Below are 288,358 nucleotides of genomic sequence, written 5' to 3'. Positions count from 1 at the left end.
AAAATTTACATTTTAATCAAAGTCCTATTTTTTTCTCCATTCTTTCAAATTTAGGTAAAATCCCTGTAGGTCAACAAATTGGTAAGCTTTCTGATGTACACATTTGTCCTAGTTCTTATAAGGTATTTGTCTTCCTCACCTTTTTCCTTTTAGGAGAATACTATTGGAGGAATATATGCTGTGATGTAGGAAATGAAGTCTTCCAATCTAATTTTACCTACATAACCTACAGTTCCATTTTCATCTTAGTGTATTCCTTTTATTGAGAGACTTCAAACTTTAGGGAAAATGTAGACGTTATTTTCTCAGACTTTTTACTTTTCATGTATATATAATTTAGCAACTATTCATCTAGTATTTGTGCCTACTAAAAACAAACATCCATGACAAACCTGTGGGGGGAACATAAAAGCAAAATCAAAGATAAATACCGATTATTGTGAAATGCTATATCAGAGACAAAAGGTTAAACTCTGTTATTGACTGAATTGTTCCCCACCCCCAGAGATTTATATGTTGAAGTTTAACGTCACCTCACAATGCAACTATATTTCGAGATAAGGCCTTTAAAGAGGTCATTAAGTTAAAATGTGGCCATTACAGTAGGTCCTAATCCAATCTGACTTGTATCCTTGTAAGAAGAAGAAATTAGGACAGAACAGAGAAACACCAGACAGGTGCAAGCACAGAATGAAAGGCATGTGAGGGCACAGGTAGAAGCGAGCTGTCTGCAAGCCTTGAACAGAGGCTTTAGGAGAAACCAACCCTACTGGACTCTATAACTGTGGGAAAATAAATTTCTGTTGTTTAAGCCGCCGAATTTGTGTTATTTTCCTATGGCAACCAAAGTTGATGACTAACAATCTTCCTTACATGCAAAGTAAGAGAAATAAAGAAAAAGGATTCTTCCAAATCCACTTGAAAAATGGGCAAAAGACATGAAAATATAGTTCATAGAAAACGCATATATGTTCCTTAAATGTTCTAAAATTTGCTTAGGGTCATTCATAATAAAATAATGCACATAAAAACTACAAATGAGATGCTTTATGTCATCATTCAGTTTGGCAAAATCCCCAAAGATGTGGGGAATCACAAGATCTTTAGCAAAAGTCAACTGTTCCTATATAACTATAAAGACTCCATATTATGCTGATAAGCCAACCGTAAGCTTGGTAGGTATTACAATGTATTCATACTCAACCACGCAATGTACCACCTCCTTAACTTTATCAAAAATATAGAGAACTAATGAAATTTGAACTGTCATAGAGAATACAATACAACTCCTATACTTAGACATGGAAAATTTCTAGTCAGCAATATATACATATTTTTAAATCAAACACCCACTATTTACTTCACTCACATATATTACCACTTGTCTTTTTCCTGGTCTTACACTTGAAGACCTAAGATTTCTCTCATTATTATTTGGCTACAAGTCTAACTAGTTTTTCAAGACTGCTCTCAAAAACATCAGGATAGTTTTTGACCTCTCCAAGACCTGCAGATAAATCCTCATCAGCACACTTTGCTCACTCATTCCCTAGGGCAGGCCCTTTAAAAAGCATGCTCTTGGACTTGGAGACAGACAGTAAAATACTTTTAGACTTGTCCCAATGGAACTGCCATTTTTCCTTACCCCTGTTGCTCACTTCTTTCTTCTTCTTTACTTCTCAAGGGAATCACCTAAGAAGAAAAAAAAAAAAAAAAAAAAGGTGGTGGGGGGAATGTCAGAATACCAGAGGATGTTCAAATCCTTGATTCCCCTTACTGACAAACTCATTGGATCTGGCCACAGCTCTCCAGAGTCCTATTTCCGTATATCTGAAGATTCTCTGTATATCATATTCCATCTCAGTTTGCTTTGTATTTTAGTCATACATATAAGGAACCAAATGGATAAAGTTTTTCTGCTTTCTGACAAGTATACATTCACAAAATGTTCACATATATAAACCTATTTCTATGAAAGGAACATGACATCTTGTGACTTTAGAAAATTATCTGTTTTTAGACCATGATTTTTGTGGAACATATATTTTTATTATAACAAAAGCCATATATTTTCTCTTTATAGCACATTATATATTTTAAGTAAGGTAAAATTTTTTAAATTACTATGATGTGACTTCCTTTTTTTCATATCTATATATGCACTAAAATACACAACTAAAAGTGGGACTATGGAAAGTGAATGAGGAATTAGTATTTAGAATAACATGTCATTTTAGGATCACAAAGCTGTCTTCATTACAGTTGTTGTATGGGAAAATATTATTGTCTAATGTTGTAAATACCTGTATTTAAAACTGGAATATGCCATAATTTATTTAAAAATTTTTTGTATCTCCTATCCAAAGTTTAAATTATTGTTTTCTTTTATAATAACGAATTCATATTTTTATGGAGTTAAAGTTTCTTAAATTTATCTGTACTTCTTTATTGAGTATTCTACTTTTCTGACTTCAGTGATGTATTTCATAACAGTACAAAATATATTAGAAAAAATTTAGTTTGAGTAGGAAAGTGATAACACTCAGTATACAGAGAATATCTGTTCTTTTACATTTTTGTCTTTATTTTTATTTTGAATGAAAAGTATTAAAAATATAGACAATGTAATTTTAAAGACAGTTTAGAGTTTACATTGCTCTTCAAGAATTCTGAGTTTTGAAACTTTTGGTTCTTAGAGATTCTAAATTTATGAACTCATATTGTTAATAGTTCCTATGGCCTGAATAACATTAAAGAAACTATCAGTTCTGTCCACTCTTTTGAGAACATGTAAATGCAAAACTAAAGAATGTCTAAATGTTGTCACACAATGGGAATATTTTATAATTAATTTATTGTTTTAATTAGAATAAAAATGATGGTTTGGGCACCAAAAATTCACTTTGATGCCTAGAATATGTTGCAGAATGGTATACTTTGATACTTGCTAATAATTAAATAAAATATCTAATTCATATTTCATTGGTCAAATAAAGATTATTTGTGATTTTCTAGAAATAAAAATGTAATGATAAAATATTAAAATTTTATTATACTTTCTTTAAAATAAAATGTTTCACATAAATCTTCAAAAGCTGGGCATGCTAATGAGTCATAATAAAATAGCAATACATAAAGGTTAAGCATTCTGTGAAGAGACAACCTAAATAATGGGAGAAAATATTTACAAACCATGAATCTGATAAAGAGTTACTATCCAAACTATATAAGAAATTCTAACAACTCAATAGCAAGAAAACAACCCCATTTGTGCCAAATGGGCAAATAATCCAATTTAACCCAAAATTGACAAAAGACTTGAATAGACATTTCTCAGTAGAAGACATACAAAGGGCCTACAGATATATGAAAACATTCTCAACATCAATAATCATCAGGGAAATGCAAATCAAACTCACAATGAGATATCACCTCACACTTGTGAGAAGAGAATGGCCATTATCAAAAAGACAAAAGAAAACTAGTGTAGATGAAGATGTGGAGAAAAGGGAACCCTTATTCACTGTTGGTAGAAGTGTAAATTAGTATAGCCATTATGGAAAACACTATGGAAGTTTTTCAAAAAATTAAAAATAGAACTACTGTATGATCCACTACTCAATTTATACCCAAAAGAAATGAAATCAGTATGTTGAAGAGGTATCTCCACTCATGTTTTTTGTAGCACTATTCAAAATAGTCAAGAAATGGAATCAACCTATGTATCCATTGACAGATGAACACACAAGGAAAATGTGGGGTGTGTGTGTGTGTGTATACGCACACAATGGAATACTATCCAGCCTTACAAAATGAAGAAAATCCTGTCATTTGTGACAATATGGATGAACCTGAAGGACATTATGTTAAGTGAAAAATGTCAGGCGCAGAAAGACAAATACAGCATGATCTCACTTACATGTGGAATCTGAAAAGTCAAACTCATAGAAGCAGAGAGTAGAATGGTGGTTGCCAGGGGTTGGGGAAGGGAGATGGTTGGGGAAATATTGGTTAAAGGATTCAACATTTCAGTTAGATAGGAGGAATAAGTTCAAGATATCTATTGCAGAAAATGGTGACTATAGTTACTAGCCATATTCTTGAAAATTGGGAAGAGAGATTTAAGTGTTCTTACCGAACACACCCATACACAAGGTAACTATGTTAGCTGATCAATATGTTAATTAGCCTGATAATGGTCATCATTTTACATTGTATATCAAAACATTACTTTATATACATTAAACACATGTAATTTTTATTTGTCAGTTATACCTCAATAATGCTGTGGGGGTAAGGTGAAGAAAAAAAAAATCTGCATTCTCATTATATGCAATTACCAAAACTTTGATCCAACCCTTGTGTGAGTGCACCCTTCATCCCATTTGGATCTACTCCCCTATTCTGCCCTGCATCCTTCTGACCCCAGTCCTGTGAATGTTTTGGTCAACTCGACATGCCACAGCATTTCTATTTTAATCTATTTAGTCTGTTTTGAGTCCTCATTTCATAGTGAAAAAAATGAAGGTATGAGGGTAGGGGAGACATGGGATAGCATAAGACATACGAGACACAACACAGATAGGCATCCGTGCTCTGGAGTGCAGAGAAGAGGTGCTGTGGCCCAAAGCAGAGCAGTGCAGTCCAGGCAGCTCGAGAAGGGTGGCCTGGTGTGGAGGGTCCCACCCTGAGTAAGAGCTGAGGACATTCACAGGACTGGGGTCAAGGGATGCAGGCCAGAATAGGGACGTCTACCCAAATGGCATGAAGATTGCACTCACACATTGGAGGCACCACATCGTGCGGGGTGTCACATCCCACACAACATGCAGAGGTTGTCCAGACTGGGAAAGTGGGTGGGACTAGAATGAAATATGTTGTATAATGTGGAAATATGTGTGATGTGTTAAAATGTGTTTTCTCTGGATAGAGGTGCTGCTTTAACTCTTTGAATGCTGAGAGTCCCAACATATTTTGCTTGTGATTTTTGCATTTTAATGAACAAAATGTAAAAATAAACTTGATGTAGGACTCTTCCTATAAGCAATGTGTTTGAGGATATTATACTTGATTCAATAAATGCTCCAATATTTCCATTTCAGCTGATTATGCCCTGCATAAAGTTTATTCAAATGTCATAAATACCTAAATATATACCAGAATGGTTAAAAATGCAAAAGAAAAATACTAAATGTTGGAAATCATGCAGAGTAACTCTCATACACTGCTTTATACATTACAGTTGGGAGTAAAAATTTATATTACTTTGGAAAAATGCTTAGCAGCAGCCACTAAACACTAAACATATTAAGTATATACATATGGTATGATCAACAATTGTATCTATATTTAATATAAGTGCATATCCATGGTGGTCATCAACACATAAATACCAGAGTGTTTATGGCTGCTCAATTTGTATGGAGTTTAAATAGTATCTCTAGTGGAAAGCTATTGTATACCTTTTAGAAGGAATGTGATAAGATTAGATTATATTTTTGTTTCTATAAAACAATCTGCTTCAAGTGTGATGAATGTATGGTAGAGGATGAGATTGAAGATAGGAAGATGGGTTAGGATGTTGCTTAACTTGGCCAAGTGAAACAAAATGGTAATTTCAATGTAGTATTTGAAACTGAGATGACACAACTTATGCACATTTGGGATATATTTTACTTGTATTTGACATGTATTTGCAGTAACTAGATGATCATTTTGTCCTGAGGATAGTGTTTAACACAAGAACAAAGAAGAGAAAGAAGAAAATATTAGCTATTTTCACATTTTCCTAGATACAGGTCTTGTCTTAGGCAAGACTTTGAAGTATGTAAAAAACATATTTTCCTTTGTCATATTCTGATACATCATCTTTTCACATCACCAATTCCCCAGATTCTCAGGCATAGTATTATCGTACTACCCTAACTTCTTCTTTGTGACATCAGAATAAAAATAAAAATAAATATAAAATTTTCAGGGTGCCAGTTTCCTGTCTTTATACCATTTTTTTCAAAACATCCATTACCCTTGTGCAGGAAAATAAATGATTAAGTAAATAAATATCTGAATAAATCGAATGGAAATAATTTTCTGTAATTTCTGAAGAACTGATAGATCAGTAATATTCTTATTTATTATTAGGAAAGAATCCTGGCCTCAGACAGGATGGCATGGTATAAACCAGTTACAATTTCAAAAATATCAAAAGTTAACAATGAGATTTAATGGATCAAGCAAGGTAGTTTATTGCTCAGAGCACAGCAAACATCACGAACATCAGCAGAGTTACATCAGTTCTCCTGTCTCTAAGTTTCAGGGGGATTATACAATGATAGCAGATAACTACTAGGAACTTGGTGGGCTTTGCAGTGCAGCTGAAGAAATCTTCCATTTTTATACTAATAAAAAGCAGTAAGCAAAACTGCCCTTTGTCTGAAGGCAAAAGGACTATCCTTCCAACATTCCAACTTGAATGTGAATGTGTGTACATTTACTTGTTAGAAAGCTGTGTAAAAAGCAAAGTAAAAGCATTTGTGAAATGTGAAGTAGGTATTATTTTCTACAGCCACTTAAATAAGCTCTTACTTAGGATTCATTACTTAAGTTTTATCTAATTTTAAACATTCTTAACTTCTCTAATCTAAATTCATGGAGTTCTAAAACTTCAACATTTCATTTTGTTTTGTTTCTTTTATTTTGTTTCATTTTGTTTCAGTCTCTTAATTGCTCCCATAGAGGCTACACTGGGAGTTTTAGAATGGAAAGAGATTGGTAGTCCAGAGTGTTAGGGTGGCTGGCTTGGGAAGAGCAGAGGATTGTAACTCTTTGGAATTCATGTATTTATAAATCGAGTCTTTCCTGCATTCATAAACTGAAACAATACATTTTTTTAATAAACAGTAGTAGCTCCTATTGCTTACAAAGGGATGAAACAGTATATTTTTCAGTTGCTGAGTCTTTTTTCCTGTTAATGTAGTCCTGTAAAAGCTAGGAAGCTGAATGAAAAAGATAAAACATTTAACAACAATGCATATGCCTAGTACTCTATCTACAGTCCTGCTGAAAAAAGCCCTTTGTCTTTTTCTTAATTAAAATAACATTTCTTCTCTATAAATTCAATGTACGGTGTTTGTTTAAGAAGGCAAGCATTATCTCATACAGTAGTATTTGTAACACCTGTACAGTGCTACTCAGCTAACCAGAAGAGGTTTGGTTTATAACAAAACATGCTAACATCTGGTCCAGGAACCCTGAAGAAATGAGATATAGTTACGTAGACTAATTATGCCAAGTTGTTTGAAGAAATACTCAGAACTTAAGCTACTACAAAAGTATCTATGATAACAGCTGCATCAGTAAATTATTTTGTGGCATATCCAATAAAATGAGAACTCAATATCTAAATTGTAACAAAGCTTCCACCAAAGCTAAACACTATTCTCATTAAAAAAAATTATAAACCATATAATTTCTTCATAATCATTTGTTAACAATGATATGGAGAGAGAGAGAGAGAGAGAGAGAGAGAGAATCAACCAGGAAATTATGTTTACTTGCTTTATGGAGTTTAAAAGATTTTACAAGTAAAACCTAGAATGCTATAAGTGGTATTTCCAGGTGAGCCAGTTAATTATATTCATAAATTCAACAATAAAAATACTTAAAAATTAAGGACTGATTCATAACATAAAGATAATAAAATATACCAATTTCCATTGTGATTTGACCACATTTCATATTTGCTACTCCTATAACCCAAGCAGAGCAATCTACAAATGTAAAGACAGCATACTTACATCCATTATGCTTACTTAGAAAGATTGTCTCTAGGGTGAACCAGGCATTCTAAGTGAAGTTGCTTTCAAAGTTGATAAGGCTAATCATTCCCTTAAGTGCAGGGAAAATTGTAGCATCTATGATACTCTGCCAGATGTTGAATATATTAGACACTGCTTATGAGTGAATTACTTTCCAAAGGTAAATAAAACAGTTTGAAAAACAGAAAAGCATTTTCAAGACATTCTTGCTCTTAATAAATGAAGGAACAATATTGATAGAAGGAACAATATTGATAAAAGCAACAAGTTCAGTTCAATGCAACAAAATATGTAAGTAGCAAGCTGTGTATCTACATGATTAGGGATGAAAATAAGTGGCATGTTCATGAAGAAGGCATGTAACAACCAAAGACAAAGCTAGGAGAACTTCTAGATTCCTTAGGGTAACGTTCAAGAGCTCTGTTTTCCAATGGATACAAAATCTTACCTATTTCAGGTGAAATTTTTGTAATTCCAAAAATTAAATTTCATACAGCCTAGATAGATATAAATATTAATATATATTTTTTCTAAAAAGAGGAATGCTCCTATCACAAAATGTATAAGAAGAGAAGTTTTGAGGGAAAAGGAGATTAGAAGGTTCTATTTTAATGCACTTTGATTAGTAGACAGAAATAGTATGTAACACATGGAGGAAAGAATAGAGGGATTAATAACACTTGAATTTAAGTGGATCAGTGAAATCCTAGACTAGCAAATTGAAATCACATAGATCTTAACCAAATTTTATAAAATAGTGAGAGAAAAATGACAAATTTACCTAGAAATATGGATAAAGACAATGGCTTTTGATCAAATTGAAATGACAAAGGCTAGATGGATCACAGATGGTTTCAGTTTCATAAATGAGGACTATTGACCAAGGTGGAGGAAGAAAACCTAGAAAGGATGAAAAATCTGTCCCTCCATTTTGACGTCAGACAGATTCAGTCTATGAGACCAACCAAGTAGACCTAGATGTCCCAAGGTGACAGGCATTGCAGAAGACTTTGAGTCATGCCCACAACATACACCCATTTGCTTGTTCATTCAGTCAGCAAGTCATTTTCACATTACTTTATTTATTCTTCCATTAAGTCAGGCAGTCATCTATAGTTGTATATTGTTTTACTACTAAAAAGTCTTTGCTACATACACTTTCTTCATTTAATTATTTGGTCAAACCTATCCAAAGAATAAAGCAGCATTATCCCAATTCCTTATAAATGAGAAAAAAAGCTTTGAAATGCTAAATGATTTACCTTATTTCATGTAGAATATAAATTGCTTATCAAGAAATTTATAACTTCAATATTGAGTCCTTCATAATCTAAGAGGCAAATATAATATAGTAAAGCAGTGAGATTGGAGTCAATAATTGCATCAGTAAGTCAAATTATTTTCAAAATTTATGGGGGAAAATGTAGTTGTTCTTAAAAAAATACAAAACAAAAACAACAAAGACAGCAGTTTACTATTGTATTCAAGAAAAATTTAACAGAGAAAAACTGTTTGCTTTTGCCATACTGTCTTTTTAAGTACCCAGATGTGAATAACTAGAGCATTTGTTTCTTTTTCCACTTTGTTACTGCTAGAGTTTGACTAATTCAATGCTCATTTCACTCTTTATTTACATAATGACTAGCAATGTTTCAGTTTTTGTGACTGAGGAATATATACAAGGCACACTAATTGAAATCAGTCACTATAGTAAAAAATTTAAATTATTGTAAGAATAAAGTCTATATGTAAACTTGAAATATTATATCAGTACTGCCAATAATTTTAGTTATCAAAAATGGAAATAAAATAGCTGGGAGAATTTAAACCTTTCCAAGTCGTATACGCCATACATTTTATTCTCTATTTTCTTACAAATCTATATTCCTCTTAATGTGGCAATGTAACTCTCAGTGGAGTGCAATGTAGACAATCAGGTATATTGTAAATGTAAAATTATGAAATATCTCTATTGTGATGTACAAATTGGACTTATTTCAAGGAATCAATCTTAATTCTGTAATTACAAACTAAAACAATTTGCTCATAAACTCATTACAAACTCAGTTGTGTACTCACATAACTTTAATGATATTATGACCCAGAGAGAAAATATAAAATGATTTAAAGGGTTAATCTTGTCACTATCATATACTCCCTGATGTGATGCAAGGAGAAGGCCAGTTTTCCTATGTGGATTATTTCAAAAGTCTGTAGTAACTCCAGTCTCATCATCAAAAAAATATCTGCCAAACACAAATGAAGGGCATTCTACTAAATACCTGACCAGTATTTGTTAAAACTTTCAAGATTATGAAAAACAAGCAGAGAGTGAGAAATTGCCACAGTTTATATAAAACTAAGGAGACTTGATGACTAATTGCAATGGGGTCTTCTGGATTGGGTATTGGAAGAGAGAAAGGACAACGGGAATCTGGTGAAATCAGAATAAAGTCTGTAGTTTATTTAATAGTATTTTACTAATGTTAATTTCTTAGTTTTGTCAAATGCACCACATCTATATAAGATGCTTGCATTAGTAGAGATTGGGAGAAAGGTATTGGGAAACTCTCTGTATTATCTTTATCTTTCTATCTTTTATAAATCTGAAATTATTTTAAAATAAGAAGTTAAATATTTTAATAAGTAGCCTTTATCTTGAGTGGAAAAATAAATCAATTGATTGAAAATATTTGCTAAGGAACTAACAAATGACAGCTCTTATCATCATCACAAAAGATAGTCAAAGATTATTGCCCATTTGCAAAAGAAAAATGAGTAACATATCTTTATATTTGACAATTTTAAAATATAAAGTGATAGCTAAGGAACCGCTTTCAGGTACAAAATCTATTGTATTTTAAAGTTCCTTCTCTCCTCCCTCTCTCTCACTTTTCTCTCCCTTCCTTCCTCTCTTCAGCAAAAACAGCTACAATAAAATGTCCAGTAGACATAATATACTTACAAATCCAGTTCTATTATGTAATAGTTTTCTGATTAATAGTGTAACTAAATTTTATCTAGAGTGTTGAGTACATATTCTTATCATGATATATTTTCAATTATAATCACAGAATTTTATTTTCCACTCACCCCAAAAGTATTTTTTCATGTACTTCTAATTGATGCAGAAAGTTTGAAATCCTATAATCTGACTAGCTGGAAACCTTAGTAACTCTATCTAATACTATGAAGAATCTCCCTTGTTGTGTGAATTTTTTTTAAACACTTGATTCTTCCAATCTGTAAGGATGTTTTTTGTGTATATCCAAAAATTTTATTTACTGAAAAATAAATGTTATTTTCCCTGGAAAATAAATACTACTTTCCAAGTAGTATTGTAATATTTTCAAAGTAGTATTAACAAATAAAATTGAACTGTTTTTTTTAAAGTAAGCCAGAACACAAATTGTCTTTCTTTTATTTTTACTTAAGTAATCTTAAAAGAAGCTTCCCAACATGTGAATGATATTGAGGCATTTCTCTCCCTACCCTCATAGTTTTTAAGTATAACTTAGAAAGAATATTCTAAACATGACTATGCATTTTTTTTTAAAGTTTTGGATTGAATTTCACATGGTCTTATTTATTGTAGAAAAAAATGTTCAGGCTTCCTTCCTATTTTGAATGTTTTAAATTTTTTATTACTCATGCATCATCACCCGTTATCTCAAGGCACAAGAAATGTTAGGGAAAGCTGATCATTGATGATAATTGATCCACCACTATATTTTACATAATTTCATGGTCGTTTGTGAATTTTTTGAGTTTCTCACTATTTTGCTTTTACTGAGGCTAATATCTATGCTTGGAATAGAAATTTTAGCTGTGCCATTTTCTTGATAATTTTTGCTGTAATTTGCTTTGAGAACTCTTTTTAAAATTATTTACTTCTTAAGGTGAGTTTAATTGAATTAAAATGATATAATCCACAGATCCCCTTTGCAATATGCAGAAATCTAGTAAGTTATCCCTGTTAACTTCATCACATAAAGAACTTTCTTATTAAATTCAGGCCACTTCCAATAATGCACATGACCCATGGCAGTCCAACCAATATACTGACTGAGAATCTTATATCAAATAATAACATTGAATATCAGTATGTTTTGTAAAAATAATATTGATAGAGATTACTACTGATTTTCCAGATATCAATGGATCTTCTCAAAAAATGTTCTCCACTCTTCTAGGGTCAGAGTTGGGGAACATTGCAATTTGGATAAAATTTACCATGAAGAGCACCTAGTAAACACCTCAGGTGTGGCACTTCTGCTGTTGAATGCCTCATGGACATAGAGCATAATGATACTACAAACTTGGAGCAAAAGCTTCAAGATATTCTCTGTAGTTTAGATGTCTGATCCTAGAGAAATAGAAGCAATTGTATTCACTTTCAAATACAATATTCTTTCATGGAAATACATTAAATCTTCCTTTAAAAAGAAAAACAAAAAAGCAGATCATCCCACCTTTCTCCTGGTTCACATGTCATTTTAAAAAATATCACATAACCAATATATTAGAAATAGAAGCTTTAGCAATTTAATAGTCTAGTGATAGAAACTCAGGTGATATTTAATATCATTGTTTAGAGAAGTATAACTTTATTAATAGAACTACTGTAACATTGAAAAGTTTGTTTTTATGCTATGCAAACCTTAACTGAAAACTTCAATGTCATTAGCCTAAGCCATTATCTCACCAGTGTATTCCATATGTGTAAAAATTGTCTTCTTAGGGGTTCATAAAGTCATAAAATTCTTAGCATGATGTAGAGGAATCAAGGAATAAAATTATAGTTTATAAATGATGTGCTTTTCTTCCCTATCCATGTCTTTTATAAAAAATCTAGCAATATGAGACTCAAAATATTAAAAAATAATAATGTGCAATTATATATGTAGAAAGAAGAAGTAATATTTTATCTACAAAGGCAAATGTTAGATTTTAACCTGAATAATTTTATATTTTATTGGTCTAGACATGTGTTAAAGTGGTAACCATTTCTATATCTACATATTTCATTTTTAAATAGGTTAACATTAACAATTTTTGTCAAAAATATTTAAAAATGAAAGCCGGTAGTAAGATTAAATTTTAAAGAAATATTAATTTTCAATATTCAATGTGAATGTATAGATGTATAGTAGTATGCATACAGTTGATCATGAGTGAAGTTGGATCTTGTTTTGTAGCTTTCTGCACTGAAGCCTGCAAGTCTGGGAGACACTGGAAGAATATAAATAAAGCCATCCTTTTGTAAAAATACTTTCAATCCACCAAAGTACAAGCTTCTGACCACAACCACACTCTATGTTAATGATAATAATAATAAAGATCTTTTCTTTAGCCCCTAAATTCTTCCAATCGATTCTTCTTTCAGTGCTCTAAAATAACACTTTGCACTTAACATTAAGTTACCAGAAAGTTCTGGGAATACCAACCTCTAAAATCACCATCTTTCCAAAACCTCAGCAACTAGCAGAGCTTGGAATGGAATCAGCAGATAAAAGACTAGGGATCAGAAAAGCATGTCTTTGAGGGATCATCTCAATTGATTGCCTTAGAGTTGAACTTTAAATCTCTAGAATATTCGTGGGAAGTTTAGAACCATAAAATTTAAATCTCATATTTTTTTTATCATCATGGATCAAGTTAATAGCAGACACCTCATTTTAATATTTCCTCATTAATCCATACATTACAGTAATTGATATTTAATCTTTATAAAATGGGACATTTTACCTTTGACTAGATTGATTTATTAAATTTCCTTGAAAATGTTAAAACATAGCACGTTTTGGAAGAAAAACATAGATCTAATGAAAATGTGGTTCTGGCTAAAACAATTTAACAAAATTATGAAAATACTGTTCATGGCATATCTTAATGGTGATAAAATTCACTTTAAAAATAATTTTCTCTTATTGGTTTCCACATAAGCAGTCATCTGAACAGAAATTTTATCCACAGTGCCATGAGAAGTTAACAAAAAAAAAAAGGAAAGATAGTTTGTTCTCATAATTTCAAATCTGATTTATTTCTAAAACTCCAATTGCATGTTCATGACATGTTTGTGTATGTTGTGCTAAGGTAGAGGATGGGATGAGGGAGGAGGAAGATGAAAGGGAAAATGGTGATTCAGAGAAGTGAGATACTTTGCCTATGATTATCACCTTGATAATTAGCATATAGAGATTCACATCCAGTTTTTCGACATTTCTAACCCCTTTGGGGTTATACGCAATCATTGTCTACCATCTTTATTCAGTTTTGACCCCGATGACATTTATCTGAAGGGCACAATTGAAGTAAACTTATTTTATTTCCACATAAATATATCAGAGTGAAGCAAATGAAGTCATATCATTAAGCTTCCCATCCCCCAGCCCTGCAAATTCAGTTGCTGTTTCATTTCAATTTATTTTTTTTGTACAACTAGCCATACCTCAGAGAATATTTTTGTTTTCATTTTTATTTTATCATGTAAAATTCTGTCTATTCCTGAATATAATTAGTCCTGATTGATTATATAGTTCATCATTTCAGATTCCTTCAAGCATAAAAAATTCCAAAATAATGAGTCACGTTGTCTTTTCATTTTGTTTTATTTTGTTTTTTAAAATCTTCTCCTGACATATAGGGGTAGTATGGAATAGCTTTTACCTTGAAGATTTACTATGTCTTTCTCCTGAGATGTCTATGAGGTACTGGTGATGTTTTTTAAGATTTTGTTCACTAAACTTTTGCCACACGTTCCACCTGGGTAGAGTGTGTTGGGTGTAGGTAGTGGGTAGATACAGAGTGACTTTGGGGGTTTCCCCAGACTAGTGTGCACATCACATGGCCAGAAGCCATTTTTAAAGCTCAAGACATGAAGTTGTACTTCCTTGCTTAATTTCTAATTATTTATGCTAGAAATTATGGTTTCTAATTTCAATTTACCATCATATCACATGATCTAGCTTTAAAGCCTATCAAATGAACATGTCTCAAGAAACTTGAGTAAAAGAACTTGGATTGCTTAAAATCTCCTTTCCATCGCAGAATTTACAATGTATGCTATGAGATGATCATGTATTAAATAAATTTTTGGATGTAATTATTTTTCTTTCTTGGAGAATAAATCAAAATTTTGGTTTACTAATTAACCAGTCACATCACTTGACATAATCTCTCATTCTTCTTTTTCTTTTTGTAGATCTTTATAAAAACATTAATGTAACCTACTACATTTTTGTTACAGTTAGTTTTACACATTTAAATAATATTTAATTTATACATTTATTGTTTTTTCCTATTGTACTTAATTTTATTTATACATTTATTATAAATGTAATTTATATTTATACATTTATTGTTTTTTCCTATTGTACTTAATTTTATTTCTCTTAGAGAAGTTGCCACATTCTGCCATTTCCCTTTACATTATTAAGGAGTAGTTGACAAAAATTGTATATATTTATGACACAGACCATGATGTTTTAATTTTTTTCCTGTTTTTCTTAAGAGACAGGATCTTGCTCTGTCACCCAGGCTGGAGTGCAGTGGCATGATCATAGCTCATTGCAGCCTCGAAACTCCTGGGATCAAGCAATCTTCAGGCATAGCTAGGACTGCATGAGCATGCCACCCTGCCCAAATAATTAAAAAAAAAATTTTTTTTTCATAGAGACAGGCTCTCACTATGTTGCCCAGGCTGGTCTTAGACTCCTGTCCTCAGGTGATCCTCCTGTCTCAATCTCCCAAAGTTCTGGGATTACAGGTGTAAACGACCACACCTGACTTTGAACAGGATGTTTTGATATATGGGTACCTTGTGAAATGATTAAATGAAGCTAATTAACAAATTCATCACCTCACATATTTGTCAGTGTGTGTGTGTGTGGTGAGAACATCTAATCTCTTAGCAATTTTCAAGTATACTATACAGTATTAAAAACTATAGTCACCATGCTGTACATTCAGTCTCCAGAATGTATTTATCTTGTCTAACTGAAATGAATTTGTTCTGTAAAATTTGGATTCAGTCAAAGGATACACTCAAGGATACATCTAGGTGTCTGTAAATACACCCTATAATGTTTACACAAGAAGTTGCCTCATGATACATTTCTAAGAATGTAACTCCATTCTTAAGAGACACATGATGGCAAGAATCCAGAGAAAATTTATGGTAAATTTGACTAGATTGAAATAAGTGGAAATATATAAAGAATCTCTATGTTCTTAACTCTTTCTGAAAAGTGTCTGACAGTATGCACTTTAGACTAGACTGTCTCAGTTACCTCTGCTATTGTAGTATGGAAGCAGTCATAGACAATATGTAAACAAATCAGTATTGCTCTTCCAATAAAACTTTACTTACAAAATCAGGCAGTGGGCTAGATTTGGCCTGCAGGGGATAGTTAGTCAATTCCTGTTCTAATGAACAGAAAGTCCATGTTTGAGAGGTTTTTGTGGTTTTTGTTGTTGTTGTTGTTTTTAGGTTTTTGTTTTTTTAAAGGAAATTAAGGTTCAAGGTTAAAGTTGGCTTGACTCATACTTATCTATATTTCTTTAATGAGAAAAAATGTACTTAGTTTTTAAAACTCTAATTCTAACATAAAATAATTTATTTGAAAAATGGTTATAATCATTTATTCATAGAGCTTGAAATAAATGTGAAAACTTTAAAACTTTGTTCAAGTGTCTTAATATATTAATATATGTCTGATATAAAATATGAAGCAAAAACATAAAAAACATGAATTACAAATTGGAGCTCATAGGAGATTATTTAAACACATGCACTAAGTACAGCTATTCTGTCATCATTTTTGCATATTCTTTAATTTTTATTACTAGATTGTATTGTATCTTTTCCCATGGAAATGTAGTATGTGGTATGGATACTACATTCAATGAGACATTAAATAAGTGAAAGTAATCATGATAGTTTCTCTTAACATTAATTAGAATAAAGATACATGTACTGGAATTATCACTTACATTGCCCTAAGAGAATATTTTCACAAAATCTAAGTTACAATCAGCTAGGGAAAATACATTTTTATTAATTAATAACTGCATTATGTAACTGAATATTCTAATAAAATTTGTGGGTAGCTTGAAATATTTCTATCGATTATTTGCCATTTAGATATAAGAGATAAAAAGGGCTATTTCTTTACTGTGATTTCGTTATCTTTGTAGGGTTAATAATGCATCTTGTTTTAAATAAAACTTCTGAAAAATTTAAAATACCCCAAGTTTCTATTTAATCATACGATAATTTTAAAACAATAGCTAATATTTTAAAGGTATTTATTTTGTTCTAGGCATTGCTCCTGAAAACAATTTAAGATGGGTACTGTAGATATACCTATTTTACTAGTGGAGAAACTGAAACTCTGAAAGTTTAGATGACTTAACTATGGTCCAACACTGTGAAAGTGGAAGAGTCTCTGGCAGTCTGTCCTTAGTCTTTGCTCTTAAACTCTGGGCACAACACTTTATGGAGAGGATTTTTTTTTTTAAATGAGGTCTCACTGTATTGCCCAGGCTGGTCTCAAACTGCTAGGCTCAGTGAATCCTCCCACTTCAGCCTCCTGGGTGTAGAACGAAATATTACATGATGTGGCTCCACCTCATCTAGGTTTTTCCAGGGTTTATACAGTGCCAAAGAATCATAATTTGGGACACAAAATAGACACATAAACTCTTTTGATAATGACCAGCCAGTGGTGTGCAACTGTAGTCCCAACTACTAAGGAGGCTGAGGCAACAGGATCATTTGAGCCCAGGAGTTTGAGTTCAGTCTGGGGAATATAGTATGACTATAACTCTAACAAATATGTTAATAATTAATATTTTAATACCACATTTTTTCCTGATCATTTTCTTTCTTTTCCCCCTTTATTCTACTTCTTTTGAATAATAAGCAAGATAAATGGAGGGTACTAAACAAGTATTAGGAATGTGTTCTGCTGTCTATGAACAATTAGGCAATTGGATAATGATATCCACACTCAAAAAACCATTTAATCATGATATATATTTGTTTCTGTTTCTCACACTCACACATGTACACACACACACTCATACACACTTGCATGCACACACTGGCATTCATATGCACACACATATGGACAAACATACTGCAGTGTCCACAGAACTGTAGTGCACTCATCCTAAACCTTGCTCTATCACTAGCTAAAATAATTCTGGAAATGGACATAGTCTCATTTGCATCAGCTATGGAATTAGAGTGGGAGATTGGGTAGCATACATGGTGTCTAAGAACTTTTTTTCTGTAGTCTATGAATTTGAGTTAAATTTCTGAATTATAATTTAACAGGGTAGAGTATCTTGGTGATTCACAATGATAATAATGAATTTCAATCCAAACTCTAAGGTCAGATATTGAAACACTTTTCCAGTGTTTTTTGTGTGTGTTTGGTTTTTTGCTTTCTCTCATATATAAATGCAAATTTTATGGGCTTAGCTATATCACTGTCTTTCATGTGAATACCTTGTGTCTTTTACAGGCTTAGTTTCACAGCTAATCACATATTGTATGACTAAGGAGAAGTATTTTAGATAACCTAAATTAAAAACAACAAAAACAAAAGCTCATTCCAACATAATATTAATATATAACAGGTTTCTCTGGTCTAAAAATGCCATGTCTTGTTTACATGGTCTTTCTCACTCATTTCTAATGGATCCTTTTGGAAAAGAAGCCATTCCATTTCTCCATTTTTAAGAAATATTCACAAATACTATAGGCTGACAGTTTTTTTCTCTATCATTTATGTTTCTCCATCTACCTACTAGTAAGTGCCAGATGAAAATAAATTCTGAAGATATTCATGGACCACCTACTAAACAATATCAGGTATAAAAATCAATATGGGCCCAACTATGGGAAAATAATTGGCTTTTGCTGCCTGACTGACCTTTCTACTGAATATATCAGATTTAAGCAGAGCTCCACCATTCTGGGGTTTATTACAAGTGAACTTAAGCTTTTCTTGTGCTCTGACAATTGTTCAGCTTGAGTTATAACAAACATACTGTGCTACTTTTTTTTTAATTTGTGAACTTTGATCAGTGGTGGTATGGTAGCTGCCTCATTATTAGAAAATAATGCAATGTTGCTTCCACTAGCAAACACAATTTGTCAATTACATTTGTTATTGTATCCTATGGAAAATAAGTTCTGGTTACTGTGGATTGATGTAAAAACCACTCACCATGTCCATGTAGCTTGAGAAATAAAACATGTCAGCACACTATATTCAATGACTGTTTATAAAATAATAAATAAGCCAAATTGTTCTGCAGTGTCATGATGTATGGGAATGGTTTCAGAAAGCATAATGTATTACTTCACATCATTCACATAGATATAATAAATTAAGGATCATATATTTAAACTTTTAAAAATATCTCTTGCTCTGGTAATAGCTGACATTTAGTTAATTTACAAAGATAAATCATAGTTTAGATAGCTGCTTTTTTATCCTGTAACTCCTAACTCTAATAGACAAAATTAAAACTCTAGAAAAAATAAAAAATCTATCTCTTACTTTTGGTCATAAATATTAAGGTTGAAGAATTTTTATATTGAAAATAATCTAGAAATAGGTTTTGAAGTATCATTGTACAGGATGATTAGAAAAATACATAAAATACAAATTAATGAGTTAATATAAACATAAAAATTGCAGCAGAAAATTGAGATTGCTTTCAGGAATATGTTTTCTTCTGTAATGTTAAACTTTTCTCAGATTTTAATGTATGTTTCTTCCTTTTTTGCAGTTGGACACAAACAACACATGTAGCTGAAGTTTTAAAGGTTGGATAATAATAGCTTCTCGTCTGAATACTTGCCTCATGATATCATTATAATTCTTAACTCCATCTTTTAAATTTCCAATCTTTACAATATTATTGATATCAATTTTTTAAGGCAGCATAAAACAATTTGTAAGGACTGACACATGATTATCTGATTATTTCTTAAAAAATAAATTAGGAAGATGCTCCATTAATTCTGTTTTCTTTCTTTAGGAATAATCTTTACCATTTTTTTTGACCAGTTCATTGTCTCTATTTTTGTTTTTCTTTAAGAGACTAAAACTAGTCTTTAAAAATCAATCTAAAATATAATCTAATTGGGCATACATAATTAAGGACTATGATTTCTTGAAAACTAAATGGAATTTTAGGTAGCTCATAACCAAATATATTAGAAATAAAATGAGTAATTAATTGATGAAATGAACACCATTGGCAAATGTAATTAGAATGTATTATATGTGTTAATATTACATATGAATTATCAATTAAAAACAATGAAATCTCTAGGGTATAGACAGGTACTCAGACAACAGAAAATGTTCTCAGTGTATTGTTGGTCCAGAAATATCCTAGTGTATCAGTAAATATACTAGATGCTGTCAATAGGCTCAAAGGGTAGCACCATAAATAAGTACTACTTGTATATGACATTTAAGCAATAAAACCACAGAGAAGTAAAACATAAGTAAAATTTTTGACATTCAGTTACCCACGTATTACCTATAAGAGTAAGTTTATCAAAACCTAAGTGTTTTGTGAATAAATCATTTTTAATTTATTTAGTGATTCTGTTATAAACAGAGATGATACCTTCTCTGCCTTTGCTAAATATTAAATATCACTTTTGAAATATAATTTTTTCTGTTTCCCCATTGATTGTAATACTGAGCATTATTTATTCTTCTAACACCAGTGAAATTCTCATATGTTCCTACAGGTTTTGATACTTCTTAGCTATTTTAGGTTCTTTGCATTTTATTTATTTTTATTTTTTTCTGTCAAATTATTTATTTTTTTATTTCAAAGTATTATGGGGCTACATATGTTTTTGGTTATATGGGTTGCTTTTATGATGTACATGTGGTGTTTGCTTTTCCGTTCTTTAGATTAGCTATCCCCAATGTTTTGGCACCAGGGACTGGTTTCATGGAAGACAATTTTTCCATGGAAGACAATTTTTCCATGGATGGTGGCAGGCAGGGAGGCAGAGCTCAGGTGGTGATGCCAGGGATGGGGAGAGGCTGTGAACATGAAGCTTTGCTTCACTCACTCTCTGCTCACCTCCTGCTGTGTGGCGCCCCCACCTCCTCTCCTAAGTTTCATGGAAGACAAGTTTTCCAGGACGCTGGGGGGGTGGGGTGGAGATCAGTTGGTGATGCACAGTCAGGTTCCTAACAGGCCACGGATGGTACTGGTCGACAGCCCCGGAGGCTTGGGGACTGCAGCTTTAGATTCTTCACTTAGGATGATGATCTCCAGTTCCATCTAAATGATTGTGAAAGGCATGAAGTCATCTTTTTGCAAGACTGAATAGTATTCCATAGTAAACCACACATGTATTATTTTATTAATTTACTCATAAACTGATGGCTATTTGGGTTGATTCCACATCTTTGCAATTGTGAATTGTACTGTGATAAACAATCGAGTGCAGGTGTCTTTTTGATAAAATGACTTCTTTTCCTTTGGGTAAATACCCAGTAGTGGGATTGCTGGATCAAATGGTAGGTCAACTTTTAATTATTTGAAGAATCTCCGTACTGTTTTCCTTAAAGATTGTACTGATTTGCAGTCCCACCAACAGTATATAAGTGTTCCTTCTTTTTTCATCCATGCCAACATCTACTGTTTTTAGAATTTTTAATAAAAGTCATTCTGACAGTGCTAAGGTAATAGCACATTGTGGTTCTGATTTGCATTTCCTTGATGATTAGTGACATTGAACATTTTTTCATATGTTTATTGGCCATATGTCCATCTTCTTTTGAAAAGCTTCTGTTCATGTTTTTTGCCCACTTTTTAATGGGGCAGTTTGATTTTTTTCTCACTAATTTGCTTGAGTTCTTTGTAGATTCTGGTTATTAGTCCTTTATTGGATGTATACCATGCAAATATTTTCTCCCATTCGGTAGCTTGTCTATTTGCTCTGTTAACTATTTCCTTGCTTATGCAGAAAGTTTTTAATTTAATCAAGTCCAGTTTATTTATTTTTGTTCTTGCTGTGATTGCCATTCTGGTCTTCTTCATAAATTCTTTGCCTAGGCCGATATCTAGAAAAGTTTTTTCAACATTTTCTTCTAGAATCCTTAAGTGTTCATGCCTTACATTTAAGTCCCTTATCCAGCTTGAATTAATTTTTGTAAGTGGCGAGAGAGATTGCAATTGATACAAACAAGTGGAAAAACATATCATGTTCATAGATTGGAAGAATCAACATTGTTAAAATGTCCCTACAACCCCAAAGTGATTTACAGATTCAATGCAATTCCCATCCATACACCAACATCATATTTCACAGATCTAGAAAAAATAATTCTATGCTTTGTGTGAAACCAGAAAAGAGGCCGAATAGCCAAAGCAATCCTAAGCAAAAGGAACAAATCAGGAGGCATCACATTACCAGATTTCAAATATACTGCAAGGCTATAGTAAATAAATTAACATCTCATTTAAATATAGAGACATAGACCAGTGGAACAGAATAGAGAACCCAGATATAAACCCATCCACTTACAACCATCTGATCTTTGACAAAATAGACAACAATCTACATGGAAGAAAAAAATCTCTATTCAGTAAATGGTGCTGGGAAAATTGGGTAGCCATGTGCAGAAGAATGAAACTAGGTTTCTTTGCATTTCAGCTAACTATAGTATCATGATAAGCAACAAGAAAAAAAAATAGCATTGGCTCTTTGGTGAGAACTGACACATAGGTAACAATGGGTTATACCAAACATCACATGATACATGACTGTCATTGTGCTAATTACTTTATCTCACCTTATTGTTAAATATACACCTAATTATGTGTATGTGTTTCTAGGTATGCAATGAATAGCTATAGGTTTCTTGTTCTCTGATGCTCTTCTTCATTATAAATAAATTTAACCCCATAAACACTAAGTATTTCTAGCTATAAATCTCTTTGTCTTTCATATATCTTTTAATCATAACAACAATCTTGTAAGTGCAGATATTACTCTGTTTATTTCACTCATGCAGAAACTGAGAGCCAGTGAAATTCAGCCAGTAGACAAGGGTCACAGAGTTAAGAAGGGGTGGAGATTGAACTAAAACTTAGGTCTTCTGGCTTCTAATATAGTTCTTTCTTTATAACTTCTCATTATTTATACTTGTAGGTTTTGTTTTCCTTCCCTAGCAATAGTGTCAGTGCCCTAAGTCTCACTTGCATTAAGTAACAAAAAAAAAAATCTCTCCATGACTCATTATTGCCAACCTTACATACTTATTTCCAATAAGTTTTATCCACTTTATGAGCCAGGTCAACACCTTTCTATTTATAAAATCTCTAGAGACTTGTTAATGCTTACCTCACATCCATTTATTATATATTCCAACCACCCAATCCAGAATCTAGTAGCACTTGTCTTCTCAGTAGTGTCAAAAAGCTTCTAGCCTGCAGCATCTTCTATAAAAAAATAGTGTTCTTCTACCTCTATAACTAATCAATGACTTCATATGTCATGCATCTCTAAAACTACCTTTAACTTCCTCGTCAATTGTGCCTGTGTATTTTTGTGTGTGTGTATGTATGTGTGTGCGTGTGTGTATATATATATATACAGACACACGTGACATTTCTACACTGTTTTGGAGGAGTCTATTTTATTGTATAGAACAAAATTATAGTATTCAAAAATTAATTTACTATGTTGGAATCACAAAAATAAAAGATGCTGTAGAAAAGTAGGAAAAAAAATGTGAGCTGCAAAATATGTAATTCTCCACACATAGATTTTATATTATATTATATTATATTTATTTATTTATTTTTTATTTCAGCTTATTATGGGGGTACAAAAGTTCAGGTTATATATATTGCCCATGCCCCCCCTCCCCCCAAGTCTGAGCTTCAAGCGTGTACATTCCCCACACATTGCACATCGCACTCATCATGTAGGTATACACCCAACCCCTCCCCACACCCTCATCTCCCCCAGTCAGAACTTCAAGCATGTCCATTCCCCAGACAGTGTGCATCGCGCTCATCAAGTAGGTATACACCCATCCCCTCCCCCTAGCCCCCACCTCTGTCCGATACCCAATTGGTGTTATTCCCAAATGTGCACTTAGGTGATGATCAGGGAAACCAATTTGCTAAGTTGCTATGTAAACCCCTTTTGTATTTTTTAAAATAAGGCCCTTATGCTTGCATGATTACATTTATTTGTTACTCTGAGTTTTCAACCTAATGGGAACTTACATAGTTTAATGAACTTTTATGCAAAAATAGTCTATTTTTCAGTGTTGACTAATCTGAAGTCTTCATGAAATTGCATCTACTAATAAAGAACAGATAAGACAGGTTGTCTAAAATTATACCTGAAACATGTAAATGATACATTTCTTATATGATAAGAAGGGCAATATCACTCCAGACCAATGACACCAAGTCTGGGAAGCTGTAAAGCAATGAATCCAATCTCTTGCTACCAAAATAAGATCTATGCAGGAAAATTAATAAGTAAATGCCTTCCTTTCATCATGATGGCATTTGGGAGTTTTAGCGCTCTGTAGCCCATTAGTCAGTTTAGTTAATGACTCTGCTTATCCTCTTAATCATGTGCAGCACATAGACTGAGCTTCATTTAGTTCAAAGTGCCTTTCAGAAGCCTGAACTGAATCTGAGTCTTGGAAAATCTTACCTTTCCAGAGTATAAAATATATTTAGTTCAAATGTGTCATATTTTAACATGTCTTCAGAAAATCTGAAGTGCTTCTAAGTGAAAAAAATGAAAATCAAGATAAGGCCCAAAGAGGTCATGGTTTCAATGCATGACTATTTTCACAGTTATGGTTTATTTAATGCTAGAGGCATACATTAAATTCACAGCAATTTCTAATACTAAAGAAAGCAAACATACTAAATATAATTTTAATAAAATCTCTTAGTTAATATAATGTTTAAATTTATAGGTCTGTATGTTTAAGGAATATATTTTAAACTTCATTAAGATGGAGTGCTGAGTGAAGAGTTATAACCAGATTCTTTTTCGTAATTTAGAGGATATTCAAGTTATTCTGTCCATTAAGGTGGCAATAGATTGATCCTAAGTGAGATCAGGAAATTTCAAGCATTGTAGCCAACTGAAGTACAATATATTAAGAATAAAAATACCTTTATTCATTCATTGCAAAATCCATGAGAAAAAGAATAACAATTTAGTCTTTTCTTCTCTAGAGGAAAAACCAATATTGATCAAGAATTTTGGGCCAGGAGTGGTGGCTCACACCTGTAATCCTAGTGCTCTGGGAGGCCAAGGCAAGTGGATCCTTTGAGCTCAGGAGTTCAAGGCCTGTCTGAGCAAGAGCTAGACCCCGTCTCTACTAAAAAGAGAAAGAAATTAGCTGGACAACTAAAAATATACAGAAAAAATTAGCCAGGCAAGATGGTGCATGGTTGCAGTCCCAGCTACTCGAGAGGCTGAGGCAGAAGGATTGTTTGAGCCCAGGAGTTTAAGATTGCTGTGAAGTAGGCTGACGTCATGGCACTCTAGCTCAGGCAACAGAGTGAGACTCTATCTCAAAAAAAAGAAAAAAAAAAAAGAATTTTGAATAGAAGAATGTGGAACCTATAGTTTTGGAAAAAAATCAAGTTGTATTGTATACAATCATTTGATTGTTGATTGTTGGCTACTAAAATCATAAATATTTCAAGACTCAAAAATACAGATATAATTTTTTTCATCTTTCTTCTTTACTTCCCTCCTTCCTTCCCTCCATTATTCTTTTCTTCCTACCCCCAACTACCACAACTTCAATATTTTTAATATGTATTGTCTTGTAGAATGTATATTGCTATATATGTTTATTTTAATTTATGTAGATATTATTAGGTTATGAATATTATCTTTCACATTTTTCACTCAGCCTTATGGTTATAAAATTCATAGTGCATATTTAGCCCTGATTTATTGCTCCTACGTGAAGGACAGAACTCAATGTTTATCTTGTACATTTTTCCTACCCAACAGCCATACATACCTGGATTACCTTCAACAACCTGGCACCATATCAATGCTGTGATAAATAGGCTTAGTTATGTTTCTTTGTGATCTAAGCAAGACTTTTTTTAGTAGTACATGGTGACGAAATTGGTAAGTAATAGGAAACATGTATTCAAATTTTGTTATATACCAAAGATTGGTCTCTGGAGTGGCTGCCAGTTGGCAATCACACTAGTATTGTACAAATGATCTCATATTCCAGCATTCCTGGAACAACTGACATTCTCATGCTTTCTGACTGATGCCAATTTAACAAGTGAAAGTGATATCTTACTGCTCTTTTAAGTGACATTTTCTGCTTACTATATTTTGAGCTTCTCTGCAGATTGTTAGTTCTCTTGGTTTTTATTTCTATGTTTTCCTGAATTATCATTAATCCCTTTTTAATGAGAACCCCTTGTCTTCTCTTTTTGATTTATAAGAGACCCTTTGGATTATAGTCTGGCAAAAATTTTTTTGTGCAAAGGACCAGATAATAAATATTTTAAGCTTTTGGGCTATACAGTCTTCCTCACAAATATCTAACTCTGCCATAATAGCATGAAAAGAGTCATAGGCAATAAAAAATGAGTGTGACTATGTTCCAATAAAACTTTGTTTACAAAAACAGGCTATTGGCCAGCTTTGACCCATAGGCCGTAGATTACTGACATCTAGTGTACATGAGTGGTAAAATCACCAAGAACAATGTCAATAATGGTGGTGAAAGGAAGATAATGAGATAGACACAAAAATTATTAGAAAATTACAGAGAAGCTTAATAGTGAGTTATAAATGATAAAATTATAAAATTGATAGAAATAAGTTTAGGAGAATACTTTTGTAATTCAATCTACAAGTCAATATGCAAACAAAGAAACCAGCCAGTAAACAAACAAAAAAAACTTGATGAATTAAGAATTTCTGTTCAAAGAAAAGCACAATAGAGAAATTAAAAAGGGGGGCAGAGGGGGTGGGTCAATTCATAACTAATAGATGTGGAGCCAATTCTTACTAACAATTTTTCTTTTCCCATACCACTTAATGTCCTCTACTTCTTCCTTCTTTAGGTTTGAGTCTATGGTCCATCATTATAATCCTCATCTCCCTTATGCCACTCTCTGCCTTACTAGACTGTTAAACTACAGCAGCTTAACTCCAGCGCTCCACTTACATAGTCACAGGAACAGCTGAACCTGGCTAGAGCAGAATACACCCTGCACTGTTTTAGTACACCCTAAATTTATGACCCATTTCATATATTTCCTAAGCTAATTACATTTTGATATGTTTCCCAAGTCAGTTTCATCATTCATTTTCAAAAAGAGAAATTTTACATTATTTGTCTTGCTAAATATTTCTATACCTGTTCTGCTTCTTTGTGCTACAGAGGTCCTTAAATCTGGAATTCAGAGAGGCTTTTGGGGTCTGTACAGGAGGTTCAGGTTTTCATAATCTTGGATAGGAAAATAAACTAGAATATTTTGACCAATATCTAAATAGAATATTTTGACCAATATCTATTCATTCAACTAGGAATGTAGGCAACAAACCATTGTTGTTTTAACTGTGTCTATGGAGTTTATAGAAAATGCATACATGTAATAGCATATTAAAGTTGTTGGCAAACGTACTGAAATACATATATCTTCATCACTACTTCAAAGTGATAGTAGTTTTAAAATCTACCAATCATGTAATTAATATACTAATAAAATACACATTATTATATAAAACTAGTTCCTATTAACATTTTGAAAACTAAGAAATTTTCAGTGTATTTATAATTTTCTGTTTTTGTTTATAACCTTGTGCATTTTATTTTAAGAATTTGTAGGAAGGAGTCTACCAAAGTACTAAAAAATCCCTGGCATACCCACAAATGAAATTAAGATCTGCTGACTAATAATCTAACTTCTTAATTCACAGAAGCAAAGAAAACAAAAGAAAGTTAATTCATCTTCACTCTACAAAATCCATTTTCATCTTCTATCTATCTATTTTATCCAATGTTCTTATTTTCTGGTTTATTCCCTGTTTAAATTAAGACTCTGTACTAGCTCATGCATGGAATTCTTTTCCTTTTAGCTACTAAAGAAATTTGTCCTTACTTGTATACTCTTTCTCTGCTCCATCGACTTTTCCTTTCTTACTTGCTGACTGAAAAAATTAATACATCAACAGTGAAAGAGCCCTTAATGTCTATTATATTGAAATGTATAAATCTTTCAAATATCCCTGTATGTTCTCAATCCCTTTTATTTTTTTAAAAAAGGCACTTATTTCCAGATACTACTTAGCTTTTTGCTTATAGATTGTCTTCTTCACTAGTATAGGATCCTTGATGGCACTTCCTTTGCTTGTTTTAATTCATTGCTATCACTTAGCCTAGAATATGGTGGGAACTCAATAAATGTGTGCTGGATGGAGGATTTACTGTAAAAAGGAATTTGGAATAGTAAAAGGAGAAGTCTAATTTCCCCAGAATAAGATATATTTAGTAATTACAGACTTGGAAAAATGGTAGCATGAGAAAATTACTTATTAAAAATGTCTAGGATGCAGACATGTATATAAAAAATTTTCATTGTAATGAGAACAGACCATTTGTTAAATGGTGAAATATTAATCTCCAGAAAAGGATGTACATAGAAGAATTGATCATCAATATTGATGTTGGAAGACTATGTAGTCAAATTGGTAAATTACAATGAAACACTTGTAAACAATTTCATGATTATGAGCATGTGGACTGTGAAGTTCACAATCCTTTCAACACAGAAGAGCTTCAGCCTTGGTTTAATGCTCTCCTATCATATCATATTGAAATTCTTAATTTTTGAGCCAGGGGCCTTGTATTTGATTTTTTACTTTCAAATTATGTGGCCAGTCCTGCTTGGAAATATGAACTTACACATTTAATTTATGAATTCCTTTGTTAGCTAGAAGAATTGAATACAATAGTTATTCTTATTTTAATTTTCTATTACACATTTGCTAGGTGGGATATTCTTCCCTCATTTCCAAGTTTTATTTGTGTGATAAGCTTTTGCAGAATTTTATTTAATAGAACATATTGGTGAATTTTTCAAGTAATAAAGAGATTACTAAAATACATCACCTGTTTACTCAGACCTTTTATATATCTAATCAGAATTTTTGTTAATAATAAAATTAAAATAGGTTTTACTAAAGATATTAAAATCCAATATTTTTAAGCTAGGACTAAGCTATTCAAAATGTGAACTTATTGAACATAAAATTTCCAAGTGAAAATGTTTTTTTACAGAGGTAATGTGCCTGTTCATTGAGTAGATTCATTTTATTATACTTATTTTATGATTTTTTCTTTTATTATGCCTAAAGCTTTTCCAGTTAACCACAAAATTATTGTGCTAAGAAACTTATAATTCCTAACATGTTTAATATCCGTTTTACTTTTAGAAGTCACTATTTTTATAAACTATGATATAAAAAGTCTGAGCTACCTAGTTACCACCGTATGTCTCAGCCAAAACCCAAACAAAAAGTTTAGTAGTTCCTGTGCCTTTGGAGATCTATAAAACTTCAAATACAACACTGGAATATAAAAAATATTGTGTATACAAAGAAAGACTTGCACACAAATAAATTAACAAATCCAAAAATATCACATGATAATGAGGACTTACACATTTTTTAGAAGAGATATCGAGGGTGTGTCTCTCCTTGGTTTTGATCATAGTTTAAGTCAAAAAGAACAAAAATAAACACTTTTCTGTAGTACAATTTTATATCCTGGAAATTTCTACTAGTTTGAGACTCAAGTAGTTAACTTCTAGTCCTAACTCTGTCTCTGGCTAGTTTTATGATTTGAAAGAGTTGAATTTTTTTGATGATTTCAACTTGTTTTAGCAATGGTTGTTTTATTTGCAAAATATGAGTTTTTGACCTGAACTTCTGCATAGTGAGTCTAAATGTAAGTGTCTAAACCCTTATAGATTAAGCAGGACAAAAAAGAAGTCATTTGCAACTGAAGCAATGGAATCTGTGCTCCCATGAACCCTTGTCTTTCTTGTTAAATTTTAATCATTTTACTAATTCCTATACTCTGAAATTGTCTTCCTCGTTAAATTTTAATCATTTTACTAATTCCTGAATTAGTTATATTTCTAAATGTAACTGCTTTAAATCTTAAATTCTTGTGCATCAATGGTTGTCACATATTCATCATATTTCTGTTCTTAGGGCAAAGCTCATTGCCTTGAAACAGAATGTTCTCAATATATTTATTCCTCATTCCTCATAAACATTAGAAAACCATAAGTATATTAATCTCTATTATCAGGGGCAATAAAGTAGTTTGGAGAGTATCTATTCTGCTATATGAAATCCTGACATCTTGTCATCTCTCCACATGTAAATTTTTAAAACACAAAATGAATTACTTGGCTTCAGCTTTGTTTTAGTTGATCTATGCCTTCTCAAAAAATTAAACATAAGATTCAATGTTATGAGAGCACAGTGTCAAAACTGTATCAGCCAAGTCTTCCACAGTTTTGAAACTAAACTTTACATGGGGATAATTTAATTTTGATATTGTCTACAATTACAGAGATTGGAATGTCCCTTATAAACCATATTGTCAGTAGAAACATACTTAGAAAAAAATATGCTTACACAAGTTTGCACACTCTTGCAATATAAACTTAAAAAAGATTTAGTGAGTTAACGAGCTTTTGTGGAACTCACTCCATATTTGATTATTAAAAAATATTTGCAATGTGCTTACTATATGTCATGCTCTCCACAAGGCTTTGTGGAGATAATAGCAAATAAAACTGCATATATTTCGGTATCATGGACTAAATGGTGGGCTGCTGAAAGATTACTCTATATCTCTGCCACCTGTGTATATGTGGTAGAAGAGTTAATATTAACTTATGTTGCAAAGGAAATGATTATGTTAAAGATTTTGAAAGAAAGAGCTTATCCTGAGTTACTCATGTGGACCCTAAATCCAATAACAAATGTCCTTTTAAGCATGAGGCAGAGGGAGAATAGACAAACAGAACTGCAGAAGGCCATATAAAGATGAGGGCGTTGAGTGGAGTGATGTTGCCAAAAACCTAGAATGCCAACAGCTTCCAGAAGCTGGAAGAAACAAGGAATGGAATCTCTCCTGAGACTCCAGAGGGTGTGCAACCCTGCTGACAATTTGATTTCAAACTTCTGGCCTTGAGAACCATGAGAGAAAAAAAAAAAATCTCTTGTTTTAAGCCACCAAGCTTGCAGTAATTTGTTATAGCAGCCCCAAGAAACTAATGCACCAGATAATCAAAAGCTCTTATGATATTATGTAAGAACAACCCTCAACCAAATCCTGGAGTTTAAATCTCATAGTAGCTTAGATGTCACCTGTGATGGAGGTGATATCTAAGCTACTATGAGATGTCTATGTTCAGCTGATCTGTATTTCTTCCTTAATCAAAATCGTATGGTTTCCAGTGGAGCTAGAAAATAACTATTCAGAAATATCTCAGCATCATTCTAATATTAATTAATTAATTAATATTAATATTATTAGTAATTCTAAAACTTCAGAAAACTAGAATTACTAGGAAACTTTTAAAAAATAAAGAATTCTATAACATGCCCAAACATATATTTCAAAATCACTGGAAGTTAGAGTCTGTGATTTACCTTTTAAGTAAATATCAGAGATATATCTTAACACAGTACCCTGCTAGCCTGATATAGCATAGCCTCAGACTACAGAGCCCAGGGTCTGGTCTCTGACTCAGACCCTGAGCTTTGAAGTACATTCCTTGACATTTTCTGAGTCCCCTGTAGAGGGCTGAGACTGGTTTGGCAATTGGTGACATCCTGGTGGGCTTCAATTAGCCCAGAATGGGACCCAAGTGGGCTCTTTGCCATGTTTCCTCTCTTTGAGATACTTTCTGATCCTCTACCCTCCAGGTGGTCAGCCTGGTCAAGTATGGTATTGCATGCTAGACTTAGAATGATGTCAGCAATCTGGGTTACTGAAGGCTCGCCACTAATGCTTGGTTTGAGCCACATTTTTGAGCCCTTGTATGGGCTCTGTCATGTCCATGTCCCAACCCTCATACCACTTGCGGTACAGCTCCCAAGAATTACAGGGATTATGGCATGTACCCTGTACCTTCTGCACCCTCTGCTTCTGCCCCCCCAGGACAATCCCTTCACCCTCTTCACAGGGTTTAGCCACATATCAGATGGTCCTCTAAGGTAGTTTTGATCCTATATGTCAAGGAATATTTATGTGTCCTCTGGCACAGGCTTAAGACATACAAAGGAGAACAGATTCATTAGAGTTAAGAGACTTCACCAACTGGAATGGGGGTACTTTTCTCACTGTTCCCAAGACCATTCCTCTGAACTTTCTTTTGTAGGCCACATTCCAGGAATGCAGAGAAGACATCCTGAAGAGTTCAAGATAAGACATAATTAGAATATGTGTTGTTCTGCCTTTTATGTCATACAGCTTCTATTGGAAAATTTAACGTATGCACAAAAATCAATTATCTTACCCTTGGTAAGACTTGCATTATTGGTCATCATCAAAGAAGCACAGTCAACACCCTTTGAGAAGCTTATTGGAAGCAAATATTCATTACACAATAGACCAACCTCAGTGCCATGACTGTCATTAAAAGCCTTTAAAAATACCATTGCAGAATTGCATTGGTAAGAAAACCTATATTACTTCAATACAAACATTAAAAAATGGCAATGTGATTAATAATTTATTAACTGTCTTGTGGTGGAAAATATAAATTAACCAGGAACAGTGTATTTGATAACAAAGAACAAACAGGAGAAAATGTTTCCTGGATCTTCACAGAAGAAAACAGAGCCTAGGGCCTGCAGAGAATCTTCATATGAACTAATTAGACAATAAGATAAGAGGTATGTAAGTACATATGACAGTTAATGTTATGTGTCAACTTGATTGGGTTAAGGGATACCCAAATAGCTGGTAAAACTTTATCTCTAGGTGAGTCTGTGAGGGTGCTTTCAGAAGAGATTAGCATATGAATCAGTACATCTAGTAAAAAAGATCCTGCCCTTATTAACTAAGATGAGTGGGCATCATCTATTCTGTTGAGAGCCAGGATAGAACAAAAAGATAAAGAAAGGCAAATTTGCTCTCTTCTGGGAGCTGGGATATCCATCTTCCCCTGCCCTCAGACATCAGAGCTCCAGGTTCTCAAGCCTCCAGACTCAAAGTGAATTAAATCAACAACTTTCCTGTTTTTCCAGCTTGCATACAACATATTGTGGGACTTCTCAGTCTCTATAATAGTGTAAGCCAATTCCTCTAAAACCTTCCCTCTTACATAGCTATATATTTCTTATTGGCCCTGACTAATACACTATCACTTTATTCTAAATATTTGATAAACATATCTAGCATGGATCCATTAGTGTTTATCAAATATTTTTATATGGAAAGGATCCCACAAAAAAATATTTGCTTTGGGCACTACTCAAGGCCCAAAGGGCAGCCTAAGTGTGGTAGATACTGCTCTAATTCTAGGACTTGCTGTATAATTTTCTGAGCCCGGTCAATATGAAAATGCAGGGCCCTGTGTTAATTTTTGTTTGTTTGTTTGTTTGTTTGAGACAGTTTCTTGCTCTGTCACTCTGGCTAGAGTGCAGTGGTGTCATCATAGCTCACTGTAACCTCAAATTCCTGTGCTTAAGAGATCCTTCTGCCTCAGCCTCCCCAGTAGCTGAGACTACAGGCACACATCACCATGCCCAGCTTATTTTTTCTATTTTTAGTAGAGATGGGGTCTTTCTTGGGCTGCTGTTGAACTCCTGAGCTAAAGTGAACCTCCTTCCTAGGCCTGCCATTGTGCTAGGATTACAGATGTGTATTAAAATATTACTAAGAATTTCAGAATAGCAGTAGTGTGGAACATTAATGCAAGCATTGGGCCTTACAGAGGGCAGTCTCCTCTGTGACTGCCTTCAGAAAGGCATGACGTTGGCTATGGACTACATAATCATACAAAAATTTCTTGCTTCGTGATTTTTTGTCTCCTCACCCATGACATGCTTAAAAATGACTAAAATGGTAACTTCTGGAAGTGGATTCAGCCATATTCACACTTATGGACATTCTATCTAAATTTCAAGGTTATTTTGAATGTTGCTAACTCCAGGGTATCTTGACTTCTAGATTAAAGCTTGCAAATACGCCACTGTTCTTTAAGTTTCTGTGATTTATCTTACGGCATGGAGTAGATTTCTTTGTGAGATTGAAATGAATAAGACATGGTGTTTATACTAAATTTTTATTATTAATAAGTTGGAGAGACAAACACAGCTAAAAGCATAAGTCAAATATATTAGAGAAAAATTTACTTTAGTAGTTTATTACAAATTAGAATGCAAGATTTCAAAGGAAGAAATGATGAAATAGCCAGAATTAGTAAAAATAATATCGAACTGGATTCTGATAAAGGAAAATATAGCCACCCGGAGACGAATCATCAAGGGGAGTTGGAAATCTTGAGAAAGTGTTAGATTTAAGTATTGGTATGATAGAAAACAGAAGAATATTGAAGACATATTAGATTGTTGAGCAAGGGAATTGCCTGACAACAATGGTGTGATAAGAAGAACTACTCGAGAGCAGAATCCAGTATAAGAGAAGTGATTGGAGCAAGATGAAAAGTATGAGTAATTAGGGGCAGATAAACATTCCAGAAGGGAAAGTGGCAAACTTTGAAGGCTCAGAAAAATGAGAGAAATGTATAGGTAAAGATAAAACCAACTGACTTTCCAAGAGCAAGCATGGCAGGGCTTGGCAAAATTTAAGCATAAGGAAATATTAAGATGATTCAAAGGTAAGATGATTGAAGCAGTGAATCCATAAACCAGTAAATGCACAGCCTCAGGATAGCTACCTAGATTCCCAAATTTTTTCCAAACACAGGAAATGTGAAGTATTTTCTCAAATGCTCTTAAATGAGCTGGAGTTCTTTCCCATTTGTAACATTTAGTGTCTTAAATATTATGAGCCATTTTAAAATTACATGTTTTAATATTGGTTACATAAACTTGATTTTGAACCTAAATACCAGTAGTTTTCAATTAAAACTAAAATTTCCTATCCCAAAAGAGTGCATTGTTTTAGTTTTAAAGTATCCAAGAAAGTATATTATGAATATTTTAAAATTGAATGTAAAACAGTGGGAATTTTGGCAATGTAACTTAAGTGCATGTAGGCTGGATTATAAATATAAAAGAAAAGAAAATCAATGCAATTTAAGAGTAATTTACAGTTATGCAATTATTGCTTTTTTTGCTCTTAGAATATTTCAGTTGTTAAATTTGAATCCCAAACGCTATCTTCATTTAAGTTCAATATTGATGGTTAAAAGAATATATTGAAATAAAACACATAGGTGTAACAGTGAACTGTGTCCCATTAAAAATGTATTAGTTTCTTTTAAACAAGTATATTCTAATTAAAACATATTATTCACAGAAGGACCAAAAATATGCAGTTTCTTGGAATATATCAGAGGATTTCACAATTTATTCAGCTCTCAGTGATATGTTTTGATGATTTTCTTTACATTTCAGTCATAACATTTTTCTAAAACAGAACTGCAATTACTTATCAAAAAAGTCCTAAAATATTCTTTACATGTGCTAAATACTGCCATTATGTTGTTTTTAGAATGATTTTAAGGACAAGGAATTTAAATAATATATTTAAATTGTACCCTTTATCAAACTTTTTAAAAATTACAACATACAAAATAAAGATACAACATGCAAATGAAAATATTAAATATTCAGAAAAGAGTTTCAAGAAATATTACAGAATAGCACTGTTACATGCAACTGTTTTAATTAAAGGTCATTGGAAAGAGATGCCCAAGTCAACATAATGAGACTGTGTTAGGCTATTGCAGTACAAGAATCCCTAGGAAAGCCATGACCAATGTGGAATGCACTTCCCATTTTAAATAAAGCTCCATATACCTTAAATTTGGGAATACTCTTCAGGAGCATACTGTCTGGCTTCAATTGTCATTACATGGCAGAGGGAGAGAAGGGATTTCTGCAGGAGCCAGAGCCCAAACTATTTAGAGTTTTATAGAGTAAAGTCAACATCTTGGAATCGCAATTTTAAACACATGGGTAGGCAGTGCAGACTGCAGGAAATTGGTATTATGCACTCCCTGTGGTTTGTACTACTTAGTTGCTGAGCTGCAGAATTTAGCCCATGTAAAAGCTTCTGGGTGGTACTGAGGGCTGGGACTACACTAAGAGAAATAAAGCTGATGTTCATCTAAGCATACACTCAACCCAAATCTTGCAATCATTTGGATAAATGCAATGTACAACCTAAGGGAAAAGCTGAACAATTCTGGTCAGAAAACAGAGAAAGTGTTGGAAGTGGAAGGCCTTGTCCTCAATCAAATTCTGCTTTCACTAAGTAATTCTCATATGAGCAGATGTTCAAGAGACAAGTGTTAGCTAACGTGTAGATTTTGCTCCCAGTCAAAGCAGAAGAATCAATTCTTCCTTGTGAAACAATTATGTCTCATAGGGATTCATGAGAAGAAACTATTTGTAAACTACTCGTTTATCAAGTATCTCAGTTCAAATCCTTCTCTTGGCATGTACAGATTTCATCACTGGAATAATCACATTGTTTTATATGGTAAGTGGTACACAAAAAGCCCTAGGCAAAATAATATAGTATTTAACATATTTTTAGTTCTATGCTACTATTGCCCATCCTTTCATTCAAAGCATTTTTTATATTTTCTAAAAATTCTATACTCTTAAACTACCCCTTCCAAACCAAGATCTTTCCATCAAACACATACTTTCTTCTACACAGGGACTTATATGAGAAATAATAAACAAAAACTTCATACATTACAAGGATATTGATATTTTAAACATAAATGATTGGTTAGGATTTTAATGACTAAAAGAAATTTCAGGGTTCAAATATGCAATAATTTCATGACTATCCTTTGTGAAGAAAGTGGACGGAATTTAGTCAATTCTAATTGTGTTGCCTAGCCACTTATTAATGATCATTTTGATTCCTATTGCCTGTACATTTTTTTTTTAAAGTTTCCAATTTATTTTTTTGTACTTAATGGGTATCTACAAACATTTGTAGTGATGATCAGGCCACATTAGAAAGCAATAACAAGGATTCAGATATGTTATTACTAAAAGAACAAAACAGTACAAGTACACAAAATCCAGTGTCAGTTCCCCACATTAGTGGGTAGCTTTCCACCAAAGACCTTGTTCCTGATAGAGGGGCTGCCAACCTTTAGTTGTTTTAGCATGGTGCACAGAACTATGACAGGTTAGAGAAACCTAGAAGAATGGATTACTGCTGAGAGGGGAGGAGGTGACCTTGTCAATCCATCCAACACATACAAAGAAATTGTTCCAGTGCCACCTACATGGTCCTTTTTATATTTCGTTTTCTGTCATCAAGTCTATTTGTGAGTCAGTGCAGTAAGCTCATTGCCTGCCACACCACAGGAAGGAGAGACTATAAAAAGTGAGACTATTTGTTCCTTTCCCTAAGAGGTCAATATGCCATCGTGGCTGAAATGTAGATAGCTGTATGTGTTTTTATTGCCAACATTTGATTCATTTATTGTCTCATTCACTCAGCTAACTCATTTAAGGACACTATTAGATAAAAAATGAAACTACTACCGCAATGGCAAGACCTCAGGGCAGGGTACCAACAGCTTCTGCTACACAAACAACATCAGACCAAAGTTCCAGAAACATTAGTACTACTACTATTACCATTGTATCTGCTATTATTAGTAGTATTACATGTATTGTGTTGATATTATAATATTAATAACAGTTGAACTTTAATAATACTCTCTCAGGCATTCTGCTAAACACTTTGCATTTGTTGTCTCATTCAATTCTAACAGCAATGGTATGGAATATGGGTTATTAATGTACCCATTTTACAAATGAATTTTTAAGCATTAAGAGGTGAAGTAATGTGCCCCAAAACACACATATTTAAGGTGGTAAAAATTAGATGTGACTTCATATATTTATATGATTCCCAAACTAATAAATTTCAATTCTACATAGTGCTGTTCTTACTGATGAATATATTACTAATTGCTCTCAAAAATATCAGTTTTATCAAGGAGATACACAGTCCCCAGTTTACCATGAACTAACTTACAATTTTCTTTACTTTACCTTGGTGAAAAAGTGATGTACATTCAGTAGAAACATACTTCAAGTACCCATACAAACACTCTTCTTCACTTTCAGTGTAGTATCAATAAATTGCATTAGATATTCAACAATTTATTATAAATTATTGTTTGTGTTAGATGATTTTCCGAACTGTAAGGTTAATGTAAGTGTTCTGTGCACATTTAAGGTAGGCTAGGCTGAGCCATGATTTTTGGTAGGTTACGTGTACTAAAAGCATTTTCAATTTACAATGAGATTCTCTGGACATAATCCCATGATAAATTGGGATTATCAGAAGGATCATCTGTATAGTTAAGAAAGAAATATAATGATACCAATCAAGTATTAATGAAGATATAAACAAAGTTGAAATGCTGTTTAAAGTATGAGGAGTAAGAAAAACTGTAAATTGTTCTAAAAGATAGGAAACACTTCCCTGAAAATTTGATCTTTGAACAATACAATGTCCAGGAAGTGATCAAGAAATAAAAAAAGCAATGCTCTTACAGCACATTTGGGAAAGCTGTTACAGAAACATAATGCTGAAAATGTTATGGCACTCTTGAGGAATGTAAAACCTATAGATAAGGACTACATTGTGAAAAGCCTCATGTGTCAGGTTCAATATAGATGGCACTCTTCTCTAAAGGCAATAAGAGTTTCCTGAATGCTTTTTTAGAATAGGAGTTAGATAGTCTTTAAACATGATAGATATTATAGAACAATACAATTAAAATATAAAGGCACTGTTTTTGGCTTCAAAAAAAGAACACAACAGGTTAGAAGGAAAAACAGAATCAACAAACATAAAATAAAAATTCTAAACTCTTTATAAAAATTAGATCTAACTCTACAATGCTGGTTATTAATTCAACAGAAATATAAAGTAAAACACTAGTGATGACTGGAAGAGGATAAGCTTCAATAATGAGGTCAAAACCAATGGGATATATCCTTTTATTCCTTTTTTTTTCAAGTTGGAACCAAATTATGAAAAGCCTATAGTTTAGAGTCACCTAAATGACCCTTAACAGCCAATTGTTCTAAGTTCTTGAAGCAGATTGATGAGGTGGGGATAGTGTTTTTGGAACTTCAGTCTGGGATTGGTTGTGTAGCAGAAGCTGTTGGTGCCTTGCTTTGAAATCTTCCTATTGCAGTGCTCAGAGCACTCCTCAAACTACCTGAAGGCTTTTCGTTGAGAGGAGAGCTGCTCTTCCTTTGCACTTAGCAGGCTAAAATAACTAGGAAAGTAATTATGACCTTGCCCCCAAACAACCCCAAACAATGACTTACAGAGAAGAGCTGGTACATAAAATTCTTCAGAGCCCAGACCCTCTGGGTAAGATAATTCTGTTCACAGACTTCTCAGAATCCCAGCAGGATCACTCCACAGTAACCCACGGTAACTGACCTGATAACACACCTTTTATTGACCACTTTTCTTTTGCTTTCTCTCTTTCATACTCTTCCTTGAGGGATACCTGAAACTAATTCTTTAAAAAATGCTTATAATTGAATCTCTGTCTCAAGGTCTCTCTGAGAAAACATAAACTAAAGCAATATGTAATATATAGAGAGAAAGAGAGAGACAGAGAAATTCAGCATTAGTAATTCAGACTATAGAGCCTTTTGAAAACCTCATGTAATGTTTAGAGTCACTGCTCCCTCAAAATCCAAGTGTATATGCACACACACACACATTCATTTACACATTAGTTCATCTAATAATCGTTTATTGATTTCTGGCAACAAGCCAGGCATGGTTAAAGTCTGTATACAGTAGAGAAGAATCTCTTACAAAGCTTACGTGCAGACATACACATTTTTTACATGATACCATTTTGTTCACAAACACACTGAAGTCTAAACATGGGGACCCTTGGTGCTATGGACCCCAGGTTCAAACTCCCTGGAGAGAAGATAGACAGATGTAGACTTCAAGTGCTAGATTCAAGAAACACGAAAATAATTATGGGAATTGAGTCCATAATAAGACAGTGGGGGAAAAAATCACATGATGCAATTATTGACAATACCCTAAACTGGAAAGAAAAATCAGCAAGAGACTATAAAGAATTCTGATAAAATGAAATGGTGGGTGATTTAAGCTGGTAAGCCTACTGAATATAATTGCTTAAACGATGGCCTGATTATCTGGCCAATGTCTAAATCATTGAAGTTTTGATTTGACAGTAATTGAGAGATCCTGGGGGGTTAGGTTCAAATGAGCCATACCTCTCAGGATGCATGCCCTTATGGTGTCCCTACTCTGAATTGAGTCTTGCCTTTTAACTTCTATTCACCAGAAGAATGTGGTGAAAGTGATGCTGTACAAATTCAGAGCCTAAGCCATAAGAAACCCCACCAACTACTTCTTAGGAACTCTGAACCACCCTATTAGAAGTCCATTTACCCTACTAGAGAGACCACATTAAGAGACTGTTATTATTTGTCAATTAAAAATAAGTTAACAATAAAGCAAATAAATAAAAGAGAGACTATGAGGAAAGACGAGAGAGAGAGCTAAATCTTAAGATTACAAGAGAGAGAAAGGGGCTCTGCCTTCCAGCTGTCCCTGACAAGGTGTCAGATACTCAAGTGAGCCACCTTGGAGGTTCCTGCAGTTGGAGAGGACAACATGTGGTATATAAAAACTACCCAGCTTAGTTTAGTTAACATATTAAGTAGTAAGATATAAAAGTGTAGTTAGTGTGTTAAGCCATTAAGTTTTAGGTAGGGAGCAAACCAAAAGAGGTACTTATTTCCAAACATGGCTCATTTTTTAATAGAAAATGAAGGATGATTTAAAGTTTAGAGCCAAGACACATAGAACTGGATCAAAATCCATAGAGATCCCCCACCTCCAGAAATTGTGGTACTGAGCAGTGGGACTTCTCTGGATGCACTTAGCTGGATTTAGAATTGCTACGGATCAGTATCGAGTATAGTTTTGCACATCCCCTGCCCCTTGGAACGTAAGTTCCTGTTGTGATTCTAGTGCTCCTGTGTCATCTCACCTGTATATGCTGGGTATATAAGTGTGGGGGAAAGATAATGTGTCTCTTTATATCATAGATGTTCAGATAAAAAGGGATCATACCTACAGGAGATTCATCTGGAACTTGGCCTGATTCGGAGGATGAGATTTTAAACCTGATGCATAAATAAATAGAACTTTGGGAGTGAGTATACCTGGCAGTGTAAGGAAAGAGAATCATTAGGGTTCAGAGGGAAGACTAGAGTGACCAGGCTTCAAACAGAGCCCTTCAATAAATCATATCTCCTGTATTAATACCTTTATGTGGTTCCCTCCAACTATGACTCTGGGTTGGCCATATGACTTCTTTTAACCAAACTCCATATGGCAGAAATGATGCTCTAACAATTTTGAACTGAAGCTTTAAGAAATCCTGGCATCTTTCGATTACACATTTTTGAAATATTGTATAAGAACCGGTTGGAGAGGCTATGGAAAGAGGGAGAGCTGTGTAACTGCGTGGAGAAAAGCCTAACCTCCTAGTTTTCCAGCTGATTCCAGTGTCCTAAATGAGCCAGTATTCCAGCCGTACCCCCCATGCTTCCAGATGAATGCAGGCCACCCAAAAACTGCTGAGCAAAAATCTGTCCATCTGAGCCCAATCGGTGCACAGAATCAAAAAAAACTGTGAAAAATTCATTGTTTTAAGCTGCTATGTTTGGGTTTTCTGTTATTAAATACATAGTGATATAAAACTGAAAGTGCCTTACTTGCTTTGGAGATTATTTTACTTTCTTTGCTGAAATAACATATCATGTCCAACAACTGCTTTGTGAGTTCAACTCCCTTTGAGTTTATCTAGATCTAACTAACCTCAGCACATATTTTATAAATTATGGAATAAAAAATTTATTCTCTCCTAACATGGTTTTCTAAAACCAAGATCTCATAGAGTGAGTAGCCTACATTTGCTTTTTCCAAATTAGCTCTGTTGGCTAAAATGATTCCCCCATACAAGAATTCTTAAAGGAATCACTCTCTTGATGAAGAATGATCAGCTAAAGATCATTGGTATCAAGCCTCTAGTCTAAAAAAAATCATATTTATTGACTTTCTACATGGCACACATTTCCAGAGGAAATATGGAATGACACTCTGGAAGAGGGAGAAGGGAAGTTTCCTTTGTAAAGTTTGGGTTTATGTTGAAGTATTCTGAGGAAGATCTGAGAGAAGCAGCCTGTTTCTGTGGAGAGTTTAGGGGAAATAGAGATTAACTAGGGATTGGGTGCTGCTCTAAGAAAAGGACAGTTTTAAAATTAGGTATTCCAACGAATACAGTCCCTTTGTATCCATGGTGGATTGGTTCCAGAAACCCTCACCACCATCTTCCCAGATACCAGAATCCACAGATGTCCATGTCCCTGGTATAAAATGGTGTAGTATTTGCATATAACTTATATACATCCTCCTGTATACTTTAAATCACCTCTACATTACTTAAAATGCCTAATACAATGTAAATGCTATATAAGTAGTTATTATACGGTATTTTTCTTTAGAAAATAATGACAGGAAAAAAAGTCTGTACATATTTAATGCAAACACAACCATTCTTTTTTTTCCCCTCTGAATATTTTCAATCTGTAGTTGGTTGGTTGAATCCAAGGATGCAGAAACCACACATAGGGAGAGCCAACTGTATAAGAAAATTGCCAAGTGAGTCATCATTGATAAGAAACTAGAAATCATTTTAAGAAAAAATGAGATTTAAGCCATTTGACAATTGCTGCATAACTTTGGGGAAAACAAGATTTTTCTTTTACTTTTACAGATGGTTGTATCTGTGTTTGTGCCCCCAAGCCTAATTAATGGCAGGGCTGCTTTTGCTTCTTCAGTACATACTGATTTTTACTCTTTTCATCTCAGATAGTTACTTCACTCTTTATGTCCTGAAATTTTTTATTTTAAAACATGATGAAAATAATTTTGAATGTAAAAATTAACTTTAAAATTATATTCTTCATTTATCCTCACAACAACTTATAAAATTAGGTGGAGGAAAAAACCCACTTTTTTATGTATATTATTATGTATATATTATGTGTACTTATCTATTATAAATATATAAACATATATAATGTATATCTGTTGTAAGATAAATCACATAAATTATGTATTAATTAAATTAATTTTAAGTTAATAAACATCTTACCACAGACTTAAATAACAAACATTTATACATTTATTTCTCACAGTTCTGGAGACTGGAAGTTTGAATTCAGTGTGCCAGGGTGGTCAGGTTCTTGATGAGGGTCCTTTTCCTGGTTTACAGATGACTGCCCTCTTCCTGAAGTCTCGCATGGTGGACACAGAGAGCTCTGGTCTTTTTATCCCCTTATAAAAACACTAATTCCATCATGGGGGGCTCCATCTCTATGACTTCATCCAAACTTGATTACTTCTCAAAGCTCCCACCTCCTAATACCATCATATTGGGGCTTAAGGTTTCAACATATGATTGAGGCTAGAGGGATACAAACATTTAGTCTATTGCAATAAATAAATTCAACAAGCATATTTCCAGCATCCATTATGTTACGATTAGATGTTTTCAATTAACAGATAATGTTGATGACAGAAGTAAAACTTTTATCTCTTTATTTCGGTTCAATATATTTTTTTCAATTAGCTAAGCTCATTACTCTAACTATATGATTGCTTAAAGTATAGTAGGTCAAATTGTGTATACCAACTTAGAGAATCTTAAAATTCAAAGAATTTGGAAGAATTACTTCTAAAGCATGCCTAGCAGATGCAATGTAAATATGGATGTAATCATTCTCAAGTACTAGAACCTTTTTCACAGTCTTTGACTACAAAGTAGAAAATTATCACATCCCATCTGGTCTGTGTTATAGCTATATGGCAGTTTCTCTAATGTAAATTGTTCAAGGTCAATCTTTCTGTAAGCTCCCTAATGTGCAAAATCTAATATAGACTTAACATTACTATATAAAGGCAATTAGCATTGTTTATATCAGACAACCACAAAACTAAGTTCTAAATTTCAAGCATGGTTTCTTTAATGCTTTTATCATTAATATGAAAATACGTACTTTATTAAAACTTACATTTCGAAGAACAGAGTTTTATGTAATTAAGAATTAGCTTTTGAATGACACTGGATTGATAATTTTATTTTCTTCCACAATTGTTTTTCATATTTGAAACAAATATATTTTTTCCTTTTGTATCTGTTATTTTCATGAGAGAATAAAATTGTATAAGCGATTTTCTTCTATGTTTTGGAGGTAGACTATATATAAAAGAAGATTTTATATACCAACAAATACTCTTTTACCAGGTGTGTTTCATTTCTGATTTAGGATTTAAGTATATACTTTTATTTGGGGACAGTTTTAATGTAATATGATGGAAAATTTTAACTTTTCTAATTTTCCTTGGGTTGTTGGTTATCTCTCTTATGTTAAATCTGTGTCTGAAATACACTAAAACACCTGATAAAGTCTATTGAATTACTGACAATTAGTATTTAATCCTAAATAAAGAGAGAAGTAAGCAATCTGGTTAATGACACGAAGACAAAATAATGCATTTACTTAAACATTCATTTTCAAGTAATTTATTTCTCATGTTATAGAAATAATCTAGATATTACATTACTAAAATCAAAGTATCAAAGAAAAGAAAATCACTTAAATTTTCTTTGCAGTTAAAAAACAATAGCAGGCCGGGCGTGGTGGCTCACGCCTATAATCCTAGCACTCTGGGAGGCTGAGGTGGGTGGATTGCTCAAGGTCAGGAGTTTGAGACCAGCCTGAGCAAGAGCGAGACCCCGTCTTACTAAAAACAGAAAGAAATGATTTGGACAGCTAAAAACAAAACAAAACAAAACAAAACAAAACAAAACAAAACAAACAAAAAAATATATATATATAAAAAATTAGCCGGGCATGGTGGCGCATGCCTGTAGTCCCAGCTATTCGGGAGATTGAGGTAGAAGGATTGCTTGAGCCCAGGAGTTTGAGGTTGCTGTGAGCTAGGTTGACGCCAGGGCACTCTAGCCTAGGCAACAGAGGGAGACTCTGTCTAAAAAAAAAAAAAAAACAATAGCAATGGAAAGACACTGGCATCAAACTTCTCATTAGCAACAGTGTTTGTTAGAAGATAATGGAAGATAAATAAAATAATGCTTTGCATTTCTCATGGAAAGAATTTTTAATCTAGTATTAACATTCAATTACTAATTTATTAACTTTGGACATTCAAAAACTCACAAACTTCACCCCTTACAAATATCTTAGGAAGTTCTATAGAATGAGATACTAAACCAATGAAGTGAAAGAAGCAGAATCCAGAATATATAACATATTCACCAGTGAAGTAAACAGAATGTTACAGGGTAACAGCTCTGCAATAGAGCATGAGAATATGTCTTTCAGACTAGATTTGGAAGATGACTCCAATAGATAAATAGCTCTGGTGGGAGAAAGGTTGAAGTGTGACATATTATCCTCAACCAATAGCTTCATAAAGTGGCAAAGTAAAAAAAAAAAAAAGAGAGAGAGAGAGAAGCAATTAAAATTTAAAAATACAGACATTTAGTTCAAAATTATTGAATTTGATGAAATTGAATCAATTAAGAGATAAATTAGGGAATGCAGAAATTCACAAATTGGTAAAAAATTACTAATAGTAAATAATGCTGATAAAACCAATTGCAAAGAAGGAAAGTTTGGAAGTAAGAATTTAACAGGTCCCTTCTCTATCTAACCTCAAGGATGTTTGAGGACTTGTTTCCTATTCTAATTCTTCTTAACCCTAACTCAAGGTATTTATACCAGTATCTTTGGAAATAGTTAGATTACTATGTATTGACCTAGTAGCTGTATTTCAATGTCAACATTATTTTTTGTTTGATTTGCAATCCATTAGTAACCGGCAATTGATTAGTTGTAGCTGCAGCAGAGAATTGGACCTAGTGACATAACCTTTAGGATCTGACATGACTATATAATTTAAAAAGCTAAAGAGAACTCATAGATGGTGGTATCACTGAGTTGAGATAACCATTACTCACCTAGCCTTGTCCCTATGACAACATGTGTCCTAAATGTTGTGCAATTCAATAACATCAGCTGCTGTACCTGGGATCCATGAGGTACAGTATTGCTCTAGTATTGCTGCATACAGTTTCACCTCTCTGTTATCCTTCCTTAAACTTAAGTAAACTTTTTGGGGGGGAAGCCTAATATGTTAGTTCTCTTTGTCTAAGAAGCAAATGCCCACACACAATTACACATGCAAGAGATTTATTAGGTAAAAGAAAAGGGGCAGTGGATCTAGATCTAGAGTAGGTAAGGGGAGCTTTCAAACTGTAATACATGTCAAATTCCCCTGAAGAAACAAGGAATTAGGTTAAAAGGATTAGGTGAGAACATTCTCCAACTGGTGCTGTTTCCTAAGAAAGTTTCAGCCAGGCTAATGAGTCCTGGAGACAAAATTACTGGTTAAGGAGTTCTTCACCTTGTAAAATTGCTCCTGCCTAGTACCATTGCTTTGCTCAGTCATTGGGAAATTGAGCAACTCTCGGGAAATGCAACCTCAGTAAAAAAGTGTGAGTGGATCCAGAATAGCAATATCTTGGCTATTTGTCAATGGGCTCCCTGTAGGAGATCTGAGATCTTATTCAATAGCTGTTACAGCCCATCACTTGTGACTCATGGTTGGACTAAGACATACTATATAGTTTTCAGGAACAGCTCCTTCATGGTTCCCTTGAGGCTCTCTTCCTAAGAGGAAATTTACAAGAGGCAGATCAGTGGAGTAAACTATAGCCCCTTATGCTGCAGTTGGTGTTAAGATCACCAGAGGTATTCATCTTGTCCCTCTACTATCCATTCTAAATTCCCCTCACCTTCATCTATCTCCTTGCACACCTTATTAGATTACATGATGATGTGACCTAAATGTTTGTGGAATATTAGTTTTTGGAAATCATACATTTTTTTTACACTAGGTTTCTGAAAGCATCCATTCAGCAATAGTGGGACATGGGAGTACTAGGAGGTGCCTAGTAAATCACCTGGGTTCCTTATGTATATTAGGCTGACCTCATCAGGTAAGAGCAGCCTTTCCTCCTCCCCCTGTTGATTGTAGCCAAGTATGTCTGCCATAATGATGTATCTTCTGCTAACCTGATGGTCCTTAAACACAAGAGGTCCAAAGTGCATGGATGGCAACTGTCATTTGATGGAACATTTTGTGTGTCCCATGTCAAAAAAAAAAAAAAAAGCGTCCGATTTGGTAAAAAAAAAAAAAAAAAAAAAAAAAAAATCCAACTCTGAGGAATAGAAAGCAGAAAATGTCCCTGTGCATCATTGGGAATAATGGTCAGGCCACTCCTATTACCATCACTTTGTTTCCAGAGTAATTTATTCTTCCTGTTGGGCACACAGAGCTACACATCCTAAAGGATGACAATCCACCTTCTTAAAAGATTGTCTTTGAGCTTGTGCTTCATCTATATTTTTATAAGCTGTTCCTGGGGTTTGATGACACTGGCTGTTTCTGAGTAATACACTGGTGGTACAAGTGGATCCCGTGGTTATGGACTCACATTAATACCACTTTTGCTGGGAAGTGAGTACCCTGGTTTCATCCAATGTTGTCTGGTGTCTGGTGGTAGGCAGAATTTCAAAATAATCCCCAAGGTTCTCACTCTCTTATATGCATGTCCTATGTAATCCAGGATATAGCATTCTTATTTTATGACTGCCTATATGCATTTTGAGAAATATCTCATGGTATATTAACCTCTGTTGAAGATGTTATGTTCTTCCTGGGGAAAGGAATGGTTTTATAATTTCATTTGGCCTTCCACACCATGAAACTCTTACTCCACAGGCCAAGGAAGCAATGTAGGGGTTGGCAATATCCACACTTTAGTATGGCTGGGCCTTACTTAGTCAGGTAAACCTTTTAGAAGTGGGTCTATAGATCAGAGCCAGTATAAGTCAGAGATATTTGAAGATGTAACAGATGCTCTTCTTTTGGCCTTGAAGAAAAACAAAAAATTACCATCCTACTAAGAGGCCAGAGATAGAAAATGCAGGAAGCTTGTAAAAGCTGAGACTGACCCTGAGCTGACAACCAATAGATACCTCTGTTCTACAACTGCAAGGAACTGAATTCTTCCAGTGACCACATGAACACAGAGAAGACTCTGAGCTTCAGGAAGGAACAGAAGCAACATATGGATTTCAGCCTTTGTAAGACCCTAAGAAAAGGTTCTGGCTAAGCTGTACCTGGACTTCTAATTTACAGAAACTGTAAGATAATAAATGGATGTGGTTTTACCCTACTAAATTTTGAATATTTGTAATGCAGCAATAGAAAACTTATACAGATTCCAAGCCTGTGGAGAAGACATCTGAAAGCCTCCATGTAGTGTTGTTGGCTAAGCCTCTGCAAGCAGAGAAGCCAAATTCATACCTGGTATATCTATCAATATCTGTGAGAATAAACTTCTAACTCTTCTAAAAAAATAGAGACCCAGTGTAGTCTACCAAATAACTTGCTGGTATACTTGAGGAATAGTACCCTACCAATGTTAAGAATAGGTCTCTGTTTATGGAAAATTGTGCATCCCAAAGAGGTAGTAGCTAGATTGGTCTTGGTAAGTGGATATACATGATGCTGAGTCAATTCATTGTGTCCATTACTGCCGCTGCACTGTGAAGCAGATATCAATTGCTAAAGAAGACTCACAGGATGAACAATGAAAATACTTACAAATATATAGTTTATTTCAACAAAAAGATATATTAATGACAATGTTAAAGTAAGCGTATATATTACAGCCAAATATTATCACATGGCCTGAAGTCTGGAGACATCAGGTGCAAACTCCTATTGTAATCCATCTGTAAGGGCCACAGATGGATGCATTTTTTTTCTTGGATCAGGAACCACCAATGTGTGCAAGAAATACCTTGGAACTAGAGAGCACAAAATGTTATCTTGGCTGGAGACTTCTTTGTTTTTAAGCTGGCCATGCAAAACATATTTCTGCTACATAACTAGTTTTATTAACAGAATCCTCCAGGGTGTCTCTGAGACCAGGTGCAAATCATCAATCTCTTTGTTATCAATAAACACTCCTGATGAACTGGAACAAATGACCCGGAAACTCTTCAGACCCATGATTATAAAGCAGCACTATTAATCAGTATGTTTCATGCCTTGATTAAGGGTCATTGTCATGAACAAACTTTTGTAAAACATCCCAAACTAATTCCAAACCTGCTATAGTAAACCTTCAAAACACACCCATGGCCATTCTACTGGTGCATGTCAGTCCCAAAATCGCACAGGAAGAAACTTGGCTACCATCAACTGGCCAAGTCTGCTTAGAAATAAATCCAGTGCTGCCTCCATAGTAGTGATATATGATGGGTATCAGCATGTGATACAAGTATCTCAACGCTTGGTGCAAACTTCCATATGCCATTCATCCATGTGCCTCTACCCAGAGCAACTTGTCTCTGATTTGTCTGTCCTTTCCTTCTAGGCCTCTGGACATATGATTTGTCACTAGCTAGAAATCTATGTCTACCTTGTGCCACTTCTGCTACCATGCAAAGCAGGTCATTAGCACTGTTAGCAGCTCTGATGATTGGGAAATATTTTTTCACTGTTATTCATGGCCACCCCGACTGTGGCTATAATGCCTATGCCATCTATTTTCAGCTTGCACCCATAAACTGAATGAACCCATTCATAAATGATCCTTGGGCTTACTCCTCCTTCAGTTGAACATACAGGGAAATCCATACAAACAGAGATGTGAGGGGGATTTTTTTTTTTTGTAACAATAGCGGTAACATGAGAGTCTAGGCTACACACTCATGAAAGCTTGAAAGCTTGTCTTTGTTGGTCTTCTACTGCTCAGTCTCAATCCAGGATATATCATTCCTACATTATGACCTCTGACATGCCTCTCTGAATTTATAACTTGTTTGGTCTGGCAGAACACAGGTTATAATGGCAGTTCCATATGCATGATCACTTGTTGCTTAAGTGTTCTGTCTCACCAGGCTTTAGTGACATGACAAAAACTTCCTCAAAAGATGTATACATCTATGCTGCAGAAATTATATTATTGCACAGGAAGGGAACAGTTTCAGTTTCATGTGGCCTTGGCCAATATGATAGCCTTTACTCCACAGGCCAAGGAATCAATGTAGGGGTTACAACTACTGGCAAGTATGGCACTACTAAATATACCCTTGGGGATTAGAGCAAGGACAACAAGACGGGTCTGTGGACCCAGTAGGTAGACTGTGAGCTAGACTTGACCCAGGACTGCATTTTCGACTTGTCCTCCCTATGTCCTCATTTTAACAAGTGTGCTGTAAGGACAATTTATGTCTCTTGAGTGTCAGTGTCAACCAGACATTATATGTCCAATAATCTTTACACTTTCGGAGTTTTACTCTTTCTTCAGTATCGAATCCCCTGTGGAAATGGCTGTTGGTTTCTTTGGTGGAAGACTGGGGGAACCACCACAGTATATAATTGCTGTGATATTAAATATATGATCTTTGTGTGTGAAGAAATATTCAGGTTTAACTGAACAAAGGGAAAGACTGCTACACGGTATTTGTGCTTCTTTTCCATAGAATATAGTTATTGCCCTGAAGTACCTTGTGAAGTGAGTATACTGTCTGTGAACCTAGATATAAAGAGTTGTTGTGCTTCCTCTGAATTCCCCTGCCACTTCCCCCAGAGGAATGCAGACAAATACAATACCCTAGAACAGGGATTCTCAAAGTGTATAACAGCATCAGTAGCATCAGCGAACATGCTGAACACAAATCCCCTGGCCTGCCTCTGACTTTGTGAATAAAAAATACTGGATGGGGAGGGCATGAAGTGTGAAAGCAATAATTGTTTCAATTTGTTCTCCAGGTAACTGGGGGGGGGGGGACAGAAAAGCTTGAAAATGACATCCCTGAGGCAGTGTAGAGACAAAGGTTGGGATGAAACTAGAGCCCTGAATCTCCACATATAACAAAGCCTCTGCTATCCAAAAGCACTTATGAACTTTAAGTGAGAAATAGATTCTCTTTTTAGAAATATAATACATTTTAAATGTATTTTTTAAAGTACTTTAGGATTACCATAGCTAGTACAAATGCAAAAGAAAGAAATGGTGATAATGGATTTAAAGTGTACTGTGAATAATACAAGTCCTCAAGAATAGAAGAGGTGGGAACACGACCAAAGGTGGGTAGAGATGCAACAAAAGAATTGTCTTAGTTAGGAGAGATTTTACAATTTTTGTAACCTGATAGGAAAAGAATATGTGTATTTTTAGTTTGGAAATAATCTTGTGAAATAAAGATGGCTTTAAAAATCCTTGCTTTTCATTACATACATAGAATTATGTCATAGATTTAATTTACTCCGTTATTTTTATTTTATTTCAGTTTATTTTACTTAGTTTGTTAAAATTATTCTGTCCCTATGTGCACAACTAATTTGTTGCTTCTAACTGATGTGCAATATTTTATGCTGGGCATACATCCCATTTTATTTGTCTCCCAGTAAAGGAAATCCAGATGCAGCACAACATCCAAACATAGGAAATAAAGCAGAAATTAGAGGAAATGTGACAATATATGAGAAAGTGATAGGAAGCAATGTATACAGTTTTAATTCTTTAAACTTTGAATTCTTTAAATTCTTCTGGCATTTGATGTGATCCATTGATTGAACAATATAGTTTTGTAAGACTAACGTGGTAGGTAACACACAAACCATAAACATCATTATTTTACTTTGTAACTGGAGACTACACTAGTGTTTTGTAGATGAATATAACTACTAAAGTTTGAACCAATCCAGGTCAAAAGCCAGAAATGTACTAAGTAACAGTCATCCCACTCACAATTCATGGACTGTGGGAAAGCAGAGATTTGTCTTAATTGCCTATGAAGTGATTTTTCTTTTCCTTTTTTCCTAATCAGCTAATGTTTTAAAATTGTAATGTTTCACAAAGAAATTCATGGCAACATTGTTTTCATGGAAAATAGTTTAAATATTTTTGTATCCAGTACATATTATATAGCAAAATATATCGTTCTACCCAAAATTGTAAGTGATAGGAAATTCTGAGAAAAAGTTCTTTCTTGTTGAATGTTCCTTCAGACTATAAACCCACAGTGAAAGTTTACTTTTCTCCAGTGTTAAGGACACTACCTTGATAATATTTGAGATGCACTGCCCTAGGGCAGCTTGTCATTTTATCTCCAAACTCTTTCCTCAAAGAAAACAGCTAAACAGAGCCTAACACTTACAGCAGAGGGCAAAGTGGTTTTAAGTAGAGCATTTATCTTTGTAAAAAATGTCAATTTGAACTATTGTGAATGAGAATATAAAGCAACATATATTCTACATGTGCTCTTGATGATTGATTTATATCAAGTATTGTTTTTAAACACTCAACTAGTATGTTTAAAAATATATCACAAGGAATTTTGATCTCTGGTGAAACTATTATCCATGGCATACACTAATTGAAAATCATACCTACCTTTCTTCTTCAGTTAACAATAAATATTTATATCATTTCAGAGTTTTCTGTGTATCAAACTTGAGGTCTAGCAGTTTTCAAAAGAGCTGTGACTCTTAATGTATGTTTAACCTTCCATTTGGAAACTATTATGTATTTTTATCAAGTTTGAAATAAAAAACAACTTTGTTATCTTCGTCAATATTTCCCTAAAGTAATACATTAGTTTGCATAGTGTTGGAATGGATATTATACTGAGTTATGGCCTCTAATGTCATGAAAAAATCTCTCATTTATTTTTCTTTTTTTGAAATTGGTAGATATGTTTTTTTCATTTTAGAATATAAACATTGTACAATACTTTCAAATTTATTTCTAGATTTTTTCTAAATACTATTGCAATTGATAAAATATTTATTTACTACTATATTTTGTATTTTAATTTTTTGGTGAATATAGCACTCATATAAAAAAGAGTGAACATGACTATACATATATTTTAGAGAATAATAATTTACTCTCCTGTACAAACATGAAAGTTTATCAAATAGAATACTTTTAATCTTTATTTTCCTTCTATCTCTGTAATAAATTTAAATAAATGGCTTTCCAACAATATCAAATAGTAATTATTTTAGTTATGTCATCTTAGGGTAGTTTTTTCGGAACACTTAATCTTCTATATTGCTAAAAATAGAATATATTTTAAAACATGATTACTGAAGACAGAGATTCATTTTTAAATTTAATTGTGTTAAATATGTATCTTAATGAAGTGTCCTATCTTTAATGGTTTTTCAGTTGAGTGTCTTGAATATTTAAGGTAGAAAATTCTTTTCATTTGTAAATTTTGTCACCACATTTTTAATATTTCTTATTTGAATCTCTTATTTTACTGCTTCAGCTTTTCAAGAACAATGTTAAAATATTAATAACAGTAGTATCTTACTGCTTCTTGATATTATGACTAACATTAGAAGAGAGTGCATGAGATGAAAGATGGACAGAGAAAGAAGTATACGTAAAAACAGATAATTTTCCTCTCTAAATGATTGTTCATCATATATTAATATATGATTCCTTTTTTATTTAGCATAATGAAATATATGAACACATATCCCAATGTTAACTATTATACAATCTACAAAAGAACCCATTTCTTGGTAGCACGTTTATCATTCTTCTAGTATAACATAAGCTTCTATGAAGTAATAGTATGTTCAGAATTTTTGCATCAATATGTATAAGTGAAATCTGTGCAATACCATTGTGGCTTATTTCTGTTATGTTTTTATTTCAGGTAAACTTAACATTTTAAGCACCACTAGCAATTTTCTTTCCTTCTTGCTTTTTTTAGAAAAGTTAAAAGGGCATATGTTCTACCTCTAAAATTTTTTTGGAAACTTTCTTAGTATTTACAGTTACTGCACTCCTTAGATACTTAAAGTTTTTCTTGAATTATTTTTCTCATTTACCTTCTCTCAGATAATTAATTAGAACCAATTATTCCAATTTATTGAGATACATTTTTAAAACTTTTCTCTCAATTATTTAATTTACCTGATAAATTTGATTATGTCTTTCTCATAAGTTTGTTTTTTTGTGAATATTTCTTCATTAATCTTTTATCCATTTTATTGTTGATTTCAAACCAATAATTCTTAACTGTTTATCATGGTAGTTTTCTACTTAATTGTTTTAATGTTTACATTTAATAATTCCTTCTTCCAGTGATTTTTGTTTCTATTAAAGTTCTTTTTTAACTACTATAATTTAATATCTAATTTATTTTTATTATGTTGTAGTGTTATTAATGAAAACAATTGATTATTATGACTATAGCTTTTACTGAAAACTAGTCTGAATTCATCCAAATGTTTATGAGATGCATTACCTTCATTCTGTTATTTTATAACACAAAGTAATTGAAGTTTTTGCTTACCTATCACAAATTACACAGGTAAGTTGTATTTGTTATATTTTATTTATGGTGTAATTCTTTATTTAATTTCCTATTATAATCAGCTATTATGGGAAGAAATTATAAGAACTTATTTAACCACTGAAACCTTTCTGGAATATTATGGGAGATCCTTTAATACCTTGCAAAGATAAACAACATCACCCATCTCACATGTTCTTTTGCTATGTGGTCTTGTCACTCTCCCAGAAGGAAGTGAAGTCTAATTCTCTTTCTCTTCAATATGGATTGACCTTAGTAATTAACTTGTAATCCATAGTGTGTGGCAGAATACTTTATATTAATATACAAATTCTGAACCCATGTCACTAAAAGCTATGCATGGTTCTATGAGAACATTTATTCTTTGGGATGCTGCCTCTGTAATACAGGTGCCATGTTATAAGAAGCCTCAAGGAAATATGGTATCTGCATATAGAATTCAATTTGAGAGTGCTGTTTGATTCCTGCCTTGGAGTTATATTACCCAGGTACCATACATATGAGTAAAGATGCCTCTGGATAATTCCACCCTTTAGCTTCTTATAGTACCTCCAGTCATTCAAGTCTCATCAGCTGGAGCTCCATATAGCATGGAGAACAAAAAAAGGTATCTTCAATGTAACTTAGAATTCTTGATATAGTCTAAAAGCATAATAAAATGTATATTCATATTGCTAAATTTTAGATAGTTGGTTACATAGCAAAATTTGTAATTAGTGTTGGTATTTTATCATAATAGAAAACATTTCTTCAGGACATTTATTTTTAACTCTGACTAAGCAACAAAAATCCACCTATGAAACTTTTAAAATATAAATACATGTGTTCTCTTCTGCACTGTTTTGATTAGTAACTGTGGAGTCATTATTGAAAAGATCCACAAGAAAACTTTCTGAACAAGTAAAAATAAGAGCACTGTGTTAATGCCAAATGATAAAGATCAGTTACAGAAACATAGTGATATAGGAGATATTTTCAGAAAGATACCTTGTTACCAAAAATATGTTTTATGCATTTTCATAAGACCACTAGAAAAGGGTAATTACTATGCATTTAATCAGTTTATGTCTCTTAGAACTTTTAATATTATTGATACCATTGAGTCCATAGAAATACTTATTTATAATGATAAGATCCTAGATATGGGAGGATTTCAGAACATGCCACCTCAAAATATGCCACTTTGGCATAAGGATTATTTTAAGCTAAAGTCAATTAAAAAACAAAAGATGCAAGAAGGTTGCTCTGAACCTTCCCTTTTTCTTCCTGAATGCAGGAGATAAAACTCCCCTATGGAAGATGTCCTTTCTACAACAGAAAGAAAGTTAGATTTTTATCATCAAAAGCAGAAAGTTGAAGGCGAAAGAAATCTGTGCATCAAAATTTGTTAAACTAACCCTTATCTTTCTAGTCCCTTAACTAACCATCCTATTCTAAGCCCTCTTGCCTTATCATGTTTTCATAATTTACTATTCTTTGTCCAACTTACTATATAAATGTTTGACCTTAACAGCTTCATTGGGTCTTCTTTTCTTTATGAGGGCTTCTATGTCAGTAAAACTTATATTAAATAAATTTGTATGCTTTTCTGCTGTGAATCTGTCTTATATCAGACTAATTCTCAGGCCCAGAAGAAAACTGTAAGAGAGGAGAGGTAAAATTTTACCTTCCTTACAATAGAAATTGAAAATAGATGCTGTTTATCTTTATTACTTAATCAGCTTTTATGTAGTTTTCTAGTTTATGTAAAAGCCTACTTTATTCCACTAGGAAGCAAATCTCTTTCTTCTACCTCTTAGAGAGTCAATCATTAAATATTGCTTCTACCTCAATCTGTATATTTTTAACTCTCACTTATTGAAAGATATTATAATCATGATTGCATAGAAAGGAAAAGTGTCACATATTTACAGGTTTCTTTAATGTCTATTGACCTAATCCTTCATTATTGTGGATGAACCTACGATCAATATTTATAAAATGGATAGGGAAAATCAGAGTAATCAAGAGAATGATGGAATCAAACTCACAGAAGGATAAATGAGGCAATAAGGGAGCAGGAATGACATGCATAAAAAATACATGTATATAGTTAGTGGAATTTGAAGGGTTATACCACCCCCACACCCATTAACTCACAAAAGAACCAAATCCTATGAAATAACACAGTGCAAGAAAAGAAATAATGTATTATTTATACTTAAAACTTTGGTCACTGAGGTGGAAATAGAATACAAGTAGGAAGGCTAGAAACGAGCCAACAGCCATCAGGAAGGAACAAAGGAAGGAAAGAAGGAAGAGAAAAAGGAAAGAAGAGAGGAAGGGAGGAAGGGAGAGAGAGAGAACAAAGGAAGTAGGGAGGAAAATAATACAATGACTTTGGTAATTGGCATTTTCTTAGCAACTTATATCAAACACAGTTACTCAAGAAAAAATAAATCCTCTGTTTATACAAGACCCTGTGCATGAATACTCAAGGAAGTTTCATCTGTTGTCATTAAAATTAGAAACAACTTAAATGTTCATTGACAGATATATGTATAAACAATGGAATGTCTATCCAGTGGAATAATACAGGATGTCCCAAAATTCACCATACATAGGGATAATGGGAAATTGTAGCTAAATGTAAAAAAAATGACTCATAAACATAATGACATGAGTTAACCTCATAATAATTATGCTGAGAAAAGAAGACAGCCAAAAATACATCCAAAATTACTCCAATTATATGAAAATATAGAAAACAAGATATACTTTATATGGAAAATACAAATTATCTATACTGATGGAAAGCAGAACTTTTATAGGCTGTAGATATGCTTATTATTTTTATTGTAAAATGCTCATTTCCACACAGACATTATACAATTTGATAATTATACAATTGTATAATTTATTATGTGTATTTTATCATGTCAATTATACCTCAGTAAAGATACTGAAAATTAATGTCACAACAGTATATTTTAATAAACTTTCAGAGAAAAATAGCTGACAAAAAATAGGGAGGCAATTTTGAATAGATAAAATCACATTACATTCTAGTATTAAAGTTAGGCATAAGTGTTCAAAAAATAGCCCATTGAATGTCAAATCATATATATATAAAAGTCCATAGAAAAACATATTCTCCTTGATATTTCAGAATTAAAATAACTAAAAGATAATCCTAAAAGACTTGAGGAAGTAATTACGTAACAAAAAAAATTAAATGAAAAACAGATAGCCTACACAGTTTTTTACCAAAATATGAAGAAATCCATTCAAATTTTAAGATAAAATGATTTGGAATTTTTAATTCCATACCAACCAAAATATAAATCAAATGTGAAGATATTATAAATAAGAAGGAAGGTGAATAAAATCAAGAAAATTAAGATTTGTGAACCATATATAAATAAAATATTGGACTATAGTAGGAGTGCAATGAAGTAAAATTTCAGGATTTGGACATGTGTCAGTCCTAGAAAGCAGCTGAAACATAATAGAGTAGGAGGGTAAAGGCTCTGAAAATTATAGCTTTATTTATTATGCAGTATGGATAGGGTAAAGACATTTGTTCATTGTATAAATAAAACAGAAGAATATTAGTAATCTTAAGTGACAATGTTTAATAAGAAAGTATGGTCCATTTATGTAGCAAAATGGGACAGGATTTTGAATGATAGGTAGACAATTCAAAACTATTTTTAATTAACCTTTTAGATGTTTTCCCTTGAACTGTGCAAGAAAGGAGATAATGAAACCATGATAAAGACAATGTAAGTCTATTCCTCAATTTTAATTGCTTATCCAACAATGCTTGCATAGCCATAATACAGGAAACATCATATTTTCAAATATTTTCAATTTTAAAGGTTAATTTGTCTACAAAGAGAAATCTAATTATACTCATAGATATAAATATTAAATTATGATACTTTGAGAATTTAAAAGTTATTACATACCTGAATGTAATTGGAAGTCACCCTTACAGAGATTAGTGGAAAAGCTGAGGTGATAACCATGCCGCTGTTAGCTCCCTAGAGTAGACATAAGAAAAAATAACAACACAATTGTTGTAAAGGTATTAGAATATTTCTATGAGATTAATGGTAATTATTATAACATTAGATAACTTTATTAAGTATTTATAAAGTGCCAGACATTGTTCTAATTAATTTATGTGTATTCTCTCATACATTCTATATAACTGCACCTAACATAGTTACCTTGACATTACGGAACAGAAAACCAAGAGACAGCAAAATTACATAATTTGCTGAAAAGAAATAGTTTTAAAATATACACACATATATATTTATATTTATATATCATCTATCTAGAGAGGAAGAGAGAGAGAGAGCAAGAGAGAGAGAAGACAGAGAGGCGGAGGGAGATTTTCAGTCAGGATTTGAACCCAGAGCCAGGATTGGAACCCAGAGCCTAGAAAGGACGCTAATTTAAAATGAAAACAAAAATGGCGGGTTAGCGGCGACCTCCGGGCCCTCTGCTCCCAGAGTAGGAGGCGAAGAACACGGACAGCCACACGCGAGTGGCTCGCTCTCCCACAGTGACAGCATCGTGAATCTGCAGAGAAGCAGCGCGGGACAAGAGGCGCTGGGAAAAAAAGGTGAATTGGAGCATGGACCACAAAGCCCGGAGAGTGCGAGGTACACAATAGGGAACAGGGCGTGGAACGGCCGAGCCGGCCGGCGGCCAGGGCGGTGCGGTCCGACCCCCGGGAGGGCGACTCTCCTCCACCGGCCGCCACATCCCGCAGGCGGGGAAGCGCCTGGAGTCAGCGCGAGGCTGTGGCGCGGGCTGCCAGGCCGTGTGGAGAAGAGACGATGGCGGGAACCATTTTGAACCCTCCAGCGCTCTGTGCTAGGGCCGCCCTGGGCGGGGAGGGACTGGTCTGAGCGGACCCTTCCCGGGTCCGCAGGGGGAGTTTGGAGACAGGCACCTGCCTCTGGTCACAGGGACCCTCACAAAGGCGGTGAACGCGAAAGGGAGACTCTGCCCCTGGAAGCTGGGGAAGATTTGGCCGGTGCAGGGTGGGAGGGAGAGTGCAGGACCCGCACTGCACTCATGCGAGGCAGCGGGACAGGGACGCAGTGGGGACAGCAGGCGGCTCGTGGAGACAGCCCGCCAACCCGGCACCCGCTGTCCCCCAAGCAGTCGCCTCCAGTGCTGGCTCTCTGGGGGTGGGCAGCCGCCATTTGGGGGGTCCACGGCCCAGCAACGCTGTGGTGTGTTGTGGTTCCGGGCACCGCCCCGTCCCCAGCCCATCGGGGCGAGCCGGGCAACGGTCTCAGGCAACGCCCCGGCCCTGCCCGGCAGAGCAGGCCCGGCCCTTGGAGGAGGGGGGGTAAGGAGAGAAGCCGCTTCCCGAACATTCCTCCCCCAGCCCGGCCACTTGCCTTTTCTTGCCCCTGGAGGTGTGGAGTGATGAAAGAGGCCAATTTCTGGGCTAGGACGTGCGGTGGCGTCAGGTGGCCTTCCTCTCCTGGCCTGAATGCTTGTCTATCATGCCTCCGGTGTAAACCCCACCAGTGGAGGTGGGGAGTAAGGAAGGAAGCTGCTTCCTGGCTGCGAAGTGTGGCTGCCTCGGGCAGCGCCCCCCCCCCCACCAGCAGGGAAACTTGGCTTTCCCTCAGGCAGGGCAGACCCCGCCCTTGCAGGTGGGGAGAGATGAGAGAAGACATTTTCTGGGTTGGGACATGCTGTGGTCTCAGGCAATGCCCCTCCCCGGCCTGGCAGGTCAGACTCCGCCCTTGGAGGCAGGGAGAAGGGAGAAAAGGGTCTTTCTCTGAGTGACTAGCGTGAATCTGTGTGACCTTGGAACTAAGCAGAAGGGGGAAAACTGTTGATTCGGTCCAGCGGGTTGGTTTTGATCATCTGATAAGAACATATAACACTAGGGCTTGCCCTTGGCACCCAGGCCGCTGCCAGCTTGGGGCTTGTGAACTGGGAAGGAAAATCCTGGCCAGAGTCCTCAGCAATTGCAAAAATTGACATCCCCCACCTGCAGCTGCCTCACAACTGTGGCAAAAGAGCCCTGAATAACATATTAACAGCTCTGCCCTAGCAGTGGATCAAGCAACCACAGAAGTATATGCTCTCAGGCTTGCAGGTACCTGTTTCGCTTACCCCACCTAAAGTGGCAACAGGGATCAAGTTACCCTTGGGAGTGACAACACATTTCCTAAAGATCAGGGCACTCCTATGCCCCATTGGGGGGTTTAGAGCCCAACACAAAGGCATTGGATTACCTTGATAATCGACTCTTCCATGCAAACTACAAGTAACAACAGAGATAGTAACCCCATGGCTCAACACAGTGCCTTTCATCCCAAACTATTGGAGGGCAGTGGAGTCACGCACACAAGAGTGATTCACCACCTGGGACCTTAAGAAAGGGGTCCAAACTCACTAATTTCCTTTGGCAAGAGGGGAAGACAACAGGTCAGAGATAACCCAACAGGCTAAAACACCTCTAAGGCAATAGAGGACCAGAGCACACCTCCCCAGCACTGTCAAGGAATATCACATTGGGGACTTGGAGATAAGGCCTTAAACCAGCCCCAGTACCACCAGTTCTCAACAAAGTACCCTGATGAGAAAGAATCAGTGAAAGAACACAGAAAACATGAAAGATCAGAGAGAAAAGTCACCCCCAAAAGAAAACATTTGATCTCCATCGATAGATACCAACTTACACGGTGTGATTAAACTGACAGAGGAAGAATTCTGAATATGGATTGTAAGAAAACTCAGTGGAATTGAAGAGAAAATAGAAACCCAACATAAAGAAGCCACAAGAACAAGACACGAAATGAATGAAAAAAAATCTCTAAAGAAATTGAAATACTATAGAAAAACTAAACAGAAAGCTTGGAAATGAAGGAGGCATTCAAGGAACTTCAAAACACAATGGAAAGCCTCAAGAACAGAATGGATCACACAGAACAAAGAATCTCAGAGCTTGAAGATAATGCCTATGTGCTAAACAAATCGGTTGAAGAGAAAGAACAAGAAATGAGACACAAGACCAAAACATACAAGAAATGTGGAATTATGTAAATAAATCAAATAGAAGAATCATAGGCATCCCAGAGAGAGAAGAATAAAATATACAAGGGCTGGAAAACTTATTTCATGGAATACTGGAGGAAAGTATGCCCGGCCTAGCCAGAAATCTGGATATCCAGATACAGGAAATACACAGAACTCCTGGCAGACTCAATATGAAATGGCAATCACTATGTCACGTAGTTATTAGGCTGACCAAAGTAAACATAAAAGAAGCAATCCTTCAAGCAGTGAGGTGAAAACAGCAGATAACCTACAAAAGAAAACCTATCAGACTAACTGCAGACTTCTCAACTGAAACTTTACAAGCCAAAAGGGACTGGGTGCCTATCCTTAATCTTCTAAAACAGAATAATGGCCAACCTAGAATTCTCTACCAAGCAAAACAAAGCTTCATCTATGAGGGAGAAATAAAGACCTTCCCAGACAAGCAATCACTGATGGAATTTGCAAAGACCAGACCAGCCCTACAGGAAGCACTCAGACCTGCATTATACATGGAACAGTGTAATAGACACTCCAAAGCAAAATCACTCCAGAGTAAAAGTCTAGCACCTGGATTCCAGGATGGCTCAAAGAGTAAAACAAAACAATAGGCATTCACCCAACAATATGAATGGAAATCTACCTTAAATATCAATCCTCTCAATAAATGTGATGGCTTGAATTGTCCTCTGAAGAGACATAGACTGATAGAGTAGATAAAAATCTACAAGCTTAGTATCTTCTGTCTACAAGAAATGCATCTAACCCTTCAAGCTCAAGATCAAGGGATGGAAAACAATCCTCCAGGCAAATGGAAGCCAAAAGAAAGCAAGCGTAGCTATACTTATTTCAGATAACATAAGCTTTAAAATAGCAAAAGTAAATACAAAGGCAGCCACTATGTAATGGTGAAAAGGAAGATCGAACAAGAAGACTTAACAATTCTTAATATGTATGCATCCAACTCAGGAGAACCCAGATACATAAAGCAATGCAAATCAAAACCACAATGAGGTATCACCTAACCCCATTGAGATGGGCCTTTATCAAAAAATCCCAAAACAACAAATGCCAGTGAGGATGTGGAGAGAGAGGAATACTCTTACATTGCTGGTGGGTCTACAAATTAGTGCAACCTCTGTGGAAAAGAATTTGGAGATACCTTAAAGAGCTAAAAATAGAAATACCATTTGATCCAGCAGTAGCACTATTAGGCATCCACCCAAAGGAACAAAAGACATTCTATAATAAAGACATCTGCACTTGAATGTTTATGGTAGCACAATTCACAAGGATGTGGAAACAACCCAAGTGCCCATCAATCTATGAGTGGATTAATAAAATTTGGTATATGTATACAATGGAATACTACTCAATTACCAAAAACGATGGTGATCTAGCACCTCTCATATTTTCCAGGATAGAGCTTGAGCCCATCCTCCGAAGTGAGGTATCACAAGAATGGAAGAATAGGCTCCACATGTACTCACCATCAAATCGGCACTAATTGATCAACACTGAGGTGCTCACAAAGTAGTGATATTCATTAAGGGTTGGGGGTTGGGGTGGGTAAACTCACAACTTACAGACGTGGTGAGCATTGTAGGGGGAAAAGGGCATGCCTCAAAATATGGCTTGGGTGTGGCAAAGTCGTAACATGTAACCAAAATGTTTGTACTCCCATAATATCCTGAAATAAAAAATAAAATAAAATAAAAAATAAATAAAAAATTAATAAATAAACCACCTAACCACCTGCTACTTTAATTCATCACCTAATTAAATGTACCTGAGCTCCTCCATTTAAAGAAACTCATTAAAAACCACATACTTATGATATGAATAAGTCCCTAATTCATCTTTGTGAATTAAGAAATGTATATATAAATCAAGTTTTTATCTTAATAAAGCAAAAACTTGTAAAAACAAAAAATAAATTAATTAAATAATTGAGTTTAATTTGATGCTAAATAAAAAATAAAGTTAATAATATGAATACAGAAAGTAAGTGATAGCAAGGTGAATGTTAGTGAAATAAGCTTTAATCCTCTAAAAGTGGAAAGGCAACAAACAGTAAATAAAACCTATTTATGAAGAAATAGATATAAATACATGTAACATCGATTTATGAGGTAATCATTTAAAGAAGCAAATACTCAAAATATAAAAGAGATAAAAGTGTTTATCCTTTAGAAAGCGAGCTGTGAATTGGAGAATGGATTTGGAAATTTCTGTTTTTCATTTTGGTATTGTGCAATTTTATTTTTTTCATATGTGTATATATTATTTTGGTAATATATAAAAATGTCATATATTCTTATTATGTTCAAGCACTCAATAAAGTTTCCCTTCAAATTTTTCTCTAATAACACATCTCTGTGTACATATATACTTCATAGACAAATATGTGCACAAACACGCACCAAGGATCTAATTACAATGCAAACAAACCTTGTTAATTTATATGCCCTAAAATGTATATCATTCTGTGCATGTCGCAGTATATTCAAAGACATATTCTAGTCAGGATATCTTCAAGTTGCTGGACTATTACAGAAAAAGTAGATTTAGCACAATTGCCATGCTCACTAGCCTGGTTTCAGAAAGAGTATCTCCTCCATTTTAACTTCCCAGAGTTATTGTGGTGCTTATGCATTCATTAGGCTATCTACAGAAACAGAGTTGAGTTGTGAAGAGGAAAAACAGTAAATATACTGAGTTTGAGAATAGAGAGAAAAAGAAAACAAACAGGGAGCAGATAAAACTGTCTTTAGGTTGGAATTTTAAAAATGGCTCCACAAATTTACCAGCACTAAGTCTTTTAAGATATGAAAATTTATTAACACTGTGGCTTTTACCACAAATTACTTTAAGCTGCTTATATACAAAACTGTTAATGGTTCGCAGAGTTTCTGTCATAAATACAATTCACTTATACACAAGATTTAGATCCTGACACTGTTATGAGACTTTGCTAAGTGACAGAGGTATGCCTATACTTTTATCCCTATCAAAGGAACAGCTTTCATCAAAGCTATGGCAATACTTCCTTGCATTTATTCTAAATTCAAGCCACCCTTAAGAAGATATTTAAAATGACATGTCATTTTTGTAGAGGTAAGATTTTTTCAAAAAACCTAAAAATGTATTTGTTTTGGCAAAAAATGTCAGACTTCAAAGATGTGTATTTTATTGTCCTAAATATAATATTGTCATAAAGAGACCTGTACCCTGCCATCTATTAGGGAAAATGAATGAAATATATAAGAGTTTTCTACATGGATGTAACTAATTAGCTGGATTATATCTGTATAAATGAAACACAAATATATTCAGACGCTTTGATTTAAAGATGTATATCTTTATTTAAAGGGGCATGTCTCCAGATTTCACAGTCTGTAGAAAAGCTCTCCAGTTTTTTCTCTTCAAATTTCTCCCATTTGTGACAAAGGAAAAAATAAAATATTTTCAACAATCTCTCCTTTTGATCTCCTCTCTAGCTGTCAGTCACTGCCTCCTCAAATACATTTTTATTTCTCTGCAAAATTAGAAGGGGAGAGTCATTTAAAAATCTTTTAAAAATGTTTTAGAGTAAATATAATGAAGTATTGGTATAGTTTTTATGAAGGATAAGGATAAAAGTTTAATTGTATCTCTGCCCCTTAAATTCTCATATTGTTTTTAAAAAGTATCATTTTTACCCACATCCTCATTGTCAGGAATTTATCACATCCATACTTCTGACTTCATTGGGAGAAAATATTAATATGCATAGCCTAGGTTGATCAACATTGGCCTACCTAGAATTCAGGGACATTTACTAAATAGAAAAAAAGAAGACATCAGATGTAGCATAGCAATGATCGGGCTCTTCTTCTGTCACCCTAATAGCCATGAATACTTTTGCTGTTGCAAAAACTTACCTCTCCCTGAAATGAAGAAACTCAAGGCTGGATAATAATCACATCTCCATCCAGGTCTAAGATTTCTAAGCGTTGTATAGACCTCTTCCTGACTTTGGATGCAGCTATTTGTAGTCTGATAATTTATAATCTAATGAAAACATTATCTTAAAACATTATAGCTAACATCCAACCATGCTGTATGAACAGGGTAGGCTCACCAAAAATTTTTATTAAGAGAACAAAACGTTGAGAAACTCTCAATAGTCCTTTGCTCATAGGAGTCATAAAATATTTTGGGCATGAATTTTGAAAAGTTCCTGCTTTGGCAGTACAGCAAGCTATTCGTGGACCAACTGGTTTTGCTCTCTGGGTTGCCTTTGTTTTCCACTGGGTTCTCTAGTCCCTGGCTTTGCTCACTGGGAGCATTCTCCTTGCTTGATCTCTTCTGCAGGCACATCAGAAGTATGAAACTGCACAGCTTTCCCAGCCGGCTTCCATCTGGTGCCGGTTTGGAGCCCAGGGTTTGCTTTAGAAATTGAACAACTACTATATTTTTCAGGCCAGATTTGGGGTTTCTTTGGCAATATAAGACCCTAGAAACTGACTTGGCCCTGGACCTATTTTCTTTCATTCAGCTCTATGGGCAAGTGAACACAGCCAATTGACTTGTCTAGACAAAACATTGAATCCTGCTTGTCTATTATCAATGCTTTTGTTTTCAGTCCTTTGCTTTCTATTTCTTAAATTAATGGTGGAAAAATTGAGGGCATCTACAATTATAGACTTTGGTGGGAAGACAACATCTTATATCTGATATCTGGTTTTGAACTTCCTTCTACTGTCAGACTTATACTGAGGCTCTTGAAAAATTCTTGCAGTCTTATCTCCTGATAAGGAGGTTTCTTCATAGCCTCTTATTACCATAAGCCTTATTTAGTCTCCTTCTTGCAGTAATTTGGTCAAAGTCAAAAGCAGCAGGGAACACACCATTATATTTTGTGGTTTACAAACTATTTCTAATAATGCTAAGTCTCTTAATAATGGGCAGCCACTGAGCATAACACAGATCACAGTTTCACCAAATATTTTATAATACACTAAACAAATAATTAGCATTCTTTGCCTTCTGCTAACGAAAATTAGACAATGCCATATATTTTAACCCACTTTTGATATCACCTAATATGTCAGTCAGGATTCAGAATAATACATAACACCAATTTTAGCTGTTTTAAATTAGATGATATTTAGTTGTAAAATGTGAATTCACAATGTTTTGAAAGGGATAGAGGAGCAGGCTCTCAGCAGGGACTCCATAATGAGTCCTAAAATATAATCACCCATCAATGAAAGTACCACCTGTCAAGCTTTTTTTATTTAAGAGATTTTAAACTATAGCAGCTGTAATAGGATCAAAAAATTTAAAAAAAGAAGCCAACACCACTGCCACCATTGTGATTGTAAAAGTGGCACAGGGTAACATGATGTCTCTAAAACCTTTTCTAACAGAAAACTTGAGAAAAGAAGTAGGAAAATAACCTCTGTATTAATTTTGCCTTCCATATCTTAAGTAGCATCTAATCTGTAAAAGCCCAATTTACATTTACAATTCAATCTAGAAGAGTCTTCAGGAAATGTAATTATCAAACTTCAAAACCTCTGTGGTACATAGGAAGGCATCCCAGAAGGAGTGTAATATAGAATATCAAAATAGTATCCACATTTTATATCTTTGCCTGATCAAAATCCATGAACATCCTTCTTCTTAAAGTTCAAAAGAGAACCTGTAGCAATAAAACATACTTTTGCCTAGGATGTACAATTACATAATTATAAAAACATACTCAGTCTTTTACCAGTAGGAGAGATCTAAAATGATATCAGAAATTCTATCTATAACTAGGTGATATTCAATGTTTTTCCTGGGATCCTACATTATTATTTTGTAACATGCACATAAAATTTTAATTTAACAAACCACTATTAAAATAACAGATTATATAAGAAAAAAAAATAAGAAAAAAAGATACAGTTAATATTTCTAATTATATATATAAGAAAGAATTATAATACATATAGTTACTACAGTCAAGTCCATCATATAATGTTGTTTAGTGTTACACTGTACTATCCTAGGTGCTATCAATGATATCATATCATATATTAATTTGTTTGTTATGGCAGTTTTCTATTAGCTGTAAGTAAACTGTCTTGAAGAAAGATGAGCTTCTTTCTAATTCAGAGAAACATATACTCATTATTGGCTTTATTTTTGTGTATGTTCTGGGCCAGAGTATAGGGAGCCTGTATTTAATAATATTAAACCTTATTCAGTATTGCCCACATCCTAAAAATTGTGTTTATTCTGAAAGCATTGGGTTAGACTGGGTGCCTGGATGAATAAAAGAAAGGACCTAGAATCAGCAATAGAAATGTACTTTGTACTTTGTTGCTCATCTCTATAATCAGTTTTGCTTCTGTTTTAATAGCCTATATTAATACTTTATAGTCCCTAGCACTTTAGCATAACCAATTAACTTTTCCTGTAGGCTTTTCCAAAGAAGAATTAGTAATCCAGTGTTAGACTAATGGTTTTATGACAAAGATGCAGTATTGGAGTATATTCTTGAGTGTAACACATTTCTGTATGCTGCTTTAACCAATTTTTTGGGCAACTGTTATGGACTGTTAGTTTCCCTTCCAAATTCATGCGTTGAAGCCTAATCCCTAATGTGATTTTATATGGAAGTGGGGTCACTGTGATTTAATTAGATCATGAAAGTGATATTCGTATCCTTATGAATGGGATTAGCGCTCCTATAATAAGAGACAGGAGAGAGATGACCTCTTTAAAGGCCACGTGAGGATCCAGAAGGCAGCTGTCTACAAGCCAGGAAGCAGGCCCTCACCAGACACTACATCCCGCAGAGCTTTGGTCTTGGACTTCCCAGACGCCAGAACTGAGAGAAAAAATGTTAGTTGTTTCAGTGACCCCACCTCCAGTACTTTTGTTATAGAAACTCAAATGGACTAAGACAGTCACCAATAATGCCAACTTGGAGAAGGTAAAAGTAAGAAAACTTTCTATTTGCTGTTGGCTACACTTAAAACAACAATCCTCTCCCCCCTCCTGTTCTAACTAGAAAAAATGACGAATTGGTAATTAAAAGCCTTGAGAAAGTGATAGAACCATAGATAGATGGTACATGGACTATTAAAAATGATTCCAGCATCTTAATATATATTTGTGATCCATGCAAGTGCTAGAAAAAGGGAGACAAGGAAATTCTTTTAATAAACATTATGGATTAGAGGATTTATTCTATGATGTCAATCAAGGGGATCATGAACAAGATGTTATAGTTGTAGAAATGAGGGAATTCTATTGCTAAACAGTAGGGATGCATAAAATATCATCTGATAATACCATTGCTGATATGCTTCCATTGCTGGGAGCATTTTCCACCTCATTCCCCACCCCAAAATAAGATATTGACACAAAATTTAAATGGCCACATGTTCTCAGAAATCATAGATCTTATATATCACCACATTTGCTAAAAATAGCAATGGTTATGAGAAAATCCAGGGATAACATTTTTCGATTGCGGTGGCCTAAATTCATCTTATACAACTTTTCAATCTTTTTTAGCATTGCTGCCTATTTTGCTTTCAGAGAAACAGGATAGCACTAACTTAATAATGTGAGGTAGATGCAAGCTCAGAGGAAACTGTTTAAGTTAGTCACCTCTTAATTTTTATACTCTATTAATCACATAAGCTAGAGAGTTTACATGACTAACTTCTACTTTACAGCCAGGTTTATTTCAGAGCAGCAGTCTAGAGAGATGAAGTATACCCTGCTAAAAAGTATTTGGTAGATAATTATCTTGGTTATCTTCCTGCAAGTAAAATAACCTTAGCTTGTTTATAAGGAAATTTATTAGGTCAACATTCACTTTGGTATCCCCAAGGAGGAAGGGAACAAGTGATATACCCGCTATGGATATTTTTTTCTTTGTGGGTGCTACACCTTGGGGAGAAGAAGAACAGAGAGAAAACTAATTAATTTCATTGGACTCTTTCCAAAATCATGGGGCATTAGACATATTCTGCATATTAGCAGGATTAGACATATTCTGCATTGGATATAATATCCAGCCCATCATGTTTCTGTTATTCATTTCATTCATATGTTCCCTGCATCTGTTAAACCTTATTAAACCATACAACTTTGTTTCAAAAAAAAAAAAATCCTACTTTTGTAGTGAAATAAAGAAAAGATCTGATTCCATGTGATTTTCCTCTCTTATAATGCTATATGAGCCAGAAAATATAGCCCTGTATTGTATTGAAATGTTAGAAGTCTACAGTTAATAAGACTACAAATTTCAGGATATTTTGCATTTTTGACTTGATAAACAAAATAGAATACCGTTCTCCTCATTTTCCCATTTCATAGATTTGAAACCTGTTAAGAGCTGAATGCTTGTTTCCCTAAAATTCATATGTTGAAATCCTAACCCTTAAGGTGATGGTATTAGGAAGTGGGGCCTATTAGGGGGTGATTAGGTCATAATGATGGATCTCTTATGAATGAAAGTGCTCTTAGAGAGCCAGGAGAGCTAACTCACTTCTCCATCATGTGAGGATACAGTGAGAAGGCATCTTCCATGAACCAAGAAACAGGTCCTCACCAGACACCCAATCTGCTGGTGCCTAAATCTTGAACTTTCAAGCCTAAAGAACTTTGAGAAATAAATGTATGTTGTTTATAAGCAGCTATACAGTTTATGGTATTTTGTTACTGCAGCCCAAATGGACTAAGACTCAAATTTTGGAACTGGGGACGACTTCTCTAATAATTACACCTTATTAGTTACTAGTAATATTTTTATCATTCTTCCTTGTGGTTCTGGAGTCTGCTGATATCATGATATTAGAACTCCAAACAGAAATACTTCCTTTACTGATCATGGTAATGGCCTCACCATTGTTGAAAGTTGAGCTGCTGTCTGGCTCTTTTGAGATCTTTGTGACTGAATCAACAGGTAAAGTGTACAATTATGTCATCCTCTGAGATGACTAGTTTTGATGATCAAAGAGGAGCAAAGATTTTTGTGATACAATGAGGTTGTGGGGACAGATAAATACAAAATAGGGATTCCTGAGGTTCTGTACTACATTACATTAAGTGTGCTATAGACTGAATGGTTGTGCCTCCCTCCAAATTTATATGTTGAAGCACTAGGCCTTTGGGAGGTGATAAGGTTTAGATAAAGTTGGGTGGGTAGAGTCCCCGTGATGGGATTAATGCCTTTTCCTTAGAGGAAAAGATGTAAAATTCCTTTCTTTTCATGCACACACAGCAAGGCAAGACCATGTGAAGACATGACCAAGAAGAAAGTCCTCATCAAAGACCTGACCATGCTGGCACTCTGATTTCAGACTTGTAGACTCTAGAATAGCAAGAAATAATTGCCTGTCGTTTAAGCCACCTACACTATGGCCATGTGCTGTAGCAACTTGAACTAAGATAAAGTGAAGGAAGTTAGCGCAATTGTTGGTATCTGGGAGTAGTTTTCCAAATTCTATAATGTGCTCTGATGCTGTGTTGTACCACACCTACAGGATCGTAACAGGACTGACTTTTCTTCTTATCAGCCACTAATAGTTAAAGTATAGGCATTGGAAGTAGCATCAGTTAATTACATTGCTCTTCCTAGGGCAATGAAGCTGAAATGAGTTAGAGAGAGAGAGAGAGAGAGGGAGGATAGAAAGAGTGAGAAGGAGAGAAAGAGAGCTGGAACTCCCTGTTTACAGTTATCAGTGGTAAGGGCAGTACCCAGCAATAGTAATGGCAGTTTTCTGACCAAATTGTCTCTACAGTCAGTGAAATATCTTTTATTTTTCAACTTCTAAACTTATTCATCGATACTGGTATTTGTTATATGATCCACTTATATCACTTCAATAAAACCCCTATTTATTTAAGAGAACCAGTATTAGCCTTTGATGTATGCATAAGATAACTCTGATTGAAAGCATTTTTGTGTTCAGTGTTTCTATTGAAAATATTGTTGCAGATGAGATTGTTTCCTTTGTAAACAACTATCTTCTTATCTATGGAGACATTCCTACACTTGTTTTAGATTTTACTTTTTTTCTTCAGCTCCAGAGTATTTTCTTTTAGAATTTTATTTAGTTTAATGTCATCTCAATTACCTCATTCTTTCCCTATGTAACTACTATTAGAAGTATAAGAGAAATATTGGATCATCTGGTGTCTTACTATTTTCATTAATATTTTCCATATTCTTGTTTCTATCATCTGCATTTTGGAAGAATGCTCAATTTACATCCTTAAGCTCAGATTTTCTTTGCAATCTATATTCATAATGCCATTCAGCTTATTAATTGATTTTTTCTCCCAAATTTAGAAAAAAATCTATTAAAATGTCAAAAATCTGGTTGTTTCTACTATGTTCTATACAATAATTTATTTTATAGACATTAGTTACAACAGTATTATAATACTTAAAATTTTAATTTTTTATTGAGACTATTCTTTTAGAGTTAAATTTTCTGTTCTTCAATTTGGGTACTCTTATTAAACTGATTTTCTCAAATTTATAATTTTATGAAGTTTTTTTTGGAATTGAAAAATCACTATTTCCTTGTATGTAAATATAGGATTTGATTGTGGCAGAATATTTGGTAATACATTTATATACTACTTACAGTATATATAAATAAATAGTATATAATAGTACATTTAGGATCCCAATTACAAATCCCTTTGGGTCCTAGACTTCTAAATTAAATGCTACTATACATTGAGATTTTCTCTCTTTGGTCACAGTGTTAGCTGAAACTTGAAAATTTTAAGCTAAAAATACGGTAGTGCCAATTATTTATAATATGGCATATTTGTAATTTAGATATAAATGGTATATTTAAAAGTGAAAGTATTTTTGTTTTAAATAATTTACTTTGAAGGGCTTGGTAGCTTGTTTTACAATGGATAGCATAGGTCCTAACTTCATAGGTGTTCTAGACCAGTGCCCTTTGTATTTTTTTTTCTATACACACTGTTGAGGATTGTTATTAAATTGTAGATATTGATTCAGTGATTCTGTTGTAGGTCTGAGATCATTATTTTCTAAAACATTCTCAAGTGATGCCAATGTTGGTGATATAGATCACACTTTGAATAGTAATAATAATGTGCTAGGAATTATGATGGCTACAATTATTTAGACCTTTAACAGTATCACCATATATATTTCTGATGGAGTTGATATACAGGACCTCTTGTCGGTGAAGTTAGAAGAAATCAACTCCACTCTTCTGTGCCTTGCAGGACCCACAGCTCATCTCAATGATCCAGTACATTCTCCTCAACTCCTTTGCCACAGTGCTGAAATGATCACCTTTTATCCTCTCAGCCTGGTGGTCCTCCAGTCCCTCCTTCAGTGGGTCAAATGGTAGCTGGAAAGCAATGTCAATTCTTGGTATTGTTTTACTTCTTATATGGATAGTTGGTGTAAATTCTATGAAAACTGAACCTCTTCATTTTACCTATGGAAAACTGTTCTTTTTTTTTTTTACTAATATGTTCATTGTTTATAATATTTACTATATGATACATTACATTTTTATATATAGTATGATTTCTTTTTTTTATTTCAGGATATTATGAGGATACAAACATTTTGGTTACATTGTATATCTTTGCCTCACCATGTGGTTTACAGCAAAAGCATATCTGAGAGGAAAACTAATAGCAATAAATGCTCACATCCAAAAAACAGAAAGCTCAAAAATCAACAATCTAATAAACAGTCTCAAGGAATTGGAAAAGGAAGAGCAAACCAATTCCAAACCTAGTAGAAGGAAAAACTGTTCTTTATAAGGCTAAAGAAAGAAGACTCTGTGTTTTGACCAAAGGAAGGTGAGCAGGTGTATAGCAGTTGAGCTGTACGGGGCTCCTAGTTTCTGGATTTTGAGAACTTTACATTTCAAGTCCCTTTTAGAAATTATCATTTAACTAATGACACTGTCATTACTCTGGACCCCATTACACTATTATTCTTATTTCAGCTCCAATTTCTGTGCCCTGTTTTTAGGAATTCATCCTAAGACTTCTACTGGAGTTCTTATTTTCCATTTCCATATTTGTCTTACTATGGTTCCCTGGGGCTATCCATTCTATAGCACTTGGATCCTAAGTAAGAGCAGTAGCCAAACTAGATAGTTGATTTCTTTGTAAAGGATCTCTATACTTTCCTAAACTTGTTGGAAAATATCATTGTTACTTTCTTACAACATAAGGAGTCCAAGGGGGGAGCTAACTATATCACATTAATACAATAATTTTCTTTTTGTCTTGCTCCAGATTTTGCTGTTGCTTTTTTTTATTCACTGACTGTAAGCTTAAGGATTCCTATCATTGATATTATTCTATATTTTTTTCTCCAGAACTCATTTTGAACTGTGACTCTCTATTCTTCTCTCCCTGCTAATTTTTTTCAATCTGCATTCTCTTAGCTGCTTATCTGTCTGTATATCTATCTATATGCAATTTATTAACTATGAAATATTACAAGCATGCAATACCAAAGTATAGAAAATACCATGAAGAACCTCTATAGGCTTATCACCCAGATTAATCAACTATCAGTAATTTGGAGCTTTAGCTTTATCTACTTGCTTTTTGTGTTTGGTAGATTTTTGCTCCTGAAATATTGTAGAGCAATCCCCTTCATTCTGCCATTGACCCTTCTATATCAATTTACATCTCTGAAAAAAATGACTATTTTATTACATAACAGCAATACTATCACCACACATAACAACATTAAAAACAATTCCTTGGCATCATTTGATATCTATCTTATATTAAATGGTTGCAAAATATTCTTTCGTATATTGCTTTGTTTACACCAGCATTTGAATTATTTGGTTGTTTGTGACATTAACCTGAAATTATACTCATGATATTCCTGTGAGTAGGAATTAAAAAGTATTGCCAATGATTCTATTAGATTTTGTTTCAAATGTTTTAGTTAGGAACACTTCAGGAGTTGTGCTCTGAACTTCCTGTTTTGTCACATCATAGATAATTGATTGTCTAATTCTTAGTGATGTTAAGCCTAATTAATTATTGGATGTTAAAGTTTTTATAACCATTTTATAAAATAGTTACATATTAAGGAGCTTTGCTTGAATTAGGTTTTTTATTAGAGCTTCTGAAATTGTGATTTTCTAATTCTTTCCACAATTGCTAAGTGGACTTAGTAAAGAAGAATTTCCCTTATCAAATAGGGCTTATTTTGTTATCCTAAAATGCAGTTATTTCAGAAAAGACAAGATAAACTTTTAATTATTTTCCTTTGATTTCCAATTTTAAGATTACAGTATTGGTGACCCAGTTAACTGTCCATGGTGAAATTGGATTTTTTATGTATTCAACTGATTGAATAAACTTTAGTCATCCTTTGTAATGATCAAATTACGCCATATTTGGCCAAAAGGACACCTTCATTCTAGCTTTGATAGGTTACTTGCTTTATGGCACAAAATATTTCAAGTTAATTTTATACACCCTGATGAACACCCAGAGTTCATCATTTCTTTAAGGACCTTTGGCTTTTTTAAGTGGGGAACATATATCGAGACTATATCAAGACATTAGTCATTCTTGTTTCTACTGTATTATTATTGCATTTTGGTCTTTATATAGACAGACTTAAACATTTATTTCTGAAAACAATATGAGATCCCAATGATGCTTAAAATTCAAAATTCAAGGGGCTTACTAAAATTATGTTTATTTTATACTTTCGTTCTGTTATACTCATGTGCTGGTTCTGAACAGCATTATAAAATTATGCATTCACTTTATCCGTATATATATAGAATATATGAAACATATTTTTCTAAATAAGTATGTAATTACAAAAAAGAAGACTGTGTATTGAGTTTAACAATTTTCTTGTAGATTTATTTTTCTTAGAGTACATAGCATTCTATACATGACTTGAATTATTTCTTTCAGTGTTTATGCCAGGCATGCATTTCAGGAAGTTTCTTTTTAAATCAATTAACTTCTTGAATATATGAATTGCTTAAAGAATCCATATTGAAATCCTTATATCAAATTATATTGCTGAAAATGTTTTACTATCTCTGTCTTCTCCATTTTATTTTATGTCCCTAATCATAAAATATCTTTATTTTTTAAATTATCTTTCCATTGATCTTTCTTCAATTATATCCTAAAATATACTTAATACAATGTATTCTAAAAATCTTAATTTTATTTCATTAATGCAGAAAATTTCACATTATAGATGCATTATAATTTACTGAATTTCAGTTGATTGACATGTTAGATGTCTCCAATCATTTACTATTAAAAATAATGCCAAAATAAATAACAATGCAAAAATTTGGGGATATGTTTATATATTTAGTATTGCTTTGTCAAAATATAAAGCAGGATGCAATTATTTTAAAAAATGGATTTATTAGAATAGTTTTAGTTTCATAGCAAAATTGAGTGAGAAGTAAAGAGTTACCATATCCACCCTGGCTTTTATTTTTATTATCTTGACATTGTCTTTTTTGGAGAAATTTTTTTAAAGGTTAATGAAGCCTAGCATATTAATTCTTTGTTTCATGGAATAGTGTCTTTGATGTTTTATCTAAAAAGTCATTGCCAAACACTAGGTCATCTAAATATTCTCCTATAATATCTTCTAAGAGTTTTGGAGTTTTGATTATTATATTTAGGTCTATCATCTATTTGAGTCAATTTTTGTGAATAGTATAAGGTCTAGGTCTAGATTCATTTTCTTTTTTTTTTTTTTTTTTGCATGTTAATGTCCAGTTGTTCCAGCACCATTTGTTGAAGACTCCTGTATTGCTTTTTTCCATTGTATTGCTTTTTCTCCTTTGCTGTTGCAAGATTAGTTCATTATATTTATGTAGATCTATTTCTGGGCTGTAGATTGTGTTCAATTGATCTATGTATCTATTATTTTGCCAATACCATATTGTCAACCCCTTCTGCCTGCTAACCGCTCTAGCCCCTGGTACCCACCATTCTATTCTCTACTTCTTTATTTTTTCTTTTTTAATTTCAAAATATTAACTAACGTAGTACAAGTGTTTTATTTATATGGAGATCTTGTAGAACACTTGAATTAGGGCTTTGGGGTTGCCAGTCAACAGTATAGTGTTCATTGTACCCAATAGATAAGTTTTTATCCCACACACACCCTTCTGCTCTCCCCCATTCTTGGTTTCTCATGTCCTTTATATTGCTTTGTACCTGTGTGTGCTCCTCTGTTAGCTCCCACTTATTAGTGAGAACATATGGTGTTTGGTTTTCCATTCCTGAGATACTTCACTTAGGATAATGGTCTCCAGTTCCATCCACGTTGCTTCAAAGACATTATTTCATGTCTTTTTATTGTTGAGTAATTCTCCATGTATATATACACGACATTTTCTTTATTCTATTCATGAATTGATGGGCACTTAGTTTGATTCCACATCTTTGCAAAGGTGAATTGTGCTGTGATAAACATTAGAGTGTAGGAGTCTTTTTGTTAAAATGACCTTGTTTCTTTGGGTAGATAACCAGCAGTGGGATTACTGGATTGAATGGTAGGTCTACACTTATTTCTTTGAGGAATATCCTTTTATTTATTCCTTAGAGATTTTATTAATTTGCAGTCCCACCAACAGTGTATAAGTGTTCCTTTCTCTCTACATCTATGCCAGCATCTATTGTATTTTGACTTTTTAATAATGACCATTTTTGACAGAGGTAAGGTGGTATCTCGTAGTTTTAATTTGCATTTATCTGATGATTAGTGATGCTGAGCATTTTTTCATATGTTTATTGGCCATTTGTCTATCTTCTTTTGAAAACCTTCTGCTTATGTCTTTTACCCACTTTTTGCTAAAGTTGACTGGTTTTTCCTTGCTGATTTGTTTGAGTTCTGTATAGATTTTGGATATCAGCCCTTTGTCAGACATATAGTTTGAGAATATTTTCTTCCATTCTTTAGTTTATCTATTCACTCTGTTGATTATTTCCTTTGCTGTGCAGAAGCTTTCTAATTAAGTCCCATTTATTTATTATTTTTGCTATATTTACCTTTAGGGTCTTAGTCATAAATTTTTTGCCTAGGCCAATGCCTAAAGGAGTTTTTCCTACATTTTCTTCTGGAATTTTTGTGGTTTCATGCCTTACATTTAAGTCTTTTATCCATCTTGAATTAATTTTCATATATGGCAAGAGATGGGGATCCTGTTTCATTCTTATGCATCTGGCTATACAGTTTTCCCAGCACCATTTATTGAATAGGGCTTCCTTTCCTCAGTGTATACTGTTGTCTGTTTTATTGAAGATCAGCTGATTGTAGGCAGACAGTTTTATTTCTGGCTTCTCTATTCTATTCCATTGGTGTATGTCTCTACTTTTGAACCAGTACCATGCTGTTTTGGTTATGATAGCCTTGTAGCATAATTTGAAGTCAGGTAATCACATTTGATGCCTCCAGAATTGTTCTTTTTACTTAAGATTGCTTTGGCTATTGAGACTCTTTATTTGGTTCCAAATGAAGTTTAGGATTATTTTTTCTAGATCTGTGAAAATGACACTGGTATTTTCATGAGGATTGTATTGAATCTGTAAATCACTTTGGGGTGTATGAACATTTTAATGATGTTGATTCTACCAATCCATGAGCAGGGGGTGTTTTTTCTATTCGTTTGTGTCTTCTGTGATTTCCTTTCATCAGTGTTTTAGAATTGCGGATTTCTTTGATACCAGGTCAGTTTCACTCTGGTAAAATAGTTTCTCTTGAGGGTAAGTCTTGTTGAGAAGAATAGAATGTTCTTGGTGTATTTAAAAATAGTTACTTTTATAAAATCTTCCTGCTGGAAACAAAAGGCAATTTTTCTCTAAACTTCACTCTGAGAGTCTCATAAGGCTATAGGAACAACTCACAAAAGTGTGTGGACCACATTAAGACTGAATCCCTTTGGAGATTTATAACTCCTAAATTTGTTCACATAGAGCTACCAGCAATTCATCAATTACAGTTTAGTTGTTACTCTGGTACTGTTTCTTGTGGAATTTTCTGCTCTAGTGAGTTTTTTTTTGTTTGTTTTTTGTTTTTGTTTTTTTGTATCACCCGGTCTGTCTCTCTAATTTTAAGAGCTCACTCTGCCAGTGACCTCTATTCTCTAATAAATCTATAGAAAGTTGTTGATTTTCTATTTGCTTAACATTTTTCTTATATGTATGGGGGTGACAACTTCTAAGATCCTTCCATGCCAGAGCAGAAACCCAAAGTGCCCTGTAATTCCGTATATTTAATTCCTTATATTTGAAATATCTTAGAGTTGTCTCTGTTTTTTATATAGGAACTAAACTATCCATTACAAAAATTAACAAAGGATAATCATATTATCCAAAATTATGGTAATCCCAACCTGAGAATTATAAATTATAAATGTTTAAAAATGATTCTCTCAGAGAAGGGGTTTTAGGAGGAGGGACAAGTTTTCTAGTGTATTTTCTGTTCACTTTTTTCAATATTATACTTTATAATTTTAAAGAAAGTCATTCAAGAAAGAATGAAATGGAGGGAGGGGAAAAAAGGAGGACAATGAGGTGGAGGGAGGGGGGAAACAAGAAAGGAGAGAGAATGTAAGGAAGGAAAGAAAAATTAGAAACTATCAACCCTGGTAATTAAGAAGTAAATAATAGCTTTCATTAGAAAAATTTCAAAATCAAGTTAGGGCACTATTCTAATACAACAAGATATTAAGTAGTAAGAGAGATGAACATATATGCTGTATATTTAAACCACACGTTCATTTCATTTTTGAAAGGACAGAAGGAAATAATACAGTATATAAAGTCTTACTGGATCAAAGGGAAATTTTAGTAGTTATTTTGTTTAGAATAGATCATTGCTTTGTTTAAAATGGGATCAAAGGCTGAGGGTTAGAAGAGTGATTGATAGCAGGAGAGACAGATTAGACATTTGATAATGCATTCTCCCGTGGGATATGGAGAAGGTTGGATTTGAAAGCACCAGTATTTTAAAAAATGATGCTATTAAACTATTTTCCCTCCTGGGAAAAGTTTAGGTGTCTGGTATAAAGGACACCTTTTCCTTTGGGCAAAATAACTAAAGCAAAGAGATAGGATTGCTAAAATAGGCATCTGAAGATACCAGGGATGTGCCTGCACCACTTTTACACACATAACCTTGAAAAGTCCTTTAGTGTTCTCTGTGTTACTCACCTCATCAGTAATATAAATATAATAAGGATTTTGGGAAGCTTAGTGAGATAATGTCTCTAATGTGGATTTAGAAATAAATTAGAGAAATTCGTTTTTGTGTATACAGCCACTGGCAAGAGTGATAAAGTGAACATTTGCAGCAGGTACTGTGTCAGAGGACCTTTCAACCAGGAGAACACATTCACACCTTTAAACTTGTGAATAAGCCAACATGAAACTCTCATTTATGGCTTCCACATGAACTCTAAATTTGCTGTTTAGGCATTGTTAGCAAACTCAAAATCCCTTTATGGAAATAATAGTCTGGTATTAATTTATATTTATTAATACAAATCTCAAGTTCTACCCTGTAAACCAGGTTAAATAACGAAAACATTCTGACTTTCTGCAGCTAACGTGGAAATAAGTAGTCAGAAGGGAGTTTTTAAGGTACAGTGTTTTAAAGCAGAGATTTTATTATAAGGAACATTTTAACATAAGATAATATGTGCTTTACCACTCAAAAAACTGTTTTAAGAATTAATTTCTTGAAACCTTCTTTTATAACTATGCTGTCATTGAAATGCCTTCTAATTAGCGCTGTATATGTTCAAGGGGATTTTATTTTGTTTTAATCAGAATAGTCTCCCTCCTGTGACATCAATATTCAAGTCATTTTTTTGCAATCCCTTTTCTCTCAGCTTCCCATCCTCTCATTTCCTCACTGCTAACCATTCCCATGGCAAAGCAAGAAAACAACTCCTTAGTTAGAGGACACTTTTAGATAAAAAGGAAAATCAGAATATAATTAAGTTAGCAAATGTAGCTTTAACAGGTAGTAAAGTAAAATCAGATAATAGCTATTTATTAGTAGAAGAAATAAAGCTGTGTTCAGTAAAGTAACATTTTCTTTCTGGGCTCAAAGGAAAACTACATATCTCTGGTACTTTGTGTCCATGTGGGGTCACACTCTAATTTCTGAGCAATGGAAATTGAGTGAATGCATTGTAAGGACTCGCAAGCCAGGCGCATAAAACATCTTAGTGTACGATTTTTCTCTTTCTTCCTCTTTCATAACAACAGTAATGACCTTCTGTTAAGAATATTGAGCCCAAGAGGGAGAGAGACTGGGTTTATGAGAAATTAAATACAAAGCACAGTACATTTTAATCATAGCACTTCTTCACCCACTAATTTGGACTCTGTTGTTACAGAGCATCGAATTTTCATTATGTTCAACCTCAGAGATTTCAGGTATGTGCTACCATAAAGTAATCTAGTTAAAATTAAATTTTTTTTTTTTTTTTTGAGACAAGAGTCTCACTTTGTTGCCCTGGCTAGAGTGAGTGCCGTGGCATCAGCCTAGCTCACAGCAACCTCAAACTCCTGGGCTTAAGCGATCCTACTGCCTCAGCCTCCCGAGTAGCTGGGACTACAGGCATGCGCCACCATGCCCAGCTAATTTTTTCTATATATATTTTTTTAGTTGTCCAGATAATTTCTTTCTATTTTTAGTAGAGACGGGGTCTCGCTCAGGCTGGTCTCGAACTCCTGACCTCGAGCATCCACCCGCCTCGGCCTCCCAGAGGGCTAGGATTACAGGCGTGAGCCACCGCGCCCGGCCTAAAACTACATTTTTGAAGAAACCATTTTACAAAGGGTGCAGTTTACCTGGCCTTTTGACTTTGAGCCCCACAATTAGATATATTTTTTCCAAGAATTTTTCTTTAGCCACTTATAGAAAGAGAATCACTTAATTCCTTTAAACATAGAATTTCAATAATAATAATACACATAGACTTTTGATCAACTGCTGAACATTTAGCATCGAATATATTGTGTAAAAAGATATTATGATAAGCTATAAACTATACCAAATCAATAATACATTGCAAAAGATTTCCCTTAGCTATTTAACCATTTGTTCATGTCCTCTAAAACTATATTTCATTTCAATAGTATATTTAAACCAAAATTTTTCATTCCTTTACATATATAATTCTTAATTCAACACTGAGACAACCATATTATATTCTGAAAATATTATAATTTTGAACTTTTATGAAAGTTTATTTTTCTGTAAGAAGTAGATAATGTCTCTCCTGAGTCATGTCTTCGCTAAGTTACTAAATGTCAGTATCCAAGGGAAATACTAAACAGGAAGCCAGAATTTTCAAGGGAGGACTAAGATTGATGGGCATGTTTGTAGCTCTGACTCAGATGGTGCAAAGGCAATTTATGTAACCAAAGTGTACCCCTGTAATATTCTGAAATTTTTTTAAAAGAGTAATTTACAGAAACAAGAGTCAAGGCAATGAAGGCTGAGGTCCAGCTTCCAGATGATTTAGCCACCATGGAAAGTTAACACTTGTTTTGCATTGAGAAATTATTATAATTTGCTGATTTAGTGCAGTGATCAATAGTGGAATTGAGTTTCCTGGTCAAATTTATAAATAACATTTTTCAAAGAATGGAAAAAAGTGATAACATTAATGGAACTGACTCTGAGCAGACTACAATTAAGACTAAAACTGTGCAAGTATGGCTTCTGTAGGAGTTTATGCCATAAAAGTAAAAGCTCAGCCAGTAAGATGTTTGAAAAGAGGCAAACAAACAAACAAACAAAAGTGGCTCTAGAACAGCCAACAAAAAAGGATTTTGAAGACTTAGAAATAGGCAGTTTGAAGGCAATTGGTAGGTTGTTCTATGGAATTACAGATGGCAAACTTGTCAAATGAAGCAGGAGAATTGAGGTTAGAAGCTTTATGAGAATTTAGCCAGTAGAAACATTAAATGCCAGTATAACATCAAGAAAATGAGTGAATAAAATGAAAAATATAATGGAGGAATTCCCTTCCTATAGCAAATCCAGTACCTTAGGAGGAAAGAAAAATAAAGGGAAAACCCTTAGTGCATAAGTGAAGCATTTGCAGAAATCCCTAATAATCTGGCAGAGAATTGACAGAGAGGAGAAATTACTTTTTGCGTTTTTCAATCTGAAAGAAGAAAAAAGAATGTCTACTCTGGTTACATTGGATGCCTACTGGTTGTACTCTCATCTATTTAGAGTTATGATTCCCAGTATGACATAGAGTAGGCACAGAGACAGAGGAAAGGATGGATGTATTAGGATTAGAAGACCATCTTTAAATTAAAAAAATTAAGGAATATATATGACTTAGAGTTTCAACAGGTTTGCACACCGTGAAAAGTCTTCATGCCCATGTAGTTAAATTCAACTCCATTTGTTCATCAGTGATTTACAGTTACGAATTATTATAGCCTTGGTGCATATACTCCAATTCATACATATATTTTTGTTAGAAGAATGTTCTGTTTTTAGTTTTCATAAGAACTGAGTTCACTTGATTTACCTGAAAAAAAAATCTCAGTGAGTCAGACCACAGTGATTTGGAATATTCGTATCTACATCATCTTAGAGGGTATAGATGTACTTCTGTAAAATTTCTGGTCCTTTAGGAAAGAACCTGAATTTCTTCCAAGACCTAAGATCTTACCCAAGATGGGTTCTGGAACTCAGAACAGCTGAAACTGAGATAAAGTGAAATCTAAATGAATGATATTCAGATATCAAATGGAGTCTTTAGAAAAGTTCAGATTTGATAGGGAGAGTATTATCACATACACAATAACATTTGTGGCTAAATTTCTCAAACCTTAAGTTGTCTTTTAAAAAAAAATGATTTGGAAAGTAAGGCAACAATGTAAAGTAGTCCTAATAATGTGTGTCCTTGAATAAAATTTTGGGTAAACATTTTGGATTATGTTATTATTATCATTTGGTTCAGACCTTTGTGAATAAAAGCAGGGTCACCTCAAAAATAAAAATCATTCTCATTGTCAATTATATTATGAAAAGTTTACTTTTCTATTGGGAACAAAACTGAAGAGAAGGCCTGTGGAGGGTGGAAAAAGAAATTATTTTCTCTGTCTGGATCATACACTATTTGACCTGGACTTTATATTAGAACAGGATTTTTCAACCTTCGCACTATTGTCATTTGGGATCAGATAATCGTTTGTTTTGGGGCCTCTCTTGTGGATTTAAGGCTGTTTAGCAGCATCACTGGTCACTATCCATAAAAGTCAGTAGTATTACCCTTCCACCATGATACTGTGACAAACAAAAGTGCCTTCAAATGCTACTGAATGTCCTCTAGAGAAGAAAATCTTGCTCAGTTGAGAACCACAGTATTAGAATTTTAGCTAGGTCTGAGTTAACTTCTGGTAGGTGAGAGCAGAGTCTTGGCCAAGTGAGAATCTGGAGGCCAAGGACAAGTTACCCTCAAGGTACGCCATGGTTTGACTATGATTAAATTGACCTGTATACCTACTAATTCGATTAAATGTTACTGTCTTTGTGTTTATTTTCTTTTCACTATAGTCTTACACTTTTTGTTAAAATGTCCTATATTTATCTGACATGTAACTTCAGAAAAGAAAGGGGTACATCTTTAAATCTGAGTGGGAGCTTTTAGGGAGGAATTTTCTAACTGTAAGTGGTGATGGCAGTGGCACTATGAGAGTTGTAGGTAAGTGAACCTTCCAAAATGCAGAGCCCAGTCAGCTCTCGTAAAAAATACTTCCTTCAGTCTCAATCTTAGAAAATCAGAGCTTGATTAATGTATTTTATTAACACGGTATATATTTTCCATTAGTATTTGATAGGGAGCCTTTTGAAGACCAGAGATGAGAGTGCCTAGGTCCCAGGGAACAGAGTATCTGACACTGTTCTTATTTGTGGCCTGGATGAAAGTGGACATTAAATTTCTCCTAATTTTTAAATAGTTCTAAACCTTTATAGTTAGAAAAAAAACTCTGCTGTTTTTTTGCTAGTAGCTAGTTAAGAGCATACCTACAAGAATGGACAGATGAGTGGCAGGTATGTGCCTAGGTAGTGATTTACTATTATTAAACATATATTGAGAAAAATATTTTTATATTGGCTCATCGAGTGGAGCTCATGTAAATTACAGAGAAGTATGTTTGAGTGACTTAAAAACACAAAATTTAATGCACATAAAAATAAAAATTTAGATATTAAGCTGTATTAGTAAAAAAGGTATAATTATGTGGAGTTGATATGATATCAATGAAAAGTAAAAAAAGAAAGGTTTTAAGGATATGTTTTTAAAATAAATTAGTCAATTAAGCATCCAATTAAATTAATTAATTAGTAATTTAAATTGATTAGTGAATTAGTTAATAAATTAAGTCATTAGTTAAGATATAAACTCATTGCTGTTTGAAATTTTATCTTACAATTTCTTTTTTTCTGATCTTCCCCAATATTCAATGTTACTGATCGATTGATTAATTACAAAATGTTCCCTAAAAACATTCCAGTGGGCTGCCAAATGAAAAACAAAGTTGTTGATATTCTAAGATCATTTATTGCATGGAAGAAAATCAAAAGTATTATTCTTCCTCATATTTTTTTAATGGTGACACAACATCTTGCAAAATAATTTGAACTATTACTAAATATATTTCAGGGAGATATAAAATTTGTAACAGTCCATAGAAAGAAAAATGAAATATTTAAAAGATTTTGAAGGACATTATTTTCTATATGAGCTTGGTTAGCCAACTAAAACTTAAGAGAGATAAAGCCTTAGAGAATGTGTAATATTGGAAAGCGATATAATCTAATTAATATTTATAAAGTCATATAAGCTATAATTGTGAAAAATATATTTCAACATATTCACTTCTAATTTTCTTCACCTGTTTTCAGAGTCATATTACAGATATTCTTTAGAGCTGTAGCCTAACCTTTCAACCCATTATCTCTTTTTATATGATCTACAATTGCTAAGTACTATTTCAGTGCCACAGATAATCACTGATTTTAAAGTTGAAAGGAAAGGAAATTAGTGTGATAATGAAGGAGCAATGTATTTATTTCTCATTCACTTTCTAAAAATCATTAGTAACATAGTCTGTTCCTTTTTGGATTGTGTCATACATTTGCTTCAGGTAACTTAGAGTTATGACTTTAAGGTTCATACAATGTTAGAGTGATTATTTCCAAATGATTTTCTGATGTCTGTTATTGACTGATAATTCACAGTCTGTCTAATTGTATTTTGAATTAAAACATTAATATCCCTTCACAAATTGCAATGAGAACATATTTATTGGGATTTAAATGCTAAAGGGTACGACTGTACTAGTTCCTAAGTATAATCATAAGTCCAAAGAAAATGAGTCATTTTCAGGATATAACTTGCCTCAAGTCAAAAAAACATATTTTTATTTTAACATTTGTGAGTTGACTCAGTTATATTTATGATTTGGATGTTTATGTGGATCTCTGTGACATTGTAGAAACTGTTTTAAAATAGCCACCATAATAGTCCTATATCAATATTTACATGATAAAATTGTTACTTATTTTAATTCATTCAAAATGTTTTACTCAATTCAAAATTTTATTATAAATTAATGAATTTTAAATAAAAGTTGGTTAATTACTATTGTCATTACACTACATCTTGGAGTTGAAAAGAGAAGTTAAATAAGTGGAAACAAAGAAACAAGTCACAATACTCATAAAAAAGTCCCAGATTATTTTTAAAAATTAGAAAGGAAAATTCTTGTTATAATGATACAATTCTAATTGGTATCGTAAATTGTCTATAGTATGAGATCAATAGGAGAGCAATATCAAGGTGAATCTCTTTAATTCTTTAATATTTATAGGTTAAAATTATTGAGGAATAAAAATATTACCAAAGAGTGTGGCTGCGGCAACTAGATAAATATTTTTAAATGATTTACTATCCATCACACTATGCAGCAAAAATGAATTCCAGAGTATTTAAATTGTCCTGTGAAAAAAATTAAGAAACAAGAAAATAAAAGATGACTATTACGTGAATTCCAGGTTTCATTTTCCAAAACAAAATTATGTGAATACACACATGCAAAGTTTCTTCAGCAGTGAAAGAAATGCAAAGTAAAGTATTGACTGGATTAGAAATTTTAATCATTATATAATCATTTTAAACTAAAAATGTAGCAATTACAAAAGTAATGTTACCTAATATTGGTAAGGTTGAGATCAAACAATTCTTAAGTAGTTCCAGTGGGAAAATTAGACTCTCTCTATATATATTTTTCAATAATTGTGTTAGATACTGTTAGAAGGCAATTCTCTATTAGTCTTTGTGAGCAAAGGCACTGACTACCTTTGTTCTGAACTGTCTTTCATGGTTGTTTGTATAATAAACAGCCTTGGAAAATAGAGATATAATAATGTCCTCTTTTGAGCAAGAGGTGAGATCCTTTACTTCTAGTATAATGAAGAGTCTCCACTCAAGATGAAGGTCCAGTAGATTTACTGCCCATTATAAAATGTTGGGGTTTCCCAAGCACAAGGTACCTCTCTCTTGTATACAACAATGTGTATGTACAGTTATCTTTGGGCCCTCTTCTTGCCAACCATTGGGAATTGATTCTCACAAAACTGGTATAAATGCTGAAACTCTGGATACTGATATTGTTGTGAATAATAAACTGCTCTTTATCTCTTGACACAGAAGTCTTGTGTCTTCTGCCAGCATCTAACAAATGTGGTAGGCTATCTTGTTAGCTTGAAAGTCTGATAATATCTCAAACTTTTCATAGATCTTGACAGATATTGTAGTTAAGTCCTATCTTTGCATTTAATAAGAGAGAGAGATTTATTGTTTGTTTGCTTGTTTTCTACTAAAACTAATCTACCTGGCAAATATTCCCCAATTTTATTTTTATATTATGAGAAGCAGAAACAATCACAATACAGAATAAGACAAAGATTATTTACAATAAATATGTAGCAGAATAAAATCAAATGTCTTCAAGTATTTTATTGAATAATGTACACTGAATTATAAAGAAGTTATGTAATGTTGTGTCAGTTTTAGCCAAAGTGAGATATATATGTGTGTATGTGTGTTAATACTACCAATTTAAACATATCAAATATATATATCAAAAATATGTGTATAGCAAGACTAAATTGGTAGTTTTGAAAAAATACTACAGTTATATTTAAAATAGCATCTCTAATCAATATTGATTTGGTTGTTTGAAGCTGCTTAAGAATTGCTGAAAATAATTCCTCCTATTTAAATATGTGAAAAATAAAAGACATTTGGGGGTTCTATATCTTAATGATATGTATTTGCTTTGTTCTTCTGAGACACTTACTTCTGAGCGTGACTTTCTTTTATTTTTTGCAATATTGAGGAAACATAAGAAGTCAAGAAAATATGTTGCTGTGGAGAAATCTTTGCGTATGTGATTTTCTCTCTTCTTTGAGTGACTTAGTCAGTTTGCCTTGCTCCCCAAAGGAGGCTTTGTATTTACAGTTTCATATGTATTTTTCACATGTAAAGTCTCAATATAGAGAAGTCTAGGTAAATTTTCTGTGAAATATGATTTATTCTATCAATAAGTAAATTTGAACTTTCTGTTTTTTCAGAAACTTAAATTGTGTTGTAAAATAGTTTGGTACCATTGTTTGATTATCTCTTCTAGGGTCATCAAACATGTGTCTGAGTGTGTGTGTATGTGTGTGTATGTTAGTTACTTAGTTTCTATGGCTACCACTCTCCTCCTCCAAGCATCAATTCTTTTTATCACATTCTTATCTATTTCATTCCTGTCTCTGTATGTATATCATATATGTAGTATATATAATGTCTATAATATATAATTAGGCATATAATTTCAGTATACACACAAACATACAAATATATCTGTATATTTTGTGTATATTTGCATGCACATATTAAAGGACATAGGGAATGTTATGTATGTACATTGTTGTGTGTACATATGAGCATATATAATTATAAATATATATATTCATATATAATCTATGTCCTTAATGTTCTTTATTTACTACTTACAGTAGTTTACACCCAGGTTGAGATCCTCACCTTTGGGGAAGAAATATTTTCAGTTAATTTCTGGCTTCTGTTAATTTTGACCCCAAGTTGTAGTATGCAAACACTTCAGACAATTATGGCTTTTCATACCAGTTCTGCTTGTCTGGGCTGCATTTGTTCATATCTATATAAAATTCAGATTACCGCAAATTTCTCAATTTGTTATCTTCATATAAGAGGTATTCAATTAAATCTTGATGTTCCTTTTCTCCCGTATGATTTTCAAGAGGAAGCATAAAATGATTTAGACTAAGCTCTCACCATACTTCTACTAAATTCCGCAGGCAGGATTTCAGATTGAGCAAATTTAGAAAATAGTTCATGAGGACAATGATCTGGAAAATAATTAAAGATTGTATTTCTTAGTCATATTTTTTTGTAATAGTTTCACATAGACCAAAGGTATCTGTATACCTATTTAAAGATAAGTTTCTTAAAACATGCATACTTGATGAGTCCCTGAAAATAGGAGAAAGTCATGAGAAAGTAGAATTAAGGAAAATAGAGGAATTACCAACATAGAGAACTGAGTCATGCTTATGATGGAATGGGTAAGTACTAATCATCGTAAATATATATTTATCTCATTTAAGCTGACTTCAACTTGGTAGGTAGAACTATCTTCTCTTTCATGGATGAGAACTGTGAGTTTTATAAAGATTCTCAAGTTTATTAAAAGCTAAAAAATGAAAGAATTTGATTCAAGTATATTTGATTTTGGAGCTCAGCCTCCTACTTATGTGTGAGGATGTGACATGGAACACTAGAGGCTCTTGCCTGGGAGCAGGTGGCCAGAAGTAGACAGCTAAAGCTGCTACTGTAAGAGTCTTCAAAGGAACTCTGACGTATCATGAACAATTTTCCTGCCATACTTAGTGTGGTTGTGCTGCGGAAGCCCCTCTGTTCTTCATGTTCCTGTAGATATCCTTAAAAATAAAACTTTATTCACACAATAAATCCAAGTGAGGTTTTATTTCATATAATTTGAGAATCTATCTAAAATATGTGGAAATAGCCTAAATATAGCCTTTCAAAATGATGGTACCTATCTTTGACAAAGTGCATAATCTTTATGATAAACTACACTGTTTCTCATTCTCTAGGACTAGTTATTATTCTTTTCTTTTACTCTGGGAGTAACATCTATGTCTAATTTTAAACCCTAGTTAAGTGAACCAAATCTTCATTTTGTGCAACTATTTAAAATAATTCTATTACTATTTTATAATTTTATTTTATTTTTTTCATCCTTCTTAGTTGTTCAGGTTTGGGGGGTGTTATGCATTTTAGTTTTTACTTATTTTTATTTTCTATCATCTGTATGTATTAATAAATAAATACTCTCATGGAGAACCTACTTCATTTATAAGTATACACATTAAAATACAAAAAAATGAGCATTTTTCATCATAGCATATGAATGTATACAATAATGAAAATTTCAGATCATTTTTCTCTCTGTGATGTCTTGTTTCATCTCAAGTGTGTACTAAAAAAACATTTTCCTCATTCTATGTCTTATTGTGTCTTATTGCATTAATGTGATATAAATGTTTAATGAGAAATTATACTTCTTTATAGATTATAAAAAGTCTTTTAAATCATGCAATCTATTTACCTATACAGATAACCATATTTAAACCATATCTATTATTTTAAGTACCATAATAAACTCTATTCCAATTTAAGCAGATACATGCCACAAATACTTGCTATTTTTCAGAACTGAATTACGTGATAAAATAGCAAAGATACAAAAAAACTTATTGCTTATACTATATAAAGATCCCAAATAAATGTCATACATATAATATGTCCATAGTTTAGATTTTCTGTAAGAAATTTAGCACACTACATTTCTCATATTTAATAAATTCTGTATATGTCTTTTAATATTGTCAAAACTTTATGAATATTCATTACAGAAAGATTGAAAAAAATCTTTCAAAAATTTATAAGAATATTTAAAAAATCAGGGTTTAAATTTAAATTTAGTAATGAAAATAAATGCATAAAAGTAGACTTTCTTTAGTGTATCCCTAATTTTTATCTAATTGAGAGATCTATGTATCTTGTTGTTGTCATTTTACTATCACCCTCAGATGGTTTGCATAAAATACTTATATATCTTCCAGGAAAAAAAAAATGTTGACATACTTGACACCCTTCTGGCCTCTAAACTGAGGCAACAGGGATTGAAATATCTTGATCCCCATAGGTGGTTCCTCAAACTCAGGCCTGAGGCATTGTTTCAGAGTGGAGTAGAGAGTGTTACAGTTATTGTATATAAAAATAGAAGACTTGTCAACTTAGCTTGTCATCTTGGCATTTTCCTTGAATGTTGAATTCACTTTCAAAATAGGGAAGATTATTTAGGGTGGAGAGAGAAATAGCACTAGAAGATTATTTTGTATAAGCTCATAATAAGGCTTGGAAATTTTAATTTTTACGTGTTTCAAGTTTATGGTAAATAAACACTAACTCTTCAGATTAAGTTTGTGCTAAATCTTTTGTGTAACTCTAAGGAATACAGGATGCAAGAGAGATTTGAGTTTTGTATAAGTAACAAACAAAATATAAGAGAAAGATTAAAAAAACAAAAGGTGATCTGCCTCTAATTCCTACCATTAGAAGTGTTCCAAAGCTAGAAGACAACTAAAAGCCAATTTAAAATAATTAGAGAAGCCCATTCAAGACCCTTTCTACCATGGAATTCCATTGCCTAAGTTCATTGATTCTGATAAAAAGTTTTGACACCCATCATGCTATGGACTTTGCATCTCCAAAGTGCTGTATATACTGTTTGGCAAGGTGGAGCATGCCATGAACACCAGTTGAAAATGATATCTTAATAAAGCACTGAAAAGTTAACAAAAGAATCAAAATCTAAAACCAGCTGTTTCAACTGCATTTTGATCTTGCTAAATTTTTGGGACTACAACCTATTGAGCAATAAGCTCAGAATCAGTGAAAACCTCATGTTAGATTCTGCTGTAGACTTTACTTTTAGTTAGCACCGCTGTGCCAGATGGTAAGTTCACAGGTGTATTTTTATAGCTGTTACTTAAAATTCTGCACATAAGCCACTTTTCTAATTTGGCTCTTTTAAAATTAAATGTTTATAGAGTAGGTAAAATAATTATAAGTGATTATTTCCACATTTATCAAAATAAATATATCAATTATTAATGACAATTACCAAAACCTCATATATTTTTACTTTTAATGAGTTAAACACATCATTCAAAATGAGGATATAAGTAACTAGTGACAGAAAGACTCATTAACTTATTAAATCTAGAGTATTTACCATTTTTATCAAAATGTGAAGCAGAAAGAATTTATGGTATAGAGGTTAGATTCAAACAGAACCTGTGCTCAGTTCGTGAGTAAAAAACAGTTATAACAGAATGAAGACTAAAGCAAAATGAATAATTTCCAAGAACCAGTTAAAAACTTTATCACAGTTTTGTACAGACATCTCATAAAATAAAATTGCTTTAGTATTATCTTTGAAACTGTGAAAGGTACACTATATGCTGAGGTTCTTGAGTGTATTTTATTACTTTATGAGATGTGAGCCACAGACAAAAGCATCCAGCATCTAAAGTGATCAACATTAAGGGTGTTTATCCTGAATGTTTCCACTGTCTTAGCAACTCTGACCTTGCACTTCGATTTAATAATTTCCGGTTTTATGTCTTTTACCTGGCATTTATGGATGAAGATGAACCATTAATCACTCTACATACTTTCTTACATGATCTTTACAACAAACTTACTTTGAATTTATACAACACAGCTTTTAAAATGCAAATAAACTTTTCTAGTTTCCTAAAATGTCTTTCCTCTCAATGGAAGGGATTCGATGCTGGTATTCTCAGAGCTGCACACTCCTGACAAGCTGATTACTACTCTGTCCTTGCAGCAGTCACAGCCTGTAACAAGAAAAAGGTTGTAAATTCTAGCCACTCATTTTCGCATTTCACTGTCCATAGGAGCTAGTGGGAGATGGAACTCTTCAATCCTACCATTTTATGTCAGTTAAAATAATAGCCAAATTTATCTCCCCACACAGAAAATAATTGAGATATAGGCAACAATTCCAAGAACCACTGAACATTTTGCATGAATCAAATCAGTTTCTCATTCTGTACTCCTACCAAATAAAAGACTTGATGATTTTGTCACTTGCATGAGAAATGTTCACAAAGCACTGCCAAGTACAAGTGCACTCTCTTGTTTCCCGGTGGTTCTCTGTCATGATCTATCCATTTGCTGTAGTGCTGCCATGATATTCTGCTTTATCATACTTTGTTCAAGGACACATAAACTGAAAGAAAGAAAAACCGTAAATATTTTTCTCAAAGGTGGTTATCATAATATATATCCAAAAACAAAATAAATGTAAAATTATGGCTTCTAAAAACAAAACAAAAAAAATAAATCAAGAGCCTTCATTTTTAATATTGTAATTATTGAAGATGTTTGATTTATTCTGTCCAAATAGAATACACCCTCTCCCCCAAATACTTGAGGTACTTAATATACTTCTGAAGTTGGGTATGACATTTTAATTAAAATACCTGTGATGAAGACAGTATGTATTTATATAGAGTACAAATATTAGGAAATGATTTCACCAAACATTTTCCATCATTTTTAATTTTAGTATCATCTTTAAAGTTTTACATTATCATGAACAATATGATCCCTGCTTCTTGGAGGAAAACAAGTAAGAAGAAGAAATTCTCAGACATAGAAAACTTACTAGTTGTGTATCATTTAGGAGCCAGAAATAGCAGATAAGCAGAAAGCTACCCACAAATCAGATTTCACTAAAGAAATCACTCAGGATATATTACTATATTCTCTTGGGTCTATAAAAAGACTCCTACAATTAACACTTAACAAAACTAATTTATCCAGAAAACTGAAGTTCCCCAGGAAACATTTGGTCATCAACAGATTAAATTGACTCTAATATGTTTGGGGCAAGATAAATATAGCCCAGGAACAGCATCAAGAGCATTGGCTAAACCTACTGGGAACAGGTCTTGAGATTTTTCACAGTGGTAGGTGTTAAATTCACAGTTAAGTATCTGAAGATTAAAAGAGTACATAAATTCTTAGAATATTTGACATAAAAAAATCAAGTAACTAATTAGATTACATTAATTTGTATCATATTTGCATAAGTTCTTAAAAACTAAAATGGAAAGAAAGTAGCTAAATAATGTTAAGGAAAAATTATCCAATACTTACGTTGTTTAGTTCTTAAACGAATAATTCATGGTATTTTTTTAAAAGTTTAAGATCCAGAATCATATACAATAACTTTAGACAATCTTAAAAGGTACTTAATTGATTAGAAAACTCTTTGACCAATATTCCTTAAAGTCATAAAATCTTATACTTTAAATTCTTGTGAAAGATAGCCAAATTGTTTCAGAGGTTGTTACTTCTTCATGTTAATTTGAAATCTGCCTCACTGACTTGATACTAATTATTTTCTCCAGACTTATATACCCACTCAATTTTTGCTAAAAATTATATAGATTTAAACAATTGATGCGAACTTCTAATGTGATTTCCAAATCTTCTCTTCTCAACCTAACAATGTTTCTTCCCACAGCACACTAATCTCAGTTATTTCATAATTCTATTGTATTTCTCTTACATTCCTCTAGTTTGTAAATTTTACTAGTAAAATGCTCTGCTGGAAATGAGCAAAGCAAAATGCAGTGGCACCATTAATACTTCTCATTTCTAAAAATAATTGAGTATTTTGAAGCATTGCCCAAAACTATTTGATTGTAGTATCTTTTGATTGTTTTGTTTTGTTTTGTTTTCATGTATGTATGTTAACATTTCAGAGCAATGCTACATGAAAAATATTTTGATGAAATACTTCTGGAGCTTTAATGCTGAACATGAAGATTATAAGACTTTAAATTTATCTTTGTGATTGTCAAATTTCTTTTTCTAACCTATCATTCCCTCATGGAAGTTGATTTTTAATTAATTATTACTTAAGAACCCATTTTGGCTTGTAATATCAGGAAGGTATGAGAATGTGCCTATTATATCCTCATCCAAATATTTAATAATACATACTTAAAAGGATATAGGTAAAAAGAGAATTCTGTGCATCTGTCTTATGACTTCCTCCTCAATTGCTTTTACTTTTTAAAATAACATGCTGTTTCTTTTATTCAAAAAGGTATACTTTACCCATCCCCCCACTCCCCTTCCAGCTACTTGATTTCCCTTGAATTTTACTTCCATATGTGCAGGTGTTAATTGATTAGTTCCAATTTAGTATTGAGTACATGTGGTGTTTGTTTTTCCATTATTGTGAAGAAGGAGGCCACTAAGAAGAATGACCTCCAGTTCCATCAAGGTTGTTACAAAAGATACTAGGTCACCATTTTTGTATGGCTGAGTAGTACTCCATGGTATACATAAGCCACATTTTATTAATCCACTCATGTATTGATGGACACTTGGGTTGATTCCACATCCTTGCAATTGTGAATTGTGCTGCTACAAACTTTCGAGTGTAGATGTGTTTTTTTATAAAATGGCCTTTTTTTCCTTTGGGTAAATACCCAGTAATGGGATTGCTAGATCCAATGATAGCTTTATTTTTAATTCTTTAAGGAATCTCTATGCTGTTTTTTGTGGAAGTTGTGCTAATTTGCAGTTCCAACAAAAGTGTATAACTGTACCTTTCTTTCTGCATCCTTACCAGCATTTGTTGTTTTGGGACTTTTTGATAAAAGTCATTCTCACTGGAGCTAAGTGATACCTCGTTGTGGTTAAATTCACACCTAATGGGTATAAAACACACTAACTGAATGAAGGCCACACTTACAACTTTCACTCAAACTGTACAAAAGCAAATTATGTAACCAAAATGTATGGACCCCTGTAAAATTCTGAAATAAGAAAAATGAGAAAAAATAATTAATTAATTTTAAAAGATAAAATTTTACTTAATTCCACTTTCATTCAGAGTATATTACTCCATATATGCTGTAGGTGATAAGAAAAACTATGTCAAATACAATGTTGAAATTATATCATGCCATATTCAGGCCATACCTTGCTCTATTGGCCAAAAATAAAATAAATAAGCTTCACTTTGCTGATAATTTATTAATAATTTTAATAAATAATAATTACTGCTTAACTCTTTGTAAATTCTTTAAGAATTAATAAGTAATTATAGAATTTTTATTATAATGTAAAATATAGCATCTCTTTCTTGAGGAGGAAAATCATAAAAAACAAAACTAAATGAACAATAGAAAATATATTAATTTATCCAACTGAATGTTACAAAATAAGATTGACTTATTCAATAAATTTAATTCTTTACAAAGACAAGGCACTAGAAGTGTGGAGAACTTTCATATTGTCAATATATGCTGGCAGTCCACAGTTAACTCCTAATAGAGAAAGACTTTTAGATTTATAATGTTTTTTACAAACTTTTGTATGTCTCATGCATCACCAGCATTATAAGTTAATTTAAATATTATGCTGACATATAAAATTTAAAATATTACACAAAACCATGTTTTTTATTTACATAAATATATGGGGTACAAATGAAATTTTGTTACATGCATAGATTGTGTAGTGGTCAAGTCAGGGCTTTAAGGGTATCCATCACTTGAATAATCTACATTGCACCCATTTGGTAATTTCTCACCATCCATTCCCTAACCTATCCAAGTATTCATTGTCTATCATTCTATTCTCTATTTCTATGTGTATACATTTTTTAGCTCCCACTTATGAGTGAGAACATATGATGTTTGTCTTTCTGTGTCTAACTTGTTTCATTTAATATAATGACCTTCAGTTCCATCCATGTTGTTGCCAAAGACATGATTTTATTCTTTTTTATGGCTAAGTATTATTCCATTCTGTAGGGGGATGGTTTGTGTATATTTTATATATATATGTGTGTGTGTGTGTATATATACATATATACACACACATACACACACGCACACACACATGCACACACATACCCCACATTTTCTTTATTTAATCGTTTGTTGATGAAAACTTATGTTGATTTCAAATCTTTTCTATTGTGAATAATACTGCAATGAATATGTGAGTACAGGTGTTTTTTTTTGATATATTATTTTCCTTTAAGTAGATACCCAGTAGTAGGAATACTGAATTGAATTTTTGGTTAATAAAGGCCATATATGGCAAACTCATGGCCAAAATCATACTGAATGGGAAAAAAGTTGAAAACATTGCCTCTAAGAATTGGAAGAAGACAAGGATGTTCACGTTCACCACTCCCATTCTACAGAGTACTATAAATCCTAGCCAGAGCAATTAGGCAAGAGAAAGAAATAAAAGCCATGGAAATTGGAAAATAGTAAGTCAAATAATCCCTGTTTTCTGATGATATGTTCTTATATCTAGAAAAACCTAAAGACTCCACCAAAAAGCTCTTAGTTTTGTTCAGTGAATTTAGCAAAGTTTCAAGATAAAAAAAATCAACATACAAAATCAGTACATAATTGGTGTATTTCTATACACTATAACAATCTAGCTGAGAACCAAATAAAGAAGGCAATTCAATTTACAATAGCAAAAAAAAAAAAAAAAAAAAAAAACCTAGGAATATATTTAACCAAGGAGGTGAAAGATCTCTACAAGAAAAACTACAAAACACTGGTGAATAATATTGTAGATGACACAAACCAGAAATATCCTTCCCATGCTCATAGATTGGAAGGAGCAATATCATTAAAATGACCATATTGCCCTACACAATCTACAGATTCACTGCAATCCTTAATAAAAAATCCGTGCCATTTTTCATAGAATTAGGAAACAGTCCTAAAATTTATATGGAAACATAAAAGAGCCTGAATAACCAAAGCAATCATAAACAAAAAGAACAAAAGTAGAGACATCACATTATCTGACTTCAAAGTTTATCACAGGGCTATACTAAACAAAATAGCATGGTATGGGAATAAAAATAAACACATAGATTAGTGCAACAGAGTGCAGAACCCACAAATAAAGCCACTAATTTATAGCCAACTGATTTCTGACAAACTTGGCACAAACATACATTGGGGAAAGCACATCCTTTACAATAAATGCTTCTGGGAAAACTGGATTGCCATATGCAGAAGAATGAAACTGGACTCACATCTTTCACCATGTATAGTACAAAAGTCAACTCAAGATGGATAAAAGACTTAAATGTAAGACCCAAACCTATAAAAATGCTACAACAAAGCCACATTTTTCCAGAAAATAATATTTTGGAGTTTTATTTATTTATTTATAGACAGGATCTTGCTGTGTTTCCTGGGCTAGAGTGCAGTGGCTTCATTGTAGCTCACTGCAACTTCAAATTCCTGGGCTCAAGCAATTCTGCCTTAGCCTCCCAAGTAGCTGGGACTACCGACATGCATCACCGCACATGGTTAATTTTTCTATTTTTTGTAAAGATGTGGTCTCACTTTTGCTCAAGTTGGTGTTGATTTTCTGGCCTCAAACAATCCTCCCATCTTGGTCTCCCAGAGTGTTAGTATTACAGACGTAAACGACTGCACCTGCCTTCCATAGTTCCTACTTATAATATTTGAAGCTTCTACAATTTTGATTTGATTATTTCTAGTTATAATAAAAGGCTGCAATTCTATATCTATAGGGGAATTGTATTTCTTCTTAATAAAAATGCTCTTTTCTTTATTGTCTTAACCTACAATATGAAAGGGAACACTGTAGACTTACGTAGAATTATTTTTTAAAGTTTTATTTTTAATTGACACAGTTATTTATGTAGTACAATGTGATGTATGTGATGTATATGTGTATACATTGTATAATATAATGATCAAGTCAGGATAATTAGCTATAGTCACCCACTGTGCTACAGAACACCAGAACTTATACCTGCTAACTGTAACTCTGTACCCATTGATTAATCTTTCCCCATCTCCCCTCTACCTGTCCTCCTAACCTCTAGTAACCACTATTCTACTATCTACTTCTGTAAGATCAACGTTCCCAAATATGAATGAGATCATGTGATATATGTCTTTCTGTGTCTGGCTTATTTCGCTTAACATAATATTTTCTCAGTTGGTCTATTTTGTTGCAAATGACAATATTTCATCTTTTAGTGTTTGAAAATTATTCTGTTGTGTATATATACCACATTTTCTTTATCCATCAGTCCATTAATGAACACTTAGTTTGATTCCGCATATTGGCTATTATGAATAGTGTTGCAATATACATGGGAGTGCAGACATCTCTTTGACATTCTGATTTTATTTTCTTTGAATATATACCCCATTAGTGGGATTTCTGGATCATATGGTAGTTCTATATTTACTTTTTTAAGGAACCTCTATACTGTTTTCCATAGTATATGTACTAATTTACATTTTCACCAAAAATTTGCAAGTGTTCCATTTTCTCCACATCCTCACCAACACTTATATTTTGTATTTTTAAAAAGCCATTTCAACTGGAGTGAGGCAATATTCTCATTGTAGTTTTGATTTGTACTTCCTTGATGATTAGTGATGTTGAGCATTTTTTCATCTATCAGTTGGTCCTTTGAATGTCTGCTTTTGAGATATGTCTATTCAGCCATTTTGTCAATTTTAACTGTATTATTTTTGTTTTTTTTCTTTTTTTGCTATTGAGTTCCTTAAAAATTCTGACTATTAACCCCTTGTCGAATGTATAGTTTGCAAATATTTTTTTCCTATTCTGTAGGTTGTCTATTCACTCTGTTTATTGCTTTCTTTGTTATGCAGAAGCTTCTGTATGCTGATTTCTGATTGCAGCTTCTTCCTTTCGTTAAGTGCTGTATTTATTCTTGCCAACCTCAATAAACAGAGAACAATTGCAATAAGTAGATAAGACTACATTTGCAATCTTTTGGTCCATTCAACTCATGAGGCATTGAAACACAGATATTTGAAAAGTTTAAAAAACTCTCATTTTGCAAATACACATATAAAATTATGCCCAGCTTGTTTAGGCAGGTGAATGTGGAAAACATTTTATAAAACAACAAATCAGTCTCCCTCCTTCCTCTGATCAAATCTTGAAATGGAATATTACAAATAGTTTGTTTAGTATGTCTTTTGTAAATATTAATTATATGTTCAGTGTCATACAATTTGGAAGGATGTAATGAATTTATAACATAGGTATTAATCATCTTGTAGATAAGGCACAAGTTTTTCACCTATGGTATTCATTGATAGATTTGATAGAATTTCTCTCTTATTGTTCACCTGTATTGCAGCAATTTAATAGACCCCTCTGCCTCCACTCTTCAAAACTTAACATTTCCCAGTTTTTCTTAATTACAATTATTAAACAAGGCTGGATTTCTTTTCAATTTTTGCTCCCTATGCTGAAAGCATTGCTGACCTTCATTTTTATAGGTTGTTAGCAGCAACTGCATTAGATACCTGTAAAATTAATCAATCTGTCAATCAATACTCACCAATGATTGTTTTGCTTTTAGAACTCTGCTAAAAATATAATTAAAAACACCCTGCTATATCAATCATCATTAGGAATAATCATTAAGCAAAAGAAACAGCTAAGCACTTTTTGTTACCACGACTGTGTCCTAAAACATAAAAGAGAAAAAGCACTGCTATTTGCAATTTTTTGAGATCACTGTGAAAAGGTGTATAATTTTCTTTTACCTAACAACTAAATTTAAATGAATAATTTAGCAAGACAGAATTGAACTGATTAAATGTTTAATTAAATATGGTGAAATCAGAGTATCAATTCAGGATAGATTCTATTTTATACATGCTATTAATAATTGAGCGTAGAACATGACAATTTTAGGTCTATGTTATGATTATCTACTGCTGTGAAACAAATCACCTAAACCCTTGTTGGCTTAAAAGAATATTAATTTTGCTTAGAAATCTACAATTTGGGCAAGGCTTAGCTGGGTAGCTGTTTATTTCTCCAAATAGTGTTAGCTGGTGCAGCTCGACAGGGGCTAGAGAATCCAATTCCAAAATGGCTTGCTCATATAGATGGTAAGTCATTGTGGATTGGCTGTTTCTGCTCACTTCCCCACGGAACCACTTATTCTCCCTCATGGGTACCTTTTAAGAGCAAGCATCCAAAAGAGACTGAACATGCAGGACTGCAGTTCCCAAAAGTCTGAACTCATAAACAGGCCAGAGTCACCCATGCTTTTACAAAGCATTGCAAAGTTGCAAAGTCTAGATTCAAGAGGAGGAATCATAGGTCCTACTCTTGATGAGCCGAGCATGAAAAATAATGGGGGGGGGGGGTGCCATGTTTTAAGACTGCCACTTTAATTTTGTCACCAACAAACTCTTCCTAACAACCACGTAGTGGCTGTGATCTTTTATCAAGGAATATGTTATAGATGATATTGCCAAGCATTCTCCTATTTATAGGCCTAGATCCGTAACTGTTAGGTTGGTTACACATGAGTTTGCTTGCTTGACCAGCTATTTTGCTAGTGGATAAATACTGACCCCAAATAAATTAATAAGATTATCTCTTCTAGGAATTTGGAATTGAGTCTGAGAAGCAGTCAATCATCTTTGAAAGTGGATTGATTTTAGATGATGTAAATTCATAAATTTTATAGACTATTTCAGGCTATGTGCATGCAGAAAAAGTGAAATCAACTTAAAGAAAAAGAAAGAAAGAAATCAAATAGAGCCTAATGGAGAAAGAATAAAGGAGAGAGAAACAAGCTTCCCAAAAATTTGATTGGTGATCATTCCAGATTCCATTTCCTCAGGCATTTATGCATTAATTCATACTTATTTAATCTTTCCTCTGGGCCAGACTCTGGAGATACCATGGAAAATAAAAAAGGTAATGGTCCTGTCTCCAGGGAATCTATAGGAAAATGAGGGGGAAAGTAAGCAAATATCAATAAGAATATATAAAGAAATATATTTTCAGATAAGGATAAGTCTGGGGGTTGAAGATAAGTTTTTTAAATATGGTGCTTAGGGATGTCCATTAATATCATAGCTAGCAACATATTCTACATAAATGCCATGCTCACTAAGTAATCATAGTTTTTATTATAGCTTCCTGATAAAATTTGTCATTAACTGTGTAACACAGATCAGTATCCATGGAGGATTAGTTCTAAGACCTCCATAGATACCAAAATCCCCAGATGCTCAAGTCTCTTACTTAATATGATATAGTATCTGCATATAACCTATGCACATCCTCTTATATATTTTTAATCATCACTAGATTAGTTATATCTAATACAATATAAAGGCTATGTAAATATTTGTTGTGTTGCATTGTTTAGGGAGTAATGACAAGAGGGAAAAATGTTTGTATATAGTTAGTACAGACCCAACCATCCAACTTTTTTAAAAATATTTTTTGGCCCATGGTTGAATCATGGATATGGAAATCATGTATACATAGGGCTGACTATAAATACTGTTACATTCATTTTAAAGAAAAAACTGCAGATTAGAATGGTTAATGTAATACCCATGGACTGGACAGGTAGCAAATAAATAATAGAAATAGGTTATCACAGTAGAATTATCTTACTCTGAAATAGAGGAATATAAATAACTACAATAAAATTGAATTTTACTCATTAAAATATAGGGGCAGAAGAATAAACTTAAAGAGTTGAGAATAAAAATATAAAAATTATGTTTATGTGAAAAATATAAAATATGTTAAAAAGGATGAGGGCTTTATTATAATACATACATAATTTATAACGTAGATTTGGTTTGCTGACCAAATCCCAGATCAAATGTCACAATAATGAGTAGTACATGCTATCCCACCAACTATTCTCCCTAGTAATACCTTGGTTAGTGGACAAGGTTCTCCTTAAATGTCTCATCCCCACAAGAATATCAGCATACTCTACTCTCAGTTCAGGGCATCAAAGACTGTTGGGACACAGGAAGAAACTTGAAGACAATTCAACCTAAAGTTACTTTCACTCTGTTTTCGGGTTCTTTTCAGGAAACATGTGGTTTCCCTCCATACCTTTAAAGGTCTTCCATCTCTCTGTCATGGTATATGAATTTCTACCATCTTTCTCTCCTATACACATCACCATTTTGTTTATTTTTAAGTAGGAAAACTAATGGCCTTGATAACATGAATAGCCTGAAAGCCCTTTGCCAATTAAGTTTTCATTTACTTTGAATATGTTTAACAAAATTATGGAGGACATCGTTTTAGACTGAGCTCCATCTCTAGACCCTGACAGACCAGACTAAACCAAAGTGGAATCACTTGGGCTAAATGCATAATCAAATCAAAATTTTAAGGAAGTAGATAGATCGCAAAACAGACTGGTTTTTTGTTTGTTTGTTTGTTTGTTTTAAAAAGAACAGGAGATTCCAGTCTACCTGTGTCAGCATAACAAGGAACATCCTTCTGCTTCACCACTTACCAGAAAAAGTAAACCTGAAGTAACCTCATGCTAACCAAACAGTTTTTCCTCTAGTTTCTCTATTGTTCTGCTTTTTTGGTCCCATTTTACAAAACCCATGATTCTGCTGTTGCCCAGTGGGAGCTGAGACCAAATTAGACTTGCAAATTCCATACTGGGACCAAATAAGTCCATTTAGAACAATGACAAAGAATGACATCAAGGGGATGGACATGCTTGAAGCTCTGACTCAGGTGGGGCAAAGGAAATATATGTAACCTAAACATTGGTACCCCCATAATATGCTGAAATTAAAAAAAAGAATAAAAAGAATAACATCAATCCCCAAACTTTTGGTCAGCCTCTCAAAATTGAAAGGCTGACAAAAAGGAGGACAGTAGCTATTAAATCAAGCTAAATTTGGGCTTAGAAGCCACCATTCAACTCCTACATAAACTGCAACCTAACTTAGTATGTAAAAAACTGAAAACCTAACTTAACAATTTGTCTTTGTAACAAAAAGCTGAGTCTTAGCCAATCCCATCAGCCAAACTTCAGTCAATGGCAGGTGGCAACTGTTCAAACCAGACTCAATTAAGGTAAATGCAGAGCAATAACCAATTGAGTTGTATCTGTGCCTCGCTTCTGTTTTTGGTCACTTCCTTTTCATGACTATAAATATAACCTGCACGTGTGGTGATGTGGAGCATTTTGAACCATTTTTGGTCTGGACTACTGCTTGATTCTTTGATTGCAAATAAAAGCCAGTTAAGAGCTGCAAACTAGATTTGCTGTATATTGTTTTTTAACAAATATTTCCCATGGCGAATGGACAGTGGAAATCAAAATTAGCTTTCTTAGTAAAAGTGAGATAGAAATGAGGGAAGGGAATACATAAAAAAAAAAAAAATCAGGTTATTCTGATATGTAACCTAGCCACAAAAGTAAGTTTGTGTTTTTTGTTTTGTTTTGTTTTGTTTTATCCCTGTTGAAGCATATACTTTTTAGGCTTGAATGTAGTAAATACTAATTTTCCTACCATGGATGGCACTCCTTATTGACAAGCTATGGGTCCAAAGAGACACATTAACTGTTTCAAGGTACTAGGTTACCATCCATTTCACTGAAGCTCCCTAATGGCTCAGTTAAGTATATGAGCTATTTATTAAGCAACTTAAGTAGGTTTTCTTATATTCAGTTAATACTGAAGATATAATGGTCAAAATATGTGAGTTTCATGCTTGTGGACTATATGACTTCACTACAGAAAACAGTGACTTCCTTTGCCTTCCAGCATTTAAGAACTACACAGTGACAAGAACTGAGATTATTTTATGCATGAGTTACATACATTAAGAAAAAAATCACTGATGTTGACAGAAGAATAACAAAAAAATTTACTTATAAAACTGGTTAAATAAAAACAGAATACGGCCTATTAAATAGCAAATACTATAACTTTTTAAAAAGATTATCATGCAGGTATGAGTTCTAATTTTTGTTTGCTTCTATATCATTAAATGCAGCTCTCTTACTCCATTGAACAATCACTGATGTGTTCAAAGTGAATACTGTCCACATGAAAAGAGGAAAAGAGAAAAATAGATATAATTTAACAAAGGTTTTGTGGCTTTGGAAATAACTGGAAGTATTATAGATGAACTATTTAACACAATAAAATATCAGCTTTATTCAGAACCATTAATCAGTGATCAACTTACTATATCACTTGAAAACATTTATTAAAACATACTCAGTTGAATCAGTAATAAAGTGATTCTTATCTTTAGCATTCATAAGTCCTGATAATATGTATCATTTTCCTATTATTATATATAATAACTACCATTTATAGAATATATTCTTTGTAGTCACATTACTGAGTGCATCATATACATAGTTTCATTTAATAAAAATTCTGAGAAGCAAGATGGCAGACAAGAAAAACCGCCAGCCAGAGTGTCTCTGCAAGAAAGATAGATTTTAGAAGAAGGTGAAAAAAAATAAATAGGCAGACAAACATAGATCAGATAAGGGTTGGAAGGAAGGGTGCCTGAACCTACAGGAAACTCCATGAGAAGAAGTTGTGGAGGAGAGCTGGAAGGAGAAAGGACTTGGAGAGGCTTGAAGACCAGCGACAAGGGTAGGTGGAGCAGTTAAATTTCCCGTCCCTTATCTTGGACTGCTGGTGGGCTCCTGAGTGGTTGGAGACACCTGCTAACACCAGCCCAGAGACGGCTGCCGCCAGTGAGCGGTGCACCTCTTCGAAACAGGCCACCAGGCTCCCAGCTCCCTTGGTGCACCTCCCAGCCCACAGACCCCAGCCAACTGGCAGGTGCCATATTGCTTCATTCTGCCCATCCCCTTCCCTACTCATGGCTGACTGACGACAGAGACAATTAGCCACTGTAAAGTTTTTTGGATTGGCCGGTGCCAGAGAAAGAAAGTCTAGCAGAGTTGAAAGGGTTAATTAAGTAAAGAGGTTTTATTGGAGCGCTCTCCAGTGAGGGTAATGGGTCCCAAGGGAGTGGGGCCTGGGCGAGGTTCCCAGGTCCCAGGAGAGAGAGAGACCTGAGAAGTCACCCCGCCCAGAAGTCTGAGTGGGCTTATATATGTCTTTTAGGGCTGGGGGTGGGGGTTTCTTTGGCAGAAAAATTTATGGCGGGGAAAGCGAGGAATTTTCCGTTGCAGTTTTAGGGCAGGTGTGGAGAAATAGGAGGGGCTGGTGGTATGGGTGGACTCCAAGAATTGTAACGGACTCCAGGAGCCAAGATCCTTGTCAGGGTAACCATCCAGGTATGGTTATTCTTTTAGCTCAGCTGGGCTTAGCAGGCATTGTTCTCGGCAGGTCTCGTGGGCTTTTTCTTTTTTCATTAGGGAGGGGAGGGGTGCCTGCCACCACCCTTACAGCCACCACCCAGAGGTATCTGCAGCGAATGGGACCTTTGCTTTTGGGGCCCTAGAGCAGACTGAGGGGTATTCAGACAGTGAGCTCCCTACCTGCCAGCTCTCCCACGTGATGCTTGCCTGGTGACTCCATAAAACGGGGAAAATCCTGAGGTGAAAAGACATCCATCCAGCTTGGGCACCCCATGGGTGACTTGACACCAGCACTCCTCTCCCTGGCAGGGTCAGGGATTGATCTCTAGGGCCCAGAGGACAGGTCTGCAGACCAGATCCTGTACACCCACATCTCGATTGCATTGTCCTGGGGGCACAGAAGAGATATTTGTGAAGAGCCTACTGAGGTGTGTGTGCCTTCAGGGGCAGATCAGCATCTTGAGGGGCACCCCTCCTCCCACGGGAAGGTCCTGCAGCCAACCCAGGCTGCAATCCTGGGCAGGGAACCTCCTGTATATCTGTCTTAATTTTTATCAGTTTTCTTGTTTTAACTTTCTAACTTTATTTTAATTGGATTATTTTTACATCTAAGTGTAGTCATATATGTTATTATTGTTTTTTGGAATTTTTCTTAGCTTCAAAGTTTAGACATGTACTGCCCTTCGATATTTCTACATAGTAGCAGAAATATATAACATGAGAGCTACCCTTTTAACAAATTTTTAAGTGTACAGTTCAGTATTTAACTATAAGCATAATGTTGTGAAGCAAATCATTAGAACTTTTTCATCTTACTTGACTAAAACTTTACATACATTGCACAACAATCATTTCCACTTTCTGCTAGCTCCTGGCAACCACAATTTTATTTTCTTTTTTGATGATTTTGACTGTTTTAGATAACTCATTTAAGTGGAATCATACCACATTTCTCCTTCTCTGACAGGCCTATTTCACATAGAGAAATGTTCACAAGCCTCTTCCATGTGGTAGCATATTACAAGATTTCCTTATGATTTATGACTGAATACGATTCAATTACATATAAAACACATTGTCATTATCCATTTGTCCATCCATGACCGTGTAGGTGGTTTTTACTTCTTGCCTGTTGTGAATAAAAGTTCCATGAAAAAGAGTATAAATACATCCTCAAAAATATGATTTTAATTCTTTTGGTTAAATACCCAAAAATGAGATTGCTGGATCATATGCTATGTCTATTTTCAGTTTCATCAGGAACTCCCATATGGTTTTCCACAATGGCGATATCATTTAACATTCTTACCAACAATGCACAGGGTTCCATTTTCTTCACATTCTTGTCATTTTCCTTTCTTTCCTTTTTTTTTAATAATGGCCATTCTGGTAGGTATGAAATTGCATTTTTATGTATATTTCCCTGAAGGTCAGTGGTATTGAGCTTCTATTGACATACCTAGTAATCATTTGTAACTTTTCTTTGAAGAAATGTCTATTCAAGTCATTTGCCCATTTTTTAATCAGTTTCTTTTTTTGTTATCAAATTGTAGGAGTTTTTATATGTTTTGGATATTAACTCCTCATAAATATATGGATTGCAAATATATTGTCTTATTCTGTGATTTACCTTTTCACTTTGTTGGTTGTTGCCTTTGCCATGCAGAAGCATTTCAGTTTGGTCTAGTCCCATTAGTCTATTTTTCTTTTGTTGCCTGTGCTTTTGGGGTCATATCCAAGTCATCACTACCAAAACCAATGTCATGAAAAACTCCTTTTCTTCTAAGGGTTTGACAGCTTTGTTTCTTACATTTAAGTTCCTAATTCATTTTAAGTTGATTTCTTTTCTATGATGTAAAATAAAACTCCAATTCCATTCTTCTGCATGTGAATATTTAGTTCTTCTAATAACATTTATTGAAGAGACTATCCTTTCTCCATTGAATAATCTTTGGTACCTCTGTAATATTTTAGTTAATGTAATCTTTGTATATGATGCAAAATCTTTATATATGATGATATATTAGTCTGTTTTCTTGTCTGTTTTATTTTTTGAACATTTCTTATGCTGGTACCTTGCTTTTTAAATTATTTTTGTGGTATAATATACTGACTGACTGGTAGAAGTTGTTCTAATTCCTTGTCTTATTTTTTCTACTACGTGTTTTTCTTATCTACATTTCTACATGAATTGACCTGAGATAATTGAATATTCAGCTTTATGTTTTTATATTCTCTTTATATTTTTTATAAAATCATGATGCTGCTAATTCATAAACATGAATGCTTTCCAGATTAGTATAGCTTTATCTCATGAGCTTGAAGTTATTTGTCACTATGAGCAAATAATTAATCTCACTTCTTTTCCAGTTAGATTATCTCTGTATAGCAGAATGTTTCCATTAATGGAAGGAATTTCTTTATTCAAATTTCTTAATATTATATATAGAAAAATATTTCTTTGTATTTCTTGTATGTGATAAAATTTTATGCTTTATTACTGGCAATATAGTCTATATTTCTTTGTGCATGTACATTTGCTTATGCATGTGTGTGACTGCAAAAACAATTAGAATTTGATGTAATAAATTATGATCTTTTTTTTCTCACAGAAATCATTATATACTTTTAGCTCTTTAAGGTGTCTCCATATTACTTTCCATAGAAGTTGTAGTAGTTTGCAGTCCCACCAGCAGTGTATGAGTGTTTCTCTCTGCATCCATGCCAACATTTGTTGTTTTAGAACTTTTTGATAAAAACCATTCTTCCTGGAGTTAAGTGATATCTCATTGTGGTTTTGATTGGCATTTCTCTGATGATTAGAGATGTTGAGCAATTTTTTTATATGTTTGTTGGCCATATTCTGTTTTCTTTTGAAAAGGTTCTGTTTGTGTCCCTTGCCCACTTTTTAATGGGGTTGTTTGATTTTTTTCTTGTTGATTTTCGTAAGTTCTATACAGATTCTACTTATCAGCCCTCTATTGGATGTGTAGCATAAGAATATTTTCTCCCATTCTGCAGGTTGTCTATTCACTCTAATGATAGTTCCCTTGGCTGTGCAGAAGCTTTTTAATTTGATCAGGTCACATTTATTTATTTTTGTTGTTGCCGTGATTGCTTTTGGGGTCTTCATAAATTCTTTGCCTAGACTGATGTCTATAAGCGTATTCCCAACATTTTCTTACAGAATTCTTATGGTTTCATGTCTTAGGTTTAAGTGTGTTATCATTGTGAGTTGATTTTTTTGAGAAGTGAGAGGTGCAGATCCAGTTTCAGTCTTCTACATGTGGCTATGCAATTTTCCCAGCACCATTTATTGAATAGGAATTCTTTTCCCCAGTGTACATTTTTGTATGCATTCTATTTTTAATTTTTTTATAAACCTCCACACTGTTCTCCATAGTGGCTCTACTAGTTTGGTTCCTTGATTCTTCATTTTAATATGACCATTACTTAAATAGTAGGACCCATCCTACTGAACATATTGTATATTTTAAAATTGGAACAAACTTTTTTTACTGCCATTTAATTAATAATCATATGTTGTAATTGGTGCTTTTGGTAAATGCTCAAAAGAATATGTTTTATTCATTTTTAATTAATTGATTTATTTTTTAATTGACAACCAAAAATTGTTTATCTTTACTGAATGGCTCAATTGAGCTAATTAATATATGCATTATCTCACATATTTATCAATTTTTGTGGTGAGACTCCAAAATCTATTCTTAGAATTTTCAAGAATATATACATTGCTATTAACTATAGGATAGATCTCCTATATATATTCCTTCAATATAACTAAAATTTTGTATAAAGTTTTTAGCAAAATTTTAACAAGTGTTATATTTTAATTAAAGTCTATTTTTTATTTTACTAGAAAAGACTAAAGTTCAGAGATTAACAGAAAATTCTACTTTCTATTAATAAAAGATATATTTCACATCCTTTCACCAAAATGGCAGAACCAAACAGGGCACAGAAAATGTCTGTATCCATCATAGTAGCAGAATAGTTGTTTTTAAGATCAGTGCATTGAACATCAAATATTGAAATTTATGAAACATTATTGTTGAAGACCTGGTGCCTTTTGTCTTTTCTTGCTTTATCTATTTTATTTTCTTGCTGATTTCCAACAGTTCCTGCACTGCATGAATGATTACAATGTCACTAACCACACATTCTTGATTTTCTTTAGGCTGTCATTTTGTTGAAATAGCTCCCCAAAGAGAAGAATGGCCTCTGCAATGATAATTTATGTGAATAAGTTGCTGTTCCTTCTGCAAACTATAGCATAGTAGCTTGGGAATAATGGATGCTCAATTAATGTTTGAATTACTTAAATGGATGAAAACTAATACCATGAATTTATATTCATATAGTAATGATATACACAACCAGTTATACTCATATATACTACATAGTATATATGATGTACTACATTTTATTAGTTCTAAGATGCACTTTTTCACATTTTAACAACAAAAAATTTTAAAACTCACAATTAAAACTATTAGAAAATATTGGGCTATATTTTAATTAACATATTTTTCATTGAAACCTTCTTAATATGGTATAAAATAATGGTGCATTTTACAATTATGTCATCTTTCCATTTCTGATATGTAGGTTCTTTTATTATTAGAAAAAAGAACCTTGTTTATGTATTCAGATGTGTGTTTGCTTTATAGTAGTAATAATGAACAAGAAGATGGGTGATTTATGACAGCAAACTTGGTAGACTGGCCCTACCTGAGGGCAGTGTCACAGAGAGAGTGACAAGTGGTTGCCTGTGCCAATTTGTGCCTGCAAGGTTTATGTTGGTGCCAATCATGGAATTTTTCATAGAAAATAGAGGAAGGAACTCTAATCATTATTGACTGTATTCTTTTGGCATTTTCTGTTCTAATGAAGTTTTTGGGTTTTTTTTTTCCCACAGTTATCCTTAATAGATCAAAGTGAGCAAGGATCTCAGTCAACAGGAAAATAATTAAAAAGTAGTAATTAGAATGATGAGATGATAATTTCCTATCTTTGTACTTATGTATATATTTATCTAATTGTGCTTGAGGAAAAGAAGAGGCTTTTACCCCTTTGCTTATAAGGAAATCTTGGTCTATCTGTCAAAAAAAAAAAAATTTCCCATAAAGATAAACACTGAGAAGGAAGCTTTTGATCTTACTTACTCTCTTACCCTTGCCTCCATGAAGCAGTGGAGGCTCAGAGTCTTGACATCCACTGGGCCATGACTTATGAGAGTAGTGTAGAGGGCTCAGTTTATCAGAACTCAATTATCATTTAAAGCACCATTCCTCCCATCATTCTTCTTGCTCTTCTTGGTTTATAGATTAATAGGAATTAGGACCCATCTGGGGTGTTCCTTCTTTTTTCACCCAGGAAGATGCTCAGACCCAAGTCATGAGTTAGGCAATCAAGTTTAGAGAGGAACTAAACATGAGGACAGAGTGTTCATCACCCTCTCTTCTGGCAATGCCTGAGTGAGATAATCAAGCCCACTGCCGCATTCCAGGGTTACGTGAACAGGCTTAGAATTTGTTCTGTGGACCCAGTTATCTCACTCTCTTTATCTGCAGCCCAGTCAAAGCTGAAAATCATAAGTCTAAGTTTTGCATGGAATCATGGAAGTAAAATTTGGCATTTGTCCTAAATCATATTCTCCAATGTATTTTACTCCTAAACTTTTTCTGTGTACTCAGAAGTGGAAGAAAAGAGAAGGGTGAGCACGCCACAAAATATGATTTGATATTCTTACGAGTATTTATGATTGCATTCCTGCACCATAATAAGCCCTTTAGATACATCTTATTTAATCCTCTCAACATCTCTATAAATTACCCTCTATGTTTCCCTTCATTAATCGGATGAGATAAAGGAGTCTCGACATGGTTAAGTAATTCACTAAGATCTGACAGGTGGTAAATGGCAGTCAAACTTCAAACCATGGTCATTATGACTCTAGAATTTGAGCTCTTACATTATATTGAACACAGGCCAGTGATTCTTACTGAGTGACTCCAAGAAAGCAGGTGCTAAGTGAAGATCATAGAAGTTTCTCACTGTGATTCAAAAAAGGCAACTGCTGCTCCTGCTGTTGTTTCCTTGCTTGCGTGTGGAGCCATAGACACTGGCACAGAGCTGAAAAAGTTTGCTTTTGATTGTAGCTGTCCTTTCCATGGCTGGATTGTGGGTACGCATGGTGAGGCTGTAGACAATGACAACAGACATGCTAGGGGCACAGGTGTGTTTCCAGATTGGTCAGGAGGCAACATAGGCACAAAGAAGTCCTAACTAAAAGAGATGGATAGCAGATTGCTTCCTTATATCCCACACAGCAGGGCTTCTCCTGTCTTATGTTTAGGTCCTGGCAACCCAGACTGGTTTCCCTGGATACAAGAGCTTCCCTGCTTAGAGGGACTGAATCATCAAGTGTGTTTGGATTTGTTTAGATAGTCTCAGAAAGGACAAATGCTCCCTGTAAAATATGAGAAATTATTTTTAGGAAAGTTAACACAAATAAGTTGGTTTATAAAACATTATATATTGTCAAATTTTAATCTAGGTTTAGTTATTTTCTAGCGATCTTAAGTTCAATCATTAAGAAGTTGTAGTAATGCCTTTTTTAGCTACAAAGAGAGTATTTGAAACAGATCTCATTTAGTAAATTATTTTCAGATATTGATTACTATTTATGAGAAATCACTCCAAAATATCAACAGATTCTATAATATTTATTTGTCTTTGTAATGAGTGAATGCAAATCTGGACCTCAAGAAGTGTTACAATTGTTTTCAGGGTATCATAAAGGGAATCATGTCTTTCCATTCTTTCTGTTGTTTATACCACCTAGAACAAAGTCTTGCATATAATTTTTCAGTATGTTTTGAAGTTTCTTTCTCTGACTCCTAAATAAACTGAGCAATGTAATTGAATATTATCTTTACCAATCTATCTTAAGTACCTGTTCATTAATTCTATATCTTTGATTTGTTTTAATATTGACTGACATTTATAACAAAAATATTTTCAATTTTGGAAATATAAAGATAGTTGACTAAGAGTACATTAATCTGGGAGTTTCCAGATAGAACAGGAAAAGTAGAGAAAGAATAGAGAAATGTCAGGGCCAGAACAGGAAAAGTAGAGAAAGAATAGAGAAATGTCAGGGCCAGAAAAATGGTTATGGTCGTAAATCAGACAGCTGAGCAAAATGGTTGACAGCCCAAAACTGTGTGCAAAAATGTCATAAGAAAAGTAAGCTTGATCTGGTTTGCTGTAATCATTTCCTAGAGAATCCAAACTTTGGGGACAGAAGGGAGTAATATTAATGGAGACTTCTAGGAAAATACAATATTTAGGTGGTTGACAACACTTTGCTTCTTAATAGTTATTCATTGGGAACAGTGAATCGATAGCAAATTGGGGGCGGGTAGGGGGAGTATCCGGGAACCAATGCACAGTTTTTGAGAAAAGAGGCTAAATAAAGCAGTTCATGTTACTGTGATGTCAGGCAGTAGTTTGGTTTTAAGAAGGGCTTGAACTTCAGTGAAAGAACAGGAAAACAATTTTAAAATTGTAGTAATTGAGGCTGGGATAATGCAGCTGGGTTGACACCAAAGGACACCAATTCCCAACTCAGGCACACTGAATATAGTGTGTTTAAAATACTCCTACTGTGGGTGAACCTGGAAAATGTCTCATAAGCTAGATTGTGTACTCCTTCTGGAATACAGCATAAAAGTTTTTCAAAATCATGATTTATGAAGTGATATATTAACCTCACGTAGAGACTGCATTTCTTACTCTGGGACAGAAAGCATGTGTCTCATGTGGAAAAAAAAAAATGGACTTAAAAAGAACTACATTGCATGTCTCAACATCTCCTGCTTTTCCTATGCTCCATGATTGTATGTATCCTTATAATTATGACCAAAACTTGATACTCTGGAAAAATGCCTGATTTCTGAGATTCTGACTTGACAATTTGATGCATTATGTTAGCTCAAAGTAACATTATGCTACCAAATGAAATAAGAGCTTGTAAGTCACTCACATAATAAAGCATGCACAGCTTTTTTAATTTCCTTCTGATTATTTAACGGTTCGTTTTCATTTTTATCTCCAGTTTCATTCCAAGGGCAGACATATTCCCCATCTTCTACCTCTGTCATGTTAAGGGAGATGAATTACACCAGATTTTACATATTATATTTCCAGATAATTAAGATTAAATAGATAATGTAATATAGATAATAGATTATATAATATGAAAATTGTAGTCATTTATTTTTATACATTGTGAAGATATGTATGTCTAAGTTATAAATATCAGCATAAAATACTTAACAGTATCTAGAAAATCCAAGATAGACTGATTCCTCCCTACCTCTCCAATCCAAGTTAAACTTTCAAAAATAAGTTAATATAATCCATCATATTGTCAACCTAAAAAGAAAAAATACATGATCATATCAATAGATCCAGAAGAGTCATTTGACAATATCTAATACTCTTATGATGAAAAACTTCAACAAACTAGGAATAAAGGGGACCACATATAACTTGATAAAGAACATCTACAAAAAATGTATAGCTAACACCATATAAATATGAGAAACTAGAAGATTTTCTGCTAAGATCAGGGACAAGGCAAGGATGTCCTCTTCTTTTTAACACTCATTTTCAACGTTGTAGTAGATGTCGTCACTAATGCAGTAAGACAAGAAAAGGAAATAAAAGAAATGCAGATTGGAACGAAAAAATAAAACTGTTTTATTTACATATTGCATCTTTATGTATAAAATCTGAAAGAATGAACAAAAAAATTCTGCTATAACTAAGAAGCAATTTTAGCAAGTTTGCAGGATACAAAGTTAATATACAAAAGTCATTTGCTTTGGTATATACCAGCAATGGAAAATTAAAATTGAAATTAAAAACACAATGGCATTGACTTTAGCTCCTCAAAAGAAATACTTAGATACAAATCTAGCAAGATATGTACAAGATTTATGTGAGAAAAACTATAAAACTCTGATGAAAGAAATCAAACAAGAACTAAATAGATATTTCATATCTATGGACAAAAAGGCTAAATATTGTTAAAATGTCATAATGTCTCAGAGATTTCCAGAAATGTAAACAGGAACCATCAGGAGAAAATGTATGTGAACATCCTTTCTTCATCCAGCTCAGTAGCACTGCATGGAACTTTATCCTGGTGTGACTGCACAAAGAAATCTCATCCTTTCCAAAATCCTGTCCTTGACACACAAAGCTTAACTCCACCCTTCTTACCTAATTCTTACCTTTATCCAAAATAACTTATTCTTATTATGTTGGTTTTACTTTTTAAATGTTTGTGTTACAATCTCATATTTTTAGTTTACTGCTTTTATTTTTCTTACAATCTCTTACATCAAATCCATTAAAAATACAAATATATTCAGACAGACATGAAGTAAAGCCTCTAGAACAAACTTCCAGCAAGTTGTTTAAGTTACCAAAGCTTTAGTTTTGTCATCTGAAAATGAGTGTAACAATGATTATTGTGTGGATTAAATGAGGTTTTATATAAAAATATCATAAAATATCAAACACTTATTTACTTTTTTAGGGTTGCCTACTGCTGGGAATGTCCACAATTTCTGTTGCTTGAATATTGCAGCAAACATGCAGCTCATAGACAGGTGTGCAACTCCAAATAACCCAGTGCAACTCCAAACAACTTTCAAAATAATTAGGTGTACCCAGTATCTTTACAAGAAATTTTTATACACTACTTCAAGGATGTGGAACAAGAATATATATTTAATATTTTGGAAAAATAAAACAAGACCTGTTATTCTGAAATACATGCCTTTTTAATAGTCGTGACATAGAAATAGCAGCTCTAAAATATATATATATTAAAACATGGGCATTTTATATTACACAATATGTTACATGTGTAGCTTTTTTTTTTGTTCACATAGAAATGTTATTAAAACTCCACAGTTCCATCCTCCCAAATAAAAATATGCACTATTTTGAAACCACAAAACACATGATTGATAAATATGAAAGTATGATTTATGTATCTTTGAAGGTGAATCAGTTGTTTATCAATTGAAATATGAAAAGAGATTCAATAATTTAGGGAATTAAGCTGAGGAAAGTGAGATTAACCAAACTTAAATTCAACTATACTGATATTTTACAAATATGATCTTGTGCCTCACTAAGATTGATATTGTGGTTATAGGTAATGACTTTTCATCTTTTCAATGCTTAAACAATGTGACTATATGTTATTTTACATTAAACCAATATCTGAGCAACTTTTATGGTAAGGATCATTATATCTGCCTCATTGATAGGGAACTGAAGTTGAAGAGTTTTAATGCTTGCCCACAAGGAAGCAGCTGATATAGGACCTAATGCCAAGTCTTAGAATTTTAATCACAGATTCTTCTACCACATCAGAGAGAGACTTTAGAAATGCAACAGTGAACTTTAAATTATCTTTCATCTGCCTCCTTCACTGATATCTGAAGTGTTTAATTAATTGAACCTTAAGATTAAAATATTAAAGAATTGGCTCTTAGAAATATTCAAATATGTATGATGCATATAATTGAATAATCATTTTAATTGTTAATCTTAAATCTTAAATACAGATCTCTAAATAAAATGTGTCTATTAGATTGTTTTTACCAATTATTTTACATAGAGGATTCATGAATCACTCATATCCTCATAATACTCAATAATCTTGTGTATACAATATTCTTATTTAAAAATTATAAAAAATCTGTAATATAGTATGAAATGAAATATGAGTCTAAGTTCCATGTTTTTTTAACTGTCTTATTTTAATATAATTTAATTTTGGGCAAATTTTTATCAAACCATTTTATAAAATTGTCGTTTCTTTAAAATCATGCTAAAACCAAAAGTATTACATATATGCATATAATATTTGACCATTTTGACCAAAATGAAATTTATATGTGTTTGTCTATGAATTTATATTGTCAACTAAAGAAAAAAAAGCAAGGAAAAAATATCTCCAAATATGCTGAAATTATTTAGGCATTAGAAAAGAGAATTATAACCAGAGATGCACAGCTATGGCAAGCCACATATGCAGTTGCAGAGAAGAGGGTAAAGGTAAACTTATTGGCAAAAGGGGAAGTTTACATAAGCTGCTTGGAAACAGAGTTCACTGGCTTCAGAGACTTAAAGCCTGAATTGGCATCAGTTCATTGATGGAGATGCCATTACTGGGCAAGTTTCCTTTCAAGAGCATCTTATCTGAATTGCAGCAGTCCTAAAGAAAGAATTTATTTTGGGGTTATATTAGAAAGTCCTTGAGACAGTCTTTATCTCAGACATGCAAGCATGAACCTTCCCCCTTCATGCTTTCCTGGCTCTGGTTTGTTTGGGTTTGACAAAAAAAAAAAAAAAAAAAAAAGGATTTCATTCTGGTATCTGCACATTCACAACATATAACATATATTTTTAAAATTGAAATAGTCTTTCAAAAATGGAAACAGAAATTATATAGACAATTTTGTTAGTACCCATTTCTAAATGTAGAACCCAGCATATCTATTTCATACTTTAGTAAATAAAAAATGACTAGAAATTTAAAGATTATTATGCAATATGAACATTAAGCTATATGATAATCTCTACTGTAAATATTAATCATATGTTTAAAAAATGCTATTTAAAATCTGATGATCACTCATAATTTATATTTCTGAGAATCTTCTGTAAATTCTTGAAACTCTTAGGAAATGTGAACGTAATTATAAAACATTTAATTATGCTCAAGTTTTCTTCCAAATAACAGCATCTGCTTTTAAAGTGTACCTTGTTAGGAAGAAAACTCCAAACTACTTTGTTTCCTTTATTATCTGACACATTTACACAACCTTCTTATAAAACTATTAAAGAATTTTAGACTTAAATGTGTTCATTTGAAAATGGTATATTTTACATACAAAGAAGGTACTCATACTGCAGAAATTATTCCATAATATTGAGAAAGAGGGAATTCTCACCTCATTCTATGAAGCCAGTATCACCTTGATACCAAAGCCAGGAAAGGGCAAAACAACTACAACAAAAAAGGCAATTTCAGATAAATATCCCTTATGAATACAGATAAAAAGTCCTCAGTAAAAGACTAGCAAAACAAAGTGAGCAGCACATCAAAAAAAAACCAGCCATCAGGACCAAGTGGGCTTCATCCCAGGGATTCAAAGATGGTTCAACATATGTAAATCAATAAATGTGATTCACCACATAAAGAGAAACAAAAACAAGGACCATATGATGATCTCAATTGATGCAGAAAGAACATTTGACAAAATCCAGCAAAATTTCATGGTATAAACTCTCAACAAACCAAGCATATAAAGAATATATTTCAAAATTATAAAAGCCATATAAGACAAACACACAGCCAACATCATACCAACTGGGGAAAGTTGAAAACATTCCCCATAAGAACTGGAACAAGACAAGGATGCCTACTGTCACTACTACTATTCAACATAGTGCTGGACATCCTAGCAGGAGCAATCAGACAAGAGAAAGAAATAAGTATCCAAATTGTGAATGAGGATTTCAAACTATAGCTCTTTGCAGACAACATGATCTTGTATTTAGAAAACCCCAAAGACTCCACCAAGATACTCCTGGAATGGGTACATTCAGCAAAGTCTCAGGATACAAACTCAATGTACATAAATCAGTAGCATTTCTATATACCAATAATAGTCAAGCTGAGAGAGAAATCAAAGACTCAATACCATTCACAATAGGTACAAAGGAAATAAAATACCTAGGAATATACTTAACCAGGAAGTTGAAAGATCTCTACAAGGAGAACTATTAAACACTGAAGAAAGAAATCACAGAGAACACAAACAAATGTTTTCCATATCATGAATTGGCATGCTCACAGATTGGCATAGCCACATGGATGACAGAATCAACATTGTTAAAATGTTCATACTATCCAAAGTGATTGATAAATTCAATGCAATCCCCAGAAAAATGCCAATGACATATTTCAAAGATTTTTAAAAAAAATCTACACTTTGTTTGGAACCAGAAAACAGTGCAAATAGCCAAAGCGATCTAAAGCAAAAAAAAAAAAAAAAAAAGAAACTGGAGGTATAATGTAGTCAGACTTCAAACTATATTACAAGGCTATAGCAACCAAAACAGCATGATATTGCTACAAAAATAGAGACATAACAACAATGGAACAAAATAGAGGACCCAGATATAAAACCACCTACCTACAGCCAACTGATCTTTGACAAAGAAGAAAAAAACATACACTGGGGAAAAGAAGCCCTATTTAATAAATGGTGCTGGGAAAATTGACAGCCACATGCAGAAGAATAAAACAAGACCTTTTATCTCACCACTCACAAAAATTAATTCAAGATGAATAAAAGACTTAAATATAAGGAATTAAAACATAAGAATTCTATAGAAAAATGTATGAGAAACTCTTCTAGATTTTGGCGTATACAAAGAATTTATAGCTAAGACAACAATGGCAATCGTGGCAAAAAGAAAAATAAATAAATTGGATTTGATTAAACTGAAATGCTTCTGCACAACTAAGGAAACAATCAACAGAGCAAATAGACAACCTAGAGAATGGGAGAAAATATTCAGAAGCTATACATCTGATAAAGGGCTAATATTCAGAATCTACAATGAATTCAAGCAAATCAGCAAGAAAATAGCAAACGAATGACCCCGTTAAAAAGTAGGCAAAAGACATGAAAAGAAGCTTTCCAAGGAAGACAGACAAATGGACAATAAACATGAAAAAACGTTCAATGTCACTAATCATTAGGGAAATGCAAATTAAAACCACAATGAGAAATCACCTTCTGTTAGAATGGCTTTTATTAAAAATGCAAAAACAATAGATATTGGCATGGATGCAGAAAGAAAGAACACTTATACATTGTTAGTGCAACTGCAAATTAGTACAAACTCAATGGAAAATACTATGTAGATTTCTCAAATAACTAAATCATTCCATCCAGGAATCCCACTACTGGCTATGTACCCAAACGAAAAGAAGTCATTTTATCCAAAAAGACAACTGAATTCAAGTGTTTATTGCAGCACAATTTAAAATCACAAAGATGTGGAATCAATCCAACTGCCCATGAGTTCAGGAGTGGATTAATAAAATGTGCTATATGTATACCACCGAGTGCTACTCAGACATAAAAAAGGATGATGTAATGCTTTTTGCAACAATTGTGATGGAACTGGAGACCATTTTCCTAAGTGAAATATCTCAAAAATGGAAAAACAAACAGTACATATACCCACTATTAAATTGCAACCAACCGATAAGCACACATGTGCACAGAGGGAAGTAAAACTCAGTGGAAATCAAGCAAGGGTGAGAGGGGAAAAGGGGATGGGAGAAAAACCCCACCCAATAGGTACAATGAATATTATTTGGGTGATGAGTATATATATAGCCATGACTCAAGCATTACAAAAGCAAACCATGGAACAAAACTTATTTGTACCTCCTTAATATTTTGAAATTAAAAAAAATGTATTCTGTGGGGACTTCGAATGACATAAACCTAAAATCTGCAACTATGATGGACATATTAAACAAATTGCAACAACATAGTGTCATTTTTGTATGAAATAAACTATATAGGTAAAATCATAATTATAGTAACATTGCAGAAAAAAATGCAAGCAGAATCTATTACTATCCTTGCTATAAATTCACTCTTTCTTATTGTCTTCTGTCAATATGAATAGCTTATATAATTTTTAAATTTGATGTGTGGATTCATGAGAAATAACAGTGGCCATTTTGATGAAGATGGTGAACATACAGAAGATTATGAATATTGTTATGACAATTAATTTAAAAATAAACTTTTGTGTAAAATGATTCATGTTAAATTGAACAAGAGTAAAGGAATAATGTAAATCCATGCTGCCACCTGTGATCATAACATTTTAAAATCAAAAATTTAAAATTCATCTAACTCAAACTAGTCACATTTTGATGAAATAACAAATGAAGCCTAGAGTGATTAAATAATATGCTTGTATTATTACTTGTGTTATTATTGTTTACATATCACTTACTATTACATTCAGTGCAGACATAGATTTAATGGGTTCATAAGCATAGGAAGTTATACTATTTAAGTCTCTGTATCTCAAAGTCATTGTGGACATTAAATACTTTCACAGCAATCTACTCTTTCTTTTTAGTGCCTGTTGACAACTTAATAGAACTGAAAAAAAAAAAACACATACATTCAGCTGGTCAGTGGGCTCTGATGTAATCCTAAGGGTCTAGCTGTGAATGAAATATATGTTGTTCATTAAGAATGTGGGCTCTGGAATCAGACCACTTGTCTTCAAATCTCAGCTTTCCTACTTTCTGTCATAAGGTAATATACATGTGGTTAAAAGCTTGGATGCCAGAGGCAGACTGCCTGGATGTGAATACCAGCTTTACAATTTATTAGCTATGTAGCCTTGGGCAAGTTACAAATTTCTCTGTACTTCAGTTTTCTTCTTTGACAAAGTGGAAAATATAGTAGTACCCACTTCATATGGTTTGTTGTTCAGATAAAATGAGTTAATGTATCTAAAGCCCTTAGAACAATATCTAACTCTCTCTCTCTCTCCCTCTCTGTATGTACATATATATGTTGTGTGTGTGTGCATGTGTGTGTGTATATATATATAAAATTGAAAATAATATCTGTAAGACCTGTAAGGCAGTTAGTTCAGTGCCTGACAAATATTAAGCACTCAATAAACATTACCTCTTATTATTTCATTTAGTTAAAAAAAGAAGTGCCTACCATCCATCAGTAAATCTCGTGGATCCTTGGAACACAGTAAAAAAATTCTACTTTCTTTGATAACATCTTTTAGGGAAAATAGAAATTATTCTCACAAAATATAAAAGCAAGTAATAAGTAAGTTAGAACAAGATAAGGGCTATGGGATAAAAAAAATGACATAGAGCAGGGTAGGCGGTTTTGAGAGTACCAAGGATGGTACAGATTGCAATTTTAAATATGCTGGTCAAAGGAGGTATAGTGACATGGTAACATTTGTGTAATGCTCAGATGTGAACCATGCAAATATTTGGGGGGAAATCTTTTGAGACAGAGCTACCAATCTTCAGAAAAGCTTAATGGCGCAAGGTACCTGCTATTTTCAAGGCCTAGAAAGAAGGTCATTGTGTTTGGAATAGAGTGAACAGGGTAAAAACTTTCAGGAAATCAATTAAAAGATGTAACTGAGGGAAATCAAGTAGGATGGTAAAGGGCACTGTAGCACTGTAGGATTTTACTTTTATGAAATGGGAATCACTGCATACTATTAATAGAGTAGTGATATGACCTAAATTACATTTTAAATCAATCCTTCTGACTATTATACTAACAAGAGATTCTAGGGAGTCCACGGTAGAAGTAGAGAAACCTATTAGGAGGCTATGGCAAAAATTCAGGCTAAAGATGATGGATGCTCCAGCTCAGCTGTGTTAGTGATAGGAGATTTTTGAGAGAATTGATCAGATACTGCATATATTTTGAAGGTAAAGACCACAAAATTTTCTAACAAATATAGGCATATAGGGAAAGAGAGATGTCAAGAATAATTCTGTGATTTTTGGTTTAGCAACTATATTGGTGTAGTTGTCATTGATTGAGAAGGGGACGGCTGTGAGCAGAGTAGGTTTGAGTAGGGAGGCTAGAAATTGAATTTTAGACTTATAGAGTTTGAAATGTCTATTAAACATCCAAGTAGAAATGTCAAACAGGCCGTGTGATATACATACGAGTCTGGAATTCAGGAGAGACTTGTGAGCTACAAATTACAACAGATGAAAAGGAGAGTAGACAAGATCAGATGGAAAATATCATAGCTCTTGAAAAGAAGGGAACCAAAGTCTGAACTCTAGGGCACATTAAATTGAAGAGACCAGGGAGAAAAATGAACCATCAGGAAAGATTGAAAATGAGTAACTAGTAACGTAGCAAGGAAACTGAGTTTTTGGTGTCATGAAAACCAAGGGAAGAATGTGTTCTAAGGAGGATAAAGGATCAACTATGTGAAATCCTACTGATAAAAATTGTGTACTGATTATATTGGGCACTGAAAATTAAGCATATATTTGGCAATATGGTGGGCATAAGTTAAATTTAACAAAAACAATTTCAGTGGTTTTAATTAGAATATAGAAAGTGAATAAAATAACTTTTTTGAGGTGCTTGCTATAAAGAGGTGCAAAGATGTGGAGTGGTAGCTGATGGAGAGATGTATCAAAGACAGACTTTCAAAATGAGAGAAATACTGGGATATGTTTATGCTGAGGGGAAAGTTAGAGAGTGTAGAATGTATGATGTAGGAAAGAGAGCTGAAAATTGCTAAAAGATGGCACTAAGTAGGTGGGAGGAGATAGGATCTTGTGTATAAAAGAAAGAATTGTCTTTAGGTGACAGCAGGTGGGAAGATAGAGCTCATGGATAAAGGTATTAGTAGGTGGTTGACTATATGGTTGGTGATTTCTAGAAGACTTTCAAGTCACTAGATTAAGAAGTAAGGTCATCATCTGAGACTGCAGATCAGCTGAGGAGATACTGGAGATTTCAGGGAAAACAAAAACATGTAAAACAGTCATCCAAGGGAATGAGAAAATGAGTAGGGGATATAGAGTATGATTAACTAGCAGCAGTAAAGCCCCATTTATTCATCAGTCATATTCTTCTGAAAGAGTGCAACGCATAGGAGGTAGAGAGTTACATCTAACCACTCCTGTGATTTTGCCAAAGGAAGTCAAGTGTTACAGGCCAGAGTGATTATGATCATTGATAACAAAAGATAAAATGGGCAAGAGGGGAAGCTGGACTTGAAGAAATTTAAAAGATGAAAATATGGTAGTATCAGTGGTCCAAGCACAGTGAGAGAATTGCTGGATCCAGGGCACCTAAAAATTGGAGCTAAGATAAAACATAATTGTTCAGAGAATAGAACACATGATAGTGGCATCATGGTGTATTTGTAAAATTATTGGTAATACCACCATGTTGGTAATGATCATAAGAGTCAAATACTGAGATATGGTAGGAAGCAAGATCATAGGAGAAAACAACTTCAAGGAACTAAAAGAACAGAGAGTTAGAAGGATAGTTTCTGTTTACTTGGGAACTTTAAGAACTAAAAAGAGAAGTAGCTTCTTTTGAAAACTTGTTCATGTATTTTCCCACTTTTTAATGGGGTTGTTTGTTTTTTTCCTGCTGATTTGTTCGACTTTTTTGTAGATTCTGGATGTTAGCCCTATATTGGGTACATAGTTTGTTACTATTTTCTCCCATTCTGTAGGTTGTCTGTTTACTTTGTTGATTATTTCCTTTACTGTGCAGAAGCTTTTTAATTTAATTCAGTCCCATTTGTTTATTTTTGTTATTGCTGTACAAATGTTTTCAAAAGAAGACAAATAGCCAAGCAATATATGAAAAATTGCTTAACATCACTAATCATCAGGGAAATGAAAATTAAAAAATAATGCGATACCATTTTACACCTGTCAAAATGGCCATTAATAAAAAGATGAAAAAATAATAGATGCTAGAATATATACAGAGAAAAAGGAATGCTTATACACTGTTGGTGAGACTGCAAATTAGTACAACCTCTATGAAAAACAGTATTGACATTCCTCAAACAATTCAACAATCCCACTATTTTGTGTCTACCCACAGGAAAAGATGTCATTTTAACAAAAGACACCTGCACTTGAATGTTTATTGCAGCACGATTCACAATTACAAGGATGTGGAAACAACCTAAGTGCCCATCAATTATGAGGGGATAAAGAAAATGTGATGTATACATACTACGGAGTACTACTCAGTCATAAAAATGAATGAAGTAGTGTCTTTTGTAGCAACTTGGGAGGAAAGCTGGAGATACCATTATCATAAGTGAAGTGTCTCAGGAATGTAAAAGCAAACACCATATGCACTCACTAATATTTGGGCTCTAAATGATGGGCACACATAGAGATAAAGAGATGTAAAGGACACTGGAAACCAAGAAAGTAGGAGGATAAGAGGAGAATGGATAAAAACTTACCTACTAGGTACAATGAACACTATTCCGGTGACAGGAACACAAAAAGCCCTGGTTTTATTAGATTTGAATAAAGTAAAAGTATTAAGACTGGACATACTGAATAAACACGATCAATATTTTGTCAGTTAATGAAAATGGAATAGAAATTCTAATAACAGAGAAAATTCTGCTAAAGTCAGTGCATGCTAAAAAATAAATATATAGCCTTGTTTTATTTGAATGTATGATTATTAACATATCCTTTTCTTTGAAGTCATAACATTTCCTAACAGAAAATTAGATTATCTCATTCCATTTAGATAGGCAATTAGTAAATAAAAGCAACTCAAATAAGTCTTGATAACTTTAGTTAAAATTCATTGCACGTTACACTAAAGAATCTAACAGCAAGGTTGCATATGAATGTATTATAGCATAAATGACTTAATTTTGGGTAGAATGTGTTAAGAGATTTATACTAACTTGGATACAATAGGTTCTCATTTAATATATTCAATAGATTCTTGGAAACTGTGACTTTAAGTGAAACAACATATAACAAAACCAATTTTTACCATAGGCTATTGATATAAACCACAGTTAAGTTCCAACAGCATATTTCTTGTCACAAAAACATCATCAAACTTCTAAATCAAGACTCAAAACACTTCTAATATTAAACATTGAAATAAATGTTAGCTATACACACATTTAAGAAAAGATTAATAAAAACAAGGATGATCATTATTTACCCAATTTTGGGTGAATCAGTGAGTAATGGCAGTTTTAATGGTGGTTGATTAAAGAAGTATAATATAAATGGTTGCAAAGTGAAAATTGTAAGGAATACCTCCTACCACCAGGTAGTTCAAAAACAAATAGTAAGAGATATTGCAGGCTCAGTGATCACTTTTGTACTGCATCATTTATTATCGTGCATTTGTATGATTAGTGTAGACTTTACAGATTTTTATTTGACAATCATTTGTATTCATTTATGCATTTTCCATCCTGCTTATTCCAGTTTGGGGTGGTGGTTGGCCAGAGCCTGTCCTGACAGCTCTGGGAGCAAGGTCAGAACCAGGCCTGGACAGGATGCTATTCCAACCCAGGGCTCACTCACACTTGCCCCCACACTCCCTCAGCCTGGGACAATTTAAGCATGGCAATTAATGTAACAAGAACATCTTTGTGATATGGGAAGAGACTGCAGTGCTCAGAGAAAACCCACGTAGACATGGGCAGAATATCTAAACTCTACATACACAGTGGCCCCGGTTGGGAATCTATTTTTTTTCTCATCAACATTATAAGGAAACAATGTTGAATGGAATAATATTATTTGAGGACCTGCTGTATAGAACTAACCAAATCCTCCTTTGTTGCTCGCGCATCAGATAATCATGATACTCTGAAGCATCTATTCCACAAACCCAGTTCACTTGAAATTTGTGAATTGCATTTTAGAGATGAAAACATTTGTACTGCAGCAAATGAAGCAAGGGAAATGGCAGCAATGTTTGGAATATGTGTTTTATTTTGGTAAATCTTTTGAACTCTGTAATTCTATTACAATCTTTTGACCAAAAGCAACTTAAAAATCACTGTCTTTAATTGAGTTTTTATAAGATATATAATAATGTATAAATTCAATGTTATTTTTTGGCATCATAAACAACAAAAAATTTTGGTACTACAATTAACTCATTATTGACACATGGATTTTAATGAAATGCCATCCCTTGCTGTCCAGTTTCTGCCTGTTTTCTCATGAGCAAACAGGATTGTATTTGTATTTGCTGACATTGGAGGGAGAAGGACACGTCTCAGTAATTTTTTCTGATAGGTTTTCTCCAATGTCTAAATTTACTATAATCCTTTTAATATCCTACAAAATCTGGTCCCCATTACCTCTCTGATATCATCTACCTGATGATATTTCTTTCTCTCTGCTCTAGGGACACTAATCTCTCAAACTCACGATGACCTTCCAACTATTTGTTCACATCACCTCTTGATTGTGGGCACTTCTTTTGGCCATGATTATCTGATATTTCACAACCTCTCGCCAATGTTTCTTAATCCTCTATCTTGCTCTTTTTTTTTTTGACTTAATACCTATTACTAGAAACTTAGTACAAACTTTATTTATCTTGTTCATTTCCTGTTCTTCTACATTAGAATATAGATTCCATGAGATAGAAAGCTGTTCATACCTAATGCGTACAATGCGCACTATCTGGGTGAAGGGCACACTTACAACTTTGACTCAAACTGTACAAAAGCAAATTATGTAACCAAAACATGTGTCCCCCCATAAGATTCTGAAATTTTAAAAAAGCATTTTTCTTTTATCATCTCTGATTACCCAGATTATCACATACTAATACCAAATGTTGTATTATTGAATAAAATTCTCTGAATCTTCAAGAGAATTCTCTGATAAGTTTCAAGATCATATTTTTTTGAATATTACAGAAACTTTTTAATCCTATCTTTATTTATTTACTTATTTTTAGTGGGATACTCTAAGTTTGAGGAATTGAAAAAATGACCAATGGTCAAAAGAGAAAGTTAAAGCAAGTGCTAGCTACTTGCTAGCACTAAGTAACACCTCCCATTCTCTTCAGGTAAAACTGGTTTTGTGCCCCTTTTCTGCTTCAGTGGTGAATATTGGCAGGCTTAGGTCAATTAACATAGTCCAGTCTCCTAGACACAGTTGTTTCAGTGTCAGACACAGTGTGAGCCAATCAAGAACAATTTTAGGATGGCTGCTAAGAATGCATAGACAAGTGTATTCTCTCCCTCTGGATATCTATAGAGCATCATGTAGGCTTGATTGCCTCTGGTTGACATTCTAGAACTCTGAAAGTAATTGTCCTGACACCTCAGATGTTACACAGCACAAAGACAAAGATAGTGAGTCCCTTGAGATACCAATGAGCCAATAAATCACCAAATGTTGAATTCTGCCTTATACCTGGACTTCCACTTATATTACCCAATAAATTTTGTTGGCACTTTTCTGTCCTTCCTTCCGTGATTCTGATTTTGAAAATGTCAGAAACCCTGGAGGATGAAGAGTATAACTACTAAGCACAAAAGAGAATCAGGCACACAAATTGGCACCCCCTAACTCCTCATTGTTAATATATCATAGAACAGACTTAGGAGATTTGCTTCCAATTAAATTTGTGTGTGTGTGCGTGTGTGTGCACATGCATGCATGCATGTATGTGTGTGTTGATTTATTTCATTGATGGGAACATTTTAATTATTGATGCAGTTTTTTTACATTGCCTAACAGTAACTGGAGAACTCATAAGACCTCATTAGATTTGCAGCTAAAGTATTAGTAGGCATTGGAATCGGAGACTCAGGGATGTAGAAGCAATAAGTTCAATAATTGTTTGCACATGATTTATTGTTCGCATATTAGTGTCTAATTAGAGGCTCCGTTCTCTGAACTTGGGTCCTGCTTACAGCCTCAATGGATATAGAAATCTGTAGGACCTCCCTTTTGGCTTATTTGTGGTCCTCATTCAGTGATTTGCTTTGGTCTCTCTCCTGTTCTCTTGGGGTCACCAGAATTTGGTAGCAAACTCTGACTTCCAGCTCTAATCCCATGTAATCCTCCAAATTAGTCTAATATTAAGGAGGCAATTTGGATATTGCTTCCTCACACAAATAGTCCCCATTAGGAAATCCTGAAGCAGGACTGAATTGTCCATTCTTCCATAATTTAGCAAAATATATAGCTCTTTTCCAAGGAGTTAATTATAATGTAAAGCCAGTTATTCTTCATGGCAATATGCACATTCAGAACCTTACAGAAAGTGGACAAAAATTAATCTTTATATATGTATTATGTTATTGGGATCAAGCAATATAGTCTTCATATATAAACCTCAATATTTTCAAGAAATATTTAAATAATGTTGCAGTTCTAACTAGTTTCCATGTAGTCAGGACACCTTTTTCCCATTTTTAATTTCTTGAAATTTCTAGTATTACTTCCTTGTTCTCCTTTGTTTTGCTAATATTATATCTTTATTATTATTGTTTAATTTTGCATTTATAGAATAGTTGCAAAAATTGTACAGGGAGTGCCTGTTTACTATTTACTCATGTTACCCTAAGATTTATATCATAGGCAACCATGGTACACTTAATTACCACTTAAAAATTCACATTGGTATAATACTATGAATCAAATTGCAGACTTCATTCAGATTTAACAATTTTCCCATTAATGTTTCTTTTTATTCTGTTCTAGCATTTAATCTGTGATGTCATGTTGTATTTTTTCCTTAGTGTTCTTTAGTTGTGAGTTCTCACTCTTTGTTTATTTTTCATAAGCTTGACACTTTTGAAGTGCAGCGGCCAGACACTGTAGAATGTCCCCCAGTTGGGGCTTGTCTGTTGTTTTCTCATGATTAACTGAAGTTATGAATTTTGGAGAAGAAAACCACAAAAGTAAAATACCCTTCTAATTGCATCATGCCTATCCCTTTTTTAAATCATAGTTTCCCTTCTGTTACTCCCACAGCTCTGATTTATGAACTTACCCTTATTGTAAGAGTATCATCATTTTCCACCTTAAATAGATTTGTTTTCTGTAAGTAAGATTTGTATCTGGAGTTAATATGTTCTACTATGTAGCATCACAATGTTTAATTGGCCAGCATGCTTTGAGACTGTTAATATCAAACCAGAAATTTCCAAGCATTTTGTAGGGATGTATGTTAGTCACTGATATAATGTAACTAAGATCTAGTTACCCTTTTTAACATGACAGAAAACTGCAGGTTTTATATAAAAATCTCAAAAAAAGAATTGTGCTTAATTATGAGGCCAAATGATTGACATAAATTGGTAAATTCCCTTGACAACCTAGACAACTCTTAGTTAATATAAAAGTTTTATAATAAAAATGGACTTAATGCCACATAATAATTACTTTTCAAAAATGTAGTGCTAAATAAGAAATCTATTTTTAAGGGTATAAATTGCAAAAGGACTATGATTCTAGCTTTAAGAAATTATTCTAAAAGTTATTTTGAATATTGTGAAATATTGAGGTTGGTTGAAAGTTAAGAACTACTTCTTATTAAGTCAAATTAGATATAATGGGGAACTACTTATCCATCTATTACTTATGCCATTTTTTTCTTTCTTTTGTCTTTCTCTTTTTTTTTCAGTTCTCACTCATAAATAGGCACACATTTTCTTCTGACTTGTAGAAAGGGCATTTTGAAAATGTATTAAATTATGACAATACATAATACATGTTCACCACTTTAGTTAAATGATGAAATATTTAATCGTGTAGTTTATTATAATGTAGAAGATAATTTATATCAGAAAATTAGTACAGAACAATAATAATTTATATAACATCTACAGAAATTTGTCCAACTTATTAAGATATATATAAAAAGCATTATGAGTACTTAAGACAAACAAATATATCTCTATAAAAAAGGGATTTATATATATTTATTTTGACATTAAAATGCCAATTTTTATTCTGTAATTCATATGTTTAATATATAGTTTAGACTTAAGATTTCTTTAATCTTGTTGGACGTCCCATTTTAGACTATTTGCTAATAGTTTCCTTAATCAAGCTTCAGGTTTTATCTATTTCTCTAATTAAGATATTGTATGGATGAAATATTTCAAACATTTTACCTCTTATAAATAATTTAAAGCTTTAATTACATTGATTGCAATGATGGCAATTGTGTTTTTTCTAAATAAAAGAGTTTTTCCCCCTATTTGTTAAACTTTTTCTTTTTTTACTTAAACATTATGATTCTGCTCATGATGGCAAATATTTAATTACGTGCTACTGTTGCTATGGCCATTGCGATAGAAGAAAAATAAGAAAACAATTGAAGAGGAAGGTGAAATGGAGGAAAATAGAAGGAGGAGAAAGAAGAGTTATTTTAGAAATATAAGGGAAATATGTGCATTGGTTAAGGTGTGAATCTCAATATATAATACACAAAATGCCCCTTTTATGCATATTATAGTATATTAGATATCAGTTTTTACATTGGGCACATCAGAAATGTCCAAAGATAAATAACACACTCTGTAAAGCATATAATGATATTAACAGTATACTTGTTACTCAGTTTTTTATTTTACAAAGAAAGGTTACTTTTCTTGTTTATTTGTTTCACTGTAGTGTTTCTGATATTTATATTTTCTTACATTTATATCTTTAATTTGTTATCATACTGTAAATTTTGGAGTGAACATTAAATAAAAATTGATAGTTATATTATCAGGATGGTCAATAGAAATACATAATTTAGGATTATGGGAATACCTCATTATTGCAAACTGAATGGCTGGCAAATGCTCCTAAATCATTACAATTTAATAGAACTCCTTTCTTCATTTTTCTCAGTAGTATACTAACGAATAGTAGGATCAGTGGAAAGTAGGTACTTATTAATCCAAGATTTTATTATGGCAGACAACATGGAAATGAAAATGTGAATGGTTTATTTGAATAATTTATTAAAAATATGCCTACACATGATTTTAGCAAGCATATACCTATTTGGCAGTCTTTGCATAGTTTTATTTAACAGTTCATAGAAGAGTTAAAATGAAAATGAAACAAAATCTTAGGAAATGTATCTGTTTCTGCATAGAGCCATATTATTACAGACAGAAACCTAACAAAACCCAGAGGTGCGTGCGTGTGTGCTCGCACACACACACACACACACACACACACACACACACACACACACATATATATACACGTATATATATATATATATATATATACACACACACGTATATATATATATATATATATATATATATACACACACACAAATATTTCCCCCCATCACATAGCGTATTCTAACCACCATATAAAAAATTACCATTGACCAACCTGGTTTGCCATGAAAGTTATGTTCTCGTCATCTGTCTTTTAAAAATAAAACAGTAAGTCACTATCACTGAAATAATACTACTTTTATCAATTTGAGTATTGTTACCATTTTTATTCAGGCTACAGGATCAATTTATTTGGATCTTCTCAACATTTACTAAATTCACCTTAGGATTCTTAGGTTATAAGACTCAATAATGAAAGCAAATGCAATTCTCTGACAAAACCAACTCAATGTTCTCAAATGCCAAATACATTCTATTTTTATCTTTCTGTATAAAGTTTGCTGATTAATTGCTGAAATCCTGTTTTGCTTTCTTTTACAGATAGAGCATAACTATTGTCAGAAATATGTTCCTAAATTGCTTAATTTTACATCTTAGCTAAACACAGAACTCTAGTCTATCAAGTTTTTACTACTGTACCATAGTTTTGTTTTTTTTTTTTTTGATCAATGACTTCAAGAAAAATAAATTTTCCTGCTTACTAGTAGAAAGAACAGGAGAACAGTAAACAAGTTGAACTAAATAAAGAATGCAATCAGATGCCACATTAATGAAACCACAATGGCAGATCCGTTTCTGAAACTAAGTACTTATAATGCAAATTAGATAAAATCTAAAATGTCAGGCTTTGGATTTTGCCATTGTTATTTTGTCTGAGTGTGAGGAACAAGAGATGCCTTTGACGACTGAAATCAGTATATGCCATGGTTGTTACAATTTTATTTACTTGTCAGTCTCAGTGAGAAAATAGTATTTTTTTTGTTTATAATTATTAAGTGTTTAAATAATTTACCACAATGGAAGAGATAATGTATATGGTTTAAATTAAACTCAATGAAGACTCTTTTGTAGTCACAGATTAGGAAAGATTAAATGTTTCCTTTCGGTCCTAACTGAACCTGATAGTTCTTAAACTTGAAAATCTGGGCTCAATGGAGTTGAAGATAACGATTCTCCAATATGGAAAATGGAAAATTTCTCTTCATATATGTGGACTATAGGAAACCTCTTATGAGCCCTGTAAAAACAGAATAACCTCAAAGCATTTTAGGAAATTCAGATCATGAAAGAAATAGCCCTTAAAATTCTTCCTTTCTATATTTGTTTCCATAATTCATTATTTCTCAATTGCTGCCCTTGCTAATTCTACCGCACTGCTATAGCAAATGTCCCCTTCAGACAAATGACTCTCTTTTTTGGCCAATATTACAGGGAATAATAAGCACAAGTGCTTTTCATTTTTAAAGTGCTTTACTTTTATAAATCAACCCTCTCAGCATTCAGGAGAGGGGAATTCACATTATCTCCATTTTACAGACAGAAAAACTCAATAATATCAAAAAAAAAAAAAAAAGGTTGAGAGCTGATGATGCTGAGGCCGAAGGTATAGAAATATATTACAAAGGCAATGTTTTTCCAGGTTACTTAAACGGCATTTAATCTCCTGAAGTATCAAATTGTCCTGAGTGGCAGTGGGAACTGATCCTGACGAAGTCTATATGCTACTCTTATGTATCCTTACAAGGACAGATATCATGTATTAACATATAAGCAATCCTAGAGTACATGTGCTTATATGTGCCTTTACATGTTCTCTTCCAAAGAACCTTCTCCACTTAAGCTCTGAATATTTATTTAATCTGTACTTTTGGGCATGCAAATGTTTTGTGATAAATTAATGCATAGCCATATGCATTGTGTACTACATGATGGGTGTATTTTCCATTTCTCATACTTTTCTATGAATTATATATCTTCTTTAATACTCCTTGACTCCTGGGGGAAGAAGCTGTCTTCCATTGTTTTATTCCAGTGCACCCCATATAGAAAAATTGGCTTTTACCATAGGCAGTCATAATAGATGAAGGTTGGAGATGCATTTACAGGTCACTAGGGTTTAATAGCTTGGTATTGAATGAAACAGAATGCAGACTGTCAATGCATGTCAGTGTCGAGGAATCTTTACATATATTACATAGCTTTGCTGTCCCTTGTCTTCTCCTAGTATCAATCCAAAGGGAACAGAATAGTGCTCTGTTGTCTCAATGTATGAGACAATAAAATGATACTTGTTTATGAGAAATGTGGCACATAAAACTTGAAACATTTTACATATCTCTAGCTCAACACAAATACTACCTCATGAGAAAGATTTTTATCTTTCCAGTTGTGTACAATTCTAGAAATTCCTTAGAGTATTCCCTTGTAAAGCAAGTTAGGATATTATCCAAAAGTTTCCCTTAGACTTTTATTCTCTCTAGGGAGAGATTCTGTTTCAAGTAAAGAAACTTTTACATGAACCCTTTTGGAGATGCTGCTTTTATCTCTCATTTACCCTAATTTACCTCTAACTAACAGGTCTTATATGTAGTCCATACAATTATAAGAGTGTAGAATATCCTGAAATTCTCTGGTCCAAGGATCAGAAAATTACTAGACAAGGGTCAACTCTGGCCACACAATCTTTTTTTTTTTTTTTTGAGACAGAGTCTCACTTTGTTGCCCAGGCTAGAGTGAGTGCTGTGGCGTCAGCCTAGCTCACAGCAACCTCAAACTTCTGGGCTTAAGTGATCCTACTGCCTCAGCCTCCAGAGTAGCTGGGACTATAGGCATGCACCACCATGCCAGGCTAATTTTTTATATATATATTTTTAGTTGGCCAGATAATTTCTTTCTATTTTTAGTAGAGACGAGGTCTCGCTCTTGCTCAGGCTGGTCTTGAACTCCTGACCTCCAGCGATCCACCTGCCTCGGCCTCCCAGAGGGCTAGGATTACAGGCGTGAGCCACCGCGTCCGGCCTACACAATCTTTTTTATGGACCATGAGCTAAAAATATGTTTTGAATGTTTAGAAGGTTGTAAAAAGAACAAAGAAGAATATGTGACAGGGAATGTATATGGCTCTCAAAGCATAGAACATTTACTATCTGGCCCCTTTTATAAAAAGTTTATCACCTGACAATTTAGTCATCTCATCAGGTAAAATATACATCAAAATCATACTTCATGATATGACTTTCATGGGGACCATAGTTCTGCCTGTCAAATTTCCTGTAGTAGATTTAAAACTCACTGGCTTGAGTTTGAGGATGTGAACCAGCACTACCCAAGAAGATAGTTTAATATCATGTTAAATCCACTAATGGCATCTTGCTTAAACTTTATATTCTCTAGCTAAACAACTTAAATCACATAAAGTGAAGTGGCTTGTCCTAACTCATATAGCTCTCAGGAGGGTCAGATCTTGCTGGTTCTCTTCATGCTTAGTCTAGGCATATTTTTTGTGTGCTTTGACCACTAGGATATAAGGGCAGAAACATAAATTGTCTTTTTCACCATAAAAGAGACCTCAAAAAGTTGTCATTGCCCAATAAGTACCATATAAATATTTCTTAAATTAATGAATGAGAGAATGAAATATTTTTTAACACTCAGTGAACCTGACAACAAGCTTTGGATGGAAGTAAAACATGCCAATTTTCTACTCAGTTCCATAGCATCAAATCTGTTAATAACTCTTGTCATTTCTATTCACAGGCAAAGCCAGATTTAAGCTGAAGGTGGTAGGCAGAAGTCTCACTAAAGGTAGTTTATGTATTTCTGGGTATGAGATGAGATGAGAACTCTTATTTTAATGTAACACATGTCAATCCATATATATATATATAATATACGTATGTATAAAATTAATACTGTATGTGCTTTAATCTAATTCAGAGGTTTCTAAACTGTGGTCCACAAACCAAATGGAACCCACAGTCTTTTTTGATAATTAAAGTATTACTGGGACCCAATGATGCTCATTTATTCATTTGTTGCCCATAGATACTTTAGCATTGCAATGGCAGAATTATGTGCTTACGACAGACTATATAACCTACAAAGCCTAAAATATTTGCTATTTGCCACTTTCCAAAAAAAAAAAAAGGATAAACCAAAAATCAATGAAGTGGATTAATTGCAAGTGGTAGGGATTAAGGAGGAAGAGATATGAAGAAAATGACACTTCTCCAAGAAGTGTATTGACTTTTGGAAGCATGTTAATGTTCTTCACATTAGAAAATAAAATTAAATTTAAAAAGTTGAAAAGAGAACTAAAAATCCAAAAATGAAATCAAAGAAAGCAAATTCAAACAAATAATACCAACTTTTAAAAATCAGCACTAGGATCCCACTGATGAAAGAAGAAAGGGGAGAAGGCAAAAAAAAAAAAAAAAAAGTAATCTAAGTATTTATGAGCATGATAATTGGCTACATTCCTTTAGTTTTGGGCAGGGTGAAGTAACTGAAAACTTCAAATAAACCCTGATCTCTTCTTTAGCAGTTGTGTATAGTTTTGTAAATGAAGTTATATTGAATTATATTAAATATATTATAGGATTGAGCAAATAAATGTGTTAATATCACTGGGGGTCACGGCCCTCAGCTTGGAATAATAGAGTTACTGATATGGAATGCAAAAAGGTCAAATAAAATCTAGATTGGAATTGAAGATATTGATGTGAATTGAGATTTCTAAAAATTCTATTTGTTAGAGTATATATCCTATGCATACACAAAGTCAATTCTCATTATTCACAGGTGTTATGTTATAGAAATTTACCTTAAACACTGTATTAGCCAATTTCCTATAGGGGAAAAATGGCTAGGTTTCTGTGAGCCTCTGGTCTCAACATTTCTATCAATAGAACACATAATACATAAACTAGTTTTATGTGTGCCTCTATTTAAATACACCTGATTTAGTATATAATGTTGATTCATTAACATAGAATTCACAGCCAATAGTACTATAATTAATGTTGATTCATTAACATAGATTTCACAGCCAATAGTAATATAATTCATACTTGAACAAAGCTTATTTTGCACTTAGAAACACCAGACAGCATTTCAGCACTACGGTTGGAGGCCGTTTCAAACAGTGAAATAAAAAATAAAAGGCGCAAAAATTCAAAAAAAGTTTGACACTACATGAACCACCTAAGAAACACTTGTTCACAGTATGAGAGCTGAAACAAGAAGACAAAATCAAACCTAGCTTCACCACAATTGGGAACATGTGTGTCCGTGACTCAAAATGTTGTCCTCTCTGTCACCTCTTGTCCTCTCTGTCACCTTATCAGCAAATGATCACAAAAGTGCTGCAAGTATTGACTGTGAGGTTACAGATACATTTTAGTGAGTAGGCAAATTCACAAATATGGAATCCATAAATAATAAAGATTGACTGTGTACATGTGTATATGTCCCTATATGTATGTATGTATGCATGCATATGTATATATGAATAAACATACATGTATTTTTGAGCTGTGTTCACTAGGGCCTAGAGGAAGACTCTCCAATAATAAGGGATATATGTAACACCCAAATTTTGGTTTCTAATAACCATTTCCCCCTAAAGAAACCAGAGCTCCTATGAGAAATGACTGAATTCAGGGTGGGACATAAAGTTAACCCTGGAAGAGCTTGTTATGTAGAAGATGTAAACAGATGGAAACCTCTACTATGCTCATGGATTGGCAGAATCAATATTGTTAAAATGTCCATACTACCTAAAGTGATCTATAGGATTAATGCAATTCCTACGAAAATACCATCATCATTCTTTACAGACCTAGAAAAAATAATTTTATGCTTCATATGGAACCAGAGAAGACCTTCTATAGCAAAAGTGTGCTTAAGCAAAAAGAACAAATTTGGAGGCATCAGTCTACCAGACTTCAAGCTTTACTACATGGCTATAGTAATCAAAATAGCATGATGTTGGCAAAAGAACAGAGATATAGATCTTTGGAACAGGACTAAGAACCCAGATATAAAACCATCCTCATATTGTCATCTAATCTTTGACAAAGCAGACAAAAATATACATTGGGGAAAAGAATCTCTATTCAATACATGGTGCTGGTAAAACTGGATAACCACATGCAGAAGACTGACACTGGATCCCCACCTCTCACAAAAATCAACTCATGATGAATATCAGTCTTAAACCTAATGCATGAAACCTTAAGAATTCTAGAAGAAAGTGTTGGGAAAACTCTTATAGACATCGGCCTAGGCAAAAAATGTATAAAGAAGACCCCCAAAGCAATCACAGTAGCAACAAAAATAAATAAATGGGACTTGATCAAATTAAAAAGCTTCTGTGCAGCCAAGGAAACTATCATTAGATCCAATAGACAACCTACAGAATGAGAGAAAATATTTGCATTCTACACATCTGATAAAGGGCTGATAATAATTTATATAGAACTTAAGAAAATTGATAAGAAAAAATCAAACAACCCCATCAAAAAAATGGGCAAATGACATGAACTGAAACTTTTCAAAAGAAGACACAATAATGGCCAGCAAACATATAAAAAAGTGCTCAACATCTCTAATCATTAGGTATATGCAAATCAAAACTACAATGAGATATCACCTAACCCCAGTGAGAATGGCCCTTATCAAAAAGTTTCAAAACAAATGCTGGTGTGGAAATGGAGAGATTGAAACACTCTTACACTGCTGGAGGGACTCCAAACTAGTACAGCCCCTGTGGAAAGTAATTTGGAGATATCTCAAAGAACTAAAAATAGAAATACCATTTGATCCAGCAATCTCACTACTAGGCATCTACCCAAAGGAAAAAAGACATTCTATAATAAAGACATCTGCACTTGAACGTCTATGGCAGCACAATTCACAATTGCGAAGATGTGGCAACAACCCAAGTGCCCATCAATACATGAGTGGATTAATTAAATATGGTATATGTATACTATGGCATACTACTCAACTACAAAAAACAGTGGTGATCTAGCACTTTTTGTATTCTCCTGGATAGAGCTGGAGCCCATCCTTCAAAGTGAAGTATCACAAGAATGGAAAAACAAGCACCATATATACTCACTATCAAATTGATACTAATTGATCAACAGTAAGGGGCTTGCTCATTTGGTGCCAGTCAGGTGGGAGGAGTGTGGTGGGGGTGGGTAAAGTCACAACTAATGGATGCAGAGCTCACCGTATGGGGGAAGGACAAACTTCTAGCCCTGGCTTGGGGGAGGCAAAGGCATTACATATAACCAAAATGTTTGTACCCCCATAATATTCTAAAATAAAATTTTAAAAAGAGCTCGTTATGTCAGGCTATAAAGAAGTGCTCAATAAAATGATAGAACATGTCACAAGGACACAAGAGCCAGCTTAAAGCTACTTGTTTTGGCCAATTCTAAAACAATCTGAGCATTAAGACAAGAGATGTCTTTACTAAGGCAGTTACTCAAGATGTTTGCAGAAATGCAAATCATGTAACTTGTCATTACATGTTTTTATTTTAGAAAATATAGTTTTTTAAATAAAATGTTATTTATGTTAACATGTGATGAGTTTTTTATTGACATTTTAAAAGAAATTAATGTATACCTATTTTATAAATTTCTGAATAGTTATATTTGTGGTAAATATTGATAGACATTATTCACATAAACAAAAGTTCCTTGGGGTTCCACAGTATGTTTAAAAGAGTAAACAGTTCTGAGATTAAAAACTAAATTTGAGAGCAGCTAGTCTTGGTCATAGAAAACAACTAGTAAATATGTTATTGTTACTTGTATTATAGTTGCAAAGTATGAATAAAGTAATCAATTCTTTCTCAGAATGAAGCAGGTAAGTTGTTCTTTCACAGAAGTGTTTATTCTTCATCTTTGTTATGCTTAAAAGATAGGTAGGTAGAAAAATATGGGAAGACATTTACTAAAGGGGAAAAAAGCATGTAGGTATGAAATAACGTGGCAATTTCTAAAAACTTCAAGTAATACAGCTTTTTGTGTCTTACTTTTGAGTTTTATTTTTGTCCTAATAGACACTATAAAAAGTTAGGTAAGTATTCCCTGTAACACCAGTCTTAACAGGGGGAATTACCTCTTTTTTAAAAAAAGACATCCTGATATTTAAGGAAAATATGGAGCATGAATTTTCACTTAGAATTTTCCAATGTACATTAGGTTTTAGAGTTGGGAAATCTTCCAGTAAAGAAATCTGTTCTATTTTGTTTACTCAGCATTAGTCACTCACTTAACCCATAAGGGAGTATTTTGGCACACACCTCTCTTAATATTCTGGGAATACAAATGCATGTTATTATAGCTTCCATGTTCTTACTGTATAATAAGTGGAGAGTAATCTTAAAAATTTTAGCCAGGGAATAACATGATTATATTTACATCTTATAAGAATCTATATACTATCAATAAATATGTTAGGTTTGATACAATCATATTTAGAGGTAGCATCTCCCAAGCTAAAATGTTGAGTGTACAGAGAAAAAAACAGCATATTAAAAAGGATGAGATGTGCCTAAGGTTTTTAAGGCAGTAGAGATATCAAGCCTCTAACACTAAATGGATAAATGCTATGAATGAGAGGGAGATGAGAATGGTTGGGTTTTTTATTGGAAATAAAGCAAAATGGCATAATTCACCAAAATAAGGCAACCAGAATAGAGTCCAGAGAAAAGATGTTTACTTTCATTTTAGACATATTCATTCGAAATACAGGTAAACAAATTTAAACTTCTATTTGAAATTTGTTTTGAAATGTATATTTAGGAGTCATAATCCTCAAGAGAGATGCTGAAGTGCTGTGAAAATATGGCAAAATATGTAAAATGATGAAAAATGACTAAGATTGCAATGCTGGAAAAATTAAAATTTCAATATATAGCCCAACAATAGAAAGCTACAAAGGAAATTGAAAAAAATAATCCAATATTTTGGAGAAGAACTAGGATTTATCATTCAAAAAAAATCAACAAATTGGTGTTTGAATTTTCCAAAAGGTCAAATTCCAGAAAGAGGTACAGCAGCTCCTCCAGGTCAATTTGATGTTGCAATTGGTACTGTAATTTGTGGGAGGGTTTAGTTAAAGCCTTACTGCAGTGATTTCTAATGCATGGTGCTTTGTCCTATCATGTATCAAACTAGAAATATTATAAAATTATAGTAGTAATGAGAAGAAATACTAGATGGGTAAGACACACAAAAGCTAGAAATAGATAAAAACAAATATGAAATCTTTCTCTGTGATAAGTTTGTCAATTTAAAGCATGATGATCAATGTTTGGGAAAAATTTCTTAAACATGGCACAATATTTATAAGACAAAGTAAAAATTAATATTATTACATAAAATTTTAAAAATTAAGTACTTCAGAAATGCCATGAACAAGATAAAAAGATATGCCACATCCTCAAAAAAGATGCAGGTGTATAAGTGTGGCAGATAATCAACAAATGTTTTGTATAAAAAGAGTCTGTGTAGATAAATACTAAATGTAAAAAGATAACAGAAGATATGAAGTCAATTTACAAGTAAAGTAGAATGGTCATAAATATATTAAAATATGGTCAACTTTTAAGATGTTTTATATCTATCAAGTGACAAATTTAAATATTATAAAATACCAAATATTGAGAGGATACAATTAGGTGAAAATTTATACATTATTTTAGAAACTTTAAATTGGCTTAAAAATTGAAATGCATTTGGCAACATATAATAAATTTGAAAATACACCTATTCTACAAGATAAATTTTACCCCTAAATATTTACTTTAGAGAAGATAGTGCATTTGTGCAAGATGGAAGAAGTAAAATCTGCAAATTTCATATGGAGAAATTTAATTGATTTTCTAGTATTGAAGTATACGGGACAAGGTAGGGCATCGAAGAAAGGAGTCTAGAATGTAGATTGGGGTCTAGTTATGACATGCTGTGGACTAGTTACTTTCAGTTCTTCATCTAGATCTCTTTAGATTTACCCTGGAAATAAAAAGCAATTGGTTTTTTCACTGGAAGGACATCCCTGGGGTAAAGGAACAAAAACACATGACCTAGTATAAATTAGTCCTTCAGATAAATAGACTAAAAATATTTACTAGGAAGAAAAGAGCTTATCCATTGGATATTCTTGGATAAAGGGTCATTTATGGTAAACAAACATATAATCTATAGGGCATGGCTTCCCAGTCCATGTCCCATAATCTTTCTGGGGTCTAATATCAGATACTATACAATTTCAATATTTCCCTCACTGTGTGAGGTCACTGCGAGACCTCATCCACAATTGTAGGCCAAAAATGCATGCCTTATAGGTATCATGGTGACCAGTCCAAGGCAGTGGTCCACAACCTTTCTGGCACCAGGAAATGGTTTCATGGGAGACAATTATGTGCGGGAGGGTGAGGGTTGGGGAGAGGGGGAGGTGGAGCTCAGGTGCTGATGGGGGCAATGAGGAGTGGCTCTAAATACAGACGAAGCTTTGCTGGCTGGCCCACCACTCACCTCCTGCTGTGCACACCCCCATTCCCCAAGTTCCTAAGTCTGAAGGAAGGCGATTTTTCCACAGACCAGGAGGGGATGGGGGGAGGCCAGGCTCAGGCAGTGATGAGGGGTCTGGTTCCTAACAGGCCACGGGGCCTGTTGGGAACCACAGGTCCAAGGTATCCGACTCTGTTCTGCTTGGTTAAAGCCTCTTGGTGTTCTGTATCATTAAAATTATTAATAAAGCTTGAAATTGGATAAGATCTCTAATTAGTGTGCACCTGATATGACAATCTGATTTTATGTATGACACTGATTGTAATTACCCACTCCACAAGCCCAGTACCCCTGCCTTCAGATAAGAGAGACTGAGGCATACTTTAGGCTCCCTGGTTCCGTGAGAGCAGGCTGTGTGTGATGGGGAGTTTTTATTGAGACTACATCCTCACCTGGCTTCTTCTCTTTCTCTGCTTTGCTTCCTCCACACCCTTATTAGTTTCTTCGATAGCACTTTCTCAATATGGTACTCACCTCTGAATCTTTGTCTTAGCATCTGTTTCTCAAAAATGTAACTATATATAGTGATATATTTTTGACTTTAATATAAGTTTAATACATAGAAAAATTGAAACCACTGAAGAAGTTGAAATAGAAAAACAATAACTGAGAAAAAGAAGCAGAACAAAGATGTTATATTCTTCATCAAAGAAGAAATTACTGCTCTTTGTCTCATTACTGACTTGTCTTTTTTTTTTTTTTTTTGGTTTTTCACTTTTTGGCAATTTTCTTAAGCTCATTGATATAAATACAGAATTAATTTGAATGACAATTCAATTTTTATGAGGAGCAGCACTTTAAATCTTTTGGAGCCAAAGTATGTTATAATCAGTAAATATTTTTCTGGGTAGCATTGCACAAATGCCAATCTATAAATGAAATTTTAAATCCTGTGAAGCAACAATTGAAAAAGCAATTTTGCTTCGGAAAGTGAGAAGAGTATAGAACCAATAAAGTACAGTAAGGATTGTTAGAACATTGGTTCATTGCTTTGAATATTTGAGAATCCTTTCAGGCTTAATTAATTCTGAATAACTTCCCAATTCAAATTGACCCAATATCCTGTTCATTGTTTCTGATTAAGTGACAGCAGTGGACTTGAAGAAGGAAGGAAATAACAGGAATAGAAATGAATAAAGAAATCCTGAAATGAATTTTGCATTAAGAAATTTTAGCAGTCTAATATTTATGTATAACCAGTGTAATTAGAATATGAGATTCACTGTGATCCCAGTTATAAAGACTAATGAACCGTTCCCTGTATAGCAGATCCATAATAGGATTTTAAGTCTTACATAATATATGCATGACTAGAGTCTTCTAGGAAAGTAACTGATATTTTTAATGTAATGACAGTTGTTTGCTGTCATAAGTTAATGAAATTAACTATTGTATTTCTCTGATAAGTACTGAAAAAAGGAAATTTACTTAAATTTTAACAGAATACTGTGAGTTAGAAACTGTAAGAAAGCATATGACCATCTGAAATAATAAAGGTGGAATTAAGAAAAAATCTTGGAATAAAATAAGACACACTAGGTAAGCAAAAGCAATCCAGTTTATTGTTTAAGGGCATAGGATCTAATTTATTCTTCCAGTGTTTCAATCTTAGATCTGATATTTATTAGAAGTATAATTTGGGGCAAGCCACTTAACTATTCTTTAATTTTCCCATTCTATAAATTAAAGGTAATAATAGTGCTTACCTTACAATTGTTAAGAATAATATATATAAAGCACTTAGAATATTGTGAGGGTTATATGTAAAGTGCTTAAAATGATGCTGTTATAGACACCATAAGTGCTATATTCTGTTTTTATTATTTATGAATGTTTATGCTTCAATAATAACTGAAGAATAAAACAAACTACAAAACAGTACTTGTAAAATGTTAATTTCAAAAAAATGTTTAAATAACACATAGGCAAAATATGCAAATACTTAATTTAGGAAACTAAAAATGTCAGACCTTTAATGTTGGCTTCTTATTAAACAAATAAATGCACTTGTAAATATCTCAATTTTCTTTTTTGGATCTACTACTGGCATTTTTAAATGCTTATGTAGGAATATTGATTCAAAGTTTTTATGGCATAATATGTCCACCTAAGCAAATGTATACATTAACATGTGTGAGAAATACTAAAATTACAGCATTTAGTGTCTATTAATACATTAATTGAGCTACTAATTATTGAACTTCTATTATGTTTCAGACACTAGAATGTCTAGAGGTAATATGAAAATGAATATAGCAAACTTCTTGTTGTTATGTAAGATCACAGAGAGGTATCCTGCTTCTGCATGTGGCTGTCCAATTTTCCTAGCACTATTTATTGAACAGGGTAATCATTTGAAAATTTAGAGATAAGCCATGAGAAAATATGTGCATTCGTAGATTTATATTCCAGAGAGAGAATATAGAAAACAAGTACCTAAGTAAACAATAAACAAAAACAAATGAATTCTATGAAAAAAATTAAATAGAAGATATGATAATGACTAAGTTTGATGGGCTATTTTTGATAGAGTACTTGGTGAAAGCTTCTCTGAGGAGGTGAAATTTTAGCTGAGATGAACAACAAGAAGCCAGCCTTGCAAAGCACTGAGGAAAGTAGTTTTGTTATTTCTTTGTCTTTTGTTTGGTTTTGGATTTTTATCTTTCTATTTTCTAAGCACGAGAAGTAGTACAGGAAGTTGCTACTTAAGATCTAAGCAAAGGTCAACCTAAGCATCCGGAAGCAACTTGAAGCATCCCCAGAAATGAGACCAGTGTGGCTACAGCCCAGAATGAAAGAAGGTATCAGAGAAATAGAAAGTATATAGGGCCTGTTAGCTGTTACTTAAATTTGAGGGAGACTTTTGAAAAAGAAAGTGATATGGTCTATATACATATTTAAAACTAGAAGGAGAGAGACCAGTATTGCTGGCTTAGCTAGAGTGGTATAGCACTGGAGACGGAGAGAAGTGAACAGATTTGGATGAAGACAGAGCCAACAGGCAGTATTGAAATATCAAATGTAAGAGGAGAGAAAATGAGAAAAAGAATCCTAGATATGTTAAGTTTTGTCATAAGCCAATTATGTGGCATATAGTACTGAGTGTCATATGCTGAGACTGGGAAGACTCCAAAAGAGCAAGTTTAATGGAGAATCAAAAAATGTTCTTTTGATTTTATTTTCACTGGGTTGCTTAACTAGATTGGCAGCTAAAACTAAAAAAGAAAGGAATAGAAAATAAAGGAGATGTCCAAATATTGGGCAATGAGTAAGAGGCAGCCAAGAGTTGTGCAGGGTCATATAAAACAAAGAAAGTAATGATCAATTAGGTCAAATGCCACTGAAAGGTCAAGGAAGATAAGGACAGAAAGGCCATCTCTGTATTTAGCAGCCTGAACACCACTCTTAAAAAAGAAGTCTCTGTTGCACTGTAGAACTAGAACCAAAGTCTGATAAGAATTTTTCAAAAAGAAGATGAAATGAAAGGTAATCAATATTTTATCCTTCTCTCTTTCTAACAGAGAGAGAGAGATTAGGAGACAGAAAGAGTACACAGATAGTGAGTCAATACATGAAAGTTCATTTAAGCTGAGGAAATTATTTCCTTTTAAGATGAAAACACTAGAGAATAACTGTTTTGAGAAGAGAATTAATCTATAAATCATTTGAAACTAAATATGGAAAAAGAGTGAAAAAGAAAGTAAAATAATCATGATGGGGAGATAAATATGTATAAGTCTACTAAATACAATTAGTTTGTTTTAAGGTTTTAAAACGTTTATTCATTTTGAGAAGTGAATCTTATTTGGGGGAATATATGACAAAATACTATTTACTGCATTATTTAAAATATCACAATGCAGATAATATAATAGTAAATATATTATCAAATGGCTCATCCTACAATAACTTATTATACAAATATTATAAAATTATATTGTATAATACTCAATAAAAGGAAAAAAACCATGAAATAAGTTATGTGATGAAGGATTGAGGCAAAGAATTTATAAAGAAGAGCAAAAACAATCACAGCAAGAGCAAACATAAATAAATGGGACCTTATCAAATTAAAAAGCTTCTGCACAGCCATGGAAACTATGACCAGAGTAAAGAGACAACCTACAGAATGGGGGAAAATATTTACTTGCTTACATCTATAAAGGGCTAATAGCTAGAATCTATAAAGAACTCAAGCAAATCAGCAATAAAAAATCAAACAACCCCATTAAAAAGTGGGCAAAAGACATGAACAGAAACTTTTCAAAAGAAGACAGACTAATGGCCAACAAACATATGAAAAAATGCTCAACATTTCTAATTATCAGGAAAATGCAAATTAAAACCACAATGAAATATCACCTAACTCCAGTGAGAATGGTTTTTATCAAAAAGCCCCAAAACAAATGTTGGCATGGATGTGGAGAGATAGGAACACTCATACACTGTTAGTGGGGTTGCAAACCAGTACAACCTCTATGGAAAACAGTATACCTCGAAGAACTCAAACTAGAACTACCATTGATCCAGCAATCCCACTACTGGCTATTTACCCAAAGGAAAAGAAGACATTCTGTAAAAAACTCTAATGTTTATAGCAACACAATTCACAATGCAAAGATGTGGAAACAACCCAAATGCCCATCAATCCATGAGTGGATTAATAAAATGTGGTATATGTGTACCATGGAGTACTACTCAGCCATAGAAAATGGTGAACTAATACCTCATGGACAGAACTGGAGGCCATTCTTCTAAGTGAAGTATCACAAGAATGGAAAAGCAAACACCACATGTACTCACCATTAAATTGGAACTAATTGATCAACACCTACACGTACATATGGAAATATCATTCATTGAAAATCAAGCAGGTAGGGGGTGGAAGAGGGGATTAGTGAAATCACACCTAACAGGTACAATGCACACTATCTAGGATGGACACACTTATAACTTTGACTCAAACTGTACAAAAACAATTTATGTAAAAAAAAGTTTGTATCCCCATAATATTATGAAAAATGATTCTAATAATTTATATGCATATTTAAGTTTTAATATATATAATATATATAAAATACAGTACATATAAACAGGAATTAGCATGTATTCTATATATGTGAATTTTCAAATATGTGTTCAGTTTATATTTCTGATTGTTAATTTGTATTCCTCCAATTTATCAATATATTCTAAAAGGTTTTCACATAAATATTCATGTAAATTTTTATAATGAAAACAATGTGTATTTTAAAACATTTATAAATATAATATCTTAAGAGAAGAATAAAAGTCAACAACAGCCGCAGTAATTGGGAGATATTTAAAAGTAAAAGTCTGGAAACAGTCATGAATAAAAGTCTGTGGACAATGGACTCCTCAATATCACTAATATGAAAACCATAATGAATATTTGGGTTGATTTGTTAAACAATACCCCAGTATAGCATTGAAAATATATGTGATTGATCATTTGACTAAATATTTTAAAAATATGTGTTTTAAATAATGTTTGCCTTAACAATCTCCCATTTAAATTGTAAATAATCTCCAAAGATCATCCTTGATTATACAAAAGGACAGATTTCTTCATGTTGTGGCCTGGTTTTATACATAGGTGTAGCAAGAAATGTTAATGAAAGAAACTCCCTTGACCATGTCATATCCAACAACTCTTGAGCTCAGAGAATTAATGTCTATTTGGAAATTTTATTATAAATACATGATTGGACTTTTTACATCCTCTATTATTTACTCTTTTTTCCTGATATTAGGAACAACTCCCCCCTCAAAAATGAAACAAACAAACAAACAAAAAACAAAACAAAAAGACTTTCTTCCCAGGTTTCATCTGTATTATTTTTAAATTTTGGTTAAATCTTTAAGTTCACCAAAATTGGTTAGGTTTGCCGACTTGTCAGGAAACAATTTTCCTTATCGCTACTGAGGAAGTGATTCTATCATTCATAGAAAATGACTGGTAAACTGACCCTTGTCAGTGGGGAGCTTAGCTGGGTTATTATGCAGGCTTCTCAGTTTTCCTTCAAGAGCTCTTTATTCTTGGCTGTACTGGGATTCTCACACCATAGTATTTCAAGGGAGTCAGACTTTATATATAGTGGCTAGCATTCTCTAAAATACCTAAGTGGGAGCTTTCAGACTTTCTTAAAATTTAGGTCAGAACACACCCAGTATGACTCTGCTACTGGTTAAAGCAAGTCACAGGCAAGCCCATATTCAAAGGGAGAAGACTAAATGAGAGTGGGAATACCAGAGGTATGGCTGGTGGCAAGCCACCAAAGTTAACAGTGTATGGTATCACTGCTTTTGTATTATATAAGATCTTGAAGCCAAATAACCAACATCTGTTGTTATTGACTCAATGATAACTGACTCAATAACAACAGGATCAATAATCAAACTTCAAGCTTATAAAACTGTCTGAAGTTGTTCCTATTTAAATGTAGTCATGTATTGAGTGTAGTCATGTATTAAAGATGACCCTCCAAAATAAAGATGATTGATATATTAAAATACTTATCAGGAATGTTATTAATTTTTATACTAGAAAGTTCATAGTACATATGATTAATATCTGAAATTAAAAATTATAAATGACATCCATTTAGTATAATTAGGATACCAAGCACTTACTATAGTGTCTCAGATCTTATTCTGCAGATTTATGTGCAGGCTAAATTATCTAATCAATTATTACACAAATAGATGAACGAATTTTTGAATAAGGATATGTTACGTAAATGACCTACTAACTATAGGTAAAAATATAGGGTTATAAGATATTTAGAAGTGATAAATGAATTTCTGAATACATAATAATTAATGGTGAATAATCTTCATGGTATAAAATTATCAGTAGCTTATAAGTCTACACCATATTATTAGCTCCATGAATTCATAAATCAGGTTGTTTCAATTTTAAATACCCAGTGCCCAGCACATAGCAAGTTCTTCAAAACCATGTATATGGTTGTTGGATAAAGAAATAAATAACTAATCAAAAATTCCTTTGAGCTGATTATTTTGAAGTACAAATGATTTGTGGATGTTCCTTATTTTTGTTCACTCTATATCAAGCAGTAGGTATAATGGTGGAAAAGAAACTGGAATTGAAGGCACCAGAATATGAAACTAAAAATATGTGCCTGATTTGAAAACAAAAACACTTAAATTTTATATTTATATTTTGAAAACAAAATAAAGAACAGAAAGCATACTTACCAGGCAAACATAAAATTTTAAAGGGGGCATATGTACAGGCCTTCTTAAAATGATGAAGAGAGGTATGGAAGCAATAGAATTATACTTTTTCTCCATGCCAAATCTGGAATCAATTCCAGATGACAGATATTTGAAGACAGATAGATGGAAATCAAAATATTAGCTGTATTAGAGATAAAGCTAGACTGGAGAATGCAATTTTCATGAGTGTATTAAAGTGGTATTCTCATATTTTCTATTGAAAGATGAGCCATTGAGAATAAAAATTGAAAACACATTTGTTTGCCAGTATCACTGATTCACATTAGTTCAATCTTAATATTGAACAATAATAGAGACAGTTTCAGAGTTTTCTCAGTAAGGCAGGTTTGAGTCCTGACCTTTATAGTGACCTACAGTGCTGTCAATATGATGAACAAGAGAAAAGTTGAATGAGCTGAATGTTAAACAAAGCCCACTCAAAGAAAGAGACAACAACAGGTAGTGAGCTTTGTATAATCATTGTGTCTTCCCATCATCACATAAATCATGTAATCTTTCCCTGCTCAGTTTCTAAGGGCTAAATGAAAGGCAGAAAGAAGATAATAAATTCCACCAATATTTTACCCCCGAGGAATGTAGTAAAAGTACTTTCTTCTCTATAGGTTCTTCCTCTTAACACATCCCCATTGTGTGGTTTTCTTTATCTTTTGGGCTTATCAATTAAGTATTTGGTCAACTGGGATGGGTATGACGATGCACATACAACCATTCTATGACAACATAATTGCTCCTATTTCATGCTACCATTCCACTAGTACAAATCACTGCTATTTGTGTATTCTCCACAGGCATTTTGAATTTGGGGAAATTTTAAATATTGCCCTAAGAGGCTTTGAAATGGTTATAATAAAGTGGCATTCTCCCTTCATTCCTTTCATATTTCTTCTCTTTCTCATCCTCCAATATCATTTTGCTAATCTAATGAGCAATAGCACATCCCCAATTTGACAAATTTGCTGTGTTATGTTAAGTCACCAACTTGCCTACTTTGCTATATATGGTACGGTAATCTATCACTGGACATTCCACTCCCTTAATGCCAGAGAAAGTTAGGCACTCCAACCCTATCTGTACTATTTTGGGACAACAGACATGTTCTTTGTGGTTATGATGAGGCAGAGTAATACTAGAGCATAAAGGCTCACACAGGTGCTGTTAAAATTAAAGGATGATTCTTACAATATTTTGTTGTAGAAGGAATAGCTGTGAGAAACTACAATGTCAAATTAGGAAACTTTGATCATGTATCAAGTGATTGGCTTTTTATCTAAATAAAGGTAATTATATGTTACTAATATATAAACATGGTACAGTATCAAAATTAATTTAAATAGAAATATGGTCTTCTCAAGCCAGATAACACATAAGACAAATATATCATTTGACCATAGTCAGGCAATTGGGAACTCACTGTCACCTAAAGGGAGGCAAATTGTGTGTGTTTGGGGGTGGGGGGTGCTTTAAATTCTGGGAGAAATACTGTTCCTCAAAGTTTCTCCAACTGTTTTGTCAGATTCCAACTTATTAAATAACTAATATTCTCATTCAATAAAGGAAGTACACATTTCCATGTTTGTGGAATATCATAAATGTGCCTTTAGCCTGTCTTGAATGATTGACTTTGGGGAGCTAAAGCAAAAAATAATTTCTGCTATAAATTTGGAGGATAAGAATGATAGAGGCCATTGGGTTCTAGATACTTAGAAGGACATCTGTTCTCTTTTCTAAACCATGACTTTGACCAAGATATAAAACTAGTGGGTAGTGGTATTAGATTTTTATTGCTATGTAACAAATTACCATGAGTTTAGCATTTTGTAACAACTCAAATTAGTTATATCATAGTGATCGAGGGCAGAGTTCAATTCTTTATAGGTTGTGGTACTGAGGTTTTCAAGTCCTAAGGCCACTCGCTATTCCTAGCCCTGTGGCCTTTCCACATCACAGCAGTTTGCTTCTTCAAAGCCAATGAGAGAATCTCTTGGCTACACTGAGCATCTCTGAATTCTCATGTCTCTGACATTTCGATTCTTTCATAAAGCACACACCTGAGTAGGTCAGACCTACCCAGGATAATCATTCTGTAATTAACTTAAAGTCAACTGATTATGGACCTTAATTACATCCATAAAATCCTTTCACCATTTTCACATAAGATAACTAATCACAGTAGTGATATCCTATCATATTCACTCACATTCAAGGGGAGAGATTACACAGGGCATGTATATCAGGGACTGCAAATCTTGGGGACCATATTAGAATTCTACTGATCACAGCAATAAGGAAACCCCACAAAATAATCTGAGTCTGTGCACACTTAGCAACATGGTAAAAGCCTATTTGGGATATGAGAAGTTATCACATCAAAATTTCTGTGAGATTCTCCTGACCACTGTAGAAATATCACCAAACCAACGTGAAGCTAATCTTGCATGCATGCATGCACACACACTTGTAACTGTTGCATGAGCCAAAAGTTTAGAGTGTTCTTCTCAATGAATCATCAATGAAGTAATGAAGTAACTGTTGCTAAAAGGATATGATGTATTTCCCCAGATAAGTTCTTAAGGAGAAATGGGAGAAAATTGAGAAGTGAGTTTGTTTGAAAACCCTCCTAGAAATACAAAATTAATTTTGTGACTCATATGATCTGTGGTTGAGGTGTTTGCCCAGACACATGCTCCCATCCGCTGGAACTGAGCAGCTCTACTACTGCTGTACATTGCATGCAATAGAGTCTTTTAATATCAATCTTTAGTAATGATAACTTTGCAGCTGGTGTCAGATTCAGCATAATAAGCTTCCTATTAGGACAAATACATGTGAAAATATCAAATATCTCCTACAGTGTAAGACCATAGATTCTTGGGATGGTTATACATCTAACTGGAAGGAAAAAAATGATTTCATACTCAAATTGTGAAGGAGATATATGGCAATTGAAGTAGGGGCTAGCACTTCAATAAAGGCAAAGATTCACTGTCTAAATTAATGATTAAAGAATCTGGATATTCTTTATAATGACATGGGATCTTGTAATCTTGTAGAAATACTAATAGTTGAGTCCTATCCCAGACCAACTAAGAAAAAAATATCTTAGGATTGGACTCATACTTCCATGCTGCTTAAAATTCTACTTAAGTGGTCATAATGTACAAACATATTTGAAGACCACTTATTCAAATGATTCATTTTTTCATTGTTGTATATGTGATTGGATCTCTTCCTGAACTCTTACTTAATTGCCTTTTCTATATATTTACTTTGATTTGCACAACAGACTGCCTTGATCACTGTAACACTTTAATAAATCTTGAGGTCAGGCAACAGATATTTTCCAACATTATTTTTTGCACAGTTTTATTTCTTCTAGGTCCTTTATATTTTCATGTTTTAGAAAACATGAATCTTAGAATTTTAGAATTAGTTTTTCAATTTCATCAAAAGTGCTTTCTGGGGTTTTGAGATTATACTTAATGTATAGAACTATTTGGGGAACATTAATATCTTCACAATATTGAGTCTTCAGATATATGATTGAGGTATATTGTTCCATTTTGGGGGGCCTTGTTTTATTTCTCTCAACAATTGCATGTAAATAATGTTTTATATATTACATATTCTTAAATATATGTATATATGTTAAATATACTTATTGAATATATGTTTTCATAGGTCAAGTTTTGCATACCTTCTGTCAGATTGACACCTGAGGAATTCAATTAATATTTTAAAACATTTTTAAATATTAGTTTTGTTTCAATGTTTAATTATTCATTTCTAAATTATACACTTTAAAATTGATTTTCTTATACTGGTATTTTTTTCAGTAACCTTGCAAAACTCGCTTATTAATTTTGGTAGTGTTTTTTCTGTAGATGTTAATGGATTTTCTACATAGACAAACTGCCTGTGAATAAGGGCAATTTTACTTCTTTTTATAAATATGAATACCTTTTATTTCTTATTCTTTATTTTATTAGCTAGAATATCCATTAAAATGTTTAAAAAAAGAATGAGGATATACATTGTTGCCTTGTTCCTGATTGTAAGGTGAAGAGATTCAGTCTTTTATCACAAAACATGATGTCAGTGATAATTTTTACACAGATTCCCTTTATAAGTTTGGAGAAGTGCCCTTCCATGCCTAGAGTGTTGAGAGTTTATCAGCAATCCTGGTTGGCTTTTGACAGATGCTATTTTTTTGCATCTATGGAGAAGGTCAGATCTTTTTTTTCTCTTTCATGCAATAAAGTATATTACATTGATTAATTTATTAAATTTAAACCAACTTTACATTTCTTGCTTAAAATCCACTCTTGAATAATAGTGCAGTACATTTTTACATGTCCTTAGATTCAATTTGCTAAAATTTTCCTAAGAATTTTTTGCATTTATGTTCATTAAATATATTGTACTATAATTTTCTTTTGTAGTATCTTTATCAAGTTTTGATATTGAAGCAGTGCAGGACTTATACAATGATTTGAGAATTATTCCTTTCTCTTTAATTTTATGGAAGAGTTAGCACAGAATTAATTTTACTTATTTTTAAAAGATTAGTAGAGTTTAACATTGGATCTATCTGAGGCTTGAATTTTCTTTGTCGGTAAGTTTTTAACTAAAAAATCAATTTCACGTATATATATATATATATATATATATATATATATATATATATATATATATATATAAACTATTTCTTCTTTAGAACCCTTAATTTTAACTTTTGTCCTTGAAGAAATTTTCCCATTTCATGTAAGTTGTTCAATAAAGTTATTCCCAATATTCTATGCCTATTATTTTACTATTTGAAGAAACTGTAGTGGTATCACCTCTCACATTCCTGATATTGGTAACATATAGTTCTTTCTGAAGAAAGAATTATTAGAAGACGTTAGAAAACTGATTAATTTTACTTTCAAAATTCAGATTCTGTGATTTTTCTCTCCCTTCTTTTTAAACTGAAACCCCAATCTATTAATAACTAATATTTTTATAAATTTCTAATACTCATAAAAAATTTTGGAGAGAACAAGAAAGAGAAATATTGGTGAATTTACAAAAGTAACAGTTTTCTGGTAATTTAAAATTATCTGTCATCCAAGTCATATATCTAGAATTTGTGTATGATGCTTCATTTTTTAAAAAATTCATAATATATTTTATTAATTTAGAAAAGATTGAGCTATCTAACAACCATCAAAAGAGTCTATTTATACATGAAAAATCTATTATAATATTTTATCCAAATATCTTCTGCTAGAGTACAGAGGACTCTGTACTACTTTGAAACTATTTTGATGTTCAAGAACCTATAATAATTTTATAGTCCTGGTAATATAAAGTTTCAAAATTTTCTCAGTGGCCTTTTATTTCCATTGATTTCAATTATTGCCTTTTGTATATATTTTTAAAATTCAAGGATGTGTTTTCCATCTTCAAAAATCAAGAATTTAAGATGTCAACTTTATTTGGATTTTAGGGTTATTTTGCAATGTACTTATTTTGTGTTATAGGTACTAAATCTAAATTTTAGATAGTTGATTGTGCACCTCTGTCACTGGCCTGTAAGTGGAGGTTTTTCCAAATTTTGGTGTTCCTCCGAGACAAGAATTTCAGGGCACAACACGTAAGTCAAGCAACCAAAAACTTTATTGAAAGCAAAAGTATGCTCTCAGGAAAGAGCAGGCAGGCTCAAAAAGAGCAGCTTCCCAGAGAGGATGTGGACTTAGATCTTGTATAGTCTTACTAATTGAAGGGAGGAGTATTCAAGGCCAACGGTTTGGCTTTTACTAAAAATTTGGGTAGTAATTCCTAGAATTGTGTCCCTTCCCATTTTAATATTTTATATGGTTGTTTCAGAACTACCATGGTGATTTCAAGGGTGGAGAAACTATAAAACCATAATGTAAATGATATCATAATTAGCCAAAATTCATGGAAGGTGGCAGAGATAGCTGATAAGCAGGTCAAGGCAAGTCCCTATCAGCCCCTCTAGTTAACTTCTGCTCAAGAGTTGTTTATTTTAACACCTGCACCTGATCTTCAAGCACCTGCATCTGGTTTCAGCCCTTTCTCCTAGTCTCCTACTCTAACATCTACATGTTGTTTTAGAAATTTATATTTTGGTTGTGAACATGACCTCATAAGCACAAGTTTATATACATTTTGATAATAAAAAGTGCACAATAGAATTAATTAAAATGTAGTAACAAAGAAGTATCCATTTCCTTTCTCCATAGAAAATAGGCTGCATCAGAAAATGGTTGTAATTATAGTCAGGAAGTATAAAGGTTTCTCTCAAGACTTAGAGAGACTCTCCCAATGTGTTAAGGAAAGACTGTTTCCTAGCATGGTTGACAACATATTTCATCCCATTGACTATGTTATCTTATGTCTGTAGGTAAAACCCCTACACATAATAACTTTTATATAGTGTCCTGTCATATATTCCCAAGACCATGACTACGAGAAACATTTAGAGTCAGTAACATTCGATCCTATAGTAACAACTTACAATTTGGACCACATTATAAATATAACATGCAAATGCATACAAAAACCTCACTTGTTAAATATTTAGAAATCTTTGCCATTTTGTGGTTCCATATTCATAATAAAAAAAAGTAACGATGAGTCAGCCCAATAGACTGAAGTGTTCTTAATGAGGTTTCATTTAAGAAGAGAGAAGGTGGATGAGGACTGTGTAAAACAACTCATTCATCATAGGGACTGAACCTGAATATAACCACTGACCCTAATTAGGCTGCCAATTCCATCCATAGTTCTCTCACTCTCTTACGCTGGACATGCCAAGACTCTTTTTTCTTAGGAGCAGTTTTAGGTAATTTGTTTATATTAATGCTCCAGCCCTTTATTCTTGCTGACAATCAGAACTCTATAAGGAAAATCTGGAAATGCCAAATGGCCACAGGAGTGGCTGCATCTTAGGTGACTGCCGTGTCAGAATCTGATGCGATTACTCTCCATTTAGAGCTGGGTGGTTAGAAACAGCCCTGAGGAACCAGATGGAGACAAATTGTCTTCATTAGAAATTATCCTCAACTCTGGGTAAAAATACTAGTTTATATTAAATTCATGACATTAGCTGGAATCTATTTTTTAAGGTCAGTAAAGACATTGGAATTTCCTAAGGCAGAAACTTGCTGAATAGAAAGATAGTTACAGACCTCCTTTGGTTCTTGGTTCTTTTCAAAGAAGGTGTAAGAAACATCTGGCTTTGTTTTGTTCTGCTTTGTTTGCTAAGAAAAACTGTAATCAACTGTTGAGCCTGCTTTAGTGGAATCGGAAGTCACTTTCAACTCTCCTTTTTAGAAGGATTTTTGAGCCTCATAATATCCTTTGTTTTGACCCTGAAATCTTGTTCAGGTGCTTCCTGGAAGACAGCTAGTTACCGGTAAAGACTGTTACAATGTAGGTTTTGTTCTGGAGCAGGTGATTCCCAGATGTTTGCTTGTTGTTTAACGGGAGGACTCAGGAGGGTCAGACATCAAACCAATCAGAAGAATTGCTTCTATTCTGAGAGTTCGGAAGACTGGATTGTTTATTCTGTATGAGAAAGAGTTGTAACAGACTTGTGGTGGATGACTATTTCCTCATTTATACAGAAAAAGAGATATTGATTGGGACAGTGCCTAAAGCACCCCCAAAATCATTCTCTAGGTAGGACAAATACAACACAAATTGTCTTTTACTAAGGTGGACAATAGTTTCAGATAAGAATTTGTGTTGCCAATTGAGCAAGAACTTGGTTAGAGTGGGTAAAAAAATGGTGTTTGGCTATTTTAATAGCCATTAAATTAATATTTTTTTTCTGGAAACTAAAATAGAGAAATGTATGGAGTAAAACTTGTAGATACTAATTTCTTCACACGTTATGCAAATATTTTACCTGTTTGGAGAACATAAGGCTTTTTTATAGTAGTATTTGGTTTGGTGACTATTTTCACAATCTTAGTTTTTGGTTTCTGTTTTTTATAACCTAAAAAGGCTATATCAATTAAGAAACTACTGTATTATTTGAAAGGTAAGGAAGATCTTGTAACTTAATTTGATATAACTTAATTTTATCACATTTTGAATGTGAGTATAGGCTTGTATTTTATGTATCTTTCTTAGCATGAATTTATAAATTTTTAGTTTACATGATATAATCATCCAAAATTAGGTTAAAATTAATACAGTATGATATCATCAGATTTTCTTAGGAAAATAAAAATACAATCTCCCATAGGAATTAAAACAAATTCAGAAAACAAATAGGTGTTTTAGATTTTGAAAGTATCTGAACGCTACTATGTGGGTTTTCAACTAATTCGTTAAATGTATTTAAATTCTAATAAGCAAGAAAAATCATTATATTTTCTTGTCAAAAGAATATTGTATAGCATCTAAACACTGCATAAATTAAAATACTTTACCAGAGAAGTCTAATTATTGCTTCTCGAATTGTGATCCTTAGACCTGCATTACAAAAAATATCTTGGAGCTTGTTAGAAATCCAGAATTTCAGGCCTCACCTTCAGACCTACTGAATCACAACTGACCTTGTAAGAAGATGTCTGAGTAATTAGCAAGAACATTAACATTTGGGAGTTTTGGATCAAATCATTGCCCTTATAAATCTAAAAATAGCAAAGGTAAGAATATTTAATATAATTGAATAATCACTATTTTCTAAGCATTGTTTGAAGAATAATATATGCAAATCATCTATAATTTAATCCTAGAAAAAATAAAGTTATTGTTGTAACAATATTATTACAACAACTACATTATTATTTCTAAAAAAAACCACAACTAGATAGCTGTGAAGCAGAGCTCTGGTTAAGGGAGTCTGATTCCAGTGTTTACACAATTAATCACCATATGATACTGATTCCCTATTACTGCAGCTTATGGGAACATGATATTCTTTTGAGAAAAACATCATTTAATATTGTGCCATTTAGGAAATACTGACTGAGCCTCTACTATGCAGGAGGACTATTTTAGGCTCTGAGGACACAGAACTAAACAAAGTGAGCAAATTTTTTTGTTCTCATGCAATTTACATTTTTAGCAGGAGACAGTTATGCATAACAATTACAAAAAAAACTATGTCTTTTTATTGACTGTGGGGGATAGACTCTAAGATTGTTTCCAGTAGCTCCATCTCCTGGTTTTTTCACCCCCTTTATTCTTCCATTTGAGTGTTGGTGGGACCTGTGACTTGCTTTTAATCAATAGAATTTGGCAAAGGTATAAACAATTACATTATGTGTGATGGTAAGCTATCTTGCTAGGAGGCACTCTTTCTCCTTTACTGGCTTTCAAGTAAGCTGCTATGTTGTGAACTGCCTATGAAGAAGGCCATGTGGCCGGGATCTAAAGGCAGTCTCTGATCAACAGCTAGCAAGAAACTGGGCTTTCAGTCCAATAGCCTTCAAATAACTGAATTCTTCCAATAACCAACCACATAGGCTTGGCAGCTGATCCTTCTGTAGTATGTTCTAAGATGAGAATCTTGATTTCAGTCTTTCAGAAGACCCAGTTAAGCCATGTCCAAGACCAACAAAAATTGTGAGATAATAAATATGCACTGTTTTATGCCACTAAGTTTATGGTCATTGGTTATGCACAATACATAATTTAAAAATTGTTTCATTACAAATCAGGTTTGTCTTATGTCATTTCATATGTTTTATCATTTATAATTCTTTCAGCAAACATTCATTAATTATCTGCTATGTGTCTGATACTATTCTAATCACAGGTGTATTGAATTATCACCTACAAATGACATTTCTAATATGAATCAAAATCTAAACAAATATTTTGAAAAACACACAAATAAAACAAAATTATGTAAAAATTTTAAGTCAAATTCAATTTTTTATAGATCTCTAGCAAATTAGATCAAGTATTAGTCAAATTAGATATTTGTTCTAGGAATTAAGTTTTTAAAACTTCTCAAATATGTTCTAATCCTTGTAGGTTGAACCCTACAAAATAATTTATAAAATGTTGAACTTACTCTTCTCATCTAGATCCTTCTGCTTACATATGAAATATTTGAACCTACATTTCTGATAGTCTTTCAAATTTCTGGTGGTGGAATTTATGATGTATCTATCATTTAGTCTTACCAAGAACTACATTATTAAGAATAGAGTCATAATTATGACTTCAAATTGTTGACTGCATTGTCTATTTGGTGGTTTAGTTCAAAATTTTTCAGTATTCTGTGTCATTTACAATGAACCCTCAAAGACTATAGCTAGATGTCTTATCTCTACCCTTCATTGATAGAGGAGTAAGTAAAACACTTAATACTGAGGAGCTGACCCATCAGGGTCTGCGGCATAACTGACCCCAATGAACCAAGATTTGGTATAAACATATAGTAATTAAATTACCTTTTTGAAGGGTTCAAAATAAATTCCTAAATGAACTGTGTCAAAAAAAATAGTTCTTGTCCTGCCCCATCCCCATGTTGTTAAAGAAATAATTCTAGCCATCCCACTACCATTTACAGAGAGAGAGAGAAAGAGAGAGAGAGAGGAGAGATGGCTTCTTGCCCAAAAGCTCAAGGACCATACAATGGGTAATATTAAAACTCAGCAAATCTTTCAGTAGCTAGATTAGCAACTACTAAGAGGCGCATAGTTAAGTAATAGATCCATTTCTCCTTTTTATCAATTACAAAGGGTGCATAATTTAAAAGAATAAAGAAAAATTAGAAGAGATAATATGCTATGTAGTGGTATCAAGCCTTGCCACTGCAAATGTGACCCGCAGACTAGCCATATGGGTATCTGTTGAAAGCATGTTTAGAAATGCAGACGATTAGGCCCCCTCCACACTCAAAATTGGAGTCAGCTTTTTAATAAGATCTCCAGGGGACTCGTATCAAAATTAAAGTTTGAGAAGTATTGAAATAAATCAATAATTACCAAGAGATATGACACTGAGAAAAATGTTTCTCACCTTTGCATGAGTTTATTTGTACTTCTCACAGAAAAATTAGTTTTGTTATTAAGAGATATATATGTGTTAGGAGTAGGAATGGACTGGAGTTTCCTGAAATGAGATGAGCCTCACAGACTTCCATGGAAGAAAGAAGGTAGACCCCTCAGCAAGGATCATAGTCCTAAAGGCAACCCAATGAGGGTGGAAGCCAGAATACCCATGAACCAATGAAGGAGATGAATTCTTTTGAAACTGGTAGCTTCATATACCAGACTCCAGGTACATAAAATTGGGTCAAGCTTAAGGAAGAGGAGTAACCAGTTAGGTGCTAATCAGGACAGGAATTATTTATAACAGAAGACTTCCAGAATGGCAGTTTGAAGGACTCCACAGACCTGCTCCAAGTAAAATAAGCATAACTGGTGAAAATTATATTTTAAAAACCCACAATCACTTAAAGTCTCTGAAAATTGTCTTAAGGACATGTATCAAAGGAAAAATATTTATTTAAGAAACTCTGCAAAAATTCAGTAAGAACAGGGAGAATCTATGGCATTTTAAACAAGATCCATTGACTCCCTCTATCCACACCATTCAGCATGATGGAAATTCAGGCAGGTATATACTAGAACACAGGGATTTCTCCCCAATCCCTGGTCAAGGTCCATGGTGCTTTTTTTGTAAGGGAAAGACCCCCAACATTTTTCATCACCCCAGCTAGAGTTGCACAAACTAAACTCCACAGGAGTATAGCCAAATCTGAGGTTCCTTTCTTCCCCATAATGTCACTCATAACACAGAGCGTCTACCTCAGGTATGGAACATTGAGAACACTGGGGCCTAAGGAGGCTCAACATTGGAAACTGCAACTGAAGAAATGTGAGACATCATTATTACCCTCAACGTATGCGTAATGGGAGCATCAAAAGGAGAGGAGAGAGCAAAATGAGAAGAAAGAAATATTAGAAAAACAAACCGCGGAAAACTTTCCAAATTGATTAAAAGCATTAATCTACAAATCAAAAGAATAATGAACTCCAAATTTGATCAGCATGAAGAGATCTCCCATCCAGATATATTTTACTGGATATGCTGAAAAATAAAGAAAAATAGAAAATCTTAAAAGCAGCAAAAGAAAATACTTGTCACAAGGAGTATTTAATAAGGCTAACTGCTGCCTTCTCATAAGACACTGTGGAGGCAAGAATGCAGCGGTATGGCATAATCAAACTGCTGAGAGAAAACACTTCTATATCCAGCGAAACCTTATAAATTGAAGGCAATATAAAGGCATTCCTATATAAAAAGAAACTAATATAATAGCTTCCTAGCAAACCTGCCTCAGAAGAAACACTAAAGGAAATTTGAATTCACATGAAAAACCAAAAACTCCCAATAAAGGTAGTTATGCAATTATAAATAAGCCTCTAAATGCATATTTTTCTCCTTTCTTCTATTAAGTAATTTAAAAATAATTTGAATAAAAGTGGATATAATTTTTGAGCCTATGCCATATATAATTGGAAAATATTTGTTAATAACAGAACAAAGTGGGTGGATGGGAGAAAAGTTATATTGGATTAAGGAAAAAACACCAAATAGTACCTTGAATCCACAGAAACAAATAAAGAAAACTAGGAAGAATAAACAAAAATATTAATATAGCAAGCATTATAAATACATATTTACTCTTCTTTCTTCTTTCAGTTTCTTTAAAGACATAAAATTTTATATAAATTAATAATTGTAGTAATGTGTTGGGTTTGTAATATTGCTGTATGTAATATATTCAAGAAAAATAGGGCACAAAAGCAGAAGTGGAATACAAGTACATAACAATAATGTTTACACATATAATTGCCCCTCATTATTTGTGGGAGATTGGTTCTAGGCCTCCTGTAGATACCAAAATCCACAGATGCTTAAGCCCCTTATATAAAATAGTCATTATTGGCATATAACCTATGTACATCCTCCCATATACTTTAAAGCATCTCTAGATTAGTCATAATACCTAATACAATGTAAATTCTATGAAAATAGTTGTTATGTTGTATTATTTAGGAAATAATGAGAAGAGAAAAAGTCTGTACATGTTCAGTGTGAACATGATTTTTTAAAAATCTTTTTGTTCCACCATTCATTGAACCCATGGACGTGTAACCCACAAATGCAAAGTGTGAAAATGAAATATTTGTCTTTCTGTGCCTGGTTTATTTCACTTAAAAGAATGTCCTCCAGATCTATCCATGTTTCTGCAAATGACAAAATTTCCTTCTTTTTCATGGCTAAATAATATTCCTTTGTGTACATACACCACATCATTTTTATCCACTCATCCCTTGTTAAACCCTTAAGCTAATTCCATAATGTAGCCATTGTGAATAATGCTGCAATAAACACTGAAGTGCAAATATCTTCTGGTTACATTTTATGACTTTGCCTCACCCAAGCGGGATTTATTCTCTTCCAGGCTCACACACATGACTGTTGACAGTAGGCTTCCATTCCTGACCACATAGACAGCTCAAGATTAATTCCCCAAGAGCAAGAGATAGAGAGAACCAAACAGAAATATCAATCTTTTATAACCTAACCTAATCTGGTTATAAAATAATCTGGAAGAAACATACCATCACTTCTGCATATTCTATTTGTTACTCAGACCTTTGCTAATAAAATATAGGACTTGTCTATATAAGGGTGTGAATATCAAAAGGCAGTTCTTGGGAGTCATCTCAGAAGCTGCCTATTACAATCTCTTGTCTTGCTTTTTTGGTTGTTTTTTTCCTTTTTCTGCAAAATTACTGTGTTTTTTTGTCCTTTATTATTCCTATCAGGAAAAAAGCAATATTTCATATCATTCATTTTTGGACAAAAAAATGTACCATCAAATCTCACTCCATAATAAACATTATTTTTCTGCCACTTATCGTAGCCAAACTTCTATAATTAGTTACCATCACAAATTAGCTGCCATCACAAATTATTGCCATCACAAGTTATTTGCCAATGTAGATTGGCTTTATCTCTTCATATCCTATTCTTTCTTCAACTCATTTCAATCAGACTTCCATCTCCATGAATCTATTAAAATGTAGATTTTATAAGTATCACTAGAACTTTTATGATGCCAAATCCAATAGACTTTTTTTTTTTTTAAGTCCTGCTCTTACTATACTGCTTAGTGGCATTTGGTATAATAGATCTCTCTTCCTTTTTTAAAACATTTTATTTCCTTCCCTCTCCTTGTATTTATCCTAGTCTATAATTATTTCTTCTTGCCCCATTTGCTGGCTCTAAGTCAAATCTGTGAACTCAATCTTTTGGAGTTTCTCGTAACCTGGTCCTTATTCAGACTCCTTACCCTTTTTCTCTATAATCACCTCCTAGGTGACCTCATCCATTAATATATGTTTAAATACCATGAATTTCTATACAGGTGATTCAAGAATGTATATATATTACCTTGACCTCAATTCTCAGATAGGTACTCTCTATATATAGTTTCTTTCTTGACATCCCTATTAAAATAACTAATATTCAGTACTTATGTGGTTAACATTATCTATTTATTTTCTGTTGTTAACCTCTTCTTCCACCAGACTTTTCCACATCAGCAAATGGTAGTCGGTTTCATTCAGTTTCCCAAACCAGGGGCTTAAATTACTGATATTTAAGCCAATATGCCACCAAATCCTCACAACTCTATATTTAATATATAGCTGAACTACATTCACTAATTTCAATTTCCAGTGACAATCTCTTAGTTAAAATCACTAACACAACTATTATATTTTGTGTCTACTCACAAATATATATATATATAAACAACCAGGATGAGCCTTACAAAACAAACTATATCATGTTACTCTCAGTTTAAAAATATCCAGTATCTTCCCTTTGGACATAGACAAACATTGTCATATTAGTTTCTACCATGACTAAAATGTTTATTATCTTTCCTCTGTCTGCTGCCCAATAGCATCTATTTCTACTCACTAGTTGGCTCATTGTAATTTAGTCATAATTCTCTTATCTATCTCAGTTCCCAAAACACATTAAGCCCTGTTTATTCATGGCCTTCAAACAGATTGTTTAAATCAGCCCGAAAATTTTTCACTACTGAACTTTTAGGATAAGAGAAAGATGATCAGTAAGATACTAACCAATAATCAGTGAGATCATTATAATCATACCATGTACTTGCTAAATAACCTCATTTCTTAACAAATAGTATTAAAATTCTCTGCCTGCTTAGGGGTGAGGAGGTGTAGAACTTTCCTTATATGGTTCAAATAATTAAAAATCTAATGATATAGTGTATTCAAAACAGCAGAACCGTAGTTTGAGGATATATGGATATATAGACAGCTCAAAGACTGGACGGCAGGAGGTAGCTGACAAGAGACTGAAATAAAACAGCGGTAAACTGGTAGAAAGCAAAGCATAAAAAAAAGCATATGCATTCTGAATCTATCTTTCTGGAACCATATGTATTCTTCTTTCAGTTTTTTCATGTTTAGATCATTCTTTTAATCTATTATTTGACTTTGTCTCTTTCTATTTGCTCATACTTGAAAACAGGTGCCAGGTATCATACAAATTATCAGATTAAGTAAATCAGTGATTAAATTGATTTCTGATTCTACTTCCAAACTTGGAGGAGGGAGTAACTGATTGCACCAATATGAACCAACTATACCTTCCTGCTCTGCAATGGAACAGTGGGCAGAATAATATATAAAACCATCAGTGAGCCAAACTTTTTCCTCCCAGGGGAGGTCTTATACAAAGGGTATCATGTGTTGGTCAGAAATACCAAAAAGAATTAATAAACCTCTTCAAATATGGTTCAAATATACATTACAGCTTTATATATAACCATATTCTTCTTAATGCTATGATCAGATAATCAATTTTTTACTGCTGAAGACAGTATTATCTTTGGAAAATAATATATTTGATATTTTGCATTTAAGACTGCCAGTGTCAAACTACTTGAGATCACTTGAACTTTAAATAGAAGTGTGTTTAAAAAGCTAATATGCATTACTACTATACCCCTGGCTTGGGTGAGGCAAACACATTTTATGTAACCAAAATGTTTGTACCCCCATAATATCCTGAATTAAAATAAAAAATTAAAATAATTTAAAAAATTTAAAAAACTATTATGCAGAGCAGAGCACAGTTCTGTATTATTCAAAGGCCTACTCTAGTTTCTATGCCTTATGTCTTCTTTATTGTGTACTTGTTCCATATTAGGTTCTCAAAACACCCTATCTCACATTTTCCCTTTGGTTATTGTTCTTGCCAAGTATCTTATACCTGCCAAATTCCAACTCTACTTCTAAAGTGCAAAATAGTTTTGAAGATTTTCTCATGCTCTCTGTCTAAATGGATTCCTGGTTTAGGATTCTCCATGTGTCCTTGCATGGACAGTTCACAGACTTGCCTTGCTATATGGTAAAGATAAGAACTCCATCATACTCCCTGCAAGGCGGATATGCAAACCTTCTACTCTGTGCTTTAATTCATGCTGACATCTCTTCTTGGAGTTTTTATCTCCCCTTTTTATGCCTAGAAAAATCCTTCTTCGAAACTCAAATTAAAAGTTACCACCTCAGCAATATCTTTTGAAAACTCAATAGTAAAAATACTGGCTACCTTTTTGTAATCCCACAATTTTTAGATTGGACTTTTATCAAAATTTTTCTTCACAGATGGTCTGGAATTTTGGATAAATATGTACCAGTCTTGTCCCTGAGCAAAACTATTTCCTTGAAAATAGAAACTGCTTTGCTTTTATTGTAGCCACCTCACATAATACAGAAACTGCCATCAAGCAGGCACTTAGCCAAGGATCGGTGAGAGAGTGAGTTGCTTCAGTGCTCTTTTTCCTACTTTAATAAGAATCATAAAATACGATGCATTATAAGACTACACTCATGTGGATTTGGAAATATAGTAATAAAGAAGCTTGTTAGTATGGGAGGACAATTTGATATGTTGGCAAATTGAAATATTCTTAAAGAAAACACTTCATCTTTTTTTTTTAAAGTAAAATGAGTACATGCAAAAAATTATAGCTTATTTTATTGACTGGATGCTGGGGAAAGGGTGGCCAAGTAATAAATTTGCAAAGACCAAGAAATCATAGGCTACAAAGTAAAAACCATCATGGCTTTAGGAGGAAAAGTTGTGAATAAAAATTCTAATTTTAATCAATAACATAATGACAAGTTTTGGGGATAGAAGAAAGTACTAAATGTAAGATAGACTTTAATAAATAAAGCTTTCATTTTTTGCTGTGTTATGCATGGATTTCAAAGTTGGAAAATATGGTTTCATTAATTATAATGTCAGGATGGAAGATGTCATCTACACAGAGTTATTCTGGATTTAATTTTGGATTAAGATAGTAGTATTCAATAACTATCAAATGGTGATCTGAAAGCTAATGACTTCAGGCCAACATCACCTAAGCATTTCTTAATCTCTTCCTAAAAATTCTCAGTGGAAAGCATGGAGGGAAGCATTAGTGAGAGGAATAATAATAGTAAAAACTGGTTTAAAAACTATCATTTTTGAAACAGTATATATAGCCAATAAACCTGCATTATCTCATTAATCTTACAGTCACCTTGAAAAATAGTAATACTATCTCCATTTTTATGGGAGAAAAAGCTTAAATTTTAAAAGTAAAGTGAATTATCAAATATTATACCAATAGCATGTAACAAAGGTGAGATTCAGTTTTGTATTTCTGTCTGATTCATAAACCAATGATCCAATGATTTTAGTCATTATGCCTCTAGTGTTATCTTAAAGAAAATAAAATCAAACAAGAAAGTTTTCATTTCTGTTTTATTTTCAACATCATTTGCTAATAACTCTGAATACTTGTCAGTGCTGTTTGTACTAATTTGTTTTCTCATTATTTTTTATAACAAAATAAGGAATGGTGACAGAGCAGCCATTTTGTATATGAATCTTTCCCAAATACTTTCCCAAATCAAACAGACCAAATGGAGTGTTTTAAAAAAAATAAAAATGGAATGGATGCTATTTATGGTAGATTTGTGTTGTATCAATTTAGCTAAGTTTAAACTGTGCTTGCCATAATGTCCTTTCCTGGAGAGTCAAAAGTAGGTCTAGACTAGGTTTTGTGTGAGGTTTGGAAGACATAAGTGAAGTAGTAGCTTTATTCCTGTTATTTTCATCAGGTTTAAACAGAGGACGAAATGCTGTTGTCTTTCATGCTTGTGTAGCTTATCTACCATCTTACTTGCTGTCTGGGGAGCCAGTTGGGCTTTCAACAACTGCAACTCTTGTATCCCCTGGGCCAGGTGTACATTTAATTTCCTGAGGAAGGCAGCCAGATTCTCCTGTATCATGCAAGGTGGGGACTTGGAAGTATTGAGAGAATTACAAGAATGCCATGCAACCGCCAAAGAACAAATTTGTCTTCTCTATTCATGTACAACTTCCCTTCCTAACCACCTGTCCTACTTACTTCAAGTTGCCACACACAAAAAAGTAGTGGTCATAGATTGTTTAGCCAGTTCCCACAATTGTCTAAATCAAATTAGTATAATAAATACCTTATTTTATATATATATATATATATATATATATATATATATATATATATATATCGTGGTTCCACTTCTCTGATCAAACTATGACTGATATAACATCCTTCACAGAATTTGGTGATAAGAAATCTTCATAAATTGTATGACATGATTAAGAGTAATCAACCCACCAACTGTTGTGGAACTTACAGAAGATAAGATGGTATATGCCCTTAGTTGCAATATGAATATTATTTTTTACAATAGAATCCCAGCTAATAAATGTGGAAGAAAAATGGAATAAGAAAATCACAATTTTGTATCTCCTAATAAAATAATAAATTCAAGTAAACATTATTAATTGGGGAAAACATTAGATGAAATGTTAAGAGACAAGTTATGGTGGGGAGAAATGGGAGCTGTGAGCTCTCACCTCAACCTGAAGATTATCCTTCACATTATTGTGACAGGGAAAAGCAGACATATATTTCTGTCTTAGTCTATTCAGGATGTTATCACAAAATACCTTAGACTGAGTAATATATAAACAGTAGCAATTTATTGCTCATAGTTCTAGAGGCTAGGAAGTCAGAGATCAAGGTGCCATCATATTTGGCACCTGGTGAGAGCTCACTGTCTGCTTCAAAGATGGTGCCCTTTAGCTGTGTCCTTGCACGGATGGAAGGGCAAAACTTTCCCCCTAGGGTCTCTTTGATAAGGACCCTAACCTTATTTGAGAGGGTTTCACCCCATAATTTAATCACATCCCAGAGGCTTCATCCCTTAATACCACCACATTGGAGATTAAGTTTTAACATATGAATTTTGGGGGACACTATAATTCAGACCATAGCATATACCCCCTCAATGTGATAAAATATGAAGCTTATAACACTATTTATGATATATTTTTAAATAAAATGTTAAACCTAAATCTAAGCAAAACTTTAGATCCAAATTCTAATTTGTAGGAAATATGGAAGATGGAAGAATATACACAACAGCATCATAAGAAAAGAATAAGTCCAGAATGTGTGACATTCTCTAGGACAACTGTCATAACTTCCTCAGCAAATCAATGTCTTGAAGGCAAAACTCTTAAGAGATATAATAATCGAAGGCACTGTGTGGACCTCATTTGGATCCTAATTTGAATAAACAAACTTTAAAAGAATAATGCAGTTGAGATTCCTTGAGAAATTTTAATAATATGTAATGTCTAGTGAGAGATAATTGTCAATTTTTAGGTGTAATATGATCATTAGAAGCAAAAAAGAATTTTTAACAGATGCATAATGAAGTATGTAAAGTGAAAAACTGGAAGTCTGGGATTAGGATTTTCTTAAAGTATATAGTCAACAAAAAACAACAAAAGATAGATGAAACAGGTTTGAAAAAATCTTGAGATTTACTTAATCTGAATAGTATTCTCTTTATCGTTGGTCTATGTGCAAAAACTATTAATAAAAATTTTTAAACCTCCAAAATGCTGGATATTGGCTTCAGAACCAGACATAAAAGAGAAACCAGGAGACTTCTCTGGGCCTGGTTAGAATTACTCAGAGCTGTGAAAATTATGAGAGAGTGAATAAGCCTGAAATAATGGGAGTGGGTTGGACTGTAACATTATAGAAACCAATTTAGGTCTCCATTCATTCAAAAAGAAAAAGAGCAAAAATTCTTTTGAAAAGTATAACTGCAGGAAGTTGGAAAATTATTTTAATAGATAATTCGAATTTTTTTTTTTTTTTTTTTCTGAGAGAGAGAGTCTCGTTCTGTTGCCCGGGCTAGTGTGAGTGCTGTGGCATCAGCCTAGCTCACAGCAACCTCAAACTCCTGGGCTCAAGCGATCCTACTGCCTCAGCCTCCCAAGTAGCTGGGACTACAGGCATGCGCCACCATGCCCGGCTAATTTTTTTCTATATATATTTTTAGTTGGCCAGATAATTTGTTTCTATTTTTAGTAGAGATGGGGTCTTGCTCTTGCTGAGGCTGGTCTCAAACTCCTGACCTCGAGCGATCCGCCCGCCTCGGCCTCCCAGAGTGCTAGGATTACAGGCGTGAGCCACCGTGCCCGGCCGATAATTAGAATTTTAATTCACATGATTTTAAATTCTCTATATTCGGCATAACACTTAAATGCATTTAAAAATATGTTTTACCCATAAGCTACAAATGTTGTAAATATGTAGAGTTTATAAAATACATATTTACACACATTTATATGTGTATACATTATATATAATATAGTATATATAATATGTACATATTTTATATATAAGATATATTAATAATAAATACCATATAACCAACACATATATGCATTATATCTATATATGTCACATGTATGTTCTATTGTACAGAGAGATATATGTGATATTACCCAATTAAATAAACAAATAACGTCCTCATGTCTGTAGTGCATAGAGATATTTTACAGATAAGCCTCTCCTCCTCTAGTGAATGATTGAAGGGCTAAAGTAAATATGCAAAAGACTATGATTTACACAAATACAGAAAAGTCCTTTTTTTAATTTTTTGGCTAGTTTAGTGTGGCATTACCTGTGGCTACACTTCTATAACATTTATTTTGATACATAGCTCTACTAGGTATTTTGATACGACATAACCGTACCTATTGTTTAAGTTTGTTATGATAAACAGAGAGACAACATCAGTTGTCCTTAGCTCTAAGTGACTGACTCACTGCTGCATGCTTGTATCATGACCATGACATGCAGAGGATCATTAAGAGTGGAAGAGAAGTGATTCAAGCCAAGTGTTTTCAAAACATTGTTGAAAATTTCTCCCGGGGAGGAAAAAAATTGTTCAGCAAATGTGTATGTCTGTGCCCTAGGCTATTTAAAAATCTGTCAACTATATTACAGACATTTTGTTAATTTGTTAGAATAAAGAAAAAAATGTTTCATATTTTAACCTATATTTCTTTTGATGATGGCAAGACCTTTTATATAGCAAATTAATGTCTGTGGTTGTGATATATACCTTATAAAATAGCACTTAATAAATCCTGCCTACTGCTATTCACACCCTGGTGTAGAACCCTCCTGTTAATGCTGGGGGAATACACCATTAATTACACTATTCACTCACTGTTAATGAATAGCTTATTACAATAGAGATGGGATGTCACTTCTGAGATCAGGTTTCTATTAGACTGTGCTTTCCATCTTGAGTGTTCTCTTTTGCTCTCCTGGCTTGCTTTTTCTGAATGAGCTTCCTGATCCGTAGTTCGTCTGCTCCTCTCACTTTATCTGGCCCATGCCACAGGCCTGATCCTGCTTTCTAACATGTAAGAGCTCTGCCAGAGTAAGCTGCTTGAGTATCAGAGAGCGTCTAAGATGCATCATTGACACTAACTGAAGGGGAGAAGTTGCCTCTGGAGAAGCTTGTTAACTAAGACCACCTGGAACCCCAGAACAGGATGTCTGACATAAAATTCTTGAACATTTTAGACATATTTACATGTGGCAAAAAACACACGTTCACAAATTGTATTTCTCTTTCCTGCTGAGAGCACAGGTCTAGCTAAACTCTTGTTTTCTAGTCTCCCTTTGTCCTTACATGTGGTCTTTTTGCCATATCACTGAATTCTGATTTTTGATTTATTGTTGTCAGACTGAGGATTGCTATTTCCAAAACAAACAGAGTCCTTCCAAATAATCTTTCCTTTTCTTCAAAGGATCCAGATGGCTACAAATTTTTGACACTTTTCCTATTGAGAGTTTGGATCTAATTCCCTTCCTTTTGAGTGTGGGATAGGTTTAGTGACATGCTTGACCAATAAAATGTGATAGAAGTGACATTTTGGAAATACAGAGTCTAGATCATAGTCATTTTGTAGTTCCCACTAGGATTTGTTTTTTTAATATACTCTGGCAGAAGCAAGTGACTATGTAAGAAATTTGACTATTCTGAGATGGTGATTGCATGAATAAGTCCAAGCTACTCATGTAGAGAGGTCATGCGGGTAGTAAGATGACCAGTCTCTAGCTTTTTGGTCATCTCAATCTACAAATATGTGAATGAAAGATGCTTTCATATGATCCCATCCACTACCACCAGAAATGTAAGAAAAAATAATGAGTCATTGTTCCAAGTCACTTAGTGTCAGGGTTATTTGTTTCATCATGATAGAAGACGAGAACACTGACATTTTAACCTAGAGGAAGGGAAACTAGTCTTCTAGTTCCCCGAAAGAGAACTAGTTTTCTTAATGGCTACAACAAAATGACCAAACAAACTTTAGTTGTGAAAAGCCACTGAGAATTCCAGTATTATCTGTTTGTACAATCATCATTTACTTTAGTCAATGTATTTCTTAGAATTTTTGGGCAGATTTGTTCTGACAGAAAGGTCACATCCAACAAAGCTCTTTTGGTTTTAAAAAGTTCCACTTTGCATGATATTCTTTAGTATACTTAATTTACAAACATTTCTCAGAGTCATTTTCATTGGCCTGGGTCAAACACTTGAACAAAAGACACACCGTCAACCAAATACCATTTACACATGATGGCTTTTCAATTATTTAAAATATTATATTTAAACCTTCCTGGTACATTTTCCATTTGGTGCAAAACCCCTAAATGCTACAGGTTCCTTTGTCCTTTGCAATTTTAAATTGTAAATTCTCTGAGTGTATTCCAATATTAAAACATGATGTTTAAAAATATTTGAAAAAAGAAAAAACAATTCATATTCACTCTGTGGTTTTATTCATACACTGAAGAGGAATTTCTACTTACTTTATTCACATCATTCCACCTATATTCATGTTGCCTATAATTATATTTAGGGTTTTTGTTTTGTTCATGACTTATAGTATGCTTCCTCAAAGAAATGTGAAAATTTGTCTTTCTTAAATATATTAATAATTTTCCTTCAATTCTGAATTTTACCAGTTAGGTATTTATATTGAAGTGAAAATCTTTTTTATTTATATTCCTTAAAATATATTTTGTTAGATCCAATTCATTACCATAAGGTCTTCTTGAATAGCAATATTCTTATTTAATCAAGTCATCCCTAATCATTTTTCTATCACACTCTAAAATAGGCATTTTTCTTAGATCATCATGCAATTTGTCATCACACTATTGAACAAAAAGGACTAAGGACACAAATCTGAGATCTGCTACTGGATACATCAATTTGGCTCAATTAAACTACATATTGAGAAACACTATTTGAATAAAATTCTTTAAAAATTATGAAGGCAAAAACAATATAACTAAATACAAGTCAAAATATAAATTCACAAAAATAAATACCTGACTTTCAATATGAACCTGAATTATTGCTTTTTATTAGAAAAGTATTTCCTCTTTGTAACATGATTTTAATCTTCACATGAATTCCAGTTTGAAAGACAAAAGAATTCCCCTAAAGTCTACTGCACTTAAATTATTTAAATTAACTTTAAATTGTGCTTTACTTTACAAGCCCAGAATCACAGCCCCAATCTTACTGGAAAGCTTATAAAATTTTGAAATGCTCCAATAATTTTAAATCTTGTAGAATCCTGGTACCTTCCAAATTAAAGTGCTAATAAAAAAATTAGCACTGAAATTTAAATCTCCATGAGCAATACAGAATGATTTAAAATTATTGAAGCCTTTAAATTTTTTATGAGTTTTCTATGTGGAAGTGAATCAAGAAGATTCTTTAGCAGTAAACTAGTCACTTAAAAACACACAAACAACATTGTCAGAACTGAAAATTCCCCTAGAGGAAATACCTGCCTTGTTTGTCAAATACGACATGAAGAGAAACAAAATACATTTAAAGCTATCATTTATATGAGCCTCCTCAGAGTTCAAGTGCTCCTCCCATCCACCTGATTATCCTAAGCTCCTCTGATGTCAGGCCCGGTACTTCAGACAAGTAGTGGGGAGAGGGAGGCCAGAGAGTTTCTGGGAAATATACAAATCCTTAGGGCATGGAAATCTCCATCTTCAATCTTCTTTTCTTAGATCCATTCCTCTGCCCTGAGTCTGAGGCCCACTGGACATATATTAAAAGCCTTGAATAGATCCTACATTAAGCATGTTTTCTAATAAGGGGAACTATCTAGTCTCCTCTCACTGTTGAAAGGACGTGGGTGCCCTGTTGTCTGTGAGTGCATTCGTACAAGGCTGTTATATGCTTGTTTCAGCTGCAGAAGTTGTTACTTTGAAATGGTCTATTTTTCCTCTTCTTACTATTAATAGTTCAATGGGTACTGTAACTCTTCTTCTTGAAGTTGTAAAACATTACCAGAATATCTCCTGTATACAGGGATGCATGTGCTCTGTGCTCTTATGCATAGCAAAAAGAAAAGCAGAGAGAGAAAAATAAAAGCCTTCTCACCATTATTACTATTCTTAAATATAAATTTGTGTTCTTTGTAGGAATCCTCTTCCTTTGCTTCAGCTCCTTGATGTTTTGTCCTCTAGAAAGAACAAGGAATAGTTTACAAAACTCCAGGATCTGGGTCTTCTTATAATTATACCCCATAAAATTTGAAATAAAACACACTTTTTTTATATTACAAACACCCAGGACATACAAACTTTGTGCTTGATTTGATGAATTTCCATTATAAAAGCACATTGATTATAAGAAAATTCCAATGTTTCTTAATTACATATTTTTTAAAAAAAAGAATATATTCTCAAACCTTTATCCTTCAGGAAAGAATAATTTGTCATGTTTACATCAGTACTTGAAATTTCAATGTTCAAAAAATACCTACTTAATTAAGAGGTAAAAGTACTTTTCTTTCCAGAGATTTCCTTCAACTAGCATACTATTTAAGTTTGTGGTTTTAGGGATGTGTGTATGTGTTAGAGAGAATGGAGAATGGTGTTGGTTGGTGGGAAGGTTCCCAGAGCTTCTCTTTGTAACTCCTCTCTTCCTATACTCTGGTGTTTTCTGGCCTGTTAGTACTGGCTCAAATGCTGGCCATGGATGGCAGCTGGCAATGACATAACCTATAAGTCATCCGTCTGTGCACTCTTCCCTGTTTCTGGTCTCTAGGAGAAATAACTTATTCTTCTCTTTCCAATGGCGTTTCTACAATTGAATTGCAAGGATAATAGTAACACAGGTTACATTACATTATTTTCCTCTTCATACCACAATTAACTTATTTCCCAAAGTACAGAGAGTGTGGGAAGTTTTTCTGATATCCAGAAGCTTCTGTTAATCTGGTGAACTCCCCAGTTGTCTTCTCAGTGAGTTACTCTTCCTTAACTGAACCCACTCTGCTGACTCTCTCCTGTCTAATCTCCCTTAAGAACCTACAGTTTGCTTATTTTTAATAGAGATATTTATGCACAAAAAATTTGCAGACACATTTTGTTTTCCTATCAGTTTTGGCAATCATGTGTACCTGTTTAACTGCTACCCACATGATAGAGAACATTTCCTTCATCAAAAAAAAAAAATTCCTTTTTGGTCAGTCTGATACCCCACCCCCTCATCCTCAGATAATCACTGTACTTCATGTAAACAAAATTGTACAATATCTATTCTTTTTTGTCTATCTTCTTTTGTTCACCATAATGATGATTCCTATAGTGTAAGACTGTTAAATGGGGTAATATATGTATATCTCACTGTCAAACTTATACTAAATGTTTAAGAAATATTATTTATATAACAGTTTGTTAAATTTGGAGTCATTCCATGCCAATTTTAACTGAAGCTAAAACAAAAAAGTGGCAATTATTGCATATTGAAAGAGAAAATTAAAAAGCTAAAGATGAAAAACTGGCATCAGCTTTGGAAGCAACACACACAGAAGGAGGGAGGAAAAGGAGGGAAAACAGAGAAAGAGAAAGAGGGGGAAAAAAGGAACTAGAAAAGACCAGTGTATAGGGCAGAGATGTGTTGTAGAAATGTGAGTAGAACTGTGCCTTGGGAGTTAGTGCACTCCCTTTGAGGAGGGTTTGCTTTTCAGGGACAAGGTGGGAAAGGCTGACACTGGATGTCCAAAGTGGGGATAGTGAAGGGGGAGAAGTATCCCAGGACACTGCAAGGGAAACCTCTGTTTTAAATATTTCTCATGGCCAGAATAAACCAACACCAGATTGTCTTACAAGAAAGACCTTTTCACTTTTCTCTCTCTTTCCTACTTTGACCCCTGAGAGATCAAAAACCATCATTAGAAAAAGCAAATTTAGGTAGAGGAATAGAAAATCAGCAAACCAAGACTCCCTTCCTCCTTGTAAGCATCCAACTTACAGGGACAAAGGAATGAAGATAAGGGAGAACCTTTAATTTCAAATAAAGTTGAAGTTTTCCTCATAACATTGGACTACTTGGTTTTTTTTTTTATAAAATCAGATATTTGTTCATTATTTGATTATTTTCAACTAGATATGAGAGGACATTTCATATCTGAAAGTGAACAGATAAATTTTATACCCCATGTTTGATTTTATCCAGGACCTGGGGGGAAATGAATTTCACAGGGCAAGTTTAAACCATCATTGAGAGAGGGGGGAAGAATACTTACACTATTATTACTTGGATTTATTAATTCATTCCAGGTTTCATCTGGGTGTCTTCTACACATCATTTAAAACACAGATCAGATGTGAACTCTTTACCCAACTTCCTGCATCCCCAGTCTAGTCTGAAAGATGTAACTTTACATTCACTTTTTTGTTGTAGACATTGTAGACCTAAGGAAAAAGGAATGAATGAAAACATGATTTAACTTCACATGCTCAGGTCTTAGGACATTTCCTACCTCTGAAAATATACTTGACAAGTGTTCGTCTTGTGAAAAAATAAATTAAATGTACACATATTGTGACACCTAATTAGGTTATATGCATTCTTTATATAAAAAACCTATTAACTGTTCTGTGTTGGCTTATTTTTTTGTTTACTTCTATAGTATGTTAAGTATGAAAACCATATTTCAAAATGGCTTATGATATGTTTGCAAAATATAAGTAAAACAAAGTTCTCTAAGAAGAATTTTGTTTTGGAATAATCATAATTAAATTAATTATTACTTCAATATGATTTTTTCTACCTAATGTTATTACATTCTTAATAACATATTCTATATTATAGTAATGATGTATGGCTATTTATAGACATATATATAATATTTTAAAGTACTGGTCTGTACAAAATAACTCTTAAGCCGAATTTAATTATTCCTTATTTGTAATTTTTTTTCAAAGCAAAACATTTCACAAGTAATCAAAGATCCCATGTAATTCTGAATTCTAGTTAGATAACAAAACCATCCTGCATTTTGAGATAAACATTGAATATGGAAAGGATGTGCCTTAAGGACATACCTTATCTAATTGATCTTAATGAGGTCATGTTAGAACAACACAAGTTTCAACTCAAATTTCAGGCTTTGACTTGATTTTGCCTTCTTTCATAAGTGTGTATGTGTGCTCATGTGTATGTGCTTTCATATGTGTATGTGTAGGTAACTTTGATAAAAAGTTTTTCAATTCTAATGTGATTTCTGACATCTTTTACAACCCCCATATTTTCCTACACGCTTATCTACTGCTTCCATCCAGGAAAAGCTTAGGGTATGAGAGCTGTATCTCTGTTCAGCCCCGTGACCTCCCTGAACTGTTCCTCTCTGAAATCTCCTTATCCCTTTTTTGGCTGGTCTCTTTCCTCTTAGTGGTCTCTTGTTTCCTTCCCTTTTCAATTATTATTTCACTATAAAATAATTACATGAAACAATAATTTCAGGAGTTTTGTATTATTTATATTCAAGGTCATCAATATTAGCACCCATCAAATGTATTCTTTTGAGCTAATCTTATCTTTAAAATTATCTTAAAAATGTTTTAAAATAAATATTTTTCCCAGTTGCATCCTTAGAGTCCAATTTATTTAGAATGGGGTGGGGATTGTTTCTTTTATTTTAATAGAGACATAATTTGTACACAAGAAAATCACAGATACTAAGTATTTTTTTGTTTCTTTTTGTTTTTGTTTTGCTGTGAGTTTTGGCAATTATGTATACCTATTTAACCATTACCCATGTGATAGAAAAGACTTCTTTCATCACAGATGTTTTTCTTTTTGGACAATCTGACAGCCATCATCCTCCTCCCCAATCACTAACTTCACAGAAATGAAATTATACAATATGTATTTTTTTGTGTCTATCTTCTTTTGTTTACGGTAATAGTGATGGTCCCTACCATGTCAACTAATTTATTTAAAGTGGAATGGGGGTTCGTAATCATTATTTACAACAGTTTCATGCATGTATAATGTTTCTAATGATTATATTGATTGGCCAAGGTTAGAAACCATTTTATTAGATCACATGTAAACTAGCATGTATCTAAATGTTTTACTATCACATTTAGATACATAGCTAAATAGCATTATTGAGTAGTTCTCCAATTGTTTCAGTATATGAGAGCTCATTCTCTATTGGCAAAATAGAGTCCTCTGTAGATTAAACATTGTAATAGAGCAAATCAATGTCAGAAAATAACAGTGAACAATTCATGAGCCATGCAATATCTATGATATGCTAAAGACTTTAATATGTCATAAATCTTAAATTAAATGTTTATTAAGAAAGAATACTTTTAATTTATATATTTGAATGAAATTTCAGAGAGTTTCCATTACTAGAAATGTTCTTACCTCATATTTCATAACATCATGGACAAGATTATTCTGAATCCAACTAACAAAGCTTAAGCCAGTTAAAAATGTCCATAAAACTTAACAGGAATTGGGTAACGTATTTATACTTAATGAAGCAAAAAAAGACTTAATTGAGTCTGAAAATTCTTGTATTTCGTGAGTGGTTTATGGAAGTTGAGATATGAGCTGAGTATGCATGTAAAAAAAGTACAGTAAAATTTTAATTGGCACATCTCCTCTGAAGCAAAAATTTGCCGATTAAGTGATATGCTGATTATAGTGCTAGAAATTTGATTTTAGACTATATTCTTTTCCACACTGGCAACAATATTTTCTGAGAATATTGTAAATACAAGAAAATTAAGGTGACTACTTGGGTGGCCAAGGTGGATATATGTTGAGTAGACCCATATACCATTAATACCTCCTTTGCCAAGTACAAAAAACCTTCAAAATCTCTTCAAGACATTCTCAGAATTTAAAGTGTTTCCACTTGGAGGTTACTATCTACTAACATGTGAATACATCTGAGAAATGAAATACCTTTAACAATTTATCAATAATTACATTGCAAGATTGTAATTATATTGCAAGATTGACATTAAAACTAACAAAGAATGGAGACCAGTCAGAATAGAAGTTGGAAATCAAAAGCTGTCTCTTTGAGTACCAACTGAGCAGCAACTCAAGGGAAAACATACAGCAGGAAAGAGACATGAGTAACTTTTAGAGGATTCAAGAATGCTTAAAATTAAAAAGGGACATGTATATTTTTTAAAACATTCAGGAAAATACTATTACTTTAATATAAAATCGCTGCTCTATTTTACTGAATAATCTATATATGTTATGCCACATATCAAAAAGAGAACAATTGAAAACTTTAAGCAAAGTTCCTTTGGAATAAACCCATATAAAATACCAGATATTTCAGAATTTCTTAAAATGACATTTGTGATATTTATAAACAGTGATAATATATAATAGAAAACAAAAAAGGTATAACCAGAAGAAACAATTTACATAGTGATTTCTCAACATTTCAGGTCATTGAACTTTTATTTAAAGATATATGAATCTTTTGAATTATATTATTAAAATGATAGTATTCAATTTATTGAAAAGGCTTAATAAATATTTTGTACAGTATTTATTCCTTTGTTAAAAAAATGACAGAAATTTACTGAAATTCATTCATTGTATGTGAGGCACTTAATGTCAACAGTAAATGTGATATGTTAATAATGAATATCTTTATGGAGTCTATAATTTATTAAGAAAGTATGACATATACAGATTATTATATCATGAAGCCTAACATGATGACTGTAATTGAAAAAAACAAATATAAAATATAATAAAATGTTGTACACGGGAGCAAGACTTTTGGTCTAGAGAAGTCAGGAAATGAATACACAAAGTGTTTAAGAGGCAAAACTTACATTAAGCTGGTGGACAGGGCCAACTTCTACGTTAGGCACAGTAGCACAGTGTCTGGGGCCCATATGCCTTTAGAGACCCACAAAAATGTTTTAGTTTCTTATAAAATTAAAAAAAATTAGATCAAAATAGTATATAATATTAATATATCGTGTTTATATTATAGCAGTCATGAAAAACATTTTATGATTTTATATTTTTGGTGGAAGAAAAGGTTCATAAAGACAAAACTGCCTGGGGCCCATTAGTGATAATGTGGCCCTGTTGGTGGTATTTTAACCCCAGCTCCTCTTTTTACTAGATGTAGGACATTGGCCTCTCCACACTTTAATTATTCCATTATGAAACAGTGATAATAATTGTACCCATTTCAAAAGGTTGTTAAAATTCCTAGAACAGTAGTATCTGAAGTATAGTGAATGCAATTAAAAATTAGCTGTTGTAATGTTATTTCGATTAGCCCAAAGACTGAATAAGGTAGAGAGAAGTGAATGGGATGTTTGTGAGAATATTAATGATGACAGTTGAACAATGGCATTGGTTGTATATAGAGCAGCAATGAGATAAATCTGGAATTTGATCATGGATGACCTTAAACTCCTGGTTGGAAAGCTGGCTGTGCTGTAGATCTCACAGAGCACGGCAATGGAAAGCCACTGGAGCATGTGAATGGCTAATTAGCCATAGTGTGCATGATGATTCGAAGTGTTAAAGACTAGAATAATGGCAAAAAAAGGAGAATTATAAAATTGAAAAGGAATGGAGGAACAGTTGAAAAAGATTAAGTCTGAAAAACTGCTTGAGAGATTGATTTTGACACTAAAAAGAAGGAAACAATCAAGTTGGTTTTTTTTTTATAGTAACAACTACTTTCTGAAGGAAATTTAACTTGCTTTCTAATTAAATAAAAGTTGGAGCTTACCAAGAGACATTCGAAAATTTTTTTTCTAAACTTGGAACCTGTATTTGTCAACTTTATAACTTAATTGGGCTGCGAGGCTGACAAATTGATTTTTCTTGCTCCTAATTTATTTAATTCAGTTTTCACAATTAGGCGAGCAATTAATCAATGGTAGAGTCATTAAGATTCATTGCATTGAAATGGTGCCCTGACAATCATCCTAAGAAAGAACTGTGCAATTTGTCAGAAGGCAGACGTCCTGGAAGATCTTGAGTATACTAAAGATACTTACAAGTGTGATAGTCAGTATTTTAACTTCACCTAAAATTGTAAGATGAAATTGAAATAAATACTTAACATTTTGCTTTGGTTCATCTTGTAATCTTATCTAGAAATAAGGTAATATTTACCTCTAAGTTATTAAGACAAAACATGAAGAATGTCGGTGTGTAAAAAATTATAAAAGAGTTGATGTGTGAACCATTAATAATGTATTTTTTTCAACTAATATGAAAGAATACTGCTTTTAGCCAGTTAAGATTTAAGTTTAGGATATCAAGCTTTTCTATATCATATGATAAATATGAAAATCGTTTTCCTTAAGTATTTTATTTAAAGGCTGTATTGCACACTGGAAAAATCATTTACTTTGCAATTGGTGAGTCTGGATTCTAGTCAGTTCTGACATACGGAAGCCATGTGTTCTTGAGGCAAATATCATAGTACATACACACATACATACATACATGAAATGATGATACTTTTCTATTTGTCTTTTGCCTTTGAGCCTGCACTAAAATTGCTACCCAAAACTTTGAAATAAAGTCTTATTGTCTTGGGTGCCAATGCATCTAATCCTTCCATTTATGTTTTAGTTAACCTATTCTATGCTTAAAAACAAAGTAATTATCTTCACCTTAAGTGTTGCTCTGCCTGGGAGCCTCAAGTTTTTCTTCAAATGTCCATTTCTATTTTTAATGTCAAGTAGGATCAGTTTCATTGCTGCTTGCCCATTTTCTAAAATGTTCCCTTTTTATCTAATATATACTTTGAGGGCACCCCTAAATCTTCTGTAGTTCTGTCAATCTTCAGACATTGTTCTCAAATCAGTGATATGAACATACTTTCTAACAGTCTTGATTCATTACTCTTAAATCTGACATTGCTTTGTCAGAATATTGTAGGGTTATAGAGATCTTACATGTAAAAAAGTTATTTTAAAATTATAAATTCTTCTCAATGGCCAGAAATTATTTCACACTTACGAGCAAATAGAGGCTAAACCTAAAGTTTTCCCTACTTGTGCTTCCATGAGGGTTAAACACATCCTCATTACTACAGCACAAGAGAACTTTCTGCATCTTTCATTGCCGGCTTAGTACCTTGTAATCTCTACAAAGTTGACCAGGAGGCTGAACACTGGTGAAATCGATGCTATGATTCCCCATCAACATTTCTGCCTTTTGGGAAGGAAACTCAGAGATCCACTGCTAACATCGAGTGTTGCAAAATACCACACTCACAAGTTCACTTTTCCTCTGCCTTTGAAATTCACCAATATCACTTCTTAAATGCTTTTTTCCCCTTCAGTTTTGTTTTAATTATAGAAATACTGTGTGTAAGTTGCTTTCATTCAGTTGGTCTAAGGTGAGGTTGTTTGTATCTATAATTTTAAAAGCTGTCATAGATAATTCTGATGCATTTAAAATGGTGGGGAATTATTTTCCTAGTGTTTCTAATCTTTGCATTAATCTTGACTGAATGAGGCCCCTAACTTTTACAGTTCCATTAGGTAGCCATACATTATTGATTTTGGATTCTTTTATTGGGAGCTGAGTATAGACACCTCAAAGAGATAAAAGTGATGCTTTGGCAGGTATAATTTTATGTTATGTTTTCTCTAAAGGTCTCTCTTCCTTAAGATGTTTAGGGCATTGGATGCCTACTGATACCCACTGTATTCTGAGTGGGCATCATATTACTGCCCTAACTTTAAAAACTCAATTCTAAGCCTCCCTAAAATTTCTCCTGGTGCCTTCTTAAAAAGCTATAAAGAATTTCCTCTTGCAAGTAAAGTGGACTGACAAGGACCATATGCTGAGAGACAATTCTCCATAAATCTCTCTCATATTCTATGCATGTAGGAATGTTTGTATAAACACAGAACTCTGGAAAGATAAAGACTGGACTCCCACTAAAACAAGTATATTTACATTGCCAGATTGTAAAAATGAAGACAATTTCCTCCAAGATAATAAAAATAGACACTTCACTCCTATCTCCAAAGGCATTTGCTTACACTCTTAGGTAATAAAGATACTTTCTCTATCTAACACACATACACGGCATGTATAGGCAACTCCTGACACTTACTATTAATATATTACCTGTAGTAATGGTGGTTCAGGAACCTCTAATATGATGTTATTCTGGCTGTTGCTTTTACTGTATTAAATGATCTTTTAATACACAAACAAATGGAAAAACATCATGCTTATGGATCGGTAGACTCAACATTGTTAAAATGTCCATACTACCCAAAGTGATTTACAGATTCAATGTAATCCCCAGCAAAAAGAAAAAAAAAAAAGGCATATTTCATAGATCTAGAAAAAAATTACACTGTGTTTAGAATCAGAAAAGAACCCAAATAACCAAAGTAATCCTAAGCAAAAAGAACAAAGCTGAAGGCATCACATTACCAGACTTCAAACTATACTACAAGGCTATAGAACAAAAACAGCATGGTATTGGTACAAAAATACAGGCATAGACCAATGGAACAGAATAGAGAACCCAGATATAAAACCATCTACCTACAGCCAACTGATCTTTGACAAAGCAAAAAACAATATGCACTGGGGAAAAGAGGCCCTATTCAATAAATGGTGCTGGGACAATTGTATAGCCACAAGCCAAAGAATGAAACAGGACCCTTATCTCTCACTGCTCACAAAAATTAAGATGGATAAAAGACTTAAACATAAGATGTGAAACCATAAGAATTCTAGAAGAAAATGTATGAAAACTCTTCTAGATATCAGTCTAGGCAAAGAATTTATGATTCAGACTCCAATGGAAACTAAAACAACAAAAATAAATAAATGGGAGTTGATTAAATTAAAAGTTATTGCACAGCTAAGGAAATAAAAACAGAGCAAATATACAACCTACAGAATGAGAGAAAATATTCACAATCGACATATTTGACAAAGGGCTAATATCCAGAATATATAAACATATCAGCAAGAAGAAAACAAACCCATTAAAAAATGAGCAGAAGAGGTGAACAGATATTTCTCACAAGAAGATAGACAAATGGGCAAAAAACATAAGAAAAAATCCTCAACATCACTAATCACCAGGGAAAGGTAAATGCAAATTAAAACCAAAATGAGATACCACCTTACTCCTGTTAGAATGACTTTTATTAAAAAGTTCAAAAACAATAGATGCTAGAGCAGATGCAGAGAGAAAGGAACATTTATACACTGTTGGTGGGACTGCAAATTAGTACAAACCCTATGAAAAACTGTGGAGATTTCTCAAAGAACTAAAAGTAGACCTACCATTTGATCCAGAAATTTTATTACTGGGTATCGACCCAAAGGAAAAGAAGTCATTTCATCAAAAGGACTCCTGCATTCAAATGTTTATTGCAGCACAATTCACAATTGCAAAGATGTAGAATCAACCCAAGTGCCCATCAATTCCTAAGTTTATTAACAAAATATGGTATATGTATACCATTCAGCCATAAAAAAAGGATGCATTAATGTCCTTAGCAAAAATTTGGATGGAACTGGAGACAATTATCCTAAGTCAAATATCTAAAGAATGGAAAAAACAAATATCACATATACTTGCTATTAAGTTACAATTAACCAATGAGTGTACATATACACAGAGGAAAGCAAAACTCAGTGGAAATCAAGCAAGGGGGAACAGGGAGGAAGAAAGGGGTGAAAATCTACCTGATGGGTACAATGGACACTATTTGTTTGATGGCCATACTTTAGCTGTGACCTAAGCAATACAAAATTGATCCATGTGTTCCAAAACAGGTGTACTCCATTAATACTTTGAAATAAAAATAAATAATGAAGAGACTAATCAATCAAAACCAACCCAGAAGTGGTGCACTTCCAATATTAGAATTAACAGACAAGGATTTATAACAGTTATTAATAACTGTATTCCAGATGTTCAAAAATAGAGGCAAGAAAAGTATGAAAATGACCCAATTAAAATCTAGAGAAGAAAACTGCACTATCTGAGATGAAAAACACACTAGATAGGATTAACTAAAAATTAGATATGGTGAAAGAAAAAAATCAGTAAACTTGTAAACTTAATGTCATAGCAATAGAAAAATCCGAAATAAAGCAGAGGGAAAGAGAAAAAAATGAAGAACAAAAAAATTAAAAGGTCAGTAGCACAACTTTAATGGACTTACAATACCTGTGATCAGAGTCATTGAAGGAGAAGGGAAACCCAAAAAAATTTGAACAGTAAAAAACTTCTAAATTTGATATAAACTATAAACCCACTGATCTAAGTAACTCATTGAAATCTTAGCACAAGAAGTTTTCAGGGAATGTGAACACAACAATTTCTTGGAGTCTTTGTGATGCAAGATATTGTGGGACATAAAAATAAATCTCGGCTATATTTACTAAACTTTTAGAATAACTTAGTCACAAAACTGATTTACCATATACCGGATAATGTGTGAAGTTCCACAGGCATTATTGTCATTCAGTTCTGATAGCAATACTTTTAGGTTAACATAATATTTTTCCTTTTGCATGTAAAAACTGAATGTGAAGCTTAAGCAATTTGCCTAACATAATATGCCTTAACTATGATCAAACATTAATTATAATCTAAAAACAATACTGATAATTTTACAGCTCTATTTAAGATTAATATGTTTTAAAGTATATAAAAGGGTTTGTCTCATCATTAGCAACAAACGGATAAATGAAAAGTGCTTTCAATAAGCAGATTTAGTATACAAAATCACCATAATGAGGTGTATGCAGTATGAAATTTGATGATGATAGTGACACTGCATTACCTTCGATTAGTGTTTTAAAGTTTGATAACATGCTCTACAACTTTATTTCTAATAGAGTATCTCATTTGACATTCCTTACAGCTTCAAACTTAAGGGAAGTAAAACTAAGATAGGTTAGTAGACTTACCTAAAGTTCACTCAATCAGGTTAGTTTGGGATCTGGTATTAGATCTCTACTCCTCTTATTTGAATTGAGATTGATTCTGTTAAGAATATATTTAGAAATGACTGTAATATAGACTTTAAATAAAGTTGGTGTTTCTTGGTAAAGAAACCAATATTACTGAAATAATTAAATTTAATTAAAGAGAATGTTAAAGTATAAAGATAACTTTCAAAACTGGCTTAGAATTATTAAAAGAGAGTAGGTGGATCTCTCTAATTTTATAATTTATAAAAGAAAACAACTCGAAAGTATGTATTTCTCATAAGTAATTTCCATATCTCATTTTATATGTGTACATAAAAATAACTTTAAAAAGGGCATTTTGGACAATATAATATAGAACTTACCATTTTAAATATTAGTCATTACATTAGAACTAAAAAGACATTTTTCAGTAAACATCATGCTTGACTATGAAATCTGCTAGAATGGACCTTCCAGACATTATAGCCATTATGTGGCTTTGCCAATCACAACAAGGGAACATTGTGGAATCACAATGTGAGAGAATTGCTGATGGCAGAGTCAATAACCATAAGGGGACATGAAATAAACACCATATGGGAGAAAAATTCATGGCAGTACCTCAGCAATATAAAAAAAGTCTACAAATATCAACTGCTATCTTTATGTGGCCAAGTAGCTAATTTCACGCCATTTCAGTAGCTATTGCTGGCTGCATCATTATCCCAAGCAAAAGTTTGAGCCATCTAAGTCTGGTAAATATAAACATTATTATCAAATCCCCCTCAGAGAATCAGTTTTACTTTGTTTTGTTTGGCTTTTCCTACAATGTTCTCTGTAAAATAGTGTAAAAATCATGGTTGGGTTTCTTCTTTTTAGAGAAAGATTAGATATTAGATATGCGTGTTTAACCATACATGTACACACACACACACACACACATATATAGATATATCTACATGTTATACTGTCAGTCATATTTTAAAATGTCATTCCAGTGCTATTATTAGCACAATGGCCTCCTTCCCCTATGGTTTATGTGTGTTTTGTAATTATATCATAAAATGCCACAAAATGTAATATGCATATGTATTCAAAATTATAAACTTTAATACAATGAAATAAAACATATAGCCATGAAATCATTGCACTCAAATCACCTAAATTCAAATCCTGGCTTTGGAACATATAGGGTGCTTTATTTGTTAAATAAAATAATGCTGATTAAGCAAGTAAAATATAGTAAGTGCCTGATAAATGTTAGCTTTTACATCATCACTTTTGCAACGCAAGAACCAGATAAAATAAGCCCAAGGAAAAGTTGTCCTTTCACCGATGTAATAAATTAGTGTATTACCTTGTATCAAATTAGTGTCTAGTGCTAGTTGATAGAAAAAGCGGCAACAAATTTAATCATTTTCTTCATTTTTCTATACTGTACTGAAAAATGTTATTACTCTGGGCTTTTCAGGAGAGAAGATTAACTAAATTATTCTTAAATATGTGAATTTCAAGATTGATTTGATGAGGAAGGGTTATAACAGCCTGTAGTGAGAATTTCAATGGACCACAGTGATATATAATTGCCAAAGACATAAATTTGTGGAGGTAAATGCCATGACCTTGATAATTTGCCTACTGATTAAAAGGATGATGTTATGTGTAATTATACAATAACTCTAGAAGTCAATAGAATAAATGATGGGCTGATAGGCCTAGTGCACAAGTGAAGATCTAATAGTGGGCCCTTGAGCTGGAGTAATAATATATCACAGAAGACTGTTGTGGCCTATATATTGCCGTCTATGTAAAGATGTTAGTGTGAAGAGGAAATCAGTAAATTCATTGCCTATACCCTTTCTAGAGATCTAGTGGCAAGAAATATAGAAACACAACAAAATTGACATATGCAGGAGATTAGCTGTGAAGAGGGGCAGATCTCTAACTTCCCAACTGCTCCTAAAAATTCATGAAAGTTTAATAAAGAAAACCCTATCTCAATTCTCACTTTTCCTCTATCCTGAGTGAAAAGAAAGGAGTTGCTAGAATCTGCAGGCATTTTATCTGACCAAGCATTTTGACCTTGGAAAAAAGGAACTTCTAGGTACTGAAACAACAATAAATCTCACAAAGAAAAAAAAGTTGCAGAAGTTGTTCATTCCTGATAAGTGCAGTGTAGAGTTTGTAAACCTCTTAAATTCTAGGCTTTCCACACCTGTGCAATGGAATGATCCCAAATTATTACTGATTTGCAGCAGCTGCTACAAATCACTACTGCCAGGAGACAAATTTGTTGTCGGTAAGGAAAGCTCCTGCCAAACTTCCTGTCTAAAAAAAGAGATTAGGTGATTTTACAGTTGCCTACATTACTAAATCAGGACTGAGAAATCTGCTTTCCAATTTTCACTATTATTATTCAGAACATGTTGAATTTTCAGGACCTCCGTGAGTGAGTTGTCTTTTACAGGCTGTTTATTGATTCTAAAGAATAAAAATGTACAAGTATTTTTAGCTGTACAAACTTTGTAATGTGTCACCAAATATACCCATAATCAGATTTTTCATTGTTTCCTCTTATCACTCTCTAACATGTATATAAGATTTAGAGTTAAATTTAATGCAAAATTAATTTTGTTTTGAAATTTCAAAACACTTTGAATGCTTTATAATCGGGAACATGCATTGGCACTTGAAAGATAAGTATAGACCTCTAAACACTGGGGTACTCTTTCTTATAGGATCAGGGTTTGTCTCTGCCAATTAATAGCCTTATCATAACCAAATCATTTAAACTTCATGCTTCAACTACATAATTAATATTCAAGGAAATACTACTTGTATTAACTATGTTAAAGAGCTTAGGCTCTTTATAAACAAGTGATATAAAGAAGCTCATTATGTTTCTCATCTAGCAAAGTTTATAGAAATTTTGATAAATAAATTAATTTTTAATGACAAAAAAGTGTTTATGTTACCTCTGGGTCTATGAGGCATTTCTTTTTATCACAACACATATTTACATTGTAAGGAAATCATGCTGCTACTTGATTCAGACGCTGAGCATTTCTCTTCCAAGGCTAGCTCCCTGATAAGTTCACTGCAGAGTTTGTAAACCTTTATTTACAAAATAAACTAGTCCAAGCCACTGTTCTTTCCTGGAATACTGAAATGGCCTTCTAAACAAATATTCTACTTATTCTGCCTGCATCCTGCTTAGAATGTATTTTAAATAGAGTAATTAGATGGTTTTAAAAAGCTGATTTAATCTGTTACTCGCCTGTTCAAAACCCTGCAACATCTAACCATTCACTCAAAGTGCAAGATCTTCAATTGTCCCCAAGTTACATCCTTGACCTCATTTCCTACTACGCTCGCCCTTGTTCTCTGCAGTTCAGCCCCAAGTGCCTCTTGCTTCTTGTGATGGACAAGACTGGGCTTGACCTAAGGGTCTCAGCACTTGATGTTCTCTTTGCCTGGATCATTTACCCTTGAAAATCTATATGGATAACCTTTTATTTCCTTCAAATCTTTGCTCACATAACACCTTTTCAATTAAGCCGACCTCAACAATCTCTTAAAGCTTTAAACTTTTCAGTCCCTTCACTTCTCACACCTAACAAATTTCTTCTGCCCTATTTTCATTTTGTTAAAGAGGACTTTTCATCTTCTAACATATTACAAAATGTATTTATTTGTTATGTTTGTAGTTTATTGCCCACATTAGACTGTCAGTCTCATTAAGGCATAGATCTCAGTCTGTTTTGTTCATTGACGTAGTACAAATGATTGTTGATGCATTTGATAAATAAATTAATTGAAAGACAACCTTTTATTTTCAGCATATTATTTTGTTTGGTTTGATTATTACTATGATGAATATTTTTCACAGGCATTCTTATTTAGCTTTTGAGAAGTACAAGCAGTATTCAATAAAGTATAGTTTCTTGTCACAACATCAGTTCAAGCAATCTTTATAGGAATCTCTTCCTAGAACACCTGTATAGCTTTATGGTGCATGTAAGAAATATAGATTCCTAGATGCATAGAGTCCTACCATTTCTCTGGATGTTTACACCACGGAATCTGCATTCTAACAAATTTTCAAAATAATATACTTTGCATCAAATTTTGAGATTCAAACAGTTAATGTGATAATGTGATAACTTTCAAAAAAATATTTGTAATACAACTTGGTATGTATGTATACATGGAAAGTGGACTAACATAGACTGTAATCTCAGCCATAAAATTATAATATATTCAAAGGTTTACAATGATTTAAATCATTAAAAAATTATCTGACTATAAGAATATAAAATTAGAAACTCGTAGAATTTAGCACTGCTACCCCAAAATATGGCACTTTGGCATCTAAGAAGACAATAGAAGTGGGAAGGTATCTCTGACCTTCTCCTGCTCTTCTTCTCAAGCAGGACATAGTAGAATTATCTGACTTTCCTCTAAAGTAAGATATAAGACTAGAAGGTCTTTTACCCTTATATTCCTTCCTGGGGAGAAGGAATGAAGACAAAGAAAGGCCAAGAAGAACCTGAACAAACAGACCTTTGTTAAGTTGCCCCTCAGTTTACTACTATCACTAGATCATACCCCCTTTTGTTCACTCATACTTCTACAGGACTGTCTACTCTTCAACAAACATGAGCATAAAAATACAGAGTTTTTCCTGGTTCTTTGGGTCTTCATTTCCAAAGGCTCCCATGTCATGTAAAACTTCTATTAAATTTATTTGTATTTTTTTCTTGTTAATATCTTTTGTTATAGGGGCCTTTGTAGCAAACTTTGTGAGGAAAAAACATAATTTTTTCTCTCCTACAAAATAAATAGCAATAACATTGATATCTAGAAATCCTCAGATTTTCAAAAATTTAAAAATACCTTCTACATAACCCAAAAGCTATAAATAAATCACTAAGAAAATTAGAAAATATTTTAAATTGAAGGACAATGGAAACATAACACATTCAAATTTTTGAGAAAAAGCTATAGCAATGCTAAGAGAAAAGAAGTTATAGTTTCAAATATCTATGTTAGAAAAAATAAAAGTTTAAATTTAATTAAAAATATAAGTTTAATTATTTAAATGTCTATCTTGAGAATTTAGATTTTCTAAAAATAGTACAGTAACCACAAATTAAGCAGAAGAAAGGCTAGAATAAAGACAAAGAAATAAATAAAATAGAAAAGAAACAACAGAGAAAATTACAAAACCAAAATTGTTTTTTCACAAAGATTACTGACTGAATCTATAATTTCCTAGAAAAACTGGTCAAAAAAATAAGAAAAAGCCCAAATTACCAATATATGGAATGGAAAAAGGTTATTACAATTCCAGGGATGTTAAAAGGATAATAAAGGAATAATGTAAATAGCTGTATACCAATGATTTTTGACAACTTACATGAAATGAACATTTTTTTCTTTGAAAACACAATTTTCCAAAGATGAAAAAAGAAGATAGAAAATTTCTAAAAGACTAATATCTAATTAAAAAATTAAAGTTTTAGTGAAAACTTTCCCAAAATGAGAATTCCAGGCTCTGTCTGTTAAATTAGTAAATTTTTCAAACATTGAAGGAAAAAAAAAATTAATCTTACACAAACTTTTAGAAAACTGAGGGGAAAATAGTTACAGGAAATAGAAAATTGTACACCTACATTCTTCATAAACCCCAGCAAATCCAATCTGGTAATATAGAAAGAGAATAAATACAGTATGACAAAATAAAATTTATCTCAGTAATGCCAGTCTGGTTTAACTTCAGCATATAAATCAATGTAATTTACTGCATTAACAGAAGGAAGAATAAAACATATGATCAATTCTAGAGATGCAAACAAAACATTTGGAGGTATAGAAAGAAGAATTATTTTAATAGTTTTTTTAATTAGAACTATGAAATAATTTTGTATTTACACATAAGGACATCCATAGTGGCTATAAACAAAGAAATTTAATTGCAAATTTGGCATAGAAGATAGATTATTTAGAGTAATTAGAAGTGACTGATAAAAATAAGCCATGTGTTCTCATATTGGTGCATTTCCAAATACAGACAATCATAAGTTTTTACACAATTTTTATGGAAGTCAAAGAGGGTACTTCTTTTGAGTTAACCTGGACTCAGTTGTCAAGTTCTATCAAATACTATAATATAAAGATTTTGAGAAGAAAATTCTATATCATAAGCAGATTGAATATGTCTTAGAGAACAATGAGCAAAATTATAATGCCATATATTTTTAAAAGACTTTTTCATTAAATTTAGGCAATTAATATATTTCTAATGACATCTTAAAATGCCTTGAAATTCCCTTTAAGGCAACAAAAGAGAGCCAGAACATGCAAAAATTGTGTGTTTGGGGGCTCAGAAAATAACACCTCAAAATATTCTACTTTGGATTTCAAACTGAAAGCATTTGAGGAGCAGCAAATGCAGGGAAGGGCTTTCTCTGAGGTTCCTCTAGATACCTAAAGGCTGGATCTTACAGAGGATATTCAATTGTTGTGAATCCCTTTTCCAGATATCTCATCAACTTAAGTAAATTGATGCATACTTTAGGAACGAGGATAGGAGTTGACAACACATCCAGAGCCCAGAGGAACTTTGTCCCAGGCTATTGTCTGTTCTTTGGGTCCATTCATGTTCCCTAAAAATAATTAACTCTTTCTCTAAAATTACCCACATCTCCCATTTCCCTATGCCCTATAATTAAGATATTTAAGCTTCAATCATCTGACCCTTTTTGGAGTTTCATATTTTGTGGGACTCCTGTGTACCTACATATAATGAATTTTTATACTTTTTTCCCCTCTGTTAATCTGTCTGTTATCAATTTGTTTTATAAACTAAAATGACCTAACGTTCAATTGGTAAAAAGAAAATTCCTTTTTCCCTTACATGTATCTTAGAATTCTCTAGGGATTTTTTTTTCCCTGTCATTAACAATCTTCTCATTAAATCTCTTAAAACTGACATATGTCATTATGCTTCAGAGAATTGAGATAAAAAGTGACAATTTTGTAGAAATATTTCAAAGATATTTAGTGTATGCAATTTTGTAAACAATATTTGTCTCTTGAAGTATTGGCTTGCTATATTTTCTGTTTCAGACTCTTTCCTACATTTATCTTGAGAAATACTTATAAAAGTTCATTCAGAAACCGGAAATTATAGCAAGTCCTTTAAACTAAAAATCAATATAGATGTGATAAAGTTATATCTTAGAAAGATATTACTAAATATAATGTAACAAAATAACAGAGTATTTTTAATTCTTATTTATCAGAAATGATGTAATGCAAGACATTTTAAATTACAACCATAAGATAAGTATTAAGTGAGCATCCTGCCAGTACATATACCATCTTTAAAAGAAGCAGTTTTTCGATATGTGTTTTATATATTTGATTTCTTGGTTGTATTTTATGTAAACAAAGTATTCTGGATATCTATTTTATCATGAGTAACTGATACACCAATCTTTGTTTTGGTTTCTGCATTTGGAAAAGGGTTTAATAATTTCATTGAGTTGTCATAGGAATGAAATGTGACTATGTATATAAAATGTTTAACATGCTACACTCACAATAAGTGTATCATTGTATTTTAAAAGTTAAAAATCTCTACTGTCTAGTTTATTATAATACATGGGAAAGAATATTTAAATCAATAATTTATGAAGATAAAATATCCTTCAATATCTGAACTTAAAGATATTTGTGTTTTGGTTATTAAAAAATTCAACTATTCTAAACTGAAAAGTTTATTTAAATTAAATATATATATTAAAATAACACACCTTTCCCACAGTCCTTTAATAATACTCAAGTATTAATAAGACTCAAGTATGATTACTGAAATGAATTATAACAGCTTTACGTAAGGAAAAATGAATCAAGGTAAAAAAATATATAGCGTTAGTTAAGTTTACGGCCTCAAAACCAGCAAGATAGATTTTTATTCCTAGGTCTTAGAATCAGTATTATTACCAAGGAATACAGAGTACTTAATAAATCACAAGGTGTATAAAATTAATGACTCAAAAAAAGGCTTAAATCCTCAACTCATTTAAAAAATCTGTCATTAACATGAAAAATGCAAGAACAGTGGATAACTTGGAAGTGAAGAAGACCTTGTTGAATTACTTATTGACAAACAGAAGATAACAAAGTACTTGGCTCATATTGAAATGAATGTAAACAAGCAGGATGCGCAACTTGCATTCTGGAGGAAATTAGAAATCTGCTTACTCTATTGAGTCGTATTTTAAAAGCCAAGGAAACTGGAATGATTTAATAAAACTGAACTAGGTGAAGGAGACATGAAAAAACTAAACATTTAAAAGTTAATATAATGAGGAACAAATACGGTATATATGCTTAGCAGTCCAATGGTAGTCCCTACTAATTTTCGTCTGAAATAATAACATGAAATAAGAAAACCACAAAGACTCACAATTTCAAAAATAGGCCTGGGGAAGAACATAGTAGCAGAATACATGAATTATTAAAATGTACAGGATATATTGATTAAATTTTTAAAAATTTAGCCAGGCTTCCCTTCATTTAACCAAAACGTTGAAAAACACTATACCCTACTCTACCTCCTCATTGTCTTTTCTCTGCCTCAGAGACATGAGAGCAGTATCTGTAATCATTCTTCCCAAATAACAATCACCAAATAACACAAATAAATGAAAAACAAGCAAGCAAACAAATAAACGAAAAACTAAAAGTCAGATGTGAGAAATATTGAGGGGACCTGAAAGCTGGGGTAAACTGCTATAGGGCTTTGTGTGCTTCTGTTAGGAAATTACACCCCGGAACTAACCTGTGCTGAATGTTTCAGACAGAGTAAAGGTGAGAAGGAAGGTTTTAAGATCTTCTATTTCCTCTTGCCCCTTGCTGTGAAAATTATCTGGCAGTATTTAATTAAAATATTGTATATGTATACTCTATGATCTACAAAGCCTATTTCCCTGTTGGTGCTGTGATCCTCGTTGGACAAGACCATACACAGTCTCATAGGAGTCCATTAAAGGACACAGGGACATATGTTTACCTGAGCATTGCTATGGATGCCAGGGGTTGAAGATAATCAGTGTGCTTACCAATGGAGAAGGGGCTAGGTGAAACTTGGCTGATGCACAGAATGGGGTATTATCTAGCACTTAGAACAAAAAGATCTACTCATAGCCATGTGAATAACTCTTGAAAGCAACTTGAAAGTTGAGTAACCAAAGTAAGCCTCAGAATGAGAAGAAAAATGTAAATAAATATTAAAAGATATTTATGCCTAACAACATGAATTTTTCACTAATATTCACAATGATATACTCAAATACATTAAAATGTTTTCCCACAGGGAACGAGAGAAAAATGAGTGGGGAGTAAAGATACAATGTACAATTGGATGAAAAAAAATGAATGAATCAGTTAACAGGAAAAGACAATTGCATGGGCTGATAATAATTTTGTTGTATCAATCCAGAATTATTATTAATTTAAAAGTTCTGAACTAGAGATTAAAAAAATTAAGATGAAAATCCAATTCCTCAGAATTATCGTTCTCTTTTCTAATAATTATGTCTATCTTACTTATTTCCAGTTTGCTATATGTATTTTCACTTTATCCATAGTATACCACTTAAAGTTCCTAAAGTTGCCGTTTGTTTTCACCTTTTGTGTAAATGAATATATTCTACCAATTAGCCAGGACATATTAGCCCCTCACTCCATCTCTATCTGTTTAATTCTATTTTATCTTTTACAATTTACTTAAGGGTCACCTCTTCTTTTTTATCACAATATAAGATACATACTACTTCTGTGTATTAATGTGTTTTTTTAAAAAGTAATTCACATACATTTCTAAATATTAGCTTTCTATTAATTTTTCATTGCTACATAACAATGATCACAAATTTGGCAAATTATTACTGATTTGATCACTCACAATTCTGTAGGTCAGAACTCCAGGAATGAGATGACGGGCCTTTTTGTTTAGGATCTCAAGGGCTAAAATCAAGACATTAGAAATATTGCATTCTTGTCTGTAGGCTCTAGGAATGCATCCACTTTTCTTAGGTAATTTTGTTGAGAGAATTCAGTTCCTATGGTCGTAGGTAGCAGAGTTCTGTTTTATTACTGGCTATCATCCAGGGACTAGCTTCAGCATCTAGAGGCTTCTTATATTCCTTGCTACATGGCTCCCTATGTCTTCCAGACAACTACATCCCTTCTATTGTGAATTCTTCTAATGTGTTGAATCTCTGACGTTCTGTATCTCTGACCTTTAGAACCAAATTTAACACACCATGAGAACAGGTGAGATAGGCCTACCTGGATAATCTCCCTATCTTAAGTTAAATAAAATTTTTATCTTAATTTCATCTGCATAATTCTTTTTGCAGTATAATATAACAAGCACAGGCATGATAGCTGATCATATTCTCAAGTACAGCCACTTTTAAAAAGAGGAAATTATATAACAGAAAGTCTCATTGGAGATCATCTTAGAATTATGCCTACCACAGTCCACCCTGTGGCCCCTTACTGTTCCACACCTGTCCCTCCCATAAAATACATTTACTTCTTCTTTCACCTCTAGGTCACTTCTCCACCACAAGATCAGCTTGTCTTCGTCTGTTTATGCTACTACAGCAAAATATCTGAGGCTGGGTAATTTATAAAAAACATAAATTTATTAATCACATTTAGGGAGGCTGAGAAGTCCAAGATCAATGCATCAGAACGTTCTGTGTCTGGTGAGGGCCCCTTATCACAGATGCCATTGTCTCTAGGTGTCATCCTGTGGCTGAAGGGATGGAAAGGGGAATAGAGCTGAAGTCTCTCTGAAGCCTCTTTTATAAGGCAGGGCCCTTAAGTCTTAATCATTTTCCCAAAGGCCTCACATCTTAATACCACCACAATGGGGTTTAAGTTTCAACATAAATTTTGGAGAGGACACACATTAAAACCATAGTAGAGATTAAATTCCAAATCAATTTATCTAACTCTAAATATCATCTAAGTCATCCAAACCAGGTTTATATAAGGTTCTTGGGTATAATTCATTCTGAAGCATGAGTCATTTCCATTATGAATCTGCAAAACTAAAGGCACAAATTGTCTGTCCCCAAAACTACAACATACAATGGTGGAACAGGTGTAGGACAATAGTTATAGACATTTGGTTTAAAAAGTGGGAAAATGGAAGGTAAAAGAGTTGCCAGTCCAAAGCAGTTTTGGAATCTGGTGAACTCCAACAGGAGATCCTTGGTTAGAGTTCGTAGACTAGGAATAATCTTCTGAGGCTCTTAGGCCCAACCTCTGGGCCTGCTTTCCTCCCACTGGACTCTTGGTTTCACCTTATAAGTCATCCTTCCTTTTTCATGAATAGTAGTCCTTGTTTGCAACTGAGGCATTTGATCAACCTATTAATATTTCTTGCAGTAAATTCTGGGGGCCCAACATCTTCCTTTAATTTTGTCCTCTTTATTTACTTCTTATTCCAGATGGGCAGTGTTTCTGCTGACACCAATCTTATAAAAACTCTGCAGGTTATTTTGTAAACTACACCAAGCTTCGCTCCATTAAACAAAAGCCACACCCATTGAATCTTGTGGTGATAACTCATTCTTTATCTTGACCTCCCACGGAGGTGGCTGAAGAACAATGATCTTAAGCTTCTTAGAGGTCCTCTGTTTTCCTGGAAGTTTGTTATTGTGTACACTGACCTTTTGATATTTCCAAGCTGTCACCAAAATTTTGTATAGTCACATATTTGGCTACTCTTTTATGCCACATTTATAAAAGCAATCACTAAATTTTAACATTTTGCCATTTTGATAGCCTGAGAATTTTCTAAATCATCACATACTGATTCCTTTTTAACAATTTTTCCCTCTAATTAGCTCCATATTTTTCGTATTTTATTATGAGCAGCAAAATAAATCAGTTCACACCTTTAATAAGCTTTAATACTTTAGTTAGAGTTCTCCTCAGCTCAATATTTAAATTAATCACAAATTCAGCTTCCCATATAACCATAGGAAACAATTTTGCTGAACTTTATGTTACTATCTTCTATCTAAACTTTCACCAGCAGTATCTTTAAAATACATATTCCTATTAATAGACAATCTAGGCTTTTTTTAAAGTTCCTCAAGATTTTTCCAGCTCCCACCTACTACTCAATTCCAAAGCCTTAGTTACATATGCAAAATCATCTTTTTCATATAATAGACTCTTAAGAGGGATATCTGTCAAATTCATAGATTCTGCCTAAAAATGGTACAAGGGTGATGGTCTTGGAGGTTCATGTTAGAATTTTATCTATTATAGTTTCCAAAAGGATTATCATGAAAACCTACGGTCTTTATCTTACGCTCTTATTTCCTCTCCCAGCACTACCTTCCAAAGCCTTATATTTTATTATAAGGTATTTATATTGTTTTTTCCTTGATTTGTCAATTTTAAACATTAGAGGCATATTTCTTGTTTCAGTATATGTAGTTTTAATTCTCTTATACCCTCTCTAGCTTATCCTTTCCCATATAATTTCAAATCTGTAAATACTACATGCTGCAGATCTTAGACTTCCCAGCCTCCAGACTGTGAGAAATAAATTTCTGTTCTTTACAAATTAACCAGACTTAAATTTTCTGTTACAGTAGTACAAATCAAATTAAGACAACATTCTAATAAGGGATGGATAGTAAATGAATAATAGCTTTTATATTTATAAAAATGATTTAATAATGTTCTCAAAGTTTACATATAGCTTTTCTAGCTGTAGAAAATAAAGATAATAAGTATTATTCTGCAGAAATGTACAGATTTTATTTCATTGTCTCCTAATATCCAGGGTTACTATTGACCATCTAATATCACCTGATCCTTGTTTTATTGTAGTTGACCTATTTATTTCACTCTGTATGTTTTCATGTTAATTCTTTGAGTCTGGCATGATGATATTTTGGTGGATTTGTTATATTTTTACTGAGATAAGCATGCAGTGGTACTTTTCATCGTCTCTGTTATAATAAAAACTAGGAAAGTTTTAAGCTGGACTAGGCCATTAGTAGCAGAGTTTACATTCAAAAAATCTTAATTGAGCACTTAGTATTGTACTTCACTCACATACTGTATGCTTAGATGAAGGGAAATAAATTTTATAAAATAAAAATCCAGAAATTAAAAATGTTGAGGACTTTTAGGTAAAAGCCATTCTCACTGGAGTTAAGTGATATCTCATTGTGGTTTTGATTTGCATTTCCCTGATGATTAGAGATGTTGAATATTTTTTCATATGTTTCTTGGCCATTAGTCTATCTTTTTATGAAAAGTTTCTGTTCATGTCCTTTGCCCACTTTTTAACGGGGTTGTTTGATTTTTTTCTTATTGATTTTCCCGAGTTCTTTATATAGATTCTAGTTATAAGCCCTTTATCAGATGTATAGCATGCAAATATTTTCTCCCATTCTGTGGATTATCTATTTGCTCTAGTGAGAGTTTCTTTGGCTGTGCAGAGCATTTTAAATTAATCAGTTCCCATTTATTTAGTTTTGTTGCTGCTGTGATTGCTTTTGGGGTATTCTTCATAAATTTTTTGCCTACCACAATATCTTAAGAGTTATTCCAACATTTTCTTCTAGAATTCTTATGGTTTCATGCCTTAGGATTAAGTCTATTATCGATTGTGAGTTGATTTTTGTGAGAAGTGAGAGGTACGGATCTTGTTTCAGTCTTCTACATGTGTTATCCAATTTTCCCAGCACCATTTATTGAATAGAGATTCTTTTCCCAGTGTATGTTTTTGTCTGCTTTGCCAAAGATCAGATGACAATATGAGGATGGTTTTATATCTGCACTTGAATGATTATAGCAGCACAATTCACAATTGCAAAGATGTGGAAACAACTCAAGTGCCCATCAATATTATGAATGGATTAATAAAATGTGATATATGTATATCATGGAGCACTATTCAGCCCCCCCAAAAAATTGTGAGCAAACACCTCTTGTATTATCCTGGATGGAGCTGGAGCACATTCTTCTAAGTGAAGTATCACAAGAATGGAAAAACAAGCCCCACATATACTCATGATCAAATTGGTATTAATTGATCAACACTCATGTGTACATATGATAGTAACACTCATCAGGTGTTGGGCAGGTGGGAGGACGAAGGAGGAGATGGGTATATTCACACCTAATAGGTGTGGTGTACACTGTCTGGGGGATGAGCATGATTGTAACTCTGACTCAGGCAGTGCAAAGGCAATATATGTAACCTAAACATTTGTACCCCTGTAATATTCTGAAATGAAAACAATTAAAAATGCTTAGGATATCCCAATTATAGGCACACTATTTAAGGATTCATTTATAGAAACAGAACTGAAATTTAAAAAGTCACATCTTAATCCTGACTGCAAAAAGAAAGACACTGCATTTCCTAGAGAAGAAATTAATAGATCTTTTTGGTAAATTCCTTTAGTTCTCAGAAAAGTTAAATTTGTGGAAATAAATGGATGGAATTCATAAATATTGGAATTCATAAATATCATCATAAAGATAATGAATGAATAAGTGGATTTGATTTATTGAGGCATATTAGGTAATATAAATAACATCTAAATCTATGTTACATGGCTAAGAAATAGATAAGGAGATAATAAGAGGTGCATTGAGCTGGAGGTGAGCTACCAGCAAAAGCATGAATGAAAAGCAATTTCTTGGGTATGTTACAAAGAATTACAATTAGTTTTAATGAGATTAAGTAAAATATTAATATAAAACTTAATTTTTTATATAATACATTTTGGAATTTGTAACCATTCAGACATTTTAAATGACCATTACTTCATTAATAAACTGTTAGTATATATCTAAATTCCTCAAATTCTCTCAAGTGAACATAATAAAAAATGATTGTCAAAAAGCATGTCATTTTTTTCTTCCAACCTTTTTTTATCCAGCCAGGAATTTATGTGCAGTGTGTGTGTGTGTGTGTGTGTGTGAAAGAGAGAGAGAGAGAGAGAGTGTTTGTGGCAGGGAAATGCAGGTGGGGGAGACGAAGGTGAGCTTACTTTTATCTAGTCTACAAAGCATACCAATCCTCTTTCTTCTTTCAAATAGACCTTATATCCACATTTATGTTTGTAATCAAGTAGAATGCAGTTTCTGGAAATCATTGCAGTAGCATTATAAATATTTACTTAAAAAATTAAACTTATCAACTCTTTGCAGGCTTATAAAGTCACAAAAATAACTTAAACCCATATGATTCAAAAATGATGAAATATAATCACACTGTGTCAGGCCCCAAAGACAAAATAAGTTTTACCTTGTTCTGTGAAGCACACATTGCACAAAGAATTATTTATAAGAATTCCTTTTATATCTTTTTGATTTTATGTAATAAATACATAATAATTGAGTAAGCAGATATTTATAAAGGACAATTGATATATGTTTCACCTCCCAGATTTGGAACAATACTATATCTCCCTTTAGGACATAGGCCTGTTATTCATTCAGTAAATATGTGTTGAGTGCCCATTCTGTGCCATAATCTTCTCTGGGCCCTCTTGAAAGGGAGACAGAACATGATACTGTGGGTAAATAAATAAAGATGCTTACAGATGGCAGTTAGTGTTTAGGAGGGAAACAGAGTGATGTGAAAGAGGGTAAGTATGGTAGGTCACAAGAGGAGGGGCTTTGGACTGTAATGTTTACAGTGATCAAGAAAGTCCTCTCTGAATTCACAAGAAAAGACCTGAATTTTGAACTATTTGTTTTCAGATACAGACCTATTATCTAATTTCTTATGAAGAGATATCAATACTCCAATCCCAGAATTATACACCTATTATAATGTATTTTCTGCTATTGTTTAATCGGTTAAAACAATTTACATTTTTCTATAATATAATAACATGATACGTAATGCACTTTAAATACCAGATGGAAGATCAAATATTGACTGCATAGTATTTATTATCTTACAATAATTTTCACTTGAGAAAACTGAGTCTTGTTTTAAGTAACTTAATCAAAGTCATCTATAAATAACTGGTACTTTATGAGATTCAGCTCCTATCATGGCAGCCTGTCTATGATGTCAATGTTCTTTCCATAAGAGTTCTATTTTATTTTACTTTTCAGGGTAAAATATAACATTGGAATTTAGTTTGAACTTCACTGTCATTTACACTGGATTCTGTGTCCTTTGGGAAAAAAAATGTCAAAAGAAGTTATAGGAGATATAAAATCAGATTTTGAATCAAAAGGTGGCATTTTTAAAAGTGGTGTTGAAATGTTTGTACCAATGCTTGAATTAAAATTTGAAAATAAGTTAATACATAGGAAATTGAATTTTAAAGTTCGTATTCATTTTGATTTTTAAAAATTGACACTATAAGAAGAGAATGAGCAGGGGTCAGCTTATACAAATGTTTAGAAGCCATATGGAAAGGGATAGAATTGAATAGTTTGGCAATATTCATGTCTTGGGTTGAATCATGGTAAAACAAATCTGTATAAGTTCTGAAGTTCTGTATTGGCCACCTAGAAGCCAAAGAAAACATGAGAACACTGTTTACCTGTGGGATAGGAAATCATAAAAGCCATTATCAAGTTGATTCCATAAAAGATTAGGGTATCATTAAGTCAATTTATTTAATTCAATGAATTAAGTCCAAAGCATTTTATAAGCTTTTTGTGTAAGATTAAAGCTATTGGAAACCTACTTTCTAATTTTTCAGTTCTGTTTTAAAGCCACACATATACAGATGTGTAGATAGATTGATAGACAGATGATAGATTAATAGATTGCTTAATCAATAGAGAGATAACTATAACTGTATGTCATATAATTGATTTTCTACTAATTAATTTTTATTAACTATATACATGTAATAGGTGATTATTCAATATAAACATTAATTTGTTATAAATGAGTAAACAATGAATAGCATTACTGTTAATTGGCATTGTGTTAATTGACATTCAATGAAGTGATGGTGTCAAATGAAATAGCTTTATTAATTAGCATCTACTGCACTCTTGATAGTTAAAGATGCACTTGTCAAAAGCACTCTTTCTCTGTTTCTATGTAATGGATTGGCAAGTTATTTCAAACAAAAATTGATTCTTTCAAAAATAAAATTTTTGAATTTGCATATAAATATTTATCCAATGAGTTTTACTTTAAAATACTTCAGACCAATAGAAAATGCATTTGAAAGTGTTTATGGTGAGTCCCTAATTGAATCAGTATAAATATATGGGCCTCACTCAACCCCTCCTTCATGTGAAGGGAAACATGGTTTCTTCCAGAACCCACCATACCTTCTTAACTAGACTGGAATTCTACAAAACGTGAAGCTTATGATGATGATCTAAGGAATTTGGGAGGGAGAGAACTTGCATATTTTGAAATTGTAAAATCAAAGTAGGACTACTGAAAATAAAGTTAAATATAGAAAATTTGAGAGAATACATTCCAATGGTGTTTGTGTTAAAGTTTAAAAAAAATTAAACTATCTTTTTTTAAAAAATTCTTTTATCCTCTTCATTAGTTAATTAATTCAGAAGCCTTTTCTTCTTTAGTTATCCTGTGGAGGAAGGCGGGTTCCTGAAATTCTTGTTTCCTCATAAATAACCTCAGTAATTTGTCTTATTCCCAGAAGTCTCTTTCTATGTTTGCTTAACTCTTGGCAGATAAAAAGGCTTGTCCTGTCTGGAGCCTCTGCAAATGAGGACTGTTTTTATCCCGATATCAGAGGAAAGATTGTAAACTAGGCCACATCATAGAGAGCTGCTCTGTGTTCAAAAGTGGGGTGAATGACTAGTTGGCCTTATTCAGAAAGTGGCATTCCTTCATTTTAACAGAACATTGGAAATATCCAATGCAAAGGATATAAACCATATGGATATCAGTGAGTGGTGGCAGCTGCACTCCATGCCTTCCAAATTCATCATGGTGGCGTACTCAACGTTGGGTAGCAAATACAACCCATAATGGCTTAGGACACCTACAGGTCAAAAGAGCAAAGAAATAACCTTTTATATCTTAAATTTGGTAAACTAAATCATTGATACTTAATACTCTTTGCTTTCATGTTTTCTTGCTCGTTTACCTTTTCTTCCTTACTGTGTCACTAAGACTGGAACAACATACTTTCATCATTTTCTAAATACTTTCTGAAACATTATTTCTGCAACCTTTTATTTTAAAACCCCTATATCTGTGTGGTTCATGTTCTTACATGTCTTTATTTTTGTAGTGTGAAGTTATCAAACCCTGATTCGATCTCTTAATTTTATTCTGATTTTAGAACTCACTTCATAATCATTTTTCTCCCTGGAGCTACATGTAGCTGATTTATTCAACAATACAGTCTAACAGATCCTTGATTTCTTCAATGTCAATGACCTTATGACCACTACAACTACCCAGATGCCGTAACTGTTTTGCTTCACATAAATATTAAACTATGAGATCTGCCTCTTTGAACAAAGTCTTTTCTTTTTCAATCTATCACACTTCTGGAATAATCTGTTTTCACCAACCTTTCCATTCCCTCGTTTTGCTTCATTTCCTATACTGTGTAGACCTTAGTATTCACCAGGAAAAATGCATATGTAATAATAAATAAATTATTATAATAACTAAAACAACATCAGTGAACACTAACTGAGTTAGGATCTGTGCCCACTATATTTATTCTCCCTTCCCCCTGTCATTGGCATGGCCAGGTGCTTTGCTTCGGTCAGTGCAATGTAAAGTTGCAAAGAATGCCATGTCCTAGCAAAACCTCTTAGAGGCATTGTGAATTTCTTCTTGGGCTCTAAAACTTCTATTTTTAAAAAACAGCATGTCTCAGAGAGTGGTTTATATAGTTTGATGTTCATCTCTTCCATCTCATGTTGAAATTTGATCCTCAATGTTAGCGGTGGTGCTAGTGGGGGATGTTTGGCTCATGAGGGCAGATCCGTCATGAATGGCTAGGTGCCCTGTCTGCCGTAATGAGTTAGTTCTCACTCAGTTCACACAAGAGCGGTTATTTAAAAGAGCCTGGCATGTCCACCTTCACTCTCTCTTGTCCCTTCTCTTGCCATTTGACACTCCTGCTCCCCCTTCCCCATCTGCCTTGATTAGAAGTCCCCTGAAGCTCTCACCAGAAGCAGATGCTTGTGCTGTGCTTTTTGTACAGCCTCTAGAACCATCAGCCAAATAAGACTCTTTTCTTTATATTAATAAATTGCCCAGCTTCAGATATTTCTTTTATAGTACTGCAAAACAGACTAAGACAATGGTCACTTTTTTAGCCTGAATTGTGGAATGAAAAACTACCTAGAAGAAACCTGAAGCTAACCCCTGCCTGGAACCAATGCCAGGAGAGACTGGCCAAGACAAGCAGGTCCAGGGCATTCAGAGTCCTAGCCAACCTGCCAGTTCATAATAAATGTTTTTTATTGTAAGCCACTGACAGAGTTGTTTGTTACCACAGCAAAGTATATTGTAATAACCAGGAATTTCTAATCCACATTTCACAGAAGAGGAAAGTAGCACTTAAAGTGGTTAAATAATTTAACACTTACAAAACTATTAAATGCTAAGATTCAAATCCAAAACCTGATTTTTAGGCCTCTACTGTTTATTTTTCTCTAAAGTATATAGTCAACTTCCTTGCTGAGACAGAAAATTTCTACTACACTCATCCATAACCTTTGATTTCAATATAGTGATCCATGTATAGGCTGCTGAATATTTAAAAAAAAAATACCAAGTTCTTCAGATAGGTTGTGCTACACAGTCATAGTTTCTAATTTATTTTGTGCCTTCACATTGGTCAGATAATCTTTCTATATGTTCTTCATTAACTCACTTTACCATTTCCCACTGATGTTTTCCCTTATCTTTAAAGCTCCTCAATCTTTGAATCTTGTCAATATCTCAAAATACACTTGCAATGTTTTATCTCATGTATTATCTCTGTATTATTTGGGACTACTGACCTCTTCTCTTTAGGAATATTCTGTTCTCCTGTGCCTTCTGTGAAAGTATTTCAGTCAGATTTTCATAGTTTTTTATATGTTTGGATTTTTTTCTAGTAGTTCTGCTACTAAAAAGAAGAGAATGCATGTTGGGGGACAGTTGGTAATATCTGCCAGGACTAGTCTTAAAAATTTCATCTTTGTCCATTTATCAACTTACTTTATATAGTTTAATGTGTGATCCTATTTATAACTGTAGCTTATACAACTCCTATAAGTTAGTTAATACAACATCCTCCATTCCAGCTCTAATTTCTCTCATGATTTCCATAAATAAATATATAACTGGTTTGTTCCATTTACCATGTCGAAAACTGAGTTAGGAATGCTTAAAATAGAGAATAATAACTGAGATCTGCTCAAGGATCTGGAGAAACATATACTGTTATTAAAATTCATCCCTTCATGTTTCTGAAGATAAAATGGTATCAACTGCATCCAATGTTAAAAAATCAACAATAAACTGCAAGTGATCAAGTTCATATTATAGAAATGTATTTCATAATCAGTTTAAAGAAATAATTTTTCTTAGAGAGACTAGAGCCACGGAAATTAGTTTAAGAGATGGTACAGCAATTTGGAAATAATGAGGGTCTGAACTATCATTGCATAGTTTGAGAATGAGTAAGCACTGAAAAAGCCCAGGACTGAAATGAGGAAAAATTCAAAGATTTTGGTGAGAAGATTCAATCACAGTGTGACAAAGAAGCAGCCAAGATGACTGGCTGGATTCTGAATCAGGATACTGAGCCATGTGATAGGGAGACATTTGGGTGGGGAGCAATAAATTAATAATTTGTTGCCCTTAGCAGAAGTGCCCTTTGATCCCTGATTTCCCTGGTTTTTGGTTTAACTTAAAAACCAAAGACTGATGGGCCTGCAACATTTATTACAACTATGAACCCAGTGAGTCCTCAGCAGACAGATGATGAAATACTTCACATTCCTTTCCAAGAGATATATTTTTGAAACTTTCTCTTTGAGAACAATATTTTACAAATATTTCTAATTTTGTTACATTTTCACACTGTAAAAATCCATTTTACCTGGTGTTGGAGAAGATGTGGAACATTATGAAAAAAAAATAATATTCTGTCCATTATTACCCTGATGCCTAATTTAGAACATTTATCCTTATATGCCTTCTTCTGCTTTTCCAAGTATGTGTTTTGAAGCATCTCTGAAGCTCACCATAAATATATCAGATGACCATAAAAATTAGGTAGATTACACATATATGGCCTAAGGCTGTTTTTTTTTTAACAGAGAACTTTGGAGTAAATTTTATGTTATTGAAATTATGTTGCTGCAATTGTTCTTTGTATGAATTTGTCAAGTAAATATCTTGCTGGAACTGAGATTGAATTGTAGTTATTGTTTTAAGATCCCAATAAAACTGATTGTTCAATGAAAGAGATAGTTGGAACAATGATTTAGGTCAAGTATATTATCATGATTACTCACAATAATATTTTTCTCTAAGTCATCACTTATAAATCCATTCAAACAAAATGTTATATGCATTTTTAAAGACATAATTGAAAACTTGTATTAATTAGGTAAAATAGGATTAAATCTAATTAGCTAGCTCTATGAATGTGAAAGTTTCCTTTTCACAAATTTTTGTTAATTATAAAATATTTAGGAGAAACATAATGTCTTAAATATATGATGGGGTGAATTCGATAAAATTGCCATGGAAGGCTCATTAACCACTGATAGGAAACCTCTTGATGAAAGCTTAACCTGGAGCAGGATACTGAGAAATACAAGAAGAAGCAACTGGAGGCAAAAGTCCATATGCTCAGGGTGCTACTTTTTAATTTTGATAAGCATTTCATCTTTAAAAATAATATTGTCTTCTGACCTTATTGACATCAACAAAAACTCTCCTTGTACCTGCCCTAAAAGATAAGTTATTTTTCATTGAAGTTCACTTGGGAGATTTGCAAAATTGCCAAATATGCTGACTAATCTATGATAACTGTCATATTTTTCAAATTGTTTAGTGATCCATCTTGCCACTTAGCATGATTGGGCATTAGGTAATATTTGATACATATTTAATTTTCTGAACTAAAAATAAATAGGTCTTACTTACAATCAACACATAAAAATATTGTTAACCATATTTTTTAAAAAGATTTATACAAAATAAAAAAACCAAGAAAATAACTTTTAGATTTTTATTCATTGTGCTGGTTAATATTGGGTAGTGGTACTAGAAAAATCAAGTGTCAAAAGTCTATAAGCATCTGTGGAGAGGTTTAAGGACACTATTGAATGATTAAATATTTGTTCATTTAGACATCAGTATTATTCATAATTTTTATTTAAAAAGGAGAAGTAACATTAATGTAAATATAGGACTCAAATATTTATGGTGGGAAATTTTGTTTAATTTGTCATGCTTTTGTAATTTTTCCTTTTTATTTCTACTTCTTACCTTCAAATATACAAAACATACTGACTCAAGCAAAATAATTTCTTAAACTCATGAATTGGGTTAGAAAAATATTTAATTTATTTAATTTCACTCTTAATAAGCTGCTGCAAATGTACATGGTTATATGTACCCAAGACTTTTTTGATTTTGTTGGTATTCCAGCAAATTTGTAAAAGCAAACACTTGGAAAGATAAATGAGAACTGAGAAAGAGTACGTAAACGTTTCCATTCTATTTTATAATCACTACCTATCACACTTACTATCTCATATTATATATATGATATATAGAGATACATCATGTATACATATGATGCATACATATATATGTAGGTATATTTACATATATGATGCATTCAGTTTTTATTCACTAGTCCTCTCAACTATCAGTCCACTTGCAAGGTTGGACTAAGTCAAAAATTCCATGCTGGAACTTTATTAGTTTCTGCATGGCTTCCAAAGATCAAGAAAATTTTCAAATTTTACCTAAGGATTCAATAATAACCTTTATGCCACATAAAACTGCAGGCCTGTTGAGTATCTGTGGCTGACAGTCCCAGAGGCTAATGATTGATGAACTGATGGTTTGCAGTCAGTTTCCTAGGAGTTGTGGCATTCTTAGACTAACATTAAAAAGGCAAAATTGCATTTTGTTATGCCTATAAAATAAAAAAAGATCTTTGTCCACTTTGTGGTTGACCTTGCTTCTATGGGCATTGACAGGTGTTCTGCTCTGCCTTGAAAGTAAAAACAGATACACATTGAATTTGACAGACTTTTGTTAGTATGCAATATACTATTTTCTAGTTTTTGCCATTAAAGCATGTATTTTTATTAGCTTAAAATATGCTGAAATAATTGAATCATTAATGGAAAACTAATTATTTAATAATTTCCACACCATTACATTTGTATTTTATTCTGTAACATAAAAGGGACACGACAAAAGATTTTGTAGATTAAAAGTCTACCAAAGTCTGTAAATATTTCTTTTTTAACCTGACATAATTCTGACCTTATCTGAAATCCATTTTGGGGCCTCAGCAGGAATGCGCATCTATGAAAACAGAAGTGTTTTTCTATTTCACTGTTTTATTTTCATAACTTCACAGTTACTTTGACTCTAGTTGAAGATATTTTTGAAGAAGTTAACTTCATGTCTCTATTGAATTTTTTCATTTTAAATTATAGAAGACTGATGGGGAAAAAATACCCGGAAGAATACAAAAAATAGTTCTAGCTCTAATTCCTGGAAAAATAAAATACAACAAGATGTTTTAATTTTTCTCAAAGAACTAAAACTTTCCACATCGATCCCCTTTTCTACATTTGAAAAGTAGTCTCTGATTTATGACAGGAATAAAACAATGCATAAAGTACAGTCTGCCCACAATGCTGATATATTAATATATCTGCTAACTCTGAGGAAAGTGGTAGGCATTTGGTAAGAACTCAGTAAGTGATAATTAAGATTAATAATAATAGTGACATGATTTCAGGAAAAGTAACAATCAAATAATATTTACTACAATGTTCCTAGCAATTGTATTACTACATATAAAATGTGCCATTAAATAATTTAAATAATTAAAATAATAATTTAAAAGGCAAGTCCTGCAAACTTATCTGCTCATTAAAAACTAAAATTTTCCTTTATTGTTTGATTATTTTACCTTAAGAAAAGTGATATAAATATAACAGCACATTCATAGCTATTGGTCCAATGGTTTCCTGATACCAATTCATTCATTCCAACTTTCAGTAAATGATATTATTTGGACAACTTAAAAAAAAACTAGTTATAATCACCTTTTTATTTTGAATATAGTCAAATTTTAGCTCAGGTCTTATTTTCTATACTTAATATCAATAAACATTAATTTCATTTTATCATATTGGGCTAACTTCTTTATATGCATTATTTTTTAATGCTTTCAACAACTTCAAGGAAATTACAATTTCTTTAACAATTTTACCAATGATGATGCTGAAGTACAAGGAGGCTAATGAAATTCCCCAGGGCAACACAGGCAGAAAGTGACCAAGCCTATATTTAAACCAAGACATTTTTGTCTGCAGAGCTCTAGACCTTAACCCTCACATCATATTAATTGAGGGGCACAGAGGGAAATTTAAATGATACAATTTCACAGTAATACGTTTTATTTAATAATTTTTAAAAATTTATTTTAGGATGAGATGAAATATTTCTTAAAAATACAGGGGTTATATTTCATTTGTGATCCTTTTATGTAGCATAGACTATGGCTTCCTAAAATATATTTAAGAATTGTATTTAAATAATATTTTTTGAAGAAAGATTAAATAATGGAGCTTAACTTATATCTAAATAATTAAATTGTCAATTATTCAGCATTCCCTTAAAGAGTGGTCTCCAACCATTTTGGCACCAGGGACCGGTTTCACGAAAGACAATTTTTCCACACACCAGGGTTGGGGAGATGGTTATGGGAGGATTCAAGTGCAACGTAGATCCCCGGCACGTGCAGTTTGCAGTAGGGTTCCTGCTCCTATGAGAATCTAATCCCCCGCTGATCTGACAGGAGGCGGAGGTCAGGCGGCGATGCTAGCCATGGGGAGCAGCTGTAAATGCAGATGAAACTTTGCTTAGATCACTTGCCCACCACTCACCTCCTGCTGTGCAGCCTTGTTCCTAACAGGCCACCAAGGGTACTGGTCTTCAGCCTGGCCTGGGGTTGGGGACCGCAGCTCTAAAACATATCTCCATTATTATAATTTTGAAAATCTGTTGTTTGGAGGTATAGCTTTATCTTTTTTAATGTGTTTTCATGTTCACTTGCCATTTTCTATTTTTAAATTAGAGAGTAGCATGAACTCTTGAATACCATTTGGTCAAGATAACACCTAACATTTTGAGCAAATTAATTACATAAAAACTGCATTATCTTAAATATAGCCATGCGTCACCAATGATGGTGTTATGTTTTGAGAAAGGTGATTTCATCATTGTTGCAAACTGTGATCACAGAGTGTACTTACAGAAATCTAGAGTGTACTTACACTAACACATCTAGGCTATAAACCTGTACGGTATGTTACTGTACTAAATACTGTAGGCACCTGTAACATAATGGTAATATTTGTGTATCTGAACATAGAAAAAGTACAGTAAAATGTGGCATAAAAGATAAAAAATGATACACCTGTATAGGGCACTTACCAGGAATTGAGCTTGCAGGAATGGAAGTTGCTCTGGGTGAGTCAGTCAGTGAGTGGTGAGTGAATGTAAAGCCTGGGACATTACTGTACACTATGTAGACTTTATAAACACTGCATACTTAGGCTACACTAAATTTATAAAAAAACAAAAATCTTGTCTTTAATAATAAATTAATTTTAGCTTGCTGTAATTTTTTTAGCTTATAAACTTTTTCTTTTTTTAACTTTTAGACTCTTCTAACAACACAGCTTAAAACACAAACACGTTGTAATGCTGTATAAAAATACTTTCTTTCTCTATATCCTTCATCTGTAAGCTTTTCTCTATTTCTTAAAAATTTTTATTTTTACTTTTTAAACTTTTTTGTTAAAAATCAAGACACAAACACACATAGGCCTACACAGGATCAGGATCATGAATATCACTGTCTTCCACTCCACATCTTGTAACACTGGAAGGTCCTCAGAGACAATAACATACATGGAGCTGTCATTTCCTGTGATAACAACCCCTTCTTCTGAAATAGCTCCTGAAGGATCTGCGTGGGGCTGTTTTACAGTTAATATTTTTAAGAAGTAGAAGAAGTATACTCCAAAATAATGATAACATTATAGTATAGTAAATACATAAACCTGTAACATAGTCATTTATTAGCATTATCAAATATTATGTACTATATATAATTTTATATGCTATATTTTTATATGACTGACAGTTCAGTAAGTTTGCTTACATCAACATTAATCACCACAAACACATAAATAATACATTGTGCTATGACATTATGATGACTATAATGTCACTAGGTGATAGAAATTTTTCAGGTCCATTATAATTTTAGGAGACTACTGTTGTATATATGGTTTGTCATCTACTGAGACATCATTATGCAGTGCTTGACCATAATTTGATTGCTAATTTTTCAATATTCTCAATAATGTAATACTTTCATATTTATATTAAAATATATGGTGGGAGTTGACACATGAGGTATTGTTTTCTTTAGTTCCTACATTACCTATATTAAAAATAATTTGTTTTTATTTACTTGACACTTTCCTATAAAATTAGAGCAAGGCACATGTCCTAGAATGACATTCAGACAAGGTAATACCAATGACCTTATGCAAATTAATTATTTCAAAGTCTGATCTAAGTTCAGGCTCCTACTAAGTCCTTTTTTCATAGTCCATAACTACCACTATTTTTTCATCATTATGCTTAACAATACTTATTATAATTGCCTATTTAGTATTAATAATCTGAATAGTTATTGATCAGCCCTTATTTTTTGCACTGTTGGCTAACAGTAATCAAATATCCACAAACTATGCTTGTATGCTAAGTATAAATTCCCTTAATATTTGTATCCCTGTTTAATAAACTTCAGTAACTATCTGCTCATTAGTTTGTGCCTCAATAAAAAATTACAGTGAATATAATATGTCTTAGGCACAGTTAAAGGCCCTGGGAATATTCAGAAGAAAATTAAACAATAGTTTTTCTTAATGAATATTCATTCTTATATATTAATAGCAGAAGCAGTGAAGACTAAGTTAAGTTGAAAATATAAAAAAAGTTACAAATAAGACTATTCCACTAATTAAAAAATGATTTTGCCTGAAGATAGGGTGACAGAGACAGATTTCTAAGGGGAACAGGGAAAAATTGAGGTATGATATATATATGTTCACTATCTTGATTTTGATACAGATTTCAGGGGTGCATACAGGGTGTATACATATGACAATATTGTTTAAATTGTATCCTTAAAATGCTAATTATATACCTACTATGCAAATCGTCCTTCAATTTAATACAACTTATTTAAGGCAAAACTGAACCTGTAGATTAAAAAAAATACAAATTTATGCAGTTTAGAAAAGAGAGCACTGTTGGCTGATATTGTCAGAGATAATTCTATGGGGAACAGGAAATTCAAGTTTTTTTTGAAAGATGTGTAAGGTGCAGAGAGAGAGACCAAGAAGAGGTAAAAAGACCAGTGCATATTAACAAGCCTATGGTTTTACAGTAAAAACAAAACAAAGCACAACTCCTGATTATCCTGATCAAGTCGGTCCTTGGACACAGGTGGAGAAAGGACTGTAAGCAGACTGGGATGTCCAAGTCATGCTGGAGTTGAACTAAATATGTAATGGTCAGCAACAATTCACTGTAACTTTTAAATATATACAACTGCAATAAAAACGTGCTGATTGAAGTTTAATTTTGAATTCTAAAACCCGTTTTGGAAATGAACACTATTTAATCCAATATTGATTTTTTTCCAAGTGTGATGGTGGAAGAGTATCAAAAGTAATTCTTTATTTTAGTTGTGTGTTTTCAATTGATATTTTTAAAAGTCTTCACTAAACACTTGACTTGTTCTTTAAATAGGTTATTTTTTCCTAGAACAGAGCAAAAAAGGCCTTCATATTTCTTGTTCTCTAAAGAAGATGCAAATGCTTTGATAACATGTTTTCTGATCATATTTTTATTAAGACATATTCTGCACAGCTCAATTTTACTGGGCAGTTCAAAATCAATTTGTAATGTAATCCCTTCCAAAGGAAAACAAAGTAACACTCACATCTGGTTTAAGAAAGTAAACAAATGAATTTCATTTTGTTTTGAGCTTTTTCCCCCCACAAAAAATACTGATTTATGCAACTGTCAGGTTTGAATGCATATAACACAACTTTCTCAGATTGAATTCAATTGATTTCCTATAACAATGTCAAGCATTCGATACATCACTAGAACAGTGAGACCATAATAAATAATCCCTTCAGAAAGAAAGTGATTCTTCTCTCCTTAAACACATAGATAAATATCATTTGTTTTTGCTCTATATATAGAATCTGAAGTGTTCTGTGTGTTCAGTTTTAGAATGTCCTTAATTCCTAATCATTTCCTATGAAACATTGTTTCCCTTATGACCTTGTCTTCACCACTGCCTCTGTGACAATTGTTAGAATTAATTCAAGTTTGAGTTAAGGCCATGGACTCACATTTAAAGAAAAGGAAAAGAAAATCTTGTAATTACAGATGATCCCCATAGAGCTTATCCTATAAAACTGTCAGTTTACTTTGCAAAAGGTAGGAAATGTACAGTGTACCATGAAAGTCTGTGAGTCAATGTTGATTGCACTTATGAGTATGGCAGAAGAGTAGTTTTGTAGGATACCATTTTTTTTTCCTTAAAAAGAAAGCTACCCAAGTTGTATACGTATGCCCTTGAATATAATACTTATAAATTTTGATAGTTTTAAAATATTATTAATATTTTTAGTAACAATCTATCGAAACCATTTTATATTACAGGTTTGAATGATATAGATATAGCTTAATGATTAATTTATACAACCCTGTTTTATAACAGGTGTGTACTAAATGTGTCACATATTGGAATGCATTCTTATTCATTTTTCATCCTTTTTACATATAATTTGCTAGTATAATCTTTAAGCTAAGCAAGCATTTTTGTATGGTTTTAAAGGCAATTTTGAAAATGTTTCTGACAATATAACCTCATATTAATGATATAAGAACATTAGAAAAATCACAAATTTTAAGTGCAAAAGTGAAACTAGCAGAAATTAAGTAGATTTCAGTAAATGAAAATGAAATACAGCATGCCAGTCTGCAAATGAGAAAAAAGGGACATTATTGTTAATAGTGCTCACTCTCTATGTTACCTGAGAGTCCAGTTCACATGGAACTTCATCTTCAAATGAAGCAGTATCAGCTTTAAGTGGTAGTTTTAGCAGGAGACAAAATGGTAAGTTCAGTGCCTGCAGGGGGAGGGTGGTTAAGAAAATGCGATGTGTGTGTGTGTGTGTGTGTGTGTGTGTGTATATCATGGAGTACTACTAAGCCATAAAAAGGAATGAAACGTCTTTTGCAGCAACTTGTATGGAATTGGAGACCATTATCCTAAGTGAAGTATCTCAGGAATGGAAAAACAAACACCATATGTATTCCCTAACAATTGATGGGCACACTCGGGCACAAAGAGATGTAAAGGTAATAGGAAATCAAGAAGTAGGGAAGAAGGGAGGGGCAAAACCTACCTAACAGGTACAGTGAACACTATTCAGATAATGGTCACACTAAAAGCCTCAACTTAGGCATTATAAAAGGTATCCATGTAACAAAAACATTTATACCCCTTTAATATTTTGAAACATTAACAAGAAAAAAATCAAATCCATCAAAACGTGGGCAAAGGACATGAACTGAAACTTTTAAAAAGAAGACACAATAATGTCCAGGAAACACATAAAAAAGTGCTCAATATCTCTAATCATCAGCGAAATGCAAATCAAAACCACAATGAGGTATCACCTGATTCCAGTGAGAATGGTCTTTATCAAAAAGTCCCAAAATAACAAAAGCTGGTGTGGATGTGGAGAGATAGAAACACTCTTACACTGCTGGTGGGACTGCAAACTGGTACAACCCCTTTGGAAAGTAATTTGGAGATATCTGAAAGTACTAAAAATGGAAATACCATTTGATCCAGAAATCTCACTACTAGGAATCTACCCAAAGAAAAAAAAGACATTCTGTAAGAAAGACATCTGCACTGGAATATTTATGGCAGCACAATTCACAATTGCAAAGATGTGGAAACAACCCAAGTGCCCATCAATACATGAGTGGATTAATAAAATGTGGTATATGTATACCATGAAATACTACTCAACTACAAAAAACAATTGTGAACTAGCACCTGTTATATTATCCTGAGTAGAGCTGGAGCTCATCCTTCAAAGTGAAGTATCACAAGAATGGAAAAATAAGCACCACATGTACTCAACATCAAATTGGTATGTGGAAGTGATATTCATTGGATGCTGGTCAGGTGAGAGGTGGGTGGTAGGGGTGGGTAAACTCAAAACTAATGGGTGTAGAGTGCACTGTATGGGGGAAGGGCACGCTTGTAGCTCTGGCTTGGGCGAAACAAAGGGATATATGTAACCAAAATGTTTGTACCACCATAATATTCTGAAACTAAAAAAAAATATTTTGAAATAAAAAAAATTTAGGTCCAAACTTTTGTTTTTGTTTTTTTAATGTTTTATTACTTGATAGACATGTATAATCCACTCATCTAAAATTAAGAGGTTTACCACGATATATTTCTACTCATTAAAGTAAAGAAGAGGAAATGGGCAAAGCTGCAGATATCTTAAAGAAAAAGAAAACAGTTGAAGGTTAAAATTTACATCTAGAGAAGATTGTTGTTGAAATTACTTGTCTATGGAATTGATAGGAAGCAAAAAGATTACTAAAATCCTAGTTTTTAAGTCTTCCAATATTCAAGGTCTACATTAACCTGTTACTGTTAAATCAATTAACCAGTCAGAGCCACTTCTTATCCATTTACATTACTGTTTTACAAACAAGAAGCTGGGTAACTTGCAATGTCACTAAGACACCATTCATATTACATGTGATAAAATTGCACACCTAGCGGTTATTTTTAAATGAGTATAGTGCATGAGAGAAAAAGGCAAAACTTTTTTCATATTTGTAACTAACAATTGAAAAACAATATTCAGTTTTTAACTTCATGAGATTAAAATCACCTCCTTAAAATCAAACTGTAGAAAAAGTTGATTTGTGGTTGCCTAGGGCCAGAAGTAGTTGGGGGGAAATGGAGTATAACTGCTTAAAAGTATAGGTATTTTTTAAGGGGAGGGTGAGGAAAATGTTCTAAAATTGTACTTATAGTTGTGCAACTTTGTCAACATACTAAAAATGTTGTATCATACACTTTAAATGAATGAACTGTATGATATGTTGATTATATCTCAACAAAGATATTTAAAAATTAAATAGTAAATTGAGGATCAAACCTTGAATCAGAGTGTGATATCTCAAAATGACCGTGTACTCTCTATTATGTTGCCTCTTCCCTTGCCATAGACGCATGAGTGTGTAATAAGCTGTCTACATGCAGCAAGGGGATCTTGAGAGCTTGTTGAATAAGAATACCCGACTCATAAAAGGTATGTATACGGCCAGGGTCTGCTGTGCAGTGGGGAATGAAGACCTCATATCAGGGGAAACTGAGAGGGTATCAATCAAATGCAAACTTGAATTGTGTGCAAACAATTCACAAATTTTTATGAATTCATAGCTAAAAAGTTGCATGGAGTTCAGAATTTGATATCTTGGTAGGATTAATCTTGTTTAACTCATATTAAGTATATTACATTATTTCTAGTACATAGTATTTATGGTTTAACTTGAAAGCCAATTTATCAGTAGCTCCAAGGATGTTTATATTTCTCAGGAGAAAAATTAAATGTAATGAAAGCATTGGGTTTATATTGGACTTCATGTCTCTCTCTCTCTCTCTCTCTCTCTCTCTCTCTCTCTCACACACACACACACACACACACACACACACAGACACACACACACAAAACCTGCACGTATATCTACTGATTAGTGGTGAGGTTAAATAAAGTGATAGTAAGAGAATTAGAATTTGTAGAAATGGGAGAACTATGTAAATATATGTTGTAAATCCAAGAATCTCAAATTTAAAAAATAGTTTTTCTGTGGTACAAGGTATTTAGGACTTAATGTACTATCAGCTACTTTGGGCAATATGGAATAAAGCATGCTATGGATGACAATTAGGAATCAGCAGGGCTCAAGAGCTTTTATGCCATTTTGCATTTTATGTGTTTACAAAGCTGCAACCTATTGGCATTTAATTCCATATTTACTGTCTCTTGTGTCTCATTGCACAGCAGGACATGGAATGAGCAATAAACATGTTATCATAAGTATTGTACTGAATGAAAATTTAATTAAATCAGAATTTTTTTAAAATTTCCTTTCTGTGTCACCCTTGGGCTTGACATCTTCAACTCATGTATTTATGAATTTATCCACAATCAAATTTTTAAAAATGCTGAAAATTTTTATATATATATTAAAGTTTCAGGAGAATAAAAGATTCATTCTGATTATATAAATACATAAGAAAGAGTTATTCTTGGTGCCTTGACAAATTATATGAATATATAATTTAATACACTGATTGACCTACTTATAAGTATAATGAAATTATGAGTTAAGAATATGAAATAAATAGTATAAATATTCCATTTGAATTTAATTCTGTACAAGGATACTTTTAATTTTTATGCAAATATACATGATCAAATTACATTTTGTAGGTTTGTAAGAAGAAATTAGTTTTTACCTTGATGATCTCTAATATGATTTATATATTTGGCAGTGATTGATTTACTTAAGTAACTCATTTCTTACAAGGGAATAAAATTAAGGGAGTTATTGACCTGGAATTGTGTGAGTGAAATAAAATTATAATTAGGTTAAATGCATTGTTTCTTTATGGCATTTTATAACTATGTAGGAGGAAAGGGGAAGAGGGGAAAAGGTAAAGAGAAAATATGTAGAATATTCTTGTTTCAAACTATTATAAAAACTGGAAGAAACTTTTGAGCTTTCATTTTATAGTGAAAATAAAATTAGAAGAAAAATTTAATTACAGGAATGCTAGATAGTACATAGAATGTCACTTGATAATAGAAATAATTAAAGGAACAATATGGCAAAAAAACAAGTAGAGCTCAAATCTAAAGAATTTACAACAAAATGAAGACAATAGAGATTTGCAATAGAGCTAGCTGAGAAAAATGTTCAAACAAAAATTCAAATATTGAAAGCAGCTATTACAGGTCAAACTAAGTAAGGGCTCAGGTTCAAGAAATTTAATGAAGCCAAGGACAGGAATATTTAGATAAACTAGATCTAAATCAATCAGAGAGATACTCAAGTGAGATAAGAAAATTCACCCAATTCCTTGGCCATAAGAAGTTGGACTTAGGCAAAGGGTTTGGTTAAGAAACTGAAAGAATAACAATAGCTTGATGCTAAGGCAGAGATTTAATGAATCATGACATAAACCTTCTTCATAGGTTTAGAATTGGTTTCAATTCCAGATAGCACTGAGCTCGTAAGTGAGTGAATATAATGAAATAAGTAGTAAATATGCACAAAGACAATTTTTAAACAGAAGAGAATTGCCATTTATATGTCAAAGCTTTAATACATAATCTATGATTAACTTTGGGGAATCATAGTTTTGTAAAACATAGACACATAGACATTGAAGGCAGGGAAATTAGGTTTAGATTAGTTTTGTGTTCCTGGGCAAAGTATCAAACTTCTGAGTTACTTAACCTGTAAAATGGACTTAATGCTTTACTTACAAAATATTTGTAATGATTAATTCAAATAATATATTAAAATATCTATCACGACTGGGTGTGGTGGCTCACGCCTGTAATCCTGACACTCTGGGAGGCCGAGGCAGGAGGATCGCTCAACTCCTGAGCTCAAGCAATCCTCCTGCCAGGGCCTCCCAGGATGCTAGGATTACAGGCATGAGCCACCACACCTGGCCGTGGTAAACATTTTGAAATGCTAGCTTCCTTTATTTAAGATTATTTCTGCCAGTGTTTATACAATGTTATATGAAATATTATGAAGGTTTCAGATAAAGTTTTCAGAAAATAATTATATATTTGTAGTATAAAAAAGTCCTTCAAATATGTTTACAGTTTTTATCCTGAAGGATGAAAAGTTTAATTATCTTGTATTTTAAATAATCTTACAAAAATAAAAAAAAATCAGTTTGAAATGTGTCTGTGGAATTTAAGATGAATGATATATGATCGCACAATAATATGAGATCATAGCACTGTTTCATAGTACAGTATTCACTTCTAAATTCTTGTTCTTCAGTCATGGTACTAGAGAACACCTAGGTCTTTGTTCCTTAAAAATGAGGTGCTCTGAAGGATTTGGGTAGGGTATTACCAAGGAACAAAAATATCAGATAATATAAGGTTCTTGAAAAATTCTTTGAGAATCAAAGTAGTCACTGAGATGTTAGGGTCAGTTTGTTTTTCTATAATTTATTTTATGTTGGTAACATCTCTCTGTCTCTCTCTCTCCCTGCGAAATTAAAATAAGCTGATTAGCTGATTATCCTTAAAGTGCTATGTTGTTGCATCTTGAATTTTTTAAAGCCTCTCAGAAATTTTTAATTATCTGTATCTTGAATGACAGAACTATGCATCTGTCAATTGGGAATGATGAGATGGAACTCTCATAACATTAAAGCTAAGACTTTAAAGTTTCTGAATGTTTATGCAAGGATAGATTCCCTAAATTACACTTCTGCCTCTTTAAATAGTTCCTCTTACTTCTTTGATTAGCAGTACATATACATACAAGGGCAGTAAATTAAGAGTTAATAGAAAGGACCAGGATTGTGGAGAAAAACCTCAGATGCTTTTCACTTTACTGAATTGGTAATTCCATCTTTGAAATGAAATGAAGTAAAATGTGTTTGAAACCTCTTTTAATCAGCTGCTGTCATGTTTATTTTCTCATACTTATTTGGCATATATAAAATTTACACTTCTGAGGAAGATTATTTTTAAAGAAGAAAAGCTAAAATTTCATTTTATTTTTAGATATCAGTTGATCAATGAAAAATCAAGATCTTTGACATTACTCACAGTACTATAAGTGACATGAACGAAATAAACTATATAAGCATATAAAACACAGCCCACCATCAAAAAACCTAGTGAATATCCAAGTAATTTGAGTTTTTTAAAACTCTTATTCTTTAAGTATGTATAATTTATAGTGTTATATATATATATATATATCATGATCATAATAAGCCAAATAAAAGTTAAAGGCATTGAAAATTTTGAAAATAATATGTGACACATAAAAAGCAAGGAAACAACTTTTTGACAGTATAATTATTTCCTGTCCATATTTCAATCCTAAGTGGATGCCTCGACAGCACCAAAAATACAGAACTGCAATATTGTTTATCACATGTTCTAACTTAAAAACTAGTGAGTAGAAATAAAAACAAAGTGAAGACGGATCTTTATTAGTTATCAAGCAATCTTGTTGAAACGTTGAATATTCAAACGGCACTGCTAACTAAATTAAAGTGAACTTGAAGACACATGTTTAATAGGTCAGTTATGCCTGTTTGGCAGTTTAAAACTCATGTGTCTTCCTGATTTTCAATATTGAAAGCACCTAATAAATTTTAGAGTGCTTATTGTAAGCTCTGTATTGATATAAAACTAAAACTTCTATTTTTTTTTTTTTTTTAGAATTTACAATTTAAACTGCAATATTTAAAAATTTATTTTTGGCTGTCATTTTACACACAGCAGATGCACAGCTTTCTGGTAAACATAAATTTATTAATAAAAATAGTGCTTTATTACTCTACTTTTCTTACTTTAAAATGTTAAAGGAAAAAATACCTTTATTAAAACCCTGTGGTGTTTTTTGCACACTAGTACTTGAGAAAAAATTGTCAAGCATATGTAATGAATATATTAATAATAAATTTATCTCAGCTTTGAACTAAGCTACTTGTTAATCAACAGTATAGTTTATATTTCTCCATCAAAATATGTATTTTTGAAAGAATGAACAAACAGTATACAGGTGTTTTATATTGTGTGTTCATTAATCAGTTTATATGTTTAAAATATTATATATGCTATTGCTTTAGATTCTAAAAATGATAATAAAATGAACTAAATAGGCCTAAATTAAGAATACAAAACTTGAAAATTTTTATTGAAGGAAATGTTTTCATTGCTGTTTCAAATGCATTATTCACAAAAACATAGCTCTGATATGAAACTAACTCTGATATTTAGCCTTTAAAACCTCATAAATTGCAAATTTAACTTTGTTTAGTATATTGTCATAGAACTTTGAATATGGGACTCTTCAGTACCTTAAAATAGCAATGATATTTATTATGAACTAAGTATTTGACATTCATTATCTTATTAAATCTTCACAACAAAACTATGGAATAAGTTATGATATTTTTAGATATATTAATTGCTGAGACTTGTAGATTTAGATAATTTGCTTAAGCTCAGAAATGCCATGAGAGGCAAGCTAAAACTCAAATGTTTCACAGATCTTTTCACCTAAAGTAGTATGTTTTCAATCACTATGAATTAACTTATGTAACATTATGTGATGTTATTGACCACACAGCATCTATTTTCAATGTACAGCCATCAGTACAGCTTATGCTGCTAGTATTATCTACTATTATCCAGATGTTACATAGTACTTTCAGAATCTGGGCCAGTTACCAAATTATAGTGCATTCTAATAACATCTATCTATGAGTCTTGAACTAAGCTGAACTACAGTTACTTTCTAAGGAGGTACAGAAATATTAAAGACAAACACAAATAATTTTTATGATTATTCTTCCAGCTCTTCCTCTTTGAAATGTGAATATATTTATAACACCTTGTGTTATCGTACTTTGTATTTCTTATCCTATGTTTTAGGAAGTGTGGCTTCTCCTTAAAATCATCTCTTACATTGAGTACGGTGGGTAATGTTAAAATCGCTATCATTTTTTAAAGGATCAAAGACTTGACAAGTCGTGACATGTACAAATTGATCCATAATGGATTTTCAAATTGTTGAAGAGAAATATTTTCTCAAACCCCCCTAGAAATCACGTTTTTACTATTTTACCCATGCATGATCTCTTCAAAAATTCTTTGTATGACTACATTATGCTGATGAACCTATTCTTGACCTGCTGTGCAATAATTATAATATTATATTGTATTATTTTAATAATAATAATTAAAATAAAATCTACTGGGTCAGAATATAGGGAAGTACTCAATCTTTCCGGACATTTTACTTCCATCAATATCTCAAATTACATTAGTTTTCATAGCAGCTATATAACATTGATAATATATATTGACCTTGCAATCCAATAAAATCCTTTGATAATCTTTATGTAAACTCCTGGTAAGTGAGATCTCTACTGTTTTTGTCTTATCAATTGTTTCTGACACATATTTTTCAAGTACTGCCTAAATCAATTCCAGTTTTCTTTAGGGTTCAGAGGTCATTTTAGAAGGTTCATAGTTTACTTTTTAAGAAGTGTCAGGCATCTTGCAACTACACAGGCAAGTTCCAAAATAAGAAGCACACCGAACCTGGAAAAGCAACAAAAAACTTATTAACTTCTTGTTACAAGTTGAAAAGTTTTACGCACAACCTCTTTCTCTGTTTGATGTGACCCATCACTCTGCTTTATAGTAGTTTTTACTTTTTTCCTACGATATACATAATCATGACCAAAATGAAGATTCTCTAGTCAGTAAAATCCTGCAACATCTGCCTTTTACTGACTTCTGCCTTATTTAGTAATACCGTGCCTAGCTCGTTACACAATAATTATCTGCAGACATCTCTGTATTCTAAAAATTTTATTGAAGCAAATTTTATCTATAGCTAAAGTGAAATACCTGTTATACCCAAACATTCAATATTCTTGCTCCAGGTATTAATAACAAAAAATAGGGTCATTTTCTCATTCTCAAGAACATCTTTCTCATTACTTCCTAACTAGTTTTTCCTATTCAACAATCTGCCTTCACTCTAAATTTATGTCATTTCTTATCATTTATAACTTCTAAGGGACATCTCTTCCAACATTCTTCAAGAGTTTCCATATTCAGTAAAAATTGCTTATGACCCTGATTTCTCTATACTCTGTCTTCTATCACTATTTCATTAAATTGAATATACAGATGAAATTCCTACAGCAACTTAAACACAGTAACAACTCAACTATAAATTTCTGACTTATGAAAAGTCATCCAAATCCCTAATCCAAAATGCATTGTTTAAACCATTGCTGCTCTGATAGTTTTTTATCATTATTTTGATGATAATTTTCAGTATGATGACTATTTTCTCTATCAGGTGGCTCTTTTCATCTTAACTAATCTGTACTCCAGAAACATTAAATATTTTTTCATTGGTTAAATTGGTTAAATTTACTAATTACAATATTTTAATACTTATATTACACTGGCTTTCCCAATTCCAAATATGATGCAAATTTAAGAATCTATTTTTTTCTTCTACTTTTTTCAGGTTATGAAGCATTGAAAGCAAAAGTCACCTTGAAAAAATGAACTGTATTAAAAACAAACACACAAACAAAAATCCCTCTAATTTTATTCTCAATGTTTCCCCAAGTATGATTAATCACTTTATTTATTTAAATCAAGTGAATTCTAATGTTCTCATCAGGAAAGCATAGCAAATATTTATTATATTTTAGGGACAGGAGTGGGGTGGGGTTTCTAGGTAAATAAAGGACAACTCTTTATTCTATTCCATTGCTCTATTGTGTGTGTTTTTAGGCCAGTACCACACTGTTTTGATTACTGTAGTTTTGTAATATATTTTGAATGCAGGAAGTGTGATGTCTCCAACTCTGTTCTTTTTGCTCAAGATTGCTTTGGTTATTTTGGGACCTATTGTGGTTCCACATGAACTTTAGGAGTTTTTTTTCTTTTTTTTTCTTTTTTTTTTTTAATTTCAGCTCTTCATGGGGGTACAAAAGCTCAGGTTATATACATTGTCCGTGTCCCGCCCATCCCCCTGAGTCAGAGCCTCAAGCGTGTCCATTCTCCAGATGGTATGCCTGGCATTCACCTGGGGGGGCAGGAGATGGAGTTTTTTTTTTCTATTTCTATAAAGAGTACTTTTGCAATTTTAATAGGGATTGCAGTAGATCTATAGATTGCTTTAATAGTATGGACATTTTAACATTATTAAATCTTCCAAATGAAAAACATGGGATGTCTTTCCATTTACCTGTATCTCCTTTACTTTACTTCTTCAATGTTTTATTATTTTCAATGTTCAAGTCTTTAAAACTTTTAGTTAAATTTATTCCTAAGTATTCTATTATTATTATGATTATCATCATTATTATTTTGCTATTGTGAATGGGTATTACATTCTTAATTTCCTATCTCAATAGTGTTTTATGTATCAGAATGTGACTGATTTTTGTGTTTTCACATCCTGCCACTTTACTGAATTTGTTTATTAGTTGTAATATTTTTTTTCCTTAAACTGTGGTAAAGTGGGGCTGTAGCTGGTCACAGGGCTGTTTTAGAGTCTACAAGTTTGCTATGTGGTCAGAAGGCCTGCTATTGGGAGTGCTCATGAACATGACTTTTGCTGGGTCAATGAGATAGCAGGACTTCCTTCAGACTGTGGTAGAGTAGAGCTATAGCTTGATCCCATGACTCTTTCAGGAACTACAGTGAGGCTGAAATCGGTGGGCCTATCACTGAAGGCTCAGACAGTCATGTCTTCCAGTGTGTCTGGGATGAAGAGAATTTTCCCCAGACTACAGCACAGTGGGGCTGCAACTGAGTCTCATGGGTGCTTCAGTGTTTACTGCTGGGACTGAGGTCACTAGTCTTGCTGCCAGGGGTATGGATAGGAGTAACGGGGTCCCTGTGCAGGCAGGACTGGTTTGAGACCATGGTAGAGGAGTGTTGGGTTGCATCAGGAGCCACCGTTGGGTTCAGGGTTGGCAAGGTTGTTACTGGACTTGTGGATGTTCATGGCTCCTCATGGGTCCCTTGGAGAATGAGGCTGGTTAAAGGAGTCCTGACAAGCTGGGCTGGAGCTCAGTCCATAGATGGAAGGGATTGCTTTAAATTTGCAGCTTGTACCACAAGAGGGTAAGTCTATCACTGGAGTGCTGGCCTGTCTTTTCAAATCACTTCTTCTTGGTCTTAGGCTTCACTGAAGTCTTACAACTTGTTATCTGAATTCTAAAGCTTCCATAAATGTACTTGCAACCCATGAAAGTCTGCTTAATAGTTGTTTGTGTCATGGGAAGTGAGCTGAGGACCTCCTATTCTGACATCTGGCTGATATCACTCCAGCTTGTTTTTAATTACACATAAAGTTTTTCTCAAATCTTATATTTGGATGTTAAAATTGAGTGGTCTCTCTCAAATTATATTTAACTGTTCTTTATATTAAACTTTATGCTGTTGGTCACTGTTTTTTTCTAACAATGTTTTCCTTTGGTTTCTAATATAATATTAACCTTTCATGTTTTTCCTATTAGCCCATACTCCTATCTTTCCATTTTACTTGCTGATATTTTTGCTTCTTTTGTAAAACATTATTTTAAATTCTTCAACTTTCCATTATTAGGCTTTCCTTCTTTGCATGCTATAGTCTTTATTATTGGAAACAATTCACTGCTGGAGTTTCAAATTCCACTTCTTTGTGGATCATTCACACCATTCTTTAAGTGGCTGCCTATGGACTATAAATATATAGAGACTATTATAGGATAGAATTGCTCATTGAGTTAATGTTCAATAAATTTTATCTGATTCATTTTCCACTATGAGTTGCATAAAGGTAGACTACAAAAGGGATTCACTTTTACACAATTGATTTTATTTAGTTATGTCTGATGATGTAAATAGGGACATTGATAATATTAATAGGACACATTTCTGATTTTCTGTAAAGCTTATATACCTTGGCACTCTACAAAGCTTCACAAGAATAATAATAAAGCTCCTTCTCTCCTTCACCTCCCTCCAGCCCTATGACTATAAATACGCTACTATTTTTTTTTCCGGGAGCAGGATTATGACTGGGAGAACTATACCTAGGAAAACATGACATGTATTATGGTTGTTTGCAAAATTAATGAAGCATGATTCCATTACATTAATCTTGAAAAAGACTGAGGTGATAGAACACCTGACACCTGGTCAAAAAATATCACAGGGAAGCACAAAATCTTTTGTGAACTTCTCTGCTTTAAAAAATGTTCTACAAAAAATAAAGGGAACTACTTGGTTCGTAGAGTATGGATAAGGTTTTAAACCTTAAGAATAAGGATTAATCGAAGGACTTTATTTATTAAAGAAATAAAAGATAAAGATTTGATGTGTTATTCCATTAATATAAAAATGGATCAAAATTATGAGTATAAACGAATGAATACCACCTCAATTCTAAAGGCACAGGACAAAATTATTTTTAAAAAATCCATTTTGCCTAGTAGATTTTCTCTTTTGTATTTTATTTCAAAATATTAAGGGGGTAATACATTAAACATTTTTGTTACATGGATAGCTTTTATATTGCTTAAATTGGGGCTATTAGCATACCCATCACTTGAATAGTGTCCATTGTACCTGTTAGTTAGGTTTTTATCCCTCCCCTCCCCACTTCTTGATTTCCAACAACTTCTAGTTTTCTCTGCATCCATGTGTGCCCTTCAATTAGTTCCAAATCATTAGAGAGTACATGTGGTGTTTGTTTTCCATTCTTGAGATGCTTCACTTAGGATAATGGTCTCCAGTTCCATCCAAATTCCTGCAAATGACATTAATTCATTACTTTTTATGGCTGAGTATTACTACATGATATACGTACATGTGTATATATATATATATATCACATTTTGTTAATCCACTCATGGATTGAATGGCACTTAGGTTGATTCTTCATCTTTGTGATTGTGAATTGTGATGCAGTGAACATTCGAGTACAGGTGTCTTCTTGGTAAAATGACTTTTGGGTAGATACCTGATAGTGGGATTGCTGTATTAAATGGAGGTCTACTTTTAGTTCTCTGAGGATTTCCCATACTGTTGTTCATAGAGTACTAATTTGTACTAATTTGTAGTCCCACCAACAGTGTACAAGCATTCCTCTCTCTCTGCATCCGTGCCAGCATTATTGTTTTTGGACTTTTTAATAATAGTCATTCTGACAAGGGTAAGGTGATACCTCATTGAGGCTTCTCTTTTGATAATGAGAAACTTTTAGAGAAAGTTGTATATTTCCTTTTCAAACCAATAGATAAATATATCAAATCTTTTGGTATTCTGCTTATTAAAAATATTACCAGAAATGTACATAAAAATTTCAAGAAGAGAAAATCTAAAATAAAATGAATACAGCACCAGAAGTAGTGACCATGACATATCTTTAAGTGTTTTGTGTTTCGAAGTAGAGCATTTCATAGAAAGCACACAGGTTGCTTATAAAATATGCTGCGTTTTTTATAAGACAAACATGAATAATCTTATTCACTTAGCTCATGGTATATTTAATGAATGTGAAAGTTTTGAAATTATATTAAGACTCTTTTTTTCCCCAGGGTTTAAATTTTGGGGTGGTAGTTTAGTTGTTTAAAGTAAAAATAGAAGTCTTAATACAGGCACAATAAACAAAGTTTATCACCATTTTAAAATATTAGTTGAATGAATAATTGTATGTTTTCTATATATGATGAGAGAGTGAGTGAGTGAGAGAGAAAGAAAGACAGAGACAGAGACAGAGAATGGAATGGTTAAAGACAGAACCCTGTTTGCTTTCTTAATTATAATAGAGTAATTTCAATGAACACAACAACAAACACACAATTTTTTGGCCAGTCCATACTGTTTCTTATTTTATTTTTCTTCTGTGTTTTTTTGACATATCATATTCTCAGGAAAAAACAGGTTTTTAAATCAATTTTAATTTTACAAATCCAAACAATTCCTCAAAAAGATCTAGCTTCAAACTTTTTGTGTTTCATGTGCCATATTACATGAAACACATATAATGTAACTGCTCAAACTTGAAAGCAACAAATATGTCCTTCAATAAGTGAATGGTACAACCATACGATGGCAATATTTAGCACTTGATATAAATGAGCTATCAAGCCATCTGAAGACATGGACAGAACTTTAACACATATTACTAAGTAAAAGAAGCCAGTCTGAAAAAGCTGCCTATGTGTTTCCAACTATATGATATTTATGGAAAAAGTAAAACTATAGAGACAATAAAAATATCAGCAGTTGTTAGGGGTTCAGAAGAAAGAGGGAAAGATGAGTAGGTAGAGCACAGGGCATTTTGGGGAGAGGAAAACTATTCTGTTTGATATTTTAATGATGGATACATGACATTGTGTATTTTATCAAAACCCATAGAACCGTACAACACTAAGCGTGAAGGCTAATGCAAACTGTGAACATTAGTTAATAGTAATGTAACAATATTGGCTCCTGAATCATAACAAATATAGGAGAGAAGGCCAGTCTTGTTCAGGATGTTGGGCTACAGATCTGAAAGATGAGGAAAGGCCACAGGAAATGACAGAGCTAAGAAGTATTTCTCAAAGTGCAGTCAGTCTGTCAAATCTAGTGCATAGAAGTAGGGCATTGCGGTTAGGATCAGCAACACCAGAGTCTAGGTAGAGGCAAACAGGCAGGCAGCAGAGAGGAAACCGTGGAGCCAGCCCAATGTGAGGAGGAAAGCGGAAGTCTGGAAGAAGAGCCTGTGTGAACAGTACAGGGCAGTTGAGACAGGATACAAGAAAACAAGAGAAGAACAATGCCCTGTCATACTGAGCAGAATGAGCTTGGTGTTAAGGATTCAGTGAACAAGACACACATAGGTGATGTTACCTTGACAGAAATGTATGGCAGAAGAGAAAGAACTGTAGAAAAACTTTCCTGAGGAGCAGGGTTGCCATATTTAATAAACAAAGAAATACTGAATATCTAGCTTAATAGGAATTTCAGCTAAACAGCATTTTTGGTATAAGTGTGTCTCATAATATTTGGGACATACGTATATTAAAATTCATGCAAAATCTGACATTTAAATTGAACTGAGCATCTGAATTTTGTCTGGTATCCCTACTTGAAAGCAATCCACCTCATTGTCACCATTCATCCCTTTTTTCCCCCTGGGAAATACCTCATTTCTCTGTGGAAGCTCAGAGAGTATATTCATTTCCCATGGTCTAGGCACTAGAGGATCTAGAAAGTTCCTCCAGGACAAGACTGCATCTATACAGCAGAAATCAGTGTCTGGTAATTGTGTGGTAGCACTCGACTGGCCTCACTGCCCTTCCTCCTGTTGCTTTGTGACCGATACTGTCCTTAACCTGGGACAAGAAGGGGGAATGGCAAACATATATTCACTTCCTGGACTTTTGAAATAATAACTACAAATATTTCTATCTGTGTCAGGAACAGAAGGCCCTTATTAAAGTTTTTCTATATTTTTATTATTGTATTGTTGTAGGTTTTGTTTGTTTTTCTTTAGTCCTCTATGAGAACTGTGTGTATAGAGGATGTATATTTCTAAATATGGTCTGGCAGTGCATGTGTCCAGGAATGGTAGTCTGAGACTGAGCAATTTTAAGACAAGAAGAGACATTTGGATGGAATATGTGTACGGTAAATTTACACGTGGGTGAAAAATCAGTTTTGATAAAATGAAAATGCAATAACACCAACAGAAATTAGTTTTTCCAAGAGACATTGTTGATCAGTCATATGGAATGTTAAGAATTACAATACTGAAAATAATATCAGAGGATATGGAATAATCCCTCACAAATACAAAAAGTAAACCATCTATGTAAATATATTTTATATGACTGCAAGAACCAAAAGCAAAGATTATGAGATGCATACTAGGCAGATAGCTTGTTGGTCTCAGAGAAAAAAGGATGATATGGCAGGATAAGGGTTTATTAGATTTCTATTTCCATATCTTTATATAGCTTTATTTTTAACAATGTTCACATATTCATTTATAATTTTAGAGAAAATGAAATCATTTTTAAAGTCCAAAATATAAATATTATATACATGTGTGAGAGATGCATGTGAAATACAAAAACATGGCTTATAACTTTGTGCTTTCTATACATTATTATGATGTGACAGCGAATTTTTAAGCCCAAATTGACTGTACCCATTTTCAAAGGTTTGATTTCAAAGAAACCTGGATATCAAAAACCACATTATGCCCAGGCATAGTGTTACTCTGAGAAAATTAAGTTATGAAATATCTTATTCTGTTTTTGAATGGGGAACACTGAAAATTTCCATTAGAATCAATGCCAGGATCCAGGAAGAGATTAAAATTTAGGAATGTAAGAGAATCAGATGGTTTGATAGCAATTAGGTTAGTGTTGATAGATATAGTATAAAAGAAGAGGTTAGAGAAAGAATTTTAAAGATGTTGTCATATTCAAATCAGCCTAGTCTTGGTTTTTAATTTTCCCTATGCCTATCATTAAGGTATAACTCAATGATCTAATTCCACAAATTGATATTTAGGTCTCAGAATGATGGTGGCCATGTGCATAATTATGACAGTGAAAAATATCTTTGAAGTGGTTTTGAAAAATGGAAGAAAACAAGGAAAAAGGAAAAGAAAAAAGAAGAAAATGAAGGAAAATAGGAATATTACAAGGCATAAGGGAAAATAATGTTTTCTGGTCATTATTTTGTCCAAAGTCTTTATCAGGTGGTCAAATCAATGTCAGAAAGATGTTTAGTTAGCAAGTAATAAGTCATGAAGAATAATGACCTAAACCTATAATTATCTAATTATTTCTCCCAAGAGAACTGGAATCCTACATCCATTTTACCACAATGTGCTTTTTTCTTAGAAAGTGCTGGATATACACTGACACATCCCGATTCTTTAAGACCCTCTCTTTTTGTAGCTTCTATTGAAAAGTACCATCCTTCTATTAACCCAGCATTGCTTCAGAAAGCAAGGTTACAATAAAATTGATTTAGCAAACACTTTCTTTAGTTACACTGCCGTTGATAAAATCAGATGGCCCTAATTGGATTTAGGGTTTTCAAAAGGCTCCTCAGGAAAACATATACAAACTATTTCTTAAGTGGTTTTCTGTATACTGCCAATGTCACTTCCTATATGCTAAATATTATGATTTTCAATATTAAAGACAGAGTTTCTACTGACACTGTCACCAATTCCTCTCTTGGATATCTTTCCTCAGTCTTTATTAGAGTAAATACTCTAAAAAGTGATGAGGACTATGTTTATTCCTATTTTTCAACCATAACTCTTCTAGTATCTAGCAATCAAAAATGAGTTAGAAACTCATTGACCCACATACTTATGATTTCTGCAAATTTCTAAATGCATGTTGTGTTCTATAGCAGATAAGTTGAAAATGAAAGATTAATTGAAAGACTGTTCTCTATCATTCTATTTATTGTCTCATATTCTCACAAAAAGATTTTTATATGACAAAAATGACATTATATTTCTTAACTATCTATGAAGGGTCTTACTAACAATAGTTGCATTTTAATATATTGTTTCCTTTTAGGAGTTAGTAATTAGAACTAGGTGTTTCTATTATAATAGATTGAATATCTTATAGAGCTATGGACTATTGGAATATGATCTTAAAATTTTTGCTTAAAAGCAGAATCATTAGTACAACATCAAATACTTAATGAGCCTTTCTCCATTATGGATTTGATAAAATTATTTTTAACTATAGTAATAATGACATAAATATGTGTTTTGTAATTTTTATGAAAAATATTCAGAATAATAGGTTATCACACAAAAAGAAGCTTTGCATGCTAAAGGAGTTATATTTTCCTAAGAAACTGTAAATTCTAAACCAGGGAATTTTATCTCCTGTATATAATGAAACTGTACAGTGTCACTTGATGGTTTTGTAAGTTGAAAACATGGGGATAGAAATCTCTATAAAGGAATCTTATAGTATCAGTAACTGTTAAACTTCTGGAAAAATTAAAGAGCCTGAAAAGCTTAAAAGATCCATCTTACATGAACGGTACTTTGTAGTTAAACTCTTAGAGTGAGAATACGGAATTACCGCAATAGAAAGAAATCAATGTACTCAATTTTCCTCACTCATGGTTCCCATGTACACCTTCCAAGAACCTATGACAATTCCATTATTTTTTCCAGATTTCTGGGCACATGAGGCTGATGACAATATCAACTACCATATAAGGCTTATGCTTACATTCAATTGAGAAAAATTTCTTATTCTCTAATTTCTATAAAGATATCTGAGGATACTTCAACTTGCAGCTGAAACATTGCCCAAACACTTTTCCTGGAGCCAACCATAGGTTCGATATTGTTGCAGCAGAAGTACTTATATATCCCTCCCATTTTGTCACACAGACATATATACAGTTCATTGTTGACCAAAATGTCATGTGGAACATGACTATATTTATTTATTTAACAGAAAATATATGGCATTAGATAAAGTTTTCCTGGGCAAAATAAAAATCGGAGGTGTTATAATCCAAATTTAGAAGTTACTCATTCATTGAGAGAAGTTAGTGTGATATTTTCTTCCTTTGCACACAAAATCGTAGGAGTTGGAGATAGGCGAACAGAGAAACCAGTCCTCTCTGAAATTTTGAGAGGTAGCATCCTTGCACATGGGTCATGTACCACAATGGCATTGGAGAAGTAAATTAGAAAAGGCAGCCTGGAGTGTGTGGGGAAAAGAAAAACTAAAGGCAGATGCTTGACACTTTCAAAGACCTCATCGTATGGGAGAGCAAGTCAGTTTGCCTTTGCTTCTCACCCCAATGAGAGGTGTGCGAAGTCTGAGGATGATACACTTGAGACTGGATAGTTAGGATGAGGAGGACGCAATAGCCCTACATGAGTGTGACAACCAGGCATGGCAGTTATGTGGCTCATATTCAAAGACCCAACCAAGTGAATGAGTTATATTATAACTAAATAAGACAAAATGGCTGTGAAGTGGATTCTTTTCCACACATACCCTGATTCTAAGTAAGCCCAATGCCAAGCAACCCCTCTCTGAAACTTAAACTTTAACTTAGAATAGAATTTATAAATCTTTTTTTCCCATTGTCATCTCTCACTAAAAATCATTTTAGACATTTTTTTTCTGATTTTTCCCCATTGTTCATGGAATTTTAATACCACAGATGTACTACATATCTGTTTATGTACTGTATGTATAGCTGTACTTCATAAATAAAAAGAATAAGATATTTTCACCAACCTCCAAGTAACACTTTCTATCCCATTGGAAATTATATTGATGTATTAAGTGTGAAAAGTATGCTCATGAGCAATGTTTCTTAAATTATTTGGTCCTGGGAAACCTTTATGTCCTTAAACATTATTGGGGATCCCAAAGAGCTTTTGTTTAATTTTCTTACATGTATCAATATTTACCATATTGAAAATAAAAGCTGAGAATAAAAATTCGATTCATAAATTTATTTTAAAATAATAATAAATTTGTTACATGTTAAATTACATACTTTTGTAAAAATAACTATATAATCCAAAACAAACAAACAAAAAAAACCAAATGTTGTAAGAAGAGTGACATTAATTACATTTTTGCAAATCTTTCTTATGGCTCACATAATAAAGTTACCTGGATTTCTGTAACTCCTTCTGCATTTAGGACTCCATAATATTTTGCCTTTCATCAAAATAAAAAAGGAATGGAAATTATCAAAATTTCTGGTATTAGCTTATTTTCAGAACAAAAAAATTCCTATTTACAGAAAACAGAATATACAAATATGATGGCTGGAATGACTGCATGTCAGTGTGTTAGTATGTAGGATATTTTAATATTTATTTTAAATATTTGTCTTTTAAAAGTTTACCACTAACTGTAACAGAATTGTATTTCTTTGGGCAAGACATTCCATTAACAAACACTATTTCACAAAATCCTATTAAACAGTTTATAAAAGGGTATATATTAAATAATATATTATTCTTAGAAATTAAATGGCAAGCATTTTATGTACATATTATTTCATTAAAATGTTTCAATAATCTACAACTTTTTTATTGATTCTAATTTACTGGTTTCTACATTCTGATAATCTATAAATAACTTAGAATATGAAAGAATTAATGTAGTTCCAAGAAAATTATTGAATGGTATTTAATTATTACTTAGATGCTTTAATATAAATAATGATAAGTTTAATTTTAAATAAAAGTAATCTTAAATCTCAAAAATTTTTAAATATTAAATTTGATAAACAGATATTTTTAAAACAAGGGAGAGTATTCAATCAACTCACTTAGCTACCTACCTCACTGAGGCTCATATGTGGACATCAGGATTTAACAATGCAATCAACATCAGTTGCTCCAGATGGACTCCTTGGGGATAAGCCTAAACTTCACATATGGTCTTCATTCAGACAGAGGATGCTTAGCAGTTAAAACATGTAAGAGGCTCTTGAGTTAGAATAAGATAGAAATGTTCTTAAATGGTTCAAAGAATTGTAACCAGATGCATATTCAACATATTAATGATGTGGCTTCCAAATTTAATTTTACCTGCAATTGTAATTGATTTTACAAGTTTTCCCAATCCCCTACTTATGTACTTGCCATCTGGAGATGCCACATATAGTGACAGTGTTAGCTCTGAGCATAACAAGCGATTGGAAAATGTGCAGAACTTAGAGTTTTCTTAGTTTATTATACATATCAAATCTAAGATATGACCTTCATTATTCTCAAGCCTTATATTCAATTAGGGAGAAGTATATGCAAATATGTAGTGTTAAAGAACATAAAGGTATGTTACTTAGCAGTAATTTTCATAAGCTACTGCCAATAGGCAACACATATTTGTAAAGATTAATTGCAATAAATATTTTTGAACTGTTAATATTATATATTCTATAATTCTATAATATTCTATAATAAAGTTTGAGAATATGATACGAATTATGTCCTTCTGAAGGTTTTTTCTTGAGCAATAAGATTTGTTATACACAAACTTGCATTTTTGCTTTCTTGACATAAGCCATAGTCTACCACCCTGAACATGCCCAATCTCATCTGATCTCGGAAGCTAAGTAAGGTTGGGCCTGGTTAGTACTTGGATTGGAGACATGTGCCATAAATTTAGAATAAACCTGTTGTCCCCAACGGGTACTGAGTGTCCATGGCATGTTATGGACAGGGCTGCAGATCTCTGCCAATCCCTAACCACGACCGTTTTTGCCATAAAAGCGATACATTTCAACAGTATTTTGACGGAAAAAAATTCATTGTTAGTAAAACTACAAGATATTCACGAATAAACTATCTTTTTTTGTTCATCGTTTTTATCTATTTATTCATCAGTTTTATCTATAAGTTTGACAAGCTGACAAATGCTGAATTTGACTGGTGCAGGACAGTTATATTTTCAAAAAGCTCCTTTTAAGAAGATTTCTACATAGTAAATTGTCACCAGAGACTTGTGTTTGAATTCTGTGGACTTAATGACTCATAGGGCTGCATTAAATTTTATGTAAGAAAATATACTCAGAGCAGCTATCTACTGTAGATTAGATCTCAGTTTAGATAATTTCATATGAAAAGCACTTTTAGGGTAAGTCTTAAAAGCATTTTCAAAGTGTTTTACATCAATATTCACTAACATAATATGTGTAAATTGAAGAGCAGATGATGTACGTTGAGAGAGTAAAAACTTCTTAGACTTTTCCATTTTGGGTTTGTTTGTGGTGATTGATATTCATTTTAGCCCACTTTGTACCATTTCATAGAGCAACTAAGGTTAGTCCTAAGAATCAATGTAGTCACTTGAACTTCAAGGGAAATGCTGAATCAAAATAGCTGCATCATAATAAGTGGCATAAGTCTGGAGTTTCTAGTAATATTGATGACACAAAACACTGTATGCTAATATAGCAAATATACGGAGAGAAATTCAAAAGTTTTCCTCAGTAATACATTCTGGTTTTATGATTTCTGGTAGTACTGTTTAGAGGTAAAGGGAGAAAATGAAGTATATGTACTGGAATGGAATGGAAAAGTGTTTTTTATTTTTTGTTTCACATTTTAGAGTTTTATAGTACCAGTAAGAATGATATTCCACCAAAATCATTATTTTTAATTTTTTTTACTAATTTACTTTTAATAGGCAAATAATTATTGTGGGGTACCATGTGATGTTGATCTATATATACATTGTAGAAAGATTCAATCAAGCTAATTAACATATCCCTCACCTCACCAATTTATCATTTTTTCATGAACATATTAAAATCTGCTCTTTTAGTAATTTTGAAGTATAAAATACATTACTATTAGTAATTGTGGTCATCATGCAGTGCAATGCCCCAAAATCTTAAAGACCACTTCATCAGAGCAGTCAAGAGAGAGGGAGCTCTGTAGCTAGAGGAGTGTATGTCCTGTCCTCAGTTTTTTATAATTGTATGATCTTAACAAAGTTTTATATATCTGTGCGGCACATTCCTTATCTCTGAACGGAGATGTTTCTAATAGCTTTTAAGATTTTTAAAGATTTTTAAAGATTAAATGTGTTTAAAAGTGCATAAATACTTAGAACTATATTGATACATGGTAAATGCTGAATGAATATTTTAAGATATTAACTGAAAAGGAAGCCTTAAAAAAGAAGTACATTTTCTACTATGAATAATCTTGAAATGTATTAATTTCTTCAAATGCACTAAGGCAGAGCTGTAACTTACACATTTCTGAAGGCTTTTTGTATTTACAAATTTTACCCCAACTTTAATTTGGTTTTAAAGAAAACTGGAGAGAAATATGAAGTGTATAATTTAATTTTATCTCAGTCTGTACATAGTAGTACTTTCCCTAGAAACAGATTATTTAAAGGGGGTTACTCTTATGCCCTTTATTTCTGAGTGAAGAATTACTATTCCTCCAGTGAACAAGTATTGAACAAAAAAAAGGAAGCACAAGTAGCAGTAATACCTGAATAAGATTATACTGGTTTATTTATTTATTAATATGAGAAGCAGAAGGAAAAAAGTTAGTAAGGCCTGTGGCTTGATTAGAAAAAAAGAGCATTATATGTGAAAAATTCTAATTTCTTTAGAGATTTAGCACAAGTTATATGAGTAGACATTTTGTGATACATAGGTGTAATTATAATAAATTTATGTAGGACTGAAGTGTAATTTGCACAAAGTAATTTAAAAATGAGTAGAAAATATAGAGTGGCTGGGCTTCTTAAAATATCGGATGGAGTGGATGTTATTGTATGGATATGGTTTTAGACAGGATAAAGACACATTAGGACTTTGTCAGATATTTTGCACCACAAAAATTCAAAGTGAATAGAAAATAAAGGACTAAGTGATATCTAGAACCTTTAGAATAATGTAGTACATACATATTTTTTTATTGAAATACAATCTATATACCATAAAATTCAGTATTTTAAAGGGTATGATTGAATGATTTTAACATTTCTCAAAGTTTTGCAACCATTACTGTTATCTAATTTCAAAATATTTTTATCATCCCCAAAATAAACTCTGCACTGGTAGTGGTCATACCTCATGCTAGTTTTCCCCTATCCTCGACAACCACTAAAATACTTTCTGTGTCTGTGGTTCTGGGTATTCTGGGCATTTCTTATCAATGCAATGATACAATATGTGGCCTTTTGAGTCTGTTTTTTTTTTTTTTTACTTACCATATTGTTTACAGGATTAATCTGTGAGGTGACATGCAGCAGTATTTAATTCCTTTTTATTGGTATAAAATATTCTATTGTGTGGATATACCACTTTGTGTATCCATTTGTCAACTGATGGACATTTCAGTTGTTTCCACTTTTTGGTTACTATGTATAATTCTGTTTTAAACATTCATAGAGTTTTTGCATGGTCATATATTTTTATGTTCCAATAAATGGAATTGATAGATCACGTTATAACTCAACATTTTACTTTTTAAGAAACTATCAAACTGTCTTCCGAAGTGGACACTATGTTAGTTTTCTAAGACTACCATAACAAACTACCCTAAAACAGAGCCTTAAAATAACAGAAATTTATTATTTCTCAGTTATAGAGGCTGGAAATTCCAAATTGAAATGTCAAGAGGGTCTTATTCTCATTGAAGAATGTGGGGAGGAATCGTTCCTTGCCTCATCCAGCTTCTGGTGGCTCCTGGAGAACTCTGGTCATGGCTGAAGAACTCCAGCCATTGCCTTCCTTCTCCACAAGGACTTCTTCCCCATGTGTCTCTTTCTCATTTCTACGTTCTTCTTATAAGGACACCAGTGACTGTATTCAGGGCCCAATCCAGGATGATTTAATCTAGAAATTCTTAGTTAATTACAACTGCAAGACCCTATTCAAAGTAAGATCATATTGTGACATTTTGAGTGGACATGAATTTTTGAGGGGCACCATTCAACCTGTTACAGTTACTGAAAAATTTTACATTCCCAGAAGCAAAATAAGAGAGTTTCTCCACATTGTCATCAACATCTGTTATTCTTTATTATTTTGATAATAGCCATTGCAGTAGATGTAAAATTCAATCTCACTGTAGTTTGTATTTACATTTCCCTGATGTCTAATGATACTGAATGTCTTTTCATGTGCTTATTGTGAGCCTTGCTCTCATTTTGTGGAGTGTCCTAAAGATGTTTTAGATCTAGTTGGCTTATAGCATTGTACAAGATTCTTTTTGTTTCTCTTTTTATTGTCTGTATAGTTTTCTATACATTATTAAAAGTGAATTATTGAGTTTCCAAATATTGTCATTGAATTGTCTATTCTTCATTTCAGTTATTTTCATTTTTATTTAAATATTCTGAGTCTATTTGTTTAGGTTCATATCTGTTTATAATTGTTACATCTTCCTAACAGATTGATGATTTTAAAGATAAATTTTATTGTGGATATTTGAGGTTTATTACATAATGTTATGGGAAACATATAGATAGTAAAATGGTAATTATGATGAAGCAAATTAATATATTAATCATCTGACATTTTATGATCATAAAATATCCCTCTGTCTCTAGTAATGATTTTTTCCTTAATTATCAGATATTAGTATAGCCATCTAGCTCTGTTATTGTTTGAATGAGGTATCTTTTTCTTATCTTTTACTTTAAACCTATTTGTAACACTTTTGTTTGAACCAATACCAACTTAATTTCAGGAGTATACAAAAACTGTGATTCTTTATCCTTCCATTAGCTCCTCATTTCTTTGTGCTGTTACTGTCATAAAAATTATATTGTTATGCATTATAAGTCACAAAATAGTTTTACAATTTTAAGACAACTATATACAGTTACCTTTTACATTATACTAGATAGAAAAATAGCTACAAACAAAAATATGTTATACTATATTTTTACTTATTTAAATAGCTACATTTACTAATGCTTTGTTAAATCACATGAATTTACTAGTGTCCTTTCATTTCTACATGAAGAAGATATTTTAATTAATCTTGTAAAAATTCCTTGAATAATCATTCTTGTTTTATTATCTTCTAATATGATACAATTTCTGCTGACCATTTTTGACAAGAACAACTGAGAAGAGTTTTGTTTCCAATGTTTACCTGGGACTGGCTTTAACTCTGTTCCAATTTTGAGGCATAGTAAATGTTAACTATAGAGGTCTTGACTGAGAGTCCCCCGCCACCTTGTTACCACCAGCACCCTAAATATGTCATTGCTCTTCCTTTTGGCTTCCATGTTTTCTGGTGAGAATGTGGCTATTAATATTATTGAGAATTACTTTTAATGAATCAATTTTCTCATGTTACTTTCAAGATCTTCTCTTTGTATTTTACTTTCAGCAATTTGGTTATGATATGTCTATGTCTGGATCTTTGAGATTATTCTACTTGGAGTTCATTAAGCTTCTTGGATGTATAGATTGATATTTATCATGAATTATAAAATTTGATGTTTTGGGCCATTATTTCTTCAAATATTCTTCTTGCCTCTTTCTCTTTCCCCCATCTTTTTCTGGAACTCTCCTTCTGGGACTCCTGGCAATTTCATAACTTAGTATGCTTGATGATATACCATCAGTATCTCAGACTGCTCATTTTTCCTCATTCTTTTTCTTTCTGTTCCTCACACTAGATAATTTAAGTTGACCCATGCTCTAGTTTGCTAATTCTTTCTTATACCAACTCAAATCTACTGTCAAGACCTTACAGTCATTTTCATTATGTCATTGATTTTACTTTTAAACTCTAGGTTTTCTATTAGGTTCTTTTTATAATGTGTATCTCTTTGTTGATATTCTCCATCTAGTCAGGCATTATTTTTATACTTCATGTTATTTAGATATAGTTTTCTGTAGTTATTTGTCATATTTAAAATAGACACTTTAATAATGCAATATTTTTATCCAGAAAATTTAACATCTGAGCTTTCTCAAGGAAAGTTTCTATTGATTCTTTTTTTGTTCTTGCATACGGACAATACATTTTAGTTTCTTTGCACATTTCATTGTTTCTAGTTGAAACCTGGACATTTTAAAAAATATAATACAGCAACTCTTGAAATCATGTTCTTTTCCTTTTACAGAGATTTTTGTTGTTGGTTTTAAGTGATTGGCTGTGCTTTTTCTGTACCATGTATGTTCTTTGTCATGTGTGACTGTTAAGTTTCTGCTCATTTAGCTTAATGGTGAGTTAATAATTGAAAAGAGATTTTCTTCACTATCTGGAAGCAATAAGTCTTCTAGACTTTCCTGAGGGGCTTTCTGTGTTGGGGATGCAGTTAATGCTCAGATAGGAAGTTAGTTTACAACTCTATCTCAGCGTTTACTTCCTGCTAGTGCAGAGACTTAAGGTCAGCCAGAGTTGAGAGCTCACGGCCTTCTCAGATCTTTCCTGGTCATGTGTACACCTCTACACGTATGTGATCAAAATTTGTTTTTGTTTTCAAAGCCCCCAATGCACATCTTATTTACCAGCTTCACCTTTGAAATTTTTGCTGACCTTGTTGTTTGCCTCAACTGTTATCACTGCCTCAGGTGGGTGCCATATTGAACAATCTCTGCTGACTGTTTTTGATAAGCACCACTGAGAACGGGCTGTGGACACTAGGAGGGCTCTGAGGCAGGTGAAATGAAGATACTCCTTATGAGTGGGGCTTCTATGAATAGAAAACTGCCAGACAGGTCAAGCGACGACAATTCTCAGGACTGGGGCTTTGGAGAGGTCCAATTTGCTTTTGCCCTTTTGAGTGGCTGCTAGGCTGCTGGTTTTCATCATGGTTGCATGTCTGTATGTTTTCAAAGCTATTGTGGAACTGATGAAAGGAGGATTGGAATAGGCCTAAATGCTTCAAAGCTCACTAACTCTGTCATTCCCTCTGATATTTCTCTATATGTACTTTTTACTTCCTCCATGTATTTTGTAAGTCAGTATTATCAAGTAATTTTGCTTATCTTATACTACCTCTGTAATTTAATTTAGCTTCATCAATAAAATAGGTTGAGTGATAGTAAGAATCCTTCCACAAAATCTGTTATAACAAAATATAGGTTAGAAGAAAAAGTTATTCATCATTCCGGTATGCAAATAATTTTGAAGGGTGTAGAAAATTATCTTCGAGAGTCACAACTTTGATGACTAGAAGTTTATAAGGTTATGGTACCATAAGATAACTATGGATGGATTTAATTGCAAATATTGGCATAATATTTGCAGCATTTTTTGATTATTTTTTAAACTTTTCATTATTAATTCAAAATATAACTAATAATAGTCCTTATAGCTGCAGTGATTAAAAATATAGTAATAAAAAGTGAAAACCACCAGAATAATAGTTTGCACTAGTTGAGCCCTAATTATAGTCAATGCACAATATGGTTGTTATAAGATAACAGGTTGTTATAAAATAAAATTCATCCAAATATACCAAACTAGACCAAACCTGGGAAATGCAGTATGAAAGCCCATGTATCTTTTGCCTAAGGCTGCTTTTAACTAAAAATTTTTATGAGTAGAGTTATGTGACATACATTCTTTAAAAAGTCTTTGTTCAGCAAATGATAGTATTACCTTTTATATTTCTTGTTCTGTCCATTTTTAATTTACACTGCCTTTGTTCAGGTGAACATAAACAGGAGGTTAACTTATAATGGTCTATTAGTGCAGCACAAAGGAAATAGCATACACTTTAGTCTAATGATAATAGTAGGAACAGATTATACATATCGAACATTATATGGCAGGCTCTGCATTAAGTATTTAATTGAATCATCATAGCCAGCTCATAAGGCAGCATCTACTATTATATTTATTTTGCAGATGTAGAAATTGAGGTTTACAGGGATTAAATAATTTATAAAACTTATCATAAGCAGAGCCAACATTCAAACCCATGTCTCTCTGATTCCCAATGCCATGCTGTTATTCACTAATTTTTATGGTCTCTTAATCAATGTATTATGATGCTATATGTTTAAATTTGAATTCTTATAATTCCTAATTACACACACATGGGGAAAAATTAAGTCCTAATTTCCAAATCTGTTCATTATGGATAATATTCAACCTCACTCTTTTGTTTTTGAGGACGAAAGAAGATTATGCATGTGAATTGCCAGATACAGAGTAAAGAGATTATAAATATTTTTAACCTCTGCATTACATGATTAGAAGCATTAACATTGAAAACTAATTTTGATCTATAGGGGAAAAAAAGGAAGTAATCAACCAGGGAGAGATAAAATCTCAGAAATACCAGTCATTCAGAATAATTATTGTGCACAAACTATTCAAGAAATATGTATTGAGTACCTATTTGCATGCCATGAATTGTTCTGTACACCAGAAAAATAAGTGTATGGAATTTTTGTTGATCAGTGAACAAAACAAAGGCCATGGATTGTATAAATCTTATGTTTTAGTCATTGAGAATAGATAGGAAATATTATAAATATCTAATCATATTTTATTTCAGAAAGTCATAGATAATATGGAGTAAAAAGATGCTGAATATGGAGTAGAATCTGCAGGGGTGTGATTGCAATTATAGATCACCCCAACAATATTTTTTTTAAAAAAAGGAAATAAACTGATTTGAAAATTAAGATAAAAATTTGTCAAGAGTTGACTGAGCCAAGATTTAAATTCAGGCTTACTTCATCAATTTCTGTGATCTTTCCTCTGCACAGTGTACCCATCCTTATAGAGAGAAAATATTTGCATCAAGTTGTAAAACAGATTAAATCTTTTCTGTATCATCTTCTAAAGCCAACCAAAGTTATGAGGTCAGAAGGCTACACCTCTCTATCTGATTTATTTGGATAGCTTTAAAATTAATTTATTTAATGTGAATAAAGTATTATTTGTTTTTTCCAGACTCTAAAAGTACTTTTATAGTATCAATTGTTAAGAGTATTGGAATTATTAAAAAACAAAGTCTCAGGTAAGTAAATCACTTCGTATTGTGCATGGACTATAATTAGGGCTCAACTAGTGCAAACTATTATTCTGGTGGTTTTCACTTTTTATTACTATATTTTTAATCACTGCAGCTATAAGGACTATTATTAGTTATATTTTGAATTAATACTGAAAAGTTTAAAAAATAATCAAAAAATGCTGCACACATACAAATGGTTTATTTCTTTCCCTTTTGACCCACTGCCAACTAAACATTAAAAAGCTTTCCCAGGCCAGGCGTGGTGGCTCACACCTGTAATCCTAGCACTCTGGGAGGCTGAGGCGGGAGGATCCTTTGAGCTCAAAAGTTTGAAACCAGCCTGAGCAAGAGCGAGACTCCCATCTCTACTAAAAAAATAGAAAGAAATTAACTGGACAACTAAAAATATATAGAAAAAAATTAGCCGGACATAGTGGTGCATGCCTGTAGTCCCAGCTACTCCGGAGGCTGAGGCAGGAGGATCTCGCCTGAGCCCAGGAGTTTGAGGTTGCTGTGAGCTAGGCTGACGCTACAGCGCTTTAGCCTGGGCAACAGAGTGAGTGAGACTCTGTCTTAAAAAAAAAAAAAAAAAAAAAGCTTTCCCAAATTTTCCTTACAGAATGTGGATCATACCATATTTGACCCCCTGGCATATTAAACAATTTAGATCTAAATGATTTAATAATGAATAAGATGAAAATTAAATATGAAAGAAATAGCTTTATCCATTTATTTTCCTGATAAATTAGATTATTTTAAAATTTGTTTAAAATTACTTTGCTAGGTAGGATTCACATTTCTAAAGTATTTTAAAAAGGAATAGTCATTGACGTAAATATGGATCACTCATAAGTTTTGATTCAGGAGGCAGGAACATGAGAGACTTTTTAATTTAAAATCTGACATTAAAGGTACTGAGTGCTTTTATTTGTGATTTCATATGGTTTCTCTGAAAAATAAAAATGAATACCACTCCATCATTTTGGCAGACACTTTAATGCCAACCATTTAGCTATCTTCCTGAAATGGAATGCTGCCTGACCTTTACTCTTTCAACCAAAAAGAAATTGTAAAAGCCCAACAAAAATGTAATTTTCTGGCTTTACAATAGGTGAAAAGAGAGAAGAAAAAACTAAGAGTAAAATCTGAAAATAAAGTGGAATAAAGTAGTATGGGGTAGAGTGTGCTTTTAGATATATCTGAGAGAAGACTGTTTTTGACTGAAAGCATATCTTGTGGTCCAAACAAAGTCTCATATTTTATAGAGCAGATGATGATTTTAATAGGAAACTAGGACTGAACAATGAGAATACTAATTTATCAAAGTTATTCACACAATAAAGGCAATTAATCAATTATGTCAGGTCATTTCAACATTATTTCTTATTAATTTAAAAGATTTAATATTAAGAAAACCTTTTTACTTTTGAGGTCAAATATCAGGTTAATAGATTATTTTAGAGACCTAATTTATAGGAAAAATGATAGAATGCTGTTGTTTCAAAATATTGCTTAAAAATCCTATATAATTACCCAAGGTATTTTAAAACTGTGGCTAGGAAACCCATGATGTATTTTAGATGATTTGTGTTACTGTTAAAACAAGTTCATCTTGCTTCTTCCTCATTGTGCTTCTCCTTACTCACTATATCCCATTTTTTAAATTTAGACCAGGGCATATTAAGAAACAATCTTTTGTGTTTGAGAAAAATATACTACCATTTAAGTTATTACTCTTTTATTAGATAAAAATTTATGTGCCAATAAGGTAATCCTTTTGTAAAAGTAGATCACTCACTATTGTGAAATAAGAATCAAAAACTAGGAGAGTTGTTTTCATTTCCAAGTACACAAATGATAAAATCTGATAGTTTCTGACCTGGGTAAATTCAAGTCCCCTGTATGAATTCTGGGCTTATTTTTGAAATCCATATTATGGTTGCAACAACTGAAAATGATCTGTGTAACAGTTAACACATCTTCTTATTTGTATATGTGACTCTGGTATTGTAAGCGTATTTAACTCTACTTTTTCATGTTTATAGAGGAAGATGGACACTTCTTTTAGAAAAGCATTGGAGAGGTGAGAGTTGAGTAAAGAGTAGCAATGAGATTTTGATTTCTGTACTAATTTTTTTCTAATTATCTGGAAGTATAATTCCCTAACTTATATCAGTTTACCTCATAATATTTATAACAAGAAGAAATAGGCAGACATAGCAGCTTCTCACAGATGGAAAGTTTGAAATAGAGTTCAATAGTGATTTGTTTGGTGTTAAAAATAAATTAGACTTCCAGTAACAGTAAATTTGTTTTTAATGGACTAATGCTTCTATTGGTAGCAATAGCAAACTCTGGAAAAATACAGAAAACAGTTTTCAAAGGCATTGAAAAGGAAGTCAAAGTAGGCAGACACTGGAGTAAACACAACCCTTCTGAAAAAGAAATACATTGGATGAGATCCACATACTTCTGGCTATTTCTTTGAGAGCTCTGCTCAGCCCACGACCTAAAATAGCAAATAGGGGTCAAGCAGAGAGCGACAGTTTTATTGGCACAAGGAGTCAGAGGATAGAGTTTGGAGGCACCAGAGTTACTGAAAATTAAAAGAGAACTCTCAGAAGGAGGAAACCACAAAAAAAAGGAAAGACCAAAATCTACATAAAACTCTCCCCTATCTTTTACTTACGCCTAAACCAGAGATGCAAGCAGCCCACAGAGGAACCAATAGCTAGAAGCCTGTAAAAGTTGAGAAGATACTTAAGTAGCTGCCCTCCATAAGAAAGAGACACAGAAGTGGAGTCCTACCAAGTTAAAAAGGTTTGATAGCAATCTTAGACTTTTTATAAAAACATTGAGAGGGTTGCAACTTAGAAGTAAGGGCCACGTCCCAGGGTCAGTACTAACAAATAATAAAACCAAGCCTACACAGGGCAAATCTGAACTTCAAACTCTCTGTTACATATTAATACACAAAATTTCAGTTAAAAAATAAAAGTTCATTAGACATGCACAAAGCAGGAAAATGTGACCCAAGTCAAAAGAATAAGTCAATAGAAATAGACCAAAAGATAGTGGGGAACAGTGGCTCATGGCTATGATCCCGGCACTTTGTGAGGCCCAGGCAGGAGGATCCCTTGAGGCCAGAAGTTTAAGACCAGCTTGGACGAGATAGCAAAATCCTATATCCACAAAAAAGTAAAAAAATAAAAAATTAGCTGAACCTATGGTCCTAGCTACTTGGGAAACGGAAGGAAGAGAATTGTTTGAGCCCCCAAATTTGAGGTTACAGTTCACTACAACTGCACCACTACACTCCCAGGTGAGAGAGGGAGACCTTGATTAAGAAAAAAAAAGAAAAAGAGAAGAAAAAGAAATAGACCACAAGGCAACACAAATGTTGAACTGAGCATAAAATAATTTCAGAATAATTATTAATATTTTAAATAATCTGTAAAAAAGTATGTTATAATCACTGAAAAAAGGGAAGGGGAAATTCATGAATTGAAAAATGGAACCAAAAATCCTAAAAATTAAAAACTACATATGAAAACATATTCTTTTGAATAAATAACAGATTGGACACAACAGAAGAGAAGATCAATGAATTTGAATAGAACAATAGAAATAAATCATCCAAACTAAAGCATACAGAAAGAAAAAAAAGCCTAACTTCTAATACATAACAGGGATAAATCTCAAAAATATTGGAATTATGACTACATGAGTATAATCATTTTTCATTCATAACTATACACTTAAAATTTGTTTTTTATTGTTTAAAAATCATCTCACAATTAACAATTTTAAAATGAATTTTTGCCATAATACTAGATTCTGAGACTCCCTGATTCTCATTGCATTTCTATTAATTTTCTGGAAAATAATTGTACCCAGAAGCAGTATGGAGTGATATTAAACCACTAATATGGAAGATGATGTAAACGCCTTAAATTTCAGTCTCTACCACTTAATATGCATTATAGAGAACACTTTGCACATCTCAACTTCAGTCTCCTAATCTACAAAGAATTCAATTATATTTGTTGAAAACTCTCTGTACATTCTATTCCTTTTATAAATAGTTGAATCACCTTGAACATTTCTAATGAACTATCAATAATTTCCATCATTTAGTTGACTAGTTGTTCACACAGGAATAATTGAAAGATGAAAGGTTGCCCCTAAAAATAACCCAGTGTACTTTCTGCCACTGGTGGATGATTTAAAGAGCAAATGTCACTAACCTCATAGCAGTCAATTTAGAAGAGATAGAGAGGCATTCAGATAATCTTCCAACAACCAAAGATGTCATTATTTTACAACAGGTCTGAGATACATATAAATGTGTTATGGTTATACAAAGTAAACCAAGTATGTATGGAAGTTAGAATTGAATAACATCCTATATAGAAAATAATTATTCTATAAATATGGATGAAATCTCCAGGGTGAATTGACTAGGAATCATAATAATGACAGAATCAAATTTGTAAAGATATGCAGTCAATCTTCATTATTCTCAGATTCTGTATTTGCAAATTCTCCTACATGCTAAAATTTATTTGTAACTCCCAAATCAAAATTTGCCCATTTTTGTGGTCATTCAAGAGCATGCACAGCAGTGAAAAGTCCTGGTTGCCCTACAGGCATGTTCCCAGCTCTGGTCTAAGGTGTTACTCAACCTTGTTTCAGCTCTCATACAGAGACGACCAGAGGATGGAGACAGTAGGGGGCAGTGCAGTGTAGGAAGTGAAGTGCAAGAAGCTCTGGCTCTTGAGCCGGTGGGCTGGGGTTTAAATCCCATCTCTGGCACCTATTAGTGGAGCAGCCTCAGGCAAATCACTTAACATTTACACACTTTGTTTTTCTTTTATAAAATAAAGGAAATAGAATCTACCAGAACAAATTGTTTTTAGGATTGAGATAATAATCTATGTGAGATTATATTTCCCTCTCCCAGGGGCAATGGTTCAGTAAAGCTAAATCAGTGACTGTTTAGAACATATCTCCCATCAATAACAAGAATCCACTGTGTATGTATTTTTAAGCACTCAGCTCGTTACTGTCACTCTATTTTTTGAAAGGTAGATTTTTCTAATGCTTAACATGTATATGTGTTCGTAAGTATGCCTACTTTAGATTCCAAATTTATTAAGAATAAAATCTTCTTGTTATTACATTTAATTTTGCATAAAACAGTGTAACACAACTGCATATGTAGTTAATGTAATTTGTATGTTATAAAGGATCAAAGAAGTGTGAGAATTACCAGGAAGGCACTAAAGGAAGTAAAACTGTAATAATATGAAAAAAATAGACTTCACTTGGAATGATGTATCAGGTGTATGAAGTGGCCTTCAAATGTTTGTGTAATTGTTCCCAAAGCTACTGAGTATTTGAGTGTGCACTTTTCCACTTCCCTGCAAGACAGGGTTATTTTCAGCTAAAAGACTTATGTCTATAATCTCACCACAAAAAATAAAATCACTCATTCTATTTAGCTCTCCCTAGGGGACATTTAATATTGCTTTTACAGGTAGCAGAGTTCATCCTCTACCAAAAAATAGACAAATATATTTATTTCAGCCATCTTCATAAATAGGTTTCCATGGATACAAAAAGAATATTTTCCTGGATTTTTTCCAGTCATCCAAAATCTGCCAGTAGAGAGGATGGAGCCAGTAAAAACTTTTTCTTTATGTGATATATTAGGGGGAAATAAACATTTTGGTTACATGAATTACTTTTGTAAAGTTTGAGTCAAAGTTATAAATGTATCCATCACCAGATATTGTGCAGTGTACCCAATAGGTGTAAGTTAATCTATCTCCTCCTTCCCCTCCCACCTGCTTAAATTCCACTGAATTTTACTACTGTATATACATGTGAGTGTTGTTCCCAGATACCAAAATGGCTCAAGAAGTAAAAGAAAGCAATAAATTTCTACTCAGCAGGATGAACAGAAATTTATTCCAGTTATCAATTCTTTCAATAAATGTGAATGGCTTGAACTCCCCACTCAAAAGACATAGGCTGGCTGAATGGATTAAAAAAAAAAAATACAAGCCAAGTATCTGCTGTCTACAGGAAAAACATCATCTAACCTGCAAGGATTCATTCAGACTCAAGGTGAAGGGATGGGAAACAATATTTCATGAAAATGGAAACCAAAAGAAAGTTGGGGTAGCCATTCTCATATCAGGTAATGTAGATTTCAAATCAGCAAAAATAAAGACAGACAAAGATGGTCATTATATAATGGTGAAGGGACTGATTCAACAAGAAGACATAACAATCCTAAATGTTTATGCACCTAACACAAGAGCACTGAGATGCATAAAGCAAACCCTACTTGATCTAAACAAAATGATAAACAGAAGCATTGTAATAGCTGGAGACTTCAACACCCAACTGACAGAACAGAGCAGATCCCCTAAGCAGAAAATAAGCAAAGAAATGATGGACTTAAAAGGAACTCTATAACAAATGGGCCTAACAGACATCTACAGAACACTCTACACAAAAACCACTAAATATACATTCTTCTCATCAGCTCATGGAAAATTCTGTAAGACTGATCACATCCTAAGCCACAAAACATGTCTGAAAAAATTTAAATAAATAGAAATTATACCATGTATCTTCACAGACCACAGTGCAATTAAATTAGCAATCAATTCCAAGAGAAACACTCAACTCTACACAAAGTCATAGAAATTAAACAACCTACTGCTAAACAATTATTGGGTAAAGGAAGAAATTAAGAAGGAAATCAAAAGATTCTTCTAACTAAATGACAAAAGGGAAACAAGTCATCAAAAATCTGTGGGATTCAACACAGGCTGTCATAAGAGGAAAATTCATAGCCATAAATGCCTACATCCAAAAGACAGAAAGATCACACATCAACAATCTAATGAATCGTCTCAAACATCTCCAGTTATTGGAAAAGGAAGAGAAAACCAATCCTAAACACAGCCGAAGAAAAGAAATAACTTAGGTCAAAGTAGAACTAAATGAAATAGATAACAAAAGAATTATACAGAAGATTAATGAAACAAAAGTTGGTTCTTTGAAAAGATGAAAAAAATCAGTGTGCCTCTCATTAGATTAATCAGAAATAGAAAGTAAATGGCCCTAATAAGCTCAAACAGAAATGAAAAAGGAAATATTACAGCTGATACCGCAGAAATACAAAATATCATCTCTGACCACTATAAAAACCTTTATGCACATAACCTTAAAAATGTTGAGGAAATGGACAAATTCTTAGAAACACACAACCTGCCTAGGCTCAATCAGGAACAAATGGAACTCCTGGACAGACTGATGTCAAGTACCAAATTTGAAGCAACTATAAAAAATCTCCCCACAAAAAAAGTCCCTCACCAGTTGGTTTTACAGCCAAATTTTTTCAGACCTACAAAGAACTGGTACCAATACTGAAGAAATTACTTCATAACATAGAGAAAAAAGGAATCCTCTCCAACTTGTTCTAGGAAGCCAATATAACCTTTATACCGCAGCCAGAAAAGCACACAACAAAAAGAAAGCTACAGACCAATATCCCTTATGAACATAGATGTAAACATTCTCAATAAAATACTAGCAAACAGAATTCACCTTCTCATCAAAAAAATAATCCACATTGATCAAGTGGGATTCATTCCATGCAAGGATGTTTCAACACAGGCAAATCTATAAATGTGATTCATCACATATATAGAAGCAAAAACTAAGACCATATGATCCTCTTGATAGATGCAGAGAAAGCATTTGAAAAAATTCAGCACACTTTTATGATAACAACTCAACAAAATAGGCATAGATGGAACATACCTCAAAATTACAAAAACCATGTATGACAAACTCACAGCCAACATCATACTGAACGGGGAAAAATTGAAAACATTCTCACTTAGAACTGGAACCAGACAAGGTTTCCCACTGTCACCACTTCTGTTCAACATAGTGGTGGACGTCCTACTAGAGCAATCAGGCAAGAGAAGGAAATCAAGTCTATCCAAGTGGGGAAAGAAAAAAATCAAACTATCACTCTTTCCTGATGATGTGATCTTATATCTAGAAAACCCCAAAGATTCTGCCAAGAGACCTCTGGAATTGGTAAATAAATCAGCAAAGTCTCTGGTTACAAAATCAATGTACACAAGTCAGTAGCCTTCCTAGACATCAACAATAGTAAGCTGAGAATCAAATCAAAGCCTCGATACCTTTCACAATAGCAACAAATAAAGTAAAATACCTAGGAATATATTTAACCAAGGAGGGGAAACATCTCTACAGGGAAAACTGTCAAACACTAAGGAAGGAAATGTCAGAGGATGTAAACAAGTAGAATATATCATGCTCATGGATTAGCAGAATCAACTTTGTTAAAATATCTATACTATCCAAAGTGATTTATGGGTTCAACATAATCCCCATTAAAATACCAATGTCAGTTTTTGTAGATCTAGATGAAATAATTCTATGCTTTGTATAGAGTCAGAATAGAACCTGAACAGCCAAAGCAACCTTAAGCAAAAAGAATAAATTGGGAGGCATCACTTTACCAGTCTTCAACCTATACTACAAGGCTATAGTAACCAAAACTTCATGGTACTGGCACATGAACAGAGACATAGACCAATGGATCAGAATGGAGAACGCAGATATAAAACCTTCTTCATATTGCCATCTGATCTTTGACAAAGCAGATAAGAACATACACTGGGAGAAATAATCCCTATTCAATAAATGGTGCTGGAAAAATTGGATAGCCACACGTAAAGACTGAAACAGGATCCACATCTCTCACCACTCACAAAAATTAATTCATAATCTATAACAGACTTAAACCTAAGCCACAAAACTGTAAGAATTCTAGAAGAGATTGGAAAAACTCTTATAGATATCAGCCTAGTAAAGAATTTATGAAAAGATTCCAAAGGCAAACACAACAACAAGAAAAATAAATGAATGAGACCTGATTAAATTAAAGAGCTTCTGCACAGCCAAGGAAACAATCAATAGAGTGAATAGACAACCTATATATTGGAAGGGAGAAAATATCTGCATGCTATACATATGATAAAGGGCCAATGACCAGAATCTACAAATAAGCAAATCAACAAGAAAACATCAAACAACCCTATTAAAATGTGGGCAAAAGACATGAATAGAAGTTTTTCAAAAGAAGGTAGACTAGTGGCCAATAAACATGTGAAAAATTGCTCAATGTCTCTAATCATTAGAAAAATACAAATCAAAACTACAATTAGATATCAACTAATTCCAGTGATTATGGACTTTATGAAAAAGTCCCAAAACAACAGATGCTGGTAAGGATGTGGAGAGAAAGAAACACTTACTTAAACATTGTTGGTGGGACTGCAAAGTAGTTCAACCTCTATGGAGGTTAGTATAGACATACTTGAAAGAATTAAAAGTAGATATACCATTTGAACCAGCAATCCCACTATTGGGTACTAACCCAAAGGAAAAAAAAGATATTTTATTAAAAAGACACTTGCACTCCAATGTTTATAGCAGCACTTTCAATTGCAAAGATGTAGAATCAACCCAAGTGCCCATCAATGCATAAGTGGATTAATAAAATTGGTATATGTATAACATGGAGTATTATTCAGCTATAAAAAATGGTGAACTAATATCTTTTGTAACAACCTGGATTGAACTGGAGACCATTCTTCTAAGTGAAGTATCACAAGAATGTAAAAACAAACACCACATGTACTCACTATTACATTGGAACTAAATGGCCAGTAGAAAATTTAGAAAGCTTTTTCAGATTTCAGTTGCATCACTTTATTCTTACATTTTTTCCATTGATAAGTAAAATAAGACTTACTATTGTAAAGATTCCTAATGGAATGTATTTCCTCTTTCATCTGAACTTTTGATTCGGTTCATGGTCTTGAGACTTTCTCTCAATACTACCATCTATTCAGTTATTGCTCAATTCCCACATATTTACAACTTTAAATTGTGTCATACAGAAAGTCTTTGAGAAAATGATAAATTCAAAGTAACTTTTTTTAGTGATTCTTAAGTGGTGATCATTCCCTGTGTGAAATGTATAATGATGCTAAATCATATACCAAAAGTATCACTAAATATAACTACCATTTTCAGCTAATTACCCATCTGTTCACTCTATTTAGTTCTTCTTTTGCTTAAGCCCCTATTCATCAGTTACTTGATCCACATCGGCTTTTATTCAGAGACATTCAAAATCTTTATAATATGGTTATCTTTATGCTAATATATATTCAGGTAGATAAGTAATGCAAAGCCATGGCCCAAATATCATGTGGTATATCAGTGTGTGATTCCTTGTGTCAGTGGCTCTAGTGATGGTATTGAAACTTTTTAATTGCTATATCCTGTTAGTTGCTGATGATGTGGTGATATGAAAAGAAAAAATGATCTTAGTTTTTTAGTTTATGATCTAATCATGGCCACTTTCATTAATCAAAATGTTATAGTAATATATGGTAAGAAAGTTGGAAGCTGTTCCCTGGAGGAAGTGAAGATTGATGTGAGATATAAAGAAAGAATTGGAATTAACTAGGTGAGAAGAGATTTGGAAAAGATTTTCATAGGGGGAATAACATGTACAAAAACTCTAGGATAGAAAAGATAGTTTAAATAATTTAGGATGAAGAGTTAGTTATGACTCAGATTATTCAGAGAATTGTTCTCCATGTTAAAAAACGTACTATGTTTCTCCTGAGTGAAATAGGATATGAGTAAAACATTATTAAGAACTTCTAAAACGTATCAACTCCTTGATCCTTTTCATTTAAAACAAAAACAAAATAAAAACAAATTATACTTTAAGAAGATATAATTTATCTACATTGGAATGTATGTTTTCTAAATGTAAAGTTTGAAGAGTTCTGACAAAGGTGTACATATATGTAATTACCATGATAATCAAGATACAGAACATTTTCATCACCTCAAAACAATTTTTTCATGTCTTTTCAGTGAGCCCCCACCCTACTTTAGACTCAGCCAACATCATATCTGTTTTCTATTAGTATAAATTAGATCTTATATTTTGAGATTTTCATATAAAGTAAATAACACAGTATGAGATTTTAAAAATCTGACTTCTTTCATTCAGCATGTTTGCAAGATTCAGCCATTTTTTGTGCATATCAATAGTCCATACCTTTTTAATGCTGAGTAATATTCCACTGTATGAATACAATGCTATATGTCTGTCACTTCACTTGCTTATAAGTATTTGAGTTGTTTCCAGTTCAGGGTTATTATGAATAAACCTTCTACAAATACTTATGTACAAATATTTTTATAGACATACATTTTAATTCCTTTGGGTCAATGCCCAAAGTGGAAATGCCTGAACTCTTCTCTTTGTGTCAACTTACTTCTGTAAAACTCTAATCTTGATTATGTCTTTAAAGCAAAATTGGGTCACATCATTTAAACTCTAAGATTCCTAAAATCACTTCATTTTTCACTTATAATAAAATCTAACCTCTTTAATCACTCTTTAAAGCCCTGCTTGTTTTGCCTACACCTGCATGTTCAGCCTCGGCCCCATCACTCTTCTCTTTGCCCACCATGCTTCAATATCATTGCCTCTGTTTCTGTTCTCCTAACATAAATTATTTCTCATGTATGGTCTTTGTGCCAAATGGTCCACTTCTAGGAATTCTCTGCCATCCCACAATTGCATGACTGGCCTCTTTTCTTTTACATGTCACCTTAAAGGTGAGATACCATCTCAACCAAAGGACTTTCCTCTCTTGCAGTAACATCAATTTAATTTCCCTTATTATGCTTTTCATCATTCAAGATATTTCTCATGTCTTTGATTCTGTATTAGTTTACAATGTGTTTCACCTACTAGAATTTAAGCTCCATGATATAAAAGATACTATATAAAACATTTACTCTCTTATCTTTAGTGTTCATAATGTCTCCTGGTCTACAGTTGTTCCTCAATAAATTATAAAGAGAGCAGCTAAAGAAGATACTATCAGCTGACTCAATTTATGACTGCAATGCTAAAAAGGACTCAGACTATGGTTATACATTCTTAACGCTTGCTTTAATAAGTTTTCTTTCCCTCACTCCTTATGGCATGTACAACTAACTCTCTGCATGAAATCTTGCCATCTTTCTTTTAGCATTTCAAGCCCCCTCCCTAGAGATTTAAATGGGAAATGGCTGTGCAGCCACAGACTGTATTTCCCAGGCGTCTTTGTTGCTTGATATAGCTATGTGGCAAATGTTCAGATAGTAAAATGTAAGTGCATCTCCAAAGACTAGTAATTTATACTCAACTTGAACTCTACCCCTTCTAGCAGGCTGGAAAATGATAATGACTTAAATAATAGTGGAAGCTATGTGCTGAAGATAGCAGAGTTGCACTTTTAGCATGGAATCCTGAAAGACTACAGGCAGTAGAGTCCACCTACCTACTCAGAGATAGTATATAGCAAAACAAAACAAACAAACAAACAATTCTATCTTATACAAGTCACAGTGTTTCAGGCTCTTTATCACAGAAGCTTGGCCAATACCTTGAATAATATCTTCCAAGAGAACTATTTAATACTATCTTCTCTCAAGCCTCCAGGCCTTGGCAACTCTCATCTAATGACCTATTTTTGGTGAAAGTGAGCCCCTTCATCTCTCCAGATGAATTTTGCCTATTTACTTCCATCTCTTCCTTGTCATCTGTAGCAACTGTAAGAAGAGTTCTGGTTCTAATCAAGGTTTAAGCCCTTTCCTATGCTTAGATACCATCCTCTTATGCAGTCTCAAGGACATCATTTCTCTACCCATCTTTTCTTTCTTGTATTGCATCAGTTTCTTCCATAAACTGCATCATCATAATTAACACAAATATGTGTCCAATATTTCCCTTCTCAAACAAAAACTTAGCCTTGTCTCTCTGCCAGTCACGGCCCCATTTCTCTGTTCCCCTCCACACCAAAATGTCATGAGAATGTAGTGCATCTGCTCTGTTTATATTTCCCCACTCCCTGTTCTTTCCTTAACTATTAATAACTTCAATCAGGCTTCTTTCCACCACACTCTATTGAAAGTGCAATATTTGAGCTAACAAATAACATCCTTGAGATAAATCAAGTGGCCTACTTTCTGTCATCTTACCTTTTAAACTCAAGAAACCTTTGTCACAGATGAGGACTGTTAAATTAAGCTAAATGTGGCCTCAGAATGCCTTCATACTTTGAGTCCCTATGTAACCAACAGCAACCTTACTTAAAACATAAGCTAACTGAAAGCCTAATTTAGGAGGATACTTTTGTAACAAAAAACTAGGTCCCAGCAAATCACAGCAGCTGAGCTTCAGTAAATCACAGGTGGCCAATTGATCAAACTATGTTCACATAAGGCAAACACAGAACTGTAACCAATAAAACTGTTTCTGTATCTCAGTTCCATTTTCTGTTCATAAATGCTGTCTGTCCAAATGTGGAGCAGAGCTTTCTGAACCTATTCTGGTTCATAGGGATGCCTGATTTGCATATTGTTCTTTGCTCAATTAAAGTCTGTTAAACATAACCTGACTAAAGTGTTTCTTTTAACAATACTACTTTCTTAAGGGGTGAATAGATATACACACACACAATCTTAAATATATATATACACACAGATCTGTGTATGTATGGAATCCTTATATACATATATATATATAAGGATATTATATATATATATGATTCTGTGGTAGCACACTTTCCTCATTCTCTAACACACCAGTTTCTTTGTCTTTATCTTATTGCTTCACCTTGTATGCTGGATATTTGAATTATAGGAGTGGTGCAGAGCTGGCTTTTCCTGTATGCCCACTTTTCTTTTCTATTCGAAGTCTGATTGAGGCACATTGCTTTAAAAAAATAGCTTTACTGGGAATAGTTCTAAAAGAAAGCTAAAATAAGTTATGATCCTATAGTAGAAACTTAGAGATTTGGAGAAGCCTATGTATCAAGAAGTGAGCAGGAACTGGAGGGCTGCTGTGGGAACAGTTCAGTAAAAAAATAAAAGCAAAAAACTAAAAAACAAGGAGGTAAAGGAGCCACGAGACTAAGATTTGGAAGGTAATCAAAGTACATTTTGAAGACACACAAAACAATTGAGTCCATAGATTATAGACAAGGACTGTTAGCAATTTGTTGAATTCCTAAATGAACATGGGTGAAGCCAAGAGGTGAAGTGATGTCAAATAAGTAAATAAAATAATGAGGTTTATGTGTAGAAAAGTCACAGTTGTTTAGACTTTAGTGGAAAAAGATTTCTTAAAGGAAGCAGCTATGAAAATTATGTGTGAGGGACCTCAGAGGAAGTGGCATCATCAAAAATGAGCCAGATTTCAGGTAAGACCCCAAAGCAAAAGGAACTTGGGGAAAAACTCAGGGATACAGGAAACTTGACCAATCATGGGATAACAGTCCCAGATGACAAAGCTGATGGATTTAATTTTAGGAGAGAAAGAGAAGATTGGGTGAATGGTAAGGAAGCATATGTCAGTATACAAATGAGGAGGAGGAAAAATGTGGGTGTGTGGTAGGGGGGTTGGGGGTTATATTTTGGCATTGACAAATAAAAATAGCTTTGAGAGGCAAGAAGGAGTTAGTCTCAGCAGTCTTTTTTGACTGTGAGTACTAAGTATGTGGTCAGAACATTGTCTGAATTGGCCAAGCAATATAATTTCCTGAAACCATTCACTAAGTAAACTGATAATGGGCCCAGAAACTGCAGATGCTGCTTGCTGTGTGGGCTGGATGATGGCTGAGAAACTCCTTACTCTTGGGATATATTCAAGTGGATAATGTATATTTGTTAGTAGTGACTTGATATTTGAATATATGAATTATAAATGGGTAGGTGCCTCTGTGGGTGATCTCAGGGTAAAGATGCCTGTAGATTATACTCATGAATTTGTCTGGAATAGCTCAGCTAATTAAAGCAATGCACTTAGAAAGCTAAGTCTACAGGTTCATTTCCTGTGGGGGCTTTTTACCTCTGCAGACTACAAAATACATAATAGGGCCTTAATAAATATTGTTCATTAAATGAATAAATGAAGAAAGAAGCCATGGGGCAAAGAGGAGTGCATGTCTACAAAGGCAGCACCACTGTCTAGGCCTTTAAGCATAATCATCATGTTCAGAAAAACCTGCTTGAGCCAGTGAGGAAAATTTTGTAAGAAAGCAAGACAGATGCACAAAAATTATAACTACTCTTAACCAGTAACCAAAGGACACATTCTTCTAAGACAGTGCAAATAAAACATCTAGAGCAGTAAAAAGAGGAAATGCCTATTTTTGAAAACTTTCAATCTTCTTGTCCAAATATAAACGCTTTTACATAAATATAAAATGAATATTATAATGTCATATTGTAATATAAACAGAAGTAATTAAAAGCCTTATTTTAATAATAAGAGATGTTAATTAAAATTGAATAATTATATTTAACTTAATAAAATAATTAAGATATCTATTTTGCTAGTCATTTTGTTTTTTCCTTACTATTTTGAACTTTAAGACAATATTTAATGTTTCTACATGTTTTCCCATAGGGTGTAGATTTCATATAAACTACATAAAATAAAATTAAAGCACTGTGCTTAGGAAATTATATAATATTTTGATGTAAACTCTAAAATATTTTCCCTTGGTGGGTTCCATGAATAGACTGTATACAACTTCATGGGTTGAAAAACACATATTAATGTATATAATTTAATATGTTTTTCATAAAAGTGTAAGTTTCAAAACATAATGTAGAAAAAAATAATCATTTATAATTCAAAAATGAAATTCTTTTAACTTCTTTTAACTTTTATGTTGTTTTGTTTCTTACTTTTCCCTATGCATAATATTTTTTAGCAGAGAATATAACATAGGAACATTTTTGTGTCCCAATTCTTTACATTTTAATGTAAACAGATCATTAACACTATTTGAATGGTTACATAATATTCTAGAAATTCATTTAAACAAGTGTTTATAGAATGCTTCAACACCAATATAATTACAGACTACAGAGGTAAATGAGACTGACCAAGTCCTCAACATTATTTTCATTAACTATCCTCTTCCTATTGGAAACTATGTTGATGATAATTTATCAAAAAAAAAAAAAACAACACTTACCAAATCACCTGCGTTTTAAGGCTGAGAGAGATATATAAATATAATTTTATTTCAAAAATTTTCACATTGCTTTAATGAGAATATTAGGTTTTTGAATTCTAATTTCATTTATTTGAAAGACATTTCTAAAATTCAAATGAAGCTTGTTTCTTAAATCTAAAATTAAGCAAATAATGCAGCAAACAAACCTTTACCCATATTACCAGGGACTGTGGAAAGAAGAAAAAGAGGAGTTGTTGTTTAAGGGGCATAGATTTTCAGATTGGCAAGATGAAAAAGTTCTGGAGATCTGTTTACGACAATGTAAACTTCACAATGTGAATTTACTTAACACTATTGAACTGTACACTTAAAATAAGTAGCACGCTGTGGTTTCATCTCTAAGACATTTTTATGTTCTTGTGTCAGCCAGACTGTCATTGTTCTACATCTGTTATAGTGCAGCAACATTATTCATTATAATTCCTTGTTTGTTCAACCAAAAGGCTCTTTGGCTTCAGTTTTGCCCTATATTTTAACAGATGAACTGTGTTATCTATGCACAGAAGTTATTTTTACGCTTTACTTGTGAAACTTAACTGCTTGCATGTGCAAAAGCAAACACACTGTTGCATTCTGCCTCAGTGCCATAAAAAAACCTGGACCATCTGTAGCTCATCACTTTCTTGGTCAATTATAGATGAACAAAGTCTTGAAATACTGAGTAGATAATATATCAAATAGAACCAAAGGCAGGAGGCTTTCTCAAAGCAATTTCCCAGTCAAGGCAGTAGCTGCTATTGTTTGTCCACCCTCCCTATTTTATCTCCTTGGGCATGAAATGTCACGTGGAAAAGGCATTAGCCTCCTGAGGGACTCAGTATAGTCATTTCAGTTTCTTAATTAGAAGAAGCTGAGAGTTAACATTAAAAAATGTCCCATGTTACACAGCAAAGATTTTATGACTTCTCATGGAGGGTCCCTTCAGTAACTTTGTGATTTCACTTAAAGGAACCTCAACATTGAAAAATGAAATGTCATTGACCACTATGAAAAATTAAGTAGATCAAACTGATTTTTAAATTTATTTGGTTTAAGTTCTTAATAACAACTGTCTTTGTTTTATTTTTAAAATAATTTTACATTTACCATACCATAATATTTTACAATATTTATATCATTACATAAAATGTGTGGTTGTGCAGTTTTGAAATTATAAAAAGTATTTTTGATGAAAGAATATGTATAGGAAATTTCTTTGTATAGTCAGAGATTTTTTATCAATGAAATATGATAAGGAGAAGGCAAGAGTGGCCTAAAAAGGATGAATGAAGTTTACATATTTTCAAGCCTTGCTTTATCTAAGATAATTTTTGAATGGTCTGGGACAGTTCTGACTCCCTCCACACTACATTCTGACCAAGCAACCTACTCTTCTAGTCTTTAATCAAGCCAGTTCATTTTGTTTACATGTCTTTGCACTTTTTCTTCTTTCTGTAATTCTCTGCCCCCGCCCCCAGGTATTATCATGCTGGCTACTTACTGAGATTTAAGTTCAAACTCAACAATAGTTTCTCCGTAAGCACTCAATCAAAATTTTTTATCTCCTTTTCCAACTCTTGTAAATTACATCAGCATGGGCATGCTTGCTAACTCATTCTATTTTCATCCTTCCTGCCTGCCTGCCTCACTGCCTCCCTTCCTCCTTTTCATTCTCCCTCCCTCCTTCCATTCTTTCTTTCTTGGCATGGACCATGACTATCCTATCTTGTTCTTTTACTTCTCATTGCAGACCAGTGTCTCCCACCCTGCCCCATGTACACATCCTGTGTTTCTTTTTCACTGCTTTATTCTTGATGCTTAGAATGGCATCTGGCACATACATATTTGTTGAAACATGGAATAAAAAAATAAACAAGTAGATTCAAGCAAAGATTCTTATATATCTTAAAAAACAATACAAAAAAAGATTGAATCTGCTACCGAGTCATTCTCTACATACATATATATATATTATTAATGTATATGATATTCTGGTTGGTCTATAGTGGAATCTCATTCAGTTTTAGTTACATTTATGCATAGAATTTTATTATTGTTATTTCCTAGATATTCTGAATTGTCAGTTTATATTTTCTCTTTCAACTTAAAGTTATTTAAAAGACAATTGCTATCAATGTTGTTTTTAATTTCCTGATAATTTTGATGTTTGTCCATTACTAATTCTAGTATTTCTTTTTCATTTTTATTCACTGTGTTCAGAATATGTTTTCTGTATTAAAATACATGAAAAAAATTTGGAGGTGTAATATACAGTCATAGTTGGTAAATCTTCCTTATGTCCCCCAAAATAAGAATTATTCTGACAAATAGTTCAAAAGTACTTATTAGATCAATATATTTATTTTATTCATACTATTTATGAATTATTAACTTTTTTCCACTAAAACAAATATTTGAGAGGAATGAATAAAAATATCCTAATATTGTAATTATTTCTTTGTGTACTTTCCGTAGATTTTGTTATGTATTTTCATATTATGTTATTTGGCATTTAAATGTTCATGAAATCAAATCATCCTTGTGAATTTTACTTTTTGTGTCATCCTATGTTTCATTTAACACTTCTTGCCTTGAATTTAAACTTGTCTGAGATTTATATGAAAAAAAAACCTTCATTTTTAAAGTATTATCCTGCTCTCTTCAACATCCTTATTATTTCAAACCTCCAAATCACAATTTTATATCAATATTTTACATAAAACCCAGATGCCTTGTTTTTTTCCCCCAGTAGGTGGCTTTATCCAATCTACATTTATCTTTAAATTTCTTTGTGTAGATTCTGCTTTTATATTTTATTTTTGTGGGAATTCTTGCTTTTGATACTTTTGTATTTGTCATCTTCTAATATGTAGTCTGGATTTTGTAGTTTTTATAAGTTCATTATATAATGATCTTGAATCCAGTCACCATGGTAAACTGACCAGTTCTTAAAGCTTGAAATTTCTATATTTCTATGGTTTTAATCTTGCTATCTGAAAGTAATGACAGATTTATATCTTCATGTACAAACACATATACAAACAAATTTTATGTGCCTATTATCATAAAGATTGGCCTATAATTTTCCTTTTTAGTTATATTTGTATGTGATTTTAGTATGGATTCATGTTAATATAATGGTCCAAGAAGGATTCCCTCATTTTCATTTATTGATGAGCAATTTGGAATAATGTTGCTATTTCTTCTCAAAATGGGAAAAAGTTCACTGCTAAAGCCATCCAAGTCTATAGAGTCCTTAGTGGATAGATTGTTTTTAGGGGTTTCATTTTTTTTTTTAACATAGGAGACTATACAGACTTTGTATGTCTTCTTATGTGAGCTCCAGAAAGTTGTATTTTCAAGGAGTCCTCCATGGTGTCTAAATTTTCAATTTTCTTTATCTAGAGTTGACATAATCTCTTTTTCCCCATGTTTCTATAATCTATTTTAGAATAATATTTTTAATTACTTATGTTAGTTATTTGTGCTTTCTCAGTTTTTTTCTACTATCAACTTTGTTAGAGGACTAACAAATGTATTACTCTTTCCACAGGAAAAAAAATAATTTTGTTAACTTTCATTGTTACACCTTTATCTTTTGTCAACATCTGCTCTTTCACCTAATTTCTCTTTTAATTTATTGAAATTTAAGCTTCTGTGACTTTTCAGTATCACTTTCATGTAGAAATTTAGATCTTTCTATGAAATTTAGAGCATTAACTGCATTTTATAAGTTTTTATACGCTATGCTTTCAAAATAATTTCAACTCATTTCCAATTGTTTTCTAAATTCTACTGTGATTCCTTCTTTAACCCATGCATAAGTAGTGTCATACTGTTTAATTTCCAAATATTCTGAGAGAGAGTCGAGCTATCTTCTTCTTATTGGCTTATAGCTTAATTCCTGTTGTGGTCATAGAACATACTGTGTATGCCTGTATTACTTTAAAAATTGTTGAGACTTGCTCTATGGTCCAGAATGGGGTGATTTTTGAAATGAATGTGGAATCAATAGATGTGGGTGCCATCTCATTTAGCTGTCAAATCAAAATTGTCGATAAAGTTTTTCAGATCTGCTATATCTCTAGTGATTTTTGTTGTTACTGTTTAATGTTAGGGAGAAAAGAATATTAAAATTACCAATAATGAATGGATATAAATTTTCTAATTCATTTTTTTGTCGTGTCCATCTTCCTTTTATAAAGCTATAGTATTGGGGACATACGAATATAGAATTGTTTATCTTATTCATGAATTGAGACTTTATAATGTGAAATGTTATCTTTACTAAGGTAATGCTTCTTGTCTTTAAGTCTTTTTCATCTATAGAGGATAATTTCATTTATGAGAATAACTATAGCAGCTTTCTTCTGATACACTTCTGCATGCTATATTCTTTTCCATATTGCAACTTATGTCATTCCTCTTAAGAAACATATAGTTACACTATGTTTTCTTTTCAGTCTGATAATTATTTTCTATAATAATTGGAATATTTCATCTGTTTACATTTTATGTAATTATTGCAACTGTTGGTTTAAATCTGTCATTTGTCTTTGGTTTTCTATTTGATGAAGTTCTTTGTTTCTGTTCTGTCTCTCTCTCTCTCTTTTTTTTTTTCACTTTGGAATAATTGTGTTAAGAGAATTTTATTTTTTCCATTAGCTTGTTAGTTATACATCAATTTGTAGTTTCATAATGTTTACTATATAATTGATAGTGGACTGATTAATGGCTACTTGAAATTTTCATTTTTTAACAGTTTTTGAAATATGTAAGGATATTACAGTATTTTTAGCATTATTTTTTTCCTGAATATTGTGCTATTACAAAAAGGTATTTTAATTTTGCAAATAATTACAAATACTTTATTAGACTATTGTTTTGTAACAATTATTGTTAATATTATAGTTTTAATAATAAATATGCTTCTATAATTTCTCACATCAACATATTTTATCATCAATTCTTCTAAAATCATCTGTAATTATTATTTTTTTTTACCTTGAAAAACTCTTCAGTATTTTTTGCAGTGCAGGTTTACTGACAATAAGTTGTATCTACTTTTGTTTGTTCTAAAACATACTTATTTGGGGCTTATTTTGAAAGAAAATTGTAAAGAATTCTGCGATGGCAGGGTTATTGTGTTTATTTGTTTCCTTTTCTCATTTAAAGATTTCTCTAATTTTTTTCTGGCTTCTATAATTTCTTTTAAAACTCAACTTCCCATCTTAAAATTGCTTCCTAAGGTAATTAAGGTCTTTGTTTTGTTTTTTTCTAGCTATTTTCAAAATCTGCTCTTTGAGTATGGTTTTCCTATTTTTATCACCATATATCTATATTTGATCATATTTTATCTAGCTTGCATTTTGTTGAGGGGCTCATGGACCGAATGAATTTGGAGCTTGTTTGATGTTGTGATGATATTCTTCCACATTTGGCTCATCTCTTTTTCTCGTGCTTTTGGATTAGAATCTGATGCATCTCTATTTCAGCTCTTTGAAATACCCTTGTTTCTTAGATATAACGGGTAATCTATTTACTCTCTATTCTTTCACAGATCATTGTAGGGGTTAATTTTAAGAAACATAGACAAATACACATCTTTATGATATACATAAATGTAAACATTTTATGTATATATAAACATTTATAACTAATTATTAATATATTTATATTTTATGTACACATAGGTAATTATATCCAGCTATTTCTAGTTTTTGAACTGGGACTATTGGTCTACTATGCCCAACTACATTCACCCTAGAAGCAAAAACCCTTACAATCTGGGCTAATATTTAAAAACAATATCAACAAACCAAGCCTAATGCTCTAATTTCATACAAATACTCACACAATTGAGTTTCCTGTATTTGAGTAGCATCTAATTATTCCTGGAAGTTTTACATATATTAACCAATTGTTTTTTTGCTTGCCATTGTTTCACCTACTAGTCCTGTTCTAACATTGTTTATATACTTAAGTCCACAACTTTTTTCACCTGTTCTGCTAGAATCATATTGCTACTAAATAAACAAGACATAGTGCTAGGACACTTAAATTCCCTTGAAAATAAGATTTTTTGGAAGTGCTATTTTTTGTTCATTGGCCCATATTATACATGATATGAGATATTTTAATATATTTAGGAAGTCTTTACATACAAGACTCTATGCTGATGTGGCTTAAATGTAAAAAAAAAGGCATAGAAATGTATTATCCAAATTCAGGAACATAGATACTTAATAAATACTGAACACCTCAAACTCAATATATAAACGTGTAATTTAGTATTTTATGGAGTCAAAACTGGTATTTTAGCCCTTTTATCTTAAAAGTACATAAAGAATATAAATTGAGGCAAGCATACGTGTGGCCCCATAAACCAAATTATCCATGTTTTGCTTTAAATTCGTAAACAGAAATCTTATAATAGTCTTTTCCTTATATCAACCTCCATTATACAATGTATCAAAATATAATACTAAACTTATTTGATAATGCCTTTATTTAATTAAAAATGATGAGAAGCTCTTGAATAATACCTATTTTATTTCTTTGAGGAGGTAACCTGACACAATAATGAAGTATAATATAGGAAAATTGGCATTGCTCAGTATCGAAGCTATAATATTCCTGGGGGGAAAAGCAAGTTAAGTCTAAGGGTTTCTAAAATCTGAGGAAATTACCACAGAAGTCTGTCATTGGCCTTGCAGTTAAAACTAATGAAAGCCCCATTATCCAACTTTGCCTTTCCTTACTTTAATAAGAGGTAACATGCTAAAGAAATAGTTATATCAAAAGTCTATGGCAGGTAAATTAATATAATCTCCCTTTAGTTATCAACTGTCAGATTTTCTGAAAACTTATGATAATAGGATTGGTTTTAGCTATTCATTTAATACAGATAACAATGTAGCTTAAAAGATGTAATACATGAGCCTAATGGATGAAAAGATAATTTTCATGATTAAAATAGAATTCAGGAGGAAAAAAATCTTTAATCAATGTTATATATGAGCATATATAAGTGACTGTCATATACACATGTTCAGAGATGTCTAATGAAAATATATTAATAGAAAAGTTTCATTAGACTTGGATAAAAATTCTATTCTAATCCCTACATAGGTTTCTATAGGTATTAATTATTAGGCACAAAGAAGTCATGTATATACTTTAATCTTTTCAAAATTAGTCATTCTGAAGGACTTATAATGTTGACAGTCCTCTTGTTGTTAATAAAAATTATTTCCCTTGTCTATATTGACAGGTTTTTAATTTTTTACGATTATTTTCCCTATAGGAAATCATCTCTAATTTGTTAAAGTGTAATATTATCACTTTTACTGTCTTCCTAACATTATCACATTCTTTAATTCTGCATTTACATTATTAACAATTCCAATATAATGTTATCAATTTTAGTAACAGTCTCTTTAAAGTCAGATTTATTCACATACATATTTACCTTTTATTTTGCTTTTTATTCCTTCCTGCACTTCCATGTTTTGAGCTAAGATTATTTTGCTTCTTCCTAGAGGGCTCTCTTGAGATCTTTCCTTTGTCTAGTTCTATTTGTGTTGAAAGTTTTCAGCTTATATTTAGCTGAAAACCTCATTATTTTACAGGACATTTTTGCTGGGTATACAATTCTAATTTGGCAGTTATTATCTTTAATCACAGTAAAAATGCCATTCATTACCTTTGGATTTTGACATTTCTGAATTTAGCTTTCAGTTTCATTTTTTGTTCATTTAATGGTGACATGATATTTTTTGTTTAACTCTTTGGAAGATATTTCGCCTTGCCTCTGGTTCTCATTGTATTTATCCTGCTTCATATTTGCACAGATTCTTAAATCTACCTGAGCACATTTGTGAATTTTGAAAACTTTTCAGCCACTGTCTTCTCAAATGCTACTTCAGTCTCTTTTCTTTCCCTTCTTTATAGAACTTCAATTAATAATATTTAGGTTTTTTTCCTCTTTTCCATATATCTGTATTTCATACTCTTTTCTATTTGTATCCTTTACTTATCTGTCTGTCTACCCAGATATTTTTCTCATCTATCTTTAAGTTTATTTATATTCTCTTTTTTATAACTGATTTTCTGTTAAATCTACCAATCGAGCATTTACTTTTGGTTATTCTATTTTCTGGTCTTGCAATGTGCATCTAGATTTGTTTCTGCATATTTCAGTTAACTGATACTGTCATCCATCTTTGTTTCTATTTTGTATATTTTCTTTATTCTTTGAACATGTTAACTGTAGCTATTTTAAAGATGTGTCTAAAAATCCCAAAGTCTAGGTTAACTGGGTGATTTTGTTTATTAGTTTGTTTGTTTTCTTTTGCTTTAGGCCAGCTGTTGTTTTCTCATGCAAGGGATAGAATAATTTTGATTGAACTCCAGAACTTATGTGAGGTTATTTTGTAGCCTCTTGGGCAATTTTTTTTTCCTGTGTAGAGTTCACCTATACCTTTGCTATGAAGATAGAGTGACTAATGACCTCAATCCAATTTGGAATCATAATGACTAAAATTTAGATTACACTTCAATTAAGTCTCTACTCTTTCTTGTTCACTTCTGGTCACAGAGCACAACCTTCTAGAGGTTCCAACTGAGAGCTTGGGTTGTTCTCTAACTTTACCTGCATCCAGACTGCACTATGATTCAGGTGCCTCAAATGTCTTCTGTCTTTTTAGTCTGAAAGTGTCTACAAGATCTCTTTTTCTATGTTTTTTAGTATAAGTCCCTTTTTAAGGCACTTTGTTAAGATTCGTAGATTTTTTACCCTCTTCTCAGAATTGGAACATGTCCTGAGGAAAATATCTGTTCAGAATGTCATATTGAATTTCAGCACAATTCCTGTTTCTTTGGAATTGTGTTCTCTCAATGTCTGGTTGCTTTAGTAGTTCTCTTTTGCCTTCAAATACATTTCATTTGTTTGATTGGTTATTTACTTTTGTTTTTATATTAACTGGATTCCCTTCCTGTTCTCTTCAGGAAAGTTGATGTGCTACAAAGTAATTCAAATTTTGCAAAAATAGAATTAGTATTCTTGTAATATGTGGAAACCATTTAAATTTTAATTCAGTTATAAATATTATTTTATAAACAAGAGTTTATTATCAACTTTGGAGGTCAGAATCTTTAGATGTCTGCCATCAAAAGTATCAATAAACTTATCTCAGTTGCAAGTGACCAGGTAAAAAATTTCAACCATATTTGAGAAAATAACATAACTGTGAAATTTTCTCATGAAATAAGTTATTAAGCTAAAAGAGGGGGTCATTGTATTTTCCCGATGAAGTTTCTTTTCTTTCTAAACAGTGTATATTATTTTGAAAGAACAAATGCACATATAGTCACCATTGAAAGAAATATAATTTTTCAAAGAGTTCAGATCTATTTGAAAAAACTGTAGTAGATCTCTACCTCATATCATATGTCAAAATAAATTTGAGACATAACCCATGTATGAAACTAACAAAAATTAATTAAAATAGAGAGGGTATAATAGTTTTAAGACTTAGTGTGTGAAGCTCTCCCTAAGTCACTATGAAAATCCAAAAGCCATAAAATGCAAAAGTGACAGATGCAAAAACCAAAGTACTCATGGACATGTCTCTTCTAACCCTTGGTGTCACGATTACTTGATATGTTAACCAACAAGAATGTTTCTCTCCTCTTCACTGCCATCTGTTATTCCCAAAGTCATTCAATTAAATTGTCAGCACTAAAAACAGTAATTCAAAAAAATCTCAAATCCTCTAGTAATCACTAGAAATGCCACTAAAATAATTTCTCAAATTCATTTTGACATCAGATCCATTGATCCAATACCATTTTCACTGTTTATGAAACTCCAACTTCCTTGATATTTCAAGAATAAAGTTTCTTGTCTAGCTTTTTAAAATACTTTTTTTGTAAATACCCATAATACCCTTGTGCCACTTTGTTCTATAATAATAAACTGATAGAAATAGAATCCTGAATGTTTTCTTTGTGTTTGCCCTGAGCATCAGAGTGCTGATGAGTTTGGGTACGGAGGAGATTTATTTTAAGGAATTTGCTGATTTAATTATGGGAATTGGCAAGTTTGAAATTTGTTAAGCTGGCCTACACACTGAAAATTCAAGTAATAAGGATGTTGCAATCTTGAGTCCATAATATATAGGGAAGAACAGTAGCCTGGAAACACAAGCACAATTTCTATGTTGTAGTCTTGCAATATAATTCCTACTTCTTCGGAAAACTTCAGTCTTCGCTCTGAAGGCCTTCAAGTGATTGTAAGAGGCCCACTCACCTTATTTAGGGTAAATTCTTTTACTTAAAGTTAACTTATTATAAATGGTAATCATATATGTTTACCTTCACAGCAATATATGGCCCCCAGTATTTGATCAGATAACTGGGCACGATACCCTAGCAAAGTGGACACATCGAATTAAGCATCACGGTATATCTATCTTCTCTCAATGACTTTATTTCATTTACTCACATGCAAACAGATTTATAAGCTATAATTATTGCATGACTTCTCCTATTATATATGTGAAATTAAAATACAAATGTAAAATCAGGGAGAACATGTTAAGTTGTTTTCATTGTGTTTTAGTGAGAGAAAGAGAGAGAGAGAAAGAGAAATGGGAATTAATGGGAATATTAAAAAAATAATAATTACTTCATAACATATTCCTAAATTGTGGCTGTAAACTTTGTGTGTCAACTTGACTGGTCCACAGAGTATCCAGATATGATGGTCAATCATTATTCTGGATGTTTCTGTGAGAATGTTTTTGAATGAGTTTTACTAAATATACAGATTGAGAAAAGCAGATTGAACTTCCTAAAGTGAATGTGCCTCATTCAGTCTGTTGAAGGACTTAAAAGAACAAAAGGCTACCCACAGTTAAGAGGGAATTCCTTCTGCCTGACTGCCTTCAGGATAGGATATAAATTATTTTCTGGCCTTCAAAGTGTAACTTCAACATTGCCTATCCTGAGACTCCAGCTTGCCAACTGTAGATCTTAGGACTTGTCAGCCTCTGTAAGTTTATAATCCAATTCCTAATAATAAATCTATCCATCTAGCTAGATGTCTAGCTATCTGTCTGCCTTCTATTGTTACTATTTTTATCTGGAGAACAATGACTAATATAAAAAATGATCTACATTTAATATAATATATGATGCATGGTATATGATGTATAATATAATATGTAACATTATAAGGTGATATGTGATATAGTATATGTATCACACAATACAATTATATATTGTTTCCTTTCCCCAACAGTAATTAATAAGTTTTACCTTCTCCCATCATAATGTAAGAAATATTTTTGAGAACTAGATAAAAAATGATCCAAATTTTTCTTTGGAAAAATATAGTGAATGAAAGAGCTAAGGATAGTATGAATAAACAAAGGTTATCAATGATTATATTCCTATTAAATATTTAAAGGAATTTTAAATTGACAACTGTTAAAAGACTATAATGTTAAATTGATGCCTCCTGACTTGTTCTTTTTGCTTAAAGTTGCTTTGGCTAAGTGGGTCTTTTCTGGGATCATACAGAACATAGAATTATTTTTTCTAGATCTGTGAAAAATTATGTTGGTATTTTAATGGGGAGTGCATTGAATCTGCAAATCACTTTGGGTAGTATAGACTGTAGAAGACTGAAACGGGATCCATAACTCTCACCACTCACAAAAATTAATTCACAATGGATAACAGACTTAAACCTGAGGCATGAAACCATAAGAATTCTAGAAGAAATGTTGGAAAAACCCTATGAGCCCTTGAATGATGCAATCAAGTCTTGGAGCTATGGGATCCAGCCCGTGGTCTGGTCCTCTGATCCCCCAAGTTCAATCCCTGACCATGGCAGGGAGAGAAATGCTAGTCTTGAGTTGCCCATGGACTGCTCAAGCAGGCTTAAGGTCCCTCCTTTTCTGAGTATGACCCACTAGAGGAGCCAAACAGCGCCAGGGAGGGCTGGTGGGTAGGGAGGTCATGGTCCAAGTATCTCTTGGTCCACTGCATGTCCTTAAAGGGAAAGGCATGATCCACACTCTCTGTGGGAGCTTGTGTGTGGTGGGCACAGACAGAAGAGAAGCAGCTGCCCCTGGGAGGCCTGTCTCAACCATCCCTTTTTGAGACCATGCCAACCCTCCTGTGGGAACTACCATGGCTGTGTCAGTATCTGTAGGCAGAGGATGGGAAGACGAGGAGAAGAGTTGGAATGGAGGAGAGCTGGCACACTGGTCCTCTTTGTCTCGAGGGTTCTCCCTGGCTCACTGCACTCTCCTGTCACCTGCTGGCAGCTCACTGGGAATGTCCAAACTCTGGGATCACACAATTCCCCCAGGACCCCCTGGCCCCCTGCAGCACCACTGCCCTGGTGGTTGTTGGGAAATGTTTACAGGGGGTCCAGTGCCAAGATAACTGTAAGGCTGAAGCTCCCTGGGCAGAACAAAGGCACTAAATAGGTGGGAAACAGTATGGCACCTACTGCCTTGGCTTGGGTCTGTGTGGAGGAGGAGTCACCCTGAGGGGGGTGGCAGAGCAGCGCTCTATTCTCAAAAAGTTCCAAGTTCACTGAAGGCAACAGAATTTGGGATAGCGAGGGTAGAGAACCTCTCCAACACTCAGGAACCTGCAGTCCGACAGAGGTGTGAATGAAGAAAAACAAACACCCCCATCTACCCTCTCCATGGAACTCCAAATTCCTGGGGTTGATCTCTGCCAAAATCTTGCTCTTTCTCATTCCACTCCACAGCTTCTTCCCATGGGATCTGTGGTAGGTTCTGGCATTCTTCCCTCAGAGTTACACCTGAGATAAGTTTTTTTCAACTAAAACTTTTTCTACTTTCTGAGACACTGTAGTGACTGATGTCTCTAGTCAGCCATCTTGCCAAAAGACCTGGTTTGGGATTTTTTTTGTAAAATTGTAAGGTGAGGATAATATAAAAACTTTTAAAAGGTATGGTCAGTGACCTTTCTCTAAAAAGGAAATCTTTCAATGTTTGAAGAAGAGAAAATCTGGTAGATTGAAGTCTTCACTCCGATTTTAAAGGGCATAATTATAGAAGTATAATATTGAGCTAAAAGAAGAGAATCAGACAGATTAATCTCATTACTAAAAAGTCAACAGGAAAGAATAAATTACATAAACAGAACATCTGGATTATTGAAGAGAAACTAATTAACATAGTAAGAAAAAATGTGCCTGCCCTCTGAATTAGGAAGGCATATCATAAAGGGTATAATCAGAACACTGAAAATGATTGCCGACACACTGTTGTAGCATACACATGTTCTCCCTAAGGAGACATATAATTACAACAAATTGTATTCTAAATATGTATCTGTAATTTGGCAGGCATGGGCTTTCTTGTGAATCCAAACAATTTTAAGTCACAGAAATGTGCCTTTTACAAGCTCAACTTATTTGAAAATTGGAAATATAACTTAATATTTTAGTCATTAAACAAATCACTACATAATTACCACAGTAGACCACTTAATATTGTTTTTGATAAGAGACATAAAGCATTATTTTATACTATAACAATATATGCATTGAATTTGAATATATAAAATCCAATTTCACATTTAATAACCTATTCACACTATGGAGTGAAGGTGTCCAAACATTGTACTGTATGTTTCTCTTTGGTTGTAGAAACCAACCAACAAAGGTGACCAGGAATACTTCTGTGTTCAAAAGGCTAGGGAGAGAAAATCAGATTCTGCATTTAAACGAAGTTAGGTTTATTGAGTTTGCTGTAGCAAAGAAAATATACACCAGAGGAACCGAGGCTATTTCAAGAAAGTTGGAGTAGTAAGATCTCTTCTAAGATTTAGGTTTGTGGCAGAGGATTTTACAATAGGATTAAAATAAGGAGAGATGGTTATCCATTAGACACTGTCAAAAAAATAGGGAATATTCAGTGATTAGATGTCTTAAATTTTATCTATAAGACCAAAAGATAAAGTGGAACCATTGCCATTGGTAAAGAAACAATGATTATTCATGTTAGTGAGAAAAGGGACATATTTGGTCATCTCTGTGGCTGCTGAGTGGCCTTGGGTTTGCTGCATTTTAAATATGGTTCTGATGTAGCCTTTTCTGAGCATCACAGTTTGGCTTTCAGCAAAACTACTGTTTACTTGTTAAGGTAAATTCCAAATTACCAAAATTCTTTATATCCCTTTGGCTAAATATTTTTGCCAAGATTAACACGATGGTGCTAAAATTGTTGAAGATTTCAGTACAACAGAAAAAAATCACTCTCCTATGTTATATCCTAGTCATGATTTTTCTTTCAATTTAGCTGTAATATCTCTTTAAAAGTTATTTTTGTGGGTGGTGTAATGTAGGCATCAATTTTCCCACATGACGCTCTAATTTTTACAAGTCCATTTATTGAAGGCAATTCTCTGCATTACCACTTTTTCTTACAGAGCAAGTGCCCGTGTTTGCATGGCTCTCTTTCTGGATTATCTACTCTATTTTGTTGATTTTTTTTTTTTTTTTTACCTTTCTGTCAATACCCTCACAGTCTTAATTAATTAAGATTTAATGTAATTTTTAAAAGAATCAGGCCAGGCGCGGTGGCTCACGCCTGTAATCCTAGCCCTCTAGGAGGCCGAGGCGGGTGGATCGCTCGAGGTCAGGAGTTCGAGACCAGCCTGAGCGAGACCCCGTCTCTACTAAAAATAGAAATAAATTATCTGGCCAACTAAAAATATATATAGAAAAAAATTAGCCGGGCATGGTGGCACATGCCTGTAGTCCCAGCTACTTGGGAGGCTGAGGCAGTAGGATCCCTTAAGCCCAGGTGTTTGAGGTTGCTGAGAGCTAGGCTGACGCCAGGGCACTCACTCTAGCCCGGGCAACACAGCGAGACTCTGTCTCAAAAAAAAAAAAAAAAAAAGAATCATATACCACAACAAAGTGAGATTTATTCTAGATCTGCAAGGCTAGTTTAACATTCAAAATCAATTAATACAATCTACCACATCAAAGGGCTAAAGAAGAAAAATCAGATGATTATAACAATTGGTGCAAAAATGTGTATGACATAACACAAAACTCATTTATGTTCACAAAATAAATAGAGGGCAACTTCATCAACTTGGTAAAGAACATATGAGAAAAATTCTATAACTAATATCACACTTAATTGTAAGTGTTGGGAGCGGTCTCTGATTACGGGTGAGCACATAGCCAATAGAATCATTGCTGGGAGCCTTGTCAGGGCCCTCTACCAATCACTTCCCGCCACGATTACCTGCAATGGTATATAAGCCCACGGTCCTTCCTGTTCGGGGTCTCTCGCCATGTAACTAGACTAGATGCCTCATTAAACTGCTGTTGGAAGAACTCCAGTTTGTTGCGTCGTCCTTGCAGGCGAGTGCGGCGCGACAAGTGGTGCCGAAACCCGGGAACTTCTGGCACCGGCGGAGACGACCTCTTTGGAGGTGAGTTCAGAACCACAGCAGCTGGGGCGGTTTTATTTTGGACCCCTGCCCTCTTCTGACGCCGGCACCGGGTGCTTGTGACCTACCCCATGGGGAACTCTCCTAGTTATCCCTGACCGTGTCCTGCGCTGTTTTGTGCAGGACGTGGACCGGGTGGCCCCATGGTTTCTCCACTCGGGGTCTTTAACGATTCCGAGTTGGGATAAGCTAGAGCAGGACCTTCGCCGTGCCCGAGAGTCTGGTCCCCTTTGGGAGTGTGTTCTCCCTGTGTGGGCACTGGTGCGCTCCTGTTTAGAGGACGACCGTTGCAGCGGTCCGGTCCGGGAAGGTCAGCAAGTACTCAGTGATTATCAAGATAGTATGTCTGAGAGAGGCAAAGTGGGTCCGGCTCGGCCGGGGCGGCCGAGGGAAAGGCCGAAAAGGAAACGTAAGTCCGCGGGTAAACAGGAACGGCGGGGACGCCCGCCGCCTGAAAGGGACATGGAGGAGGTGGCTCTCAAAATGGCCTCCCTCCACATGTCGGCTTCCTCTTCTTCCTCTCGTCCTTCTTCTTCCTGTTCTTCTTCATCATCTCGCTCTTCTTCCCGTTCGCGTTCTCGCGAGGCGGAGGAGGGGCTGTCTCCGCAGGAGAAGGCGGAGCTGGAGGAGGCAGCGGCTAGATATGAGGCGGAGCGTAATCGCCCGCCCCCGTACGCTACTGCCCCTCCTTTTCCCGTTGCGGGATCCGCCCCTCTAAATATGGAGGGCGGAACCTCGTTTGTGCCTCCCCGAGCTAGAAAGAAGATACAGAGGGAGTTTGCTTTCCCCGTCTTTGAGGACGCTAATCAACATCGCTTTCACGAACACCTAGATTACAAGCAACTAAAAGCTTTGGCTGAAGCTGTCAAGGCTTATGGGTGCAATGCCGCTTACACCCGTGGCCTACTGGAACGGCTAAGTGCGCATGCCATGACCCCCAGTGATTGGGCTGGTACCGTGCGGGCCTGTCTATCCATGGGGCAATATTTAGATTGGAAATCCATATATCAAGAAGCCTGTATTAATCAAGCTCGGCAGAACGCGCAGCAGGGCCAGCCTGCCTGGGATGCCGCCGATATGCTCTTAGGACAGGGTCGTTGGCAGAATAATCAGCTTAATTTTCCCATTCAGGTCTATAACCCCCAGGCCCAGGGTATCATAGAGCGTGCCCATGGCACCTTAAAGGCCTATCTCAAAAAACAAAAGGGGGAGACGGGGACGAGCCCTTTGGGCTTACGTGGGGGAGATGGGGACGAGCCCTTTGGGCTTACGTACCCCTAAGCCTGTGCTCTCTCTCACCTTGTTCACTTTAAATTTTCTTTTGCTGGATGATCAGGGGCGCTCTGCTGCGGACCGCCACGCCAACCCCGGTTCCCCTTTATCAGAGCAGGTTTTGTGGAAGGATGTCCTGCTTAACAAATGGAAAGGCCCGGATCCGGTTGTGAGCCGGTCCAGGGGAGCTGTCTGTGTTTTCCCACAGGACACTCCTGATCCAGTGTGGGTCCCGGCACGCTTAACGCGGCGAGTGCAGCGGTTGGCGGATGTGGAGGATGCAGATGATGGGGCGTCCGCTGCCGGGGATGCTGCTGCTCCTGACCTTTCTGCTGCTGGCCGCATCGGTGACGACGGACCGGCGCTGGGCCATCCTGTCGGTGTTCCCGAGACCGATGCCGGTGACCCATGATGCCCAGATCTTCCCCCGGCTGTTCGCTACTAATGCCTCTTTGGGCCTTGCCAATCTTACATGGAACTCCTCCTCAACATTTGAGACGTCGGTCCACGCTATTCAGCAGTGTAATCTGTCTTTCCCCTCCACACCTGTTTGCCTCTGGCCCCCTTTTATCTGGATCACTGCTACTTCCTCTGGTCCTGGTGTTCTCAATTGCTCCACGGCAAACTGCTCCTATGCCCGTTGCTGGAATGCCTCCAGCCAGTCCATGGCAATTGTTGCCCGTATGCCTCGGCATATTCCTTGGCCGGTGGAGGCTCCTAGCTTCTTGACCCTTTTCCGACAGCGAAGAGATTTTGGCGTTACTGCAGCTGTAATTTCCACATTGGCAGTGACTGCCGCACTGGCAGCCACTACGGCTGCAGCGGTAGGCTCTGTTCAGACAGCACAGACGCTGAACAACCTATCGGCATCTGTGGCTACAGCTCTGGACACACAATCCGCCGTCAACGCGCATCTGAAGGGTGGTATCATGATACTGAACCAACGTGTGGACTTGGTCCAGGAGCAAATAGATGCCTTATGGCAGCTGGCACAGCTGGGCTGCGAATGGCGTTTCACAGGACTATGCATTACCGCGGTACCGTTTGATAATGCTTCCGCCGCGGCCAACAAGTCTCGTCAATTATCTGCTATGTTGACAGGACACTGGTCTAGTCAATTTACCGCCTTGACCCGGCAGTTAACTCCACACGCCTGGACTTGACAGTGACCAATGGTCTCTTTCCTACATTTCAGTCAATAGTCTGAGGACTTCGGGACTGGGCTGGCCTGGGGTCCCTAGGGTTCATGGGGATCCTGGGAGCAGGTTTCGTGATCTGGGGGTTCCTGCGCGTTCGTGCACAGCGCCGCAGGGACCGAGTGGTGGTTACCCAAGCCCTAGCCGCCCTCGAGTGTGGTCAATCCCCTGGCATCTGGCTACAAATGTTACGCTCCGAAGGTCAAGACCGCCTCCCCTCTCGCACAGCGTGACATGGCCCATGCACTCTGAGGGGTTTCCCCATTGCACCAGATTGTGGCGTGTCACCCCCTTACCAGCCGTTGCACCTCCCAGAGTCTCTGCTCATTGCACGGGAGACGGTGGCCTTTGCACCTGCTTCAGGGACTCCACCCCCTGGATCCGGACCTTGAGGTTGGAGTCCCCAAAGCTTGTGTTGCAAAACAAAAGGGGGAGCTGTTGGGAGCGGTCTCTGATTACGGGTGAGCACATAGCCAATAGAATCATTGCTGGGAGCCTTGTCAGGGCCCTCTACCAATCACTTCCCGCCACGACTACCTGCAATGGTATATAAGCCCACGGTCCTTCCTGTTCGGGGTCTCTCGCCATGTAACTAGACTAGATGCCTCATTAAACTGCTGTTGGAAGAACTCCAGTTTGTTGCGTCATCCTTGCAGGCGAGTGCGGCGCGACATGTAAGGACACTTTTCCCCTAAAATTGAGAAAAAGACATACATGTTCTCTATCTCTAGTGTTATTCACATTGTACTTGAATTCTACTTGAGTGAAAAGATGCAAAAAAGCAATAAAATTTATACAGATTAGAAATGAAGAAATAAAACTGTCTTTATTCTCATATGATAATTATAGTCTACGTAGAAAATCAAAGAATCTCTCAAACATCTTTTGTAAGTAGTAAACTTTTTTTTTTTTTTTCAGCTCATCGTGGAGGTACATAAGTTCAGGTCATATACATTGTCCATGTCCCGCCCATCCCCCCGAGTCAGAGTCCCAGGCGCATCCGTTCTCATTCTCCAGACAGTGCGCCTGGCACTCATCATATAGTCATACCTCCATCCCCTCCCCCCCCACCTCCCCGGGTCTGCACCTTCAAGCGTGACCATTCCCCAGAGGGTGTGCAACGCACTCATCATGTAGGCATACACCCATCCCCTCCCCCCACCCCCCATCCCAGTCTGATATCCAATTGGTATCCTTCCCTGATGTACATTTAGGTGATGATCAGGGAAACCAGTTTTCTGGTGAGTACATGTGATGCTTGTTTATCCATTCTTTGGATACTTCACTTAACATAATGGGTTCCAGCTCTGTCCAGGAGAACCAAAGAGATGTCGTATCATTATTTCTTATAGCTGAGTAGTACTCCATGGTATACATATACCGCAGTTTACTAATCCATTCGTGGATTGATGGGCACTTGGGTTGTTTCCACATCTTTGCGATTGTGAATTGTGCTGCTATAAACATTCGGGTACAGGTGTCTTTGTTAAAGAATGACTTTTGTTCTTCTGGGTATATGCCCAATAATGGGATTGCTGGATCAAATGGTAGGTCTACTTGAATCTGTTTAAGGTATCTCCATATTGCTTTCCATAGGGGTTGCACTAGTTTGCATTCCCACCAGCAGTGTATGAGTGTTCCTGTCTCTCCGCATCCACGCCAACATGTGTTGTTTTGGGATTTTTTGATAAAGGCCATTCTCACTGGAGTTAAGTGGTATCTCATTGCGGTTTTGATTTGCATTTCCCTGATGATTAGGGATGTTGAGCATTTTTTGAAACGTTTTTTGGCCATTCTTCTGTCTTCTTTTGAAAAATTTCTATTCATGTCCTTTGCCCATTTTTTGATAGGATTGATATTTTCTTGCTGATTTTCCTGAGTTCTAAATAGATTCTTGTTATCAGTCTTTTATCTGATGTGTAGTATGCGAAAATTTTTTCCCATTCTGTAGGCTGTCTGTTTATTTTCATGACTGTTTCTTTGGCTGTGCAGAAGCTTTTTAATTTAATCAGGTCCCATTCATTTATTTTTGTTGTTGCTGCGATTGCCTTAGGGGTTTTCTTCATAAATTCTTTGCCTAGACCAATGTCTGTAAGAGTCTTTCCTACATTTTCTTCCAGAATTCTAATTGTTTCCCATTTAAGGTTTCAATCTGTTATCCACCGTGATTTGATTTTTGTGAGAGGTGAAATCTGTGGGTCCTGTTTCAGTCTTCTACATGTGGCTATCCAGTTTTCCCAGCACCATTTATTGAATAGGGACTCTTGTCCCCAGAGTATGTTTTTGTCTATTTTGTCAAAGATTAGATGGTTATATGAGGATGGTTTTATATTTGGGTTTTCTGTTCTGTTCCACTGGTCTGTGTCCCTGCCCTTGTGCCAATACCAGGCAGTTTTAAGAACCACAGCTTTGTAGTATAGTTTGAAGTCTGGCAAATCAATACCTCCCATTTTGTTTTTATTGCTTAAGATTGCTTTTGCTATACGGGGTCTTCTCTGATTCCATACAAAGTGTATAATTATTTTTTCTAAATCTGTGAAAAATGATGTTGGTAATTTAATAGGAATTGCATTGAATCTATAGATTACTTTGGGTAGTATAGACATTTTAACAATGTTAATTCTTCCAATCCATGAGCATGGTATGGATTTCCACTTATTTATGTGTTCTGCAATTTCCTTCCTTAGCGTTTCATAGTTCTCTTTATAGAGGTCCTTTACCTCTTTAGTTAAATATATTCCTAGATATTTTATTTTCTTTGTTGCTATTTTGAAAGGTATTGAGTCCTTAATTTGGTTCTCCGATTGAATGGTATTGGCATATATGAATGCCTCTGATTTGTGTGTATTGATTTTGTAACCTGAGACTTTACTGAATTCATTAATTAATTCCAGGAGTCTCTTGGTTGAGTCCTTGGGGTTTTCCAGATACAACATCATATCATCAGCAAAGAGTGAGAGTTTGATCTCTTCTGTCCCCATTTGGACACCCTTGATTCTGCTCTTTTGTCTGATAGCTCTCGCAGGGACTTCCAATACTATGTTGAAAAGTAATGGGGACAGTGGGCAGCCTTGTCTGGTTCCAGTTCTGAGTGGGAATGCTTTCAATTTTTCCCCATTCAGTATGATGTTGGCTGTGGGTTTGTCATATATGGCTTGTATCATTTTTAGGTAGGTCCCACTTATGCCTATGCTGTTAAGTGTTTTTATCATAAAAGGGTGTTGAATTTTGTCAAATGCTTTTTCTGCATCTATTGAGAGGATCATATGGTCTTTATTTTTGCTTCTATTTATGTGGTTAATTACATTTATAGATTTTCATATGTTGAACCACCCCTGCATCTCTGGGATGAAGCCTACTTGGTCGTGATGAATTATTTTTTTAATAAGCACTTGGATACAATTTGCTAGAATTTTATTGAGAATTTTTGCATCTACGTTCATGAGAGAAATTGGTCTGTAGTTTTCTTTTTTTGTTGCATCCTTTCCTGGTTTTAGTATCAATGTTATATTGGCTTGGTAGAATGTGTTGGGGAGAATTCCATCCTTCTCAATATTGAAGAATAGTTTATGTAGGATGGGCACCAGTTCATCTTTGTATGTATGGTAAAATTCAGGTGTGAACCCATCTGGACCAGGGCTTTTCTTTTCGGGAAGGTTTTTTATTGCTGTTTCAATTTCAGTTCTTGATATTGGTCTATTCAGGAATTCTATTTCTTCCTGATTGAGCTTGGGAAGGCTGTGTGTTTCTAAAAATTTGTCCATTTCCTGCTCATTTTCCAATTTGTGTGCATAAAGAATTTTGTAATATTCATAGATAATGTCATGTATCTCTGTGGCTTCAGTTGTGATTTCTCCTTTCATGTTCCTGATGGAAGTTATTAAAGATTTTTCTTTTCTGCTCTTGGTTAGTCTAGCCAGCGGTGTGTCTATTTTATTTATCTTTTCAAAGAGCCAACTTTTTGTTTTATTAATTTCCCTTATAGTATTTTTGTTTCCTTTTCATTTAATTCTGATTTGATCTTAATAATTTCTCGCCTTCTGCTGGGTTTGCGGTCAGTCTGTTCTTCTTTCTCCAGCTATTTGAGTCTATTCATTAAGTTGTCTATCTTTTTGAAATAGGCATTTATGGAAATGAATTTTCCTCTCAGGACTGCTTTAGCTGCATCCCATAGATTTTGATAAGTTGTGTCAACTTTGTCATTTAATTCAAAGAATGTTTTGAATTCTGACTTAATTTCTTCCTTTACAAAATTGTTATTCAGGAGAAGGTTGTTTAGCTTCCATGTCTTTGAGTATGAATGAGAGTTCCTGTTAGGGCTCATTATTACTTTTATTCCATTGTGATCTGAGAAGATGCAGGGTATGATTTCTATTTTTTTAATTTTTTTAAGACTTGCTTTATGTCCTAGGATATGGTCAATCTTAGAGAATGTCCCATGAGCTGATGAGAAGAATGTATATTCAGTGGATTTCGGGTAGAATGTCCTGTAGATGTCAGTCAGGCCCATTTGTTCTAGCATTCTGTTTAAGTCTACTATGTCTTTGCTTATTTTCTGCTTGGAGGATCTGTCCTGTGCTGTCAGTGGGGTGTTAAAGTCTCCAACTATTAAAGTGTTGTTGTCTATCATTTGGTTTAGATCGAGTAGGATTTGCTTTATGAATCTGGGTGTACCTAGATTGGGTGCATATATATTAAGTATGGTTTGTCTTCTTGTTGAATTGTGCCTTTCACCAGTATGTAGTAACCGTCTTTGTCTTTTATTACTTTTGTTGGTTTAAAGACTAAGTTATTGGAAATTAAAACTGCCACACCAGCTTTCTTTTGGCTACCATTTGCTTGAAATATCATTTTCCATCCTTTTATTTTCAGTCTAAATGCATCTTTGCCGGTTAAGTGAGTTTCCTGAAGGCAACAGATACTTGCTTTGTGTTTTTTTATCCATTGGCCCAGTCTATGTCTCTTGAGTCGGTAATTCAGGCCATTGACATTTAGTGAGAGAAGTGATAATTGGGACAGATTTCTGTTTATCTTATTGGGTAGAACTTCATTGCTATGTTTTCTCTCCTGAGCCATTGTGGTGGCTAGAATTTGATCTTTAGCTCTTGGGTGGTTTTACATTCGTGGGTCTTTGTTGTGATGATCCGTGTGTAACTCTCTTTTGAGTACTTCTTGGAGGGGTGGTCTTGTCTTGGTGAATTCCCTCAGTCCTTGTTTATCTGAGAATGTCTTAATTTCTCCTTCATATAGAAAGCTTAGCTTAGCTGGGTACAAGATTCTAGGCTGGGCATTATTCTGTTTCAGAAGAGTGAGAATGGGGCCCCAACTTCTTCTTGCTTGTAAAGTTTCACTTGAGAAATCTGGCGTAATTCTAATGGGTCTCCCTTTGTATGTTACTTGTTTCTTTCTCCTTACAGCTCGAAGAAGGGTCTCTTTAGTGGATATTTTGGTCAGTCTGACGACTACGTGGCGTGGTGTTTTCCTATTTGCTATGAATCTACCAGGGGTTCTTTGAGCTTCTTGAACCTGTATATCTAGAGTTTTAGCAAGGCCTGGGAAATTTTCTTCTATTATGTCTTCAAATAGTTTCTCCAGCCCTTGCTTATTATCTTCTTCACCTTCAGGGATGCCTATAACTCTCACGTTAGGTTTCTTCACATAATCCCACATTTCTTGAAGACTCTGGTCTTTTTTCTTATTTCTTTGCTCTATCTCTGTGACTGTCTTATTTAATTGGAAAGAGTTATCTTCGATCTCTGAGATTCTGTCTTCTATTTGATCTACCCTGTTCTTGAGACTTTCCACTGTGTTTTGTAGCTCCCTGAATAAATCCCTCATTTCTAGGAGTTCAGTTTGGTTTTTCTTCAATATTTCTATTTCTTTAGTGAATTTTTCTTCCAACTCCTGGATTTTTTTTGTGGTTTCTTTGTGTTGGTTATCTATTTTTTCTTGTATATCATTCAGCTTATTTATAACCCAAGACTGAAATTCTTCTGGTAACATGTTGGTATTCTGAATCTGGTTTGTGCCAATTGGAGGAGAGTTTGTATTTCTCTTTGGGGGCGAGGTTTCCATTTGGTTTTTTGTGCTCCCCATATTTTTCCGCTGAGTCCTTCCCATCTGGCTCTATGTTGGATCTTTTCTCACAGCTTTAGTCTAGTTAACAGCACGTCTTACACTCTGTTTTAGGCTGTGAAACAGTCTAGGTATGTTGCTTCCTTTGTCTAGAGGGGTAGACTGTTATGTGTTGTTTAGAGTTTTTTTTTCTATCTCAGTTGGCGTACTGCTTCTGATGGGTCCACCCCCAGAGGGTTGGCTTTACCTAAGACCAGTTTGGCAAGTTAAATCACTGTGTTGTGGACTTTCAGTTAGTAGGCAGGATTCACACTATTTGCAAGCAGAAAGCCTCTTCTCTCTCTCTTTTTTTTTTTTTTCCCCTGTCTTTTGGTTCTTCCTCTGGATGTGTGGTTTCTGTCTCTTTCTGCAGGATAGACACTGGCTAGGCGGAGGAGGCGGTGCCCTCACTCACTCAGTGCCCCAGCTGCTGCAGCTCCCACGGGCAAAGGTCTACCCTGTCCCAGTGTTCCCAAGGTCCGGGCTCCACACTCTTGCGTCTGGGGAAGCACTCAGTGTTCACACCTGGGAAGGGGACCTGGAGAGGGTCTATGGATCAGGGGATGGAGCCTCCTGGGGAGCCGCCTGGCACCCTATGGCTCTGCAGCAGTTAGACCTTGGCCCGCACAATTGCGGCTGCCCACCCGCAGATCACTGGCATTGGGGGGCAATTTTCAGGGTCTGATAGGAATCAGAGCTGGAGGAAAAAAAAAAAAAAAGAGAAACAATATGAATATGAATAACAAGAAGAAGAAAGAGAAAACAAGAAAGAAAAGAGAAAAAAAGAAAGAAAGAAAGAGAGAGATTAAAAAAAAAAAAATCCCGCTTCAATATTTCACGCTTGCGGCCCCTCGCCTCGGTGCAAGTCCGTGTCTGTCCCTTTAAGAGATAGGGCACCGTGGAGACCCGCCAGAGTCCAAGCTCCTCTCCGCTTCTCTGTGGGAACCGAGATGGCGACCGCGCGTCTGCCGGTTGCAGGCGTCGGGGGAGAGTGTTCAGAGCTCGGCAGGCGCCAGGGCCCACAGCGGCTCTCCGGCCGGAAAGCTGCCGTAGGGGAAGAAAAGAGCAAAAAAGTCCCGCTTTAATATTTCACGCTTGCGGCCCCTCGCCTCAGTGCAGGTCCGCGTCTGTCCCTTTAAGAGATAGGCCACCCGCGGAGACGCGCCAGAGTCCAAGCTCCTTTCCGCTTATGTCTCCCGTCCACAGAGTTCACACAGAGCCACGGCTCTTGGCGTTGTGTCGCGGGCTATGAAAGGGGGAGCTGCGCGAGGACCTGCACGGCCCCCTATGGATCCCTGGTGGCTAAGCTGTGGGAACCGAGATGGCGACCGGGCGCCTGCCGGTCACAGGCGCTGGGGAAGAGCGTTCAGAGCTCGGCAGGCACCAGGGCCCACAGCAGCTCCCCGGCCAGAAAGCCGCCGTAGGACAAGAACTGAGCAAAAAAAAAGTCCCGCTTTAATATTTCACGCTCGCGGCCCCTCGCCTCGGTGCAGGTCCGCGTCTGCACCTTTAAGAGATAGGGCACCGGCACCGCGGAGACCCGTCCGAGTCTAAGCTCCCTCCAGCTTATGTCACCTGTCTCGGAGCTCCATGTCTCCCACGGTGATTCTGCACCAATTTCAGTCAGATCCCTGACCGAGTGGATGTGGGGGTCAGTGGGGAGATCAAGCCGCTTTGCTGTGGGGCTGAACCCGCCCCACTCGCCGGTGAGGCAGGTACGGCCGTCCCGCACTCCGCTGTCTGTTTTCCGTCCCGCACTCTCCAAATTATCTCGGTCTGACTTCCCACTCGCCTCTGTTTTTTCTTGTTCTCTGTGTCCCACGGTGATTCTCCGTGGGTTCACCCCGCCGTTCCTGTGGAGAAGCAATCCTCTAGCGTTGTGGCAGGTCGAGATCCATGCCTTCCTTTCAGGTAGCACAAATCCAGGAGGTCACCTCCACTCCGCCATCTTGCCCCTCTGTAAGTAGTAAAGTTTAATGTAATTCTTGCTGACCACTTTATATTTTTATAAATGTGTCCTGGCTAGTCTTAGCTACATGAATATTAGAACCATTTTTTTCAGTTTCTACTAAATTTAATTAAGGATATATTGATTCTATAGATTAGTGTGAATACTCTATATTATTAATTCATTTAATTCATAAATAGTAAATATCAATAATGGTTTTCTGTGCTGATCTGTAATTATTAACTCTTTTGCACATCTTTTGTCATATTTATTTTTGGATATTTGATATTTTTGATGTCACTACTCAGTAAAATAATAAAAACAGAATATCTATGTAAACAACACCAAGATAAAAATGTAACATAATACTAGTACCTGGAGCCACCAAAATACCCTTTTCACTCATTATCCTATATTTTGTTCCCAGAGTAAACATTGTCTTCACTTTTAATCATAAATATTTGGTTTTTCAATACATTTACAAATAATCATATATCCCTACACATTATAGTGTAATTTGTCTTACATTTTGAAAACTTTTATAAATGGAGTTATAGAATGTGAACTATCTTCCTCAATATTGAGTATCATCTATGATTTTGTGTGTTCATAAAGTTTATTTG

Source organism: Lemur catta, chromosome 13 (assembly GCF_020740605.2).
Source record: "Lemur catta isolate mLemCat1 chromosome 13, mLemCat1.pri, whole genome shotgun sequence".
NCBI lineage: Eukaryota > Metazoa > Chordata > Mammalia > Primates > Lemuridae > Lemur > Lemur catta.
Note: the sequence above shows the minus strand (reverse complement) of the source record.